General features: G+C 47.7%; 1 protein-coding gene and 1 long non-coding RNA gene across 8 annotated transcripts; one reads left to right on the forward strand and one right to left on the reverse strand.

Moving 5' to 3' along the window:
• Nucleotides 1–13,749: 13,749 nt before the first annotated feature.
• RASGRF1 (Ras protein specific guanine nucleotide releasing factor 1) lies at nt 13,750–121,214 on the reverse strand. Of its 6 annotated transcripts, none has more exons than XM_057544509.1 (27): nt 120,598–121,210; nt 102,592–102,698; nt 93,922–94,069; nt 84,085–84,177; nt 81,512–81,765; nt 74,223–74,302; nt 72,140–72,333; nt 71,535–71,644; nt 67,650–67,768; nt 65,693–65,853; nt 61,859–61,922; nt 59,678–59,814; nt 57,433–57,515; nt 50,305–50,553; nt 47,355–47,728; nt 44,813–44,965; nt 43,026–43,196; nt 42,353–42,459; nt 41,819–41,931; nt 39,111–39,171; nt 35,056–35,159; nt 33,493–33,577; nt 30,178–30,375; nt 25,948–26,027; nt 19,651–19,768; nt 17,792–17,860; nt 13,750–15,072 (listed from the first exon to the last, which is right to left on the reverse strand). In XM_057544509.1, the coding sequence occupies exons 1-27, from the start codon at nt 120,871–120,873 to the stop codon at nt 14,980–14,982; spliced, it is 3,801 nt and encodes a 1,266-aa protein (XP_057400492.1). In that variant the 5' UTR covers nt 120,874–121,210; the 3' UTR covers nt 13,750–14,979. The 6 variants fall into 6 exon arrangements, with proteins under 6 accessions (XP_057400492.1, XP_007167576.2, XP_057400489.1 ...); XM_007167514.3 differs by having other exon boundaries at nt 44,840–44,965; nt 120,598–121,209; XM_057544506.1 differs by lacking the exons at nt 13,750–15,072; nt 17,792–17,860; nt 19,651–19,768 and adding an exon at nt 23,008–24,373 and having other exon boundaries at nt 120,598–121,214.
• A 193-nt stretch (nt 121,215–121,407) lies between these two features.
• On the forward strand, nt 121,408–175,329 carry LOC114236020 (uncharacterized). 2 transcript variants are annotated; one of them, XR_003622063.2, is made up of 5 exons: nt 121,408–121,718; nt 137,701–137,817; nt 149,445–149,563; nt 166,590–166,679; nt 174,325–175,329. It is a non-coding gene; the product is annotated as an uncharacterized LOC114236020 (long non-coding RNA). The 2 variants fall into 2 exon arrangements; XR_003622064.2 differs by lacking the exon at nt 166,590–166,679.
• The last annotated feature ends 113,029 nt before the right edge of the window (nt 175,330–288,358 follow it).

Here is a 288,358-nt window from a genome sequence, read left to right on the forward strand (position 1 = left end):
CCACCCCTACCCCCGCCCGCCCCGCAGAAAGTCTAAAGTCTTTCTGCTGAGTAAGTCCTATTAGCAGCTGTAGGGCCATTTTCTCTATTTTGCAAATCTGAAAAAAGGAAGAATATGATTTATAAGAGTCTGGGTGTGCGATAAATAAAACAATGAACATCTCCAATGAAGGAAACATGCACAGGGGTCGCTTCAAGGAAGAGGAGAGGATGATCAGACCTGCCTGCAGCAACCCATCAAGCACGCAGTGGGGCCAGGTTCTTCACTTAGGTCATCACCCTGCCAAGTGGCAGGTTGTGGACCTGCCATTTTACAAATGGGGAAACTGAGGCTCCAAGAGTTGATGGTAACGTTCCCAGTAAGCATGCAGAGGGAGTCTGAACCCAGGTTTGACCTACTGCACTTGCTCACCCTGCTCTTTTGCAGCCAGAGGCATTTCGGTGTGGTCAGAGCCTGTTAGGGCTGGCCTGTCAGATCTGAGCTGTCTCATGTCTCCCTCCCTCAGACAGGAGGAAACCTAGTTCTCAGCCAGACTCTGCCTGTGAGGCTCCTGGGGAAGCAGATTCCTGGAGTTCTGTCTTGGGATTTGACTAGCAGGTCTGGGTATGGCTCTGGAATCGGTACTTACAGGGCTTCAAGGTGACCGCTCAGGGTGGGCACTGAATCTGCATGAAGGTTAGCAGGGCCAGCAGACACTGTCTTTTCAGATAAAGCAGATCTTTGTCAGTTTATAAATCAGCCCCTGTCTGGGTGCCCCTTGGGTGTGCTTTGAGGCAAATGTCTGAGAAAAGACCCTGCATCGTTGCTATTTGGAAAGTTAAGCCCCTGGCTTTGGGATAAATGTGTCCAGCCTCTGTGATGGCCTGTCCTTCAGGTGTGCAAGAACCACCTCATCTTTCTGCCCATCTGAGCCACCTGGAGAGTGGCAGGACTGAAGGCCCTAGTATTAGACCTCAGACCCCAAACTCGTTCCCTGTGCTGGGTCTCCAGTGACCCTCCTTTGTGGTTCATTCCCGAAGGCCTGAGATGTGAAAGGCACTGGCCTGGTCAGTTATAGACTAATGTTTGGTTCTAGTCCTACTACAGATTCACCATGTGACCTAAGCCAGTGGTTCGCCCCCACAGGACCTCAGTTTCCTCATCTGTAAAATGGGAGTAGGTGCCCTGCCTCCCAGAGTGGTTAAATATAGTTTTACAGTTTAGTTATAGGTAAAACACTGGTCCCAAACATGCACCATAATAGTGACTCACCCCAAATACGGGCTCAGTCTTGGGCTCTCTCTCCGTCCTTCGCTCCCTGCAGCCACTTTCTTGGTGAGTTCATCTGGTCCTCTGGCTCCAGCCGGGCGTCACCTCTGTGAGGGTTTCTCTGCAGTCTTGGTCCTCTGTATTCCCACAGAGGGGAGGTTGAGGACTGGTGCTGGACACAGAGTGCTGAGCCAGGGATGGTGGGCAGAATTCTAGCTTCCATCGCTCGGTTATTTGATCGAACGCAATCTATAGACTGCCGGGCAGGGACTTTGCAGGTGGAATTAGGCTTCAAGTCAGCTGATTTGGGGGGATTATCCTGGATTAGCTGAGAGGTCCTGATGTAATCACGGGGGCCATTCAGAGCAGAAGAGGAAAGCGGGAGGTTCAGAGAGATGAGCCAGAGGGAGGTCAGAGCTCTTTGAACCATGAGAAGGACTCTACCCACCATGGCTGGCTTTGACGGGGGCCATGAGCCAAGGACCGTGAGTGGCCTCTAGAAGCCGAGAATGACCCCAGCCCACAGCCAGTAAGGAAACGGAGACCTCAGCCCCACAGCCACATGGAGCTGAATTCTGCCAACGACCTCAGTCAGCTTGGAAGCAGATTCGTCCTGCAGCATCCGCCGGAAAGGAAGGCAGCCTCGCTGACCTCTTGCTTTCAGCTGTGTGAGACCTGGAGCAGAGGAACCAGCCAAATCCACGTGGACTTTTTTTTTTTCCGGGCACACCACGTGGCAAACAGGATCTTAGCTCCCCGACCAGGGGACGAACCTGTGCCCCCTGCAGTGGAAGCATGGGGGTCTTAACTGCTGGACTGCCAGGGAAGTCCCTCCACGTGGACATCAGACCTCTCCACCTGTGAGGTAATAAATTTGCATTGTTTTAAGCCTCTGAAGTTTGTAGTAATCTGGTCCGCAGCAATAGGAAACCAGTACATCAGGTGAAAGACCCAGGCTGACTGGTGTCTCTGGTGATAGAGGGCTGGGCCTGGTCTCGGGCTCCTGTGCCCCATTTTTGCACTTCTGGAGTCTGGGGAGGCCAAGAGGGGAGAGCAGATCTTATCCTCCACACCCAGGAGTCATTATCTCCTCTAGGGATGTGTTAGACTCAGTGCCGAGTGCTTTACATGAATAAACTTTCTTAATTCTATTGGTGTTTTCCCCCATGACATAGATGAGGTGACTGAGACACTTAAGTAACTCATCTGTGGTCCCACAACTAATAAGTAAGAGAGCTGGGGTTTGAACCCCTGGCTTACTGAGCCCAGAGTTCTCCACAAGAGTGGGCACCTGCTCCACGGAAGCAGGTGAATGAAACTGAGCCTGGAGGCCTGCCTGCCTTCCTGATTGTCCAGGCCTAGAGTTCCCTGAGGTATCAGCAGAGCTCAGGCATCCAACCAACCACAGCTCCTGAACTCCTCAGTCAGCGCCTCCTTCTTACTGTTCTAGGAATTATTGCCCACCCCGCCTCCATTGATCCTTTTTCTTTAGGCCAAATCTGCTGGTCATCCCCCTCTTCCCCTCAGAACGTTATCCCCTCCCCAGCTATTACCTACAGCTTTAACTGGTTTCCCAGATCACTTGTCAGAGTCAACATCCTGGCAGGAAAACTGGGCCCCTCACCAGATTTATTATATTTCTGCCCTCTACCTCTAGCATCTTGTAATAATAATAATAATTGCCATAATAATGTAATATTTACAATAACTACCATTTACACGGATTTTGTTCTTTAATGCTCATAACAGCCCTGTGAAGGTTCTTTGAGAATACACACAGCCACTTTCTCGATGAAGAAATTAGATTTGGAGAAGTTAAGTAGGTCTGCTGGTAGGTGATGGAGCTCTTTTCACACCCACATGCTGATTTTACATAGTAGGTAAGCAGAGGTTTGGTTAAGTGGTTTGGGTGGATGACGGTCTGTAAGGATGCATAAGTGGATGAATGGATAGGAGTAGGGATGGATGGATATATGGGAAAATGGCTTTATGGTTGAAAGACTAAATGGATGCTTGGTTGGAAAGAAGGAAGGATGGATGGATGGATGGAAGGATGGGTGGGATGGTTGGGTGGATGGATGGATGGATGAATGGGATGGATGGGTAGATGGGGATGGATGGAAGGATGAATCAGTGGATACAGAGATGAGTGACCAGAGAGTTTGTAGAGTGGGAAAGGTAATGAATGCAGGAGGTGTATAAGTCTGCATCAAAGAGCAACTTCAGTTGGATTGTAATATGAAGTTGGACCTCTTGCTAGTTCCATTGTTGATGAGGAGACATCCTGTTTAGCCATCTTGGTTATTTCCCTTGCCCTGAGTCAGAGAAGTCAGCCTGACAATGTCCTCCAACCGCATGAGAAGGCATTGTTTGCCCCCTAAGAAGTCAGGGAACATGGGAACCACCACTGGTTTGGTTTTAAGCCCTGAAGATGCTGTATTCACATCCAAGAAAGTGTGAAGGCTTGCAGAAAAGTCCAGAAGCTGTGTTTCATTATGGCCAGGATTGGGGTGAATGCAGTAAGGTTATGTTGAGCAAGTATAGGGTTTGATCCTGTCATTGTTTTGTTTCTTCATGTGTGATATTTTGTTCATCATAGATTTTTGCATTAATTTTTGTTATTTTAAAATATTGCATTAAAATATTATGCAATAAAAATATCATGGCTGAGTTTTTTGGCCCTCCCTTAAATGTTGCACCTGAGGGGGTATGTCTCATTTCTTTCACCCTTGTCCTGGCCCTACAACGGAGCACCAGTTTCTGGACTTTTCTGTAAGCCCCTATACTCCTGTGCAGGGGAAACTTATCCCTGTTCGGTTGGCTTCACTCTTGCATCTGGGGGAGGCAGGAACTCAGGGGCTGGAGCCCAGAGCATGTCTGCCTCCAGGGCCTCCTTCAGTCACTTGTTGTTCACACATTCTCCCTGTCTACACTCCTTTGTTTTCACTTAAGACCTTCTATGATATATCCCTACTCTGTTTGCAGCGTCCACTACCACTGCACTCCTCACCAATCCACAGGTGAGCTCCCTGTCCGGGGCACAGCCCTACCTCCAGCCCCTTCCTCCTGCCTTGTCCTCTTGCCTCCACAGAAACTTCCTCTTCCTGAACTCCTGAATTAATCATCTGCATCACACACTGTTATGCTTTATCCTCTACTATTTTGGAGAGCGTCCTGCAGAGCTGGTTGATTTTCAGCCAGTTTGCACCCTTTTGGCTGTTAGTCTGAGTGGTCAGTACTCATGCCATACTGGTGGTTAAACATTTTGAAAATCAGATTTCCTGTATCTTGCCCTCCTCTGTGAAATGGAGGTAAAAATACCCAGGAGCTCGAGCTCAGACACAGAGCCTGACACGCTGCAAGCTGGACAGAAACGGTAGCAGTAGCAGTCGCTGTTGTTATTTATTGAGTTAGACGATAAAACGCTGGTGGCTTTAAAGGTGATATGTGAGGGGCTTCGGATCCTGGCTGAGAGAGGTTTGGAGGTGCTGTACTCCCCTCCTGATGAGGCTTCCGGGTGCCATGAGAGGGCTGGAGAGAAGCAAGAATGGGTGTACGGGTTTGTGGGTGGACACGAGGCTTGGCGGGAACCAAAGGAGAAAGCACAGCAGTTGGGGCCGTGGGCAGGCTCCAGACCTGGAAGGGGAGCAGCCGGTTTGCCAGGACCCTGTCCTGTGTGAGCAGGACATACCTGACTTCCCATGCCGGCAATAAGAAATGGGTCTTGACTGTCTCTGGGCCATGAGTCACTTGATCTGAGTGTGGGTAGTAATTGCACACTAAACATACATTATGGCGTATGCTGTGATCAGTGCTGATAAGGGGCTGTCCGAATGAAAATAGAGTCAGGTTGGGCCAGAGGAAGTCTGCCTGATTTCACCATCAAGCCCTGTTGTGGTACCTCTGGGTGACTCCCCGGCCAGCCACTCAGGGACCCCGGAAGACCCCTCCCACCTGCCACCTGCCTGGTTCCCTCTCTCCCTAGACGCCTCACCAGACTTGCTCAGCCATCGCTCAGACTGCCCCTCATCTGAGTCACCCAGGGCCCCCAACTCTTCGCTCAGCTAGAAACCTTGGGTTTCTAGCCCTTCAAGGCCCAGTTTGGGACAGTGCCTCTGAGAAACTCTCTCTGAACAACCCCCTGCCCCCCTTTCTTTTTTTACTGTTTTTTTTAAATTTCAAATGAAGTGAAATCAATATAGTATACAACTAACCATTTTAATACATATAATTCAGAGTTATCCCATTAACTGATATAATTTCTGATCACATCTGGAGCACTTTTTAATGAGCAGACAGTTACATTCAGTTCTTTCTCTCTCTGTCTTTTTTTTTTTTTTTGAGGTGAAATTCACATAACATGAATTAACTATTTTATTTATTTTTATTTTTTAATTTTTGGCCGCACCACGTGGAATGCAGGATCTTAGTTCCCCAACCAGGGATGGAACCCGTGGCCCTTGCAGTGGAAGCGTGGAGTCTTAACCACTGGACCACCAGGGAAGTCCCATGAATCAACCATTTTAAAGTGTAGAATTCAGAGGCATTTAATGCCTACACAACACTGTGCAACATTGTGCAGTACCTCTCTCTAGTTTCAAAACTTTTTAAATCATTCCCCAAAGAACAGCCCACGTCCATTAAATAACCACCCCTCCTTCCCTCCATCCCCAATCCCCTGGCAACCATTAACCTGCTTTCTGACTCTATGAACTTGCCTATTCTGAACACTTTATATAAAGGGAACCATTCACTCTGTGACCTTTTGTGTCTGGCTTCTTTCACGTAGCATAATGTTTTAAAGATTCATCCAACTTGTAGCATATATCAGTATTTTGCTCCTTTTTAAAGCTGAATAATATTCCATTGTATGTATAGCACATTTTGTTTATCCATTTATCTGTTGATGGATATTTGGGTTGTTTTTACCTTTTGGCTATTTTGAATAATGCTGCTGTAAACATTCATGTACAAGTTTCTGTGTGGACATATGTTTTTATTTCTCTTGGGTATATACTAGGAGTGGAATTAGTGGATTATACAGTAATTATTGTTTAACTTTTTGAAGAACTGCCAGACTGTTTTCCACAGTGACTGCACCATTTTACAATTCCACCAGCAACGTATGACGGTTACGATTTCTCTTGTAGAAACTTGTTATTTTCTGTTTTGTTTTTGTTTTGTTTTTTTATCATCACCACCTTAGTGGGTGTGAACTAGTATCTCATGGTGGTTTTGACTTGCATTTCCTTAGTGACCAATGTTGTTTAACATCTTTTTTTTAAAAAAATAAGTTTATTTATTTATTTATTTATTTTTGGCTGTGTTGGGTCTTTGTTGCGGTGCGCGGGCTTCTCATTGCGGTGGCTTCTCTTGTTGCGGAACACGGGCTCTAGGCATGCGGGCTTCAGTAGTTGTGGCACGTGGGCTCAATAGTTGTGGCTCGCTGGCTCTAGAGCGCAGGCTCAGTAGTTGTGGCGCACAGGCTTAGTTGCTCCATGGCATGTGGGGTCTTCCTGGACCAGGGCTCGCATTGGCAGGCAGATTCTTAATCACTGTGCCACCGGGGAAGTCCCTAACATCTTTTCATGTGCTTATTGGCCATTTGAATATCTTCTTTGGAGAAATGTCTATTCAAGTTCTTTGCCCATTTTTAAATTGATTTGTTGTCTTTTTGCTGTTGAGTTGTAAGAGTTCTTTATATATTCTGGATACTAAACTCTTATCAGATATATCATTTGCAAAAAGAGTCTCTTCCATTCTGTAGGTGGTCTTTTAACTTTCTTGAGAATGTTCTTTGATGCACAACAGTTTTTAATTTTGATGAAATGTATTTTTCCTTTCACTTCCTTCTTCTGGCAGCCCCACTCTGAATCAGACCTGACAAGAGCATCTCTCACGGGCCAGGCGTGGTACTGGGAGCCACAGGAGACACCAGCCGAGTCAGACCACCCCAACCCTTGTGGAACCTCATGGGAGGGAATTGACACAGGTCTTTGACATGAAGCAGAGATTGACCTGAGCTGGGTACAGATGAAGCCCTTGACTGGAGAAAATCAGTAAAGGCTTCTGGAAAGAAGGACGTTTGAGGAAGAGTGGTGTTGACTGAAATAAAAATATTGATAAAAATAAAAAATTGGTAATGAGACCAGCCAAGAGTGTGGTCTAACTGGCATAGAGGGTGGTGAAGTTGCAGGGATAAGATATGGACATATCCAGGGCCTGGAATGACGTTTGCTTGCTCAAATCCAGCACTTCTATGGATGTAGAAAACAAACTTATGGTTACCAGGGGATAAGGGTGGGGGAAGGGATAAACTGGGAGATTGGGACTGACATATACACACTACTACATATGAACTAGATAACTGATTAGAACCTGCTGTAGAGCACAGGGAACTCTACTCAGTACTCTGTAATGGCCTATACGGGAAAAGAATCTATAAAACAAAAAGAGTGGATACATGTATATGCATAACTGAATCACTCCATTGTACACCTGAAACTAACACAACATTGTAAATCAACTATACTCCAATAAAAATTAAGAAAAAAAAATCCAGTGCTTCTAAAATGGTCATGTGCTATCACTTGGGGAGGTTGTTCGGATTCTGGTTCAGGAAGTCTCAGGTGCGGCCTGAGATCCTGCATTTCTAACAGATTCCCAGGCAATGCCAGTGTTGCTGGTTCAGGGTTCACAATTTGAACAGCAAAGATGTGGTTCATTCATTCAACAAACATTCTCTGTAGAATGTCACTACATGCCAGGCTCTGTGCTGGGCAGTGATGGTTGAATGAGATGTGTTTTTGCCCTCGTGCAGTTTACACTTTAGTAGGGGGAGGACAGGACTTAAGTAACAAATTATGCAATGAAAAGAAAGAAAAGACATGAGAATGTACGACGGGGATGTTGTCTTCAAATATCTCTCTGGGGAGGTAGTGTCTGAGTTGAGGTCTGAAAGATGGGTAAGTATGACCTCAGAGAAAAAGAGGGAACAGTATGTGCAAAGGCCCTAAGATGGAAAGAAACTTGGTTGGAAACAGTGTGGCTGGAGCCCAGGAAGCGAGGGGACAGGAAGTAGGCTGGGGAGAGATGGGGTGGGGCTTTGGAGATCACATTGAAGAATTTGAACTTTATCACATTCTTTGATGCCCTTAGGGCATTGTAAGGAGAAGAGTGATATGATCGGATCTGTGTTTGAAAAGCTCACTTTGGTCATAGCTGGAAAATGGACTAGAGGAAGGATAAATGCCCAAAAGGAAGACTGGGTGATTGAGATGGCAAGATGACTGAAGTCCAGGGACTCCCCTGGTGGTGCAGTGGTTAAGAATCTGCCTGCCAATGCAGGGGACACGGGTTCGATCCCTGGTCCAGGAAGATCCCACATGTCACAGAGCAACTAAGCCCGTGCACCACAACTACTGAGCCTGCGCTCTAGAGCCCATGAGCCACAAATACTGAGCCCGCGTGCCATAACTACTGAAGCCCGTGCGCCTAGAGCTTGTGCTCCGCAACAAGAGAAGCCACCGCATTGAGAAGCCCGTGCACCGCAACGAAGACCCAACACAGCCCAAAAATAAAATAAATAAATAAATTTATTTAAAAAAAAAAAGATGGCTGAACTCCAGTCAAGACATGCTGGTGGCTTGGTCTAAAGTGGTTTTCAAAAGGGGTTTGTAAGGTTGAAACTACTTTCATAATAATACTAAGATAGCATTTGCCTTTTTCACTCTTTACTGTCTTATGAGTGTGCGGTAGAGTTTTCCAAAGGCTGATGTGATGATGTGTACGTGATATGGGGATCCACCTTCTATTAAGCCAGACATTAAAGGGATTGGCGAAAACGTAAAGTGATGTCATTTTCCTCATGAAATTATTTTTTTTTGAAAATTCAGTAACTTTTCATTAAAAAGAGGTTATTTATGTCAATACATAATAGGTGTGTGATTGTTATTTAACATTTGTTTTCAATTGTGGTAAAGTACCCGCAACGTAAAATTGGCCATCTTCCCCGTTTTAAGGTGTACAGTTCAGCACTGGTAAAAGTACATTCACACTGTTTTGTAACCACCACTGTCCTTTATCTCCAGAACTTTTCTTTCTGCAAAACTGAAACACTGTATCCATTAAAGAACAACTCCTCAAACAAGCCTTCCTCCAATTTAATTGGGATGCCAGATTTATAGCAATTTGCATCTTTAATTTTCCAGGTAATCTGGAGTTTAGCATTTGATAAATGATTTTTTTTAAAGCAAACATGAAGATTTTGTTAATTTATAATTTATTAGTGTGTTATCACTGTAACTGAAAATGTTACAGAGGCTTTTAAATTCAGTCTTGTGTAGAAAGAAATGTATTAAGCAAAATTATGTGAATAAACATCCCCACAAGATACATCGGAATGGTTAAAAAATACTGGAAGAGAGCTATCAGGGCTGCAACAGTGAATGTCTTTTTTTTTTGAATATTGAAAATGTCAACAACAACAAAACGCACCCACTTTCTACTTTCTGTCTCTATGAGTTTGACTCCTCTAGGGACCTCATATAAGTGGAATCCCACAGTGTTTGTCTTTTTGTGACTGGCTTATTTCACTGAGCATAATGTCTTCAAGCTTCATCATGTAGTAGGTGTCAGAATTTCTTTCCTTTTTTTTTTTTTTTTTTTTGGAATTTCTTTCCTTTTAAAGGCTGAATACCATGCCATTGTATGTGTTTACCACGTGTGGTTTATCCATTCATCTGTTGATGGACACGGACTGATTACACCTTTTGGTTATTGTGAATAATGCTACTATGAAAATGGGTGTACGATTATGTCTTTGAGACCCTGCTTTCAATTCTTGTGGGCAAATACCCAGAAGTGGGATTGCTGGTGTTATCATTATTTTTAAATGAATTAATAAATAATTATTTAAATACTCTCCTGAAGTTTTAGTTTCAAATAAAATAATCAGTACTACAATTATATCTATTTTTTTTTTGTCTCAATTATATCTATTGATAGAACCCAGTTATATGGTTTTTTCTGGGGGGGGGGGAATCCTCAATAGTTTTTACAAGTATAGAGGGGTCCCTGAGGTCAAAAAGCTGAGAATTGCTCATCCAAGGTAGTGGCAGAGGCAACGAAGAGCTGTGACCTGGCTGGAAAGATAACTAGGAGGTTAACATTGCCCGGATCAGGTGACCCTTTGAAGTGGGAGTCAGGGGTGACCTCTGGGTTTCTAGCTTGCATGACTGGTGGGTAGGGGTGCTGAGGAGGCCCAGGTGTGTTGGGGAAGTTGATGAGGCCAGTTTGGTCCAGTTGAGTAAGGTGGCAGTAGGGCACCCAGGTGGAGGCACCTTCTAGGTAGTTTGTTTTTGAGGAGACTGGAGGGAGGCGTGAGCTGGAGTTAGAAACCTGAGTGCTGTTTGCTTCGCATTTCTTCTCTTCAGCTGGGTCATGAGCTCTAGGAAGTCAGGAGCGGGGTAGGATGCTGGTTACCGAGGTATGCACGCCCAGGTGTTAGGTAAATTCTTGGGGGGGGTGCGAGGCTAGGTCTGGGGGTACTGCTAGACACCCGAGACAACCACCACCCACCTCTCCAGACACTCCTTCCCCGGCAGCCAGAGAGGTCTTGGCAGGGCCACTGCTGGGAAGGAAACCGTGATCATTAGACACAGGGTGAGAGCAAAAAGCTGGAGAGGAGGCAGCCGGATGCCAACGGGCAACACATCTGCCATCATGAAACCCACTTACCCCAAAGGATGCTAGAGGACCAGGTGCAATCTCTCTCTTGTGTACTGACCTTTTAAAAAGCTCCTTCGTGCGGTTGGGATCAAGAGACACCCTCCAAAACCATCCGACCGAACACAAACAAGCAGGGAGGATAAACAAGCTCACCATCCCTCCCCACGAATGAGCTTCTGGTCTGGACCAATGCTATTTCCTTTCTGGAACTAGAGCGATCCTACACTTCACTTGTAAAAGGGGCAGGTAGCCTTGTCAAGCCGCACTGGATGGAACCTGAGGCGAGAGGAAAAATCCGTAATACCCATCCTGTCTTTATGAAAAAATTGATATTTTGTTCTTCACGGATTTTTTTGCATTAATTTTGACTTTTTTTTTTTTAAAGATTTTTTTGACGTGGACCATTTTTAAAGTCTTGATTGAGTTTGTTACGATATTGCTTCTGTTTTACGTTTTGCTTTTCTGGCTGTGAGGCATGTGGGATCTTAGCTCCCCAACCAGGGATGGAACCTGCACCCCCTGCATTGGAAGGCGAAGTCTTAACCACTGGACCACCAGGGAAGTCCCTGATTTTGACTTTTAAAAAATATTGCATTAGACTGTTACCTTTATGACTATGTTTTTTAGCAGTCTCTTATATTTCACACCCGAGGTTGGCATTTCTCTTGTCTCACCCTAATCCTGGCCCTGAGAAAGCCTCAGAGAATCGCCCAGCGCCTCACACCAACCAGAACACGAGCACCTGCACTCAGGTGAGTGTTCACCTCACAGCCTCTTTAACGATAGCATCATGGTTTTTCATTATCCAGATTTCAGGTCAGTTGTCCCAGCCTCAGGCAGCCTCAACACTGCCCTGCTGGACTGTGCTTGTGGTACTTGTCACGCTGCCCTGGGTATTTAAAAAAATTGTCCATTGTTATCACCCACCAGAATGTAAACCTCGTGAGGGCAGGGAAATTTTTTTTTTTTTGGTGGTGCCCCCCTTTTTTTTTTTAATATTTATTTATTTATTTGGCTGTGGCGGGTCTTAGTTGTGGCACGCCAGATCTTCAGTTGCTGGTATGTGGGACCTTTTAGTTGTGGCATGTGGGATCTAGTTCCCTGACCAGGGATCGAACCCAGGCCCCCTGCATTGGGAGCACGGAGTCTTAACCACCAGGGAAGTCCCAAGGCAGGGACCTTGACTGCATTGTTCATGGCTAAGTCTGCAGTGCCTAAGATGACCTGGAACAGTCAGGGCTCTACAGATAGTTCATGGTTAGCAAGTGCTTGTCCCGTGCTCATCACCTCAGGGTAGCAGCTTGTAGCAGCACACGGAATCCTCCCAGCAACCTTAACTGCTTTTCTGTGTCTGAAGAAAACAAGCAGTCATGGAGCCTGTTGGCTGCAGGTCCCAGGGAAATGGGTCTTGCCTCCCAGCGGGCCTCATGCCTGTCACTGAGGGTCGTGTTCTAGGCCCACCCTTCCTGGGTGATTGTGAGGAGGGGTCTGGGGAGGACCAGGGTGCCTTCCCTGGGGGCACGCCCATACTAGCTCTTCCCCAAACAAGTGTACTCTTTCATGCTTCTGGGATTTTGCTGGTCCCCCTGCCCGGCATGCCCTCCCCACCACCTTCTTCTGGAAAATCATCCCTACTTATCCCACACCCTCCTCACACCTCTGTGGAGCTCTTTCCAATCTCCCCACCTCTGTCCTTTCCTCTGTGGTGTCCCCAAGGCGCTTCCTGCACCATCCTGTGACAGCATGGCTCAAACGGTCTGTCTCTCTAGTAGCTTAAAGATGGCTGCACATTCTTTGTGGCTCTTCCCATCAAGAGGAGGTGCTTTGGGCTTCCCTGGTGGCGCAGTGGTTGGGAGTCTGCCTGCTAATGCAGGGGACACGGGTTCGAGCCCTGGTCTGGGAAGATCCCACATGCTGCGGAGCAGCTGGGCCCGTGAGCCACAGTTGCTGAGCCTGCGCGTCTGGAGCCTGTGCCCCGCAACGGGAGGGGCCGCGATAGTGAAAGGCCCGCGCACCGCGATGAAGAGCGGTCCCCACACCGCGATGAGGAGTGGCCCCCGCTTGCCGCAACTAGAGAAAGCCCTCGCACGAACCAAAGACTCAACACAGCCAAAAATAAATAAATAAATAAATAAATAAAGTAGCTATAAAAAATTTAAAAAAAAAAAAAGAGGAGGTGCTTCATTCTCTTCCCCCTGTGACCAGGCTGGCCTTGGTGACATGCTTGACCAATAGAACACTGTGGGTGTGATGTTCTGGGAATTCTGAGCCTAGGTCAGAAGAAGCCTTGCAGCTTCTGCCTGAGTCTCTTGGAAAGCTGCTCTTCGGACCCAGCTGCCATACTGTGAGAAGCCCAAGCCACGTGGAGAGGCCACGTGTGGACGCTCTGGTTGACAGCCCCAGCTCAGCCCCCAGCTACGGGAGAGCACCATCTTGGACACCCCGTCCAGTCGAGCCTTCAGATGACTCCAGCCTCAGCTGCTCTGTGACTGGCACCTCACAAGGGACTCCAAGCAAGAACCACCAGCTGGGCCCAGTCAACCCACGGAACTGTGAAAGATTGTTTTCAGCCATCACATTGAGTTTTGGAGCTATTTGTTCCTGCTGCAATAGAGAACATCAACAGACTATGAGTACCTCCCCCCAAAAGCAGGGATTCTGCCCTTATCACTCCAGATCTCTGGTCTGAGCCCAGGCCCTGATAAGGACCAAGTGCTCATTAAACATCCCTTGCGTGAATAAATGAAACCCATCAAAATTCCACCGTTCACCCTGAGATAGAATAGATTTATTAGCAAGAGGTAATCAGGAAACATATATTTTTACAAAAATGGAAATTTCTTTTTTTTTTTCCAAACAAGCTGTAAGTTGAAATATTGTAGGACTTGAAAGAGAATTCTCATACCACTAGGTATTGCTTACAGCAAAAGTTGTCTGTTTGTCAGAGTGGAGCATGCCTGCCACTTCAGAGTTAACCTGTGTTTTCTATACTGTACAATGTAAAAAATAGATGGTAATATTCACAGAATAAGCACTACAGTACTATATTCCTGCTAGAAGGCATTTAGACAGGACTACAGTATATGCAATAAAAACACTTGGTTATTGATTTCCTAATTCTACAGTGTGGTACTATTTTTCACAAGGCATACAGACTTGGAGCATCTCAACGTAAGCTTGTAGTGACCATTAGGCAGCTCAAAGAGGAAAAGTGACATTTTTGTGTGTTCCCGACTTGCAGTGAATGCTGGGCAGCCGTCGGCAGAGGTCGACACGACTTTGTGTTGTGATTCTGTTTTCCTCAGGAAGTTCCAGGGCCTCGTCCAGGGTTATCGAGACTGCTAGGCGTGCTACCTGGTTTTATTCTCAGAGCCAGGAGCGACGTGGTGTCTGAACGAGGTGGTGGCCTCGGTGTCGCAGGGCGTGGTTCTCAGCGGACAGGACTCCTTTCCCTCCAGGTCACTGGGAGACACGGAGTTTTGAGACCTGCGATTTTGGCTGAAAAAGCTGCTTTGGAAATTGGCATCACCATCAGCGGGAAGATTTGTCGATGACTGGACTTCAGGGTATGGTTCCCCCTCCCGCCTCCCCCCTACCCCCCACCCTGTTATAACAGCTACATGGAACATGCCGGAGGATGCTGGGTGGCCAACTCAACCCAGGGGCCTGGGCTGGGGACGGACAGAAGCAGTACTGGTGCCAAAGATTCGTGTATGCACGGATTCTGTTTTCCCTTTGGGGGAGAGTGAGGGGCTGGGAAGAACAGACTAAGAGTACAGTTGTTTCAAAGAAACAGGCACTGCAGGAAACGAGGGGCGGGGTGCGTGGACCAAGTCCTAACCGGTGCAGAGATTCATATTTTGGTTCTACAGGAATCTAAGAACAAGAACGGATTTGTATTCTTGGAGAAGCACATACTAAAGAAGAAAATCCAGAGAAACCAAACGACTATGTACAATATCGTATAGCATGTGTCCATGGCGGCGGGCTGGGTGGGGAGCTTCAGGTGGGGAGTTTTGGTTCTATTCGGAGAGAACACTTGTAGAGACTTTCTTCGTCCATTACAAAAGATTGGTCCAGTAAATACTGGGTTACCTGAGAAAAGGAAAAGAGAAAAAGGAATGGCAGGGCGATGGGACCTCCATAATACTACGTGGACGTCGGGTGTCTCCCGGGAATCAGGCACTAGGGTGGAGGCAGGGAGGGGCGTCAGGCTTGCACATGAGGCAAAGATGCATTAAGCAGTGTTGTGTTATTTTTTTTAAACATTATTTAAAAATAATGTTAATATTTTATTTAATAATACTTGTATTATTTTTCTTAGTATTATTTTTCGCCTTTTTTGTCTTCATAGTAATATAAAATCACATATAGTCAAAATTACTCTTGACCACCGTTTCTTTGGTTGAACATTAGGTGAAGTATTTTGGGCTCATATTAAAAAATCATCTCTATCTATATATCTAAACTGTCAATTGTAGCATCTAGGTAGTGGATTCTTTCAATGTTTCTGTATGTTGGAAAAACGTACTTAAACACCAGGATTATGTAACGCCGAGAGAGATTCACCCAAGAGAAGACAGTGGAAACTGAGGCCGCGTAAGGAAAGAGCCTCCCTTATTTTTTTGTCTCACGAGGCCCACTCCAGGGCAAAATCTCAGAGTGGAAAGTCAGGAAGAGTCACCACGTGGACTCGATTACTCTCCTTCCTCCTCCCTCCCCACTTCACACTGCTCCCAGGTGTTTTGCTGGATTCCTGTGTGTTAAATGTACGATGAGAGATCAGAGCCCAGATCTCATAGGCAAACCCCACCCACCCTTCGAAAAGAATCTTTCCAAGGCTCATTGACTTGTCACGTTGTTTGGAGACGAAGCTTCATGTTTTTCCACAGAAACTCAGAGCAGAAAGAAGAAAACACATTCTATTTCTTAGCACGTAATTGGGAATCTTCTGATAGCTGCTTGAGAAAAATCAAGTCTTTGTCACGAGCATCTTTGCTAATGGACCCTCTGCTACTGTGAGGGACAGAACTGGCTTCCTAGGATGCTGATCATCAGTCACAGATGAAATGATTATTGTGTCTGATTAATGGCTCTCACCCAGCACCTCTAGGAAGACAACCTCAGATACCACCATCTAGATTAACTCATATCCACTGATAAAGACGTGGCGATTTTACAGCCATGTGAAATAGACCAGACTTTTATAAATAGCTAGTAGCTTCCTGTGAACAGCCCTTTCTAGAGCCCAAAATCTCAACCCTCCCAAACACTCTGGGAATCAGCAGACTGGTTAGTTAGTTTCCTCCATCATGAGCATTTGTTTCCCTAAAAATTTTGCTTTAGCAGGAGACTGGCAGCAAATACCGCCACTGCAAAGCTGTTAAGGAAAAGAGTCTGAAGGGCAGTAACATTTATTGTATATGGAGCTCGAGGGCTAGTTTAAGAAGGGGCCGAGGCCTAATACAGTGCCTGGCACACAGTACATGCTCAGTAAATACTTGAGCGAATGAATGAACAAGGAAAAAGTGGCACAGTTGTTTAACCCACTGATTTTTCTTCTCTTTGTGGCTCTTAGCTATTAGACAGATAGTGAGTTCACAGAACATGGCAGGAAACAGGGCAAGTCTATCACAAAGGAAAGTAGAAGGGAAAAATACTAAGAGCTTGATTTTCTGGTATGCTCAGGAGTGTGTCTGGAGCTGGATATTTTTTGTGAACTGCAAACTAGGAGGTTAAGAAGCTGGATGGAAAGCAAACACATCCCTGGGCAGCGTAAAAAAGTCATAGGATTCAGAGCCAGAGTCTGGATTAGCAAATCCCAGTTATTTTAACTGTAAAATGGGGCTAACGGCACAGGGCTTGAGTAGTGAAATGAAACTAACATGCCACCTCTCTCCATACAGCCCCACCATCTTTTAAAAAATGCGTATTAATCCAGTCCTGTAAGCTCCTTTCAGGGCTTCCCACTCTCCTTAGGACACGGCTCCCAGAGCCTTCTAGCAGCCCACAGTCCCACCTGGTTCAGGCTTGTCTGAGGCTACTCATAGCAGCCGTCTGCGGTCTCTGTGCTTCTCAGTTGGGCCCTGTCCCCCAACCCCAATACAGGCCCCTGGATTCACACTCTCACAGCACTCTCTGATTACCGAATGTACAAGGTGTTTTTTCCCCCACCTTGCCTATAGCAGCAGAAGACTGAAACAACCTAAATGTCCATCAGTATAGAGGACCGAATAAATACATGAATTTCTCCGCAGCCGTAAGGAAGAAGGAGAATGCCTCTGCCTCAAGAGGAAATATCTCCAAGATGTGTTATTAAGGGAAAAAAGAATGATGCTGAAGCAATGTATAGTATGCTACAGTATACATTATAGTAAAAAAAAGTTGGGGTGTGTTTGCATACACACAAAAAAAATGGGTGATACGGTTGGCTTTGGGAGGGGAACTTGGAGGCTGGGGGACTTTTTGCTGTGTGCCCTTTCTAGCTGTGAATTTTGAAACTGGTGAGCATTTTGAAAAGATCTGATAAACACTGCCTCTCCTGCCTCAGGGGAGGTCAGACATGATTATAAACCATCCCATGGCAGGTAAAAATCAGACAGGAGCTGCAAGATTAGCACAGGCGCAGTCCAAAGGAGGGGGAACTCAGGGCGAGTCAGGGGACAGGGGACAGGGAGGGTTTCCTAAAAGAGAGGGCCCAGGGAACTCAGGGGCAGAAAGTGGTTGGGTGTGGAGCGGAAAAGGCAGGAAGGAAGGCAGTGCAGCCAGAGCACTTGTGAAAAAGCGGAAGTGACTGAAAATGCTGCCAGCTTACCTTTGCTTGGTGCTCTATTTTGTAGGCAGTTTGTTGAAACTGGCGAATCTCTCGGATGATATGGGATATCTGCGGGAAGGAAGGAGAGGTTTAAAAGACAGCTTTCTCTTAGTACCCCCTCCCCCGACCCCCCCCCCCCTCATGCCACAGAACAGAAGGGGCATCAACAGCCATGTCTGCAGTCAGTCTCTTAATTCACCTCCTGGGAGACCCCACTGAGGCAGCATGAGTTTCTTTAAGTTATAACATAGAGTATTTGTCCTTCTCTGACTTATTTCACTAAGCATAATACCCTCTAGGTCCATCCACATTGTTGCAGATGGCAGAATTTCATGCAATTTATTTATTTATTGAACTATAGTTGATGTACAATATTATATAAGTTACAGGTGCACAATGTAGTGATTCACAATTTTTGAAGGTTAAACTCCACTTATAGCTATTATAAAATATTGGCTATATTCCCCGTTATAACCTATAACATAACCTTGTAGCTTATTTTATACATAATATTGGGTTGGCGAAAAAGTTTGTTCGGTTTCAAGTAAAGACACATTTTTCATTTTTACCAAGAACTTTATTGAACAACGTATTCAGTAACCAAACGAACTTTCTGGCCAATCCAATAGTTTGTACCTCCTAGAATTTCCTTCTTTTTTATGGCTGAATAACATTCCTCTTTCTCTGTGTGTGCGTGTGTGTGTGTGTGTGTTTGTATACACCACATCTTCTTTATCCAGTCACATAATCTATAAAAATACTGAATTACTATGTCACATACCTGAAACTATCACAATATTGTAAATGAACTATACTTCATTAAAAAAGATGCATATTCTGAAAGGTAAAAGGTATATTTAGTAGGATCACATGATAGATGATGAAGAAAGAATTGTTTTAAAGACTCAGAGATAATACAGTAAAAGAAAGTTACCAATCATATTCTCTGAGTGATGAAAATAAATGAGTGATTTTTGTTACTAAAAAAAAGAAAGAATCTATAGGTTAATTATACTATGTGATTGAGAGAAAAACATATCCTTTGATCAGTGGTGCTGGCTTATCTAACATCCTAAAACAGCCCCCCTCAATTCCAGCAACAGCTAAAGGCCTCTGCCACTTTCTATGTGCCCACCATGTGCAAGACCACACAAAGGGGTTCCCCCATCCTGTTCCCAGGTCAGTGCTGCCAACTTGCCTTTGACAGAGAAACCTTACCTATTAAACAAAATCTCAGGAGGAACCCCATGACACAGAACCAATACAAATAGAGGCTCTCTGGTTGGAGTGAGAAGACGAGAAGTTTGGCTGGAAAGCAGGCACCCTGCTGGAAGGATCCTCGTCTCCCCTCCCAGGGCCTGGACTCCTCTGGGGAAACTGGAAACCTACTTGCTTAGGAGGTGCTGCAGAAATGATTTTGCTGCGGCCATGTAACGCGAGTGCTTATCTGAGCAACAATGGATGGGGCGCGAATAAAGGGGCAGGCTTCGGAGTCAGACAGACTTGGGCCCCAGACCCGGCTCTGCCTTTTCCTTAGGGGTGACCTTGGGCTGGTCATTGATTACTCCAAGCCTCAGCCTGCTCACCTGTAAGGTGGAGAATAATAAGAGCACCCACCCCTCAGACTGCGGGCATTAAAGGAGGAGATGCAGGTAGAGCTGGCTCAGGGCCTGCCAGATGCGAGCTGCTCGTTTGAGGAAGTGACTATTCTTACTGGAGAAGCCGGGTTCAGGCTCCCCAGGGCGTGTGCCGCGTCCAGTCGGCCAGGACTGTCGGGCACAGCTTGGGTGAGCCCGGGGCTTGGGTCTGGGTTTTGATGTTCCCCCCACCCCTGCCCCGCTCTGCTGTGGGGAACGCACCATTCTCATCTTGGAGAAGTTGACCAGGCCGTCCTCCGTGTAGTTGGGCGTCCCCTCTTCGATGAAGGCCAGGTCAGTGAGGTACATCCCCAGGTAAGGGACACAGGGTGGGTCACAACTTTGAAGCAAACGGCATTAACAGAAGTTTTTCACTTAAAAACTCGAGCCTCTACCAAGAACAGAACACCCCACATGCATCTCTCGCTTTGCTGGAGGGAAAGGGATTTCTATTCGCCAAGAATAATAGTAGCTCTTGGTGCTCGGATTGCCAGCTGGGTGTGAGGGTCAGTCCTCCGGGGTGGTGGGGGTGACATGGTGCCTGCTGGGGCCTGGGGTGTCTCAATCAATCACCCCTCCCACCCCAAGCCAGAAGGCCTTCCTCTACCTCTCTGCTCTCCCTCCGGGATGGAGCCCTGGGGCTTGGCCGCCAGCCCCCTCCCAGCTTGCCTTTCCTTTCTGTCTCTCCACTGAAACTCTCCATCCCAATCCCGCCCTAGAATCACATCCTGTGGGGCTTCACAGCACCATGCCCATTCCTGCCAGTCACCACCAGCCACCCCACCCAGCCCCTTGTCTCTTTCTTTCCCCAAGACTTCTCTGCCTTTACTTCTTCCCCATTTGGATCTCTGCCCACCCAAGCACTGGGCTGCCAGCGCAGGAAACCCTTGCCCTCTGAGATCACCATCCTGGATTTGGCTTCTGGGCAGGGGGGTTGGGTGAGACAGCTCCCACGATCGGAGGCTCCTGGGGGATGGCTTTCATGGGGATGGCACTCAGCAGTATGGGCCGGACCTCTCTGATCTGTGGCTCTGAAGCAAGGGCTCATGTTACTGTTCCTGCACAACTTGTTCTGGTGCCTCTGGGTGCAGTGCTAGGTTAAGGGGGTGATTCTGTGATGGGTCCAGTGGTCACTCTACTCTGGCAGAGCTCCAGATAGTTCGCCCAGGGGACTCCTCACACAGTGCTCCGCAGCCTCCTCTCAGCTCGGCACACAGGTACAGGGACCCTCCTTTCTAGCCCATCTCACCTTTGTCTCCTGTGGCAGTCCTGCCACTCCAGAGGAAGGGGAGGCAGGGAGGATGGTAGAGCAAGAACAGAAACCTGGCCTCTGTTCCTTGCCTGCTTGCTGTGTGACCCTAGGTCAGTTCTTTCCCTCTCTGGTCCTCAGGTTCCCCTCGTACCAGAGAACTGATGTTAGCTAAGACAATTTTAGGTGATTTGAGAGTTGATTTTAGGTGATGCCCAGACATTGTTTAAATAAATTGATTCATATGATAAGAAACATTAGATTTTCACTCCCCCCTCCCCCCCCCCCACCACTGCTCAAGGAGAGAGCTCATTTGGTGACAGCATAGCTTTGACACTTTCTAACAAGTGCCCTTTTCCTCTTTTTTTCTTTTTGAACAAATAGTAACAGGTCTCACTCAGGAAACACCAGGATCTGGCCAGAATTTCATAATATTATTTTGATTTCACTGTATTTATTTTTTTATGGTAACCTTGTGTATTTATGGCAAATACGCTGGTTTCCCATTTGCTATCATGATATAGAGTTTTCCTTCTTATTTAAATGTATTTCTGGGAAATAGTGAGTTACTTTAAAGGAGACCATTAAGTAAATGCAAATATAGCTGACACATGGGTATGACAAAGTCTTGAAGGAGGTGGATGCTTGGAGTTTGGGAAACAGTGAGCAGGAGAAATGTTTTTTGAACTGTCGGTCTTGACCCTGTCATGGGTGTTAAGACCAATTTGGTGAGTGTTGACCAGATTTTTTAAAAAATTAAAAAAAAAAGAGAATAGAGGATATCTGGGTTCATTGCATGGACTGAAATTGCTTTGTGAAATTTTTGTTCCTGTTATGCATATATGCATTTGTATATAGGGTCACACTGTCAAATGTAATTTTTTTTTTTTTTTTTTTTTTTTACTGTGAGATGTGAAAAAGAAAAAAAAGCAAGAATCCTACTGGTCACTGGCAGACCTCTCTGGGTCCTTCTGGCCAGTATCGTCCATGATTGCTACATGCCTGGCTTTGCATTTCCTTTCCGTCTAACTCCAAGTCTGGAGCACAGGCTGGTGGATCTGACGGAGAAAGAGTTCAAAGGTCTGAGCAGCCGCTCTGGAGCTGGAGGGCCAAGGCAGTGTGCTGACCGGCAGGTTCTGCGGGGCGCCGAACTCCCCCTGCCCTTGATGGGAACCAGGTAGCCTGCAGAGCTCGAAGGACCTCTTATCTCAGATGGAGGCAGAAGGGGAGGCCGGGTGCTGCTCGCTGCCTGTGAATGACTGAAGGACGCAGGGTGTTTCTGGATGCCTCACAGGGCCTCTGACCACCCAGACCAGTGAAAGAAGTCTGGGAGTCCTCTGGTCACTGAGGTGGATCTCCCTGAGGTATTTACTGGGGTTTCTGATCCAGTTGTGGAAAGGTGATGGACGGGCAATTTAGTCACTGCGAGTGGCACTGCCAGCCCCAGCACCAAACTCTGTTCCTGTTTGCTACCTTCACGGTGAGGGGTCCAGGGAACACCACCCTTAATTCAGTCATGTACACGCACACACGCACACCCAACCAACCAAAATCCAGAGCCACGTAGGTAAATATATGGGGCTGTCGGAGTGGCCCGTGTAGGGGGCGGTGGGGACAGGTGTGGGGTACACGGGGCTGGTGGAGGGCCCCCAAAGGGCACCACTGCGTGGAGACAGACCATGCTGAGCATCTGAGCGAGCAGGGGAGCACGGTAGGGGCTTCGTGTAGGCAAAACACCCAACCTATGGCTAGCTCTGAACTTTCCATGTGGTCATCTGGCCCCTGTCAGGAGGGATCCAGCCTTGCCCTGGATCAGGGCGGGGCCAACAAGGCTGAAATGAGGGGGGGCTTCCTCTTTCGGCAGAGCCCCGCCATGCCTATGTCTGACGTTTCAGGGAGCAGAAAGAAAAGTGCCCCATCCCCCATCCTAAAAGCTGTGCTCCTGGTGTTCTGGGCAGCGCCTAGACGTGGTGACACCTGGCATCTGGATCTTGTCTGTGGTTGTTTGGGGCCCCCGCACTTGATGTCTCTACCAAGAAATTCCTGCTGATGTCAAGGGGGATGAAAGAAATTAACTGTTACCGGCAACTGAAAGCGAGATGCAGCTGCCCCAGGGGCACTCCACCAGACCCCAGGAAACGGGCAGTGACAGGGTCAGCCCTCTCCTCCACCCCGCCCCAGCCGTGGGATGGGCTGCTCTCCCTTACAGGTCTCAGTTCTGACATGGGTTGCAGGGAAATCAGGTACGCAGGTTATGGGGAAAAAAAAAAATTTTTTTTTTTTTTTTTTTGGCAATGTGTTGGCAGTGTGGGTGGGGCTCGGGGTCCAGTCTTACTTTCTGCCTCCTGGATACACCCTGCTCTGTTGTCTCATTAGCAAGAGACTGGGCTTTGCTCTGTGGCCACAGACAGAAAATAAAGATGGAAACGGATATTTGGTCTTGTCGGAGCCCCTGAGACTCTGGAACTCCAGGACTCTGGATCCATCATATCCACGTAGATAGATGGATGTCCCCCCCTTTGGAGGTGGTTGTGGGGTGACCTGCTGGTCCGCTAGCAGACTCGCCCCTCCAGAGCTGTTCCCATCCTCCACGGACGGGAACAGAGGGGAAGGGCTTTCATGGCAGCAGCTAACAGTGAAAGCCCGGTCCCTGCGTTCCTTCCGTGGGCATCCTATTCAAGCTAAAGACAAAGGTGCAGATGAGCCCATCAGAGTAGATGGACGGGCAAAACTGGAACTGGCCCCCAAAGAGCTGGTGACCACATTTTACTGCCGAACGTAGTTAGCCCTCAGCCAAATGTTGTTGGCTGGAGCTGTGGGAAGGTTCTGGTCTCTGGGCAGCTGAGAGGAGGGGACAGTCTCGTGGGTTGGACCAGGGTGTGGTTTGGGGAATGAGAAGAGGAGATAATGTCCATCTGGGAGCGCACGGGCAGGGGACTGAAGCATTGTAGGTGGGCCAGGGGATATTTAAGAGAGTGGCCGGGGACGGGAGGGAGGATTTGGGGGTAAAGGGAAAAGGTCACGTGCTAGCCTGGGTGCTGGCACAAGGCTGAATGATATAATAGGCGAAAAAGGATGCCCAGGACATCAGAATGGGTCTGAGGACCTACGCGGTGGGGTCCGTCATGGGCTCCTTGTCTGGGTGGGTCACCAGCTGTGCCCACCACCTCACTCCACTCCCTCCGGCCCGTCCCCTGCCTGGTGAGACGACCCCCAAACCCTGACACAACACCGCTCTAAGTATAAACCTTAGTGCCTCCGAAGAAAGAGTGCAGAAACGTTTGCCCCAATCTGTCCTGCCCCTGCCTGGCTTGGCCTATATCTCCATAAGGCAGGAACCTGGTTTGCATAAAGGTCTTAGCGCCCAGATGCCCGAAGGCCACCTCTGCCCCGTGGGGCAGGGAGCAGAGGCGTCTGGGAGAGGCACTTACATAGGCCCACGGGTAACCTGAAAGAGGGAAGACAGTCAGGATGGGGACTCGGACAGAATGGGGGACCACGGACGCAGCGGAGGCAGCGGCGGCGGTGGGCGAGGAAGCCATGTGAAGGAGGCTGATGGGGCAGCACGCTGCGGGCGGACGGACAGGTTGGTGAATGCACGGGGGGGCAGCTCCCCACAAGCACCGTCCACGGGGGCTCCGCGGAGCCCAGGCGGAGGAGAGACGGCCGGACAGCACAGATGGGTGGAACATCTGTCTGAGGACACAAATAAAGTGGAGATGGTCAAGGCAATGGCACACGGAGCCGGCACAAGGGACAGACCAGGTACGGCAGGAAGAAAACGAGAAAGGCAGACGAGGCTGGCAGGGCAGGTGTGTGGTGTGTCAGAGCCACCGGCGAGGCTGGAGGTGCTCGGTGGTCGCGGACTTCAGTGGCCTTGTACTGGCAGTGATCGCGTGATCCCTCGCGGAAGGGAGGAAAGGCATTCCTGGGCTCTATAAGGAGCCGGGACCCTAGGGGTCTCCCAGGGTCTCTCCAAAGTCCAGCGAGTAGCCAGCCAGGCAGGGAGAGAGAGGGTGAGGGCCAGCCCAACGGGGCACACGTTCAAGTGCCCAAGGGGAACACAGGGGCAGAGACTAGTGGAGGAACCCCAAGTGCGCATCTAACCAGAGGGAGCAAACCCCCATTTCACGTGCATACGTGGCCACAGCGTGTACCAACGGGCCGAGTCACCGCTGCCCTGGGAGAGCTGGCCTGGACCCTCATGGGAGGTAACCTCGGGCAAACCACAAAGCACTGGCCTGGGAGGCCAGCCTGGGCCGAGGCCTGGCTCTGTCACCACGGCCCCAAATCCTTGGGCCAGCCACTAACTCCTCAGCGTCCTTGTCTGGAGAAACATCATGGGAGAATCTGTCTCACAACAGTGGTTCTCAACAGGGGCGATTTTGCCTCCCTGAGGATATCTGGCCATGTCTGGAGACCTCCTCGGTTGTCATAACTGGGGGGGCGGGGCGGACACTGGCATTTCATGGGTAAAGGCCAGGGATGTCGCTAAACATCCTTCTATGCACAGGACAGTCCCCACGACAAAAACTGTCCTGGTCTAGGGACCTCCCTGGTGGTCCAGTGGTTAAGACTCTGCACTTTCACTGCAGGGGGCACAGGCCTGATCCCTGGTTGGGGAACTAAGATCCCACATGCCGCATGGTGTGGCAAAAAAAAAAAAAAAAAAAAAATCCTGGTCTAAAGGACAGGAGGGCTGAAGTTGAGAAGGCCCACCTCATAGGCAGTGTTAATGGGGCTGCACACACCATGGCCAGGCAGGGCACAAACTTTGCAAACTGTAAGGTGTAAATTACTGGTAAAACCGTATTTCTTTGATTCCAAGATGCCATTGTGTGTAAAATGCACTCTTGTCTTGATGACTAATCATCCAGTACAAAAAGGAAACACAATCATACAAAATAAACACACTGACTGTGAGATGTATCCTGGTGTCAGAAATGGTAAAATGTAAAATAAAATGTGTATTTTGGAATCAAGGAATCCGGCACCACTATTGTCATCATCACAGCTACTGCACGTCTCAAGACTATTCTTGTGCCTCTCCTGGGAAATGCCCTGACACCTTGGAATTTCTCTGGTAGATGATGGAGGACAAAGTTGACCTGCCCTGGGGGTCTGGGATGTGTAGGGGTCGGTCTTGTGGGTAGACAGATGGACAGACAGACAGACAGACCTCCTGCTCCAGCCAGGGGTGGCACGTGAATGCCTCTGCAGTGTGGTTCTACGATTTAAAAAATAATGGTGACAAAATGACACACACTTACTTTTTCAGAGCTTCTCTCAGATTCTTAAATCTGCCCTCTGACGACACAAGCTTTTGGAGCTTATCAATCAAAGCTTTTGTCTAGAAGGAATTAGAAGTATTTACTAGCACATAGCACACATCAAGGCCCGTGACTCTGGCCCACACTCCAGGGCTTCGCTTTGCCTCCTCGAGATAGGGCACGGGGATTTGGGGACCTCCTGGGTCTAGGAACTTGACCCTGAACTCCTGAGGAGGCAGACATGGATCTTTGTTTTGCTTGCCCGTGTTCATACATCTTTCAGAAACATGGGAGTAGGGTCAGGAGGGTCCAAGTGTCAGGGTCCTGAGACCTGGGTGGTTGGGAAGGACTTGGCCGGGGTAACTCCAAGGAGCTGGGCCGATGTTTCATCATCATGATCTTTCTCGTGACTGTACCCAAAGGATGTGACCATCTTCTCATACCTTCACTTTGATATATCAGGAGCACCACCCAAATTTAAGAATCAAGAAAAAAAGATGGCAGATGAACTGATCATCAAAGGAGAAAAGACTTTGATGGAGAAGAGGAAACCCTGCAGCAAAGGGTCCCATCTGCCAAATGACCAGGCCAGGCCCTGCCCACATATCAGGCCGGAGCAACCTGGGTGGCTGGAGTTTGTCTTAAGGGACCAGGTGTATGCCACAGAGCATGTCCTGGGTGCTTCTTCTCCTGCATGACCTGGAGAACCCCTTCACCTCTGAGGTCCTCAGCGCCTCATTCATAAAACGGTGAGATGACTAGTGACCGCCTTTCCAGCTCTAATCCTCAGAATCCAGAACGTGGTTGAGAAACCGGGCCGGAGACCAGCCGTGCATCTTATTACCAGAGGGGCTAGTCAGCCTGGAGGGGACACTGGCCACAGAGGCCAAGTACACCCCTGATCTTTGGGTTTAATTTTTATCTGAGAAACCCGCCCGCAGAAAACGACAAGCTAAATCTTCCTTCTGATGGAAGAAGAGGTCAGTGTGTACTCTTCAAGGAGAAAGGATGGCAGAGCACACCGATCTGCTCGGTCCCTCGTATCAATCTGAAGTCTTGTCGCCTGGTTTGGACTGACCCTGCTCAAAGCAAAAATTTATTCTGGATCTGGTGAAAGAGCCGCAGGCCAGGATGGAACAAGCCCCACCAAGCCAAGGGCAGATGATTCTGCTTTCACCTGAGATGACCCTTCTCAGACGCCCAGGCCAACCTCCACCCCAGGCTCTCAGCTGCCCTCCTGCACTTAATCTTTTTCCAGAGCTGTGCTCTTGCGTCCTCTTCTTTCCCCTCCACCTGCAGAGACATGAGATGCTGCAGCTTGAGGCCAGAAGTGGGGTCTGAGTGTCTAGAGCCCTCAGCGGGCTCTGTCGCCCACCCTCAGCATGCCCGTGGGCAAGTTACCACTCCACTCACTTTGCTAGGTTTTGACTTTCGTATCTGGAAAATGGGAGGGTAGGTCCAGGTGTTCCTGGACAAGGGCAATACTTGTTCAGACAGTCCAGAATTGTGGGTGACGTAGAAGCTACACAGCCACATAGCTCGAGGTGAAGCATCACCACGCTTAGAGACCATGAAAATGTACACAGGAAATTCTGGTGGGTGGGGTTTTTGCATACACTTGGGGCCAATTTGTGGCTCTGAGCTGGGCACACTTTGATTTCTTCCGCACCTGTGTGCTTACTTGAGGTGTGTGTCTGCTCCTCTTCGGGTTGTTGCTCTCGGTCCAGGAAGGAGATTTGTATCCTGGGAGGCCACTGGATTTTCCCACCTGCTGCTCAGAAAGTGTGTTCTGACTTGAAGCAGCTCAAGCATCTTCTGGCCATGCCAGGAGCTTCCATCCTTTGAGGCTCACTGGGATAGCAGGCCCCCCAAGGGGCCTTGGGCATCTCTGCTGGAGTATGGACACCAGTGAGCCGAAATATGGGGGCACTTGGAATATGTCTCTGAAACCAGAGACCAAGCAAGGAGCCTGCCTTGGAAATGTGTGAGGAAGAAAGATGATTATATATGGCCTCTTAAATACCATCCTTTCCTGTTCACCAAACAAGACTTCTGGATGGCCAAGGCTGCTCCTTCCAAAGAAGCCAAAAACTATTGTTAGTCAAAGAGAGGCTTATGTCTCTACTGAAATCCAACCATTCCAGGGAGAGGAAACACATATAACTGCATTAGTCATCTGCATCATCCTCTGGAGATGCATCATCCGATCCTTTCCTGAGGGGAAGTTTTATTTTCAAAGAAGTTGGGAAGAAAGGTTGGAAGAAGAAAGGGGGAGGGACCGGACATCCCAAACTAATTCTGACTCCCTGACTCTTGCGTAGGCTAGACTGGACTTGGACACATGCTTTTCTGCTTTGGGCCGGCACATTTAAGGGAATGATAAAAGAAAAACTAGCTGCTGAGGCTACATTTCAGGTTGGTCTAAGAAACGTGGCCATCTTGGCCTATGGCATACCTGCAGAGGGACAGCGAACTGTTCCTGGTTGGTGTTGACCAGGCCACGGCCATGGCTACCCAGAAGCTCTTGGAGCTGGGTGCTATGCACACGGGCAACTATAGCACAAACTGAAGGGCTGGGAGAAGCCAGTGGGGTCCAGTCTGCCATAGAAGGTGCAGGCCTAGATGTGCTTTCAGAGGCATCTTTGATTTTTGGACCAGGCTGGCTGGCCCTAGGTCTTGAATGACATCCTGGAAGGCAGGCCAGGTCACACACCTTGACCTCTAACTGCCCTCCATTTGCACTCTCCTAAGAGAATGGAAGACTTCAGGATGGTCAAGGCAGTTCCCTCCCAACTCTATGACAAGGGTGATGCTGGGGAATGAAGCCAAGAAATTCCCACACCCCCAGAAATGGGGTAGGAAGATGGAGCCTGGTCTGCGGGCTTCTAGAAAAGATGACATCATTCTGATGGAATAGGGCAGGAGAAGAAAGATGCTGACCTGAAATGGGTCCCTCGGACTCTGCCCATAGCCGTGTCTGAACCTCGTCAGGCCGATCAGCCTAGATGACTTAGAGGTTCTGTGGCAGCCTTGCTCAACCCCTGCCTTCAGGAGTTCATGACACTGTGTGCCACGTGTGGCCAGATGTGTCTGCTCACCTGAGCTCCCGCACTTCCAGCCTCTGTTCCTTCTAGAAGCCCGCTCACAAGAGAGACATCTTCTGGTTTTCGTCCTGACCCTGGCATCTCTGTGTGCTAAGCAAGAGGCCCAGCCTCACTGGATGGAAGGGGTCCTTTGCAGTCCTGCTGTAATCTGGAGCTGCAGTGATTGGCTGGCAGCGGAAGGTCAGCAGAGATGTCCCAGGGCTGTCCTGAGATTGGCTGCTTATCTAAGTAGGAGGGATTTATGGACCTGCTGCCTGCCTGGGGAGTAGAATCATGCCCTGCCATTGGCATGAGGAGAGTAGTGAGGAGCAGGGGAGAAACAGAACTATGAGGGGGGTAAGTCCAGAACAGTCCAGATGGGACAGGCCCCTTGGAGACCCTGGGCCCCACACAGCCCACCTGGCTGTAGGCCAGAGACACGATAACCAAGTTACTGGTGCCTTTGGAGGTTTACCCTGTCCCTTGGTGGTGACTGTCCAGCTTTCTGCCAATATGCAGGCTGGGGCTGGGACATCCAGTGCACCCAGAAAGGAGGTGGCCTAACTGTCCCGTTGTGCCCTCCTTTCAGGAGAGCTGCCTCCTCATGACCCCAGGGCAAGGAGCTTTATTCCTGAGGAAGATTCTACCTTATGGTTTTTCAGAATCAGGTTCTGAGTGAATAAAGATCAAGCCCATATTTAAGATCACATACTATCTAATGGGTAACAGGGACAAGTTAACTCTCTGGGGGCCAGAAGGGCTGGTGAAATCAACATCTGATGAAAGGACTTGCAGGATCATCTGGCCACCATCTCGGTAACCTGCAGATCTGGACTGAGATCCCCAAGAAGTCACCACTCTTTTGTCCCGACTCAAGGAAAAGAGTGTTGGGACCAATAATCACTGTCCTATATCCCACTCTGGTGTATTGATTATTCAAGTGGGAAGTCAAGTCCCACAAGGTCCTAGTGCCACATCCGTTGGCCTGACATCTGGTCCCAGGTGAAATAGGAGAAGAGGTTCTCTGTTTTACCTGGGAGTACTGGCCCTCACCCTGTCCTTCATCCACCTATGGATGGTGGCCCTCTGGTCTCTCCGCCCCAGCCCCAGCCCAGACCATCAGGCCAAGCTGGCTTCCTGCCCGCACCTGCTTAGAGACTTTGAGCCACGTCTTTTTCAGCCGGAAGATTGCGCTCCGGTTCATGGATGAGGTGATCTCCAGAACAGCATTGTAGTTGTGTAAGCATCGGCATATGTCAGCCACGGCCACCCACTTCTCGATGGCGCTCACCCTCGCATTGATGTCCTCATTGCGGATGATTTCTGAAGCAATCAAGTTACTGATCTTTAAGCCCATGCAATAAGATAAGAAAAAAGTAAAACGAGTAAGTATTGTAAAGATGATAAATCACCATTATTTGCAGATTAAATGATTGTCTGTTTGAAAATTTCTCGAAGAATGAATTGGAAAACTGCCAGAACAACCAACAGAGCTCATTAGGGTAGCTGGTTAAAGACTCAATACACAAAAATAATTTTTTTTTAATATATTAGCAATACCAATTAGAAAATACAATGAAAAAGATACCATCTTCAAAATACCAGTGGGAATCTGTAAATTACCTGGGACCTGTAATGAGAACTATGTAGGATGCTACATGAAAAGTAAATAAAAATACTTTTTATTACCAAAGGTAATAAAAGAATTGATTAATGAAGAAAAAGATTAGATTCCAAAATGGAAATGTAAATATGTCTTTTTTCAAAACTAATATACAAGTTTAATGCAATCCAATAAAACATGCAATGGGAGTTACCTTGAAAACTTGACAAAGTAATTCTGAAGTTTATCCGGAGGAACAGAGAGTTAGAAGAGTCAAGGTCTGAGGGAAACTCCCACCATACAACTAAAGCTTGGATAGGACACACACTTTGGGGCATCCCTGGTCTCACATATCCAAGGACTACTCTACCCCTGCACAGCAAACAATCACATACACACAAACAAACTAAATGTGGACTGGACCTGGAGCAGCCAGGGGGTAGGAAGCTGGGGCCAAAACATCAGGGAGCTACAACCGCAAGGAACTGGGGCAGCAGGAAATACTGGACCTCCCTGTACATTTCTTTGCAATCTCCTATGAATCAATAATTATTTTAAAATAAAAAGTACAAAAAACACAACTTGTTATTAAAAAAATAAAGGTGATTAAAGGACAGTTACCGATGAATATAAATTGTAGGGCTTTACCACCCAGAAATATTCTTCTTTAGAAAAATTTCTAAAGGATGTATATAAAGAAGAATGAATTATAAAACTATTTAAGAAGGGAAAACTACTGAAGAGAATCAGGGAGGAATGGTAGTACAAAATAGCACACATATTATAAGCCTTAATTAAACTGAAGTAGTATTTTTTTCCATAAAGAAACACTGAATTCAAAACAGTTTTACATATGTTATATAACTTTTTTAAAGGAATAGAGTAGTCAAATCTTCCAGAGAAGGGAGAAAAAAGGAATACCTGCCAATTTATTCTATGAAGCCAGTACAATCTTGATACCAAAACCAGATACAGAAAATACAAGAAGGAAAAATTACACATCCTTTTGTTTAATATAACATGAATATTTTAGATTTGTCCATGGAACACAAGGATGGTTGAATATTAGAGAAAAATCTGTAACTGTCATCCATCACATCAACAGATTTAAAGGAGAAAAACCATACGACCATCTCAATAGATGCAGAAAAAATTTTGATAAAATGCAGTATTCATTTATAGTAAAAACCATTATTAGCAAACAAGGAATAAGAAAAAGAATTTCTTTAACTTGATAAAGAAACAAACATTATCCTAAGCAGAGAAATATTAGAAGCATTCTCTTTAAAACCAAGAACAAGATTCACTATCACCATTTCTGTTGAACACTGTCATAAAGGGCCAGGTCTAGAGGCACCCAGCGTGCAAGTGCATGCACCCTAGGGTGAACAGTCCCTTAAATTTTGCCCCCTGAGCACCTCGTTCAATTTACCCTAGTTCTAGCCCTGATACTGGAGATCCTAGCCAGTACCAATCAATAAGATAAAGAATTAAAGACAACAGGACTGGGAAACAGCAAAGACAAAACCAAACCAAACCCTGTGTCAGGGAGAGATTAAGAAACAGAGTTTCAGGCCATGAATATCACCTTCAAAGAGGTACACATGCTGTGTACCTGAAAACAAAGAAAGGTGGATCTTAACAGTGATGGCCAAATGCCAGGTAGCGATGAGGGTAGCCCTCTGGAGGTGGATTGTGTGGGTTCAAAGCAGGCTCTCCTGCTGATGACTGGGGGTGAAATTTAACTTCCTTGAGCCTCGGTTTCTTCATCCATAACAGAGAATTAGACAAAAATGAGAATAACAGGATTAAATGAGATGATGCTTACGAAACCCTTGGCATAGTGCTTGGCACATGGTCAACATTCAATAAATGCTCACTTCACATTCTCACCTTTTACTTATGTGAGTCCTGGGCACACACTGGGGGAGGGGGGGAGGGAGGGAGAGGGAGGGACTTGCTTTTTTTGGCCGCGCTGTGCAGCATGTGGGATCTTAGCTCCCTGACCGGGGATGGAACCCACGCCCCCTGCGTTGGAAGCGTGGAGTCCTAACCACTGGACTGCCAGGGAAGTCTCCGGAGAGGGGCTTTTTTTGCTGCCTGGTGCTGTGGTTGAACTTTTGGGTCAGGCGTCGTCTGACTCAGGCCTTGTGTGTGTTTCCTGGGGCCTCGCCCACATCCATCGCTTCCTCTCTCCTGCTGTACATCCTGCTCTCCATTCTGCGGCTGTGTTCCCTGTCGGGCTCCTCCCCTGAGCTGCAATACCTGGGCCCTCCTTGTTTCTTCCAGGCTGCCGAGGACCTTCCCAGGATGAGGGTCCGCCCCTGGCTGTGCTTGACATGATGCGGCCTTGACCAGGCGGTCAGGACAAGTGGACTCACGTGCCTCCACTTCCGGCCGTCAAAAGCTCTTGTGTTGATGGTTAAATTCATCAACAGACGAATGAAGATGCCGAGTGCAAATGCCCTCAAGGCTGTCACAAGGCTGGGGGTGGACGGGTCCCTGCGGTTGTAGGGGTTGGAGCTTGGGCAAATGCGGGGAAGTTGCCGGGAGAGATTTCTTCCTTCTGGCTGGGGCTGTACAGCAGAGGAAGGCCACGAGCTACCAGACACTGGTCAGGAGACCTCAGGCATCTGCCCTTCAGAGTCTCGGTTTCTTTCTATCTAAAGTGTGATAACAGCCCCCATCTTTTAGGATGGGCGCGAGCTTTAAATGAAATTATCATGCCCATGAATCACAGAGCTAGAGAGGACCCAGGTGGTCTGGTTTTAGCCAGGTGTACAGCCCGTTCAGAGGGTCTCACCGAAGAGAAACCTGCAGAGAAAGGCACTGCACCCGCTCCCCCACCCCCATACTCACATCATTGAAATGCTTAGTGGTTTTCATGATATAAGGGGTCCTTTCATTCTTTTCCAGTTTCATCCATCCTTGTCCGAAGAACTCCCTGTAGGAAGTAAGGGAGAAACCCAGGGTGGATGAGGTTAGTTTTGCCTTGCTGATTTCTTTGCTTTGAGTTCTCTGTTTTTTGAAGTTGTCATTTCTGGGGAGTAACTTTCTGCAGAGCCCTAGAGAGGAAGGGACCCTGGGGTCAGGTCTAGCTCTGCCTCGTACCAGCTGTGTGGCTTCGGGTAAGCCCTTGATATCTCGGGGCCTCAGCTTCCTCATCTGTGAAATGGGAACAGTGACAATACTTTTCTTACAGGGTTATCGTGAGGCTGAAATGAGATATGGTGCGATGGGCACATCAGATCTTGTTTTGGATCTTGTTTCTGAATGGGAGAACTCCCGTTTTAAAGTCACCTTGCAGAAGCTGGTCTGTAGAACGGGGAGGACAGAAGGCCACAAAAAAGGGCCAGGTGGAAGTATAAAGGAGCTTGCAAGCCAAGCCAGCAGCGTGTTCTGGTAATGGTGACCTCATGGGACCATAGACCATCCAGGCCTCCAGGAGAAGCTCCTTATTTGATAGTGACTGTGAGAGTGACCTGGACAGAGTTCCATGGGCAGAAGGGAGCGATAACTACTGTCAGAAATAACTGCTGTCTCTACATGCAGGAGATGCGGCAGGTTTCTAAAATGCCGACACTCTCTGTCTAGGTGAGGTAGTGCCCCAGTCAGTGGGGGCCTCTGTGTGTGCCAGGTGGGGCTGCCTTTCTGGAAAGCAGAGATCAAAAGTCCTACAGTGATTCATAACCTCAGAAGCAGTGATCCCAATTTCAGGAAACTATTCTAGGACAATTGTCAGAAATTCAGAGACATATTTAGTTACAAGGAGGTTTACCACAGCTTTAAATATAAAAGTGAAAACTGGAAACAAGCCCACTGCTTAGTGCACTGCTGGGGAATACTGTGCACTTATTAAAAAGGGTGTCTTTACAGATATCATTTTGGTGTATCGTTAGGCGAATAAAGGGTGGTACAAAATTATGTGGGTGGTACAGTTATGACGAACACCTGGGGGTGATTGACTACAGGCCAGAGCAGGTAACAACCAGGCCTTGGGGCTGCTTCAAAGTCCAGAGAGTCCCCCCAGAGTCTGCTCCTGCACATGCATACACACCGACACACTCATGCGTGTGTGCACATTTGCTCACATGTACATGTGTGCACACACGTGAACACATACTCCTTTTCTAGACCTCCAGGAAAGGAGCACCGAATTAGAGATGCTTCTGGAAAAGTGTGTGTGTGTGTGCACGCACGGGCACGTGCATGTAGCTGGTAGGTAAGGACGGAACTTGGGGACGGGAAAGGGGACAGGGGTCCTCTCTCATCCCTGCCGGCACATGCATTTTTGTTTCAAGCTGTGGAGAATCAATCCATGCAGCTCTGGAAATCTACTGCGCATGCTTCAGGGATGAGGATTCAGCCAAAGACGGTGCCCGAGGAGGAAGGGCGGGGTGTCTGGCACCTGCACCCACTCACTCATAAGGGATCTTCTTGAAGACCAGGTGGTCCAACAGGGTCAGCTGCTCCGCGATCTCCAGGGCTGAGTGGTTTTCAAAGGGCTCGGCCTTCACGCCTTCAGCCTGAGAGGAGCAAGGTCCCAGTTAGGCCCATGAGGGACACCTTCTGGCTTTTTGGCCACTTCTTGGAGGGCATCTCCACCTTGATTCTGGTGAGTGGGTGGGTGGGGCGTGACTGGGGAGGCCCCCCACGGGCAGACCTGCCGAGGGGAGATGAGGATGGGACGGAGGGGGCTGGGAGCCAGTGTCTGTCGTGCCCCGTGTGTGTGTGTGTGTTTGTGTGTATGTGTGTATGCGTGCACACGCAGGCCTGTGCTGTGCTTCAGGGACACTCGTTTGGTCATCACTTGCCCCCAGAGCATGGATAACAGAGGCATCCAGAGATTAATGACTAGCCCAAGGCAATCAGCCAGAAACAGGCCGACTGAGACCGGAACCCAGGCCATCTGACTCCAGGCTGTGATCTGTCTCTCCCTTCAGGTCCTATCTGGGTCCACAACTGGCTCCATAAAATTTCTTTTTTTTGGCTGTGCTGCGTGGTGTGCAGCTTGTAGGATTTGTGGGATCTTAGTTCCCCAACCGGGATTGAACACGGGCCCTCGGCAGTGAGAGCGTGTAGCCCTAACCACTGGACCTCCAGGGAATTCCCCATAAAATTTCCTTTTAAATTTCATTAGCAGAGAAGAACTCACCGGTGTGATTACCTCCTGGGACAGTGTCCCCGTCCTGTGCCCAGAAGACAACTGTCTGCCTTAGTCCTGGGTACCATGCCCCTGCCCCCAGGGCCACAATGGATACCATCTTTAAAGGTGACCACTACCTGAGCCCCCCGATCAGGGGAAATCCTCGGCAAGCACTGGCTAGGGGACCAGTGTCCCCATGGCAGGGATTAGACAAGAGGATGCCCAGGGCATAAAGGCCTCTGGAAAGTCTGCTGGATCTGGGAGAGGCTGGAGGGAGCTAGAGAAAATAGGAGGAGGGGACAACTGTGCAGTCTTGGGAAGAGAGTCAGGACCAAGGACGCCCCTGTTCTCCCCCTTGGGGCCAGCTGGGCTGCGTGGGAGGACAGGGGCCAGCTACGCTGCCCAGAGGGCCCGGCCAGCCGGCTGAGCCCCTGGAAGCTGCACTGATCACAGGGAAAGTGGGGGTGACCCCGAATCAAGGAAACAAGCCCCCCCTCCTGGACGGAGTCTCTCCCTCCCACTTCTCGGCAAACAGTCATCCAGAACTGCCCTGCCAGGTCCTCGCAAGACACCAGAGAGAGAAAGACCAGAAAACACATCTCTGGCTTCAGGAGCTCCAGTCACAGGACCAGAGCAGGGACAGAGTGTGGGAAAGCTGAGGAAAGGGCTCCTACTCCAGCCTCTGCGTGTTGTGTGTGGTGTGTGTGTGGTGTGTGTGTGTGGTGTGTGTGTGTGGTGTGTGTGTGGTGTGTGGTGTGTGTGTTGGTTTTGTTTATGGTGTGTGGTGTGTGTGGTGTGTGTATGGTGTGTGTGGTGTGTGTGGTGTGTGTATGGTGTGTGTGTGTGGTGTGTGTGTGTGTGGTATGTGTGGTGTGTGTGTTTGTGTGTGGTGTGTGTGGTGTGTGTGTGTGGTGTGTGTATGTGTGTGTGTGGTGTGTGTGTGGGGTTTGTGTGTGTGTGGTGCGTGTGTGTTGTGTGTATGCGTGTGTGTGGTGTGTGTGTGGTGTGTGTGTGTGGTGTGTGTGTGGTGTGTGTATGGTGTGTGTGTGTGTGGGGGGTGTGTGGTGTCTGGTGTGTGTGTGCGTGGGGTGTGTGGTGTGTGTGTGTGGTGTGTGTGTGGTGTGTGTGTGTGGTGTGTGTGTGCGTGTGGTGTGGTGTGTGTGTGGTGTGTGTGTGTGTGTGGTGAGGGTCCATGCATCCCCCCTGACACAGTCGTCCCGGGCCAGGAACGCTCTGTGCAGAAGCCCAGGTGCAGGAGCCTGGGTGTGAGGGACACGATGCCACAGGGTTGACAAGTTCTCAGGAAGGCAGCGGGGACGTGGGGACGAGAGCAGCAGGTGCCACCTGGGACACCGTGTTGCAGGGTCACGACCCTCATGGGGAGGAGCCCCCAGCCTCTGAAGCAGGGCGGCAGGCGCGGAGCTCAGCCCGCTCCTGAAGGCCCAGGATGGCTGAACTGTCAGGACCAAGGGCTGGGCTGGGCCTGGGGAGCGGCCTGCGAGGCAGGGTGGGGTGGCCCAGTGGCCGGGGGCACTGAGCGCTGCGGAGAGGCCCAGCAGGAGGAGTGCTGGGCAAGGAGGAGGGGCGGCTCCCCTGCTTCCTCCTGGCGTGGCCAGGCGAGGGCTGAGCCTGGCAGCAGAGGCTTGGAAAGCCGACACAGCAGGAAGCCCTCCTGCTCTCTGCTCTCTGGTGAGGCCGTGGGGCCTCCTCCACACTGGACGTGCCCCTTGCAGGCCCTCTGGCCTCTGGGAACCAGGTCAGGGCCGGGGGCAGTTCGGCGGGCAGTGCTTTGTTCTGGAAGAGCCTCAGCTCTTCATGAAGGAACAAGAGGCCCTCAGGCTCTTGAGGGGTAAACATTCCAGTCGGGCCCCTGCTGGGAAACAAGAGCAGGGTGTAGCCGCTCCCCTGAGCTTGCCTGCGGGGGCACATGCGGCTTCCTGGGGTGCCAGCCCTGCTTGCTGCTCTCAGGCGCCAGGTGCAGGCAGCGTGCCAGTGTCCCATGGATGGCCTCAGCCACCCCCCGAGCAGGGAGAACCAGCCCCGGGAGTCAGGAGAGGGGCAAGAGGAGAGCAGCGGGCTCAGAACCCAGAGGCCTAAGTCCTCACACTGGCTACTTGGGACAGAATGATGTCACTCGGCCAGTTTGAGAAGTGAGCCAGCAGGGGCCGAGGGGCCCGCACGGTCTCCACCTCCGGGGAGGTCAGAGTTGGCCTTGAGCTTCCTTGGCTGCAGTGGTGGGTGGCAGGGGCCTGGGGCCCTGGGGTGGCTCGTGGTGGCATGTCATCAACCTGGAAATAAAAGTGGGCCCAGCCAGGCCCTGGAAGCACACAGACCATCGTCCCCTTCCACCGCATGGAACGCTACCGTGAGCTCTGCCCGGGGTCCCCTCATTTCTAGGCAGGTGGTCAACTGCATCCTGTCCCCTCTGGGTGAGGCAGTGTGGCGTGTGCAATGAGTTCTGAGTGTGAACACCAGCTCCGCCACTTAGCATAACCTGGGCTGGGTCACTCCCCTACCCCTGCCTCAGCTGCCTCCTCTGGAAGGTGGGGATAATGATATAAACTTGCAGCACTATTGATAAGAGTCTTTAAGACTCCAGCACAGCTCCAGCGCATAGGGGCAGCTCACCCACCGAAGGCCTGACTTCTTACCCTCCTCCTCCCAGGCAGGGACAGTGTGACCAGAGAGAGTTGAGGGGTCAGGGGAGGGATGGGAGACAGAGGATGAAGAAAATGGAGGTGGTGGTGTTATCGGTTGAATTCCCCACCACCCAAAAAAAGATATGCTGAAGTCCTAAACCCTGGTACCTGTGACTGTGACCTTATTTGGAAATAAGGTCTTTAGAGATGTGCTCAGGTAAGATGAGGTCATTAAGAGTGGGCCTAATCCAGTATGACTGGTGTCTTTATAAGACGGGGAAGTTTGGACACAGGGACAGACATACACAGAGGGAAGAGGACGCAGGGACACCCAGGGAGATGGCCATGTGACGATGGAGACAGAGATGGGAGATTCACTGCCACAAGCCAAGCAACGCCCAGGGCTACCAGATGCCGGAAGAGGCCCAGAAGGATCCTCCCCTAGAACCTTTGGATGGAGCATGGCCCCAGCGACACCTTAATTTCAGACTTCTGGCCTCCAGAACTATGACAGAATAAAATTCTGTTATTTTAAGTCACCCAGTCTGGGGTATTTTGTTAGGGCAGCTCTAGGAAACCAATACAGGGGGTGACTGAGCTCCATCAGGGGGTCGTGGGGTGGGGATCCTGGGAGCCAGGAGGCCAGGGAAGGACAGACTTGGCCAGCAAGCAAGAGGGCAGGCCTGGCTCACCATCTGTGTGAGCTCCTCCAGCGTGATCTGGCTGTCCCCCGGGTCGTCCTGGGTCAGAGTCCTATGGGACGAGAAACCACAATGAACCCCATGCGCTCGGTGCCGCCTGCCTTTGTGGCAGCCCCCTCCCTGCCCCAGCACGCAAGGACCCACGGTCTCGGCGCCCCCCACCTCTCTGTCTGTGCTCTGCCATTTCTTGCGCCAGGAGCCCCCTTTCCCCTTTCTTGTCACTGACTTCTTGATGGGCTGTCCTCAGGATTCAGCTCCCTGACCCTCCTGGCTGGGCAAGGTCCCCACCTAGGGCTCCCTCAGCCCCCGGGCTTCCTGTGGTCTCAGCCTCAGGCTCCCCACGTTGGAACGGCTGTGTATGTGCCTGTCCCACCCTGCTAGACCCGCCAGGAGCCCCTGAGGGCAGAGTGATGTCCGATTTGTGCCGGTAGCTCCGGTACCCAGCACAGGGCTGGGCACGTGGTCCGTGCTCCTGCGTGCCTGTGGGGGGAAGGAGGGGAAGGACCTTCCGGACTGGAGGATCAGAGAGGCCAGGAGGGGCTGGGAAGCCATCCAAACGGGAGGGACGGAGGACGGTGGGAGGCAGCAGTGTGGGGGCCAAAGGCCCGGAGGTAGGATGCCATCGACGGGCGGCTGAGCACAGTCGAGTGGGTCCCAAGCAGTGGTGGGGAATGAGGCTGGACCCTCGGAGTCAGGCCAAGGTGCTGCACCCTCATTCTGACAGCGATCGTGAATCCCAGGGATGGGCCTGAGAGCCAAGCTGGGGCTGGGGGGACACTCAGGAGGCTGCGGGGCCTGGTTGAGTCACTGGCGCTCTCCCTCCGAGGAAGCAGTGGCTCAGAGGAATCTCACCTGCAGACCCGCAGCTGGGGCTCGGTGGGTCCACCGTCCACACCAGGGCTGCCCAACAGCACAGCCGGCTCATTCCCCTGCACCCCGGCAGCATCCCAAACAAGCTCCCTGACCGAGGGTGACTTTGGCCGATAGGCTCAGGGTCCCAGAACAGCCCTGAAAGCCTCCCGGGGACCAGGAGGAGGAGCCTGGGGGACCTGGTGGTTGACTCTGTGCGTGTGTGTGTGCGTGTGTACGTGTGCGTGTGTGTGTGCGTGTGTGTCTAGGGGGCAGGTACTGAAGGCGGGGAGGTGTGGAAGAGATTCTAGGATGCTGAACCTGCAGGAACGATGGGGCCTGAAGCACGGGCCTTGGGAAAGCAAAGTGGATGGTCTGGCTGGAGGAAGACTGCAGACTGGGTTGTCGGCAGGAAAGCGGCTGCAAGTCTGGGTCAGAGACCATGACCGCGGGACAGAGAGGGGCAGCCGGAGCCAGGCAAGAGGTGAGGAGGTGAGGCCTGACCCCGAGCCCGTGCACCTGGGCAGGGCCGGAGGGCAGCCTGAGTCAGCAGGATGGGAGCGGTGGGTGGACTGGGGCCTGCGCCCGACACCCCTGAAAGACCTGCAGACGCATCAGCATGATCTCACCACAGCCTCACCACAGCCCTGGAAGTGGGTGTTGTTCGCCCATTTTACAGAGGAGAAAAACGAGGTTCAGAGAAGGGGCTGGCCCAAGGTCACACAGCGAGTCACTGTCTGAGCCAGCAGGGCTTGGACGTGGGGCCACCTGACCTCTGACCTCCATCAGGAGAGGCAGTCTGGGGCAGGAGGAAAAAGGACAGGTTTGGGGACAATTTAACTCAGTTCAACAGACATTCCCTGAGCACCTAGAAACAGGGGCTTGCCAGTGCTCTTCAACAGAACCGTCCTCAACGATGGGAATGTTCTTTATGCTGCCCAGCATGGACGCACCAGCCACCTGTGGCTCGTGTGACCAAGGAGCTGAATTTTATTAATTTATTTTTTTTATTTTTATTTTTTTTCACACACACACACTGTATTTTATTTTTACAAGAGATAGACTGACACCAAGCATTGTACATGGATGCCCACAACAAAAGCAACAATGATTGCAATTACCAAACATGAAACACACTCATACTATGTCATAATATTGACATTCAGTCCAGTAAGCCTCCACTGTAACAGCTCCTTTACTTTGCAGTGAAAAATGATTTGTATATTCTTTGCCTCTGAGTCCTTGTTGGATTTTTTTTTTTAATTCAGACAGAAAGTCACAAAAATTATACTCATCCTCATCAGTTCACTCAAAAAAAAAATTAATTACATGGGACTGAGTGAACTGATGAGAATTTATTTTTTTTTAATGATATTCTTTTTTTTTTTTTTTTTTTTGTCTGGGTGGCATGTGGGATCTTCCCCGACCAGGGATGGAACCCAAGCCCCCTGCAGTGAAAGCTCGGAGTCCTAACCACTGGACCACCAGAAAGTCCCAGAACTGAATTTTAAATTTATTTAATTTTAATTAATTGAGATTTCACACCTATATGTCACTAGTGGCTACCACACAAGACGGCATGGGCTAGATAGGTGTTCGCAGTGGGTGTGGATGGAGAAGCAGACACCCTTCTTGCCTCAAGCGGCTCAAGGTCCAACGGGGGCAGGCAGAGGGGAGAACAACACATGGACAGCCCACTCCAGAGCCTGGCTGCCCCGAGATCCTCCCAGCACACCTGCCTGAGGCAGTCCTTCGGCCTGGGACTGTCCCTCCTCGTCTCCCTGCCTCTGGCCAGCCGTCCGGAGGCCGAGGGCAGGGCCCCATCCCAGCAGGCCGACCTCAGCCCTTACCTGATGATGTTGGCCGCAGCCTTCCGCTCCTGGGTCAGGAGCTCCGGGTCATGCATGACCTCCTCCAGGAAGCTGATCACCTTGCATTTGAGCTCGTCGTTGGACTCAAAGTCCTGTGGGGAAGAAGGGAGGGCGGCTGTGGCTACTGTTCCAGCTGCCCTGGGGTGGTCCCGGCCCGGCCAGAGGAGGAGGCTGAGGGTTCGACTCCTGCCCACGGCTGGCTGCCCGCCTCATTCCCCTCTTCCCTAGCTGCCTGGCCGGGTGTCAGTGGAGCCTCCAGACCCAGAGGTAGAAGGCATTGGGCAAGATCAAGGAGCATCCCTTGATCTTGACCGCTACACCCCTGGGCCAGGCTCTGGGAGGTATCTCTGCTGTAGACAGAGGCGGAGAGCAGAGGCCCCTTGTCCCCTGGAATGTCCTAGGTCCCCTTGTAGGGGATCTGAGCAGGCCCTCCCGAGAATATCAGGGTGGCTGGCTCCTGGGGTCAGTGGCCTCGGGTTCCCAGCAGCCCGCCCCGGGGTTAGTCCCACCCACCTGAGAGTGCTTGGAGACCCAGTGGCGGAGCACATTCAGGACGCGATTGGTGGCTGCTCTGCGGATCACAAACTCCTTGTCTCCGTTCCTCTGGTCGGGGGGAAAGCCTGGCGGCACACGTGGCAGAGGCAAGAGAGGGGACGCGAGGATAAGAAACAGCACTGGCCTCTAGTCCAGACTTAGACCCCAGATCTGGGGAAGTCGGGCTGCCCCGCCTGGCTGCTGGCGGCTGGGCTATGGGCAGGGGATGAGAAAGTATGTGACAACCATCCCAGGTTCTGACCAATGAGACTGGATGTCACGACTTCTCTGTGGACACAGTCCATACACACCCGCCTCTCCCGGACCTCGGCATCTTTCAGGGGCTGCTGGAGGCGTCTGGCAGCCTCTCCAGACAGGGCCGCACTGGATCAGAGCTCCCTGGGACCCCTTCTCTGCAGGACCAATGTCGTGGCAGTGGGAGGTGGTGGGGATGGCCGAGCATCCCGTGGGCAGTGGGCTTGACTCTGAGCAGAGGTTTGGAGTAGCAGAGGGGGTGGGTGGGGAGGAAGGGGCCTCCAGGCGGGAGGCTCAGCACAGAACAAGCCCTGGGGCAGCAGGCGCTCCACATTCAAAGGCGGACAAGCCCCTGGGGCCACGGCTGTCATCAGCAGCCGTGAGCGATCCCCCCTACCTGCGCTAGCCAAGGACATCCTCCGGTACTTCTCCTTGTTTGGGGTGCCCTCGTTGGCGCCTGCAGTTGCTATGGCAAAGGCGGAGGCTGCTGACAGCGCGCTGCGGTTACCGTCCAGCTCGCGACAGGAGGTCATGACGACTCCATTATTATAAGAGAAGAGTGGGAACTCTGTGGAGAGCACGGAACCACTCCTCAGCCCTTCCTGGTCCAGCCCTCGGCTCAGGAAACCAGGGGTCCTGAGGCTAGAAGGGGCCCAAGACGGGCTGGCTGGGCTCACTGCACCCACGGCTTGTCAGGCAGTGGCAGCGGGGTCTGTTCCCCTGCTGGGGTCCCCGGGACGGGACACGCTCATGCCATGCCATGTCACCCCAGGGCTGCCTCAGAGTAGGGAAAGCCCCTGCCCCCCTCTGCTTCTCCTGCTGAGATGAGTAGGTCCCACCAACCCTCCGCCCCTTCCATCCCTCTGCAGCTCCAAACCCTTTACCTCTTAGGCCCAGCTGGGCACAGCCCTGCTTGAGGACAGCATCGTGAGTTTTCTTACCCTTTCAGTCTATTTGGAATGAACACATAACCTGTCCAGTGTCTGACACGGATAACTCATACTGATGGTCTCCCTGGCACGGTGGGGTGGAAAGAGCACTGCACTCCGAGTCCTCACCCCCTGTACTAGCTGTGTGGCCTTGGGTAAATTACCTAACCTCTCTGAGTCAAAATAATCTCTGGATAATAGGGATATTAACACCTGCTTCAAAAGGTGGATGTAAAGATGAAAGGAGTTAACACAGATGAAAGTACTTAGTATTGTGTGAAAAGCTGTATCTTACAGAAAAACCCAAATGAATTTTTTGGCCAACCAATATATATGCCATGGAATATCAATGCAATTAATAATAATCATTATTTTTTTAGCAGTAATAGTAGCAGAATCTCACTCCAGAAACCTTAAGCTTCAGCTTGTAAATCTCTGGAGAGCAATCCATCCTTAGGAGAAAGTAACAGCACTTATGCAGTGAGGCGCAAATGACTAACTTTAAAACTCAAAGCTGATTTCTGGAATTTGGCTGTCTGTGAGATCTGCTTCCATGTACCTGAGAGGCTGTGGTAGGCCTGCAGTGTGTCTGAGCAGTTTCTCTCTGCAGGTGGGTGACCCTGTGACTTACTGGGTCTCCTCAGAGGGCCTGGGGAGTTGGGGAGTTCAGGGTTCAGGCTGCACCTTGTATGTGGGACCAGGGGCTTTCCATAAGCTTATGCCTCACTTTTGGGTACCTCAGAGCCCCCCTGTATGTGGGGAAGTGCTTTACGGGAACCAGAGACTCAGTGGCTCCCCGAGAACCCTCCAGGGTCATGACTCTGAGACTTGGGTGGGCATCACCACAACCTCTCGGAGACTTTTCCCTTAGATGAAAAAACAGGAATGCCCTGGCCCCGCTGCAAGGTGTCGGATGTTATTAAAGAGCCTGGCCCAGAGCCTGACATGTAGCAGCAGCTCAGGAAACATCTTCTGAACCTGGATCTTTCCAAGAATGAAGCCAAATGCTGGGCCTTCCTGCCCACCTGCGTTGGGTGGGTTAGGTAGTCTTGTCTGAGGTCAGGGGAGTGATTCTGCTGAGTTGAAGAACAGGATTTACCAGCCGGTGTTGCAGCCCCCTGGGTTGTGAAGTGCAGCTGAGTTCCTGCACTTAGGAGTCACTCATAAAACAGAAGGCGTGACCCCCCCTGGCATTTCCTCAGCCTGACCCGCCGCCTTCTACCCGCCTGGACGGCACATGTCCTCTGGAACTGACCTGTGGTTTCGGGTTGGTGGATTGTACCTGAGGAATTTTTGCTTTTGACCGATTTTGGTGTTGTTGGCGATTTGGTTGGTGATGCCTCAGTGTCACCTTCGTCACTCTGGTTTTGATCGTTATCTGACTCTTCCCTCATGCAGACTTCCGAGCCTGGGAAAAAAGAAGGAAACAATTTGATGTTTCTCAAATCGTCAATGACTTTTAAATGCGGGTCTAGAATTTAACGAAGCAAACGGAGTAGGTTTGGGATATACCTGTTGAGGACAGTTTAACAGCTTCATTTGCCACGGGGCCCCATCAGACCTTTTACTCGCTGATGGGCCTGTCAATCTCCAAGCTGGCTTTTGCTCTGCCAGGGCTCCTCAAACCTTAATGGGCACATCTGGGGATCTTGTTAGAATGCAGATTCTGGTTCAGAGGTCTGGGGTGGGGCCCGAGAGGGATGATGCCCACGAGGCTGGTCCGCGGACCACACTTTGAGTAGCAAGGTGCTACCCCACTCCCCGCTTTTTTGGTGTGTGTGTGAAGCACCTTAGTTAGGGTGACCGTCTAGGATATAAAATCCTGCTTTATACCTCTTGTCCCATGCACCCGGTCACTATCAGAAGTGTCCTGGTTTGGGCAGTCCCCCTAAATCTTGGGAGACTCGTGGTTTACACATTTTGGGGAAAGCGGATGAATTATATCAAAAGTCCAGCTCTGGCATGGTGAGATCTTGGTCGAAAACTCTTCACCTCTCTGGTCCTCAGTTTCCCCAACTAGAAAGTAAGTGGAGTTACACCTGACCTTTGTGAGAACCCAAAGAAAGCTATAGGTCTTCTCTTTAGAAAAGAATGTCCATATGTGTGTGCACAAACACACACACACACACACACGAACTCTGGTGCACAGTTAGACAGGTTCAGGGTCGCCTGGATCACTGGTCAAGAAGCCCAGTATGAGGGGCTTCCCTGGTGGCACAGTGGTTAACAATCCACCTGCCAATGCAAGGGACACGGGTTTGATCCCTGGTCTGGGAAGATCCTACATGCCACAGAGCAACTAAGCCTGTGCGCCACAACTACTGAGCCTGCGCTCTAGAGCCCGCGAGCCACAACTACTGAGCCTGTGCCCTAGAGCACGCGAGCCACAACTACTGAGCCCGTGTGCCACAACTACTGAAGCCCGCACGCCTAGAGCCCATGCTCCGCAACAAGAGAAGCCATGACAATGAGAAGCCCGTGCACCGCAACGAAGAGTAGCCCCCGCTCGCCGCAACTGGAGAAAGCCCAAGCGCAGCAACGAAGACCCAACACAGCCAAAAACTAAATAAATAAAGTAAATAAATTTTAAAAACAATTAAAAAAAAAAAAGCCCAGTATGAGATGACTTCTCAGGGCTGTCTCGCATCACATTTTATCACGCGCCAGGCCTGGACTCCCTGCAGGTTGTGGCAGATGGAGTTCTGTGCCCCTTGACGTTGCCCTGCCAGGGATTCCATCCTTCGCTCCTGCGGGACGGCATCTGGGGCTCTCTGGTCGGCTGTTACCTTGGTTACTACTGACTTTCAGCTGTGCATGTCCCCTACTTACTGTATGCGCCACAGTAAATGTCACTTGGTACCAGAAGCTCCTGGGGGCTTTACCCCTCCCCAGCTTTGCCCTCTGCTGGTGGTCCCGCTGACTTCCCTCTTCTCAACTCAGAGGAGAGAACTTCCGACCATCTTAAAATTTAAGGCCTCCTCCTCGAAGGCTGGGGCTTCCATCCAGCCCAGGGTTGTGTGTTCGTGTGTGTACAGGCATGTGTGTATGTATGTATGCACATGTGTGCTAACCAAGACAAGGCTGGTGTCACCCAGGATGTGGGCTGACCCAACCTAAGACACAGCCAGACAATCCTCCCAACAAATGCCATTCTAGAATGGTCGGGCTTCTGAGGGCAGGGAGGGCCCAGCCTGCCCGGCATCACCTCCGGCCACTGCCCCACGCCCAGCGTTCCAGGTGTGCTGGGTTTCACGGTGTTGCCTGAACACACAATGCTTTTCCTTGCTTCTCAGTCTTGCCCACTCCATTCCCTTTGTCTAGAATGTTCTCCCTTCCTCCTGGTGACAAATCTAAATCTAACAGGTCCTCCAGGAAGCCTTCTCAGACTCTCCCGACGGCGCCCCCACTCCATGCTCGGGGTCCTTCGAGCACCCCTCTGACACGACATGCATCAGGCGCCCATGTTTCCGTGTCTGGTCCTGCTCCTCAGCCACACTGTGAATCCTGGGCTGCAGGAGCCCCATCTGATGCCCTCTTCTCTCCTAGGCCCTGACTGGGGCCTGGCCCAGGACACGTCCACTGCAGAGATGGACAGATACAAGGATGCAAGAGGAAGCTGTCATCAGGGCAGCGGGAGGGACGCTCATCCCACTTCCTGGGCATCTCTGCCTGCCTCTGCCCCGCCCAGGCTCTGCACTGCCACCACCATCTGGCCTCCCGGTGGGAGCCTGGCGGGGCTGGGCCGGCCTCAGCGGGTCCGTGAGCAAGGGGGCAGCTTGGCCCTCGCATCCACTCACTCTGCTTGCTGGGAGCTGAGAATTCTTCCGGCTTCTCAGCGCTCATATCGCCCTCATCTGGAATCTTGCTGGCGAAGCTGCTGGACACGTACAGCTTGCTGGTGTCCAGTGTGGCCTTGCTGAAGGGCGACATGGCCGAGTACATGCTGGTGTAGCCGTTGGAGTTGCAGCTGAGGGCAGCCAGGTCCAGGGCCTTGCCGCCCGTGATGATGGGGATGTTTAGGGAGAGCTTCCGCCGGCGGCTCGGGGATGACGTCTTGGTGATGGACAGGGGCGGGGGTGAGGAGAACTTGCGGGTGGCGCGTGGCGACTTGGGGGGGTCGCCGTACAGGAGCTTGTTGTTCTGGCCACTGGCGAACAAGAGCTCCAGTGACCTGTGGGGAGGGCCAGGGAGGGGATGAAAACAAACGGTCAGTGTAGGCCTGGCTGCCGGCCCGGGCCTGGGGGTCCCCTGTCTCCTGGGGGGCTCAGCGGGGCAGCTGAGCAGCTCCCTCAACCTCATGCTCCCTGACCGCCGGGCTGGTCCTCTGAGTGGGCAGGTTTGAGAGGAGGCCACGCCCAAGGGGCCAGGTAGTTAAATGGTCTGTGGCCAGGTGTCTATAGGCCCAAGTGTCCTGTTCTGGGAGGGGGGCAGGGACTTTGGTGGCACGGTAGGTCTGCCTGATGCTCCCTCTTTGTATCCCTCTGGTCAGCAGCAGCAGCTGACCCGTGATGCTGTGGGTCTTCCTGACCTGCAGGCTTCTGAGGAACCTCTCTCTGTCCCCCGCACGGGCTCGGTGTCACCAACACCTCTGACGTCCTCCTCACCCAGGTCCAGAGAGTTTATGGATGAAGCTGAGACTCAGAGATGGGAAATGACTCATTTGATGCCTCCTGACTCTAAACCCAGTGTCCTTTCCACCCCACCTGGGCGCTTGATCAGCCTCAGGTGTAAACTTGGGGGACAGGAGGCTCCCCGCAGCCCTGGCCACACTCCTACCGTCTGCAGGCAGGGCCCACAGCTCAGGGCCGGGTTGGGAACAGGTGATACATACATGATAACACAAAAGGCAGTTTGCATGCACGGAATGTATCCAGCATGGGACAGACCTCAGCTCTTAATCCTCACGGTTGCCCCAGGGGGAAGGTGCTCCGTATTCCCATTTCACAGACAGGAAACAGGCTCAGAGAGGTGAAGGGATTTGGTCAAGGCGGTAGGGCTAAGGGCTGGGATCTGAACATGCCTCTTCCCACTACAGGCTCTGCCTGCTGGGTGGAATCCCAGGGGGTTCCCAGGTTCCGGGGGGTGACCTGCTGGATCCCTCGGGAATGATCTCGATTGGTTTTCAGGCGTGACTCCATCCTGGATGGGGCGGTTTTTCCTGCTCTCTCAGACCCTGGGAAGCTGGCTGCTGAGGTTTAGCAGGTAAACTGTGAGCACTGGGGGGGGAGGGGGACAGGGAGGGGCTGGGGGAGGGGATGGAGGTGTACTCTGGGCAGCTGGTCTGCTCTGGCAGCAGAGGCGTGGGGGCGGGGCGGGGGGGTGGTTAGAGTCTGCAGGCCTCCCTGCCCCCCCCTCGTATCCTGGGCTCCCATTTGGGACCAGCCCGGCCTCCAGGCGGCCCTGGGAGTTGGTGTGGCTCAGGAGCTCTGCTCCAGGCAGCCCTAGAGCCGAGGCCCCAGCCCCAGTCTCACCCGGGGGGTGGGAGAGGACTCAGCGGTGTCCAAGGCGGAGGTTCAGGCAGAAAAGGAAAGCACCAGTTGGCCCGCCTCCTTTCCTGGCAGGCCCCTCCTGGAGCAGTGAGGTTCATCAGGACCCCTGAACTTGACCTACTGCTGGGTAGCCTCAGGCAGGTCCTTCATGCCTCTGTGCCTCACTTTCCCCTCTGCTGGGTGAGGATTGATAGCTACCTTCCTCACCCATCTCAAACCGGGCTGCGGGGAGGGTCTTGCTGGGTTTGACCTGCCCCCCTGGTGCCTCTTTGGTACCACCCTTGGCTGGGTAATCATCTGGCGGGATATCGGTAAAGGTCTTTGTTCACTAAGCTGGGTCCCCAGCAGTTGGACTGGTAAATGTTGACGTTCTGAGGCTGGCTCTTGGGGCTGGCCCCGGGCCTCGGCCAGTCTAGCGCCTGACCCTGCTGTGTGGGTTGCGCCTGCCCTTAGAATTCTAACCTGGCAGGGACCCTGGGTTGACAGTGACCCCACCAGGCCCCTCGAAGCTTGGCCGGGCTGGGGGTGGGCAGCTGAAGGCTGGTTAAAGCAGGGACGTGAGGAGGACAGGTGGGAAAGGAATGTCAGGGGGGCACCTCCGCCCTGCCCTTCGCCCAGACTCAGACAGGGGTGGCTGCGTGGGTTCCACGAGACCGGGGCCCTGGGTTCAAGTCTCCACTTTGCCACAGACTTCCAGGAGCCCTGGGGCAAGTCTCTTGACCTTTCTGGTCCCAGTTGGCCCCCCACAGGGCTGAGCTGTGACAACGCAGATGGAAAAGATGGCCTTGAAGCCAAGGCTAAGGTGGCCAGCCCTCCACAGGTGGAACCACCCCAAGTGTGCAGAAAGGGACTCTCTCTTCTTCAGAGCAGGACGTGGTCGAAGCAGAGAGGGGATAAGATTCTCTCTCTGTCTCTTCCTCTCCCTCCCTTCTTCCCTTGACTCCGCCCTTCCTCTTTTTTTTCCTTTCTTAAATGGGGAAGGTGGGGAAACCCTGTCCTGTGGAGGCGACCCCCCCCTCCCTCCACCAAACTCTATCCCACCCCTGGAGCCCAGGCTGGGGGATAGAGAAAGCTGGGGCTAAGCAGGAGCATCAGGCAGGTCAGCCCTCCCCCACCTCTTTGCAAAGGGCAGGCTTGGCTCCCGGGGCGGGGGTGCCCCTCAACCCCCCAGCTCAGGTTCCAGCCCGCTGCCGAGCTCCGTCTCCCTCCTGGGCCCAGAAGCTCTACAGGTCGGCCCGGGAGGAGGAGGCCTGCCCACCTGGCGGGGATGGCGCTGATGGGCTTCCTGTAGATGGTGATGAGCTTGTCCAGGACCACGACGGCAGTGGTGAAGACGCGATATGAGTGCAGGAAGGTGTTGAGGAAGTCGATGCTCAGGAAGCGCAGGTCCGTCAGCCTCTCCAACAGCCGCTCCACGCTGGCATACCGGATCTGCAGCACTTTGCAGGAGTTCATGGTTTTGCTGAAGCGAATGTCCACGTCATCACAATATAAGGAGGCGTCGGACCTGAGGAGGGAGGAGGGACCGAGAAGGCACTTGGGTCTGAAGGTGTCTGAGTCCGTGGCTGTCTCCCCGACCGGGCTGCGAGCTCCCCGAGGGCTGGACCACGGCACACCCATCACTGTCTCCCCAGCGCACCAACAGCCAAGGATGGAGGGACTGATGAAGGACGGGGTGGCTTGTGACGGGAACAAGGAAAGCTTTGGAAGACTGACGTTGAGGTAAAATGGGCTGCAACTTCCTTTTCCCAATAATACCTGAAGACCTGACATTATAAAACTCTTAGAAATGCTGGATGAAATATAACAAACTTAAAAATAATGTGCTGGGCTTCCCTGGTGGCACAGTGGTTGAGAGTCTGCCTGCCAGTGCAGGGGACACGGGTTCGAGCCCTGGTCTGGGAGGATCCCACATGCCGCGGAGCAACTAGGTCCGTGGGCCACAGTTGCTGAGCCTGCGCATCTGGAGCCTGTGCTCCGCAACAGGAGAGGCCGCGATAGTGAGAGGCCCGCGCACCGCGATGAAGAGTGGCCCCCGCTTGCCGCAGCTAGAGAAAGCCCTCGCGCAGAAACGAAGACCCAACACAGCCATATATAAAAATAAATAAATTAAAAAAAAAAAAATAATGTGCTGCCAAGTTCACAAGCTATGAAGAAAATCCGTTCACACAAAAACATGGACACATATATTCAGAGCAGCATTACTCATAATTGCCCCAAAGTGGAAACAACCCAAATGTCTATGAACTGATGAAAGGATAAACAGAATGTGATCTATCCATACAATGGAATACTATTCAGCCATAAAAAGGAATGAAATACTGATACATGCTACAACATGGATGACTCCTGAAAACATGCTAGGTGAAAGAACCTAGTCACAAAAGTCCACACATTGTAGGATTTCATTTATATGAAATATCCAGAAGAGCCAAATCTATAGACACAGAAAGTAGAGCAGTGGTTGCCAGTGGGTAGAAATAGGGGGGAATTGGAAGTGACTGCTAATATGCATGGGGTTTCTTTTTGGGGTGATGGAAATATTCTGGAATTAGACAGTGGTGATGGTTGCACAACACAGTGAATATACTAAAATCCACTGAATTATACACTTTCAAATGGTGAGTTTTATGTTACATGAATTATATCTCAATTAAAAAAAAAAACTAGGGGCAAAAAATATACGGAAAATTTCCAGGGGCCAAAAATGAAGAGAAATTTGGAAACCAGTTGATGTTTTAGCTGCCTTTAGGGCATCTGTTGCTCTTGGAAACCAAGTGCCTTGGTTTCAATAGAGAAGTAGACCAGGCCTGGGCCTGCGGGTGGAGGGAGTTGGAGTGAGACCCCCATGTAAAGCTGGGACCCTTTAAGGGTTATAGGCTCAGTGAAAGGTGGCCTAGAAAAATCTACCCACCAGGAAAAGAAGATTGCAAGTTTTCTGTTTTAGCCCAGGCTGTGAGGGGGTAGCATGGGGAGAGTATCAAGCTCCCTTGAGAGTGTATTATTTGCCCTTCCAGTGGTTTTGGAAGACAAATACCTACTACCTTTGTGGTCTGGAAAGCCCAAAGAGCATTAGTGTGGTCACAGGATGTAATGCTCCTGGGGCAACTGGTGGAAACAAACGCAAGACCTTTCTGGAAAGGCATCTGTCAACCAGGCTGTACAAGACATTCAAAGATAACCCCCCCCCCCCACTGAAAATAAGCTCACAATCCAAAATTAAAAACTACATGAGCAAGTGTCAGCAGATATGACGAATAGCTTAATTCAATCCCCAAGGGTCTAATTTTTTTTCTAAGTCTAAAAGTCCTACACATTTCTGTTACTAGCTGCTCCTGCTGCCTGCAATCTGCTGACATCTCTCCTCCCTTAGTTATGAAGAGCTACAAAGGGTGAAGCTGCGACTGTCATTCATTATAAACCTCCGCCCCGTGCCAAGGCGGGGCAGAATTCTTAGCAGTTTATTCAACCTTCTCAGTCTTTGTAGGGGGAGGTCATCTCCTCCTTGACCTCACCTTGGCTGCTTCTTAAAGTATTAGGGTCAATTAACATAGCCTGCATTACTAAAAGGGAAACCCTCAGGGCTGAGCAGTCATCCTGGATCAGATCTATCAAAGTCCTTCATCCCTGGCCAAAGTGATTTTTGCATAGGGTGGGGGTATAACCCAAGCCAGAGCCATCCAAGTCCTTTTCTGGGACCTTCCAAACTGGATCTGGTGGCAGCAAGTCCCATTCCTCTCAGGCTGCCAACACGTGAGGACAGGCGTCTGGTGGTCAACCAGACCATAGTGGGCTGAGGACCTGAGGGCTGAGCTGGGTCTAAACATCCACGGGTCTCTCTTCTTTCAGTTTGAAAAGAGACAATCCTGAAGAAACAGGAATGATTCCTTCTAAGGTAGCTTTGCTGCAAGACACAGAACATTTTAGAAAACACCTGTTTTATTTTTCACCAAGATTCAGGAGAATATATATTGCATTGACCGAACCGCAGGAAGCAACCAGGAAGAGGAAATCATCTGAGATCGGAAAGATTTCTTGGAAACGAAAGATAAAGAGTGTTGAATCAGAGGACATGAATGCAAGTAACAGCAGATGAGAGACTCAGAAAATCAAATGAGTGACGCAGAAGCGAACTTGAGAAATTTTCCCAGAATGCAGAGAAGGTGGAGAGGTTCAAGTGAGGAGAGAAAATGTAAGCGGCATGGAATCGACAGACAGGGATCCAGCCAGTTGACTATAAACCTCTAAAGGAAGAAGAAAAGTTGCAGAGAAGCAAAACTGAAAGACAGTGGGCAGGAGAAAGTACCTGCAGATGGGAAGGACTCAGTGGTACCATCCCTGGAGAACTGCCCTCGGCCCTTGGGTGAAAGGACTCCCTTAACTCGAGCCAGGTCCCCACCATGGGACTGCACCTTCTAGAAGGACAGTGCAACCCCTCACACACTATGGATCCCGAAGCGTCCAGCCTAGACCTGACATCTTCAGTGGTGATTATTGGACCCCTCTGGCAAGGGTTTGCTTCTAGCACCTTCTTTTTGGGCTCCTTCTGCCACTGGAGGGGGTAGAGAAAGTGAGAAAAGCCCTCCCTTTTCTTTTTTTTCCCAAGGGTTAATGGAATTTTTTTAAAGATTTATTTTTACTTTATTTATTTATTTATTGTTTCTGTTTTTTTGGGTTTTTTTCCAGTACCATGCGGCATGCGGGATCTTAGTTCCCCGACCAGGGATCGAACCCAAGACCCCTGCACTGGGAGTGGGGAGTCTTAACCACTGGACCTCCAGGGAAGTCCCAAGCCCTCCCTTTTCTATCAACCTCCCTTGCCCCTTTCTTCTCTGTCGCAAACCTCACAATCATTGGTGGTGATGGTGCCTCTGGCAACTCCAATGTTATGTAAACCTATTCTGGACTTTAGTTGCCCTATCTGTAAAATGGGAGGGCACACTAAAGCAGTGATAAAAACAGCTTTCATCCTGGATACCAGTTCTGCCAGACTGGGAGTAACTGCCTGGGGCTGTGTTGACCACTACAGGCTCAGCCTTAAAGACTGCCGTGACCCATTAGTAATGTCTGCCACTGGTTCTGGATTCTGATCCAAATGGCTGGCTCATGTGCTAGATATTTGCCAGCCTTGCTAGAAGGCGTTTTCAGTCCCTCACAAAACAAGCATCTTTTGACTGTAAATTCAGCCCTGCCTCTCTCTTTGCTCTCCCAATACTTTTTTTTTTTTGAGATTTTTTTTTTTGATGTGGACCATTTTTAAAGTCTTTATTAAAATTTGTTACAATATTGCTTCTGTTCTACGTTTTGGTTTTTTGGCTGCGAGGCATGTGGGATCTTAGCTCCCTGACCAGGGATCGAACCCATATCCACTGCACTGGAAGGTGAAGTCTTAACCACTGGACCTCCAGGGAAGCCCCCCAATACTTCTTGACGAAGCTCCAAGTGGCATTCCTGTCTCCCAGGCATCGAGAGGCCTGGGCTTGATGGGAAAGGGCTTCCCTTTTCCTCCTTCCACAGGGCGAGCGCCCGCCTTGGGTCTACTTGTCCTTGAGGTCACATGTTGGGGCAGAGCCTCAGGACCCAGGGCAGATGGAATGAGACTTCTTGGATCTTTGGGCTGCTGGTGGTTGACGATCTTCATTCTCTGGGACCTTCCTCTCAAACCCTGCCACTAGCATCTACCCACCAGAGGGCCGGGATGCAGTGTGTTGGGAGGGTAGCAGGAATACTCAGGGTGCATGGGACTAAATGTTTCTTTGTATTGCAGACCAAAAATCAGGACGCTCTTAATTCAGTCTGACAACAGGGTGGGGTATCTGAAATGGGAACCATGCCAGAAACTCAGAGGCTTACGGGGAACACATCTAGGGAATGTCCCCCCAGCCACGACCCTCCAGCTATACCACTGATGCCTTTTTCCAGCCAGGCTCTCTGTTGCCACTCTATCCCTGGCCACCAGGGGGCGCCCGTCACCGCCTCGGGTGCAACCCTAACACCTACAGAAGAAAACCCAACTCCTCACCTGTCACGTTACTATTATCTGACTCCTGCCCACCTCTTCAGCCCACTGTCTTGTTTAAGAAAATACAATTGTGCTATAAAAAATAAGAGAAACAAAAAAGGAGGATACACGAAGGAGCAAACAGCTTGTGAGCCATGGCAGGCATATATATACACTAAGTAAAGCATACATGTGCCGAATGTAAATAGGAGGGGTGGAAGGACCAAGCATGCACTAAATATTCACAAGGCACCAAATATTCAAGCTACACTTAATATTCATGAGGCATAGCATACACTCAATATTCATGTCTTAAGTCAGCCACCCACTGGTGACATCCATTCTGACCCTCTACCTTCTGTCCCAGAACTATAGATAAACCTGTAGCTCTTCTTCAGTCTAACTGGTGAGCTGCCGCTGTGGCCAGACATACTTGCCCCGACTTCTCAGACAGAGCAAGCCTGTGCCCTTGAACCCACTGATCAAGGTTCAACTCTGGTCCTTGTAGCTGCTCCATCAGCAAGGAAGGTAGATGGGGCAGGGAGAGAGGCTGTACAACGACCATGGTGTAACTAGCTCATGCAACTACGTGTAACAGGCACTAACCTACTATCCCTTCTCTTTCCCCTGGTTTCTCACTAAGTGTTTAAAATTGATTCACTAGACTGTGTGGTTAACCATCTTAATTGGGTCTGTGAGCCTTTCTGTTCCAAGACCTCTGGGATAGTTTACCTGGTAGTGAACTTGGAGGCCACAGTTGCATCAAGGTTATTTCCCATAGGACATACCACTCTCCCAACCCTGCAGCCCCATGGAACGTTTTATCATTCCCCAAACACACCATGTGCTTCCCTGCCTCTGTGCCTTTGCACATGCTGTTCCCTCTTCCCAGGATGCCCTTCCCCTCCACCATTTAGCAAACCCTAACTTATCCTTTGAGGTCAGTTCTGATGTCCTCCTCTTGGGAAAGTCTCCCCCAGCTGTGCCAGGTGAACGAGTCACTCATTCTCTGAACCCTCGTTCGTAGCATCATACAAATTCTATTTTGCAGCACCTGCTAGTGTTTTACGATTTGTGTCTCTTTCTCTCACTAAATGGTGAACTCCCTGAGGACGGAGGCCATGTCTGCTCATCTCTGCTCCCTGGCGCCCTCGCAGGGGGACGCTGCCCATGGGCTACTCCTGTCAAGGAGGCCACGCTTAAGTCTGGGAGCCGACAGCTCCTTGGAGTTGTCACTTTGATCTGGATATTCCATTCCCTTTATCACCATCATAGTTTACAATGCTGGTATTTTTTCTTTCATGGGTGAGTTTATTTTGGTTTCATCTGCTCACTTTTACTGCCTCAATACGCACTCTTTACAGACGATAAGTAGGTACCCACTATACATTTAACCATCATTCTACATGTGGTGTTTTTAATTCATCGTTGAAACAAATCCAGGAGGCAGGCAGGTAGGCGTTATCATCTCCCACTAACAGGTGAGAGACCCAAGCTCAGACATGTTAAGTGACTTGTCCATAGTCATACACAGAGCAGAAGATGTGGGCCAGGGCTCGTGCCTTCAAGTCCAGACCTTCCTTCTGGGCTCCAGCACCTTTGGCTGTTAAACAATGTAGCCATGGGGTGGGGTGGGGCTACTCCTCATAAACTCAGCCGGATGCTTGAAAGCTCTGGCGTACACGACACTGCCTTGGCTAGCTCCTAGCTGCTGGCGTGCTCGCTTCATCAGGCCTGCTGTCGAAACGGGGTGGGTGGGACCTTTCACACCCTCACTACATAATGGCCTGCAGCTCCCCTGAGTGTGCACTTCAAGTAGCAAAGAGGCAGTGGGTCCCCAAGGTTTGCTTTGGGCAGGACAACACGCCTGGGGTCGGTTAGCTGGGTCCTGGCGTATGCCAGGTGGGCAGAGCAGCTGGGCATTCAGAGGTTCAGATGGAGGCCAGGGAGCCAGCGGGCCACCTGGGGGGCACCGTGAGGGGGTCAGGCGAGCAGATGTTGGAGGAGAAGCAGGACTGGTGCAGGCCAGGAGGCTGCACTGCCCAGCGGGGCTCCGAGAGCTGAGTTCAGCAGGATGCCAGCCCCCTTGCCCTTCCTCCCTGGCATTGCCCAAACAAAAGAAAAATAGTTATTAAAAAAAATAGAGTGCATGAAATGTCATTCCTCATGTTCTATTTTAAACAGCCTAATATGCAAATCCACATTTTCAAGACAAACAACTACAAAAACTAAGCCAAAGCCATCAACCAAATAGAAGTTAATTGAAATCAAACACCTAACACATCCCAAAGATGAAACCCAGCATCTTCTGAGCCCCTTGTGGTCACTGTGTGGCCCTCGGTCTCTGGAGCTCAGCCTGGACAAGAGGGGGCTCAGGGCACTTACTTGATCATCTGCGGCACAGTGACCTTGGAATTTTCCTCAAATGCGTTCATCATGAGCCCATTGCACCGGATGTTATCCACACACTGGAATCAGAGAGAGGACCCCTGGGTCAGAGCCTCTGTCTCCGTTCCGAGACCCAGGCCCAGCAGGGGTTCTGTCAAGTGAGGCTTCGCAGGCCCCGGCCTGACACATGGTCAAAGGGCATCGTCCAGGCAAGGCCAGGGTCAATGCACAGCATGCCTTGGGTTCTGATGGGAAGTCAAGTCCCCAGCTCGGTGACCTTTTGGGGATTTACTTGACTTCCCTGGGCCTTAGTTTCCCTACCTACAAAATGGGGATAATGATTCCTACCTCCTCGGGGTGTTTGCAAAAATGGAAGTGTCCAACCCTGGCCACTCTGTGGCTGACCTCTGAGGTCCAGCACCAAGGACAAGATCAGATCCACAGTGACCTGGGGCCTCTGTCCTGGGAGGCCGGCTCAGTGGGTGCCGTCCTGCCCCCCCGTCCTCTGCTCACCACAGTGCCCACACCCTGAAGCCACAGACGGTTTTCCATAGTAAAAATCCTGCCTGGGGAAGGCAAGGCTGCCAGCACTAAGGGAGAAGATTGTACATTTTACTCAGCCTCTGAAAAAAATTTAAAATCCAAATTTTTCTTTGAATAAACAGTACACACCCAAACAAAAAGAAAAGACACAGAGATACATCTGTTTCTCCTTTTCATTGCCCCCTGCCCCAAGCTCTCACATTTCTGCCAAGAGAGGGTCTCTCCTTGGCCCGGGCTGGGGGGTACTCTGCAGGGTCACATCACAGTATCTTCTGGTTTTGAGGATGTGTACGTGCGGGGAGGGGTCAAAGTCACCGGGAAGTGAGAGCAGAGAGGCGGGCACAGTGGGTCAGGGCCAGGACCCCTAGTTTTTCGCGGGCCCCAGAGGGAGGCTTGTGTCAGTGGCCCTTCCCAGCCCATTTTCTCCAGCTCCACACTCTGAGACACTCTTTAGCTCTGGTTCTATCGGCAACCCTGCAATGCAGGGCGCCTGGCCACCGATCAGCGCTGCCTGGAGGCGTCAGTGGGCCTGGGGGGGGGGGCCCCTGACGCCTGGTGGTGTCAGCAATGCAGCCCTCAAGAGGGCACAGGCCCGGGGGGTACTCTCCAGGCGAGCAGCCCTGAGCCTCTGATGGCTCCCTGAGGACTAGAAAAGGCCATGCTCGAGGTTTCCAGGTTTTCGGTTTTCTCCGGGGCACGCTGGTTGTTTGAAGCTGGGAGGGCAAGACTGGGAAAGAGCAGACATCTGTTACTAGTCATCTGCACCCCGCCATGCTGCGGGGCTGTGGGATGGGCAGGTAGGGCAGCCCAGGTGTGCGGCCTAAAAACGAGGGGCAGGGAGTGAGTGGGGGGAACTGCCCTGAAATACAGTAAAGCCTCTGCCCCCCAGTTCTCCATAAACACAGCTCCCAGGCCCCCTCCCCCGAAAGGGGGACATCTCCAGCCTCGCTGTCCCCTTCCTCCCACCATCAGCTCTCTCCTAATACTCTCCTCCACTGTACAGAGAGCAGGCGGTCCGGAGAGGTTCCTGTGCTCCTGGGACGGGGCTGGGCTGACCCATTGCAGGCCCTTGCTGAGCCCAGGGAGAGGCCTGTCCTGCGCCAGCAGCCCGGTGCTGCCGACAGCCTCTTTCCAGACTCAGACCTCTGCCCTGGTCCTGCAAGTGACCGCAGCCCTCTGGGTCTGCTCTCTGGTCCCTGGGAGGTCTGTGCTTCCTGTGACTCTCCCAGTGGGGTGACAACCCTAACGCTGGTGCAGGCAAACTGTCCCTCCTGCAGAGCGGACTCCGGGCTTTGCGGGCCCTTTGCTTTCTCTCCTGGCTCTGCTACATCCAGCACCCTTGGGTCACGGTGCTCAGACTTTTCTGTGGTACCAATGGCCTGGGGTGTGTGCCAAAACGTAGGTTCCCAGGCCTCTTGCCAGAGACTTGGATGTAGCAGATCTGCGGGGGACCAGCGGGGAGCCCAGGAATCTGGAGTTTTAAAAACTGCCCTAGGGATGATCCAGATGCGAGGGGTTCCCAGACCACACTCTACGGGTGGCCCAGGGGACTCTGCGAGCTGGACAGCTAGCTGGGCTCAGCCTTGGTTGGTAGAGATACTTGCGTCTTTTCCATTAGAACCCTGTAGCTGCCTCCCACCCCCCACCAGCTTAGGCATGAAGGGACCACTTGCTTTCAATGACAGGTGACGCTGCTCACCTGGCTGATGTCACTGGTCCACGCCGCCTTCTCCTGTCTGGATGAGGCCACAAGGATGACTGTGAAGGGTGGGGAATCCTTTGGCTCCACCCCGATCTTAAAATCCAAGTGGTCTATGTCTTGGCCGGATCCTTTGGCTTCCAGGTGCAAAACACAGAGTTAGCAGAATGAGTGTGGGTCTTTCTGAGTTGGAAAACGACTGCACGATACCTGCCTCACCCCACTGGTAAAGGCACGGCATCAGTAGGGTACCAGGCCACTTGCTAGTTTCAGAACATCTTTTTTTTTTTCTTAAGGTGAGGAATCCCCACTTCAAAGATGGAGAAACTAAGACCTAGAGTGCAGAGTAGCTTACAACCACACAGGGACAGCTCCAATTCCGAGTCGGAAGAGCCTTTCGGAACCACCAGCCGGCTCTACCCTCGTTAGGCCAATGGGGAGCTGAGGTCCCCGGGGAGGACTTTCATAAGACCCCCAGCCGGGCAGCGGCCAAGCAAGGTCTAGAACTGGCCTCACAGCTGGGCCCTCCAGCTACGCCAAGGTGATACAGGGGCCAGGAGGAGAACTTTAGATCTTGAGCTTTTATGGACCCGGCTGGACATTTAGCTCAGTTGAGAGCTCCCCAAAGCCAAAGTAAATTCTAGGTATTTTTATTACTGCTTTTAACCCGAAGCATTCCTTGAACTCTTTATTTGGAAAGACTAAGATCACAGTTCAGAGATTCCTTGCAACATGGCCACATTCATCAGGCGTGCCCTGAATGGGGTGGAATGTTGTGGAAGGTCTGCTACAGCTCTGGTCTCTGCTTGCTGGCTATGTGACCTTGGGGTGATACCCTTCCCGCTCTGGGCTTCAGATGTCCTCCTGTACCAGCAGAGTGGGGCGTGACGGCTCTGAGGTCCCCGACCCTTCCAGTGCTGACACTCGAGAATTTGAGGGCACTGGAGAGCCTGCTCCGTGTGGTGACTCGAGGATGGGATGACGCTGGCTCCTCAGAAGTGGGGTGTCTGTGTGTTGAGTGGGGGATGCATGGGGCCATGCCTCTCCCTTTCCTGGCCCTGAAGGGAAAAGGGCTTTGGGGACTGACAATTCCACTTGAGTCGGGACCAGCTGTGGCCAAGACTGAAGAAGATCATGCTGGTAAGAGCTCCGGGTAAATTGCTGCACATGTATTTTTGCCTTGGGGGAGTGGCGCTTGGCTCCGCCCTCGGTGGAGGGTCATGAAGGGTGCAGAGCCCAGCTCCCGCTGCGGCTGACCAGGGCACGCGCACGTGTGTGTGTGTGTGTGTGTGTGTGTGTGTGTGTGTGTGGACTACGCCCCCAGCCCCCAGCAAACCCTGAGCCCGAGCCCAAGCCAGGCCGGGACTGGAATCTGGGGTCCTTCAGACACAGCCCTGCTTCGAGGAGCCCCAACCTGGGGAAGGGCAAAGATGGAGAGTCCAGCTGGTGCACCCCCAGGGGAGGGCCTCCAGAGCCTTGCTGGGGGGCCAGTGAAGGAGGGAGATGAGGACCAACTTTGGTCCAATCAAGAGACAGTAGTGACCCCACCCCTTCACCTAATAAGCCCATCCCCCAATTCTGATTCCCCGGGGAGAGAAATCCCATGGACACCCCTACGTGGCGGCTTTCCGAGCACCTGGGCACCACCCTCCCCCAGCTCCCCGCCCAGCCCCTTCTGGTTTGCTGGGGCCCCACTCACATGCTCCCTTCTCCCCAAGTCTTGCCTCCCGTCCTGGTCGCTCCAATGCCACTGCGGGGGACCGTTCCCCTGCACTCCCTCTGGTGGTGGCACGTGTGTCCCTGCACACCCCACCCGTTTCCACTGGAGGACAGAGATAGGCCCGGCGCCTCCCCGGCCTCTTCCTCGCGGCCCAGTGAGCCACTGTGCATGTAGCACACGGATGCGTGAAGGAGGGGTGCTCACTGAGAAGTGTGACCCCCAAACCCCATGGCACCGCGTCCAGGACCCAAGGAGCTTAGAAGGAACCAGGCAGGGGGAGGAGGCTGTCACCTGCAGGGCCAGAGAGCTCCTTCTCTAAAGCCCAGGACCAGCCTCTCCGGGTCCAGCATCCTTCCCTTCCTCCCAAGAAAAAAAACCAATGCCCGGGCCCAACCTTTCAGGGTGAGCGTGTGTGCATCTGTGTGAGCACACACAGGCTTGCACGTGACTTGCACACTTACCTTCTTCCTCCGTGCTTTCTGGCTCCTCCAATAAAGTGCAGTCAATGAGGGATATGACTCCATTCTGAAAAAGAGCAGGGGCCACCTTGAATCAAGGCGAGAGACGTGCTAGTTTCGGAGTTCCAGAATATCAGGGTGAGGAGTGGCTCTAAAAGTGAGCACCCACATCGACGCACGTATGTGTGTGGACATTACATGCCTAGTGGGTATTTTGGTTTTTAAGTTGAAGAACTTTATCTCCATATAGGAAGCCCAGTGAAGTGGCTCAAATGGGATTGCTCAGAGACGCCTTCCCCAAAGGAGGGCCAAGGTCGGGCTGGGGGTGGAGGGGCTAGAACCTGGCTTGCACGGCCTTTTCTTGCCCTACAGTGGCTCTGAGGCATCATCTGGTAGCCCTAAGTCTGAAGTTTGAACTCCCTCATTCTAGGCTAAACCCTGCATGTTACCAATAGGGAAACAGGACCATTTTACAGACCTGTCTCAGGTATTGTTATTCTGATTTTACAGATGAAGAAATGAAATCAGGGAGTTAAGCGTCTTGCCCAAGGTCACCTGGTAGGTAAGTGGCAGAGTCTGGAAAGAGCCTCATGGGCCTGTTCCCAGCTCAAGGTCAGTGGCTGGCTTTTAATTATTAGGAATATCTGGAAAAACGCCTCTTATCCTTGAGTGTCTGAGCATCTTTTAGGTGTGAGATCCCTTGATCCTGTAGTGAGAAATGAAAGTAACCGTCACTGTGCTGGTTGTAAAGCACGTCCACAAATTCTTTGATACCCCGTCCTTCAAAAAGTGAAGGCTACTTCCCTTCCTCTTGAGTGTTGACTGGACTTAGTGACTTGCTTCTCATTAAGAGAATAAAGCAGGAGTGATGGTGTTCAGCTTTGGGGTCTGCGGCCTCCTGCTTGCTCTCTTGTTGTTTCTCGGACCACTTGTTCTGGGGGAAGCCAGCTGCCGTGTCATGAGGAGAGGGCTACAGATGAGGGACGAGGCCTCCTGCCAACAGCCATGTGTGGGAGCCACGCTGGAAAAGGATCCCGGCCCCAGTCGAGCCTCAGATGACTGCAGCCCCAGCTGCCATCTTGACTGCAACCTCATAAGAAACCCTGAGCCACGTATGTCCACCCAGCTAAGTTGTCCTGACTTCCTAACGTGCAGAAACTGTTTGTGACAACAAATGTTTGTTTTAAGCAACTCCAGGGGACTTTCCTGGCGGTCCAGTGGTTAAGGCTCCACACTTCCACTGCAGGGGGCGTGGGTTCAATCCCTGGTCCGGGAACTAAGATCCCACGTGCTATGTGTGGTGCAGCCAAAAAAAAAAAAAAAAAAAAGGCACTCCATTTGGGGGAAATTTGTTACACAGCAACAGATAAATAACATAACTGACGATAACAGAAACCTGGCCAAGTGGCTAATCTATACGTGAAAATGTCTGCAGGGCAGGCTGCCACCTAGAAGGCAGAGGGGAACCTGGAGAAAGTATCAAGAGTGGGCCCCCGAATCCTGCATTCTGTTTCTTGTTTGGCTCTTTGGTGGCCCTGGGGGACCCCCCCAGGTCTTGCTGGGCCTTAACCTGATCACTGAGGTCACTGGGCTGGACAATCTCCAAAGCCCATCTAGCTCTAACCTTCTCTTACTTTAAGTCCCAAAAAATTCTTACGGTAGTTTTAGATCTTGTGGAGTTGTAGCAGGTCCCTTTTAGGAGGACTGAGGCATTCGATTTCCAATGGGAGTATTTAACAAGAAGTGGTTTGAATTTTAGCTTTGGTTTCAGAACACAGACTCTGGAGCCAGACTGCCTGGGTTCAAATCCCTGCTCTGCCACTTGCTGGCTGTTTCTAGAAGCCACAGTTCCCTTATTTATACAATAGGGAAAGTAACAGTATCTGCCTCAGTGGGTTGTTCTATGAATTAAATATACATGATATATTTGGGCTAGTGCTTGGCTCATAGTAATCATCATGCAAAGGCTTGCTATTATTATTATTATTACAAGTTCACACTACATAATTAAGAGTGACAACGACTATTGCCTACTGAGCACTTACTATGTACCAGGCATGGGGCCATGTGTTTTGCACCCACGTCCTCACTTAAGCCTCATAGCATTCCCATGAAGTAGGTATTTTCACTCCCATTTTTAAAAAAAATAAATTCATTTATTTATCTTATTTATTTTATTTTTGGCTGTGTTGGGTCTTCGTTGCTGTGCACAGGCTTTCTCTAGTTGTGGCGAGTGGGGGCTACTCTTCATTGCAGTGTGCGGGCTTCTCATTGCGGTGGCTTCTCCTGTTGTGGAGCACGGGCTCTAGGCACGTGGGCTTCAGTAGTCGTGGCATGCAGGCTCAGGACTTGTGGCTCACGGGCTCTAGAGCGCAGGCTCAGTTGTTGTGGTGCACAGGCTTAGTTGCTCCATGGCATGTGGGATCTTCCCGGACCAGGGCTTGAACCCGTGTCCCCTGCATTGGCAGGCAGATTCTTAACCACTGCACCACCAGGGAAGCCCTTCACTCCCATTTTGCAGGTAGGTAAACTGAGGCTTGTTGAGGTCACCCACTGGTAAGTGGCAGGGCTAGAATTTGAGTAGCTCTCAGATTCCATGTTCTTCACCAATATGCTAAGAGACTTTTAAAACTCAAACATATAAACAACCCCCCAAACCAAAATAAGATAAAACTAACAAACGTAAAAGCACATGCTTTCAGACTAAAAAGGCCGTCCTGAAGTCTCCAGTTCAGCCTGCCCCTACTGACCCCCACCTGCTGGGGGAACCATCCCCCCAGCCTGGACAGAGATCTTCCCAGGAGAAACTCCAGAGCTAATAAATAATGAAGGCTTTCCTTGATACATAATTTGGTTGAAACTGGAGTCTTCAGTGTTTGTAAATTAATTTCCCCTTGTGCAGCCGACCAACTAATGCGTTGACATGTTAACATAAGCAGTATATTCCGTGAAGCCACTGCTTGATCAATTAGCTCTGCAGGAGGTTACGGGCCAGGCATCCAGGGTCTGGAAGAATGGTTTCCCTGATGCTCTGGCTTAATTAAGGGCACCTTCTGGCCCTTTCCAGGCCACAGCGCATTTAGATTTAAAATCTCCAGAAGCGAGCTTCCACGGGGATGAACGCAGTGCTGGGGAGACTGTCGCTTACAGAGGCAAGGGCTTCATACTTCCCAGAGCAGATTTATGGGCACCTGCCTGCATCTGTGCACGCCTCTGCTGAGGATAGTCATCCCTGTTTTGCAGATGAGGAAGTGAGGTGTGGACAGGCGTGGGACGTTTCCAGGGTCACACATGTGTAAGAGACAGAGGTGGGACCAGATCGTGAGCTCACAGCAGCGGGATAAGCCATGTGCTGTGCTGGGGAGCAGGAGATTCTGCCGGGGGTGCAGAGTCTTGTGCTGGCAGAGTGAGTGCCCGAGGGCGTCAAGAGGGGGTGCTGTCTGAGCTCTTTTTGGTTGCAAATGAGACAAAGGCTCTGGCTGCTACTCTGACCTCAGCCAGGTGCCACCATCCTCCCCGGCCCCTCAGATACACGTACACGGGCCTTTGAAGGGCTTGTCTGGACCCCCTGGCTCCTCCGCCCCAGCCCCCAACTCTGGGGGCTCCTTGAGGGGTCTCCGTGCTCGCTTTCCCATTTCCCACGATTTCTCCAGTAGAAAATCCGTCAATGGCCTTCTCATTCCAAGCCGCCAGTCAGACCGGGCCGCATGCGTGCACACTCACGCGTCTCTGACACCCTGGTCCACCCCGGGCCCGCGGTCAGGGTCAGTCGGGACCCCTAGGGTCAGGGTGGTGTCTGACCTCCAGCCCCAGCAGCTTCGCTCCCGCCATCCCTACCTTGGTCAGGTGAAGCTTCCCACCAGAGCCTCTGGTACAGATGATCAGATGCTTAGAAAACAGGAAGCACTGTCGCTCGCCCTCTTTCTTTAGGGACAGAGACCCCAGGCGCCCCCTGGTAATCTTGCCCTTTTCAGACATGGGCACCTGGATGAGGGATCCTGCGGATGGAGGAGAGAGAGCCTGAGTGCATCTACCGGAATGACCCTCCGCCTCTGACCTGGCTTTGAGGCTGCAGGTGGGGCTGCGATGCCAGCAGCCAGGGCGGTGGGACAAGGCAATCCTAGTTCTTGGTAGTAAACACGCACCTCGGACCCTCCCTCCAGCCCCTCCTCAGGGCCGGGTGGTGGGGTTTGGGGGGTGGAGAATGACGAGAGAAGCTCCATGCAGGACCTTTGACCTCCCAGCCAGGGCCAGGGCCTTGGAAAGCAAAGGAACCCCAAAGGACATGGCCCATGAGGTGAGAATGCAGGGCTGGGCTGGGGTCTGGGGGTGGCAGGAGGTTGAACAAGCGGGGAGCTGGCTCTGGCCCAGAGGGATTAACAAGACCCACTGGGCACCTGCTGCCACATGCAGCCACTGCAGACATGACCGATTGGTCACAGCACGCTCTGCTGCAGAGCCCAGTGCCGCCTCTTCGGGAAGCCCTCCCTGACTGCCCAGCCCTGCTCTGGGCCACCATTCTGCCTCCTGCCCACGTTCATCACTGCATGGAACCCTTTCCTGTATCCTGACTCCCTCTCCCCTGCACAGTCAGTTCTGGAGGGCGGCGCAGGGTCTATTCTCTGGGCGTCCCTGGAGACCTGAGTTGGCCTGGCATGAATAGGGCAGGCGTCCTTGGTGGTGGCAGCACGACTGAATAAATGAGAAAGGGCTTGCTGGGTTCCCCTGTCTGATCTCCAGGTCCAGCCCCACCCCTCAGGAGGGGAGGAACTGCTTTGGTTCAGGGTGATGGAGCAGATTCCTGGTCTTTGAGGACACTGCTGACCCCAAGAGAGGTCATTCTTTGGGCCACCTCCAGCTTGGGCACAGCACAGCTCAGGGGGAGCTGGGAGTCAGGCTAGGCTGGCTCTGGGCTCAGCAGGTCCCAGGGTGGGCCTGTGGGAAGGACACAGGGACCACACACAGGGGCTCAGAACAAATTCCACATTGAGGATACTCGGGCCAAGGGCAGCAGGGGCCAGAGGCAGCTGCACAGGCCAGCAGGAGGTGCTGGGAAGCTCTTCATCTAGTCAGAGAACCCCAACTAGATGGAAGGAAGGCGGGAGGTCCATCCTGAGGTGAAGTCACCTCTAGGGCACGTGAGCAGAAGCTGAGTTTCCCATAAGACATGGAATCTGAACCTGAAAGGCATCGCAGCTCTGACATCCCCGAGTTGGAAGTCAGTCCCCTGGGCCACAGAGAGCCTCTCCTGCCCCTCTCAATAGGGCTGTGACCCTCAAAACTGTCCCCAAGGTCAGCTGAGGCCCAAGGGTGAAGGGAACCCTACCCAGGACCACTGGGACCACGGCCTCCCCCAAGAGGCGAAAGATGCCGAGCAAAGGACAGAGGGACTGACCCACGCCAACTCCATCTTGGACCCTGAAAATGCTTGTTATTCATGGAGCCAACTGGAATCTGTCCTCATCCTCCGCCCCCTATTCTCTCCCCAAAAGGACATGTCAATGTTTACTATGATGTACAATAGACAAACCAAGACCATCTGGGAAGAATTATGTTTACATCTGGAGAGAAGGAAACTGTGAAAACCAATAATACCAGCATTGATATCTATAGATACCGACATCTACATGTAGCTGTCGCATTCCCCCGGCAGGCCCGGAATACTCTGCAATCACGCTTGCAGGTTTTGGCACGCGGCAGCCCAACCAACTGGTGGTGTCCTGAGTGCCGCGTGCCTCTCGCTGCTGGAGCCAACCTGGCGGGGGGTGGGAGAGGCAGGGCGCACAGGCCATACCTTGTCTCACAAAGGTCTGGCTGGTGTCCAGGAGGATTTCACAGCCTTCAATGATCATGCGCTCAATGGCCAGGTTTTTCCGGATGTTCTCTGTTTCACTTACTTCGTCGTGCATTATCCTGCGGGGACAGGAAATGACAATCAGAGACAGGCTGCCCCCACCTCCCAGGGTGGAGGGAATGCTGGGTCTCTGGCTAGACCTCGGAAGAAAGCCTGGATTCTTAGGTGGAACCTGTTGTCATGAAAGGGGAGAGAGCACGCATCTCTCGAGTGCCCGCTGTGTGTGTGCACTTTACAGGCGTGATCTCATTTTATCCTCTGACAGCCCAAGGAGGCTGAGAAGCAGGTCTGTCTGATTTAAAAAAGTCTGAACCGGGGACTTCCCTGGTAGCGCAGTGGTTAAGACTCCACGCTCCCAATGCAGGGGGTCCGGGTTCGATCCCTGGTCAGGAAACTAGATCCCACATGCGTGCCGCAACTAAGACCCAACCAAATAAATAAACAAATAAAATTAAAACTTTAAAAAAAGTGGCACGTGATTACCAATAATGATTACGAGGCTGAAATAAACTAAAGAAAAAAAGTCTGAACCACATGGAAGAGAGACAGCAGAACTGGGAGGAAGACGGCAGTAGAGGGGACATCCTTTGTTCATTACCCGGCCCCTCATCCCACTATTGGCCTTATTTCCATCCAGAGTACAAACCAAGCTCATTCCTGCCTCAGGGCAATTTGTACTTGCTGTTTCTTCCCCCTGCACACTCTTTATAGGGTTGTTTCCTTAATGTTTGGGTTCTGGAATGGCTTATTTCTGGAGCACCTGGCAATCCAGCTGGCTCAGGGGAAGACTGACTTCAGTTTACTTCTATAGGCTCTGGCACGACTGGGAAGTAAGCAGGACACGGCTTGCCCCATCATCTGAGAATACAGACAACTTTTTGTCCTTGTTCTGACTGCTGCAACATCCCTCCTCTCCAGGAGGTGGCACTGTTTAACTGTTTTTGTTTTTGTTTTTTAAAGAGCGTTGGTGGGAAAAGGTAGGTGTGAACTGCCAACTTTGCTAAGACCCTGGACGGGTCTCCAGGAGCCTTAGGAAAGTAGTGAATCATGTTTTTTTTTTTTTTTTGGAGGGGGTCTGGAAAAAGTGCCCCACCTACTCTAAGGAAAGCACAAAGCCCCCTATTTGTCTGCTGATGCATGAAATTCCACAATTGAGACCACTAAGAGAGCTGATTAATGTGTGTGTGGCTTACAAAGTTCTCTCACAGCCATTATCCAGTTTAAACCCCCTAACAATGAGAGATGACACTGGTGGAGCTGGAGCTGGTGATTAGTGGAATCAACACGATGTTGAACAAATTACTCAACCCCTCTAATCCTTACTTTCCCCATCTGTAGACTGTTGGGGTGAGGATGGAAAATAATGCATTTCATGGACTGACCTCATGCCTGGCACATGACAGGGGCTGGAATAAAGGATGGTGATCATTGCCATTATCAGGGCTGCAAAAATGGTATTGTAAAAAAAAAAAAAGGTGGTATACTGTAACTCGTTATTTATAATGGGTATCAGACTGGGGCATCGAGATGGGGTCTCTGCTTTAGGAGCCTCGGTTCTCCACCCCCATGCCCCTCCTCCCACCCGGGCCCAAGTGATGCTTTTCTCAGAAGCCCAGGCCTTAGCCTTCTTCTGGAGAAGACATGGGACAGGGAGGCACCTTTCAGGGCATCTGCAGTTCCATGGATAGGGATTTATTTTTGGAAGTAGTCCAAGGCAATCAGGACCCTCTGTCTTGATGAGGGTGGGGACTTTGCTGAGGCTAGATTTGCTAAAAAATAAGGGGGTGATTCCAAGGTAGCAAAACTAGTTTTGCTGTTAGACATGGATAAACTTCAGCTGCTCAGGGACAGTGGCCCCAGGCTGGGATTTGTGCTGGAGGGGCTGACACTGCACGCGCAGCTGGGGGTGCTGGGCGGGGCTCCAGGGAGGCAGCCCGGGGTTCCAGGGCCTGAGGCTCCTGGGGGAACCGGAAGTGAGGACCTGGGTTATCAGTGAGCCCAGGAGTTAGGGGTTCCGGAGACAAAGTGGGAGAAAGGCCAGAGGTAGGAGACAGCCAGTCCCGAGGGGAGAGGGGTGCAGGGTTCTGAGCACTGCCAGGGAGGGCTTGGTTGCTGGCTTCCTGTCAGGGCTGGAGCTTTCCTCAGGCCCCAGGGGAGGGCGCCAGGAGGAAGAAAAGGCTGTTGTCACGTGACGGGAAAACTCTCTTCTTTGCTGCTCGGGCTGGGTTCAGGGCCAGGTGCAGGTGATCAGGGGGACAAAAGAAAAGCAGGCTGCATACCCAGGACCCGGGGTGGGCAGGGGAGGGGATTGGGGTCCTGCCTGCACACCTGCCTGCACTGGGACAGGGCATCCCGTGGTGTCGAGGAACTCACAGCCTCAAGGGGGTCCCAAGTCTTCTGCTTGGGGAAGAGTACGTGGGATCTGGCTCCCTGGGGATGAGAGAACTGGGGTCCACGACCCATGATGGTTTTGTTAGTCTGCAATCATGCCCTGCTTACATCTCCTCCTTAATCCTCCGCTCTGGGGCCTGTGCCCTGCCCTGGTCCAGCCTGGTCCTCCCTCTGTCCAGCCGGGAGCCATGGCCTCACCGGCTGCCATTCGTTGGACTTGGGCAGCTTTATAGGGCTCTGAGTGGTCGGCAGGGCCCCAGGCAGGGCTGAGGGCTGAACCCCACACCCTGCAGACCCATCCTCCTTTGCAGCTCCTGGCCGCCTATCTCTGACCACAAGGCCCCTTCTCACCTCTTGGCCTGCACCGGTGGAGGCCCCAGGCTCAGCCCTTGGTTCATACCTCATTCCCACCTAAACTCACTCCCTTGGTGATCTCACCAGCCTTGTGACTCTAAATACCATCTCCGAGCTGACGATCTGGTGTATCTTGGCTCCCTGAACTCCAGACTCAAACACCGACTCCCTTTTTGTCATTTCCACCGCCGTTGTCCATCTCAGGTCCAACACACCCCCAGTAAAACTCCAACGCAGCGAGGAAGACTCTCCCTCCAAACCTGCCCCTCTGGCGCCTTCTCCATCTTGCACAACGGCAATGCCATCCTTCTGGCTGCTCGGCAGAAAACTCTGGAATCATCCTCGACTCTCATTTTCTCTCTCTCCTCACCTCTCGTCCATCAGAAACTCGTGGAGGTTCCACCTTCAGAAAACTCCAGAGCCTGAACCTTCTCACCTCCACGGCCACCCCCTGGTGTGGCCACGCCCCCTGCTGCCTGGGCTGTGGCCGTGCCTCCCCCTGTCCTTCTGCTCTTGCCCGTGCAGCGAGGAAGTTCCCTGGGCTTCGGGGAGTGAGGGAGAACAGGGGAGGGCCTCGACTAGGGGGGCTGCGGCCTCTGACGGTGGCCCAACCATGGTCTGTCCACCCGTGGACACTGCCTGCTGCTGAACGGAGCCTGAGGCACATGAAAGCCCGACACCCAGGACCCCCTGGGGCTCCTAAAGCCACCGGTTTTGACACATGGACACTGGAGAACCGAGGAAATGGGCAGAGAGTGCCTGCGAGTCCTGGGCAGATGCCTGACCTGGGAGATGGGCCCACTAAGTGCCCAGGGCCCTTTCTCGGACCCCATCTGTGCCAGGGACAGCGTACCCCCCATCCCATCTCACTGGGTGCCCACCTGGGCTGGAGCTGTAAGCCCCTCAGACTGCTCTGCTCCTGGGGACCCGGCTTCCAGGTGGGACAAGCTGTGGGTCCCCCCCCCACCCCGGAATCCTAACCGGAGCACGAGCTTTTCCCATCTGGGGCTGGGCAAACCCTGGGTGGGGGCACCCTCAGCCTGGGCCTGCCCACTGGTGTGGGACCCCAGCGGGGCTCACCTGGACAGCTCCTCCAGCTTGGACTTGGCGTAGTCCAGGCTGTTGCGTTCCACGTGCTCGTGAGGGGTGTGGGCCAGGAGCTCGTGCAGCGTCAGGATGTACCTGGGGATCTGCAGTGGGGAGCGGCAGGGACAGGGCCAGAGGGCCAGAGAGACAGAGGCAGGGGGAGAGAGACAGCGATGAAGCAAGAGAGAGACGGAGAGGCAGAGCAGGGTAGACAGATGGGGGGGGCAGGGTGGGCAGAGAAGGGGGCTCTCAGCTCCGAGGACCCCCATGAGTGGGGCTGAGGAAGGACACCCACTGCACTTCTGATCCCAGATTCTCTTAACTTGGAGGCTCTTCCACGGTCTTGTCTGGGACGAGAGCCCAGAGCTTGAGGTTCTGCTCCGCAGAAGGCAGGACCTGGAGATGGACTCAGGACCAGGAGCTGCCCCTCACTTCCTGCACGGCCTCCACCAGCCAGGGTCGGGGGAGGGTCCTAACCCCGTTCGTTCTCCAGGCAACCGGGGGTTTGCAGGGCCGTGGCCTTCGGCACTCCACGCCCCGGCCCCCAGTCAGCCGCAGCCCTCCCCGCGCATGCGCCCTGGCAGACGGGGCGGGCGCACCTGGAACATGGGGTAGGTGAGGAAGGTCTCCAGCGTCCTCTCCTCGCAGTCGGGCTTGGCCTCGTAGTGCTTCAGCAGCTTGTCGAAGTCGCGGTTCTGCTTGCAGTGCGCCAGGATCTGCAGGCTGTACTGGTGGTTGCGGACGAACTCCTGGTAGATGTTGAGCATGGGCAGCAGGATGTCGAACAGGTCGGCTGGAAGGAGGCGGGACTCAGCGGGCAGCGGGGGCGCCCTCAGCTCCCCCAGCCCCACCCGGGGAGGTCGGGGCCCGGCTCAAAGCCCCATCCCAGAGAGACCCCTGCCTTCGGAGATGACTCTGACACCACTGTCCTCTCCTAGGTCAGACAGGGTGGCCCCAGGCATTGAGACCACAGCAGATTCACAGGTTTTTGAGATAGAGCCCTGTCTAGTCTGACACCTGTGTACCGGAGGTCAGAGAAAGGAGGTATAGAGGGTGCTGTGGTGTGCCCCCGGACCCCCTTCTGGACCCAGGCACTTGTTCCCCAGCTCTCACCAGTGCGGGTGGCTCTCAGCTGCGTTCTCCCTTGCTGGGAACTGCTCCCAGCTGAAGGAAGCTGCCTTGCACAAGCCGGGGCCCAATGACAGGTCCAGGTCGGGGTGTGAAGGCCGGCCCCTGCCTCGATGGGGGATGTCCCTGAGGGGCCACCTCAGTTCCCGAGCTTCCCTGGGGTTGGCTGAGGCTTCTGTTTTAACTGCTTTGTTGTCCACTCCCCCCCCGTGCCCTGGCTCTGCCAGGCTGTTATGCTGAGGGGTCCCCAGGGGCCTCCCTCCCAGAGTGTCCCACCTGTGACTGTGACCTGTCAGAGGTCACAGGGTGAGTCAGGAGCTGGCCTGGAACCAGGTTTTCCAACTCCCCCATTCCAGCTCTTTCCACCCCATGATATGCTTTCCTGAGTCTCTGTTCCTTCACCTCTTGGTCCCTTTGTCCCTCTGTCCCTGTCCTCCCTAACTCTAAGTGGGAGCTCTTATGTAGGGCATCCAACTACCCAGTGGACAACCTCCTCAGCTGTATGACTACAGAAAGTGCAGCCTTTGTCTTTCTAGGGCTGCTTCTTATTTTGACCTTGGAGAAAAACAAAATAGTGCCACTCCCCCTGGAAGTCTCCTGACCTGTGGGCAGAGGAGCCTTTTCAGCCTCAGCTGTCCTTTCACCTCCCTGAGCCTGTTCCCTCGACCCCATAGTGGAAGTGACACCAACACTCACATTTTCCTATTGAATTAAGTGAAAGGAAGATGGTACCCAGTGTGGGAGGGCCGGGATGTGGGACGCACTCCTGTACATCACTCACAGGAGTGAGGGCTTGGAGAGCAATGTGACGATGTGTACACAGCGGGGAGTCCATCCCCATTGTTTCAGTAATTCTACTTCTGGACACACCTGTCTCAGGGGAATGCTCTCTAATATGGAGACAACTTCACATGCAGGGATGATTATTTTTAGTAGCAAAAAGGTAGAACAACTTTAAGAGTCGACGAAGGGAGATGGCTACACAGATGGTGGCAGATTCACAGGGCACTGGAACATTATACAGCCATCAAAAAGCATACTTTCAGCTTGAGAAAACACTTATGCAATTATGTTAAGTAAAAAAAAAAGAAAAACCCACAGCAAGATTCAAATTCTATATTCAGTATGTTTGCAATTATGTGAAATGGAAAAAAAAAAAACCCCAAGATCTATGCATAGGAAAAAAAATTGGAAGGAAACACACCGAAGTGTTTACAGTAGTTATCTTTGGGAAGCAGAAACGTTGATATTTTTAAATGTTTCCTACTTTTCTGGATTCTCAGATTTTCTCAAATGGGTACCTATATATTATTTTTAAAAAGGAAAAGCAGATAAGAGACTAAAAATATATCACTTCCTCCTAGAAATGTAGCTTTTGCCAACTTCTCTTTCCTCTTATGCTTCCTCTGAGGGATTCTGTGAGTTTTTAAGGGGCCACTCTGTTACATTCGGGAAGGACAAAAGTGCCACCAGCCAGGAGGTGTGGCCCCTGCACAGGGACTTCTCAGGATGGGGGCGGAGGGGCAGGAGACCTCTGCCAGGGCTGCAACTCACCGAGGACCAGAGTGGGCCAGCTGGAGATGCGGGCCTTCAGGCCTTGGTAAAAGATCTGGTGCAAAAACATGATGGTCTCACTGGAAGAGAAAGCACAGGGTAAGCTCCGGCCAGGAGTTCCTCTCCTTCCAGGTGTCCCCTCCCCCCAAGTTCAGTAGAGCTGAGGGGCCCCAGGGGAGAGGACAGGGGCTGTCACTGCCTGTGGGACTATAGCAGCAAAACTTCTCAGGTGAGACCTTACGAGAAACCCCATCAGTGGGATGGACCCTACAGTCTGTGGGGCCTAACGCAAAACCAACATGCCGGCCCCTTGTTAACAAATGATTAAGAATTTCAGGATGGTGACAGCAGAGCCTCAAATTAAGCACGGTTTTTCTAAGCATGCAGTCAAATGCCCGTGAAGCCGGCCGAGGAGGGGGCACTCCGGCTGCTGGCTTCCCTGGCCCCCTCAAGTCCCCACTGGCTCTGTCATTGGGTGCTGTCCCCTCTCCCAGGAGTTTGTGTCCTGAAGGCAAACCCCCAGCCTGGGGTCGCACACTCTCAGGGCAAGGGCAGGGGGTGGAAGGCGCTGGGTGGGCGCAGAGGCAGCCCTGAGCTGTGAGGCACAGGAGGCCGATGGGGGCCTGGGACCCCATGTTCACGGTGGGCCTGGGGGGCACGGGGCTCCCTGACCCCAGGGGAGTTTGAAATGCCCTGAGAACCCCACTCTGCAGAGAAAACAGGGTGGATGGGGAGAAAAAGGGTGTGAAAAAGAACAGAAGGGAGGGCTGCAAGAGAGAAAGGGGTGAGGGAGGTGAGAGGTGGTGGTGGGGAGAGAGAACAGAACACAGCACCTACGGCTGAAGAGCCCAGCCTATAACTCCATCACACCCGCAGGATGTGCAGAAGGGCTGGAACCGGTAGGGCCTTTAACAAGTATCTAAGTAGCAGAAACACTCCGAGTTCTCATTCCTGAGAGTGGGTCCTCTCATTACCGTGAATTAACTGTCATCTCCTAAAGCCCCAAAAGAACACGCCCCCCCCAGGTGTGGTGACACCATGATTTCTGGACTAGGGGCCCCGCCTGATGGCTGAAGTCATTTGCAGTTTTCAGGTAGCAAGTCTGTGACAGATTCACCCTTGACAGGGCTGGTTTCTTCCTGTCTGTGGCCCCTGAACTAGTTACTGAATAGATAAACATGTACTGTACCAATGTGAAGAACTTTAGTCGTACACATGGGAAGACCCTTAGAAAAATTCAAAAGAGACCAGTCCAGGGGTGCGTGAAAGTGCACAGAAGGGAGAACGTGGGCCCTGATGTGGGGGAAGACTTTCAGGGGTTCCTGGGGAACTGGGAGGCTCTGAATGACCCCGAGTACCACCACAGCAAGACTCAGGGCCCCATTCCCGGGCAGCTCCCACAGACGGCTGCAGGATGCACTCTGCAGGATTCACAGCACGGACTTGTAGGGTAGCACATTAGGAACATCATAAGCTGGGACTATAAAAATATATTTGATGAAGCCTCCGTTTTTAAAGTACTATAAACTGTGAGGATTTCACTTGTCATCCTACTACTCAGAAACTACCATTGTTACCTATCTGGTAAGAAAAAAATGATCTCATTTTGATTCGATTTGCTTAACAAAATCATTGTGAGTGGGTTGGTTGAACATTTTTCCTTTGTATTGGCCATTTGAATTTCTTCTTTTGGGAATGGCCAAGTCATGTCCGTTTACTATTGTCACTTTTATTAATTTAAAATAACTCTCCATATTAAGCATATAATCTTAACATATACATTGCAGATATTTTTTACTCAGCTATTTGCCCACTGATTTTGTGTTTGGTGTTTTTTGAAGTTTTTCCATTTTGCCCTATGAGATTTTATTTCTGCTTTTTTGCTTCAGGCATCATGTCTTAGACTGCATACACACTCACCTATATTTTATTTTACTATTTCATTTTTACACATAAATACTTAACTAGAGTTTACTTTGGTGTAGGATGTGAGTTAAGGATATAAATGTAATCTTTCTCTCAGTTTGGTTAGCCAATTGCCCCATTTTATTTATCAAATACTCCAGCTGCTTTCACTGCTTTGCTAGGCTGCCTTTTTTGTTACTAAATTCTCATACATGCCTGAGTCTGTTTCTGGACTTTGTATTTTATTTTGATGGACTATTGGCCTATTCTGGCAATAGTCTCACGCTGTTTTCATTACTTTTAATATATTTATAAGCCTATAATACATTTTACTTAACGTAGGAAATGTTTCTGTCATTGTTTTTTTCAGAACATTATTATCTATTTACATGCATTTTACTCCTTCAGTTGAACATTAAAATCACTCTGCTAGGCTGCACTTCGATTGGAATTATATTGAGTTTATAGCATGTTTTGGGTGAAATGACATCTTTACGACATGGAATCTTGCCATCCAGAATGCTGGCCCACTTTCTGTTTTTGTACAGCCTGTAAGCTTAGAAGAATTTTTTATAATTTTAAACGGTTGAAAAAAAATCAGAAGAATATTTTACGATAAGTAAAAATTAGATGAAATTCACATTTTAGTGTCCATAAGTAAAGGTTTATTGGAACACAGCAACACCCATTCATTTAGGATTGCCTAAGACCACCTAGTTTTGACAGAGACCCTCTGGCCCACAAGGCCTAAAATACTTACTATCTGACCCTTGACAGAAGAAGTTTGCTGATCCCTAGTCTATGTGAATGCTACCCCTGAATTGTGCAGCGCACAGCCGGGGCAACTATATTCTATGGCCCTGCACACTTATAGTCCAGCAGGAAATCTATACACAGAAGAAATCATTATTTAAGTGCAATGAATGCTACAAAAGGGGCAGCATGGGGGCCCTGGAAGCACACAACCAGGGAACATAAGCCAACGGTGACAAGGGGCATGGGGGTGGTGAGGGACATCCAAGGAAAGACATGAAAAAAGAGTAGGAGACAGCTGTCATAAGGAAAATAGGAAGGACAGTAGGGTGGGAAGAATTCTAGGGAGAGGAAGTGACTTGTCTGCTTTGGGAAGTGCTCATTTTGCCTGGTTTCCTTCTTGAGCCCAGAAAGGAGTGTGACTTGGCCAAGGCTGGTCCTAGGTCCACAGGGCTTGGCCGGTGGAGGGCAGAGCCAGGCCTCTTCACTCCAGCCTCACCCTGTGCCTCCTCACTCCTCAGCCCATGCAGACAAGACGAATTGATGGCAGCACACGCCCCCACCGAGCCTCATCATTCTTCTCGGCCCAGGACTCCAGGCAAGCGCTGCCAATCAATCAGAGCGGGCATCAAGATAGGAACCATCTGTCCCCCAGGCAGGATGCCTCTCATCACGGGGCAATGCCTGTGGTTCCCAGCACACGTTGCTGGGCATGGTTTTTATTAAAGGGAAATAGCCCAAGAGTATATGCTTGTTGTTTCGGGTAAACAAAACCTGGTGCACATGTTTACTTCAAAGATTCCCCCCGCAGCCTTCGAGAAGCACCCCATTAACCCCCTCCCCAGCTCTGCAGCATCCTCCGTGAATCTGCCAACCTGGAGACAGGCCTCTCTCTTCTCAAGGACTTCTTTTAAAGAGCTCCAGCAAATGAAATCACCAAATTAGCATCAGGTGTCTAATGTGGCTGTACATTTCAGCCTAAGTGCAAATCCAGGGGAAAGCTATGTGCAGAAATGCCTTCTAGTGAGTGGGCTGGCAGCCTCTGCCCTTGACCTGTGACACATACAGACTCTGTGCTGTGGTCCGAGGCAGGGAGACCTGGAAGGTTCATGTCCCGGATCCGGCCTCCACAGCACCTACGCAGTAAGAGGGAAGGCTGGGCTCACATACAATCGAAAGTTCTCGACGGTGCAGGCGTGGGCAGGAGCACGTGCTGAGACCTGCACTGTGGTGAGCAGGCATGGGGGGTAAGGAGGATGGGGGTGGGGGAAGATTCCAGCCCATTATTTAACAGGGCAGCAGGGGGGAAGCACAGGCCTTCACATCAAACAGAACTGGGTTAAAATCACAGCCCACCCGAACCCTGAGCACACCCCGTCACCTTTCTGATCTCTGGTACCAGCCTCATGGGGCGTCTCTGAGGATTGGAAATTACGTAGGCCAAGTGCTTACAGAGAGCCTGGCACCAAGCAGGCCCCACAAAGCACCATCTTAATGTGGTGAGTGTAGTCCAAAACAGTCATGCCAAGTGCTGTGCAGGGTTGCTATACAGTCAATGAAAAAATAATTTCAGCTGTTCTTTGTGCTCACAAAAAGCACAGAGGTTAAGCCAGTGAAGCTTGTACTCTTATGTACCCAGGGGATCATACAGTGAGGGGTGAATGATTAGAAGGCAGTCATTTTCTAGCTCTTCCTGCCCCGCCCTGGGCCCCGGCGGGGGGAAGGAAAGAATTCCCGCCTGCTCCGGATTGAGAACAGGGGCCAGGGGGTGGAGAGAAGCCAGTCACATCAGATTGGCATCCATTGATAGGATCATTGGTTCTTCTTACTTAATATTGTAAGAAAATATAGTAAAACGTATTTGATTAACTTTCAATGTTGAACCAACCTTGCATTCCTAGGATTAATTCCACTTGGTCATGATGTATTATCCTTTTTATATATTTCTGGATTCGATTTTATAATATTTTGCATCTATGACCATGAGCGATATGGGTCTGTAGTGTTCTTTCCTCACAATGTCTTTTTCTGATTTCAGTATTAGAGTAATGCTGGCCTCACAGAATGAGTTGGGAAGTGTTCCCTCCACATTAGATTTGAATTGAGTTTCTCACAGGGTGCATCATAGTGAAGCTTTCTTGTTGTAATAATGTCTAGCTCTTATGAGCACTTGGGCTATGCTGGGCTCTGTACTAGATGCTTTACATGAGCTCTCATTTGATGCTCCAACACCTACAAGAGGCAGGTCCCATTCCCTGGTCAGTGTTTCCAGGGACCGCTAGAGTCCATGTTCTGGAGGCCTTAACGATTGATCAGGCTGGGGCTATTTTGACCAGGATCAATGCGACTGCTAAGATGGGAAACAGTCAACCTTGGGCACATTGTGGAAAAGGAGAAACAGGCCTTGCAGGGGCCTGGAAGGACACCAGCAAGAGAGGGGACTTTCTTCCCTCCTGTTTATTCTCAGTTAAAGGCATCTGATCTGATCCATGCAGTGATTAACAGACAAAAATATAAAACCATGTTGTGATTTGCTTCAAACAACTTTTGAACACATTCTGTGAGTTGGTATGAGTACTCTTAACCAAAGATTACAGGTGAAAAGAATTCCACTGAATGCAGTGGAACAAAATTATGCAAAGATTAAATAAATACAAAAGGACACCTTTATCTCTTAGTGGTTATGATAAACAGTCACCAAGAGTTTGCAACTGTGGCCTAAAATGCAAGGAGAGCACAAACAACCTAGAACTGTAACAATGCTTCCTGAAGTATTTCTCAAGTAGGGCCGTGGCCGAGCCCCCAGTACAGGCAGTCCCCTGCGGTTGTCTCAAGGCTCTCATTTCCGGGTGCTCTGGGACCTGCAAACGTGTTGGAAATGCAATCCCTTTGCTCTACTCCAGACCTAAAGATTGAGAAGCTCGGGGTGGGGCCCAGCGCTCACGTTTGAGAAGCTGTGACTCCAGAGGAGCTGTCCGGAGTTTATTCAGGAAGAAACAAGTTCTTCACACTTTTCAGCCAAATTCCAGGTCATTGAGTTTAAAAGACCCAATTGTAGTTTCTGGAGAAAGTCTTACCTGATTTCACAAAACAATAATATCTATTTTCTTTGTTTTAATAAAGAAATCAAAGCATTTATTTACTCTCTAAAAACTGTGTTCGAAATGTATATTAAAAAGCAACCTTGTAAGGCCCAGTGATTCAGTTTCTAGAAGGTCTAATGAGGCTAAAAGCCACTCCCCTCCTCCTGCTCCCCACCCCCACCATGTCCCCACACTCCAACACCTCATCCACATCCATGGGGTCAGCATCCCAATGTCCCTGTCCTTGTCCTTCTCCCAGTGACTTTCAGCATCTCCGGCTCAACCTCTCAGAATCAGACCCACGTCCACTGCCTCTACCCCATCTCCTTCCGGGTGTCCCACAGGTTCCTAAACTCGTCACAGCACACTGGCAGGTAAAGGGGAAGAGCAGGGCACAGGGAAGGTGACCCTGGGTCCCAAACACCTCTGCAGAGGGCTTGGATGAGGGCCAGCTGGAATTAGTGAAATGACTGAATGATGGATATTTTAAAAGAAATGCAGCTGAATGAACAACCTGGAGCACATAGTGATTTACTTTAATTCCTGGATGAGAATCATTTGTAAATAGCACTCTGTTGACATGTTTTCATATTTGTTGCTTTTACCTAGTTTACCCAATTTTAATGCCTACCAAAAAGCTCATTTAAACCATTTCCTAAGACTTTTAAAAAGAGGTTGACAGCAGAAGGGCAGCCATCAGCTCAGTCTTCTCAGGTAACACAAACCCCATACGAATGGCCAGAGTCACCATTTGGGAAAAGTAACTGCTTTCATAAGATATGTGGGTAGTGTGATACAGAGCCCAACTCTAAGGAGACTCAGAATTCTAAAAATTTAGACCTGGCTTCTAGATTGTTATGACGATGATATTAAGGTAGAAGAATGGAACCCATTTGGCTTTTTGTAGCTTGATTTATAACTTGTAAACATTTAAACCAGGGTTTCTCAACCTTGGCACGATTATTTCTGGTGGAGGAATTCTCTGCTGTGGGAGACTGCTCTGGGCATGGTAGGATGTTTAGCAGTATCCCTGACTTCCACCCACTAGATGCCAGTCGCAAACCCTCCCCTGCAGCCCCACCAAGTTTTGACAATCAAAAATGTCTCCCATATATACACTAATATGTATAAAATGGATAACTAATAAGAACCTGCTGTATAAAAACATAAATAAAATAAAATTCAAAAATTCAAAAAAAAAATTTGCCTCCCAGGGATTGCCAGCCATTGATCCTACTTGATCCTTCTGAAGCAAAAAATAAATTAAAAAAAACAAAAAAATGTCTCTCAGCATTGCCCCAGTTGAACCACTAGTTTAGACATATACTACGTGGGCCTCTATTTGTATTCCTGCCTGTAATAGCTGGGGCACTGGCTTCTCGTCATGGGACCTCGGGCAGCTTCCTTCCTCTCTGGGCCTCAGTTTCCTCCTCTGCACTTGGCGGGAACTAGTCAAGGGCTCGTGTCCAAGTTCAGTGCCGGCCAGGCTCCCTCTTCCCGCCTTGGCCAAGGGCTCCGGGAAGGGGGGCTGAGCTTCAGGGTGCTCACCTGTTCAGGAAGATGCTGCTGACATCGTCGTGCGTGATGGGAGGCTTCTTGGAGCTGGCAGCCATCCGCAGCGGGCGCAGGAAGTTGTTGACAAGGATGTGCAGCTGCTGCACGTACTCGGCCTCGGCCTCCAGCATGCTGAACACCACCTGGTTCCTCTTCCGCATGCTGTCGGCGTGCGGCGACCGGATGTAGTCCTGGATGATGGTCTTCCATTTGCGCCGGCACAGCCAGCCCCGCAGGAAGCTCTGCACCTGGGTGCCGAGACCAGCGGGAGAGTCTCCCGTTAGCCACAGCTGCTCTGGTCCTTCCAGGCTTGTTAGAAATGCAAATCCCCAGGCCCTGCCCCGGCCCTCTGCATTTAAACCAGATCCCCCAGGTTGCTTTGGCAGCATCCTCTGAAGGAGGAAAAGTGTGGCCCCGAGTCCCCATCACGGGAGGGGGCTTGAGCATAGAGGGTTGCCAGGCTGTGCTGGGCATGGCTCACACCTCTTCTTGCCTAATGACTGGCCTGAAAGCCCAGAAGTTTCAATGAAAGCTCGTCTGGATAGAGGGCGATTATCAAATTCAGTGCGGCAAATTAGTTAATCTCATGCTTGGGCCTCATCAGCACCCGCCTGGAGCCTCTCCTCTACCTCCGTGGGGAAATGAAGACAGACACTTGACTTGCCTGACTCGGAGTTGGGCTGCTTGGCCTGGCCTCGTTCTGGCAGGAACTTGGGAAGGGCCTCGATTCACAGACACAGAGAACTGTTTTAAGATACGCACGCTTCCAATCAAGGCACCATGTAGCTCCTCACCATTCCTGCTGCTGAGCTGTGTGCAAGCTCAGGGGCTGCACAGGGAGGGCCCCAGGAGCAAGGGTGCTGGGCGGTGCTGGGGTGGGGGCACCTGGAGATCCAGGGGCCTCCTGCCAAGGCACTCATCAAAATATTATCAGCTGCAAAGGGCACTGGCCATGCACAGCAGATGCAACCGTCCGGGTGCAGACCTTTGGCCAGGGATGTCTGCCCTGGGGAGGAGAGGCCTGGCCTCAGCACGACAGATCTCCTTGAAGAGAGGAAGCTTTTCTGGATAAAGGAGGGCCTTGCTCTGAGGCCCCAGGAGGGTGAAAACAAAAGGAGGGAGGTTCATTTCAGGTGGTACTTAACAAAATGTTCCAACCAGAATGGCTTTGCAAAATGGGCCGGGAAGCCCAGTGGGGCCATGGCAGAGAAGGAAGGCCAGCGCATCCCTGCCTGGATGGTGCTTGGCTCAGACCCCAGGTGGCACTGGTGGCAAATCCCAATGTCCATGGGGGCCTGGCAGGTCCTATAGATCCTGAAGCCGGCTGGGTGGGCACTAACGGGGCAGCACCTGGCCTGGGGCCAGCAGTCACCATGTGCAGGAGGTGGGCCCGGGGCTGCAAGACCTTCTGCTTTTCCAAGAGATCGTGTGTCCCAGTGACCAAGGATGTGGGCTCTGGAGCTTGATGGCCAAGGTTTAAATGTCACTCTGCAAATGCTTAGCTGTGTGACCTGGGGAAGTCACTTTGCCTTTCTGTGCCTCAGCAACCCATGTGAAACGCAGATAATAATAAAACCTCAGAGGGCTTTTAGTTAGGAACAGATTAATCTACATAAATCTCCTAGAATAGTGTCTGGCACATGGAAAGTGCGTAATGAATGTTAGCTCTTCCTATTTTTGAGAAGCCAGAAATACATATTTTTATGTGAAATGTTTAGCTTTTAAAGCACTGGCAACAAATTAAAAAGGGAAAAAAAAAAACACCGTGTGGGCTAAGAACCCCAAACATGCTGGTAGGCTGAACTTGGCCTGTGGGATGCCAGTTTGCAGTTTTCTGGTCTGGATGGCGCTGGTGTCCTTTTACGCTCTCAACAAGGAGGATTTTTTGGTTTCGTGTGTTTTTCTTACGGTGAGTCAGGCTCCCCTGCTTCAAGTCTGGCAAGCTGCAAACACAGACCATACTCTTCCCCTCCACACCCCCCTCCATGGGGTGGCCCACGGTGCTGGTCAGTATCCCTGCCACTGGGCAGCTTTCTGATACCTTCTGAGATGTCTCTCCTAGCCTCTAATAGTGTAAAACCAGTGCGGCCAGCTAAGGGGTGTCACAGAGGCCGGCTCCCATGCTGACCTCTGCCGGGGATGAAAGGGGGACGTGTTTGCAGGACAGTAGCTGGGGGGAGGGTGGGCATGCAGGGCTGTGACAGTGGACATGTGGCCTGGGGTATCATTGAGGCTGCCCAGGGTTCTAAGGAAAGCTCTCGGCTGTGAGTCTCACAGCCTGGGTTCCTGCCCTGGCTCTATCCACTCTTTCATCTCTTGGAGGCTCAGTTCTCCTATCTATCAAATGGGCTGAACCACCCTACCTCACAGAGACAACCAGAAGACATGGCTCGACGAGGTGCTGGTCAGGGGTGAGGGGCTGTTGATTCTGCCTTTGGGGCGGAGGTGGGAGTGGCACGCCTGAGAGCAGTGGGACAGTAGGTGGACACTGCAGACCCTGGGCTGTGCCAGGGGGCTCTCTAAAGAGGACCAGGGCAGCTTTGCCAGCCCCGAGAGATGGTACAGACCTTCTTGATTTTCTTGATGTCACTGTCTTCGTCGTTGGGGGTGACAGTCTGGGTGGACTGGATGCGCTCATTGTCCTTGAGCAGGGATGCAATCTGCAACGGAAACACGGGTCAGCTGCAGGGGGCGAGCGGCGCCAGCCGGCGGAAGCCCCACCCCTCCGGCTGCCCCCAGGCGTGGTGTGGTGAGTGAGCGCCCCGCCACGTGCTCCCCAAGGACCAGTGGTACTGCAGCTCGTGTCCTATGCTCTGTGTGAGGTTTCGAGCCAGATGTCGGTGAGTGAGCACTGGACCGAGAGCCCATCCACCTGGGTCCGGGGCAGCTGGGCTCTGACTCCGAGTGACCCTGGGCGAGGCACTCTCTGGGCTGCAGGCAACCCATTTGTAATCTGGGAGCTTTGGTCCAAATCTGTGATTCTCTTCCTTATTCCCTAAAGCATCAGTCTCTTTACTTTCAAATTTTTATTGTAGTGAAATATATATAACATAAAATTTACCATTTTGGGGGCTTCCCTGGTGGCGCAGTGGTTGAGAATCTGGCTGCCAATGCAGGGGACACAGGTTCGAGCCCTGGTCTGGGAAGATCCCACATGCCGCGGAGCAACTAGGCCCGTGAGCCACAATTACTGAGCCTGCGCGTCTGGAGCCTGTGCTCCACAACAAGAGAGGCCGCGATAGTTAGAGGCCCGCGCACCGCGATGAAGAGTGGTCCCCGCTTGCCACAACTAGAGAAAGCCCTCGCACAGAAACGAAGACCCAACACAGCCATAAATAAATTTAAAAAATAAAAATTAAAAAATATTTTACCATTTAAACCAATTTTAAGTGCACAGTTCAGTGGCATCAAGTACATTCACATTGTTGTGCAACCATCACCATCATCCATCTCTGGAACTTTCTCGACTTCCCGAGCTCTGTACTCATTAAACAATAATGAGTTTAATGAGTTTAATAATGAGTTTAATGACTTCCCTGGCGGTCCAGCGGTTAAGGCTCTGCGTTTCCACTGCAGGGGGTGTGGGTTTGATTCCTGGTCAGGGAACTAAGATCCCGCATGCCGCGCAGTGCAGCCAAAGCAAAACAAAACACACTAACTCCCCATCCCCCCTCCCTCAGCCCCTGGCACCCGCCCTTCTACTTTCTTTCTCTATGAATTTGACTCCTCTAGGGACCTCGCCTAAGTGGAATCAGACAGCATTTGTCTTTCTGTGGCTGGCTTATTTCACCGGCATAACATCCTCAAGGTTCACCCATGTCATAGCATGTGTCAGACTTTCCTTCCTTTTTAAGGCTGAGTAATATCCATTGTTATGTACAGACCCCATGTTGCCATCCATTCATCCGTCGATGGGCATTTGGGTCGTCCCTTTATTTTTTTCAAACAAAACCGTCCTGGAACCCCAGCAGGACTTCAGAGGAAAGCACTGCTGGCTTGGCTGTCCCGTCCTGGGACAACCCTGAAGCACTTCTCTGACTTGGAGCCCTCTTTGGAGCACAACCTGGAAACTGCTGGCCTAGAAAACTGGAACAGCCCTTGAAACGAACGTTTGAGCTGATCTAAGAATCTCCATTTGCCAGATTTCGGGATCAGAGAGGTCGGCCCAGCTGCAAGAACAAAACCAATGGGGTGGTGACTAGGAGAAGAGGCGCCTTTAGCCATACCGTGGCCAGGGCCTCTGGCACTGCTCAGGTGGACGGGCCTGTGGTGTAGCCCCCGGGTGGGTTCCTTCCTGCCACCCCCGAGTCCGCAAGTCTCTGCTGGGGTTCCTCCACCAAGGCTCCCACGGCCTGCGGACTTTCCCGGGAAAATGCAGGCAATGCCTATTTATTCCATCGCGGCGGCTGTGAGCTCTGTGGGCGAAGGACCACCCCGTTTCATTCATTCCTGGGCTCCCAGTGCTTAGCATTCAGCTGACACTCAACATATATTTGTTGGCTACGTAAGTCAGTAAATTAAAGAAGGATCAGAGCCGGGACCTCCCTGGCAGTCCAGCGGTTAGGACTCCACGCTTCCACTGCAGGGGGCATGAGTTCCATCCCTGGTCAGGGAACTAAGATCCCACATGCCGCACAGCTCGGCAAAATAAATAAATAAATAAAAAATAATAAAAGAGGTTTCATTAAAAAAAAAACATTTTCCAAAGGATCAGGGCGACAGCAGCCACAGAAACCTCAACCACAGGAAGACACTGCAGTCACCAAGCCCCGCACGTCTCAAGACAGCGGCCCAGGGGAGTCCACAAACACTGCCACAAAGCCAGAGCTCCTCGCGCCTCTTCAGAGCACGGGGCTTTGTCCCCTCAAGGCCACTTGCTGAACTGCAGAATGAATGGGCTCTCACAGTTGAGCGAATTGAGCACTTTGAAAGCAAAACGGAAGTTACCCGCTCTCCACTTGCGGGTTGCTAAAATTACCCTGGCCTGTGCTTGGAGAACGGCTGAAAATATCTGAGAAATATTCAGCACTGACAAGGACTTTTCCTTTTTCTCTCCTCCCCCCCCCACCTTTTCTTTCCATTCTCTGGGAACATCTGCGCATTAAAATAAAGGCTGATTCTTTGATCTGTATTCTAAAGGCCTAAGGAATGAACACACACACACACACACACACACACACACACACACACGCACACACACACACACACAGAGGCAGGCTACTGGAGAGCTCAGAGATGCAGGGATGCCCAGTCAATGCCCACCTTTGGTCTGATGTTGTCACCTCCTCGCCAGTCTGCTTTCTTTGCCAGTTTTGAGATTTGCACACGGAAACCTTTTTTTTCTTTTGGATGGCAGTGTGTGTGTGTGTGTGTGTGTGTGTGGTCTGTATTTAAAACTGGCGCTTGTCTCAGAGAGAGGCATTCCAGGACATCTACTCAGCAGGGACCAGGGCAAAAAATAGATGCAATTAGGTCAGGTACTATGCTACGTGCGCAGGCAGTGCCAGCAGCCTTGGAGTCTTTGTTTAAGGATCAGGCCTGGTGGGCAAAGCTCTAGAGGGTTGTGAGCCTGGGGACACTGCAGAAGTCTTGGGCTACAGCCCATCCCTGCCAGGAGCCAGTGTCAGGTGAGCTCACGGAGGCAGCCTTTCTCTTACCCTGGCAGGTCTCTTCTGGAGATGGATTTGCCTTGGACCTTGGTTTGCTTGCTGGACATTCAGGGTCTGCTCAGCTGACCCTTGTCAATGAAGGCCATGCAGAGTGGGGACTTTGGCTCACGCCCAACTTGCCAGCTAGGGTCCAGCTCCGGCTGTCTGACCTGGCTCAAAGCCTGCTGTCTCCGCTGGCCCCCGCCCACTGGCCACCCATGGTCTGGCCTCCTTGACCCATCAGAGGAAAACCCTGTTTGCCACACCCCTTTGAGGCATAGCGCATGGGCTTCTGCCCCATCCTACTCCCCTCTCTGGAGACAGTGTCCTTCATCCAGAGTGCATTTCGTCAGTGCAGTCATTGATAGTGGAATTAATCCAGGTTCTTTCCTTTTTGTTAGCCTCCGAGGTTTTACTAAAGATCTCTGTAGCTCTTGCTTTTCCTGCAGATCTCTGTAGTTCATGCCAGGCAGCTTAGTTCTTTCTCCCTCCTTCTTGATCTCTTCTGGCCTCCTCCAAGCCCAGTGGGTGCCCATCTCTGTCTGCCTTTGTGCCAACACCGCCAGCGGATCCTGATGCAGTCTTTGGGTTGGGTACTGGTGAGACACAGCTCGCCACTGGCTAAGGTGGATGAGTCAGATCCCTTCCCAGGAGGAGCTTCCAGCCTGAGAAGGGGGTCAGACCCCCAGAGAGGCAATATATAATCGGACAAGGAGAGGCCAGAAGCGAGGTATGTTCCTACTGCAATGGGAAGGTCTCACCATGAAAGCGGCAAGGGCTACCTGGAAGGGGTTTTGAAGGACAAAGAGGAGCCCAACAGGTGGGCTACAGGATGGAGGGAATTTGAGAGGGGGTGTGTGAACAGAGGCACAGGTATGACAGGGTGTTGTGTGCCAGGGTGGCGGGGGGGAGGATGGCAAGGGGGAGATGGGAAGCGGGACTCAAGGCATGCAGGGTGGGCCCTGGGGAGGGGCTGTGTGGGAGGGGTCACGGCCGTCCTTTCTTACTTCACCCAGAGTAGTCCCCTCATTGACCTAGTTTATAAAGTGGGGTACCATGTTGAAGTTTGTTTGCAAAACCGATCCCATAGCTAATTTTTTTTTTTAATGTTTTTAGTTCTTTTATTTATTTATTTATTTTATTTCTTTTTGGCTCTGTTGGGTCTTCATTGCTGCACGTGGGTTTTCTCTAGTTGTGGCTAGCGGGGGCTACTCTTTGTTGCAGTGCGTGGGCTTCTCATTGCGGTGGCTTCTCTCATTGCAGAGCACGGGCTCTAGAGCGCAGGCTCAGTAGTTGTGGCGCACAGGCTTAGCTGCTCCACAGCATGTGGGATCTTCCCAGACCAGGGCTCGAACCCGTGTCCCCTGCATCGGCAGGCAGATTATTAACCACTGCGCCACCAGGGAAGCCCTAAATTTTTATTTAAACCCTGAACTAAAGATCTTTTCTGTTTCTTCCAGTGTCAGCCTCCCAGGATCCTGAGTGCTTCCAAGCCAATAAAATATTACGACTGCCTCTAAACTCCTATTTTGCCCTTTAGGGCCTGTCTTCACTCTCCAAATTTACTTCCCATCATAAATAGGAGGAAAATAGCTATTAAAACAATGAAATGGGGGAATTCCCTGGCGGTCCAGTGGTTAGGACTCTGCACTTCCAGTGCAGGGGTCGCTGGTTCCGTCCCTGGTCGGGGAACTAAGATCCTGCAAGCCGCACAAAGCGGTCAAAAAAAAAAAAACCAACCAACCAACCAACAAACAAAACAATGAAATGGTCCAAACTGAGCATTCTAGAGGTGGGGGGCTGATTCTTCTCAGAGGTAGACATTCCCTTTGTTTTAGATGGTCCTTAGAGCCTTTGGGTATGACAGATGAAGCCTAATAGGGTTGTTCAGATGGGAGAAAAGAGACTAAGACAGAGGTGGGTAGTTACACCTGGTAAAGCTTTCTGCAGACTTTTGTTTGGATGCAATCTCCTGTTACTTCCAGGGCTAGGGGTGGGGGCTACAGGGTTGGGAGTAGAAACAGGGCTGGATTCCTGGATGTGTGACCCATGCAGAGCTCCAGGCTTAGAAGGGACCAACATTTGCTTTAAGGCTCTGCTGCTGCTGCTTTGAGATTCTTAAGGGCCCTGCATTTTCATTTTGCACCAGGTCCTGCACATTATGAAAAAAGATGTAGACAATGGTATATTGGTAAATGCTTAATGACCAGCTCCCTGAAAGAAAACCTCTGACTGGTAGCACCTGCCAGTTTCCATGGTGTGGGCATTCCTACCTCAGCCCATTTGAAGCTACCGAGAGTTGAATAACTAGCTTGCAAAATTCTTGAAAACGTAACAATTGGTTCTTGCAAAGGTGATAGGAGCCTGCTCCACACATCACTGGATGCAAGGTGAGGGTCTTGGTAGATAAAGAGATTATGAAGGACACCACCACCAACGACATGGCATGTGGGAGTGCGAGGAGAAGTTGGTGGGAAATCCTTGTAGCAGGAAAAGGCTAGGTGACATGAGGGCAGGGGCGGCTTCCATTCATTTTTAAGCTGTTTTCTGTTTCAGTGATGGATCCCCCTCTCTATTATAGCTAAACCTTTTGGAAAATCTGTTACACACAACAGCCTGTGTCAAGGGACTTGGGAACTGAAGGAGGAGCCACGGTTGGGTAGGCACCAGGGCTTTCGTGGATATGCTGCTTCTCCTCCTCGGACATCGCAGGATGGTATCTCCCAGTCCCCTCAAGTCGGGCCTGGTCACGTGACTTGCTTTGCCCAATGAAACGTGAGCAGAGGTGTCACATCATCTGCTTGGTTCCTTTCCCCTGCCATGTGACTGGTGAATTTCCTGACGGTGGGAGCCCCGTCAGACTGTGTCCCTGACTCTGAGTGAGGATGTTGTGGAGCAGAACCCACCATGGACACAAAGTGTGAGTGAGAAAGCAACCTTTGTTGTTTCCAGTCACTAAGACTCTGGGGTTGTTTGTTACTGCAGCATTGCCTAGCTCATTCTGACAGATACATGTAGTGACCACCCAAGGAGCAAAGAACAGTAAAGTAAAAATAGTTGCCTTGGGAAGTGAGGCGATACATCAGGAGAGTAGAATTTGAAAGCAAGAGGTGGGCAGGAAAAGGTAAGGCCCCTGGGGAACCCTCAGGAATAAGTGGGATGGGGGCTTGAGGATTTTATTTGGCTATCAGAGGAAAGGTGGACCATGAGTGCTTGGGGCCATCCAGGTGACAGTCATTCCCTAACATTCACCTTTTATCAGGCCCATCTCCTCAGCAGGGAAGGAGTAAGTTGTGGGGCAGGCACAGGCCGAGGATCTGGAGCCTGGAGATCCAAGTTTGAGTCTGGACTCTAGTGCTTTAAGTGACCTTGGAGTGACCTTGGGTAAGTCCCTTCTTCTTTTTTAAAAAAATATTTATTTATTTATTTATTTTGGCTGCGCTGGGTCTTAGTTGCGGCATGCAGGATCTTTTAGTTGCGGCATGCGGACTTCTTAGTTGTGGCATGCATGCAGGATCCAGCTCCCCAACCAGGGATCGAACCTGGGCCCCGTGCACTGGGAGCTCAGAGTCTTACCCACTGGACCACCGGGGAAGTCCCCCCTTCTTCTTCTATGGACCTCAGCGTCTTCAGACCCCTCCCAGCTCAGACATTCTAAGACCTTCTGTCTTTGTCACTGCGGTCACTCATCACTCACTCGGCTTCTCCTGCCTACCTGACAGCCTACTTCTTGGGAAATGGGCTCTGTTTCCACCTTCCTGGAGCTCACCCAGAGCAAACAGGTGCCCTCTGCCCTGCAGGATGTGTGTGTGTGTGTGTGTGTGTGTGTGTGTTGGTGGGGGGGTACAGCCAAAAAGCTTTACTAAGCTGGCCTTTCTTTCAAAGTCTTTTTAAGAAAATCTTTTTCCCTGGAAGGTAATGCACTCAGTTGGAAGCATTGCTCCAAATTCCCACCAAATGGGCCTCTGCTGCCACTCTGACACACACACACACACATGCACACACACACATATGTAATCACTCACAACTGACCTGCTTTCCGCTCCCCAGCACCAAATGGGGTTCTGCCCTTTGTACCCACCCCTTCTCTGGCCTACAGACCCCTGAAAGGGTTTTAAGGTTGTATGCAACACGAACCCACACCTGTGGCTGTAAAATGACTCACTTCCTGCTTGGGTTCACACTGCAAGCCCTATTATAGCACCGACCACACTCTACCACAATCAGACCGTAAGGGTAGAAGCTTCCATATCATTAATGTCTACCACAGAGCCAGTGTCCATTCATTCATCAAGTCATTACTGAGCACTTACTATATGCCAGGCAAAGCGGGTGACAAAGGACTCACTCTGTCCTCAGGGAGTTTCCGCCAGCCTGGTGGGGGACAGACACATGTGGCACTGGCTCTGCTGTTGCACGCTGACTGCGGGCAAGTGGTGGGAGCAGGGGGCAGGGAGCACACGCCTGGCTAGGCCAGGAGTCCCCAGGAGGAGGCATTTGAGCTTGGGAGAATTTCAGCAGGCAGGGAAGTATGCGGGTGACAAGAGCATTCCCAACAGGAGACCAGAATGTGCAAAGGCCAAGGGGTGCACAGCTCACTGCTATGGAGCACTAGCTGGAGCCCCGAATGGGTGGAGGGGAGGAGCCTGGGGAAGAGGACGAGGCAGTGGTCAGGTGATTAGGGCATTTAGTGCATGAGTGAGTGAATGAATGAATGACTCCTGGACACCTTTGATCACAAAGCTAATAACCTGGTCTTGGGACCAGACCTCTTCCCTGCTCCCCGACAGGGGCTCAGCTTGGATTCAGGGATGTGTGTTGGGCTAGGATAGATCCCAGAATGACCCAGGCGGTTTAGAGATGGGACGAGCCCCCAACCTGGGAGCCATGTGGGAAGAGGCTACAAGCGGAGGAGAGAGCCTGGCAGGCAGACAGGCAGACCTGGCTTCCAGTCCCAGCTCTCACACCTCCCAGGTGAGTGAGCTTGGGCAGGTGACTTGAGCTCTCTGAGCCTGGCCCCTCGTTCGATCCTATCAGGGTGGTTGTAGGGACTAAGGAAGCATATCTGAAGGTGCCCTGTGTGGGGCTGGGGGGAAGGGCACTGAATCTGAAGTTTTTACTGAATCTGGAGTTCCAAGTTGACGTTACTGTGAGTTCAGAGCTTCACGGCTGCGTGACAAGGTGGAACTGGTGACTTCAGATCTTTGAGCATCCGAGGCTGAGCTGGCTTCATGGGTGGGTGACGGGGGTCCTGTGTTCAGAAGGCCAGGTGCTTGGGCCTGCAAGCTCAGCAGTTGCTGTCTTGAAATTCTTAAGAATCTTCTCTTTGAATTTGTGTTTTGTAAGTGACGTCTGCTGGGACCATGGGGCACACCCCAGGGGCTTGGAGCCTCAGTTCATGCGTGTTCCTGTCTCCCTGCCTATTCCTTATACCCCGGCACCCTGGGACCCAGGCCTCTGCAACCCTCTGTCTGGCTGGCAACGGGTCAAGTCAGCCCAGCAGACACATCTCACTGTCTGCCTCCGCCCTCTGCAGGGCTTGGTGTAGATACAGAGAAGGTGGGTCTTGTGCATACCCGTGGTGTCACAGGGCAGGGTGAGGAGAAAACTGTCCTGCCTGGGCTGGTAGTGCCTGGTGCATTAGGTGGGTGACTTGGCAAGGGTCCCTTGCCCACCTGAATCTAGGTACTGAGTGCATCATGGCGCAGAGGTTAGGGGAGTTGGCGGTTGAAGTCGTGGATGGCCTGTCCACTATGGGTGGAGGCCGTGGCGAGTGGGAAGGGGAGACTGACTTCCCCCACCCTGGCCGGGGCTTTGCATTTTCACCTTGCATCGGGCCCTGCAAATTATGCAGCTGCCTCCGATTGCAGGGATCTGTGTTTTCATATTCCCCTCCTCAGCTCAGTCACAGACCTTGGGTAAGGTGGCCAGATGGTTCTGAGCGTGCTGGTGACGTGAGGGGGTGAGAGGCGATCAGATCATTGTGAGGTGGCGTGGACAGCTGGTAAGGGGTGTCTAAGGGTTGAAAGCCAGCGCTTCCCAAGCTTTAATGTATTGGGTTGGCCAAAGAGTTTGTTCGGGATTTTTCCGCCGATGTTACGGAAAAACCTGAACGAACTCTTTGGCCAACCCATAAATGAGAATCTCCTGGGATGTGGTTAAAGTGCAGATTCTGATTTGGGAGATCTGGGTGGGGCCCTAGGTTCTGCATTTCTAATGGGCTGCTGTTTCATGGACCACACTTTGAGGAGTGAAGTTCTAGAAGGCTTAACCTAGCAACGGCTCAGCCTCCGGACAGCCGTGACAGGCAGAGGGAAGGGACTGCCTTGGAGCTGAGCCCGAGCCACAATCTAAGGACCTACCAGCCACCCTCTGGCCCTGCCCTCACCCCCTCCGCCCATGTGGCTGTCACAGAGTAACCAGGAACTCGCCCATAAATGATCTCACTTGATCCTCACAACCTTTTCAGCTAGGGAGAAACAGCCTGTTTTAAGGATGGAGGTGCAGAGAGGCTGGAGGACTTTCTCCAGGTTGCAGTTGGTAAGTGGCAGAGGTGGGCTTCGAACCCAGATCTGACCCCAGGACCTTCCCACTCTGCCAGCATCACTGATTTTAAGTTTGGAGGCTGACACAGACGTGGCTGGAGCGGGTCTCTCTTGCCCATCACGAGCCTCCCTGACCCTGCGGGAGCCCGGGTTTGAGGTCTGAGGCCCGGGCCCCCCACCAGCCTCCTCCGCACCCCGGGTGGTCGGTCACCTCTGCCTTCAGCCGCTCAATCTCAATCTCCCCATCCTCGATCTGCTGCCGCAGCTGCTTGGCCACCGTCTTCTCAGTCTCCACGATCTGCAGCAGGTGCAAGTACTTCTGCATCAATGCCTCGTGCTCCGTGGCCAGGGTCCGGTAGCTGTGGACAGAGGAACATAGCAGGTAAGCCACGGCCTCCTGGTCCCCTGGAGATCCAACCGGAAGTGGGGCTCCCCACAGACTGCACTTAGGAGAAGGTCCTGACTCCCAGACACAGCGCCCGACGCCTTAACCTGGCTGCTGCGCTGCTACTGATCGCTCTGGCCCCTTCCCCCGCTCCCCGCTCACACTCTGACATCTGGTTCCTCCACCTGGTCTTGCTCTCACCTTGCCCGACCGCCCTCACCCTCTGGGCCTTTGCGCAGATAGATCTTCTGTCTGAAACATGTCTCCTCCCTCTTCTCCCTGGGCTAGCTCCATCCTCTTTCCCAGAGTAGGTCCCAGTTGAAATGTCATTTCCAAGAAGTCTTCCCTCCCTGCTCCCCCCATACTGTGTAGGGTGTTCCTGCAGTACTCCCGGGCTGCTATTACCATAGCGCTGGCCAGACTGATTGGGGGTGTCCAGTTACTTCTGTTCCCCCAGGAGACCCTGCCTTCTCTGATGGCAGGGACTATGCCTGTGCTGCTTACTGCTGTCTGCCCAGGGCCTAGCCCAGTGAACATTTGTTGCATGGATGCAACTGAGTGAATGGACGACACACAGAGGAGAGTCAGGCACATACATTTCACTGGCTGGGAGACATCTGAAGAACCTGCGCAGTACACCTGTGTGCCAACTCATGCACCAAAGGCTGTTAGTGCTGTAGGAGTCAGAAGAGGGGCCAGGCCAGCAACAAGGACCTGTAATCAGGGAAGACTTCCTGGAGGCGGAGCTCTCTCTCCCACCAGAATCGGAATCTAGGCCTTCGGACTCCAAACCCAGTGCTCTGGGCATATGCCCATCCAAGGGCAGCCTCGGGTGGAAGGCCTGTGCTGGGGGTAATTAGCAATAGGGCTGGATGGTTAGGTGGGGCCAGATCAGAGAGCACCCCAAAGGATCAGAGGGTAGAAGAAGTGGCCCCAGCCTTTGTGTAAATGAACATGTCTCAGATTTGCAAAGCATCACGACGAGGGGGAGGGCAGGAAGGTGGGACTTGGAAGATGAGCTGGGCCAGGGGCCGGCCCAAGGTCACAGGCCTGGCTTCTCCCTGATACCCACAGCACCTGCATTTGAAGGTGTTAGAGCTGGGGAGAAACCCGATTCTATAAATGGGGTCCAGTCCCACCATTCCAGGGAGGGGTGCCCACCTGGGCAAGGGCAGGAGACTTGAAAGGCACAGATTCGGATGGCAGGCTTATTGGTCTCTGGGAGTGTCTGCAACGAAGTTTGGGGGCCGAGGTCTCCAGTTCCCCCTCTCCCTGGCCCCCACCTTTCCTCTCCCTGGCCCCCACCTTTCCTCTCCCTTTTTGCTTCAGCCCAGGACCACCTCCTAAACCCAGGACCACCAGATAGGATCTCATAAGATTCCCCTCTGCCCGCATCCTTGGCTCCTCCTCGCGCTCACCCTTGTCTTCCTTCCTGTGTCCCCCTCTCAGCAGTGGGCAGCCCCCTGTTTCCCACCTTCCAACCTCAGCGGGGCCTTGAAACATTTCTGGTGTCCCTGCCAGCTCCCCACCCACCTCAGAGCTTCGGCCCCCTTCAACCTCATTCCTCACCCCACCCCCACCCCTCTGTCCTCTGCAGGCGGTCCTGCTCTGACATCACAGCCTGCATGACGTGCGATGCTGTTCCGTCACTTCCCGCCAGCCCCACGGCACGCCCACCCTCATCCTGTCTCAAGGGCAGCATCCCTGCTCGGACCTAATCTGCCTGGCTCAGCCCCAGCTCCCACACCCACTAGCTGAGGGACCTTGGATAGGTCACTCAGCCTCTCTGTGCCTCAGTTTGCTCATCCATACAATGGGGATGATGGCAGTCCACACCCTGCAGAGTTGCCGTGAGGATGAAATCTGTGGACACACGTGAAGCTTTGTGCGGTGTGCCAGCGCTGTGGTAACTACCGTCTCCCTCCCCTCCACGTCCCGAGCCCCTGACCCCTCCTCAGGATTTCTGTGCATCAGATTCTGCCTAACAGCTCCACTGGCTCTTTCTCCTCAGCATATGCGAAGCCTCAAGTCACTCCCCACTTAGGATGAGGACGTGTCCTCCCCCTCCCCCCCCCCTCCCCTGAACTCCTGCCCCTCTTTTCCACCTTCAAGGTGAGGTTTGTTGGAAGAGCGACCGCACTCATCATCCCCATGGTCCCACTTCCCCTTCACCCCTCAGCCCTCGGCGGGCTGGCGTTTGGCCCCAGCACCCACAGGAACTGGGTCCCTCTCTGGGGTCACCAACTATCTCCCACTTAAATTGAGGGGACACTTTTCAGTCTGGAATCTACTGACATGACCTTCCAGGTACCCTGGATGTGGCTAGTCAGGGGAGTGCCAGTTTAGGGACGCTGGCTTTTGTCACAGACTCAGAAGCTGTGTAACACAAGTTCTTTAAGTCCCTGTGACCCTCATGGCAAAATGGGACAATGATAGCTCCCCTACAAACCCCCAGGTTTGAGGTGAGGAGGCCAGGAGGCCAAGGGTGGGAAACAGCTTTGCTCTACGAAAGGGGCTGTGTAGCAAAGTGGTAGGCAGCGGTCCCCTGATGGTGTCAGAGAAGGAGGCTGCCCAGCTGTGCCCTGAAGGTGGGAGGGTGCGGCAGGGCAGGGCTGGCGACAGCCCAGCAGGAGGATGGCAGGAGCAGAGGGCGGGCAGCGGACCTGGAGCATGTGCCTGAAGAAAAAACCTGATCCAAAAATCAAAGCTCCATGCTTCTCTCCCACCCGCTTCTAAAGATACATAACAAGCTATAAGAGAGAATTCTTCGGTCTGCAATACTACTTGGTTAAAATGAGGATTTTTGTGCATCTCTTATTATAATGAATTTAAACCAGAATTATCAGGTTTTAATGTTTTCCCAACTTCCCAAGAGGCTTAATTGTCTTTACTTGCAAAGGAACTTCAACTGAGAGCATGAAGGAATCCATTTTCACACCACCTCATCTCTCCTCGCTCCATGGGTGTGAAAATTCGGAGCCTTCAGTAGCTTGTTTTTAGTGATGGCACTCGCCCTGGTGCTTCAAAACGGGGAGCCAGAGTCTCATCTGCAGGACAATTTGGTCTGTTTGCACCTCCCTTTCTTCCCTTCACCGGCCCTCTCTGCCTGCCTCCCTCCCTCCCCACTCCGCCTCCCCCTGTTCTCCCTTCTTCTCCTTCCCCTCCCCCCTCTCATCAATACAGATTTATTGAGCACCTCTTTGTGCAGCACTATCTTTTTTTTTTTAATTTTTATTGAGTATAGTTGCTTTACAATGCTGTGTTAGTTTCTTGCTAAACAGCAAAGTGAATCAGCTATACGTATACATATATCCCCACTTTTTTAGAGTTCCTTCCCATTTAGGTCACCACAGAGCACTGAGTAGAGTTCCCTGTGCTATACAGCAGGTCCTCATTAGTTATCTATTTTATACGTAGTATCAATAGTGTATATGTGTGAATCCCAATCTCCCAGTTCTTCCCACCACCCCTTCTCCCCTTGGTATCCATACATTCGTTCTCTACGTCTGTGTCTCTATTTCTGCCTTGCAAATAGGTTCATTTGTACCATTTTTCTAGATTCCACATATATGCGTTCATATATTTGTTTTTCTCTGTCTGACCTACTTCACTCTGTATGACAGTCTCTAGGTCCATCCACATCTCTGTGCAGCACTGTCTTTATAGATGCACAGATTCGCAGAGCTGGAAGGATACTCAGGAATCACGAAAGGCCAACTGCCTCATTTTATAAATAAAGAAACTGAGGCCCAGAGAGGGGAAGTGAGTTGCCCCCAAATAACAGTCAAGGAGCGTCAAAGCTGGAGCAGGAATCAGGCTCCAGTCCCTGAAGAGGCAGGTCTATGCTCTCCCACATGGCTGTCTGGTTCGCATCTAGCTCTCCTCACTGAGACGCAGACCGTAAGCCACACTCGGTGTTACATTTTATACATTGCTGTACATACACATACCACAGAGGCATCCCAGAATACTAGACTATTATGCATACGGTGGGAGAGTACATTGTGTCTCTATACCTATTCATACACTATAGTGCTTATTTGTGTATATACCATGTATCTACTATGTATATGTAAAAAAAAAACTAAATTAGGTACATGCAAACATACCTACTACTCAGTATTGCTGTGGAAGAGCGCCGGTCTCTCCCTTGACACACACACAGGCACATACTCTCACGATGTACACGATCTGAGGTTAAATAACGCTCAGAGCCTATAGTCTGTCCTTTGGTCACACAGCCGGCTGCCTAGGGAAGAGCCTGTGGCTTCTGTTGGCCCAGCAGGTGCCTGACAAGCCGAACCTGAGCCAGACTGGCTGGTGACAACTATTCTAGGGAAGGGGACTCTGTTTCCCTTATTGGTGACCATCACTGTGACCCCCGTCCCAGCCCTAGGCCCAAAGGAGGACCATTCCTCTGAGGCCAGTGGGTTGACTCAGACCCCTGGGCTTGACCAGGGAAGACAAACCATGTCCAACTGGAACGTCCCCCTGGCTTCCTAAAGGATGGTGAGTACCAAGGGGGTTTTGTTCAAAGGTAGGTGGTGTCACTCTGCCCAATGGCTCCTCTTTTGGGGAAGAGCAGGTGTTTGGTTTGAGTTGCATCTACCTTACTTGGGAGTCACAGAGACCCAGACTGGGAGCCAGGATCTGGGGCACCCCAACTTCTACTCAGGAGCCCACACCCCTGTGTGCCACTGGGTCTCACTGGCTACACCTGTCAAGAGGGCCTGAAGGGACCCACACACTGGGTGGCCATCAGGAGCAAATACACTGTGTGAAAGAGCTTCACAGACTCTAGAGGACTGTGCAGTGGACACAGGTACCCTCAGATGTGAACATTCGCTGTCAGGCAGGCTTGGCAGCACTTATGTCAAACACATGATTAGGATTTTATGGGCTACTTGGAACCAATCTCCAGTTTAGTGAGTTGCTTAAAGAATCATTGTCCTCTCTCTGTGGCAGACAGAATTCTAAGATAGCCCCAAGATTTCCTGCCCTGGTTTGGAAGCCCTGCATAATCTGTGGGATGATGAATATGATGGGTTTTATTCTTCTTACTAGGCTATACTATACGGCATAGCTGACTTTAACATAGGGAGATTCTCTAGGTGGGCCTGACCCAATCACATGAGCCTTTGAAAACGTAGAGTTTTCTCTGGCTGGTTACAGAAGGGGAGGTCGGAGATTTGGGGCTGGAGAAGGGTTTGGTGAGCCGTTGTTGGCTTAAGGATGGCGGGGACCACAGGGCAAGGAAGGCAGGACCTCATGGAGCTGAGAGCCATCCCTAGCTGACGGCTAGCAGGGAAACAGGGACGCCAGTCCTACAAGGAACTGACTCTTGCCAACGACAGGAGTGAGCTTGGAAGCAGAGATTTCTCCAGAACCTCGAGGAAAGAGCCCAGCTTGACTGACTCGATTTCAGCCCACGGGCCTCTGTGCAGAGACCACAGCCGAGCCCAGACTTCTGACCTACAAAACTGAGCAATGGGTATGGTTTCAAGCTGCTAGGTCTGTGGGGGTTTTTTTTCGGCAGCACGACATGGCATGTGGGATTTTAGTTCCCTGACCAGGGACCGAACCCACGCCCCCTGCAGTGGGAGCGTGGAGTCTTAACCAGTGGACCTCCAGGGAAGTCCCTTAAGTTGCTAAGCTTGTGATCATTTGTTCTGCAGCAGTAGAGAATTAAAACACTCTGATAGAATTTATTTTAAAAATTTGAGGATTAATGCCCATATAATGGAAAGCACAGACCTTAATATACAGTTTGATCCGGGTAGATAAATGCATACACCCTAATCGAGATAAAGAAAATTCCCATCACCCCAGGGAGTTCCCTCATGCCCCTTCCCTGTCAATCCCCACCCCACAAGCAACTACTGTTTGGATTTCTATCACCACAGTTGAGTTCTGCCTGTTTTAGAATTTCATATAACAGGAATCAGGCAGCATGTACTATTTTGTGTCTGGCTCTTTTTACTCAGCCTATCGACTTTGAAATTCATCCGTTTTGTTACATATTTATATATATATATATTTTTAATAGATCTTTATTGGAGTATAATTGCTTCACAATACTGTGTTAGTTTCTGTTGTACACCAAAGTGAATCAGCCATATGCATACATATGTCCCCATATCCCCTCCCTCTTGAGCCTCCCTCTCATCGGGTTCCTTTTTATTACTGAGCGGTATTCCATCGCATGGATGTATCAAGGTTCCTTTCTACATCTGTCTGTTGATAGACACCTTGGTTATTTCTAGTTTTGGGACTAGTGTGCAAAAAGCTTCTAAGGACATTTGCATACACGATTTTTTGTAGATGTTTTTCATTTCTCTTAGATAAATACTAAGAAGTGTAACTGCTGGGTCACAGAGTAGGTGTATGTTTCACTTTTAAAGGAAATGCCTAACAATTTTTCAAAGTGGTTGAACCACTTTATGCTCCCACCAGCATCATGTGATTTATGGTTACTCCACCCCCTCTCCAATATTTGCTACTGTCAGTCTTTTTCAATTCAGCCCTTGTAGATTCTACAGGTAGTGGTATCTCATTGTCTCTAGAAAATTTTGGTATGAATTGATTTTCGAAGTCAATGTAGTCCTGGTTATCCAGAATATATACCAAATTAGAATTCTATAATACCTCAACACTTACAAAGCCCCGTCACATAAATAATTTCATTTGGTTCTCAAAACAACCCTGCTATTGCTTCTAGTTTAGTGCTGGGAGCCTGAGGTCCAACTGCTTTCCCTGAATCTGGGTTCTCCCTGCTTGATTCCATTCTCCACAATGCCAGCAATTTCCACTCCAAATCATAGCTCTGATCATGTTACTCCCCTGGTGTAAGACCTTCGATGGCTTCCCTCTGTTCCCAGAGGAAAAGCGCAAACGTCTCAGCTGGGTACTCAAGATCGTTCTGATCTGGTTCCAGTCCAACGTCCAACCTCATCGACCTTCTGACACCCAAACTTTGTCTCTTCATTTTTCTTGGAGTTGTCTTTCCTAGATCACTGCCTTTATTTAAGGCTTTTTGGGGGCTGGAGGAGGGGCTGAAGTGCCCATAGCTAAACTCATTAGATATGAGGCTCCAATCTCCCCTTTCAAGTCAAATGTCACCCTATTTCCAGATCCCCCAGATTCCCCCATTTCCCTGAAGATGGAAGTATGTCTGTCTCTATGGTGCCTTGTACTTAACACAGCCTTCGTGCACCAGAGCCATGTGTACATCTGTCTAGTGTCTTCCTGACTAGGCTGGGGTAGCCCTGGGGGAATACCTGTGTTGCATCCATCCCTGTCTGCCCAGTACCACACTCAGAGCCTGACTCTATTGATTCATAGGTGAGAACCTGGTCTCCATTAGCTAGACTGGACACTCCTTGAGGATAGGGATGGAGGTGGCTTGACCTCAGGGTCAAGGTCAGTGCTATAGCCATAATAAATGGTTTCTGGTCAGCTGGCTTGATCCAAGGCGCAAGGAAGGGCTCTGGTATCCATCTATCTATCCATCATCACCTGATGGATCCATCATCTACCCATCGACATTCATCATTGATTTATCATTTGTCCTTCACATATACTTTCAACACTCATCCATTTATCATTCATTTACCCTCCATTCATCCATCATTCACCTTCCACATATAAACTCAACATCCAACCTCTATCCATTCATTCATCCTTGCATTCTTCCCATCTACACTGCTGAGCACTTGTCTATACCTTTATAAGGCCCTGGGGATGCAAAGAATCGTACTTAGTCCCTGCCCCGAGGAGCTTACATTTTACCGGAAAGTAGACACAGGAACACACCATTATCCACTCAGCCAGAAAGATCTACTGCTCAAAGGGGTGAGTCTGGGTGTCCATCCCCCATGACAGTTAGCTTGGGGGCCACACCCCAGCCCACAAGCCCATCATTTCCCCAAGACCCAGGAAGACTCAATGCAGCTTGGAGTCCCCATTTTCTGTGCAGCATACACTCTCCTTTTGCTTTTCTCCCCACCTGGCCCAGTGAATCCCTCCAGAGAGGGGTACACATTGTTGGGAATGAAGGGAAGAGCAGGTCTAGAATCCCTGCATGTCCAAGCTCAGAGAGGTTTACAGAATTTCAGTTTACAGATGAGAAAGTCAAGGCCCAGAGAAAAGACAGGACTAGTCCATTCCTGCAGCATCCGGGTTAGAACCCTGGTGGTCTTAGCCTTTGGTGGCTCTAAAGCCCTGAAATCCAACCAAATTGTACTCGGTTCTCCTAGTATGAAAAAAGGAGCTCATCTGGTTGAAGGGGGCAGGAGGCTGTAATGCTGCTCCTCAGGGCCCTTGGTTCCCTGTGCACCCCAGGGAGGCACGTCCCAGAGCGCCGGGGCTCTAAGGGCGGGCCTGTCAAGATGCCCTTCTTACAGCTTCCATTCTCCCCCCATCTCCTCCTCCTCCATGCCTTCCCCTCCTGGGGTTTGAGTCTGCTCAGGACGCGGCCCTTGGGTGGGCGAGACATACCTGGCGTGAGCGATGGCTGCCACCCACTCGTCACAATCCCTGGCGTCCTCTGTCCTCAGCTCCAAGGCTTTCTGGTTCTCGTGGCTGAAGTTAACCGTGAAATAATGCTGCACCAAGAAGAAGACAGCTCCAATTACCAGGGCGATCGGCACGGAACCGGCAGCGTCTCCTGTTAACAATCTGGCTGTTTTGCAAAGCACTCATTGCCACATCTGCTAGGCAAGGATTCATTATTCGTGATCATCAGAATGCCATTCTATTTAGCGGTTTCAAACTCTCTATTAAGGCAGGCTTTGTACCATGTAACAGAACCTATGCTTAGGCTATTGTAAGAAGGAAGCAAACCCCACAAAGTCCTATTTGCCAACAAACTGCAAAAAAGCCAGTTTTAAACCATCAGGTATGCTTGGGGAAAGGCAGAGAAAACACACCAAGAGAACATCCCCTTTGGGGACTGGGTATCAATTCAGGGCAGCATGCATTTAATTCACTCAACAAAAATGTTTCAACACACTCTTCTAGGTCCTGGAGTTAGAGCAATGAACAGATGGACCCTAGCAGAGCCCACTGGAAGCCAGCTCGTGTTGGGTGCAGATGACCGACTTAGAGCTGGTCAAATGTGGGGCCTGCTCCCCGAGCTCCCAGGGAAGCAGAGGAGCCAACGAGAGACACACATCTGTAATATCGTTCTATGAATAAATACACGTAAAGCTCTTAGAACAATGCCCGAAATCTAGTAAGCACAAGTGTTTGCTATAATGAATGCAGTGCAACGATCATTATTGTCATGGAGGTAAGAAAAAAGGGCCCACAGAAAGCCAGCCACTGATTCAGCCCAGGAAAAGGAGAAGGCCTTCCCAGAGGATGAGGCGTTGGTTGGTCCAGGTTTTATTTCAGCTGATGGAAGAACGTGGGGGGAGCGTGGACATCGAGAGCGCACCGCGTGCTTGGGGGTAGGAGGGGCCGTGCAGTGGGGTTAGGGATGCCAGAGAGGAGGCTGGGCGGGGGGTGGGGCCTGGCTGGTGGAGCTGAGCGGCGGGATGGGGTGGAAGAGAGCAGAAAGCCCAGGTTCCTGGCTGGAGCAACTAGGTGGGTGGGGATGCCATAGACTGGGGGAGGAATGGGCAGGATAAAGGGCAGGGGTCAGGGGGTCAGGGGTGGCGGGTGGACACGCAGACCCTGTGTGCCTGTAGGCCACGCCTCTGCGGGCTGCAGACAGGGGTTGGGGGTGTCAGCCTCGGGGTGGAGAGGAAAGCTGGGAGCAGACTCGGCCAGAGAGAGGGTGCACAGGTAAAGTGCTGGGGGCCCCACCTGCGGAGGCCTCCTGGGTCTGGTCCTGGAGAAACTAGGAGGAGAGAGGCAGGCAGTGAGGTGCAGAGAGGGCCCCCGAGGCCTGCCCATTCAGAAGATGCACCGCAGGCCATGGTGCGGTCCTGTGTCAGTGGGCACTGTCCCTTGTCCCTCCGTCCCTCGGGGCCCAGGCAGCAGGGAACAGCAGCATGAGGCACGTAAACTTATTTTTAGCTTCCGCTGACATGACTGTCTTTCTGTTAATTGTCGTTCTTGGTGGCAGCCAGAAGTGTGTGTGTGTGTGTGTGTGTGTGTGTGTGTGTGTGTGTGTGTGTGTGTTTTGCAGAGTCAATGTCTCTCACTTCTTTCCTAGGAAGCAGGTAACTGGCTGTCCTCCCCCTGCGAGGGAGCAGGTGAAAGCCGGAGCTGCGGGTGACCACCTAAGCACTTTCCCCATCTCTCGAGAGGTGGTGAACACGCAGATGCTTGTTTCCCGCGATCTCATTTATTCCCATATTCACCAGGTGGAATAGGTATTATTATCTGTTTACTGCAGAGGAACCTGAGGTGCAGAAAAGTCAAGCCACTTGCCTGAGCCCACATGGCTGGAAAGCAGAGGAGCCGGAATAACATACCTTCCCTGGGTACCTATCGTCCACTCAGATCTTGGAGCTCCACTGCCAGCAACCGCCTGAGGATCTCACGAGGCTGGTGGTCTAGCAGGTGAATGGGGTGTTTCTGGGGGTTCTGGGGAAATGCTATCAATATCCATCATTTCTAGGGACGAACAGTGACCCTGGGTACCATCAGAGCTCTTGAGACAGCCTCATAACCTCAGCTGGTGCTGGATCAGAGCTCTGACAGACGCCAGGTCACCCTTGAAAGCTGAACCACCCCTGGGCTTCCCCAGAGTTACAAGAATGTGCCAAGGCCAGAGATGGGCCACTGCAGAGTGGCAGAGTGGACACCGGGCTCAAACTGGGGCCGCTAGAGCTGCTGTGATGAGACCAGGACCACACCTTGGGCATTCCGCCCAACCAGAACTCCCTCAAAGCTTCTCAGAGTATGGCGGACTCACTGAGAACAATACGTGGGCCTCAGCACGACCATGGGACAAGAGCTTAGCCACGTTTGCCAAAACGATGTGACCATATGGGTTCATGTGGGTTCTGGCTGGACCCCTCTGCAGAACAGAAGCATTGTTTTGGAATCAGCCCTGGGGCACTCTAGAACTCTCCGGTCAAGACAGAGCCACATCTGCGGCCTCCCTGGGACACTTGATGGGATCAGGGCTCACACACTATATGTGATCAAGGATGTGGGATAAATTCAGAAATAAACCCAGGGGCCTCCTCCGGGAACCCACATTTCAAATGTGGAGTCCTGACAGGCCCAGCTAGAGTTGCTGGAACATATCTGGAAATGCAACAGAAGCAGAAACCACCAATGGACCATCCCTGACTTCATTAAAGAAGAAGCAAGACTTGGTGAAATTGCTCCTGGACCCTCACCAGGGCTGCAGGGATGGGCCCAGAACTCCACCTGAGGCCTCCACAGAGCTTCCCTAGACCTGAAGTGAGAGATGGATACCTTGACTTGGGGCTCCACCAGGAGTCCCAAGATGGATCCCGAAACCCTCTAAGCATCAAAGTCAGACGCCTAGAAAGATCCCAAACTACTCCAGGGGCCCCACCAGGTTCAGGGCAGAGCCTGGGGCTTCACCTGGGCTGCTAAGTATCTCCACCAGCGGGTCTCAGCCCTGACTGTACATTGGGCTCTGCTGTCACTAGTCTGGGTGTGACCTGTGTGTCCCTTGGTGATCCTAATGTGTGGTCAAGGTGGAGAGCCACTCGCTGGTCTAGACCTTCACCTGGGGCCTCAGCAGGTTAAGAGGGATTGATCCAGAAACTACACCTGTGACTACCAAGCTCCTAGGAAGGGACTCAGAAATCACACCTGGGGCTGTGCCGAGACCAGAGTCGTGTTCAGGTCCTTATCTTGGCTGGAGGAAATGTTCTAGAAGCACATCTGTGGTCTCACCTGGGTTCGAGGTACTATACTTAGAACTGGGGCCTCACCAGGCTGAGATCCTGGGCTTCAGCTCATGCCTGGTCCCCAGGATGCCCTCTCTCTGACCTGTATCACCTGACCGCTAACTGACCCCTGCTGCCCCATGCCTGTGTGGGGCTGGATCTATGTCCTCTCCTGCCTCAGGATGGGCCTTTGTTTCCAAAGTCCCAAGTGCCTGTATGGTAATAAACTTCTATCCAGGACAGCTAAAGCAGATCTGAGCCTCTGGGGGTTGGGGAGGTAGGCTTGGAACCCTGCCTGCTTGGCCTTCCCCTTGCCTCCTGCCTGTCCCAACCGGCTGGCAGGGCTGCAGCACCTCCACAGGACGGAGAACATTGGGAAACCACTGACAGGTACGGTGGCCAACCATCCCAGTTTGCCTGGGACTGAGGTGTTTCCGCGGGCACAGGACTTTCAGCGCTAAGACCAAGACAGTCCTGAGCAAAGCGGGATGCTTGGTCACCCTGCAAAAGGTGGAGGATGTGGAAGTCCCAACAGGCGGGTCTGGGTCTGGCTCTGCTGCTCAGAGCCAGGGATTCTGGGCAACCTCTGCATCTCCCTCTGGCCAGTGGGCATGACACTAACACTTGCCTTGGTCAGCTACACACAAGTGGCCTCAGTCATGAAAAATCAAGTTCTCTCCACCTTTAACTCTCTACCTGAATGATATCTCATTTGTGAATTCAACCCATATTTTTCAGTCCCCACTATAACCCAGACACTGTCCACCTCATGGTAATCAATGACACACACGAAAGCCCACGATGCTGAATGCTTTCTGCAAGGTACGGGCACTCCACATCATCGGGTCTTAGTGTATCTCTTTCCTGCTCCTTCTAGACTGTCAAATGTGCTGCCCCCATCCTTCCCCATCAAAGCTATTATCAACTTGTAATGATTTTTTTTCCCCACTTTTGGGACGCCGTGTGGCATGCGGGATCTTCATTCCCCGACCAGGGATGGAACCCGCGCCCCCTGCAATGGAAGCTCAGAGTCTTAACCACTGGACCATCAAGGAAGTCCTGTAATGACTTTTTACTGTCTTTCCTACCACAGCAGAGAGTCTCAATCTAGGCTGCACATTAGGGATACCTGGGAATCTAAGAAAACACGATGCTTGAGCCCCCTTCTTGGACACATTAAAGCAGAACGTGGGAGAAGGGGAACAGGGAGAGGACACAGTTCAGGCACTGGTATTTTTCAAAGCCCCCTGGTTGGTTCCAATGTTCACCCAGTGCTGGGAACCCCTAGGAGGGCGCAATGTCTGCAGCAGAAGCACCTCTTCCCCTCCCCGCATCCCCCCACGTCCTCCTCGAGATGCACGGTCCTGGAGCCGATGCCTGCATGCAGCCAGGAGTTCCCAGTTATTTGGAAGTGACACGGAGAGACCAAATGAACGAGCTGTGTGTGCTGAACTCTAAGTACAAATGACAAAGAAGGAAGTGGAAGTGTCTCAGAGAAAAGCGGAGATGGGAGACCTGGTAACTAGAGTGGGGATTGGGGAAGGTGGGGCGGAGAGAGATGGTTCCTGGTCCAGGCCTTGGAGACCCAGACACATGTTTTCTCCTTGGGTTCCATTAATTATCACTGTAACTATTCTAAGAGTCCTCCTTAAGCAACAACCTTAAGCTGCTCTGAATGGGCTCCTGTTCCTTTCAAATAAATGATTCCTGACCAAGAATATCCCCAGAGCCTGGCACTGTTCCTCGGCCTGGGCATGGAATAGCCTTCATTTGCTGAATGGGTGACTGAATGCATTTATCACCATGGCATGGGAGCCTGGCTTATTCATTAATTAATAGCAAAAGCCACAAAGCAGGTAGCATTGAATCTGCTTCTCAGGCATGGGCGGGTGAGCTGGCTGGAAGGGTGTGGGCACTGGCTTTTCATGAACGAGGCTTACATCTCTTCAGGGAGAGGAGGCCCACTCACCTCATAAAGGCACTGAACAGTCCTGCAATGTAGGAACTTCTTCCAGAACTTATCCCACCATGGAACACTTTTGTTTTCATTTTTGGGAAGATCTATCAACATTCCAGAAAACCAGTGTTCCGGGGACTTTGGGACCCTGGACTTGTGGCATATGCCAGGCTTTGGAGTCGCCTGGGTTTAAATTTATTATTTATTATTTAGCTTCCGTGTCTCCAGCGTGTCTCTTCACTTCTGTGGACCTGTTTTCTCTTTCACAAAAAGGGGAGGCTATTACCCATCTCACAGGGTTCTGTAAAACAGATGATGTTGTGAAAGCTCCTGGTTCATAAAAGGGCTCAAGAGGTTTTTAAACTAACTGAATCATTTGCAAGGTCCAAGAGATGGGTCTAATCAACCTATCAGTGGACAATTACTAGGAAAACCACATACATGTGCATTCACACGTGTGTGTACAAATAGCGTTCCCCCTAACATTCATGTTCGTCGGAATCTGTCAAGAAGACCTTATGTGAAAATATGTGGAATCTAAAAAAAATGGTATAAATGAACCTATTTACAAAACAGAAACAGAGTCACAGATGTAGGAAACAAACTTATGGTTACAAGGGGGGACAGGTGGGGGGAAGGATAAATTGGGAGACTGGGATTGACATACACACACTACTATGTATAAAATAGATAACCAACAAGGACCTACTGTATAGCACAGGGAACTCTACCCAATACTCTGTAATGGCCTATAAGGAAAAAGAATCTAAAAAAGAGTGGATATATGTATATGTGTAACTGACTCACTTTGCTGTACACCTGAAACTAACACAACACTGTAAATGAATTCTACTCGAACACAAATTTAAGAAAAAGAACTTCTTTGAAAATAGAGTCTTTACAGATGTAATCAAGGTAAGATGAAGTCATACCAGATTAATAAGAAGAGGCCTTAATATATAAAAAGAGGGAAATGTAGACACAGACACACAGGGGAGAAAGCTATGTGAAGAGGGAGGTAGAGACTGGAGAGGTGCATCTACACCTACATCTACAAGGCAAGGAACACCAAAGACTGCTGGCAGCCATCAGGAGCTAGAAGAGGCAAGGAAAAATTCTTCCCTCGAGACTTCAGAGGGACCATGGCCCTGCAGGCATCTTGGTTTCAGACTTCTAGCCTACGGAGCTGTGAGAGAATAAATTTCTGTTGTTTTAAACTAACCCCCCTCAAAAAAACAAAACCAAACCAATCCATACGCACATGTACACACACGGGAGGCATGGGAGAGGCTTAGAAACTGGAGTCATAGCTGTGCTAAGATCAAAGGATGATTACGAATCAGCAATTTGGGGCATTGTTTCCATAACCTTCAGGTTCTATTTCTTTCTCATTTCTGATATTCAATTGGTCACCAAGTTCTCTGCTCTGGATATCTCTGGAACTCTGCCTTCTGCCATCCTCACTGCCCTGCTTGCTTCCAGGCTTCCTCATCTCCCACCCGGGCCATTAAACTGCCCCCTCTGGTCTCCCTGCCCCTGGTCTTGCCCCCTCTGATTCATCCTGCTTGACCAGAATCCAGACCCATTGTCCTGTCTGGGCCCCTGCTCGCTGTCTCCTCCAAGAGGGAGGTGGGCTGGGGTCAGCTGCAGGATGGATGCCATCACTCTCGGTCAACCCCACCCCTTCCACTTAGTAGGTCCACTCTGGTGGCCTGGTCAGGCAGGGTCAGCTTCTCCCCCACTGGGTCCTGGCTCCTTCCTCCTGGTCCATCTTTGGGGCCTCAGTCCCAGCTGGCCCTGGCCTGGCAGTCCTCTCTGCCCGATGCTCCCGAAGTCCCAGTGCAGAGGGGACAGTGCCAGAGGGAACCTGAAGGGGCCTCAGGGGTGTGTGTGTGTGTGTGTGTGTGTGTGTGTGTGTGTGTGTGTGTGTAGATGCTCTGGCTGGAGTCCATCTCTCCCTCTATAAGGGGCTATCCATCCAGGCTCCCCGTCACCTGAGTCCCTGTCCGCCTCTCACCGCTGAGATCCCAGGGGAAGGCTGTCTGCTCTCTGGCTCCCGCAGGAGAGATCCTGCTCTTACCTGGGCCAGGCCACCCTGGGAGTGTGTCCTGCCCTCTCTCAGGGCTTCTGCAGCACCGTGCGCAGTTCTCAGCGCTGTTCCCTCCCCGCCCTGGCTGCACCAGCCTCGTGCTGGCCACACAGAGGGGCTTCACTGGGCACAGTATGTCCCAAATGGCCCTGTTCAACAGAAGTATTGGCCTCGAGCAGCCCCACTGGTGCTCCCACACCAATCCAGAAAAGACCTACCTATCCTGCCCTATGGCTGTGGCTCACCCGGTATGGCTCCACACGGGGTCTGGACACCCCACTTCATGACATTCTTGCCCCCTGCTCTGAGGGGCCTCGTTTCACCGACCTCTGCCTCTGGGTTCTCAAGTCTTGGCCTTCCCAGGGCCTGGTTACTGCACCGTGACCTCTTCTCTGACCCGGGGATGAGTGCCTGTCTCAGACCCCGGTCTCCTATGGGCTCCTAAGAGTCCCAGGGCTGAGAGCTGCTGCCGGGGAACGACCTCCTGGACACCTTATCGCTCGCTTGCTTCTACTCCCTGCCTGCCCCCTGGGGACAGGAACAGAGGTGGGAGGAGAGACAGGAATGTCAGAGCTGAAGAGCCCAGTGAAAGTCCCTCCCTCCCAGAGTCAGCCTTGAACTAGGCAGTGCTTGACCAGCGGCCTGGGGGACGGTGTCATCCTCCAAGCTTCTGCTGCTGATTGGTCTGTGTTTCCATGTACATTACTCCAGACCCCATGAGCCACAGCCACAGATGTCATGCTTGGCTGGTCCTGCACGAACACCTTTCAATCTGTCATCACAAGTCAACAAGCCTGCCCTTCCCCCTCCCACCAACAGCCTCTTTAGACGTTTGCTGAAAGAAGGAATGAATTCTAGTCTGGACATGTCTGCCTTTCACCTTCTGTTAGAAATGACCTATGCACAAAGGTGTTTATTAATTGCAGCTCTGTTTGTAATTTAAAAAAGACCATAAATTACCCAAATGTCCCTCGAGAGGAGGTTAGCTAAATAAACTACAGCACATCCACACAGTGGAATACTATGCAGCTGTAAAAAAAGATGAGGACGATCCATATACTTACAGAGAACTATCTCCACAATATAGTAAGAACAGGTGTAGAATAGTGTTTGTAGTACGTTACCACTTGTATAATTATACAGATGTGCATATATATGGCCATAGATCTATACATCTTTGCATATATAATGTCTCTGGAAGAATGCATAAGCAACTGGTAACATCAAAATCCTTTGGAGGGGCTTCCCTGGTGGTGCAGTGGTTGAGAGTCCTGCCAATGCAGGGGACACGGGTTCGAGTCCTGGTCTGGGAAGATCCCACATGCCGTGGAGCAACTGGGCCCGTGAGCCACAACTACTGAGCCTGCGCGTCTGGAGCCTGTGCTCCACAACAAGAGAGGCCGCGATAGTGAGAGGCCCGCGCACCGCGATGAAGAGTGGCCCCCGCTCGCCGCAACTAGAGAAAGCCCTCGCGCAGAAGCAAAGACCCAACACAGCTAAAGATAATAAATTAAAAAAAAAAATCCTTTGGAGAGGGGAACTGGATTGCTGGGGTCAGCAGCAGAAAGGAGCATTGTCAGTGTACACTTCTTTGTAACTTCTGAATGTCGAGCCATGGTAATATATAACCAATTCTAAAATTTTATCTATCTATTTATTTATTTATTTATTTTTGGCCATGCCATGTGGCATGTGGGGATCTTAGTTCCCTGACCAGGGATCAAACCTGTGCCCCTGGCATTGAGAGCGTGGAGTTTTAAACACTGGACCTCCAAGGAAGTCCCAATTCTAAAATTTTAAAATAAAAGGCAGTGGCTGTTTGAGAGGCCCAGCCGGCCATCCACTCCCCAGGTTCTCCAACCTGCATCCTGCACTCCTGGTCACCAGGACACTCCTCTTTTGGACCCCAGCGGTGCAGCGTCCTGGAGAGTGATCTCCACCAAACATGCTTGGCCTGCCCTGAAAGCCCACGGGAGCCACTGATGGGCTGGGACCCTGTTTTTGCAGTGATTCTGCCCTGGAGATCGTCATCACTTCCCCACTGGTCCCCTTTTGAAAGCCCCTGGATATACAAGTGCTCTTGCTTGAGGAACTGCACCACGTCTTTCCAGGAGGCAATGGGTGTCCCATAACCAGCTTGTTTCCCTTTTTTGTCCAGGCTACCAGGAAGTTCTCAGATGTAATTACTTACCTGCCTCTCCTCACCTGTGCCCACACCGTATGGGCTCTCCTTTTGGAACACCAGCCCCTCCCCCAGGTCCCCAAAGCCTGTGGATCTGACCAGAGGTGAGGGGAGCCCAGGTGACAACCAGTGTGGCCGGAGGACAGGTAAGGTCCCTTGCGGGAGAAAGAGGGTAGAAGGGCAGCAGCAGGCTCGGGGCAAGGTGAGTGGGCAGGCAGAGAATGCTGCATGATTGACTAGGTGCTTCCAAACTATTTCACTCATTTCTTGAGTGTGGCTAAGAGTCTAAGAGACAATTAAATAAAGTTGGTTATATTTTACTCACATAGTCTGACAGAGGAAAAGTCAATCTAGATCAAGCCCGTCTGAATTTCTAGATGGGTTTCTGGAATACTGGCTAAGGTTGCTAAAAATTCATTCATTCACTCCTCTAAAATGAATTTTATTTTAAGGTCTGAGTTAGATTTTCCAAGTTGAAAAAAAAATCAAAATTCAACGAGGAAGTATCTTCTTGAAAATCATTCTCTCTTTTTTTCAGGGGAAAGAAGTTGCATTAGCCTTGCTGGATTAGTAAGATCTGGTCTTTAAGTATAAATTGCTGAATTTAACAGTTGGCCTGGATGTCCACTGACCTGAACAACCTAGAACAAGGAGGGCTGACATTTATTAGCAGTGACAGCTCGGGGTCTGGCACAACACAGACACTCAGGTATTTGTGGGGAGATGAGCTCCCTCTATCTGAGGTTTATCTGCCAAATGGGGATTCTCTCTCCCCTGTGTAGAACTGCAGTAACAGCAACGTTACTTTGGTGGTTACCGGAAATGCTAAGCCTGAAAAGGACTTTGTAATCTGTAAGCTGCAAAGGTGCTCTATCTGAGTGGTGGCTGGAGGAGAAGGTATGGTAGGACAGCACCTGGTGCTTTCACGGGATGAGAACTTGACACTCCCTGCCATTGCCCACCGAGCCCGGGAGGTGGGAAGCCCCAGAGGCTGTGGGGTGCATCCTGGGCATGCAGGAGCTAGGGATGGTTTTTGCAGCACAGCGCAAGCCCAGGTTTCAGTGACATGGTGATGCAGTGACCCGGCTGGGATGGGAGTGGAGGGGGGACCTTCAGTGCTCGGCACTCCCCAGATTCAGGCCTCTTTTACTGCTCAGTTCTACAGCCTCCTCTGACCTGACCTCCTGCCTCCAGATGGGTCGTCCTTCTGTCTCTTCTCACCCTGGCGTGATCTCTCCAGCACAGAGATCACAGCAGTCCGTCTCTAGTGGAGAAACCTGTGCCGGCTCCCCACCGCGCTCTGTAGCCTGCACACAGGCTTTAGGGGCCAGCTCTGCCTACCCTGCAACCTACATTTCCTGTCCTACTTGTCCCCTTCTTGGTGGAGTCTCCCTGATGCTCCCAGGCTGGAAGGAGATGCCCCTGTAAGTGTGAGCACAGATTCTGCTTTCTGTCATTAAACCCATCAAGACAGCGCCTTTGCCTTTCTCCTCAGCTACTCGTGTGTGTGTGTGTGTGTGTGTGTGTGTGTGTGTGTGTGTGTGTGATGATCAGGTCTGCATTTTGGAAAGTGGTCTGGCTGCGGAGAGGCACGGGGATGGCGGGACGCAGCGGATGTAGGGAGACGGTTCTCCCAGCATCTCTAGAGCCCTGCTTTCAGGCACGTTGTGGGTCTGCACGTCCCCACCGCCGCTGAACTGAAGCCACATGACCTGCCCTGTGGTCATGTGGTCAGCATGGGTCACTTCTGGGGGGCGCTTTAAGAGCCAGGGAGAGATCTGCCACATTCTCTGCCCTTGGCTGAGGCGGCTGTGGAGGCAGGTGTCAGGACGAATCTCCATCAGGCTGGGTCCCTGAGCGATCACAATGAGCAGTGCCCTCCTGCCAACCGCATGGGACCTAAAGCATGAGCAAGAAATAAACCTCTGTCATGTTCATGGAGATCTGGGGCTTGGTTGTTACTGCAGCATGACATCACTCATGCTGACCAGTACACCTGTTAGGAGGCCCCCACCTAAGTCCAGACAAGAGATGATGGCTGTCTGGACTAGAGCCTTGGAGGAAGAGAGGGACAAGAGTGGATGGTCTGAGAGAGATTTAGGAGGTGAAATCGATGGGGCTGGGTGAAGGTGTGGCTGCCAGGGATGAAGGAAGCTCCTGCAGCTATTTTTTCTCTTTCAGGGGCATGCTTGCTCAGACATTCTCAGAAACCCATAGGTTATTTGAGATAAGGTTTACCATCCTACCTTTATATCCAGGGTCAGGGCTCTGTGTTGACTCACTTCAAACCTGCCAGAGACCCAGGTGATCTGGGTCATTGCTTCATGCAGGAAGAGCCTTGTCCTAAAGGTGAAAGCTGAAGCCACAACAGCTACCGTGAATTGATCGGACCTACGGTGCTACGCTAGGGCTTTACAAATAGCATCAAGTACAACACTCAGAACAGGGCTGCCGGGTAGGCTGTGTTACGGTTTCCATCTCACAGATGGGGAAACTGACGCTCAGAGAGCAATAAGACCTTCCCTAGGTAGGAGGTGACAGAGCCAGGATCCAAAGCCAGTCTGTGTGGCTCGAAACCCACAACTTTTACGTAAGGCTGCGTCATTGCCAGAGACACAGGAACCCCTCAGTGAATGAGCTGGGAGTCGAGGCTACGCCCTCCTCTCCGAGCAGCGGATGATGGGCAGTGGGGGAGTCCGAGGCTCCCAGCTGCTCCCTGCACGACAGTCGCCTTTACCGAGGTGTTTGGGCGTTGGCAGTGTTCTGGGCCCCCCTCAAGTGCACGCGTCACCAACTCTCCTGCATAAACATCGGGGGCTGAGTCCTGTTCTTGGCTCTGTACACATGGGCGCCGGCTCCAGGCTCCCACGGATTCCAGGGAAACGGGACTGCAGGGTGTGGATGCCTGCCTTGGGGTGTTTATCCTTGACTCCTGGGATTCGAGGTGCAAGGTTCCCACCCAAGCAGAAACAAAAGCTGCTTCACAGATGTCACCAGAGAGAAAGTGGCATCATTTCACTTGCTGTTAATTCTCTATCTCTCTCATTTTTCATTTATCTCGGCAGAGGATGGTCAACTCACACAGTCCCTCAGCCCAAGTCTTTCTGCTGTGCTTGTGCTTGGAGAGCTCAGGTTTTAGAGTCAGGTGGACCTGGGTTCACATGCCAGCTTTGCCACGTATGCTCTCTGTAACCTTGAACAAGTTACTTACCATCTCTGAGCCTCAGTTTGGTCATCTCAAAAATGGGTTACCAGGTATAACCTCACAGGGCTGTTGGGACGATTAGGGGAGGTATTGTATGTAAAACATGCACTCTGGCCCTTACGTTCTAAGGGGAAGGAAGACCCTTCACAAACCACCAGCCAAATACATCAATTAATCCCAACCTGATAAGCGATGTGGATAAAGGAGAGAGGGTTGTCCCTGCCTGTGATGGGGGACCTGGGGCTCCTCTAGCTCCCACAGTGAGGGGAGGCCCTCAGGAGGTGACTTTTAGGCTAAGACCTAAAAGGAGGTCTTAGGAGGAGGAGAAGTTGGTCACTAAAGGCTGGGGGGAGTAGGCGATCATTCCAGGCACAGGAAGCAGCTGCTGCAGAAGCCTTGAGGTGGGAAAGAGGCAGGTGTAGGGTGAGGGAGGAGGGGGATGGGAGGGCGGGGCAGAGTCAGCAGGGCAGGCAGAGGCTGGAGCCGGTTGGGTCCTCCAGGTCATGCTGGAGAATCTGCATTTTTTCCTAAAGGCAATGAGAGCCAGTGACACTTTCAGTGGCTTAGTACATGGTCAGGTGTGCCCTTTAGAAGCTCACTCTGGTGGCTTGCTGTGTGGCAGGGGACTGGCGTGGGGCGAGGTGGGACCACGTGAGCGAGTTCAACACATCAAGCCTGACACTGTGAGCTCCTGAACCAAGGCAGGGGCAGGGAGAGAGTCCGGACTCCTTAGGACGGAGAATTCCTGGCACTTGGTGTTTACTGTGGGAGTGAGTCTAGGGAGAGCGCCCTACTCCACTGTGAGCCCTCTGAAGACAAGGATTAAGTTTGATTTTTCTCTGTATCCACAAGACCCAGCATGGGCTTCACACGGAGAGCCAAAATGTTTACGGCACGCACCAATGGCAGTGAGATTTTAGTGTAGCCTTGTGTATGTACAGTCTGCTTCTGACCTTCATCCCACTGTCGCCAAGCAGAGAGGCAGGGACCTGGTACTTCCTTGTCCCAATTAAGGTGTCATTACTGAGCCTCTTCAACCTCATTTCAGTGCTAGAACTAGTTGGGGGCTGGGGTGGGGAGATGGGCACCCCACACCTGCTGGGCTGGGCTTGGTTTGGAACCGCGGGGCAGCCCTGCTGGCCCTTCCATAGGTGCAAGGATCGTGGGCTGAGTTGCTGGCACCCCGTGTGTGTGGATGACGTCCCTGTGTCCCTGTGTCTGGGGGGATGTTGCTTTTCGAGTACACTTATTCCCCTACATTCAGGTTTGTGTTTTTCTGATTGGCCCAGAGGGCTGAATGTGCTACAGCAACAGGCAGGCAGGCTTTGTGGTGAAGACAGCGCAGCTGCAGAGAAAGCCAGAGAGCATTTCAGCTGCTGCCTTGCTGGGTGGTGCTGGTGAGATTGTTTCCTCATCTGCAAACCGGGCACACTCATGACTTTAGGGCTGTTGTGAACAGGTATCCACCAGGCCAACCAGAAATGTGTCCTGCGAATGAGGACCAGGAGAGGGACTTCCTCTTGTCTCCAGGGAAAGGCACCCACTGGGTGGATAACATGTGCTAATGGGCACCCCCAGCTTCCGGAGCCTCTGCCCACATCAGTGCTGAGATTCCGGCTGAAGGGATCTGTCTGTGTCCCTTCTGTTTTACAGGAATCAGAAATCAGTCTGGGGGTCTACATTTTGATCCCTTCTGGTTGGGGCGGGGGAGTGGGGTAAGGGGAGTGCTGGGGTTGGTTTGGTCAAGTCCACCACTGAGAAGCTGGGGTGGAAGCTCTATTTCGGGGGGCTGGGAGTGAGGGTGGGAAAAGCCAGTGTGGGGTGACTCCATGCCAAAGCAGGGCAAGAACCCCAAGGGTCAATCTCTGAACCCAAATTCTAAGTCCAGGGCCTCTGGCCCTTCAGTGTGTGGGCTGTAGGGTCAGAGGTGAGGAGATCAGGGCTGAGCAAGCAGGGCTCAGGCCAGCGTGGGGAGGGGTGCTTGCAACTGCCAGTCAGCATAGGAGCGCGGCTGTGCCCCTCCGATTTCAAGAGCCCTTGGGATTCCAGGCCAGAGCTACCACAGACACAGTCAGAGCAGTGTAGAAGCAGCCAGAGGCTAGCACATCATGCTAGGATGGGCCTGGGCTCCCAGAGCACCCTGGGAGCCCTTCCTATTAGAGCATCTTCACAGTGTAAGGTACCATCTTTATCTGTGTTAATCTTCCCTGGGGGCCGGGGACTGTGACATCCAGCTTCCTGGGTCTGTGACCCCGCGCCGGGCCTGGACTGGTGCACAGTCAGTCCTCAGGACATGAAATGTGGAGTTGACAAGCTACACCAGTAAGTTCAGCTCAATTAGTATCTCCTGAGCACATACCATGTGCTTTGTCCCTGACTCATCCCTGTCATTGGGGTGGTTCCCAGCCAAGACTTGGTTTCTATTTCTCGAGAAACCATCTCTGGCCCTTCCAGATGGAAGCTGCCTGCTTGGGCCTGGATAAAAATGACATCCTCCTAAAACCCAGACTTCACTAGAGGTTGGCCAGTCCAAACTCATAGCCTCTTTGAGGCCTCCTAACATGGGTTCTCTGCCACATGCCCAGCAGGTTTTGAATCAAGGTTTCCTGGGGTTTACAAGGCAAACCCAGTCACAGAATGGCTTGGAGCTGAGCCTCTCATGCGGGTGCTCTGTGGGTGCTATGGGGGCTCCCCCTCAAGGAGAAACACGGAGCAGCTGCGGAGGCCGTCAATTTTACTCAAAGGTTTAGAAAAGAAAAAGATATAAGTTTTTATAGACACGTGCAGACCAAAGGAACAGGATCTGCTTTTCCATACAAGCCAAACTCTCCGACTGGAGTCAAATGGAACATCTCTATAAGTGTACGAAACAAAGCACACGTCTTTAACAGAAATTTGCACCTGAGCTGGGCAGCACCAGACCATCCCCTACTATTCCCAACCCTCTTCTGTTCTCTTGTGCCAGGAGGGCTACTCTTGTGACCACATTTGAGGACCTCTGACTGTTGGCGTTCTGGGGAAACGGCTCAGACCACGTGTGCACATGGTCAAGTGGTTTTGCACTCCTGTCCCTCCCATAATCCACTGCTAGCACGATTTAACACCCGAGCCAAGAGGTGAATGATCTGGAATCAACGTAAGATCTCATTTTCAGGAATTCTTAGACATTGGGTGAATTCTAGGTCTGATTCTGCCACCGAATCAGAATCAGGTAGGTAATTTCTTCCCAATCTGCTCTTCAGTTTTCCTATCTGTAAAATGGGAGGAGTGGGCTGTACAATCTCTCTGAGGTTCCTTTCAGCTTCAACATTTTATGTTAGACCTCTGTTCCTTGTCTAGGTGGGTATAATTCAGATTCAATTAACATTTATCATGTCAAACTAAAAGGGATTGTGAGCATACTTCCATACACATTATTTGTGTTCTCAAAACCCCAGAAAGATAGGTGTTATTACCTTCATTTTGTTTACAAAACAGAGGCTCAGAGAAATTTAGTGTGTTAACTGAGGTCACACAGACAGGAAGTTGCAGAGCTGTGATTCAGTCTCAGGCCTGTTTCTGGCTTTGTGTCCAAGGGGCTGAGAGCACACACTGTGTGCCCAACAACAACTCAGCTTCCTTCAGCCCTCTCTCCCTGCCTGCCCGGGAGCTCAGCTCTGTGCTCTGGGGTAGGGGGCCGAGGATGGGCACCAGTTGGGGCTATAGGCCACTGGTAGTACAGGTGGACTTTGGCCAACAAGTGTTGATAATGTTCTGGAAGGCTGGCAAGGGGCAGGTTATCAAGGGCTGAGAGAGCATCTCTGGCTTAGCCTGGGTCTGGCTCTCCCAGGTGAGTCTTCCAGGCCCCATTTGTACCTTTAGCTTAAGGAGCTGCCTGCTCTTTGCTTTGCTTTGCCATCTGGGAGCCCCTACCTGCCATACGGCTTGCCATCCCCAGAGACCCAGCCTCAAATATTCCTGTCCACCTTTCCCAGCCTTCGAAATCATCTCGCAGTACCTCTGGGCTGAGGGCAGGGAAGGAAGAGATGTGCTGCGGGGACTGAGCTCAGATCTGTCTAGACCATTAGGAGGGTGACTTCAAGGATGCTTTTATTTCAGCCAATTCAATCACCACCAGTCTCCCTGCAATAATGGCTTTTGAGCCCTCAGTTATCTTCCCAGAACCTTAAGGTGGCCTCAACTCCTGGCATGACACTGGGCAAGTAAATTTCTCTCTTTTGGCCTCAGTGTCCTCAACTAGGCAATAACCAGCTGCTTGGGTCCCCATGGATCGCAGGTCCCTCCCAGCGGTGACATTTTAGCATTCACTATCTTTGACTTTACCTTCCCAGAGGAGGGGGACGGACTAGATGCCTTTGGAGAGTGCATCGATCTTAAAAATTGCACTCCCGCTGTCTGGTGCTCTCACTGGGCGCCCGCAGGTGCTACTCCATCCCTCCACACCAAAGGCGCACCCGCACCCCGCCCAGGCCCCCAGTAGATCCAGGCCCGGCCTTTTAGCCTCGCCAACTCCGGAAACGCTAGAGCAGCACTAGAGCCGCGACTGCGGCGGCGGCGGAGGCGCAGGGGGCGGAGGAGGAGAGATGCGCCCACTTGTCCCGCGGCCTCCGCAGCGGCCCTGGCGCCAGCCCCGGCGCATCAGAAAGGTCCCTGGAACCCTTCGGTTTGTTGCTTGCGCCTGGGGCTGGCTGGGAGTGCGCTACCGGTCGATGGCACCTAACCGACCCCTGCGGCCTCGCAGCCACCCAACTTGGCAGAGCGAGCGCAGGCTCCTCTTCGCTCCCAGCCGCGGTGAGGTAGGGGCCGCGGCGCTCGCACGCCTCCGTCTCGCCCCTCCCGTGCCTAAGCGCGGGGAATTACAGCTCCCCGGTCCGGGGCTCTCCCGGGTGGGAGTGGAGGTGGGAGCACCATTTCTGGCTGGATGTGGGTCTACATTCATTGCTTCCGTCTCCCGCGGGAGACCATCTCTCTCCGCACCTTATTCCCCTCCGCGTCTCGCCCGCTCTGCGCCCGCCTCCCACCGAGCTCACCGGATGAAGGGCAGCCGCAACCCACACCCGCTCCCCGTCCGCAGTCCCTGACCTCTCTGGCCACCGCGGGGTCACCGCCCGCTTAGGCCAACCCTCCCTTCTCGCCGAGAGCGCCGAGAGTAGAGGGACTAAAGTTCGGGCGCCTTCGGCCGGCGGAAGGGCCTGCGCCCCGAGGGCCGCGGCCCGGCCGCTGGGAGGTCACACGCGGCGCTGGCCTCACCTGTTTCTCCAGCGGCTCCTTGGCCGAGAGCGTAGGCTTGGGGGAGGGCGCGCGGTCGCAGACGCAGCCCTCCAGCAGGTAGAGCCCCGAGGGCCGCGAGCTCGAGTCGCTCTCGAAGTAGAAGAGCAGGTTCTGCAGCAGCGCGAACCACTTGGTTTGCCATTTTGTGTTGTCCGAACTCCGCTTGCTCAGGTACCCCTTGCGCGTGCCGTCCTTGCGCGCCAGCAGTCCCAGGGACGCGACGTGGCCATCGTTCAGCCGGATCCCCTTCTGCATGGTGCTCGGAGGCCAGCTAGACTCCACGCGCTTACATCTTCTCCGCGCGGCACCCGGCAGCCCCTGTCCGTGCGCGCTGCGCGCTGCCTCTCTCAGGCGTTCGCTCGCTCCTTCTCGCTCTCCCCTCCCCCCAAATTTCTACAGTCCGGGATCTGGCGCCGAGCCGCGGCTGCTGGAATCCGGATGTACCATTCCCCTCCAGAACCTCTTCCCCGCTTCGCAGAGCCCCCGGGCCCTGGAGATGGCTCCCGACCCTCCCCTGGCGCCGGGCAAACTGAGGGACTGGCGAGCTGCGCGCTGGCGAGGGGCAGGCGGAGTCATGTGACGCCGATCCCTCGAAGAGCCCGCTTTAGCAGCGCGGACAGGGACACACGCACGCAGCCCGCCGAGGCGCAGAGCCGCGCGCAGGCTGCACCTTGGCGCCTCCTCCCCCTCCCCGGACACACAGACGCACACGCACAAACAAATCCTGTCCTCCCTCCCCTGATCTCCTCTTCTCCCCTTCGGGTGTTAAAAAGCAAATCAGATCAATTTTCGTTTAACCCAGTGGAACACCGGAGGCTCGCCATCCCTGGAGTTTGTGTCTTTGCGCCCCGCCGCGGCGCACTGTAGACCTGGGGTTAAGTCCCATTTGTCATTTTCTCCTCCAAAGGCTTTCTCCTGGTACTTTATTTTTCTAATCCGTAGTGGATGGAGGAAGGTGGATGGCGAAACAGAGCTGAAAGAGCTTTCAGTTCTAATATTTGCATAATCGGCCAGGTCACATTCATTTCAGCATCCAGCCCCACTTCTGGTGGCTTCCCCAGCGACCTAAGGACAATACAGACGGAGACGTGGAGGGGGAGGTGAGCGTTTATTTTATTTTATTTTGAGTGTTGCCATAATTACGGGCGCCACCCCCTGCGCCCTGAGGTCTGGCCGGCGAGCCGCTGCTGGGAGTTTTCTGCAAATACCCTCCAAAGCCTGAAGGCGGGCTTCAAACGCAGGCGCCGGGGACCATGGGAGCCTTCAAATAGCTGCGCTGGCGCAATGATACCTTAATGATAGATTTTCCGTTCTTATTTTTAGCTCCCATTCGCCTACACAGTTACACGGCATTTATCCGAGAACGTCACAGCGCCCGCCTGCTGCACCGGGAGGGCGCGCGGGCCGCCGGGCAGCCGGGGCGCTGGAGCGGGGAGCGCGCACCGCCGTCTGCCGCAGAGGGCAGCCGCCTCGCTCGGGCCGGGAGCGGCGCCCAGCCCGGCCTGGCCTGTTTGCAGCGGGGATAGGCGGCCGCGTAGCTCTCAGGAGGAAGGAAGGAAGGAAGAAAGGACACCATTTTTCAGAACCTGCGGGCCCCCCCCCTCCCCCACGGGCAACATGCACACACCCTGGTCTGGAGCGAGGGAAGGGCCTGGGAATCAGGTAGCCCTGGGAAGGCCCAGGGAAGTCCACGGAGAGACACCCGGCTGTGGCTGAATTGGACCTGCCCCGGTCCTGGGCACAATGGCGCAAGCCTGCCTTTTTTAGGTGGGGACAATTCCGAGGGAGAGATTGACCGTATTAACCTTACTCTTCCCTCTCGGTTCCCACGCTCCGGGCTTGGGAACTGTCTAAGGACGCGGTGAGGCTGATTTTTCTTCCCGAATAATGAAAGCAAAGAAGGGAGATGGCTAAGCTTCTTTATTTAGTCTCGATTTTCCCAAGAAGGTCCCTATACTGTGACCACCTTTACTTCTCTTTTGCCCTCTTTATGGAAGCAGAGTTTCCAGAAGTAACGTTCCTAATCCAGGCTCTCTTCGTGTAAACTCTTCTATTAGGAAGCCTGATACAGAGGCCAAGGAAGCGTCAGGGAAGGGACACTGTTCTAAGTGCTTCAGATCCGCTAAGTTGTTTAATCCTCACACAACTCTGTGGAGTAGTGTCCACCCCTCCCCCCCCCCCGACCCCTCATCAGCTCCATTGTACAGAAGCGGGAAACGGAGGCGTGGAGGGGTTGAGTGACTTGTGCAGAGTCACTCAGCTGGAAGGTGGCAGGGGCAGGATTTGAACTTGGTAGCCTGTCCCCACTGGCTTTGTAGAGTTGAGTGGCTGGTCCCTGTGTTGCAGAGGGGGTTCGCCTTTATCCTCAAAGCAGGCAGGATCTCTCATTGTGGGCCAGAGCCAAGATTGGGTCTGCTTGGAGGCTGCTGTGTCAGAGAGACCTATGGTACACGAGTTCTGAACTTGGCCTGTACATTTGAATCACTTGAGGACAGTTAACAGTCACCTGGGGACCCAAAAGGCCACAGGCAGGTTATACACTTTCATGAGTGATTTTAATGTGTAGCAAAGTTGGAGAACCGCTAATCTATGGCAGAACCAGTGATACGGTTGTTGCCCATGAATCACTTGGGATCTGGCTCAAATGCAGATTCTCATCCTGGGGCTGGGTCTAGGGCTGAGAATCTGCATTTTTAACAAGCTCCCAGGTGAGGTGGCACTGCTCGTCTGAAGATCACTCTTTGGAGGATTTCGGGCACTCAGGAGGTGGGAAGGGATGGAATTCGTTCATTACTTCACTCATTCAGTTACATACACCTCATCCCACCAGTGTTCACTGAGCCCCTAGTCTGTGCCAGGGCTTAGGCTGGGCCACTGGGGACATAGTGATAAACAAAACACAGTCCCTGCTTCCTGGAGCTTAGACCAGCCCAAGGGTTCCTTGTGTATAGGGCCCTTGGCAGGAGGGAAACCATTTTCCCCTGGGTTTGGGGAAGAGGTGTAAATCAGGAAAAGAACTGAATCCTCTTCCGTGGGCCTCAACCTTGGTGCACTTAGAGACCCTGGAAGGATTTGTTAAATATCTGTGTTCAGGCTGGACCCCAGATGGTTAAGTCAGAACCTCTGAGGGTGGGACATGGGCATCAGTACTTTGAAGGCTCCCCAGGTGATTCGAATGCACAGCCCAGGATGAGAACCACTGATCTGAAGCTTGGACGAAGAAAATCCCCTCTCAACCTCCTCCCTCCCCACGGCTGGCACTGAGGAGGCCAAATGGCCCCCTCTTGCTGGTTTTGGAGTTCCTGCTGGGAACTCCAGGAATTCCTGGTGGGTCCGGCCACACTGGGTGGTTGGGCTTGGCTCAAAGTATCCAGGTCAGAGAGAGGAGGGGACAGCAGCCCTGGCACTTTGATTATGTCCATCTGAGCTGCATTCATATTGCTTTCTCTCCGATCTCTTGTCAGCAGAAACCTGAGCAGAGCCTGTGAATGGGCCCTCTGGTCATTCCCTTGGTCTCCAGCCAGAGGGCCCTTGGAAGGCACTCAGGGGAGTTGGTTAAGGAGACATCGTTTACCAGGCTGGCTCCAGCTTGTGTTGGGGTGGGGGTGCCAGGAAGCAGGTAGGCATGTCTTGCCATAGCGGGCAGAGGTGGGCACGTCTAGCTATCGTGTGTGTTGTCTACCAGGCCAGAGACCAACTCTTCCCCAAAGGTGGAGAAGAGGTCCATGTGAGCATCACAAAGCGCATCCGGGCTTTGCCTTGTTTCATTGCATCCTCCCAATAAGGCTTTTGGACAAGGGTTAATAACCCCATTTCACAGATGGAGAAACTGAGGCTGGAGAGTGGAAGCCATCTGGTCCTGGACAACACATGAAAAGATGCTCAACATCTCTAATTATTAAAGAAATGCAAATCGAAACTACAATGAGGTATCACCTCATACCGGTCAGAATAGCCATCATCAAAAAAATCTACAAACAATAAATGCTGGAGAGGGTGTGGAGAAAAGGGAACCCTCCTGCACTGTTGGTGGGAACGTAAATTGATACAGCCACTGTGGAGAATAGTATGGAGGTTCCTTAGAAAACTAAAAATAGAACTACCATATGACCCAGCAATCCCATTGCTGGGCATATACCCAGAGAAAACCATAATTCAAAAAGACACATGTGGGGCTTCCCTGGTGGCGCAGTGGTTAAGAATCCGCCTGCCAATGCAGGGGACACGGGTTCGAGCTCTGGTCCGGGAAGATCCCACATGCTGTGGAGCAACTAAGCCCATGTGCCACAGATACTGAGCCCGTGAGCCACAACTACTGAAGCCCGTGTGCCTAGAGCCCGTGCTCCGCAACAAGAGAAGCCACCACAATGAGAAGCCCACGCACAGCAATGAAGAGTAGCACCCGCTCTCCACAACTAGAAAAAAGCCCTCATGCAGCAACAAAGACCCAATGCAGCCAAAAATAAAAATAAAATAAATTAAAAAAAAAAGACACATGCACCCCAATGTTCATTGCAGCACTATTTACAATAGCCAGGACATGGAAGCAACCTAAATGTCCATCAACAGAGGAATGGATAAAGATGTGGTACCTATATACAATGGAATATTACTCAGCCATAGAAAGGAACGAAACTGGGTCATTTGTAGAGATGTGGATGGACCTAGAGAGTGTCATGCAGAGTGAAGTAAATCAGAAAGAGATCAACAAATATCATATATTAACGCATATATGTGGAATCTAGAAAAATGGTATAGGTGATCTTATTTGCAAAACAGATGTAGAGACACAGACGTAGAGAACAAACCTATGGTTACCGGGGGGGGGGGTGGGAGGAATTGGGAGATTGGGATTGACATATATACACTACTGATACTATGTGTAAAATAGATAACTAATGAGAACCTGCTGTATAGCACAGGGAACTCTACTCAGTGCTCTGTGGTGACCTAAATGGGAAGGAAATCTAAAACAGAGGGGATATATGTATACGCATAGCTGATTCACTTTGCTGTACAGTAGAAACTAACACAACATTGTAAAGGAACTATACTCCAATAAAAATGAATTAAAAAAATGAAAAAAACTGATCATCATAAGGCCTAGTGCTACCTGTTACTGATAGGGTTAGCTTGTTTTTCCCCTGAATCATAGCTTTGTACAAATCTATAAATGTGGATGTAATATCATTTCCTGGATATTTATTGAGACTTGTCTTATGGCCCAGTATGTAGTAAATATTTGTAAATGCTTGAAAAAAAGAGTGGAAGCAATGTTCACAGAGTCTTACAGGGAGGAGCTGTGATGGGGTGTCCTGACTGCTCGACCAGAGCTCATCCCAGAGGACCTTCCTCTCTGCGTCTCCCAACTTCCAGCTCTCTGGGCTGAGGTCTCTGCAGATAAGGAAACAGGAAGGAGGATTAAGGAGTATTTTGGTGGATTTGATGTCTGCATTTAGCAATGGCCAGCTAATGACAAGGACATCACTTAGTCCAAAATCCTATTGAGTCTTTTTTCTTTTTTTAACATTTATTGGAGTATAGTTGCTTTACAGTGTTGTGTTAGTTTCTGCTGCACTGCAAATTGAATCAGCTATGGATGAATTGGGAGGTTGGGATCAACATATATACACTACTATGTAGATAAAAAAATAGATAACTAATGAGAACCTACTGTATAACCCAGGGAACTCTACTCAGTGCTCTGTGGTGACCTAATTGGGAAGGAAATCCTAAGAAGTCTTCATGGGGGGATTTATGCCAGCCTTCAGACTAGAGGTCAGCTTGGGCATTTGTTGACATGGGTGTTGTGTCGGTCTGACCTGCCTTTAGGCCCTGGGAAGAGAGGATCTCCGGGGGGGTGTGTGCGTGTGTGTCTGTTGTGTGTGTGGAAATATCTGAGTGGTGTGATGTGCACGTGAGAGGTGTATGTATGGTGTGTGTGTAACATTTAGAAAACCTTTGGTTTTTTGGCAACATACTCCGAAAGAAAAATGTAATTTTCAGATCACTTAAAACAACGAAGCATTAAGTATGTGGAGTCAGAGGACTTTTGGATATGGAAGCTTTGTCGGTAGGGGCTCACTACTCCAACTTTGGGCTCAATTGGTTAGCTTTGCCCCAGGATCCACATGCAGATGTCAGGGGTTTATACCTTTACTTTCTGGCCAGTGAAAATAGCCATATTATACCATCGGATTATAAGTGTAATGTAGGCTTTTTGTAAAGTATTAAGGCATTATAGAAAATAAAGAGATAACTCCTCCATTAATTTTTTTTTTTAATTTTTTTTTTTTTTTTTTTGCTATTTAATGTCCTTGACTTTTCTCTTTGCTAATATATTTACCACAGTGGGCTTCCATAACACACGCTATTTTATAATCTCAATCTCTCTATTACTCTCTATTTACTTAACAGTATGTGAGGACATCTCATATTACTACGAATTGTAATCAACAGATTCTTTATGATTGGGCATTTAGGTTGTTTTCAAGTCATAGTTTTTGGAATAATGCTGCAATTAATATCTTTGTATATACATTTCCCTCCCTTACGCTAAATTCCTGAAAGTGAAATTTCTAGGTTAAAAGAACATATGTTTGAAACATTAGTACCTGTTAATAGATTTCCAAAGAGAGCTTTTATTCTTTACATGGCTGTCCATCGGGATGAGACTGTGCATTTCTCCATTTCTTTGTCAATCCTGGATATTGATATTATTCATCTCCTAAATATTTGCCTGTTTTGAAAGAACAGAAATGATATTCCTTTCTTGTATTGATTTTCATTTTTTAAATTGCTGTGAGGTTAGACTTTTTTAATGTTTATAATTATTTACATTCCTTTTGGGAATTTCTTGTTAATATATATTTTTTTCAGTTGTGTTTATATTTTTCATATACATTTATCACAGTGCTTTATGTATGAGGGATATTAACCATCAGTTTTTATATGTGTTGCAAATAATTTTCAGTTTGTTGCTTGTCTTTAATGCTATATATCTATATCTATATATTGTATATGTCTTTATATGGATTGTAAGAAATTTTAAAACTTGGGTGTAAACATCTTTTTCTTTATGGTTTCTGATTTTAGAGTCCCTGCCCTCTTGTGTCAGTTCCTTCCAGATTGAAACATATTTGCCCAGATTTTCTTCTTCAATTTTATAATTTTATTTTTTCCATTTATACTTTTTTTTTAAAAGAAATTCACGTTCTTTTATTTATTTATTTATTTATTTATGACTGTGTTGAGTCTTCGTTTCTGTGCGAGGGCTTTCTCTAGTTGCAGCAAGTGGGGACCACTCTTCATTGTGGTGCGCGGGCCTCTCACCATCACGGCCTCTCTTGTTGCGGAGCACAGGCTCCAGACGCGCAGGCTCAGTAATTGTGGCTCACGGGCCCAGTTGCTCGTGGCATGTGGGATCTTCCCAGACCAGGGCTCGAACCCGTGTCCCCTGCATTGGCAGGCAGATTCTCAACCACTGCGCCACCAGGGAAGCCCTCCATTTATACTTTTAATTCATTTGGTGTTTGAGTGAGGTTGGGATCTGGCTTATTATTAATTTTCCCCAAATATCTGGCAAGTTGTCCCAATACCCTTGATTGAATAATCCAAACTCTACCACTGATAGGAAGTAGCATCTTTATCATATACCAAATTCTTGTCAATACTTAGGACTATTTCAAGATGCTGCTTTTTGTCCCATTGTTCTGTCTGTCTGTTCTTAACACCAGTGATTTTTGTTTCTTACTGCTTTACCAACCATTTTGAAATCTGCCCATAGAGAAATACCCTCCTCATTTTTCTTTTTTACAGTGTTCCTAAATATTCTTTTGTATTTATTCTTCAAGATTAATTTACGACTCATTTTGTCAAGTTCCAGAAAAGTCTCTTTGAGATTTTGACTGGAATGACATTGAAAATATCTATTCATTTAGGAAGAATAAATACTTTTACAATGTTTTGTCTTCTTATTCAAGAAAAAAGTACATCACTCCAATTCTTTGTCCTTCAAAATCTTCAGATAGAATTTTTTGTGTTTCTTTTTTATGTATATATCTTGCACATTTCTTGTTTAATTTATTTGTGGGTATTTTATATTTTTTGGTTGCTAATGAAAATATGATCTTTTTTCCTACTTTAAAAAAAGACATTGTTGGTGTATAAGAAAGCTATTACTATTTATTTATTTTGTAGGCTGCTGCTATCCTGAATTCTTCTAGTTTTAAAAAATTTAATTTTTAAACTAGACAATTGGAATATATTTCCCAATATTTAGGCATTCTTGTATTTCTTAGATAAAACCCACTTGGCCATGGTGGAGTTTTACATAATCACTGGTTTATTTGGCTTGTTTATCTCTCCTGAGTTAATCTTGGTAATTTAAGCTTCCAAGACCATTTATTTATATTTTCCAATTTATTACATAGATCTGAACCAAACATTTTCTTACAAGTTTTCTAATTTTCTCCATCTATGTTACTTCTCTATTTTAGGTGCTGATTTTGTGTTTTTATATTATCTGATTTTTCTTGCAAAGGTTTTAACTATATTATTAAGACTTTAAATTTATTTGTTAATTCTATCCTTTTTCTGGCTCATTAATATACACTTATATCTTTATTAAATTTATCCTCCCACTTTCTTTAGATTTGTTGTTTTCTCCTAACTTCTTGAATGCTTAATTTATTTATTTGAATGCTTAATTTATTTATTTTTATTATTTCTTGCTTAGTAGCTATTTAAGATTACACCTTTTCTTTATATATATATATATATTTAATTTATTTTATTTTATTTTATTTATTTTTGGCTGCATTGGGTCTTCATTGCTGTGTGCGGGCTTTTCTCTAGTTGCGGCGAGCAGGGGCTACTCTTCGTTGTGGTGTGCTGGCTTCTCATGTTGCAGAGCACAGGCTTTAGGCACGTGGGCTTCAGTAGTTGCAGCGCCCGAGCTCAATAGTTGTGGCTTACAGTCTCTAGAGCACAGGCTCAGTAGTTGTGGCGCATGGGCTTAGTTGCTCCGTGGCATGTGGGATCTTCCAGGACCAGGGCTTGAACCTGTGTCGCCTGCATTGGCAGGTGGATTCTTAACCACTGCGCCACCAGGGAAGCCCACACCTTTTCTTTCAAGAGCAGACTTTTTCTGGATCCACTAGGATTGCTATATAAATTTCTGATTATCACTCCATTAAAATATTCTGAAGTTAGTTTATTTTTTAGGCAGATAGTTTTCAAAGTTTAATTGAATACTCTCTGAACTTCCAAGTAGATTTTTTGCTTGCTTTGGCATATTTCTGGTTCTATTATATCGTACTTAGTTAGAGAACGTGGTCAGTATTATTTCTACATTTTGAAGTTTCTCACTGTTTTTGTTGTGCCCTGTATATGGTCAATTTAGTGATTGTTCTATGGCCCCTGGGAAAGAAGATACATATTCTGTTCACAGGGTATGGAGTTTGACAAATATCTAGCAGCTTAATTTAATAAGTTATATTTCAGGACAAGTCTCTAATTCTGGTCTCTGTTCAGGGCAGCTGGCAGCTGTGCACAGAAGTTACAGCTGTTTGCACGGTTGTGAGCACCAGGGCTGAAAAAGCCAATATTCCCTTCCAACTCAGTCCAGTGTCCCTGTGGCTCAGAGACTTGCTAACATCCAGAGCTCAGTAGCAGACCAAGAAGCAAACATAAAGGGCCTCTGAGTAGCCAAAGGGAAAACCACAACTCCAAGGCTCTGATTTAACCAGAGACAAGCCCCTCGGGCTGTCGTCCATCACCTCTGCATATACACTGTATACTGCCTTCTGGTGAACTTGCCTGTTAGGCTTCTTAGCCCATCGAGAATCAGGAGCAAAAAGTTGGCCGATGTGTGAGCTGAGCATATGGTTGCCCACCCATTAAGTAAAGCAGATCTCAGTCCTCCATGAGCACAGAGTACAGTGCGGCAGTCCGACCACCAGTGTAAGGAGCTCATGCCGGGCATCTCCCATTTGCCACTTCACACCTGCTCGCCACTCTTCCCCGGCCTGCTCTGTGCCCCGGGAGGCTGGCATCAGTCTTTGGTCTCAATCCCGTCCAGGGCTTCTGGTTTGGTTGCAGCGGGGAGTGAGGTTGGTGTAGCATCCCTGCTGTCAGGGGTGCTCTCCACACAGCCCTGCCTCTGGGTTCCAGTGACAGCTCCCTCCCCTTGCTCCTCAGGACCTGGGGTGGTACTTACTCCAGGATGGAGCTTTCTCTCTGGCTTCCCTCCTCCCAGCCCAAACCTTTGGATAGAGTCCCTTTTATTACACTCCTCTCTCAAATTACCCAATTTGAATGTTCTTTCTGTTTCCTGCTGGACCCTAACTGATTCAGAGCTGATAGGAAACCTAAGAATAATTCAATCCAACCTCCTCATCTTGTGATTGGGAGAGTGACATGCTCAAGATCACACAGATAGTCCATGGCTGGCTAGAACCAGAATCCAGGTCTCTGGGATCTTAGTCTACCATTCTCGCCTCTCCAGTATTCTTTCTTTGGATCAAATTTTGTGACATACAGAGGGCTAGGATTGACTTATAACCATGGAGGAGTATGAACAATAAGTCAAAGATTTACCACCCCCTGCATTGGAATCAGGCCCAGCTAATCTGATCTTTTGAATCATTTTAGAGGAGTGGGAGGGGAGGAGGCATATGTGCTCTGCTTCTTATTTTGATCCAATTTTCTTTCAATATTCTTTTTTTTAAATCTTAATTTTCTACTTTTTGTAATAAAAAAGTTACTATAGTAAAGAAATAAAAAGGGACAGGAAAAGAGGTTTGAGAAATGCCTTCGGTCAAGAACTTCTGGTGCTTAAAAGAGTAGGCACATCTTCTGCTATTTAGAGAGTGTATCTTTCCATGTGGTACAGTTCTAGAATGTTCTAGATTGTTCTGGAAGAGAGATTTTACTGAGTTTTTGGATGAGGAATTGTTCCAAGCTTCCATATTGATTCTTTGGGGTAGCTTTGTGCAGAGTCCAAAGTAGGAGAGGATTTTAAGAAATGGAATTCAGAGTGGTTTAAAAATCAATCTAGTGTCATTAGGCTCTTTTCAGTATTTTAATTAAAGAAAGAAAAACGAAGGAGGGAATTCCGTGTTATAACTGAGGTGACCAAATTGGATAATCATTTGATAACTTTTCAGGATGTCCCCACCCTTTCGAACCTTACACTTTGTACAATTCCTGGAGCACATGGGGAAGGAGGAGGTGAGACCGGCTGGGACCTGGGACCCTTTGCTGCAGTGCTTGCACCTGGACACACCTCTCCTCCAGCAACAGAAAATAAAGAAACTATAAGGGACTGAAAATAACTGCGTGCATACGCAGTTGGGTCAAATTCTGGACAAAAGATACAAAGAGGCCAAAAATCCCAACTGCCACTTTTGAAGAGCTGGGAGCAAAAACAGGGTGTCGGGAGCAAAAGCAGGGTACTGCGCATGCCCCCTGCACACAACACCACCTAAGAGGCGGGCAGAACACCTAAACCCCCTCTCTGCCCGACCCCTGGACACACCCCTACCCTTACCCCGTGTAAGGAACCAGCTCACCACTCCCACTGAGGGAGAGCAAGCAAGGGAAACTGTTGTTCTCACTCCCCCTGCTACAGCAGGGCCCCAATAAAGCCTTGCCTGAATTTCTTGTCTGGATTCTAGTCAATTTCTCTTAATTGGGGAAGACCAAGAACCCTGGGCGATATCAGAGGAACCTTTTCTCACGGCCCAGAGGCACAGAAAATGAATCCCCAGGTCAGCTTCAGAGCCTGCGTTGGTACAGACTGAGCTCTGTAACAAGTGAATCCAAAAGATTTTGGTTCAAACACAGTAGACATTTGTTTCTTGCTCATGTAATAGTCCAGAGTCGTCTTCGTACCAGGGATGTGAACGGAATGGCTTTGCCTTCTGTATGTGCCGTGCGTGGCTCACACTGGAGCCATCCAGCGGTGAAGCTGCAGGCTCCCTCGGAGATCCCTCTTCCTGCCAACCGCACTCGACAGATGAAGAAATGGAGGCTCAGAAAGGGGGAAGTGACTGCTTGGGACAGCCCACATGTGAGTGTGTGTCAGGTGATGTCCAAACACAGCAACTTCAAGGTGTCCACAGAGCTTCCGTGCCAGGTGCTGATGGCTGCCCTGCTGTGTCCCTCCTCCACACACAGGGGGTGTGACGTATTGTGGGAAAAAATGCTCTTGATCCCTGGGATGGGATTTCAGAGCCTCACCGTGGGATGCTTTGTCTGACCTGGATGACAGATATGACAGAGGTATGCGAAGGGCCATTCTATGCACGAACCTGACGGCAGAACCCAGAGTTGTGTCAAAACAAACTCTGAGCTTTGGATACAGTTGTCTTTTTTCTGGGTCACTGGTTGCCATCTGCCATCTGTCAGGGAAGAAGGTTGAATCTGCGAGGGGACTTTTCTTAGCTGTGGTGGGTTGATGTTTGCCTGAGACTTGGGACCTCTCAATCTCTAAGCAGCTACTGAATCAGTCACAGGTCCGTGTGGGAGATAAGAGGCTTTTGCTTCAGACTGTTCAAACCCTTCACATCCTATTCATGTTTCCTGGTATGAATTCTGGTGCATGGCCTCTTAAGTAAAAGCATGGACTTTCTCTTGCAGGGGACTGGATTCCAGCAATTCTGAGCACTGAGGTAGGAAAGAGTGGGCAGAGGGGAGCTTTGGGCTTCTTTTAGGAACCAACACTTTCCTCCAAGCTTTATGGACCCCTAGGACTCAAGTCCAGAATGGCACTGGATTCTTGTTATGTCCGAAACGTAAGGGCCTTCCCACCATCTATCTTGCTTTTAGCCAGAGCATTTACCCTTCCCTCCTCCTTCTACCCATCCCCAGGGTCACCTAAGTGGGTCAAAGGATTCTGACATCTCAAAATCGAACTCTCTAGGTTTCTTTATTGGTCATTCTACGATAGGTTGGCAAGTGATAAAGGGAAATATACATTCAAATGAGTGCTCTTTTGGTATCAGTTGATATTAAAATGTGATTTTTCTCCTTAGCATGTTAATATGATAGATTATTGATAGGCTAGATTATTAATATGGTTGATAGACTTTCAAGTATTGAACCTACCTTGCATCACTGGAAGAAACCCTTTTTAGTCCTGGCGTGTAATTATTTTTATATATTGCTGAATTTTCATTGTTAATATTTTAAGAATTTTTGTATCTCTATTCATGAAGGAGATCTGTAGTTTTCATTCTCTGAATTGTATTTGTCTGAGTTTGGTATAAGGGTAATTTTGGTCTTAGAAAATGAATTGGGAAGTGTTCTATCCTCTATTTTTTAGAAGAGATTGTATAGAACTGGTGTTAATTCTTATTTGAACAATTCAACATAGTACTGGAAGTCCTAGATCGCTCAAAGATGAGAAAAGGAAATAAAAGGCATACAGAACAGAAAGGAAAAAATAAAACTATACCTATTTGCAGATGACATGATGGTCTACATGGACTATCCCAAGGAATCTACAAAGAAAAAAATCTCAGAACTAATAAGTGAGGACATCAAGGTCACAGGATACAAGATCAACATAAAAAATTCAACTGTATTTCTATAAAATAGCAATAAATACATGAAAAACAAAATTAAAAATACAGTGTCATTTACAATTGCTCCAAAAAAGAGAGATGCTTAGTGTATTAGTCTGGAGAACCAGGAAAGCTGGTGGTATAATTCAGTCCGAATTCAAAGGCCTGAGAACCAGGGGAGCCGATGGCATAAGAGCAAGACCCTGTCTGAGCCTGAAGGCCTGAGAACCAGAAGCACCAATGTCCAAGGGCAGGAGAAGACGGATGTCCAAGCTCAGGCAGAGACCAAATTTGCCTTTCCTCTACCTTTTTGTTCTATTCAGGCCCTCAACAGATTGGATGATGCCCGCCAGCACTTGTGAGGGCAGTCTATCTTCTTCACTCAGTCTACTGGTTCAAAATGCTAAGCTCTTCCAGAAACACTCACACAGATGCAGCCAGAAACAATGTTTCCCCGGCTATCTGGGCATCCCTTAGCCCAGTCAAGTTGACACATCACACTTAGGTATAAGTCTAACAAAATATGTACAGGACTTATATACTTAAAACTGCAGAAGCTGATGAAAGAAATCAAAGAATATCTAAATATCAATCAATGAAGACATGCTATATTCCTGGGTTGGAAGTTTTAGCATTATTAAGATGTCAGTTCTCCCCAGATTGATATACAGGTTTAACACAATTCCTATCAAAGCTCCAGCAAGACTTTTTGTAGTAGAGACAAGATCATTCTAAAATTTATACAGAAAGACAAAGGACCTAGAATAGCTAAAACAATTCAAAAGAAGAGGAAGGAGGAGAAGGAGAAGGAGGAGGAGGGGGAGGGGGAGAAGAGGAGGAAGAAGAAGGGGAAGAAAGTGAGAGGAATCAGTCCACCCAATTTCAAGACATTATATAACTGAGTGATATTGGTGGTGAGATAGTCACATAGACTAGTGGAACAAAAGAATCCAGAAACAGACCCAAACAAGTACAATCAACTGATTTTTGAAAAAGATGTCAAAGCAATTCAATGGAAGAAGAATCGTCTTTTCAACAAAGGTGCTGGGGCAATTGTATATCCATAGGCAAAAATATACACCTCAATTTAAACCTCACACTATGTACAAAAGTTTAACTCAAAATGGATCATAGATAATTGTAAAATATAAACCTATGAAACTTTTAAAAGAAAACATAGGATAAAATAAGGCATAGGGCTTGGTGAAGAGTTCTTACATATGACAAGAAAAGAATGATCTATTAAAGAAAAAAAATCAATAAATTGGACTGCATCAAAATTGAAAATGGCCCTGTCAAGAAAATAAAAGATAAGTGCCAGACGGGGAGAAAGTATTTACAAACCACATATCTGACAGATGGTTCATATCTAGAATATATATTTCAAAAAACCTCTCAAAACTCAATAGTAAAACAGCAAACAATACAATTAGAAAATAGACAAAAGCCATAAAGAGATAGTTCACTGAAGACCGAAGAGGGCATATGGATGGCAAATAAGCACATGAAAAGATGTTTAAAGTCACTAGCCATTAGGGAAATGCAAATTAAAACCTTGATGAGCTCTATCACGACACATCCATTAGAAGAGGTAAAATAAAAAAGAGTAACAATACCAAATGCTGGCAAGGATGTGGATAAACTGGATCTTTCATACATTGCTGGTGGGAATGTACAATGTTACAGCTACTCTGGAAAAGAGTTTGGCGGTTTCTTACAAAACTATACATGTGCTCACCCAACAACCCAGAAACCACACTCCTGGACACTTAACCCCAGAAATGAAAACGTATGTCCACATAAACTGTACAGAAATGCTTATGGTAGCTTTATTGCAATACCCAAAAACAGGAAACACCTGGAATGTTCTTCAATAGGTGAATAACTAACTGTGATACATTCATACCATGGAGTACTACTCAGAAAGAAAAGAAATAAACTATGGATGCAACCAACAACCCAAATGAACTTCAAGGACACTATGCTGAATGGAAAAAGCCAATCTCAAAAGTCGCATGTTGTATGATTTCATTATATAATGCTCTCAAAGTAACAAAACTATAGAGATAGAAATCAGATTAGTGTTTGCCATGTTTTATGAATAAGAGGTAGCAGGAGAGAAGTCTTTGTGGTGGTGAAATAGTTCTATATCCTGATTATAGTGGTGTTGACACAAATCTACACATGTGCTAAAATGGCATAGAACTATACACACACTATACCAATGTCAATTTCCTGGTTTTGATATTGTAAGATAGTTATGCAAGATATAACCATTGGGGGAAACTGGGTGAAGGATATACCAGACCTCTTCATAATGTTAATATTTTTCAACTTCCTGTGAGTCTATAATTATTTTGAAATAAAAAAATTTAAAATATTTACATACAAGAGAAAAACAGTCTCTGACCCATCATAAATGTTTCTAAGTCTGTTGTTTATGCCTGTAGGGCCTTGGCTTTAAAAAATGGATTAAAATTTTATTTTATAAATTCAAATTTATAACATTTTCTTATGACGGATTACAGATACAGAGATTATATTGCTGCTTTCTAATGTGTTAAAATTTGTTGTGCACAATGGAATATTACTCAGCCATAAAAAGAAATGAAATGGAGGTATTTGTAATGAGGTGGATGGAGTTAGAGTCTGTCATACAGAGTGAAGTAAGTCAGAAAGAGAAAAACAAATACAGTATGCTAACACATATATACGGAATCTAAGGAAAAAAAAAAAAAGGCCATGAAGAACCTAGTGGCAAGATGGGAATAAAGACACAGACCTACTAGAGAATGGACTTGAGGATATGGGGAGGGGGTGGGGTGAGATGTGACAGGGTAAGAGAGTGTCATGGACATATATACACTACCAAATGTAAAATAGATAGCTAGTGGGAAGCAGCCGCATAGCACAGGGAGATCAGCTCGGTGCTTTGTGACCACCTAGAGGGGTGGGATGGGGAGGGTGGGAGGGAGGGAGATGCAAGAGGGAAGAGAAATGGGAACATATTGTATATGTATAACTGATTCACTTTGTTATAAAGCAGAAGCTAACACACCATTGTAAGGCAATTATACTTCAATAAAGATGTTAAAAAAAATTTGTTGTGCAACATATTTCAAATTGCATGATACTTTTTTACTATAGGTTTTTCAAAGCTGTTATTTCTATTTAATGATATAATGAATGTACATAGTTTAAAAAGTTAGTAGTATCCCACCTCTCTCCATGTCCTTAGCTCCATTCCCCAGAGACAACTACCCTCAAATCCTCTGACTTCTTTCCCCTACATTTACCATGTCTCTAAATAATATGTTTACATGGATATTATATTATTTATCAATTATAGACATTAGTTCATGTTTTGTTGTGGTAGATGTGTACTGAACTCTCCTACAACCCTCCCATTGTTTGTCCTGGAGTTAACAACTGCCTTGTTTTTCATTTGCCTGCTTTTCTCCCTACCGATGTCTACAGGTTTTCTCATATGCTGTCTCTCCTGGTTGCTTTTTAGGACAACTGGATACATTTTCCTGGGACTTCTCCTTATTGCACTTCTGGATTGAATCCCCTGCTTTCTGGATCCTGTGTGTTTCTCTTTCTTGTTTTACATTTGCTACCTAAACAAAAGGTGTGTAGGAGGTATAACATGTGAGGTATTGGGTATCTCAAAGTGTCTTTAATCTGCTATCCCTTGACTGATAATTTAGCTGGGAATAGACTTTTAGATTGAAAATGATTTTCTTGCAAAATCTTGAAGGTCCTGAGAAGGATGAAAGGAGATCTTGTGTGGGAAAGCTCTTTGCCAATGCAGTCATATAGAAATGTGTGACAGTCTTCTTTACTATATTGGTATCCTTCTTGTGGTCCGCACCACATTCTATTGGGTGTATTTGAATACTTGTTTCATTTTCTCTCGTAAGCTGAGAAACGTGAAGGTATAAGCCCTTGGAAGTCAGAAGCACTCGGCCATTTCTTTGTTGCTGTATGAATTTGTATCCCCATGGTCATATGCAAGAACCATCCCGCTATTTTATTTTTGTAAATCAAATTAAATATGGCTATGAGCTCCCAGTCACCATGGTTTAGTCATTGCCTGGAGCAACCTCTCCTTAGGGTGAGCAAGGACGGTTTACACAGACCAGAAACTTCAGCAAAGCTTGTGTTCTTCTGTCCCATATGGTCACTGTTGGAGCCTCAAGTTCAAGTCCAAATGTTTCATTCCAAGGAAGGGTGGCTCCTCTTCCTTCACGCCGAGCCAGGCTCTGAGATCTTTTGCAATAGTTCACAAGGTCTTTAGAGCTTGGGTTTCAGTCCCTGGCACCCATGGGCCACCCTGTAAAGGGTCTCGCCCCCTCCTGAGGAGCTGCATGGAGGTGGGTGCATGTTGCCGTGTCCTTGGTGTGCTGTAGAGGCTTGTACTGGCTTGTGAGAGCCGACTGTTTGCTCCTCTCTTCCCAGCTTCCTATGCAGTGACATGAAGCTGGTGGCCTGACATCAGTCATGGTGGAAATATTTACACCACAGAAATCGGTCAACAGTGCAAATCAGGACCCATCCCCACTGCCCTGAAGGCAGGTTGTTCGCTTCACCAGCATAGCACTACCTCTCCCAGCACCCCTTGGCTCCCTGTCTCAGGGAGACCTGGGTCTCTCAGAGGGTTGAGCCTCTTCCTGTCCATCCCAGAGCCCCTGCCCACGCCAGACAAGCCAGCTCTCTGTGCCCAGAGCCTAGTCTTGAGAAATTAAAAGCCTCTCTGCGTTCCCCTGGGGCAGACGTCACGGAGAGTCCTGCTGGCTCTCTTGAGAGAAGAAAGGGGAGATTCCTCTCATTTTGTTTTCTGCAGCTTCCTCTTTCAGATGAGTCTGCAATCTCATCAAACACCACCAATTTGCTCATTTTAAAAATCCTGCCACATTCGAAGTCCTCCCCGCAGTGCCTGGCACTGTGCTCTGATCTGAGCAGAGTGAATGGATAGTGGATGGAGGGAAGTTCAACCTTCACCGCTCACGGTCAAGTGGGCAATGCTCTTGAAACCTCCCCACCCCTGCAGTGCACACTCCCCCTGGGTCCTAGGCACCCCCCTTGCTGCAGCTCTGCCCTGACCTCTTGCCTTCTGTAGCTCTTTATGTAACCAAGTACTAAATGTTCCATCTGGGAGGCTGGCTCCAAGGAATTTCTCATTTTCAGATATTTATGCTTTAAACCGAAGACCAAATATTGCTGGTTCCTGTCTCCTGTCTCTTCACGGCATCATTAGTAGTTTTCAAGAGCTGCATTCTGTAAGTGAATCTGCCAGCTTGTCACTGGTGAGTTCTAAGTTACCAGTGACACTTGAAGAAATGCCCAGAATAACTTCAGCCAGCCAGCAATACATAACCAGGGAGACAGAAGCTCAGACACATGAATTTATGGAGACAGTGGGGATCTCATCTATAAAACCCCAGTAATAGCTGGTATCCTTCTCCAAGGAGATAAGAAAACTATTGTTGCTTCCAACTACCTTCTCAGCACTCCCGTGAGGAGGAGGACAAGCAGAAGTTAGTGCTCTCATGTTGCGTGGGGACCCTGAGACGGAGGACATTATTAAAACCTAAAGAAAATTAAGTAATATATAAGTGAGAGTCGCTTAAGTGAATATTTACAAAGGGAAGTAGTGAATCATTTATTCATCCATTCATTTATTCAGCAGGCTTCCATGAGCATCTATGTGCCAGGCTTTTTGCCAAGATGGAGACTGATACAACAGTTAATGAAACAGGACTCCACTCTCAAAGAGCCCTTATTCTGGTAGAAGAAGCAGACAGTTAAGCAAATTATTTCAGTGTTATATGCGCAAGGCCGCCATGTACAGTTGTTCAGGTGCTTCACTGCACAAACGTGCTCAGCTGACGGGGCAAGTAGGACCTGAAATCTAGTCCTTGGTCTGCTTGCTGGGCCTTTGCCCTGGTGAGGAGCTGGGTCTGCCTGAAGAAGGGGTACTTTTTCCTAGTGGTGAAAAACATATATAGGTAAGCCCTGGTCTGGCCACAAGACCCTAGCCCCACATTTTTATAGCATTATCTTCTGTAAACCATTCCAGATGCTAATCATAAATAGATGTCCTGATAATCAACAGCAGCCACCTGATCTGGGTTCTAGATTTTACTCTGTCTACATTTTACCCTGTCCCTGTGCTTCTTCCCCTCTCTGGACCTCAGTCTCCTCTCTGCAGTGTAGGGGTGGGCAGGATGGGTGTAAAGACCCTTCTTGCATCAACAGTCTAGGTGAGTACCGTTCCTTGCAGAGCACCTGCCAGGCGATGGTTCCTGCATTTACACCTGGGGGCTGGATACAGGCAGAGAGAAATGTCAGTAAAGGCAGGGTATTCTAAAGGGGGACCTCTGCTAACATGAGTCTGGGACTTGAAACAAGACAGAAGGGCTGCCTGAGCTCCAGTGTCCAAAGGGTGGACTAGCTCATGCCCCGGTGCTGGAGGCCATTCTGGTGGCAGGGCGACTGGAAGTGTAGGCCAGTTAGAAGGCTTGAAGGGTGGTGACTGGCAGATGGAGATCAGCAGGTGGCCTGGGGCAGACTCCAGCTTGTGGGTTCCAGAGGCTTCCTGATTTTTTCAGGAGGGCAAAGGTCAGACTAAGAAGTCGGCATCAAAGCAGGGACTGGGTCAGCACGGACACAGGGGCCCTGGGGACATTCAGCCCAGCGTTCCCTGAATCTGTCTAACAACGATGGGTCTCACAGGGATCGGGTACCAGCTGTGCCTGCCAGGACCCAAAGTGGCCAAGGACAGAAGGGAGGGATGGGAAATGCCCATGACTGAGGCAGAGAGAGTGTGGTTTTGTGAGCAGACACCTGAGCTCAAACCCCAGCCCTAGCACTCTGCAATTGGGTGACTTTTTGGACAAATCATTATTTTTAAAAAATATTTATTTATTTCTTTTGGTTGCACCGGGTCTTAGTTGTGGCATGCAGGATCTTTAGTTGCAGCATGTGGACTCTTAGTTGCAGCATGTGGGGTCTAGTTCCCTGACCGGGGGTCGAATCTGGCCCCCTGTGTTGGGAGCGCAGAGTCTTACCCACTGGACCACCAGAGAAGTCCCTGGACAAATTATTAACCCTCTCTGAAGCTTCGGTTTCCTCATCCATAAAATGGACACGACAGTCTTGGCTTTGCACAGTGGTTGCGAGCACGAGCGGTGTTGGACACGGAGTCCTAGCACAGGGCCTGGCTCAGAGTAGATTTGTCTTAAATGACAGCTTCTATTCATCTGAATGAGATTATGCCAGAGCGCAGTACAGGCATGACTAGCGAACAGCTTTCTGCCTGGCAAAAGGGGACATTCCACCTGTCCCCCAGTTTATTAGCACGCCTCCCTCTGCCACACACCTGGATGAAGGGACACAACGTCTAGCTTCTGTGACTCCTTCCTTTACGAGAAAGAATTCTAAGCGAGCCCATCACCAGGTTTGTCTTCTAAAGACTGTGACAAGCTGTATCCAGGGTAGCTGGAGATGGGATTTCTATTTTGGTTGTCAACAGTATCAAATAGATACTTGGAGCAGGCTGTCAAATCAGAATTGGACAGAGAGGACAGGAGATTCGTGCTGAGGCAGGAATCTCAGAGCTTTGTGAGGGGCACATTCAGAACACCGCTGTGCACCAGCACGTCCGGGGGTCGACAAAACCGACACTCTGGGACTTTCCGAAAGAGAGTGCCTTTAGTGACAAGAGAGAACACGTGGCTGTCACAGTGATCAGAACCTTGGGAGGAATGAAGCCCAGTCCCGTACCCTGTACCGTGTAGAAAGCCTCTCTCATTTGATTCTCCTGCCAACCCCGTGGGGGAGATGTTGCCCCCATTCTATAGACAGAGAAACTGAGGCTCAGAGAGGATGATAATAGACAAGTCAGGGCAGTACAGTGAGGAAGGGGTGACACCAGGACCCGAACCCAGGAACCTGCTGCTAATGGTGCAATCGTTTCTACAGAGACACATTGTGAAGCCCTGGGGTCTGCGTCTTGCAAAGTTTCAGCTGTGGGGGAACAAAGCTAACGATGCAGGTCTGGGTTTGTCCCCTCTCTTTTTGTTTCTATTTGTTATATTTTCTATTTTTTGACCCAGTATGGGAACATTAAACCCCCACGTTCTGGCACCTCCTGAAGACTCTGCACAGCCTTCCCTGCACCCCCCAGAGGGGCTGAGATGCCTCATTATACTCTCAGAGGCCCCTGTGGTGTCCTTGGGCAACCTGCACCACAGGTGGAGTGACTTCATGCGTTGCGGAGTGATGAGTGTAATGCCTTCCTCACTGGACTTCAAGCTCCCTGAAGGCAGACCATGTCTCTCTGATTTACCCCAGTGCTTAGAGTGATGGCTGGCACACAGAGGTTGCTGAGCCAAAGATGACGGCTTCCATTCGGAAGAGGAATGGAATTTGGTCCAGAGGAGATGGGTGGCAGCCACTCCAGATGGAGAGGCGAGCCTGGGTGGGAGAAAGGTCCAGGCTGAGTGTTCACCCCATCCACACCCTCTCAGTATGGAAAGCACAGAACCTTACACAGAGAAGGTACCATATAATGATTGATTGAAGGAAGGAGGGAAGAAAGGAAGGAAGGAAAGTCACAGCAAATTCTGTTCAGGGTTCTCTGTTCCAATTAGTTTCTTTGCATGGCTGGTTTGGGTGTTATTGGCTCAAGCATACATGGTTTGAGGGGCAAGAATGCAGAGAACTTACAAGGGGCCCCCAGGCATTATGTATTATTTATTTATTTTCAATTTATTTATTTATTTTTGGCTGCGTTGGGTCTTCGTTGCTGTGCGCGGGCTTTCTCTAGTTGTGGCGAGCGGGGGCTACTTTTCATTGTGGTGCGCGAGCTTCTCATTGCGGTGGCTTCTCTTGTTGCGGAGCACGGGCTCTAGGTGCACAGGCTTCAGTAGTTATGGCACGTGTGCTCAGTAGTTGTGGCTCGCGGGCTCTAGAACGCAGGCTCAGTAGTTGTGGTTCACAGGCTTAGTTGCTCTGCGGCATGTGGGATCTTCCCAGACCAGGGCTCAAATCTGTGTCCCCTGCATTGGCAGGCAGATTCTTAACCACTGCGCCACCAGGGAAGCCTCCATGTATTATTTATAAATATTCCATTATCCTAATTAGGAGAACTCCTGGGCTCTGGGCCTGGGTCACTTGGGATCCCAGAGTTCAAAGATTGGACACTGGCTTAGGGGTGGGGTGGGAGGAATTGGGAGACTGGGATTGACACATATACATTATTGATACTATGTATAGAACAGACAACTGATGGGAACATACTGTATCACACAGGGAACTCTACCTAATACACTGTGGTAAACTAAATGTGAGGGAAGTCCAAAAGGGAGGGGATATCTGTACCTGTATGGCTGATTCATTTTGTTGTGCAGTGGAGGCTAACACAACATTGTAAAGCAACCATACTCCAATAAAAATTAATTTAAAAAAAAGATTGGACACTGGCTTAGACTGATGAGAATGGTGATTGCATAGCTAACCTCACCCTGTGGGGATCCGAGCTGCTTCAGACTCCCTTGCCTCCAATCTGAATTGGGCCAGTGCCAGGGGCATGGCTTCGCTGAATCTGCAGAAGGGGATCTGGGGTGATTAGACTGACATGAGGCTTCTTGAATATATCCTGTTAGGGCAGGATGCCTTAAAGTGTGAGTAGCAAGGGAATCAGACTCTTACTGATGGTAAGGAGAATGATGAAGTGGATCAGTGCTATCAAATGTGTGACCTAGAGTAAATGGTAGGTTTTTATCCAATTCCTTTCCTGCCACAGGACGTTTGCACATGCTATTCCCATCTCTGGCCCCCCTTTCCTTTTCTCTGATGATTGGCTCCTTTTTGTCCAATTGGCCTCAGCTTATTTGTCTTTCCTTAGAGGGGCTTTCTGTGACCACTCTGTTATAAATAGAAGTCCCCATATCCCTTATTCTCTTTCTCAGCCCCTTATTTGTTGCTTTCATTATATGTATTAGAATTTGTAATCATTTTACTTATTTGTCTGTTTACTTGTATTTTCAAAAATTTATTTTCCCCAGTAGATTGTAAGCTCCATGAGGACAAGACTCATGCTTGTCTTGTCACCATTGCCTTTCCTCCTCCACCCACCCCAGTGCCTGGCAGAAAGTAGATAGCCATCAATATTGGTACGATGTTTGGTTGATTGAATGAAAAATTATGTAACTGATCAAGATTGCCCTTGAACTTTGGCTTCCAGGAAATTCAGAGCTAAATTTGTAATGCAGCTTTAGTAACTGTCTGGGTCCTTAAGATGAGCATTTCTGGGGCTTCCCTGGTGGCGCAGTGGTTGAGAATCTGCCTGCCAATGCAGGGGACACGGGTTCGAGCCCTGGTCTGGGAAGATCCCACATGCCGTGAGCGACTGGGCCCGTGAGCCACAATTACTGAGCCTGCGCGTCTGGAGCCTGTGCTCTGCAACAAGAGAGGCCGCGATAGTGAGAGGCCCGCGCACCGCGATGAAGAATGGCCCCCACTTGCCGCAACTGGAGAAAGCCCTCGCACAGAAACGAAGACCCAACACAGCCATAAATAAATAAATAAATAAATAAAATATTAAAAAAAAAAAAAAAAAAAAAAAAAAGATGAGCATTTCTGTGTGCTTATTTTTTTTATCTGACTTCACCTCCCTCAGTGGATCTTTTTTGTATTGACCCATGTAACTGATGCTTATCATTTATGGTAAGAATCACACTTTCCCTCATGATTGAAAGCAAACATGATGTACATTGCAGGCTAGGCAACATTATCTTTGTATAATTTCCAGAAAACAGAACAGTATAAACAACAGCAATAGCGCTATGGCAAATGATGTTTTCTCTTCATTGGAACTGTCCTTCAGCAAGAACTCTCAGGTTAGGCCCGATACCCTAGAGGCTTGGGGCTGGCAGGGGAGCCCTGTGACAAGTGAGGGTTCTGCCACAAGCGGACAAGGGCTATGGCTATTCTGCATAGAACTTTTGTGGATATTAAGAAAAGGTGCCCCTTTGGGTGGATGCAACACTGTGCAAAGGCAAAAAGGTTGGCAAATGGATAGTTGGCTGTATTTCATCCCCCCACCCCCACCCCAGCCCCTTGGTTCAATGTCTTTGTGCAGTAAGCAACCTGAACCACTGTACATGGTGGCCCTGAATGGAAAGGTCTTGAAGGCTGGGGACTGTTCCTCTTGCCTTGGTAGTTGGACCGCTTCCTTTAGGGCCTGCCCAGCAGACAGGACTTCCTATAGTCTGTCATTGCTTCTCTCAATCATATTAGAGCCTGCTCAGCCCTTTGGAAAACATGGCTGGGAGGGGACAAAAGGGCATAGGCAGAAAGCAACTGTCTTTCAGATGTCTAGTATGCGCCAGCCACTGGGCCAGGTGCTGGGTATATAAAGGTGAGTACGACCTGGTTCCTTCCTCACAGTCTGATGAAAGGAACAGACAAGCAAATAAAACAGGAACAAATTCTCACAATGAAATGAGTGCAAAGATGTGGGAGCAGAGGGGAGCACATGACACTCCCACAGGAGTCATGAACAGCTTCTCACAGAACATACTCTATGACTTGGGCCTTGGAGGAGTTTCCAGGCCAGCGAAGCAAGGGAAAGGCATTCCAGGTAGGGGAAGAGCCAATGCAAAGGCACAGTGCCCTGAGTCTGCGTGATGGGGCTGAGGAACAGAGGCTGCTAAGGATGCACTAAATGTCCTTCTCCCACTCACCCAACTCACCCATCTCAATGTCACCTTTTCTGTGATACCTTCCTTTGCTGCCCTAAGACTCTTCCTTTATGTTTCTGACGTGCACACACTCGTCTCTTGTAGCACCTGGCACCTCGTACTGCAGTCATGTACACCCCTGCTCTCTCACAAGAGCCTGGGCTCCCTGGGGGCTGGGGCAAATCTTGCTTCTCCTATGTGTCCTCTCCTCTCACACAGTGCCAGGCACAGGTCAAGGGTTGGGGAAACGTTTTGTTAAGTGAATGAATGAACAGTGTGCCTGAAGCAGAGACAGTGCGGTGAAGCGGGTTTGAAAATGAGACTAAAGAGAAATGCCAGGTCTTGTAGTGCCATGCAAGGGGGTCTGGAAGACAGGCATCAGCAGCCATCACCCATTTTGGCTGGAGGACAACCTCAGGGTCAGAGTCACACCTGTTCTGCAGTGGGTATTCAATCTGGCAGGCAGATTTTGGCAGTAGGACACACAGGGGGCCTCTGACCCTCTGGATCTACATAGGTGCCTGAGTGCACAGGGGAGGGTCCCAGGGAAGCGCCCCCTGGAGGTGGGAGAAGCCCAGGGCTGCCTCACTAGGGTGTCTTTGAGCCTAGATAACAAACAAACGATACTGCCTTGTATTATCTCCGTTGATAAAACGTCCAGAAGTAAGAGAGCTTTCAGGTTAATACAACTCAAAAATACAATCATATTATCGAGGTTCCTCCCATCTCTCTGCCTCAGCCTCCTCCAATCATTGTTGACCCTCATGATTCCAAGATGGTGGCAGCAGCTCCAGGAATCACCCAGGCCCATCAGTGCTCATTGGTAGAGGAGAGCCACGCCTTCCAGGAGTCTCCTTCCCAGGAGCAAAGAATCCTTTCCCAGAACTCCCTGAGCAGACCTCCCCTCACATCTCATTGGCCAGAATTGGCTCACATGCTCACTCCTACACCAGTCACTAGCAGGAGACTGGGAGCTCTGTGATTGGCTTAGACTCACCACTCCAGTTTACTGGCCCTGCAGCCGGTGGTGCGGTGGAGCGGTGGATACCCAGCCACAGAGGACAGTGACCCAACTTCCAGACCTTAAGGTGGGGTGTGTGTGTGCAAGGTTGAGCAGCGACCCCTCGAGGGGGTTCAGGGAAGGGCATCCTCCAGGAGAACCTTGATCGCATTAGAGGAGAGGGTAGCATCCTAGGATGGTTCCAGAGGGCGCACGAAGAAAGGCTTCCCCTGCTGGGCTCGAGTGCTACATTAGCTGCTGGCACAGTGAGGTCCTGGCCGTGCTGGGGGCTTGATGACATAGCAGTCTGGGCATCGAGGGGGCAGGTGTGGCTGAGGCCTGGTCTGTAGGAGGGAGGCGGTGAGGGCGCGGGAAACTGCACAGCCTGTTTCAAACACTCAGCCCACACACCACACACGCGCATACCCGTACACGCACACAGCCTTGCCGTTTACAATCGTAAACTCCTCCTCTTTGCCCAAGCAACGAAGGAGAGGCCCTGGCTCTTATTCAGAGAGATACAGAGGAGTTAACTGTATCTTACTACCCTTTTGACATCTTCAACTGGACGTCTCAAAATCCCCCAGTGCCCACCCGCTGGAATAGCTGGGGACTGACTGGGCCCCTCTTTCTCCATGCTGGTCTTTCCAGCAGGGTGGCAGGGCTTTTTACATGACGGCTAGCTTCCAAGAGGACAAAAGAGTAGAAGCTACAAGCTTTTTAAAGTCTGGGCTCAGAAGTCCTGGAATATCCCTTTCCCCCCCCCCCCCACCCCTCCCGGTCAAAGCAAGGCATAAGGCCAGCCCAGAATCAAAGGAGAGGAGAAATAGACTTCATTTCTTAATGGGAGGAATGGCGTGTGCACACAAGGATGGGACGGATTGTTGGTGACCGTCTTGGAAAACAAAAGCTCTTTATACAGAATTGGTGAGCAAGAGGGCAGGGGCTCAAGCCTATGCCTGTATAATGCCAAGTCCACATCTCCACATCCCCGATCAGATCATGGACTTTTCCAGCTGGGAATGACTCTTGAGATCACGCAGTGGCCCACAACCCTCAATATCTTAACCTGGGGTTCCTCAGAAGCAGACCCTGAGGCCCAATTTGAGTATCAGTGGCTTATTTGGGAAGAAGCCCTGATAGGTAAGTGGAGGAGTAAGATGGGGAAAGGATGGGAACCATTAAATAAACAGATGACATTGTGGCGACTAGAGCTCAGTCTTTCTGGGGGACTTCTGGGAAGTGGTGTGGAACGCCCCTAAGGGGCGGGAAGCTGGGGTATCCATCCTCCCATTGCCTACTCTGGTGCCTAGATCTCATCCCAGGCTCATGGAACTGGTGCTTGAGTTCCTTTTTGGGCTGGTTCAGGACACCTTCATTCACTCCCAGTTCTAGAGGCTTCTTATTGGCTAGAGAGGCCGTACTGGTGCTTACCCTGGAGCCACATGCCACAAGCTGGCTGAGCTCTTTAGCAGATGATAAAACTCCAGACTTTTCCAGGATAACAAGTAGTTCCTTCTGCTTGTATCCCTGAGCTGTCCTTGCCTGGCTGTAAGATCTATAATTAGAACTTGTGGTAGACTGGTACTTTGGTAGCTGCCAAAGAACTATGCCTCCCAGTACAGTAAGTCCCCTACATACGAATGAGTTCCATTCCGAAAGTACATTCGTAAGTCCAATTTGTTCATAAGTCCAACAAAGTTAGCCTAGGTACCCAACTAACACAATCGGCTATATAGTACTGTACCGTAATAGGTTTAAAATACTTTTCACACAAATACTACATAAAAAACAAAGAAACACACACACAAAATAAAGAAAACATTTTGACTCTTTCAGCACAGTACCTCGAAAAGTACAGTAGTACAGTACAACAGCTGGCATCCAGGGGCTGGCATGGAGTGAACAGCAAGAAGAGTTACTGACTGGAGGAGGGAGAGGAGGTGGGAGATGGTAGAGCTGAAGGATCGTCAGCAATAGGAGATGGAGGGCAAGTTGCAGTTTCACTCACGCCTGACGTGGATGGCACAGGTTCTGGTTCCTTGCTGGATTCAGTTCTATCTACCCTCTTGAAAAAAACGATCCAGTGATGTCTGGATAGTAGCTCTTTTTTTCTCATCATAGATGATGCGGTAGCACTGGATTGCATTCTGAATGGCTGCTGCAACCTTTGTATACCGTTCTGCGTTCAGGTCCTGTGCCTCAAAAAGTAACGGTGCCTCCTCAAATACAGAAAATCCCCTTGCCATTTCCTGTGTCGTGAATCTCTTTGGTTCTTCAGTTACTTCTTCCTCTTGTCTCTCTTTGTCCTTTCTCTGGGCACATTCGCGTCTTTGAAAGTTTGCAACTTGAAGGTTCATACGTAGGAGACTTACTGTACTCATATCCTGGTGTGGTCCCCTCCCACATCGATTCTGAGCTTGGTTATGTGACTTGCTTTAGCCAGTGGGACATCAGCAACTGTGGTGCACACAGAGGCTTGATAAGTAAATGCTTTTCTTCTTGCAGTCCAGCTGCAATGTTGTAAGGAAGTCCAAGCCATCCTGCTGGAGAGAGAGATCATATGAAGAAAACAACACATGGAGAGAGAAAAAAGCCACCCAGCGTAGCACTGGGCCATTGGACAGGTGAGTGAGGCCTTTTTGTACTTTCCTACTCAGCCCAGTCACCAATGCAAGGATAGCACATGAACAAAAGAACCACCCACCTATGCTGTGTCTGAATCCCTGACCCTCAAAATCTCAAGCAAACAAAGATGTTTTTGTTTTACGCCACTAAGTTTTGGCGTAAAACTTAGTGGCGTACCATACCACATACCATAAGCATCTTTGTGGCGCCTGAAATTTACTGGCTCTGTACCCCATTCCTCTGTAAGTCGAGGGGATAGTAACCCAAAGACACTCAACACCCATCTCGAGGAAGTGGGGAATGAGGGCAACCAACACCGCCTGTTTCTGGGCTTGATAGGAGTGGCAGAGAGGTAAGTGCCTCTCCCCTATCCAAATTAAGATCATCAACTAAATAAATCCCCCCCAACTGATGAATGTACCCAGTTCAAATTGTATTAATAAAACCTAATTTGTTTTCCCAGTTTTATGGATTAAATTCCCCAGTTCTGTTATTTATTCCCACCACCTTTTCTTCTTGAATCACAAAATAAATGTCAATTTCAAAAGTTAGATGGTGAATATTCATCTCTCTCCCTAGAATATTGTGGGTGGGAAGCTTTCTTCCTGATTTAGAAGGGGAAAAAAACCACATTTTAAATATGAAGTATACATAAAGGAAAAAGAAATGGGAAAATTATTATAAAATAGTCTTTTTTTCTCTTATTCCCTTTTTATCCCCATTCCCCACTTCTCATTACCTTCTTCCCCACAGGAGACCATTCTAGTGTATTTAATGTGTATTGCTTTATATGTATGCGTCTTGTAAATGTGCGCCGTTGTTGGGTACATATGTATTTTTAATTGTTGTTACTGGTGTTATGTTATAAATCCCATTGTTTCTTTCTTGTTTTCACTCGCTCTGTGTTTCTAAGATCTATCTATGTAGTTATATGGACAACTGACCTTTCGATTTTAACTGCTGTAGAACGTTCCATGATGTGCATCCGCCACACTCCACCTTTTCATTCTGCCAGGGATGGACACCTTGATGGCCTCCAACCCCTGGCCACGTTAAACAATGCCATACTAAGCATCCTTGTTCATGTCCCTTTACAGACTTGATAAAACCAATGTTCACGCATTTTATTCACAAATTGCCGTGTGTGTCCACATGCCTTTAAATTAGGTGCAAAAAGAATCCAGTAAACATACAGATTTATAAAGCTGAATTTAGATTTCCTAAATTCTTTCTTTATTTTCATAATGAAAATGTTCAAAAAGCTGTTAACATTATGACTTTGAAAACATAAAGAATCACTTTTTTTTAAATTTATTTTTTATTTTTTTGGCCACACTGCCAGCTTACAGCATCTTAGTTCCCCGACCAGGGACTGAACCCAGGTCTCCTGCAGTGGAAGCTTGGAGTCCTAACCATTGGACCGCCCGGGAAGTCCAACAGAGAATCACTTTAGAAACAAATTATTTCCTAATTAGTAATAGCCTGTGAAGAAAAAAAAAGCACATTAAAAAAATCAAATCTGTTGTATTCATTTAAAGCAAACACACACTCACGGTAAAGTCTCCCAAGGTTTGTAGAGTGAGTCCATTTTTTTCCAGTTGAGCAGTATTACAATTTGTTGGAAGGGCTGCTAAATCACGAGCAAATGGATGAGACAGGTGCATGTGGTCTCTGTTTCTGCACAGCCTGCTTCTGCGACAACAGCGTTCTTGTTCTCTTTTCAATTTTAACTCCTACTTGAAAGGGAATAAAGACACAGACCTACTAGAGAATGGACTTGAGGATATGGGGAGGGGGAAGGGTAAGCTGTGACAAAGTGAGAGAGTGGCATGGACATATCTACACTACCAAACGTAAAATAGATAGCTAGTGGGAAGCAGCCGCATAGCACAGGGAGATCAGCTCGGTGCTTTGTGACCACGTAGAGGGGTGGGATAGGGAGGGTGGGAGGGAGGGAGACGCAAGAGGGAAGAGATATGGGAACATATGTATATGTATAACTGATTCACTTTGTTATAAAGCAGAAACTAACACACCATTGTAAAGCAATTATACTACAATAAAGATGTTAAAAAAAAAAGAAAGAAAGGGAAAAAGTCAGACACATCTCTAGATGCAGCATGGGTCTCAACCTGCCCTCTTTCCCTCTGGGAAGTTACAACTCTTACACTGTGAATATCGCTTACATGTCAAAATATCCAACCAATTCAAAAGATGGATTTTTCAATACACTCTTCCACCTTGTCCAGGCCTGACGTTTTTGGTCCATGTTCCCCTTTGGATCTGGTATCTCCCTACTTAGTGGCAGTTTGCAGCCCAAGCTGGAGACCTGCTTGCTTGTGAGTTGGTGGCCATTCCCTGGTCATCTCCATGGGTGGGCAGTTTTTTCCTTTAAGTTTAGCAGGTCTCTGTTTGTTCTCGGACCCAGCTCCATTTCTCTTAAAGGAGTCCAGTGGGGCAAGGGACTTGCATATCTTGAATCTTTCTCTCTGAATGAATCCTTCTCCAGCTCCCCTTTGGACATGGAGCCTTTGTGACTCCTGCAGTTACAGACTTAGGCAAAAATAGCTTTTTGGAGGTTCCTGAGCCCTCCGTAATTGCTGGGAGAGTGAATAATCTAAGCTGTGGTTTGGTCACCCCTCCTGCCTCTCAGTGCACGTGAAGACCAAAGGGTAGCCCCCGCTCACCACAACTAGAGAAAGCCTGCGCGCAGCAACGAAGACCCAATGCAGCCAAAAATAAATAATAAAATACAATAAATACATTTATTTTTTTTTAAAAAAAGAAAGAGGGTAGGAGAAAGAAGTCATCAGTAGATTGGAGAATCCTGGCGACTATTTATACAACCTCAGAATAAGGAAAGTTCTATAAGCACAGCAACAAAGGCAAACACCATACAGGAAATATTGATAGATTTCCCCAAAAGCAAAAGGGAGACATTTTTCTGTCTATAAACCCATCAAAAACAAAACTTAAAGGCAAAATAAACCTGGGGGAAATATTTATAGCATATATGCCAAGTTGTTAATATCAGTATATTAAGAATTGTCACAGACCAATAAGAACAAAGATGAGACGGATGTTGAGCCCCAGAGAAGGCACCATTGCTTGAGGAAAGTTACCGGCGGCCTGCTAATATGTTGACCACATCAGACCCCTTCTTCGCCTAAAGGGACAGCAATCTGTGCTTTTTAGATTTTTACCTACGGCAGATAAGGGTTTGCCTGCCCTGTCTACAGTGTGTCTGCCAGCACTCCCGTCTGTGGACTGGCAAAACTGGCGTGATATTCTGAATAACATGGGCTCAGCGTGAGTGACTCATCTTTTGGAAAAAAGGAGGGCTGACAGTGGCACACACAATGGGTTCCACTGGTCTTCCTCCACACGCCGGAAGGAGCCAGCCTAATGTAACAGTGGAGCGCTCTGTCCAAGTCTTAGCCGAAGTGCCGGCTCTGAGACAACACCCTGCAGAGCCTGCAGGGCGAGCTCCAGGATGCAACATGAACCGATGAGCTGTTTGCAGAGCTGTGTCGCCAGTAGCTAGAATCCACAGGTCTGGGAGGAAAGGAGAGGCTGCTATTTTCTTTCTTTGTGGCTTTGATGGTTGTTGACACTGTCATTGCCGTTATCTTTATAATGACTGTCACTCCTTGTTTTTACGAGTGCCAGAGCCAGCACTGCAGCCTGTGCGTCCCCTTCCTCCTAGGTAGCGCTGGGGTGCTGCAGCATGGCAGGGGGTCTCACCACCACACTTAGCACCAGAATTCAGATCCTTGTTGCCCCCCGCCCAGTGAGAGATCCAACTCCAGAATCCCAGCTTGAGGGCCTGCTTCCTAGGGCTACTTCTGGTGCCAAACATCCTAGTTTGGGTTCCCCACCGAGCAGACTCTTGAGACTAGACTGTGAGAGTGAGTAGTGAATCTGGGAGTGATTCCAGGAAACACCAGCAGGGGAGCGAGAAGGTGAGACAGGGAAGGGAAGGGGGTCCATACGGTGTGTGTTAATGACCACAGGTCACCACTGTGGGCAGTGGGAGATGATGTGGAACGTGCCTTGGAATTGCTCCAGTCTCACTGGAGGGGCCTCATGGCTGGGGTAGTTATCTACCCGCTCCTATTCATCACTAGTCAAGACTGTCCCTAAGGTGCCCGCTCCTCAGAGCCTCTGACCTTCTTGGAGAGTGAGCTGAACATGTTCCCCCAGCCTTTGGGCGGGGAGTCTCTGGGGCTGGAGGTTAGAAGCCGCCCAAGTACACGGGATGGTGATTGTTAAGGTGATATGACATGTCTGACTTGGGATGTGTGTAATTGACCCTAATGACCACGAGGTGCTGGGGCTGCTGCTATACTGGGGGACAGTGGAGAGCAGGTCTGGAGCCCAGAGAATTCACTGGAGTTTTGTAGTGTTTCCAAGCCTGGTGATAATGGTGAGTGGGGAGTTTCAGCGACCAGAATCCCACCAGGGCAAGGCAGTTAAGGGCTCAGACCCTTCAGTGAATAGCTGGGTCACCCCAACAGGTAGGCAGCATAGACCAGCGTGCTGGCTGAGGGTGAGGGAAATCTAGACTGACTGGTAGAGGAGGAGGATTATGGCTTCAGGACCAACTGCATTATATCTTGGGAGAGACCGTGGTTGGCCACCACCTTGAAGGGGTCTCTGTGAGGAAGTGACCTTGCTGGAGGATTTGTGTGGATCTGAGTGGTACGGGGGGCAGCCTGGATGCTATGCCCGTCGTGTATCACTTCAGATCTTCTCAGCCTCAGCTCCTACTCCATCCCCGCTGTGGCGGGCCGTTCCACACTGGCTTGACCAGTTTCATGAAGGTACAACCTGAAGGCTCCTTTCCTGTGACCCGTGCCAATGCTTCTTGCTTCCTGCCTCAGGCCCAGGAAACCCAAGGATCGTGCTCAGGACTCATACATGTATAACCTGGATGATCAAGGCAAGTTGACTCTCATGATCAGTGGGGGACAGAGCCAATGGATACAGGCTTCTTTGATCTCCAGGGAAGATCGTTCTGGATGCATTTCATTGGCTCCTCAGAAGGTTCCGTGGGACTGAGCACTGTTGCCCACATAGGTGGCCAGCTTGATAACACATCCTTGGATCAGCTCTCCCCCCTTCCCCATTTTACTTCCACTGTCCTTCACTTCTGTTTCTTGGGATTAATTCCCAAATAGACTATCTTCATGGAAGCTTTGGGGGGAATCCAGGCTAAGATACTTAAGGTCCCGTGCACTTATGGAATTAAGCTTCCATTATAAGTCATTTCTGTGTTCCTTCGTTTCATTCATATGAATCTGATGATGAATGGTTACAACATCAAAACTCAATATCTTCCCAAACTCCTCCCCAGACCTCAGGCAAGCTGTCCACTTTGCGGCTCCATCATTGTTTACCCTGACATTCCTCTGCACATGGGTGTTCTCAATATCATTACATAGAGCGGTGGTCCTCCAGCGAGGGAAAATAGTGCTAGTTTATTGTTGGCAGTTAATTCTCTGTGGGACTTTGACATTTCTGCCTGTCTTACAAGCCAAGGCTTCTCTGTTTGCTCCAGACTGTTGTTTTTCAATGATATCTACACAGTGAATGGCCTTGGAAGATAAAGACTGTGTTTGCCTCTGGAGCAAAGGGCAGGCATGTTTACTGCCAATTAAAAAAGATTCGGGTTCCCTAAGTTCAGGGTTCCTGTCCTCAAATGCAGGTGTCACTTGGCATTCTTTCTGTCACCTAGATCTCTTTATGTCATCCTGTGGAAGCAAAAAATCCAACCAAGCAAAAACCCCCACAGTCTCTCTGGCTATCGCTATTACTATGAGTCCCCAAGTCCTTTGCTCTGACCCAGGAGACCTGTGTCTTGTGCCAGCATCCATGGAACTGTGACAGGCTAACTTGGTAGATTGCAAGTAGGATAAAATCTTAGACAGTTCTTCACGGTTCTTGATAAGTGCTGTTTTAGTCTTTACCGAGACCCTAAACCCACCTAGTTAAACTCCCACTGTGTTCTTCCCTCAGCCTTCTGTTGTTGCAAGAATTCCTTTGGCGGTCACTCAGCCACTTTTTATTGAGGCCCTTCTGTGCGCCTGGCCCTCTTCTAAGGCCAGGGCGAAATGCAACAGACAAAATCCTCACCCCCTTGTGACTTACATTCTAGTGAAGCACTCATCTGTGCTATTGGCTTTCTCTCTTTGTTTTGTCCGTCTCTCTCTCTCTAGATAACGCGAACCTAAATTCACCAACAATACTGATTCTATTTTTTCTTCTAACTTTGAGACCAACCATTCCCTCCTCCAGTGAAACGGGTTTCTTCTCCGAATTTCCTCTCACATCAGTATGCCAGCTCCTCCCATTCTGAAAGCGAGATCCTAGATTCTTGTTCCTTACTCAGCCACCAGCTCTGTGACCTCGGACATGTCCCTTTCGCTTTCACAAGTCCTCAGGTCCTAATGGGTGCAATGACGTGTATCCTGCTGAGTCGCTGGAGGGGCTGGAGGAGGCCCTGTGTGTACAATCACCACATCTCTGTGCAACACACGGGGACCCTTCAGTCGCTCTCCCCATCCCAACCCTAGTCCAGTCCTCAGTAAGGACTGGTTAGAGAGACGGAACCCAAGCGCTTCTAATTTTCAAGGTTTCTCTCATTTCTGACTCACGGTTGCTCAGACCTCATGTTGTGTCTGCCCTCCTTTTCCACCCTGATTTCCACAGTCTGCTCAGCTTATTCTTCCCGTAATATGGTGCAAAAACTAACAACTCCACACACAGAACATGGCTTCCTGCACTGAGCAGCAGCTCCAGACACTTCATCACCAAGTAGATTAGAATAACACTAACTTTTGCTACCATAGCAACTGCTGTTGGTTGCGCAATAGCCGACTTTTCAAAGCTACTTAAAAATGCGCAAACTATTTTGCATAAAGTGGCTTTACATCACCAAGAGTAGTGGCTTTCCTTTCCCCACGAGAGTCTTCTTTAAGAAATTAAAAATTTTCCCCCTTAGAAGAATTTCAGAATTTAGTTTTAAAAGAACCATTTTAAACCAAAGTTTTGCCAGTAGTTTCTTCATGCCCTTGTAAAGGCAAATACAAATTAAAAATAAGAGGCTTACTCCTCCCTGTTGAAGCAAGAGGAGACTTCTCCCCTTCCCTTTTCTTAGAGCATTTACTTTGGAAACTTGTAATTGTTCCTCTGTCTCTTTGAAATGTATGCAAATCTTTTTAAAAAGCTAAATAAGCCTCTTGCCAGGTTTATGAGCAGGAATGTCTTTCTCAAGGACCTGGGAACCATCTCTCTGAAATGCCAGCCTTGAGGAAAATGGTGCCCTTATCTCCCTGTTTCTCTGGGAGGGCAGAAGCCGCCAAGCTGCAAAACTACCTCCTGTCATAAAGGTAGGAGAAGTTAATTTTTCCTTTGGATAAATCCAGTTAGCTAACACAGGTGGTTACCCCAACTACCAAGTGAATTCATCTTAAGTTAAGATGAATTATGTGTGGCCAATGATGCTGTCAAGTCTTTTTTACTTGAGGGCTGGTTATTGTTTATCTTCAGACCATGTATGTAATTGGTTGGATCTGCTCGGCTGTATAAAAGGACGAGACTCCTTTCTGTCTTTGCCGTCTCCTAGCGGGTTGCCTGAGAGGCGCATCGCATTCTGGTTTAATGCTTATTCAATAATAAAATTGTTTTCTTTCTTTTCTTCCTTGATGGAGAGGTTTTCTGGGTTGGGAGGAGAATTTGTTTTTAATTCTATTTCCCCAACGCCCACCAGAACCAAACATTTAAAACAGCACTCATGGAGGATATCATTATGGTGTTTTGTTAAAAGCTCTGGAGGAAGTTGCCAGCGAATTATAGGAGGAGAAGGAAACTGTATCCAGCTTTCCCTTCATTTACTCTGCCCCAAGGAAGGTGAGGCTTCCATTCAGAATCAGCCCTGGAAGCGGTCCTCCGGCAACAGCCTTGGGAGATTCTGGGGTTCCGGACCAGATAATAGTGGAGGGTCTTTTCCTTTGCCTTTTTTAGGAAAACAAAGAATCAACACCTAGACCTGAGATGCTAATTCTGCAACCCATCTCACAAGTTAGGGAACACCTAGGTACCAGTCACAACTCCAGGGGGCGCCATTCCCACTGTCGCCTGTGTGGATGACACCCCTGGGGTCTTGCGGTGCCAGCCTGCATCTCTCTATATTGTGGCCATGTCCCTTAAAGAGTTTATTTCAGAAACCCTGTGTTCAGTTCATCTATAACCACCTACTGCCACTGCCTGAGAAGGATCCAGGGAGAAGTCCAGATAGAAAACTCCAACATCCCAAGAATTGATTCTGCTTCTCTTGTCTCCAGCTGACATTTTTCTTCTCTTCTTTCCTTCCTTTCTTTTCCTAACCTCTCTCTAGCAGAATACAAGATCTTTAAGAGCAGCAACTTCATCTTCCTGTTGACTCCTGAACCCCCAGCATGCATCAGTGCTTGGCATGCAATAGACCCTCAACAGGCGAGACCAGCACACTTGTTTTCTTGTTTCCTTGGTTGCCATTTAGCACTATCTTCTCAAAGTTTTGAAAGAGACTTCTGTATTTCTGAGCTCAGCTTCCTGCCTGGCCTCCAAGCCCCTCAGATATTTCAGGTGGCGTCTTTTCACATTGAGCTGTTGGTCCATTCTGACTTTTATAAACACTGAATAGAATTACATTAAATCTTTGAAAAAAAATCTAAGGTAATCTCATGTTTCAGATTTCCCACGTTTCCCACTTTTCAGATGTCTCCTGGTGGAAGCATGTTTTCTCAAGCTTTGGGAAACTTGATGACCTGTGACATTATGGAACCAGGAACTTAAGCCAGTGAGGCTTTTCCCAAGGGACGTATTGAGAACTGAGCTGCCCTGAGCTGTTGACATTTAGACAAAAGGCAGAGAAGGGGCGGCAAGGAGAGTCCAGAAGCAGGCATATGCACCTGGGCTGATGTCAGAGCCTGGCCCAGACCCCAAGTTACAGGCCTGCCCAAAAACTGGAGAGAGTGGGGTTGAGATGTTTTGAACATACAGGATTGCATTCCAAATGCATCCTCAAGCAAGAGAAGTAAGTTGCCAGAAGCTCATATTAGGAAGCGAAAGAACTTCAAAAAGCTATAATACTGTGGGGGAATTTTAAACATTCACATTTCCTAAACTAGTCTTTCTTCTGAGAAATGACTTGTCTTTCAAAACCATATGGCAGGAGCACACTCAATGTATAATAAAATCCTTGGTTTTGGTAATTATGATGAAGCTGTTGCAGTGTTAAATGATGCCACCTGATGGATTGTGAACACGCAAGTGCCACAATCAGCAGTAGCTGGGAGTTTATTATTTTTAACAATCTCTGAAGGCCTGAGAAGGAATGAAGCAAGTGCCAACGGTTGCTCTTGGCCAGCTTATGGCTCAGAGAAGAAAGAGGGAATGAGGAGGAGGACGAGGAGGAGGAGAAACAGGATAAAGAGAAGAAAATAATATGGAGAGGGGGCAGAAGAGAATCTATTTTTTTCTTTTGATAAAAGTCATTATACTGTCAACAGAAGGTACTTTAAGTAGAGACTTGATTTTTCATGGAGCAGACACAATTTGCGTGAAGAGACGGTCATCTTTTGAGTGCCACCTCCTGGTATAATCTCCTTTTGGAGCTAAGGTGTCAACACCAAGCTCATGGGGGGCAGAAGAGTGGCAGGGGCAGGGAGGGCCATGACAGAGGGGGCTAAGCTTCAGTGGGTGAACATATTTATTTATAAGAAGTGATCCCCCTTTTCCTATCACCCCAGACTATATACACACATTCAGGAGTCTGTCCTTCAGGGGGAAAAGAAATACAGTGGAGGGGCAAACCCCCTCTTGGTCTCGCCTGCTGCTCCCTTGCAGTGTACTCAATAAATCTCGCTTTCTACCCTCACTTCTGGCTTGGTAAATTCTTCTACCAACCGCGTTGCTGGAGCCATTGCCGAACTCTGGAATTTTGGTGGTCCATACGGGGAAGCCTTTCTCTCCTCTCTCTGCCCTTTCTGATCCATCTTCCAACACGTAGCGATCGGCCTGCTGACTCAGGGCAATAGAAGGTCCCCGAGTCAGCAGGTACCCTGAGTCAATTGAAGGTACTCCTTGGTGGGACCCGAAGGCCTCCGGGATAGGACTCCGACTCCCTAAGGGGTACATTCTGGAAATGGTCTTTTCTCCTCTTCAACACTGCCCACGGCCTGAGGTCCCTGGAAACTAGGGATTGTGCGTCCTGGACTAGGTGACTCTTTGGCAGACCTGAAACGTGGTCCCATACCAACCGACCGTCCCTGCCTGATGGGGTGGCAGTGTCCTTTGGTCCTGGCCTTGGGACTCCTCACTTCCACACCTGGTGCAGTAGGTAGCGGCAGCTTGTCCAGGGCGAATCCAGTCACACTGTGAGATCCCCTTTCTCTTTCCATCCTCCCTTGAGGACCATCCATCCTGATCCACCAACATCTCCAGGTATTAATACTTCAAATGAGTTGCCACAAAACTGACTTCATTCCATCAAGCTACAAATGGTGACAAGACAAGGATTCCAACCCCTAGCATCAACACAGCTGAGTACTCTTGAACAGTGCTCCCAAAATTTCTATTCACACACACTCAATAGCCCCACGGCTAATCAGCAAAGCCAACTGGGACCCCATGTCGTTGCTTCTTAGCAAGAAGTAGCCCAAGATGATGTCATCACCTAGATGTCAATGATTTGACTTTGCTGATCTGTCAGGGGAGAAATGTGGAGCTTAACAATAGAACAGCCATCTTAGGCTGGGGAGGTCCTTTCAAGATAAGACAATCCCACCCTCCCCCAATGGAAAATTACCAGCAGTTACAAGCAGTCAGCATGCCAGGAAGATGGAGCAATGACACACCCAGACCTAACTACCATATGGGTGGAACATTAACCCAAGGGTGACCAGAAGGGACCATAAAAGAAGCCCAGTGTCTCTCCCCCAGGTACAAACCCCCTTTTGATCTCGCCCACTGCTCCCTTGCAGTGTACTCAATAAATCTCACTTTCTACCCTCAAAAAAAAAAAAAAAAGAAAAAGAAAAATACCCTTGAGGGCTCTCTCTAAAGAAATTGAGGAGTGGCCCTGAGCCAAGAACATCCCATCTGGTGTGTGTAGGAGTCACCCTTGTAGATCACCAACTGGTTCCCTGCTTGTTACCCTAAGCTAACAAGGCCACCAGAATGCACAGAACTCTCTCTCAGCTTTCTTATTGTTTCATCTTTGCATATGAAAACAAGGACCATCATGCATTTGAAGAAATCCTCCAGAATGAAAGAGAGAGACCAAAGAAACAGAAAAAAATGACCCTGGAAAAAAATAGATTAATTTGGGGGAACAAAAGGGAACTTAAAAAAAAACACACCTTGAATTAGTATCCATAGAGACTCTAGAAGATATATTCATTAACCAAGAACAGAATCCCATGAAAAAGTAATGGTTAAGGAAAAAGAAAGCACTTAGAAATTAAGAATGACATCACCAAAAGAAAGTTCAAAAGAAGAGATGGAAGATAAACATGAAGAAATACTTTAGGAGGTTGAATAAAAAGACAAATAGAAGGAAAAGATGAGAGAATCAATTGAGGAGGGTCAATATCTGAATAATTGGAATTCCAGAGACCTAGAACAGAGAAAACAGAGAGACAGAAATAATAAAAAATAATACAAGATTATTTCCCTGAGCTGAGGGCACACCAAGTGACAAGAACAAGGAAAGAAGACCACTACCTAGCCATACTGTTGTGACATGTCAGGCCACTAAGAAGAGCTTAAAAAACTCCAGAAATAATACATGTTATCTCAAGAAGAACAAGAGTTAGATTAGCAGTGGCTTTCTCATCTACAGCACTGGATTCTGGACAAATAGAACAATGCCTTCCAAGTTTTGAGGGAAAATTACTATTATTAAACATTTTCAAATGTATTAATCCATTTAAAAATAATAAACACATTATATGTTAACATAAATGACATTTTAATTAAAAGTAACATTTCTGGAAATCTTTTTAATGTCTGGTTAGTAGAAGACAGCTGGAGTCTCATATCTGCTTCTGCCTTCAGTCTGTGTGATTTCTTGTTTTGGTTGAGGGAAAAAATTTTAACCTAGAGTTCTATACCCAGCCAAACTGAAATTAGAAGGTAATATTAAGATATTTTCAGACAATCAGGGACCCTGAAATGTTACTTCCTACATCCACTTTTTTGGGGGGAAGCTATTTGAGAATGTGCTGCAGCAAAGCCAAAGAGTAAACCAAAGAATGCAAAGGCCTGGGGTTCAGGAAACTTAGGAAATCAACCCAAAAAAGCGGTGAAGAGAAAGTCAGAGGGAGGTTGTGCAGACTGCTCTGTGAAAGAGATCCTTGGGGAAAAGGGTGACTTGATAGAATAGGTGATATTATGGAGCATGTGGAAAAAAAGGGAAATATTGATAATAGAAAGTGGAGCATAATATAAACTGATAAACTTCAGGAGAAACAAATAGGTGTGAAAGAGTGAGCAGTAATCCTCACTCAGCAGTGAATGATTGTCCTAGAACCACAAGAATGCAAACACTGCTTTTTTTTTTTTTAACATCTTTATTGGAGTATAATTGCTTTACAATGTTGTGTTAGTTTCTGCTGTATAACAAAGTGAATCAGCTATACGTATACATATATCCCCATATCCCCGCCCTCTTGCGTTTCCCTCCCACCCTCCCTATCCCACCCCTCTAGGTGGTCACAAAGCACCAAGCTGATCTCCCTGTGCTACGCAGCTGCTTCCCACTAGCTATTTTACATTTGGTAGGCAAACACTGCTTATTGAATTTCAGCATTTAGTTACATCCTGTTGACAGAGCAAAGACAACTTAATTTTTGTTTCAGAACAGGATGCTCCTGCTATTGGTGTTAAAATGCAAAGGTAAAAGTACAGCTGGCAAAAATAGAAATACAGAGGGAGGGGAAAATATCAGTAGCTGAAGGGAAGCAAGGGTTACTGAGCTTCTCATCTTAGATAGGGGAAGGAACTGATGGAAAAGGAAATACAGCATCAGTTTGTTGCTCACATTTACAAAAGTAACCAAAAGAGGAGCCCTAACTAGTGCTGTGACTATCAAGACATTGGGGAAGGGTGAAGGGAAGCGGAGAGGTTTTAGACAGCCACATCCTCATCTAATATAGCAAAAACTCAGCCATGCAATCAATTGATAAATCAAGAAATAGTGGTGGAAACCTATTATATCGTGAAATGGAGTTAAATGCCAGATCAGCTAAAAATATAGAGACGGGGAGAGGAAAGGCAGGAGATTGCTGCCTTTATTAACTGTGTTTTAAAATTAATTTAAGGACAAAAGAAAAATAAATAAATAGGTTTGTGTGGTCCAGGCCACCAATATACATGATCAAATCGACTTCATTCATTCTTGGCTTGTGTTTGTGATATTGAGGTAGGGGAGGTAGAAATTAGAATCTGGTCTAGTCTCTTTCAACCTACATATCGAATTTAGACCAGAATGCTCCAGAAGAGCCTTCACTGATCATGCTACGCAAATGAAGACCCACTCTTTTACACATAACATTGTTCTTTCATATTGAATCCTATCTCCGTAGGAGGACTGACAAATCTTCTCTATTATCAACCATAACTTAATCTACTTTCAGTGGAGGGCTGTGGAGGTGCCAGTAGTCAGAGGTGAAATGGGGTAGAAGACAGCGTTCCCTCTTACAGTGGCTTCCATGGTGACCATGACTCCCAAGGAGAGACTCTGAGAAAAGTCTTGATCTGTCACCTGCCACCATCTTGGTGAATGCATTGGAAGATCGATCCAGATGCTAAAGAAAAGCCAGTTCATCAAATCGAGCACTGGAATCAAAACTGAGATTTAACTGCAGCTTCTGATATTCAGAAGGGGGAAGAAAGGCACAAAGAAAGCAGGCTTTAAGGGACCCCTTCTAACCAAAAGAGGGCGATTCTAAGTCAGGTGACCGACCACATTAAGAATAACCAACCTGGTGTACCAGATGTAAATGGAGGCCTGAATGCCAAAAAAGTCTCAACTTCTCTGACTGGAAGAAATGTCCCGTTATCATCATGTAAAGAGCAGGGACTCCCTCTAAACCAAACTTGTTCATCATGGAGTTCATTCAGTAGTGGTTTATTTAGAGCCGACTTAAGATTTGGGGGAAGAAGGAAGAGAGATTTCTTGGTCTCAATTGCATTTATCCATGAAATAGTCTGTAGGCTTCTGGGAGTTGATCTCTATAACTCCTAAAGATATAGATTTTTTTTTTTTTTAAGAAATTCACGTTCTTTTATTTATTTATTTATTTATTTATTTATTTATTTATTTATGACTGTGTTGAGTCTTCGTTTCTGTGCGAGGGCTTTCTCTAGTTGCGGCAAGTGGGGACCACTCTTCATCGCGGTGCGCGGGCCTCTCACCATCGCGGCCTCTCTTGTTGCGGAGCACAGGCTCCAGACGCGCAGGCTCAGTAATTGTGGCTCACGGGCCCAGTTGCTCCGTGGCATGTGGGATCTTCCCAGACCAGGGCTCGAACCCGTGTCCCCTGCATTGGCAGGCAGATTCTCAACCACTGCGCCACCAGGGAAGCCCAAGATATAGAATTTTGGCAGTTATCTGATTAAATTTCCAGATGTGGATTTCTTGGCTAAAAATGCAGTTTGATGATGGTAGTGGGCATTGACCACATTTTATGGATTCTTGTAACCTTTTGAGCCACGTTGCTACATTCAGAGAATTTCCAGCCTTACAAGTCCCATGTTCTTCCCTAAATGAGAACCTTGAAAACTTATTTCCCCGGCTTGCTTGGTGTCTGACACACACACACATGACCTCATATATATTAATCAGACTCATCTACTTGAGGCTCTAATTGGAAAGAGAGGAAGGTGAGGAAGAGGCTCTGGGTGGAATCCATTTTGCCGATGCAGGTGCTGCCGAGACACCTGACTTTCAGAGGTGGGGTGACTGCAAGGTGGAGTGTCCACAGTGGGACAGTGGAGGTGGCAGCAGTGAGGGAGACTTCATCAACAAGACAGTTTTGTGGTGTGGTTTTGCTCATTGATCTGGGAATCTTAGGCTCCAGGCTCAGCTTTCCCAACAGGTCAGAGAGCAATGCACCATCCTTTGATGAACTCCTTTGCTATTTAATCAGTTACACACAGTCTCTGTTGCTTGCAGCCAGGAACCCTGATCACTACGGTTGTCTGTGCTGATCCAAAGAGCCAGATAACTGCCAGACTGCTCTGTCAAATGAGAGTATATCCATCCAGCAGAAGTATGGTTAATTTATGTACTTATGAACTTATTTGTTTTGTACAGACAACCATGTATGATTAAGGGTGGGTGGGGAAATTGGTCTCTTAGGGACATGAATGAAGTTTGAACTCCAGTTTTAGAGACAGTGCCCCAAAGTTTAATATGCTGACATTTTATTTGGTTTTCAAACAGAGTGCTAGCTAACTTTGACTCTGACTTATTATGGCAGGAATGGCTGACAATATAATTATTGATTGTGCCTCTCAGTCATCTTATATTGTACAAAAAGTAGATCTTTATTCCTCATTGAACTTCTGGAGAGTGGGTGGGTTTTCCTGCTTCCATGTGATTATGAAGGAACTGAGGTTTGGATATCTTAGAAAATGTTTTCATTGTATTATTTTCAAGTGCACTTAAATCAAGTTGTTCTTTAAAAATTTCAGAAGAAATTCAGATTCAACATGAGAATGCACCAGAAGTCTATTTACTAAAGGTCAGTTCAGTCCAAGTTTTCTGAAAGGATTATTTTTAAGTGACAGAAATGACAAGAGAGGGCCTCAGATTCAAAGACCATAACTTGGCAGGATTTCTATTGTGGGAATGCCAGCTCAAAGAAGACACTAGAAAACAATTTTTCTGGCAGAAGATCAGAATTTTAAACGAGTTTGTGTGATTTAATACCCACAAACTGGCAAAGTGGGTCTGTGATGGCTTAAACCCAAAGGAAACTCCCAGGACCCCTTAGTCATCCAACAGGAAATAGGCTTCTAAGGCAGTATATTCTTCAGAAGGGAAGTATCTCCCTAATCTCTGATGTCATGGAAAATAATGGACAAGAGATTTTCTCAGTGTGCAAAATTGGGGGCACCCATAGTGATAGACCAAGAAATTCACCCCATGGCTAGACATTGGCGCCCTTGTAATCCTTGTATAGAGGATGTGGCCTACACTATTGTTTGGAGACTGTGCTTCTTGGTTTCCCCTTTTTCCTTTTCTCAACAGGTGTGTGTGTGTGTACCACTATTTCCCCACCATTGTATACTGTGTTAGGGGTGGTTAAATGTATCATTTAATCATAGATTGTGTGACCATTAGGAGCCACATCCAGTTCTGACTGAGAGAAATGCACAAGTGTTTCTATATATTTGATGTATGTAGGATAGTTGCATTGTGTTAGGTGGGCATTTAAAGACAATATGCAGGGGAAGAAATGTGTGTATATGTGCACGTATGTGTGTGTACACATGGTGGGCATTCAAGGGGTGGTTGTAGGAGACTGCTTGAGTTTCTGACTACTCAGCACAATTTTCCACATCCTTTCTCTGATAAAAGTAGTTCACTTTTTCTTTGGAAAACTATCTCTGCCTCAAACTCTGTTGTTTTTATGGGATTGGTTTTTTTGTTTTTTTGTTTTTTGGCTGTGCTACACGGCTTGCGGGATGTTAGTTCCCCGACCAGGGATTGAACCCAGGCCATGGCAGTGAAAGCGTGGGGTCCTAACCACTGGACCGCCAGGGAAATCCCTGATGGGATTGTTAATCATGGTGACTAATATTATTTTGGCTGCAGAGTTGGGGCACGTGACCCAGGCCTCTACCATGAAGAGCAACCATGCTCTGGACCACGGTGACTGTTTTAAAGATGAGCATTTGACCCCAATTGGGCTACCAGAGCCCCAGCTGAGATTTTTCAGCTAATGGAGAAGACTGTCTCTTTTCTACTAGGCTTGGATGATGTGAGCCTGCAGATGCCAGTGGCCAAACAGCCTGCCACATGCAGAGAACAGGATTCACTCGTACAACAGCTAGTATTCGGTGAGTACTTACCGTGTACCAGGTGCTGTTCGAAGTGCTGGATATGCTTTATCTCATTTAATCTATGCAACAACTCTATGAAATAGGTTTTATTATGTCCTCATTTTGAGAACGTTGAGACAAAGAGGGGTTAAGTAATGTATCACTTACATTCATGGTGGAACAAGGGTTTGTATTCAGGAAGTCTGACTTTGTAGCTTGAGGCTTTAGCTGCTGCGCTACATTGTTATGCTATGCTGCATGGCTAAGATAAGCAGAGAAAAGCCAAACAGAAAGAACTGGAAGAGGGAGAGGGCAGAAGAACCCTGATGATATGATTTGAGGAAGCCAGGACAAAGAGAACCAGAAGACGGAGAGAAATGAAGCAATAAATCCAGCTGTGTTGAAGCCAGCTGTACTTCAGGGCTTCGCAGGTACTGAGCTCATGTTTCTCGTTAGGGCTTTCAATGAGTTTGAGTTGGGTTTATGTCGCTTGTAACTGGAGGCGTTTGAACCTGTACAACTATATATTATATTCTGTAGCCTCGGTGTCCAATAGAAGGAACCGTTCTGCATCTGGGATGTCTGATACAGGAGCCACTAGCCACGTGTGGCTATTGAATCATTAAAATGTGCCTAATGCCCTGGGGAACTGAAGTTTTAGTTTTATTTCATTTTAATAAATTAAAATTTAAATAGCTAGTAGGTACTGTATCGGACAGCATAGATCTTGAGGACACAGCTAAAGCTGTTCTCAGAGTCCTACATTCCTAAACATGAAGGGGTGAGAATTAGTTAGTTATTACAACCCAAGAAGTTGGAAAAGTAATGAAAAAACAAATGTAAGGAAAAGAAATGAAAGATTTATAAAAATGAAAACAAATTACTGGCTCAGAAAATAGGACACCAGAACATAAATCCAAGAACTAGATAAATTGAAATAAAAATATACACATAATGAAATTGGTAAATCACTAGCTAACCTACGCAAGACAAGAAGGAAGAAAGCACAAATATATAAATTTGGAAATAAGAATGGAAAAATAATCATAGATATGGAGGAAATTAAATAAGTTTTAAGAAAATGCTTTACTTATCTTTATGTAAATAAATATGAAAAAACTGGATTATTCTCTTGGACAGTGTAAATTTCCAAAATTGATTGTATTATAGATAGAAATGAAGCCAACCAATGGATTGTCAAGGAATGAAGTGGGAAACTTGCCAAAGAGCCGCCCCCTCCCCAGCCTGCCCAGCTGAGAGAGTTAAACAGCCTCATAGCATTCTAGTCAAAGAAATTTAATCACTCCCCATTGCTGGGCATTTATGACTTTACAAGTGTTTTTCAAACAAAGTTTGAGGACTTCAAAAGAAACGTTACAGCTTTTGCTTTAAGCCAGCATGATATGGATTTCAAATGCAAAGAAGCATAAAAAAGAACCATAGAGATGAACTTCACTTATGAAGAGCAATACAAAATCCTAATCAAATAATAGCAAATGGAAACAATTAACAGAAAGGGGACTTCCCTGGCGGTCCAATGGTTAAGACTTCGCTTTCCAGTGCAGGGGGTGCGGGTTCCATCCCTGGTCGGGGAGCTAAGATCCGTCATGCCTGGCAGTCAAAAAACAAAAAAGTAAAACAGAAGCAGTATTGTAGCAAATTCAATAAAGACTTTAAAAAAAAAGGTCCACATCAAAAAAATCTTTAAAAAAAAAAAAAGACAGAACCATAACCAAGAGGGGCTCACTCCAGGAGTTAAAGATGATTCAATAGTAGGCAGTGTTTTCTTGTACTTCATTTATTATCATTCTTGATTTTTAAAACAGATTTATGAAATGGGAACTGGGAAAACTCTTAACAATACAGATATTTCCTCAATAAAACAAATATATATCTCATGCCAAAGTCAGTATTATTCTTAATGAAGGAAACTCATTTTTTTGTTGTTTTGTTTTATTAACTTGGCCACACTGAATGGCATGTGGGATCTTAATTCCCCGACCAGGGATCGAACCCAGGTCCTGGCAATGAGAGTGCCGAATCCTAACCACTGGACCACCAGGGAAGTCCCTGATGGAAACCCATTAACATGATTAAAGTCAGGAACAAGATAAGGATGCCCACTGTCACCACTGTTATCTGATAGTATTTCCAGAGTATGAACCAATAAGAAAAGAAATGAGTATAAAAATTGTAGGGGAGGGGGAAGGGTAAGTTGGGACAAAGTGAGAGAATGGCATGGACTTATATATACTACCAAATGTAAAATAGATAGCTAGTGGGAAGCAGCCGCATAGCACAGGGAGATCAGCTCGGTGCTTTGTGACCACCTAGGGGGGTGGGATAGGGAGGGTGGGAGGGAGATGCAAGAGGGAGGAGATATGGGGATATACGTATACGGATAGCTGATTCACTTTGTTATACAGCAGAAACTAACACACCATTGCAAAGCAATTATACTCTAATAAAGATGATAAAAAAATTGTAATGGAAGAGACAAAATTGATTTTATTTCCAAATGCTATGGTTATGTAACTGGAAAACCCAAGGAATCAACTGAAAAAAACTACTAGAAACAGTATGAGGATTCAGTAAGGCTGCTGGTTCCCAACTCAATATACAAAAATTGGTAACTTTCTTAAATAAAATAACACTTTACTAGTTAATATAATGGCATAGAAACATGATTATATGCACAATCACATTCATATTTAATGAAATCAAATGAAAACAAGGACTTTTTTCATTTATCAGATTGATAAGGTTACAAAATGGATAGTATTTAAAAGTGCAGGGAATTAGACATTCTAATAAAATATTGGTGACAGTGTAAAATTGGTGCAACTTCTTTTGTAGGCAGTTAAACGTTATCTAGCATCATAAAAATATACACACCCTTTGACCCAACTATTCCACATCTAGGAATTTATCCAACATATAACTTTCATATACACATATGCACAAATACATATATACAAGGGTGTTTATTGTAGCATGATGTGAGACGCCAAAAGATTTGTAAGGTCAGGAGTTTCCAGCAAAGGGGCAGTGATTAAATATATTTGGAATAGAATACTATACGGCTGTTGAAAAGAATAAAGTAGATCTATGGGTACAGATATTAAACAATCTCCAATATATATCTTAAGAGAAAAAACCCATGAGAGATTGAGCAATGCCTGTAGTGTGCTCCCATTTGTGCCAAGAAAAAAAAAAAAACGATATATTAACAGTAATTTCTGGAAGGATAAAATAAAATAAGTAAAACCCTATTAACAAGTGACCAGAGGCTCAGCCATGAAGGAAGATTTGCTCTTTCATACGTTTAATGTTTTGCCATGGGTATGTGTTAACTTTTCAATTAAGATGGCCAGTATCAACCTGTGAATGAATCCAATATTCATCTATTCATCCATCTGTTCATTCATATAGCAGGTATTAAGCCTCCTGCTCCTTCTCCCCACACTTCTGTACCAGGTACCATGCTAGACCCGGAGGAGACAGCAGGTAATAAGACACGCATGTTCTGGTTTCTTCCTTTATAAAGGTTTAACCCTCTCGACTAGGGTTTTGCCACTCAAAGTGTGGTCCGTGGACCAAGAGCATTAGCATCATCTGGGAGCTTGCTAGAAATGCAGCATCTTGGACCTCATCCCAGACCTGCCTTTGAGTCAGACTCGGCATTTTAACAAAGTCCCCAGGGTATTCTTAATATGGTTTGAAAGCGCTGTTCTAGGGATCATCCCCAAATACTGCATTCGCTTGTTCGGATATGGTTTCTGGACTAGAAGAGAGAGGGCGTAGTTACAGCTGCTGGGAACGTGCTGACTGTACTCATAGGAGTAGGGGCAAACAGGTTAAATACCCACAGTCCAAATTGTACTATAACTTTACATTAATTTTTGTCCTGCCTTTTCTCTCAGGAGTTAACAGCAAAATAGCTTTGCTGTGCTGTTGCTATGGCAACAGGGTCTAATAGCGCTTTTACTTTTCTCCCATTGCTGTAGCCTCCCGACTGGTCTCTGTGCCTCCAGCCAAGCCTGTTTTCTGTTCATCAAAGTTGCAATCAAACACGTGGCAACAGGGGCAATCACAGGCCCTGTGTGATACAGCAGGTGCAGTAACTGCCTAACTTTGCATTAATTTAGGGCTCTTCAGGATTACGCTCGGCCGAGTCTTGAATTCAGAGCATAGTCGCCCCTTCCCACAGAGAGAAAAGCAGCTTCCTTGCCAATCATGTATTTTCCACTTTTAAGTTTCTATAGTATCTTTTTGCTGTATATCGTAAAAAATTAGAAAATGCAAATCAGTAAAGAAGTACACAATCTCTCCAAGTTCACACATGTGTCTCATTTTTAGTGACTGTGCACTATTCCATTGTTGGGTAAAATGACATGGTGCATGTGAAGCACTTGGTGCTCGGCCCAGCACATGGGGAGGCTACGAATCATGGGCATTTTCATCCTTTCTTCTCCCAGGTGATGAGGCAGGTCCTGGGCACACACCTTCCCTTGCAGTTCTAATGGCTTCTATTCATCTCTAGCATTTCAGCCTTCCGAAGGGCTTTCCTAGGTATTTCTGGTGTAGGCACAAACTCACAATTGACCTTGTCCAAAGGACAGTGCCTGGAAAGGCAAGCACCAGGCACCCCATAAAGGGAGCATCCTGTAGACTGGATCATACCTCAATTCTTAAAAGGCCTTCTCTGTAGCTGCCTCTTCTTTTCTTGTTTGCTTTGAAACAAAGATCTAGAGAATTAGGGGACAATGATGCCATGTAGAGCAGTTCCTTGACCTCTAGCAAGACTAACCCATTTCACGGATGTGGTAACTGTGGTCCACGCCCAGGTCCGCATGGCCAGCAAGGGTCACTCTGACATCGTGGCTCTTGAGCTCATCCTAACCCAGGCTCTAGCTTGCAGGCTGTGGGGAGTCCGCGGTAGAAACAGCTGGTCAGAGTTCCAGCTCCAGCTCCAGGAGCTGGGATTCAGGGGAGGTCCCTGTGCACAGACACACATGGTGTGGAGTGCGGCCCTTCAGAGCGGGGGTCTGGTATTGTGCTGAACCACCTGTATAATGTCGGGCAAGTTAATTAACCTCTGCAGTCTGCAAAATGGGTTCAACATAGTGCCTACCTCACAGGGTTTTTGTGAGGATGAGGGGAGATGATCAAGGACTCGGGGAGGCTGGTTACAGTCTGCTATTCAAGAGCTGTGCACACCTGCAGCGCTCACCCTTGGAGGAGAAGCTTTTGGGCTGGATGGTGGGGAAGGAGTCATCCTTGCCCAGCCTCTGGACCTCCCCGAAGCCGGAGTATTGAGATGGAATGGGGTGGAGGCTCCACCCTACATAGGGCTAGCGGAGACTAGGCTCAGCTCAGGCCCTGGGGTGGGGGCATTAGGGGGACTGCAGGGTCAGGGCGGTGATGGGGCTACGGGGGCGGGGAGGGGCACCTGGCAGGCCTTGGAAACTGAGCTCCGTGAAGGATTTTATCCCCCCGTCCCATATGCCTGCCCCAGAAGAACAGCAGCCTTTCAGAGGAGGGTCTTTAAGGCGCTGTTCTGCCCACCTGGCAGCGCTGGGCGAGTCAGCAGTGGAGTCCTGGGCATCCGGACAGTCTAGGCCGAGGGAGGGGGAGAAATGGAGTTGCACCCTCACCGTCCACTGTGCCACGGGCAGCGCGGGGCAGCTCACCAGGTTCCCAGAGTTTGGTGCTAAATTTAGAATCCAGCTTCTTAGGGAGCTCAGTCTTTGCTTAGTCAGAGGCGAAATCCAGGGCTGATGAAACTCACCTGCCTGTCCCTGCTCGGCTGGCGGATGCCATCACCCATCGGGGAGGCACAGGATGCTGGCAGTACCCCTCGTCCCTGGCCACTCCCTGGCCACTTCCTCTCTGTCCTCAGGCCTGCGCTGTTCGACTACCACACCAGGTCTCTGACCCCGGCCACGGGGCCAGGAAGCCTGGCACAGCACTGCTGCCTCGGACCTACGAACCGGCAGGGTTCTCCGGGGCGGGGGTGACTTCCAGCTTTGCATCCAGGAGCTTCTGCTGTCTTCTGAATTTAACACCGGGACCATTGGATTCACCACTGGGGCTGTTGGGTCACAGGGACCCTGTCTACTGGTTTTAGGGATCAGTTTTTTCCTGAGGCCACCTCAGAGCTCTGACTCAGTGGAAGTCAGGCTGGGAATAGACTGAGTGCCTACTGTGTGTTAAGCTCTGTGCCGGGTCTGTGAATGCAGGAGCTGCCAATTCAGAGCAGTGTTTAAAAACTAGGAGTTGCTGCCCATCAGTGGATTATGACGACTGGCATTTCAGGAAATGAAGTAAAATGAGGGCACCATAAGTAGAAAGGGTAGATATTGTTTCCCAAAACTTTCGTGTAAGTCAGTGAGTACTAGATTGTAATGTAAAGTGTGTTTCTTACTAAGGGCCAAATTCTAGAAGAGTTTGGGAAACACTGGCCTAGATGGGGAGGAATTCTGATACAATGTGACTGCAGTGGTGGAAAGAGTCCTGGGTTTGAATCCTGGATCCATCCCCAGCTGTGCGATCCTGGTCTAGGCAGTATCTCTAAGTCTTTATGTCTGTTTTTGAAAAATGAATAATAGCGGTGTCTAGCAGGGATTTTAATGAAAGCTAGAGCTGATGCGTCCTCAGGGCTTAGCCCAGTGCCTGACACCCCATGAGGTACTCAGTAAATGGTGGAAGCTCTTTACAATGTTACAGGTGCAGAGAGAGATCTGGAGAGGAGGGAGGGGCTGACTCCTGGGGGCTGGTAGAGGCTTCACAGAAGAGCTGACAACAGAGGCAAACTGAAAAGGTGAATAAGAGCATGTGAAGGGCAGTGGAGGGGAAGGACCACCTGGGAGAGGGACCGTCATCTCTCAAGATGGGGGCACCAAAGAGTCTTCTCTGGGAGCAGCAAGTATTGTTGGGCTGGCTGGAGTGTAGACTCTGAGCTGGAGTGTAGACTCAGAGATGAGCCTGTATGGTGATGTGGGGCCCTTTGAGGGTTGAGACCAGCTGGGACCTGGGACCCTTTGCTGCAGTGCTGGACACACCTCTCCTCAAGCAACAAAATACAAAGAAATTATATGGGACTAAAAATAACTGCGTGCATGCACAGTTGGGGCAAATTCTGGACCCAAAAAGATACAAAAGACCAAAAAACCCAACTTCCACTTCTGAAGAGCCCAGAGCAAAAACAGGGTGTTGGGAGCAAAAGCAGGGTACTGAACATGCCCCCGGCTCACAACAGCACCTAAGGGGTGGGCAGAATGAACACCTAAGCTGCCCCTCTGGCCCGACCCCTGGACATACCTCTACCCTCACCCCATATAAGGAACAAGCTCGCCACCCCCCCCGCCCCACCTCAGCTAGTGAGCAAGCAAGGGAACCTATTGTTTGTTCTCGCTCTCCGCTGCTGCAGCAGGAGCCCCAATAAAGCCTTGCCTGAATTTCTTGTCTGGCCTCTAGTCAATTTATATTGATTGGGGAAGGCCAAGAACCCTGGTTGGTATCAGGGTGAAGGTCCTGGAATTATGGATTGGAGAAGTTGAGCACCTTCCTGGGGGCACAGGGACTCATCCAGGGGAGGGATTTGAGCAGATTTGCCTTGAGGTTTAGCTCCTCATTCTGTGATGCTTTTTTCCATGATTAGTTTTTAGAAACATCTCTCTGCTAGAATCTTAGAGTGGCCTCAAGCCAACAGCCAGCAAAAAGCAGGGCACCCAGTGATACAGCTGCAAAGAAAGAATTCTGCCAACAACCAGAATGAACTTGGAATTGGATTCTTCCCCAGTCAAGCCTCCAGATGAGAAGGCAACCCAGTCAGCACCTTGACTGCAGCCTTGTGAGACCATGAACAGAACACCTGGCTAAGCCTGCCTGGACTCCTGACGCACGGAACTATGAGGTGATAAACTGTGTTGTTTTAAGCTGCTAAGTTGGTGATCATTTGTTATGCAGCACAGAAAACTAGTAGAATATCCATTCCTACCACTCTAAACCACTACATGCTAATCAAAGTTTTCATCCTTTCAGTGTACTTTTCCATTCCAATCTTGTTTTATATCCAATTTATTAATAATCAATTAACATGGTAAATTTTAAAACCGTAAAAGAGTTTATAGTAAAAAGTCTTCTCTTGCTTCTCTGTTCCCAATCACTCTGTTTCGTTCCCCAGGGACAACCTGTGTTACCAGTTTCTTGTTTATCTTTCAAGGGAAGTTCTACATATCTATGTGCAAATCCACTACATATGTATTCTTATTTTGCATGAATGGATTCTACCGTATATACTGTTTTGCACCTTGTTTTTCAGTTAGTGTGTCTTGGAGATTATTCTGTATCAGCACAATCAAAGTTCTTTCTTTTTTAGATGGATGTATCATCATTGAATAACTTCTTTACAAAACAGAAGTAGAGTCACAGATGTAGAAAACAAACTTATGGTTACTGGAGGGAAAGGAGGGGGAGGGATAAATTGGGAGATTGGGATTGACATATACACACCACTATATATAAAATACATAAGCAATAAGGATCTACTGTATAGCACAGGAAAGTCTACTCAATACCCTGTAATGGCCTATATAGGAAAAGAATCTAAAAAAGAGTAGATACATGTATATGTATAACTGATTCACTTTGCTGTACACCTGAAACTAACACAACATTGTAAATCAACTCTACTCCAATTAAAAAAAAAAAAAAGAAAAGAAAAAACAGTCTCCAATTGTTGGGCTTCTAGGAAGTGTTCCATCTTTTGTTCTTACAAACAACAACATGACTTTGTACTTTCGTAATTTGGCACGTGTGTAAGTATTTCTGCAGGAGAACGTCCTAGAAGTGGAATTTTAGGGTGAAAGGGTGTATATCTTTATACTAGTGATAGATATTGCCTCCCTTCCAGAATTCATTACGATTCATTCTTCTGTCAACAATTTATGAGAGCTCATGTTTCTCTTACCCTCACCAAGACAGTATCAATCATTTTGCTTCTTGGCAAAAAAATGGTTTATCATGTGCATTAATTTGAGGTTAAGTATATTTTCATAGGTTCAAGAAACATTTCTGTTTTCTTTTCTGAAATGTGTTTATATCCTTTGTCCACTTTCTTATTTGTTTGCTGGTCTTTTTTATCCCAGACTGATTTGTAGAGCTCTTTATCCATTAGGATAATTAGCCCTTTGTCTGTAATACGAATTGCAAATACTGTATTTTTCCTAGATTGCATTTTGATTTTGTTTACGGTGGTGTTTGCAATGTTACTTTTATTACCAATTTATTAGACTTTCCCTCCCTTGCTTTCCCCTTTCTCCCTCCCCACCTCCTTCCCAGCTTCTGAGTTTGTTATACTTAGAAAGTCCTTCCCCATTCTGAGATAATAACAAAAATTCCCCATTATTATGCTTCAGAAATGTCAGGTTAATACGGCACAAGGAAGTCAGTTTCTTTGAAATTGACCAACAAAAGGACCTCTGGTATGAACGACAGAGAAAAGAGAAATTTCAACTTTTAAAGCCAGAACATGGAGGCGGGTGCAGTCTGGGCAAAGACAGTACACAGCAATCCAGAGATCCCAGCCAAGATTAGCCTGACTCCCCCGGTACAGGTGCCCAGATTTTGCCCCAGTTCCAGGCTCCCTCACACTGAGGACCTGAGGCCCATGTTACCAACAAGTGCCAGCATCTTTACCTGTAAAATGGGAATGCCATTACCTGTCCCACCTTGCCTGCCTTGCTGGGTGGCTGTGTGGAACAAGTGAGACCGATGAGCATGAAAAGGCCCTCAAAACCGTCAAGTCCGTTATACAGGCACCTTGCCCTCCTTAGTTATCCAGGAGAAATATGTCCAGCCGGATCAACACCAATGGCTCCACCATCCTCAAAAGCATCCTGGCTGGAAAACTCCAAGTCATCTTTCACTCCCTTCTCCCCACCTCGTCCACATCCAAGGAGTTGCCAAGACTCTTTGATTCTAATGCTAAAATTTCTCTTGCATGTGTCTTCTCTCTTCTGCTTTAACCATCACTGCCATCGCTCTGCATTCATCATTTCTTGGCTCAGAATGGTTGTTCTCAGTGTCTGCTTGTCACTGGTCCTTTTCTTCCCCAGTCTTCTGCTCCCAGACCTGGGCCCTGGCTTGTCCGTGGAAGGGCACTGGCCACACCTGCTTGGAGCCAGTTAAATATGAATATGGAGGGAGACTATGCGATTGCATTCCCAGCAGCCTCCCCCTTTTCCCCTACTTACAGACCTCAGTTTAGTGCAGTAGCAGGTGGACAGGGCCGGGTTGTACCCCAGGGGCGTGACTCTTTACTATTTTAAGCCAATCATGGTGATGGTAATTCCATACCCCTTGTCATCAGTGGTTGGCTTAGGAATGGGCGTGGGACACAATTCTGGCTAATGAGATGTGACAGGAAGACCACCAGGGGAATTCTGGGAAAGATTTTCTTGCTCTGAAAGGTGAGCAATAAGAAGTGCTGTTCTGCTGCTGTTTGTTGCTGGTCTGCATGTGATGCCTGGAGCTGTGACAGACATTTTGAGACCAGTATGGGAGGGAGAAAAGCCACCTCAAGTTGTTGATGGTGGAAAGGAAAAAGGGAAAGAATCTGGGTGCATGATAATGTTGAACTGCTGAACTAATCAAGTTCAATTGCCCTGCCTCTGGGCTTATTCCATGAGAGAGTAAACGTGTGGAATGTTCTGTATTGGATTTCTGTGACCTGTAGCCATAAGTGGTCTCACTGCTAAAAAATACCACGATGACATCTATCAATATAACAGGTGGCCTGGCTGGGGCAGAGCTGCCACGTGGCTACCCCTGGCACTGGGGACACCTTGTTCTCCAAAGATCTGTTTGCTGGTGTTAATGTGTGTGGGGCTTCTTGGCCTAGAGGAGGAGGGAGGGTTTGGGGTACAAGCAGTGGTGGTGGCAACGGGGAGATGAGGAGAATGGGGGCATAATGATTATCCTCTTCCTTCCCTCACCCCACCCCCAGCCCTTAATCTGCTCTGAGGAATCAGCTGAGAGCCTTGTTGGAGAGAGTGTGGGACCAGGAGCTGTAAGTCATGTTCATGAAGGATGTTGGGAAACCCTGAGCCCAAGCTGCTTCAAGGCCCAGCAGGCAGGGAAAAGTGGTAGCAGGGGGACAGGTTAGGAGGCTCTGCAAGAGTCCAGATGGGCAGCAGAAAGAGGCCTGGCCCAGGACAGTGGCCGGGGGGCAAGGAGGGGGCTGGCTGGCTCTTCCTGTGGGAAGGGAGGAGGAGAGAAGAGCCCACCAAGGGCCTCAGTGGTGAGTGACCACAGAGCCTGGATCCCGCACTTGGCAAGCTGGGAGTGATACATCCTGACATGCCCTTTGGCTCCTTGGTGATGATGTCACGTTGCTGGGGCCAGAGTGGGTCATGGGAGGTGTCACATGGGCCAGCAGACCCGGGAGCAGGACAGAGCCCTGACTCCCGCCCTTGGTTTGGAGGTGGACGTGGGAAGAAGTAACAGATCTGGGAGATGGGCCTTAGGTCTGCGGCAGGTGGTGAGTTTCCGCTGGAAGCAGGGGTGGTGGTGGCAGTGGTGGGCGGGGTCTGCAGGAAGTGTCTCGCCTGCATGTTGCACCCACCAGTGCTGGCCAGTAGGGGAGTCATGGTACCTCTTGCATGCACAGCAGTGCCTGCCGCCAGGAGAGGGCAGCATTGCGGTTTTGTGCACACATCCAGGTGTCTGGGCATCCAGCAGGGAAAGTCCACAGATCTGCAGCCTGGACTTGCTTCCTAACCACCACCTGGAATTTCCTGAGGCCACACAAAGTCTTTCCATGTTTGTTTCCGCCTTCCCCACCCTGACAGGCGTGTTCAGATGCAGTGGAAGCCTGGCCCTAGTGTTGGTGACAGGTGGGCACCTGTAGCTGGATTCTGTTGCCATAGCAGCTAAGTAGGGAAAACTGCCCCAGAGCTCAGGGGCTGATTAGACCACAGAGCCAGCCCGCTTCCCTCTATCATCATGTCTTCCGGGGCACTGTTGTGTGAAAGTTCCCAGGATGACACAGGAATTTTCTGAGAGGAAATTTACGTGGATGGGATATTTGACCAAAAAATATTATCCCCATTCCCTTCCTCATGTATACCTGCCACGACCAGCCACAAAATGCAGTTTCCTGTCTCCTCGTCAACTAGCAGCTGCCACCAGAAAGGCAACCCCACTTCCTGTTGACACACAGAGTTATGGAGAATAAAGTATGTTTGTTTCAGAACATTATTCAGAGCAGTCTGAAAAATTTACCAATGCTCCACCATGTGACCTAATATTGGGCTTGGGAATGTCTTAGTCATCTCAGGCTGCCATAACAAAATACCACAGACTGGGTGGCTTTAAAATAAAAAAAATAAACATTTATTTCTCTGGAGACTGGGAAGTCCAAGATCAAGGTGCTGGCTGATTCAGTTTCTCGTGAGGACTCTTATTTCTGGCCTGCAGATGACCACCTTCTTGCAGTGTGCACACATGGCCTTTCCTCGGTGTGTGTGAAGAGAGAATGAGCAAGCTCTCTGGTGTATCTCCTTCTTAGGACACTAGTCCCATTGCGAGGGTTCTACCCTCATGACCTCATCTAACCCTGTGACCACAGCTCCAGATACTATCACATTTGGCTTTGGAGCTACCACAAGTGAATTTTGGGAGGATACAAACATTCAGTCCGTAACGTGGGGTTACACAAATTGAAAGTGACCCTTCAATACCTAAAAGGAAACATTTATTTTTTTCATTCATTCATTCGTCTGTTCATTCATTCATTCAATAATTTTTTGTGAGTACCAGACACTATTCAATGTCCTAGGGATAGAGCAGTGAAAAAAACAGACAAAAATTCCCGTGTCATGAAGGTTATCTTATTCATGGCAAGAGATGGGAAAATTAATAAGTAAGCAAGTAATTATGTGATGAGTGGGTGACAAGTGCAATCAAAAAAGCATAAGGTAGGGGAGAAGGACAGGATGGTAGAGGGAGATTTGCTCTTTTTATGGAATGATCAAGGAAGGCCTGTTGGAAAGGGGCATTGGAACAGGTTTAATGGTGGCTATAGAATGACTCTTGCAGGTTTTCTGCTACAGAGAACATCCCTGACTGAGGGCCACAGTTAACTAAGCTTTGAAATCCACTGCTGCATTTGTGTGAAGGTTACGTCTCCCACAGCTGCTTCCTGCCAATGACTGCCCTCTCCTAGGAGACAGGGACCCACTGTCAGCAAACTTTGGCTCAGGCATTTTACCGAAACTTCCTGAGACTATGCCAAACTCTAGGACCCTTCCATTCTGTCTTCTTTCTTCTTTCCTCTCCTTCCCTTGGGGTCAGACTTGTGTCACCATCAGGCCACAACCCCAGTCTTACCCTGCTCCATCCTTATTTCCCATCATAAAGGCATTTCCCTCAATAAAAACCTCACATGATTAACCCCATCTCAGCATCTGCTTCTTAGAGGACCAGGAGTCACACAGGTTTGAAGGAAGTTAGAGAGTAAGCCATGTGATGGCTGAGGGAAAAGTGTTCCAGGCTGAAGGAATGGAGGCTGTCAGTGGCCCTGAGGCAAGAGCATGCCCAGTTTGTGTTAGATCTGGATTTGATTTGACCCTATGCACATGCTAATAAGTTAACCTGTTATCATTTCAGGGATGCCTGCAGAAGACACGAGACTCCTGGGTCAGAGACAAAGGACTTTAGTACTCATGAACCAGCAATACATTCCATTGGTCGAAACCAGTCAATAGGACAGTCCAGATTCAAGGGGAGGGAAGAGGGACTCCTCCTCCTAGTGGGAGGAGCTGCAAAATCAGTTGCAAAGAGGCCCGGGTACCAGGAGGGGAATCATTGCAGCCGGTTTTGCAGACAACTGCCACAATAATGACAGGAAGCAGGTGACTCAGGAGCTTGAGGACCCAGAGAAAATTCCCCCAGTGATCAACCCAGGCCTCCCGGGAGTCTTAAGTCTTTAACCTTTCCTACATCTTACTCAGACCTGACCACCCACCCTGCCAAGGGCCAGCTGCTGCCACCCTGTGGGTCCTGGAGAGAACACAGCCACCACCTTCCCGGCTGGCCTGGGGAGCAGGGCTGAAATAGATCATGTGAGCCTTCCGGTTTTTCACATGCTGTTTGGGTGATGGAGGGAGCTGGGAGGGGTGGAGGCAGCGGGGAATAACTCGCTAGGCCTGCTCTCACCCCAACCATAATTACTCTCCCAGGCTCACCTGCCCTGCCACCGGGGTCCGGCTGGCCACCGAAATAGGAAAGCAATCTGTTTGTGCAGAATGTGCCACTGTTGGAAGTTTCTCTCTCATCATTAACTAATTTGCTGTGCTTTGCCTTGGCCCTTGTTATCTATAACCATGGTAACAACGCAAAGAGCTGTACACACATTTATTTTGGACTGTCGAAGCCCAAGCAGAGTCTATTTCTGGCTCTTGGCTTCGGAGAGGCTGGGTGGGTCTGGAGGCCTGGGTTTGGGGGGTCCCACCCTCGGTCCTGTGCCTGTCCTTGTGTGACCTCTAGACGGAATTTCTCCTCTGGGGGCTCAGTTTCGTGGTCAGCGGTCTCTATGTGTCCTGTGTGTACTTAGGCTCTAGAGGGAGAGTTGCCTGGCCCTGCCGGGAGGCTGTGAGCTGGCTACGAACGTGGGGACGTAGGCAGTGGTGCGTGGTTGCCGCAGCTGGTGGTCCCCTGTCTCTGCTAATTTGGTGTCCTCACTATATAATTATCCTGTGAGATTCCCTGACTGAAGACAACTTTTTAAAATATCCTTCCCAGCTCCCACCACTCATTGCCCAGATTCGTGAATGGGGAAAGTGGGTGTTTGTAGCTTTTGGCGGAGAACGAGGGATGTTATGCAACCTGCCCGTCTCTGAACTTCCCCAGCACCATCCCCACTCTGGGGTTCAGGAAGGAGGAATAGGGCCTTTGGGGATGGGAGGGTGTGGATTTTGACCTCTCTGGACCTCAGTTTTCTCATCTGTCAAGTGGGGGAGAAAAGTATCTTCCTTATGGCGTGATGTGAAAAGACAGCACACTGTGCCTTCTGACCACAGAGAGTGTGATGGGAATGTGGGCTGTCTCCCTATTCATGTGACCTTAGGCTGGTGCCTTCACTCCTCTGAGCCTCAATTTTCCTAGCTCTAAATGGGCTCAATCATAGGTATCTAACAGGGGGCTTGTGAGGTTAAAAGAAATCCTGCCAAAAAATGCCTGGCCTGGTGTCAGTCCTCAGCGACTGGTATTTATTGTGATTGTCAGCATAGGTACGATATCCTGTTTCACCCTGCAGGATCCTTGCAGATCTGGGTGTGTCTTCCTGCTGGCTGTGGGCTGGGTTGCCAGCCCCATAAGATGTGGCCAGAGCTGGCAACTAATGGACCTGTCAGCTCAGTTCAGAGCACTTCTTGGAGCTCCCCAGAGGCAGGTGCGGATGCCACATAGATGAGCCACGTTCCCCTGATGCACTCCTGACATTTCCGAGAGCCTTCCCCCACCTGCTTGGGTCAGTGGTCAGACTGAGTCACAGCCCCTCCCGGCAGGTCCCGACTCCCCACTGCCCCGGGGGCGCAGAGGAGGAGGAAGCCGGACAGAGTCAACCCACTGATAGGCAACTCTTTCTCTACATTTGTATTCTAAAACTTTAGACTTTTTTAAAAAAATAATTAATTAATTAATTAATTAAGGTTGTGTTGGGTCTTCGTTGCTGTGCACGGGCTTTCTTTAGTTGCAGTGAGCTGGAGTTACTCTTGGCTGCGGTGTGCGGGCTTCTCATTGCGGTGGCTTCTCTTGTTGTGGAGCACGGGCTCTAGGTGCGCGGGCTCAGTAGTTGCGGCACACAGGCTCAGTAGTTGTGGCTTGCGGGCTCAGTAGTTGTGGCTCACGGGCTCTAGAGTGCAGGCTCAGTAGTTGTGGCGCACAGGCTTAGTTGCTCCACAGCACTTGGGATCTTCCCGGACCAGGGCTCGAACCCATGTCCCCTGCATTGGCAGGCAGATTCTTAACCACTGCGCCACCAAGGAATCCCTAGAATTTGTTTTTTATTTAACATGCGTATTGGTTGTTATTCTAAGAGACAGCAGGTACTTAGAATGCTCTGACCATTACTGATCTAGTGCACATGTCAACACATGTTGATTTAAACACAGAAGAAGGTCTGGAAAGAACCCCCAGAGTGTAACAGTAGTTACCTCTGGGGCAGCGAGTGGGGGTGGACGGAGCACCTCCTGCTTCATAGACGGAAGGAAGGGGCGGGGTTAGCAACGATGTTTACTAACGTCGTTTGAGTGAGTGCTCTTCTGTACGCTTTACGTTTAAAAATTAAAAAAAAAAAAAGATGGGTTGTTTTGGAATTGGAAATAAATTTTCAAAATTTAAGAAGAGATATTGAAAACCCTTTTCAGGAGGAGGCACGTCTCTATCATCTTTGATGGTGTCGACTGGGCTCATCTTCAACCTCGCCCTGAGGCTGTTTCCCATGCCTCTTCTCATTTCACACATGAGACAGTGCAGCCTCTGTCCTGGGGCCTTTGCGTGCAGCATCTGACTCACGCCTGTTCCAGTTCTCCGAGGCAGGTCTTTCTCTTGCCCTCGGACATGCAAGCAAAGCAGGTTCAGAGCATGACTCTTGGCCACCCTGCCTCCTCACGAAGGCCAGACTGAACGCAGGCTTCCTGAAGCCTTAAGTGCCTGCCATACACGCAGCCTTTCTGAGGAAAGACCCTCTGCTGTGCAGACCCCTGGGCTGGCCACCCCTGTCCCCACTCCAGAGAAAATTTGAGGAGTGGACTGGTGGGAGGCGATGCTTCCTGTTTCAGGGGATTATCTCCCCTTGAACCCGAGGGAGGTCTAGCCAGTGTTCTGTTTTGGGGGTACCTCCAGAGTAGAGGGGCCATGCCTCTCCCTGATCCCCAGGATTTTCAGCATTCACGCAGGTCGGTATCAGAGTGCTTGCCTTTTCACACTGAGGTTAGCAATTTTTAAACGCAGAGATTGAAAGTCTGCATTCTGGTTGTCTGCTCTGCCCGGACGGGACCAGAGCAGGACAGTCACAGGTCTCTCCTCGGTGGCAGAAGGTACGTAGATACGCTGACTTGCTTTGGTGGAGTCTCAGCGGAGGGTTTGAATCTTGGCTCTGCCACTTATTGGCTCTGGGACCTTGAGTAAGTTACCGTAAATATCTGAGCCTCAGTTTCCATATCTACAAAAGAGGGATTCCAAATACCTCACGGAATTGAAAGAGGCCTCCATTACCTGAGATCGAGGCTAGAGGCTGCTCCAAGTAATGAATATTAATAATAAAGGTCAGAAGACAAATCACAAGCAGTATGATAGGGAGAGGTTCTGTGCAAGGCAGTGAGGCTAAAACATAAGGGTTTATCAGCGCTGCTGCCTGTGTATGAGAGGAAGAGCAGCCCTCCCCATCCCAGATTATTACAGGGAAGGGGGCCAAGTGTTGTGGGATCTGACTTTAACTCTGCCACTTACCTGCTGGGTGACCTTGGGTGGGTTCCTTGCCCTCTCTGGGCCCCAGAGCCGAGCCTCTCCATGGAAGGTGCCCACATCCACTGTGTTTCCAGGTGTTTCTTTCCAGGCCCATCCCTACTGACCCTTCTCTCCTTGTGTAGGAGGGCCATTGTGTCTGGGGGGAAGGAGGGAGCAGCCCTCCCTTCTCCCTCCCCAGCTCCTGTGCACTCCGGCCTGCTACATTTCTGAGCCAACCCAGCACCAGACACCCCTTAGCCCGCCGCCCTGGCTGTGGGTGCCCCAGACTTGAGTTGTTCCTGGGATCACACTGACCTCAGAGCCCCAGACCCCACATGGACCAGCTCACAGGCCTGAGGTTCGACTTTCGGATCCCCCGTTTCAGTTTGGGTCCCTCACTCTGCCTCTGGGTTCCTCTGGGATTACACCCTGCTCTGGACCCCTAGCACCCTGCCCTCTTCTGCCAGCCAGCTGCCCCGTGGGCTCCTGAGGGCAGGAACCATCTCTTCTGGAATTAGGCACATGTGGTTTTGCTTCCCCTGACACCGTGCTGGGCTGGCAGGTGACCCCTGTCTCCTGGGACCACGTTGGAGGGGTTCACTGCTCCCTTGCCAAAGGTCAATCTCCGCTACCCCCCATTTTCCCTCCTTGGTCTCCGGCTGCGGGCTGCCATGGGCCTGGCATGCCTTTCCCCCGAGCCCCTCCCTGGCCCTGAGCCCACAGGGCTCCACAGGGCGGACTTGGGGACAGGGGAAGCCGCCAGCCCCTGTCCCAGCAGCTGGCTTTGGCTTTGGGTTTTCCCTTCACTCCAGGCAGCCTCTGCTCCTTCATGCTCCTCCCTTTAGCTGTTCAGGATTGGTGCCACCAGCCAGGCCCAGCTCTGGTCCCAGGAATGCACTTCCACCAGCACCTGTAGCACCAGCTCATCCAGCCACACCAGGGCATTGGCAGGAAGGTGGGGGTGACATGGAGGCCACACGTCCTCCCGGGTTCTGCAGCGCCGAGAGGAGCCGCTGAGCCCAGACGGCAACCCCCAGCCCGGAGGCCGTGCAAGGCTGGGGTCAAGGTGAGCCTCACTGCCCACTCCTTCCCCCACAGTTGTGTGTGAGCAGATGCCAGATCCCCAGGCCGGGCAGAAGAGGACGTGGCAGGGAGTTTGTGCTGAGAACACAATCTCAGCTCATCAGCAGTGGAGACGCCCAAGGTCTCCTGACTCCCTGCCCAGGGCTCTCCCACACTGCATCACAGGCACTGTTTGGAAGTGGCCGATAACTGGCTCTATCCGGCAAATCTTCATCAAGTCCACCCCACGCGTGGCTACTGGGAGATTTCAATTCTCCGAGCTGTCCTAGTGCCCGGCCTTGGGCTGTTTCCTCTGGCACTGTGTGGGGCGGGCAGGTGACCGTGCTGGGACTCACCCCTGCAATGGGTCAGCTGCCCTTTCTCTAAATTACAGCCTGGCCACAGAGCCAGCAACAGACATAAAAGAAGAAATCCAATAAGCCGGGTAATGGTGGAAATTAATAGTGGTAATTAATTGCTAAGAGCACGCAGAGACCATGGCAACCACGGTTGGATGACAAAGGCACAAACCTTATTTCCTTTTGTGGGCTGCGCTCCAAAAGGCTCCATTTCTTTGTAAACAACCTGCACTAGCTTTGCGAAGATGCAAAGCGCCCTGGGTCTGAGACCCCACCTTGAGTAGAAAAACACTGACTTTGGAGTCAGCCTTGATTCTGAGCCCCATCTCCCTTGCTTTCCCTTGCTGTGTCATCTTGGGCAATTCACTGTACTTCTCTGCGCCTGTTTCTCCATCTATAAAATGGGGAGAACAAATCCCAATTGACAGAGCTTCTGAAGAGTCAACAGGTGATAAGTGTGAGAGGGGGATGGGCTTTGGAGCCAGCCTGCCTGAGTTCAGTTCTGGCACCATCATCTATTAGCTGTGTGACCTTGGGGCAAGTCATCAACCACTCTGAGCCTCAGTGGTCTCATTTGTAAAATGGGGATAATAATAACAGTACCCATATCAAAGGGGAAGGGGATACGGGAGTGCAATGAACCTTGGGGTCCAAAACAGCTTCCTGGAGCTGGAGAACAGTTTTATGGCAGATTGAATTTTAGTATAGCTTCTGATTCTAATACTAAATTATAATACTATTTATGATAACTAACATTTGTTGGGTACTTGTTATTCACTCCAGCTTTATACGTATCTCATTCACTCTTTACTACAACTCTGTGATTACCCCCATTTTTAAATGTTATTTATTTGTTTGTTTGTTTATTTATTTATTTATGGCTGCGTTGGGTCTTCGTTTCTGTGCGCGGGCTTTCTCTAGTTGCGGCGAGCGGGGGCTATTCTTTGTTGCTGTGTGCAGGCTTCTCATTGTGGTGGCTTCTCTTGTTGTGGAGCGTGGGCTCTAGGTGCACGGGCTTCAGTAGTTGTGGAGCGCAGGCTCAGTAGTTGTGGCTCGGAGGCTCTAGAGCACAGCCTCAGTGGTTGCAGTGCACGGGCTTAGTTGCTCCGCGGCATGTGGGATCCTCCCGGACCAGGGCTCGAACCCGTGTCCCCAGCATTGGCAGGCGGATTCTTAACCACTGTGCCACCAGGGAAGCCCTACCCCCATTTTACTGATGAAGAAACTGAGGTTCAGAGAGGTTCCCTAAGGCTTCAGAGCTTCTAAGAGGCAAAATCCGGATAAACCTCAGGGATCCAGATGCTGGCATCAGAATGCTGTCTCCAAAGTGATGATGTTGGTGGGCCAACGTCTCCCGTTGGATGACTGTGGCCATCTTCAGGAGCCTTCAAGTTACCTTGTTCTGATAGTGTGGCTACGAGGTGAACTAAGGAAATGGAAAAACAATCACTGATTGAATGCCTTCAGGGGATGCTATAAGATCAAACTATCTCAGGAGACTACGGGCCACCTTTGAATTCTGGGTTGAGAGGCGGCCCCATTTGCACAGGTCATCTGACCATCCTGCCCAGCTCTCCCATCTGTTTGGCCTTGGAGGGAAACCTGAAGGAGGGCTAAGGGTGATACCAAGGCTCGAGACCCAGGGTGTGTTCTTCGGACCAGAAAAGTGCCAGCATCGCCTGTTAGATGATGCTGTTAAGGGCTGGATAGAAATGCAGAATCTCAGGCTGTCCCAGACCTACTGAATCGGAATCTGCTTCACAAAATTCCAAGGGATTTGTGTGCACCTTACCATTTGAGAAGCCCTCAACCTGGGGTGAATTCCACATTCTCTTGCTTCAGATGGGTTAGAAATCATGGCAACTGGGACTCCACACAGGGCCCCAGATCACACGGCCTCATTCAAGGCCATCATGGACTCTACCTGTCCTGTGATCTGACGCGATCAGTTCCCCACCCCAGACCCCCAAGCTGGAGACACCCCTGCTGGCTGAGCACCAAATGGTGACTCCCCCTCCCACCCCCACCCAGGGAAATTCAGCGTCAATCATCAGGAAATTAGTTGTCAGTAACGCTCTTCCTATACCTTCTCATGGGGCAGGGATACAAGCTTCTGGGATGAGGTCCCCAGAGAGCTGAGCATGTCTGATTTCATGGCTCACAAAGCTTAAGATGCGTGCTTCCCAAAGGACACACTAGCTCTCTCCCCTTCCCCTATCCAGCCCAGCACCTGGAAAGGGGTGTCTCTTAAGCTGGGAGATGTCAAAGGGGATCCCGCTAGAGATGATTATGCTGCTGTGCCCCTGAGCCTCAGATAATTTTGAATACATGGGCCGAATGGCCTCAAGGTATACATGATCGAAGTCTTCTTCACCATCCATTTTCTTTAATGCTGATAACTTACTCATTGTGTGACCCCAGTGGTTTCTAGTAGGCGACGTCCTCTTGGGTTTAGCAGAGAACCAGAAGTCAAGATATTTTTGTCGACTGAGATTGTACAATGTTCTGAAAGGGCCCTGTGGCATGAAGGTGGAGAGCACTAGGGGGGGTTGTGGGGGGGAAGGACAGCGGCCCCACAGTTGACGGGGGCCCTCTGAGGGTGGGTGGTGCTGATCGCCTCTGAAACTGTCTCAAGGCAGGGGTCCCATGACAACTGATAGGATCGTCTAGACGGCACTGGGCCCAGCTCTTATCGCCCTGGAGGATGACTCGTGGCATCTGGGCCTTGTTAACCAGTTTACATGAGTCATCTGACTGCCTCCCAGGGATGTGAGGGCTGAATCCAAGAGCCAAAGGTGGCGAAGGGTCTGCTGGACCATAAAGCACCCTCCCCACATAACATGGTGTCGCTTCATGCAGCCAACAGGTTCTCTGCCTCCTGTTGGCCGAGCCATTGCCCTTGAGAATAGCACTGCCCAAGTGGGGGTCGCTTACCATGCCTAAAGAGGGGGAGAACAGAAATAACTTGAGATGGTGTTGGATTCAGAACACTTCTCAAAGTCTGCTGTCAAAGAGCAGTTATTTTCCAGTCCTCATGGCATTGGAGGAGCCACCTGACACATTCCCATTGTGATGCATCCCCTGGCCCTGTAACTCTGGGGTCAGGAAACCGAGGGCACTGGCACAGCTGCCAGGGGGATATTCCTGGAAGGCCCCCTACACTGAGACAGTTTGCAGCGACTTAATTCTACATCAGATTGATAGTGAACCTCACTAGCACAAACTAAATGTACCCCCAACTCAAGTTCTCCTTGGTTTGAACCCCTAAATGCACGCTTCAGTCCTTGCAAGGTGGGCTTGGGATGTTTTGAGGAATCTAAACATATTTTTTAAGATTTGGAAGAGGAACTCAAACACTGATACAAGATACAAAAGTTTTATTTAACAATTTAATAAAACTCAAATACACCATTTTAACTGTAGTTTGAAAAGACATTTTGGAATGTTTCCGTAAAACAAATGAGAAATCACAGACTCCTGATTTGGACATATAGGAAGGTATCCTTCTTTTGACATCATTCAATTAGTTAATTAAAGAAGAGAGAGAATATTCAAATAAAAATAAATGGAATATGGAACAAAAGCTTTAAAGATGAGCAACAAAATTAACAGAAATCATTCTGGCATTGAGGAGTGAATTAAAGCATATAATTCATTAAGATGAAGAGATGAATTTTCAGTACAGGCAATGAATTAGTTCTTGGACATTTTGATCATCCAATTAATGAAGAGGAGCAATCATATGAAAATATTTGGAAAGGATTTAAATTTCTTTCTGATTTGGAATAAGTACTGACATTGACAAAGATAATGAACCTTACAATATGCTGTTATCAAAATCTATCAGTAACAAAATTATTAATGGGAGCCATCAATTTAAAGAGAATTTAAGACCCATACATATGCTGTTTATAAGAGACCCACTTCAGACCTAGGGACACATACAGACTGAAAGTGAGGGGATGGAAAAAGATATTCCATGCAAATGGAAATCAAAAGAAAGCTGGAGTAGCAATTCTCATATCAAACAAAATAGACTTTAAAATAAAGACTATTGGGCTTCCCTGGTGGCGCAGTGGTTAAGAATCCACTGGCCAATGCAGGGGACAAGGGTTCGAGGCCTGGTCCAGGAAGATCCCACATGCCACGGAGCAACTAAGCCCGTGCACCACAACTACTGAGCCTGTGCTCTAGAGCCCGTGAGCCACAACTACTGAAGCCCACGTGCTTAGAGTGGCCCCCACTCGCCACAACTAGAGAAAGACCACACGCAGCAACGAAGACCCAACACAGCCAAAAATAAATAAATAAATAAGTAAATAAATCTAAAAAACTAAACAAAACAAAAAAAATCCTGAAACCATATCCTCTAAGATCCGGAACAAGAGAAGGTTGCCCACTCTCACCACTATTATTCAACATAGTTTTGGGAGTTTTAGCCACAGTAATCAGAGAAGAAAATGAAATAAAAGGAATCCAAATCAGAAAAGAAGAAGTAAAACTGTCACTGTTTGCAGATGACATGATACTATACATAGAGAATCCTAAAGATGCTACCAGAAAACTACTAGAGCTAATCAATGAACTTGGTAGAGTAGCAGGATACAAAATTAGTGCACAGAAATCTCTTGCATTCCTATACACTAATGATGAAAAATGTGAAAGAGAAATTAAGGCAACACTCCCATTTACCACTGCAACAAAAAGAATAAAGTACCTAGGAATAAACCTACCTAAAGAGACAAAAGACCTGCGGAAAACTCTAAGACACTGATGAAAGAAATTAAAGATGATATAAATAGATGGAGAGATATACGATGTTCTTGGATTGGCAGAATCAACATTGTGAAAATGACTATACTACCCAAAGCAATCTACAGATTCAGTGCAACCCCTATCAAACTACCAATGGCATTTTTCACAGAACTAGAATAAAAAAATGTCACAATTTGTATGGAAACACAAAAACCCTGAATAGCCAAAGCAATCTTGAGAAAGAAAAACGGAGCTGGAGGAATCTGGCTCCTGGACTTCAGGCTATACTACAAAGCTACAGTAATCAAGACAGTATGGTACTGGCACAAAAACAGAAATATGGATCAATGGAACAGGATAGAAAGCCCAGAGATAAAGACACGCACATATGGTCACCTCATCTTTGATAAAGGAGGCAAGAGTATAGAATGGAGAAAAGACAGCTTCTTCAATAAGTGGTGCTGGGAAAACTGGACAGCTACATGTAAAAGAACGAAATTAGAACACTTCCTAACACCACATACAAAAATAAACTCAAAATGGATTAAAGACCTAAATGTAAGGCCAAGACACTATAAAACTCTTAGAGGGGGCTTCCCTGGTGGCGCAGTGGTTGAAAATCTGCCTGCCAATGCAGGGCACACAGGTTCGAGCCCTGGTCTGGGAAGATCCCACATGCCGCGGAGCAACTGGGCCCGTGAGCCACAATGGGCCCGTGAGCCACAACTACTGAGCCTGCGTGTCTGAAGCCTGTGCTCCGCAACAAGAGAGGCCGCAATAGTGAGGCCCACGCACTGCGATGAGGAGTGGCCCCCGCTCGCCGCAACTAGAGAAAGCTCTTGCACAGAAACGAAGACCCAACACAGCCATAAATAAATAAATGAATAAATAATAAATAAATTAAAAAAAAAAAACTCTTAGAGGAAAACATAGGCAGAACACTCTATGACATAAATCACAGCAAGATCCTTTTTGACCCACCTCCTAGAGAAATGGAAATAAAAACAAAAATAAACAAATGGGACCTAATGAAACTGAAAAGCTTTTGCACAGCAAAGGAAACCATGAAAGAGACAAAAAGACAACCCTCAGAATGGGAGAATATATTTGCAAATGAAGTATCTGACAAAGGATTAATCTCCAAAATATACAAGCAGCTCATGCAGCTCAGTATCAAAAAAACAAACAACCCAATCCAAAAATGGGTAGAAGACCTAAATAGACATTACTCCAAAGAAAATATACAGATTGCCAACAAACACATGAAAAGGTGCTCAACATCACTAATCATTAGAGAAATGCAAATCCAAACTACAATGAGGTATCACCTCACACCTGTCAGAATGGCCATCATCAAAAAAATCGACAAACAATAAATGCTGGAGAGGGCGTGAAGAAAAGAGAACCCTCTTTCACTGTTGGTGGGAATGTAAATTGATACAGCCACTATGGAGAACAGTATGGAGGTTCCTTAAAAAACTAAAAATAGAACTACCATACGACCCAGCAATCCCACTACTGGGCATATACCCTGAGAAAACCATAATTCAAAAAGAGACATGTACCACAATGTTCATTGCAGCTCTATTTACAATAGCCAGGACATGGAAGCAATCTAGGTGTCCATCGACAGATGAATGGATAAAGAAGATGTGGCACATATATACAATGGAATATTACTCAGCCATAAAAAGAAATGAAACTGAATTATTTGTAATGAGGTGGATGGACCTAGAATCTGTCATACAGAGTGAAGTAAGTCAGAAGAGAAAAACAAATACTGTATGCTAACACATATATATGGAATCTAAAAAGAAAAATGGTTCTGATGAACCTAGGAGCAGGACAAGGAATAAAGACATAGACGTAGAGAATGGACTTGACACGGGAGGGGGAAAGGTAAGCTGGGACGAAGTGAGAGAGTAGCATTGACATATATACACTACCAAGTGTAAAATAGATATCTAGTGGGAAGCAGCTGCATAGCACAGGGAGATCAGCTCGGTGCTTTGCGACCACCTAGAGAGGTGGGAGACACAAGAGGGAGGGGATATGGGGATATACATATGCATATAGCTGATTTACTTTGTTATACAGCAGAAACTAACACAACACTGTAAAGCAATTATACTCCAATAAAGATGTTAAAAAAATAAAATAAAATAAAATAAAGAGAATTTAAGGGACTTCCCTGCTATCCTTGATAGAAGTTTTCCCAAATAGGTAACAATCCTAAAATTTTATTTGACTTTGCAAATAATAAGTTGTGACATTATCAAACAACATAAAAAATTTTTTTCTTATCCACCATGCTGGAGGAAAGACTGATTTATCTCTATATTCTCTCTACCAAAAAAATTGATCTCATCAACTTATTGTCCTACGCAGAGGCTGTCAAAGATTATGCAGGCAAAAGTATTTTAAAGATGTCAGACATTCTATTAATAAAAATACTATGTTCTGATTTTTGTGAAGTTGGTAATATTTTCCAGCTTCAAAAAATCGTAATTTGTTGTGATTACTTTTCTCATTCTAAATCAATGTTAGATTTTTTACTCAAATTTGGTTTTGTATTCTTCTACTTAAGAGGCGTCCCACTTCCCCCTGCCAGAAACACACACACACACACACACACACACACACACACACACACACACACACACACACACACACACACACACACCCTGTATGATCTTCAGGTCCCACGAAAACTAGAAGTGCCTAAATTTATCCTTCCTGATTCCACGCCAGTCTCTAGGCCTTCCCTGAGTCCCCAGGAGAGGAAATGCCCTCTGCTCTGGGTTTCCACAGGACCACGGAGGACCCTCTTATTGCCCCTCACCTAGTTTGGTATTTATGTGCTTCTCCCTTCCCCAAGGGCAAGAGCTGCATCTTATAGGTGTTTCTAGCTGCACCCAGCGCAGGGCCTGGCCCTGAACAGACACTTACGAATGTGAGCGTTGTGGGTGAGGGCGCCCCTCGGAGTCAATGGGGATAGTTCTTGGCGCTCAGAGCATCTGCACCCTGCACACTTCCTCCTTCAGGAGGGACGCCCTCTGGTTTTCCAGGAACTTTCATATATATAGTTTTTCTCTTCTCTCCTTGCTCTCTGGAAAAGATTGGATACTCATTCACTCTGGGATTCAAATATCTGACTGATGTCTGACTTTAGATTAAAACGTGTGCCTTTCCAGAGACTTTAGCCCCAAGTACTGACACTCTTAGTGGTGGACTTGCAGGCATGGTGAGTTGGGGAGGCGTGTGGGGCTTGGGTAGCTTTCTGCCCGATTCAGGCCTCAAGCTTCCGGGAGTCCATGTCTGTTAGTGGTTGACTGATGTCAAGAAGAGCACGGCTGGGACGTCCCTGGTGGTCCAGTGGTTAGGACTCTGTGCTTCCATTGCAGGGGACACGGGTTTGATCCCTGGTCCGGGAACTAAAATCCTGCATGCTGTGCAGAATGGCCAGAAAAACAAACAAACAAAAAACGAACAAACAAAAGAGTATGGCTGGGGATGGCCAGGTGGGAGGGAGAGAAGGAAGAACTGAGCACGTGTGGAGGGGTGGAGAGACATCCTCATGGGGCTGGGCAGTTACTGGACCACAAGTATAAGCCTTCCATTTCTCAAGTTCCTCCGGAGAAACTGGGAGTCCAAAATAATTCCATCTCTGAGTATATATGACTTATTTTTTCTCTCTTAAACAGATCATTTGAGCCTCAGTTTCCTCATCTGTAACATGGGGAGGTAATTCTTACAGTGCTGAACCTTGGGAGAAGTGGATTAAAGAACAGACATGACGACGCTGAGCAAGCACAGTGACAAGCCCTGGGGCATAGCAGGTGCTCATGTAACCTGCATTGCTGATGCTGTTGACCCAGCACTGGCCTGAGGTCAGGACACCTGCCTGCTTTGAGTCCCAGCTCTGCCCCCGCTGGCTAGGTGCCTCCCCAGAATTTTTCCAGATTATCAGAGGGCCGCATGCCTTTGCCAGTTTGGAAACTATTAAAGGTCTGAAGCCACATAGATTCTTGGAGTGAAGTTGTGGAATTCCTGGGCCATAGCCATCCTCAGCATCCACTGAAACCAGGGCTTTGCAAACTGTTTTAGCCACAGAACCCTTTGTTCACATGAAATTTTATGTAGTAGCCCAGTATATAAAACAGGTAAAACGGGGCTGGTCTGGTGGCAGCACAAGGCGAGGGGCTCAGAGGCCTGTGCCCTGTGCCCTGCTCGCTTAGTCTGGAGGTCTGGGGACAGCCTTGTTCCTCCAGTCTTGTTCCGCATGGAACTTCCATGAAACCCAAGGTTCCATCGTGGAAACTGATTCTAGTCGAAATGCCATTTGGGACTGGAAGGGGAAGACTGTATATCATAAAGGAGGAAGATAATGTCTCAGAATAACTCGAGGAGTCCTTTGCTTTCTCTTGGCCTCAGTTTACCCATCTGTAATCAGGAGGGGTAGGTAGGTGGAGCACCTCTGAATTTCCAGGGTGTCTGTAACTCCAGTCTAACACATGGCACAGGCGCCACCTAGTGGTGAGGAAGGGCTCTGGCAGCTGGCGAGATGCCCAGCTATTTCCCCAGGTGTAGGAGGCAAAGGTGAGGTTGTATGCAGATGACCCCACCTTTTGGCCAGGATGGCACCTCTCTGGATACAGGTATTAAGAGGCACAGCGAAAAATCTGCTCCCTGGTTCTGCCACTATACCCTGTGTGACCTTGGCTCCCCAATCTGCAACCCGACGGGGTTGAATGAAGTTCTTAATGTGGGATCTATGGATCTGTGGTGGGGGATTTTGTGAAATCCCTGAAATTTAAAGAAAATTTTGTATGAATAGGCAGTTATGTGTGAGTGAGGGTCTAGTTCTTTAATTGCTTTCTGAAGGAGTCCTTTAGGTCTAGATGAACTCCAAGGGCACCTAGGGTTCAGGAATTCCAGGATCTCCCCCTTTTGGAAGGTGCACACGTTCAAACAACTTAGATGGCTGACGTTTGGCAGATGCATCCAGTTTACCAGTTTATGTGGAGAAATACTAAGGAAGCCAAAGATAAATGGAAAGCAAAAGCCCTCTAGGTAAGTCCCAGCAACCAAGGATATGCAGCTCTGGCCCCAGTGGCCTGAGGTTGGGAGCTGAGCTTTGTAGCTCTGCAAACCTCTGCTAGCTAGGGGCACTGTCTGGGCTTTCGCACCCCTGATGGGACCTCCGTGGTCCCTGGGCACCTTCAAAGGTAGGGACTGGCAACTGGCAGAACTGGAGGACTGTAGTCCTCGTGGTCTAGCTCCTTCTAGGCTATGGTGATGGGCTCTTGTCTCAGGTTTCACTCAACTCCCTTGACCTCCTTGGTCCCTGGGCACCTTCAAAGGTAGGGACTGGCAACTGGCAGAACTGGAGGACTGTAGTCCTCGTGGTCTAGCTCCTTCTAGGCTATGGTGATGGGCTCTTGTCTCAGGTTTCACTCAACTCCCTTCACCCCCAAAGCCCCATTTTTTTACTGGGCAAAGAACTTTATTAACCTTTGCTTCAAACTTTATTCCCAGGCTTCTTCAGCTTAATTAGCTGTGAAGAATGAATTGTGTACAAGCAAAAACTCCCTGCTAAGTGTCCCACCCTGGCTCCTTCTGCAAAATACGAAGCAGGAGGTGGAGGAGGAGAAAGGCATTTACTGTTGAGTCTGCTCTGTGGCCGGCACTGTGCTAAGTATTTTACTATAATTAGTTCATCTGATCCTCAGTGGCCCTGGGAAGTAGGATATTCCCATTATACAGTTGCACACTTTGAGCTTGGCCAAAAAGATCGCTCAGGTTTTTCCGTAAGATGTTACGGAAGAACCCGAACAAACTTTTTGGCCAACCCAATATTAAGTGACTTGTCCCAAATCATACAACTAGTAGATGGGCTGGGGTCTTAATCATGTCTTGCGTGCGGTCAGCACACGCTGGGCTTTTAGGACTGATGGGGCGTGGCATTCCCGAAGGTGACTCATGCCTCACTTAGAGCTAGGGTGCTGATGGGGCTCCCGGCAGTGAGATAAGGCACTGGCCCAGCTCCCAGGCCGGCCTTCTTGCCAACCCATCAGCCTCGAATTGCCCACTGACTCTGCCGGGATGTCTCATTTCCTGGGATGGTGATGGTGACCGAGGATCTGACCCAGACGTTCCCCAGACCACACCCTGCTCTGCTCCATTGCTGGGTTTGGGAGTCCACCCATGCAGAAGCCCCCACCTCCTCTTCGCTCCCTCCGGGGCTTTCAGACTGCCCCTCCCTGCAACAGGCCACACCTGCCTGACGCCTGCCCTCTCTGTGCTCCCAGCCCCACCCCTCAACCGGCTCACTCTCCCAAGCCAGGCTTCTGCACCTGGGGGTTTCCTGGCCAACATGGAAAACCATCAAACTTTCAGACGTCATGCTTCTCTTTATAGACAAAGCCTGAGGGACTCAGAGTCACGTGGATGCCTTGCTTTCCTGTCTAGAACAGGGCCTCCGTGTCGGCTTTCCCCCGCTTCAACAGACTACCCGTCCCTGCGCCCCCCACTTCCCCTCCCACCCATTGATTTAATGAGGGAGATACTCACTTAGTGATGGTTGGAGCCCAAGCAATTTGCCAAAGATAGCTAGCTGGTAAGTGACGGAGCTGGGATTTGAGCCCAGGGAGACTCAGTTTGGGGGATCTGTGCTCCATCACGAGGCTGTGCTGTTGTCCGGGTCAGAGGCTCACGGATCCCGGCTCCGTCGTCCAGCTTGTTGAGTTCTGTACTCAACCTCATGGCGTTTGCAGATTAGGTCAGCTTGCCTTCCACCCCTTCCCCCAAGTCACGGTTGAAGTCTGGTGAGGGGCTCCGACCACCTTCCAGGTGACAACTGCCTGTCATCAATAGTCTTTGGTCATTAGAGTTGTCCAGTTGGTTTCCAGCCCACCTGGAAGGATATACATCACCCCCAACGTCTTCATAAGGTTGTCACGTTATGTGCCTCCCTGAAATCTGGATGAAAAGTATCTCCAGCAAATTCCCAACTAATCTATTAAGCCTATTAAATCAAGGAAAGGAATTGAGTCTGTGATCATCTCTTTTCAGTAAGATCCTTTTCTTTCTTGGAATTTTCTCCTGACTTCCAATTCACTTCCTCCACTCATGTCCCTCTGTTAATGACCCCTTGGCTGTCACAGTTTTAGAATCTTGGTCTGCACTTGCTCAAACCATATGAATTTGGGTGGGGTATGGTGAGGCCTGATGCAGAGCAAAGGAAACCGGAAAAGGTGTACAGCTTTATAATTTTATACTCAGTTCCCTGGGGAGGACACTGCATGCCACATAGGGCCACCCAAAGGAAGCACGGGGTTGGTTATGAGGCAGAGGGAGAGACCGGAGCTGTGGGCCAGTGCCTTTATGGTGGTTTCCTTGGGAAGGAGTGAGAGGCCAGGCAGGGTGAGCAAGCTTGGGTTTGGCTCTGTTTGAAAGTGGCGACCCCATGAAATTCATGTTCGCTGTGACTACCAGAGCACAGGGTTTGGGACTATCTAAAGTCTGCAGGTGTTTTGGGGTGAGCCAGGGTTTACTTGGGGACGGCTCGTGGCCATTTAGCGGATGTTAAAGATCAACTTGCAGAAACGAAGAGTCTGTTCACACACCCCTCCACCCCAGGACCCTGCTGAGACAAAGCCCAAATCTGCTGGTCTTGCTTTCCAGTCACCTGGGATCTGACCCCACGTGACAATCAGGGGAAGGAATGGTCATCAATTGGGATGAGGAACTCAACTCTGTGCAGGTTCTCCAGGCTCGCCAGGCAGTGGGGCTGGGGGTGGAGGCCTCTTCCTTCAAGGTGGGACCTCCCCTTCCCATAGCGAGGCTTTGAGCTACTTGTCTGATAAGAAGAAGAGCAGCCTTGGTCTCCTAACAGTTCTTGCAACACACTTGTTTGTGAAGCAGGACGGGGTTCCTGATTCCTAACCCAGTCTCTTGATCACACAGGTGAGGGCTAATAGTTCCCAGCTGCATGAGAGTTCCCCCTTGCAGGCAGTGAGAGGGGGTGCCTGTGTGGGTGACAGACAAGGCAGGCGATCTGCATTGCAGATCACCGTTGAAAAACATGGAGAGGGTGTAGCTTCATGTGAGTAATGTTTTCTGAAGGGCGAGGCAGCTTTGAAGCTGCTGCTGGGGACGGGCAGTGATTATGAAAAGCAGCAGTGGGCTGAACCAATGCTTTTGGTGTTAATTATCTCTTCATTAGGACAGGGGCCCGACCTAGAGGAGCTGGGAGCTGAGGGGACTGAACGTCCCTGGTAACCACATCCTAATGGGAAGGTGGGAGTCAGGGGGCAGATGGAGAAGGCAAAGCTGCCGGATCTTTCTCCATCTTTCCCACCCTGAGCCCAGGGACGGAAAGATGAGGTGTGATGTCACAGCACCCATCTAGAAGGGCTCTTAGCAACCCCCTGTGCTGGCATCCTCCTGGGGAGGGCTAGCGTCCCCAGCACAGACTCCCTGTAGCCTTGAAGACTGGACACCAGAGAAACACAGCCCAAGGAGGCTCTAGGAAGAGAGTTAAAGTTAAGTTTTCCAACCAAGGTTGAGTTAACTAGGTATAGTAACCCTTGAGGTTAGTCCTATTTGACTCCCACAATCACTAGATATCTCTATTCCCTTATTTTTAAATTTCAGATGACTCTATTTACACTTCTTTTTTGTGAATAGAAACATATACTCTATTTATAAGTTTATTGGCAACTTTATTATTCTGGGAGAAAAAAATTTGAACATGCCTTGCCTCTACCTACTCGGGGTCGCCATACTTTTTCTGCAAAGAGCTGGATGGTAAATATCTTAGGCTTTGTGAGCCATAGAATCTCCGTTGCAACTGTGAACTCTGCCTTTGCAACATGAAAGCGGCCCTAGACGATGTTTACACAGGTGAGCCTCCTGCGTCTAGCCGGCACCACCACCTTCCTGAAATCAAAGCACGTGTCGGGTGGCCATTCCCAACAGTGACCAGCAGGCGGATGCTGCCTGGATTCCTGTGATCAGAAGGTCAAGGCCTCGGGCAGGCTTGGTGGCAAAGGATGCTGGGATTGTGTCATGATATCTGCCGCGGGTCCAGGAAGGGAGGGTAGCAGGTGCAGGCTAGGTATTTGCAGATCTGCGGGGCAGCCCCATGTTGGGGAGAGTGAGGGGGATTACGAAGAACACAGGCTTCGAGGCTGTGGAATGTGGGGAACAGGAGAGGAGACATGTTTATTATGACCAGGACCCCTGATTTCCCAAGTGGTGCAGAAACCAGTCTGTGCCTTCTGATGAGACTTTACTAAACATTCGGGATAAAGTTACACTTAACAGAGAGTCGCGATTTGGTAGAACAGTCTCCCTGCCCATCTCTCAGCCTGCCTCATGCAGTGGGGCCCACTTACAGCTCTCTGAGGGGGTTGTGAGCCTGCCTGCACTACCGGAAACCTGGTCCCAGGCTGATGACAGCGGAAATGTTCACTCCCTGCGTCAGGAACCCCACCCAGTCTCAGCTTCCCTCCTGACCCCAACAGGCAGATGACATCAGAACACAGCAGTGCAGGATCTGCATGCTTCCAAACACCGCGAGGGTCTTAGTTCTGAATAGCTTTCTGTGCAGAACACCTGACTGGACACTCCAGGTTGAATTTTCCCATATCAGGCCCTACTTTCCTATTTATAGAGGTGCCTCTGACATGGGGCAAAGGTGGTATTTTCCCCTGGATCTCAGCCTCAGAATGCCTGATACCAAATCTTCACAGAAGCACGCATGCAGCTTCTCAAGAATCAGTAATGGGGGACTTCCCTGGTGGTGCAGTGGTTAAGAATCCGCCTGCCAATGCAGGGGATACGGGTTCGAGCCCTGGTCTGGGAAGATCCCACATGCTGCGGAACAACTAAGACGATGCACCACAACTACTGAGCCCTGTGCACCACAGCTACTGAAGCCCGCACGCCTAGAGCCCTTGCTCCGCAACAAGAGAAGCCACCACAATGAGAAGCCTGCGCACCACAACGAAGAGTGGCCCCTGCTCGCCGCAACTAGAGAAAGCCCGCACGCAGCAACGAAGACCCAACGCAGCCAATAATAAATAAATAAATTAAAAAAAAAAAAAAAAAGAATCAGCAACGGTATGCAAGCTCAGGGCAGCAGAAATCCATTGAAAAACAGGCTCGTGGGAAGAACCAAGTCTGTAGAGCAGATGCTGACCTAACTGTGAACTACATGTGATCTTATCTTACAGAATGCTTAGCATCTTAACTGAAAGCAGTGGTTTTCCACTGGGGCTGCGCAGTACAGTTGTCTGGGAAACTCTGAAAACTATTGCTGCCTGAGCCGCTCTCTGGAGCAATAAAGTCAGAAGCTCTCAGAGGGGTCTGGGAGCTGGCATTTTCCCCAGGGTTCCCAGGTGATTCTAATGTGTAGCCTGAGTTGAGAACCACTGCTTGAAATGCTGACATCGAGGTGACTGGTCTTATTCGTCAGGAGAGGCTGGGGTATCCCACAGTAACTAATGAATCCCAGTATTTTAGTGGCTTATCATGACAAAGTTTGGTTTTTCAATCACACTGCATGTCCAGTAAGGGTTAGTGGGAGACTCTGCTCCGTGCAGAGAGCGTTCTGACGGAGGCATCCTTGTTTGTGAGGGCACCGTCTTAAACAGTTGGTTTCCTTGGTTGCTATGGCAGGAGAAGACAGCTGGAAGCTCACACCAGGCTCTTCTCTGTCTGGGGCTGGAAAGAGCACACGTTGTTTCCTCTAGAAGCCCATTGGCCAGAGCTGGTCACATGACCCCACCCAGCAGCAAGCAACCTGGCGGAGGGGCCACAGGGCTGGGGGGTATTTGATGAGCAGTTTATTGGTGTTTTTTTCTCACAGTCCATCCCCCAACACTGACTTGGTTCTTTTTTTTTTTTTTATTTGACGTATATTGATATATCATGAAATGCTTATCACAATAGGTTTATTGAACATCCATCATTTCATGTAGATACAACATTAAAAAAATAGAAAAAAAGTTTTTTTCCTTGTGATAAGAGCTCAGGATTTACCCTCTTAACTTTCATATGTGATAATTATATTTATTATGTTGTACATTACATCCCTAGTACTTACTTATCTTATAACTGGAAGTTGGTACCTTTTGACTGAGTTCATCCAATCCCCCTTCCCCCCACCCCCAGCCTCTGGTAGTCACAAATCTGATCTGTTTTTCTATGACTTTGTTTTTGAAGTATAACTGACCTACAACACTATGTTAGTTCCTATTACACAACATAATGATTGAGTATTTCTGTGCATTTCAAAATGATCACCACAATAAATCTAGTTACCATCTGTCACCATACAAAAATATTACATAATTATTGACTATATTCCCCACACTGTACATTTCATACCTGTGACTCATTTATTTTGCAACTGGGAGTTTGTACCTCTTAATTTCCCTCACCTATTTCTCCCCTACCCCACCCCCTCCCCTCTGGTAACCACATGTTCTCTTTATATATGACTGTTTCTTTCTGGTTATGTTTGTTCATTTGTTTTGTTTGTTAAATTCTACGTATACTTAAAATCATATAGTATTTGTCTTTCTCTGTCTGACTTATTTTACTTAGCATATACCCTTTAGGTCCATCCATGTTGTTGTAAGTGGCAAGATTTCATTCTTTTTATGGCTGAGTAATATTCCATTGTGTTATATATATATCTCACATCTTCTTTATCCATTCATCTATCAATGGGCACTTAGGTTAATTCCATATCTTGGCTATTGTCAACAATGCAGCAATGAGCATAGAGGGTGCATATATCTTTTTGAATTACTGTTTTCATTTTCATCAGATTAATACCCAGGAGTGGAATTGCTGGATCATATGGTAGTTCTGCTTTTAATTTTTTGAGGAATCTTCATACTGTTTTCCATAGCAGCTGCACCAATTTACACTCCCACCAACAGTACACGAGGGTTACCTTTTCTCCATATCCTCACCAACACTTGTTATTTCTTGTCTTTTTGATGATAGCCATTCTGACAGGTTTGAGGTGATATTTCACTGTGGTTTTGATTTGCATTTCCCTGATGATTTGTGGTATTGAGGATCTTGTCATTTGCCTTTTGGCCATCTGTATGTCTTCTTTGGAAAAGTGTCTATTCAGGTCTTCTGCCCATTTTTTTTTTTTTTTTTTTTTTTTTTACAACAATAGGAGTATGTGTAATTAGATTGTTTTATACGTTTATACATTTTTACATATTTTATATAAAATGGAATGCCATGCAGCTTTTTTTTTTTTTTTTTTTTTTTTAGAATTTTTCACTTTTTATTTCCAAACTATAATATATTTTAGTTTTTTATTTTCTTTTTTGTTTTTTTTGTTTTTGTTTTTGTTTTTTTGTTCCACACACACACACACTGTATTTTATTTTTACAAGAGATAGACTGACACCAAGCATTGTACATGGATGACCACAACAAAAGCAACAATGATTGCAATTACCAAACATGAAACACACTTATACTATGTCATAATATTGACATTCAGTCCAGTAATCCTCCACTGTAACAGCTCCTTTGCTTTGCAGTGAAAATTGATTTGTATATTCTTTGCCTCTGAGTCCTTGTGGGATTTTTTTTTTTAATTCAGACAGAAAGTCACAAAAATTATACTCATCCTCATCAGTTCACTCAGTCCCATGTAATTAATTTCTTTTTTTTTCATCTTGATCTTTTGTTAGCACTTTTATGAGTTCATCAGTTTTTCATTAGAGTTCTGAAAATGCTTATTCATTCAGTTCAGCAGTACAGTCAGTTACCAGAAACCTGTACTTGTCAGAGTCTTTTCCATGAATTTCTTGAAGATGAAACTCTTTTATAGGAACATATTTGCAAAATCATCAGAGTACACCCAGAACTGTCTGTAAATGACAAAAGACTTAAAAATGACCATGGTTAAAGATTTGATGAAAGTTCATAATAATGCAGTTGACAAGAAAATTAGTTATTTCTGAGATATACATTTTAAAGTAATAACTAGGATTATTACTTATAACATTATACCAGAACATATAAGATTTTTAGACGTTTCCTATAATGTCTGAAACATTTATATTAACATATTTCCATACATATTTCCATACAAATACAAATATAAGATTTTTAGAAATTTCATGTAATGTCTGAAACATTTATATTAACATATTTCCATACAAATACAAATATAAGATTTTTAGAAATTTCATGTAATGTCTGAAACATTTATATTAACATATTTCCATACATATTTCCATACAAATACAAATATAAGATTTTTAGAAATTTCATGTAATGTCTGAAACATTTATATTAACATATTTCCATACATATTTCCATACAAATGCAAATATAAGATTTTTAGAAATTTCATGTAATGTCTGAAACATTTATATTAACATATTTCCATACAAATAACCCAATGAAAGTTTAGTATTAGTTGTTTTGTTTGTTTTTTTATACTGCAGGTTCTTATTAGGCATCAGTTTTATACACATCAGTGTATACATGTCAATCCCAATCGCCCAATTCAGCACATCACCATCCCCACCTCATCGCAGTTTTCCCCCCTTGGTGTCTGACTTGGTTCTTGCTTTACTGAAGGATCATTCAGGAAGTTTTACCAGAAGGAAACAAACAGGCAGCCCGAAAATAGTGGTCAAGTTCAAGTCTCCATCCTTTGGAGGCAGAGAGCTGCATGCCATTTGGGGAATTTTCTAGCTTCCACAAGTCTCACCGAGTTGAACAGAAAATCGTATTTTCACTCTGGTCACTTATATGTACAGTCAACCCTTTCAGGACTTTCCATGGATTTGTCGTTTCTTGCAGCTGTAGTACACTGTATTAAGTATTGTAGCTTTGCAGGGGATATTGACACTTGGGAGGACCAATTCCTTCTCCCTGCTTTTCTTTTTCAGAGTTATCTCATTTTTTTCCCATGCATTTATTGTTTCAGAAAATTTTTAAATAAAAAACTTATAAATTTGGTTATGATTTTTTTGGGGACTGGACGTCTTTATACTGTTACCTCTGTCTCAGGAAAATGCTCTATAATTCTAATTGTTAGTCTTCTAAATGTTTCCCAATGAATGTTAGCATTTTTTCTCATAGATCTTACATATTCCTTGTTAAGTTTATTTTCAAATATACATACATGTACACGCATATATGTGTGTATATTATATACATAAATATATTGAAAGTGTGTAGAGGATATTTTTCCCAGGCTTTCTGCAGGGTCCCCTCACCACCCTACCCCATTCCCCATGGCCATGTGGCCCCTGAGATGAGGCAATTGTACCTCCTCCCTCACCTGCCTTTGGAGTCTGTATTAGTCTCCTGTGGCTGCTGTAACAAAGGACCACATACTGGGTAGCAGAAAACATAGACATTTATTCTCTCACGGGTCTGGGGTTCAAATTCAAGGGGTCAGCAGTGTTAGTTCCTTCTGCAGGCTCTGAGAGAAAATCTGTTCCTTGCTTCTCTCTTAGCTTCTGGTGGCTGCTGGAAATCCTTGACATTCCTCAGGCTTGCAGATGCATCACTCTGATCTCTGCCTCTGTCTTCACGTAGGCTCCCCTGCCACCCCACCCCGTGCATCTCAAATCTCAAATCTCCCTCTCCTTCCTCTCATTCCTCCATTCCTTGGACTTAGGGCCCCCTTCCCTTAACCTAGAATGATCTCATCTCAAGATCCTTAACTTAATCACATCTGCAGGGCTTCCCTGGTGGCGCAGTGGTTAAGAATCCATCTGCCAATGCAGGGAACACGGGTTCCAGCCCTGGTCCCAGAAGATCCCACATGCCGCGGAGCAACTAAGCCCGTGCACCACAACTACTGAGCCTGTGCTCTAGAGCCCACAAGCCACAACTACTGAAGCCCACGCTCCCAGAGCCCGTGTTCCGCGACAAGAGAAGCCACCGCAATAAGAAGCCTGTGCATCACAATGAAGAGTAGCCCCTGTTCGCTGCAACTAGAGAAAGCCTGCGCGCAGCAACGAAGACCCAACACAGCCAAAAATAAATAAATTAATTAATTTAAAAAAAATCACATCTGCAAAGACCTTGTTTCCAAATAAGGTCACACTCACAGGTACCAAGAGTGAGGAGTTAGATAGATCTTTCTTTGAGGCCACAGTTCCTAACCCACTATGGAGTCTTTACTTCCCATTTCAGGATGGGCACTTTCCAGGATGAAAGGCCATTAATTCCAGACCTTCTGCAAGTGCGGTCTTGCTCTTCGATCCCCACAGATAGATCACATGGAGCACACAAGTCGAATATCCGTCCTTGTTGTATAATTACTTTCAAAGGGCAACTTGTTGGGATTGCCATATACACACTACTATATATAAAATAGATAACCAACAAGGACCTACTGTCTAGCACAGGGAACTCTACTCAAAATTCTGTAATAACCTATATGGGAAAAGAAGCCGAAAAAGAATGGATATAGGTACATGTATAACTGAGTCTGTTTGCTGTACACCTGAAACTAACACAACATTGTAAATCAACTCTACTCCAGTATGAAATAAAGAATTAAATTTAAAAAATAAAGTAAAAAAAAGGGCAACTCAGAGCTACTTGCAGAATGAACTGAGTGGAGAGTGGTGCTCTGACTGTTAGGAAGGTAGCACAGGTCGTAAGCTGAAGGGCACGAGGCACTAAATGCTCAAGGAAGAGACACAGAGGCCCTGACAGAGGTTGTTAATCTCTACGTTGTAAACGCAGCTGGTGGACCTGGAGGAGAAAGGCCAGACGGTCTGTAAATGTCTTGAGGCATCTACAGAAGGAAGTAAGCTCACCAAGGCTAGAGTCTGTTAATAACCGGGTGCTGATAAGTAGAATTAGAAGACCTTACTCGCAAAGCAGAAATAGAGACACAGACGTAGAGAACAAACTTATGGATATCAAGGGGGAAGAGGGGGTGGGATGAACTGGGACACTGGGATTGACATACATACACTACTATGTATAAAATAGATAACTAATGAGGACCTGCTGTATAGCACAGGGAACTCTACTCAGTGCTCTGTGGTGACCTAAATGGGAAAGAAATCCAAAAAAGAGCAGATATATGTATACATAGAGCTGATTCACTTTGCTGTACAGCAGAAACTAACACAGCATTGTAAAGCAACTACATTCCAATAAAAATTAATAATAATAATAAAAAAAGAAGACCCTGCAGCTTTTCCTATTTTGTGCCTCCTTAGGAACACTGCAGTCGGCAGTATGTAGGAGGTGGGTTGAGAGTTAGTTCTGTGGTTGAACCAGTAGAGGATGCCCTGGGTTAGGTAGAGACAGACGTGTCTCCATACTGAAGAACATCTTGGTTCTTAAGTCAAGGGTTGCCAACTCAAACGTCTGCACGGCCAGGCAGGTAAGGGAAATGAGTGTCTTGGACCAGGTGGGGGATTGCCGGACTCTGGGGAATGTAAGCTCTGTCTATAGAGCTTAGACTGGCTTATAGAGCCAGTTGTGGGAGAGCGGGCATTTCTGACCTAATGTAGGGAGGGGTTGAGGCTTCTGAGGTCAGGAGACAAGAGCAAAATCCACAAATACCAGGAAGACCTGGGCAGGAAACATCGCCCAAGGAACCCATGTGGTGGACTGAGCCCCGAGGCAAAGAGAGGCACGAAGGGCATCCCATCCCAGCACTGTTTTCCTGGCAGCCTGCAACCTTCAGCGGTGCTCGTGTACTTTGCATACTTGCTGACCCCAAATACTGATACACTGGGAAAAGTCACGTAGGAACCAAGGAGGGTTCTGTCATAGATCGACATCTTCCTTCTGTTTACCAAGCAACATGAACTCTTTCGTGCTGTAGCAGAAAAGACTGTACGCTTGTCAATGTCCCCACACTGAAGACCCAGGGTTCATATTCCAGCTCTGGCTTCCCTCCTTATTAGTTATGTGACCTTGAGTAAGCTCCAACATTTCTTGGAACCTCTGTTTCCGTTATTCACTGTGATGTAACAACCCATCCCCCAAACAGTGTCTTCAACCAATAACAATGTTGATTTTTCTCAGCCGGGCTTCGCATGTACGGTCAATCAGGCAGTTGGGGTGAGGGTTCCCTTGAACGAAGTCTTCTTTGTTCTCACATCTGGCGCCTGGGCTGGGAAGACTCACACAGCTGGGCTTCTGGGGCGTCCTGTTCTCCCCACGGCGGCCTCAGGGCAGCTGACCCTGTCTATAGTGGTTCAAGGGTCCTAGAGCAAGTGTCCCAAGTTGAGACAGGCAGAAGCTGTGTGGCCTTTTCTTTCTTTTTTTTTTTTAATAAGACTTTAATTAATTTATTTATTTTTTGGGTTTTCTGTTTTTTGGGTTTTTTTGCCCACGCTGTGCCGCATGTGAGATCTTAGTTTCCCGACCAGGGATTGAACGCACGCCCCCTGCAGTGGAAGCGTGGAATCTAAGCCACTGGACCACCCTGTGTGGTCTTATCTAACCCAGCCCGGGAGTCACACAGCATTCCTTCCTCCTCATTTTCCTCCTCAAGGCAGCCACGATCACCACTCCCCGACTGGAGGGGTGGGCTGTGGACCCCACCTCTTCATGGAGTGCGTGTCAAAGAATTTGAGGACATGTTTTAGAACCATGACACTATCTGTACCACTTCACATAGAATGGATGCACCCCAGTTTCTTTCACTGAACTTTTCCTAGTGACCATTTTGGTTATTCCGGGTTTTTTTTGGCTGTGATCTGCAACGCCGAATAAAGCATCTCTGGGCGTAGACTACTCTATTTTCTGTTGCTTGCCTGGGAAGGGGCTGCCGAGAAGGGAGCTTGAAGGATCAGAGTAGGGACATTTTAATCCACTTTGCAGTTTTCACTTTAAAATGTCTTGTTTATAGAAATAATGTAATAAAAATTAAAATAGATTGTCTTCAATGTATTTGAAGACATCCTGAGAAGCAAGGAAAACCAAAGTATATTGTTTTTAATAGAATATGTTGTTTTTAAAGCTATTTGAAGACATGAGAAGATTCCCACTTTCCACACCTGGGTTGTGTGTGTACATGGGCCAGGGGGTATTTTGGGCCTCACTTACACTCCACCTTCACGATACATAATCAAGGTACTTTTGCTGAGATGCAGATAGGTTCACAGCTCTAAAAGCAGCTCTCATGCGCTGCAGGAGAAAGCTACCCCTTTGTGAAAGTCTGATGTGTCCTCACCAGTGGGGCCAGGACAAAGCAGACAGGACACGAGGGGACCCAGCTGAGCAGAAGATCACCGGAATTACAGACCTGCACTCACTCTAAGTAGCATTTCGCTGCCTTTTAGAAACATAAGCCCATGTCCCCATGCCAGTCTTTCTTATGCGATCTCTGGCTCTGCTGTCCCAGCAGCTGCCCTATTTTGTGCGGTGTATTATGGAAAATATGTAAGCATTTGAATACGATTTTTTTTGAGCTCCATCTTTCCCTTCTTATGGATTGGACTGTTCAACTAGAAAGTGAGAATCTCTGTTCTCTGCTAGTAAGCCCTGGGTCTCCTTGAACAAGACCAAGAAGAGGTATGGAGATGTGGCTATTACTTGAATGACTGCCATTACAGCAAACCTTCCCTGGGCCTAAATTGTGTGGGTCGTTGCTCCTAGAATTGACTTCTCTTTGCCATCTAGACACGTGGGCTTGGAAAGGGCTAGGTACGTTCTCTTTTAAGTGTTTGCAAGGTTCATAGGAGAGAGTTGGAATGTTAGAACTTGTTTTTCTTTGGCTGTGAACTTAACCAGTGACCTTGGGAGGGACTTGCCACTTGGTTAAACCCTTTCACAGCAACATGGCATAGAGGATCCAGCCTTGAAATCTAGAGTGGAGAGACTCAAGTCTTAGTTCCAGCTCTGTCATTAACCTGGTGGGTGACTTTGGACAACTTGTTTCTCCTTGGATGTCTTTAGATGCCCCACTTGAGAAGTACAGAGCTGAATTTGGCCAATCCCTATAGATATCATACTTCTAAAATTTGATGATGTGTGACTGCTATCCCAGAGGGTCTTACTTTGTTTTAGAATTTCTTCCATTTTTCTCCTGCTGGTTCCAGATAGAAATGAGGGCTTGGGCATGGAGGAGAAGCACATATTATATTCTTGGCAGAAGGGGTTTAAAACGGCAGGGAGATCGTCTTAGGCTGGGATCTTCCAAAGCACACTCTTAGACAAAGACTTGAGTATAATTGGTTTAGTTAGGAGGCTGAGTGGGGAAGTGAGACAGGGAAGAGAAGGAGACCAATACAGAGGGTATGAGCAGGTTATTACCATGGGCAATTGGGGCTCAGTCTTGCTGGAGACCTCTGGGAGAACGTATCTCAGAGTTGCCCACCAGAGGGTGAGGTCTCTGGGGTATTTTCCCCCCAGAGGTGCTAATTCCCCAGCGTGTCCAGCTGGTCCCTGGCGCAAGCCAAGAAAAATCCCTCGGAGAGAGCACTGCAGATGTTTGCAGCCACAGGCATGTACAGGAATGGTGACGCCAAGAGGATATGGGTGGGGCATTGACAACATCTGCTCCTACTGATGCTGCATGGATTTTTTTCTGATTTTCTTGGCTGCTCATTGTATTCGAGTGCATAAGAAATATATCTTGAGAGAGATTCCACATGTACTTATGCAAGTTTGGGAGTCTTTTGATGTACCATTGCGTTTGGTAGACAGAGATTGTATTGAATTAGAAGGAGATGTCTCTTTCGGCAAGAGGCTGGAGACCTGGGCTTGACGCATGCGGGTGTGACTATGTTGAGATCACATGATGTTGGAGGAACTTATGGAATGTGGGAGGAGTTTGTGGACAGAACAATGACTGAGACCCCATGAGGGAGAAGTTCAAGGGTGGAAATAAGGACACGCGTGGAACTTAGATGCCCAAGAGTATCGTGTAAATGAGGACGGCCTGATGGTTTTCTCATGGACATGCTCCCAGCCAATGCCAATTAGCTGAAGGTTCATAAATTCACCTTTTCTCCCTCATTCTGTCTGTACCATTGTTGTAGGGAAGGAAATCTTAGAAGGTGCAACACCACCCACTTTGATAAGTTTTTGCAAGCATCCACCATGGCAGACAGAACACTCGACATTCAGGGCAACTCGAGAGAAGATGTAGTAAACAATAACTACAGTGGGAGTGAGACACAGGGAAATAAAGACCAGGAGAGAGAAGGAATGAATGCAGGGCTGGGCCAGAACAGAGCAGAGGGCTTTCCTTCCCACCGTCAGGATCAGGCAGGCATCTCAGAGGCATCTGAGCTCGGCTTTGAATTTGGATAGAATGGGCAATGTGCATGAAGAAAACCATGATGGACAAAGGTATGGAAAAGGGCACGCTGAGAACATGTTTGTGTTTCACTGGCTGGTCTGATGTGGCTGAGACGTAGGCTTTATGCAAGAATATCTTGGACAAATATCAGGGTGGGGACCAGTGTGTGCACAGCTCTGAATGCGGGCAGAGGAGACAGGAGTGGGCTGTGAGGGCAATGGCAGCCTTGAGGCTCCCAGAACAAGGTGGGGTGTGTCTGTGAGGTCTTTATAGAACACGTTTATGACTGTTCCCCATGACTCAGAAGCAACCAGTTGAGAAAGAAGTGTGTAGAAGCTTGCGGAAGGGTGGCTGGTAGGCTGGTAGTGACATGGCGTCTTGAGCATGGAGGTTTCTGAAAAGCAGCTTGTACCTTTGGCTTTCTTTCTTTCTCCTGGAGAGCAAGGTGCAGATCTGGGACTTGAACCCTGATCTTCTAACCCCCCAGCAATTGCCTCCCTCCAACAAATTTGAGTCTTTTTTTTTTTAAGGGTGTTGACACCAGAACCAGTATTAACAAAAACTTAAATTCCTCAATAGCCCCTCTCTCAAGAAATCCTTTCCCTGCTCATTCATTCATTCACCAAATATTTATTGAGTATCTACTATCTGCCAGTCTCTGTTCTAGGCACGTTGGAAGCAGCAAGGAACAAAACAGAAAAAGTTCCTGTCTTCCCGGTGTTTACGTTCAAGTGGGGGAGACAGAGACTAAGCAAAGGACAAACAGGTGTGTGAGATGCTATTTCACATCCTTTCACAGCTCCTCTCACCTTCCAGGACAGAGGCCACTCTCCTCTGCTTGGCCTTCTAGACACTTCCCGGTCTGTGCCGGGCCACTTCTCCAGCCACTTCCGCCCACCCTCCCTCTGAGATCCAGCTCAAAGGCTCCGTCCAGTTGCCTGCGCTTGGACACAGTTTCCTTGCCTGGCTCTGAGTTTTGTTCCACTTTCAAGCTGACGACCCAGGTTTTCTGGAACCATTCCAAAATCAATTTTTTTTCTTATCTTTTCTTATATACTGAGGCCCCAAGTTAGGATGAAATTGTAACCAGATCCCAAGTTTGATTTGGAAATTTGGGCCCCATTTCCACGCCCCTATTTCCCTCTTCTATCACATCGAGTGTGCTGCTTTGCCTGCCCACATTCCCTGCTCCCCAGCCTTGGAGCTCTGGTTCAGCTGCGTCCCAGGACCCCAGCTCAGAGGCAGCACACAGCGCTTCCTAGATCAGCGTTCAGATGGCCACGTGGGCTTCAGAGGGAGCAGATGCTGCCCGTGGCCCTCAGAGCCGAGCGGTATTCAGAGAGGGAAGTAGCTGGTTCTTGACCTGCTACCTCCAGCTCTGAGGCAGGAGGAACCGAGCTGGAACCAACTTCAAAGCCATGTGGCTTCCTTGGCTCCCAGGACGGGGTCCGTGCCATCTCTGCAGGCCAGGCCTGGTGGATGTTTATCATGCTTCACAACATATTAAATGCAGGCACTGAGCCCTGTTCTGGGCGTAGGTCACCTGTTGCCCCTGGATGTTCTCTGAGGACTGAATCGAGCAAGCCTGCAGGTGGATGAGCAGAGCCCGGGGCACGTTTCGGCTCAAAGGGGTCAAAGCAAACACTGGGTGTCTCAACGGAGCACATTCCTGAGCGCATTAAACTGGGTGAAGTGAGCCCAACCGGATGGAGACCGGGGAGGAGACAGGTCGTGGCCCCTGAATGCAGCCGGGCAGGACAGCCTGCTCTGGAAGGGGACCAGCACTCAGCATTCTCCTTCCCTCCACCTGTCCTGATGCTGCCCGCTCCTTCCACGGCCTGTTATACCCCCAACCTTGGGGCAAGTACATCTCTCCAGCTTCGGGGGGAGGGGGTTGGCTGGTTGCAGGTCGCCATCAGCACCGCCCATAAGGAACTTACTAACCCTGGCGGGCAGACAGGCTGTGGTGGAGCCAGTCAGCCGGCAGAAAAGGATTATGTGAGATGCAAAGTGACTGTGACAGACCGCCCAGCGGAGACCTGGGAGGTGGGGATTTCATAACCCACGAGAGTCATCCAAGGCCAAAGGAGTTATAGAAAGCACCAGGTGGGATCGCAGGGGAACTTCTTGGACGGGGTGCCCATGAAAGATGAGCACGGTGTGGCTCGGCAGCTCAGCAATTATGTCGCTTCATCCTCAAGTCTGCCTCCTTGACCATGACCGTCCTTTGGTTTCTGGGCTAATGAACAGTACATTGTTTTAAAAGGCACGTGTCAAAGGGGGAAAGTGGCGGGGGCGGGTGGTGATGGTGGTGGGATGAATTGGAAGATTGGGATTGACATATACACACTAATATGTATAAAATGGATAACTAATAAGAACCTGCTGTATAAAAAAATAAATAAAATTCTAAAATTCAAAAAAAAAAAGGCATGCGTGACTTGGAATGTTTGTGAGCAGTGTTGAAGGTGATGCCTATTCACTTGTTTGTGCACTTAGAAAGGGAGGGTGATGTAGGAGAAACCGCTGGAGACAGAAATACCTGGGCTTCAATTCTGACAAGCTGTGAAGCCTTAGGCAAGTCGCTTAACCTCTCTGAATCTGTTTTTTATTCTATAAAAAGGAAATGGTGATGCTTTGAGCAGAACTAGTCCCTAAGAAAATTTATCGTATTGGAAGTGGGAAAACTCAAGTCAAATACGTCCATAAAAGTATATTTTAGTGGGTATATATTTAGAGCGCCCATGATATGTCCATAAGTGGTTTTAGAATGTCTTTTGGTAAAAAGTCACGAAAACACAACAAAAGGAGGAGAGGGAGGCTGGAGAGTGTTTCAGTTCTGGGGTCACAGAGTGAGTGAGCCAGGGGGCAACCTGTGTTGTGCAGGCAGTCCCTCCAGACTCTCTGGCTAGGGGTCCCTTCCTCATGTTGATGCATTTTAGTAATAAAAACCGTGTGCTGAAAAAGTCCTAACTGAGACAGAGCAGTACATGGTCTTATGACTTAGCCAGGGAAGATGGACCGGAGTGAGTTGTGCAGCTGCGGGGGTAAGATCAATGGAGCAAAGCTTGGGTGGACAATCAAAGGTCTGTCCTGAGCCTGCAGCCCATGGGTGTCCTGTCCTGCACATGGCGTATGCCTGGGGTCTCTCCTTCTAGCATAGCTGTGACCTGTGTAAATAATACAAGGGTTGCCCTGTGACTGTCTCCCTTTTTCCACTTGGTGGCTTTGCCATCTGGAAGGGACCTTGGAATGGAGTTCGTTCTCCTGGGAGAGTTTTCTGAGTTTGACATTCTGTTGCCTTGATAGCTTCCCATGACCCTTGCTGCCCCCAGGAAGGGCGGAGCCCACCCCAGATACACACTGCTCAGGGTTGCTGAGAGGATGAAATGAAATACTATATGAAGATGAGCTGAGTCCAGCAGCACCTACATACTGTAGACGTTATCCAAATTTAAGTATCATTACTTGCATGATATAGTTATTTAAAGAACGTGCTAAGTTTAAAATTAAAGGGCACCATTGCAACTGCCACTGTGTTAATTCCAACTCTTCCCACCTCTCAGCCGCACTGAGCAGCAGTTGTCCAGTTTGTTCCTCTGCAGCCCTTCTCTTTCCAAACCTTTTGTCCTTATTTCCTTGAATCAGATGTGACTTTCCTCAGAACTCCAGGGCTTCCTGTTGCCTGCCAGGTACGACTCAAACTAATTAACCGGATGTTCAAGGTGTTGTGATTGATCCTGATCTTATACCTCCAGCCTCATTTTACACCATCACCTCACGGTGGGCTTTTTGCTGGTCCCCAACCAAGTCCTTGCTTCACATCTTCCTACCTTCACAAGCTGCTCCCTTCACCTTTCAATCCATTCCCGCTTCTTTGCTCCTAGGCAGAGGTCAAATATCACTTTTCTCAGTCTCCCCCAGACAGAGTGAATGGCCCCCTTCAGCATGTGGGTTAGTATCAGCCCTGGGTTCTCATTTCCTTGAGCTAAGAGACTGAATCCCCTCCTCCATCCAATGGCTCGAGCCATCCCTGGCAATAAATGGTCTCATCAATGCCTGTGGGATGAATCGAATGATAATGAAAAAGCCCCATGCAAGTGAATCCCATGGAAAGGTTATAAGACATATATATATATATATATATATATATATATATATATATATATATATGTACACACCCAACTGTGAACATCATTTGGACTAGGGAAGCAAGACGAGAGGAGAGGGGTGTTTGAGCTCTTTCCACCTGCCAATGCATTAGCTTGTAGATTGGCCGTGGAGGAAAGCAAGGAGTTGTATTTTTAGACACCCTCCACGTTTGAACATTCCAGAGTACCTTCCTGGTTTCCAAGCTACTGTTTAGTGTTACAGAGACTGTGGCACCTGCTGTGAAGGTAAGGATTATAGGATCCCTGCAGTGGGGCAACTGCTTTCATGGAAGAAGAAATGAACCACGGCATTTTCTCTTCTGTCACAATTTGGGTCTTTGGGGGGTGTTGACCGGGTCCTGCGGGTCCAGCGGTTGGTCAGTTGCCAGTTTCACCCTCCTCCCACTGCTCAGGACTCCTATCCACTCTCTGCAAATACCTGCTTCTGATCTGCACCATATACATGTTCTGATCTAGGTTCAAAGACAAGAGAGCTGCATCCTTGGGAATTTGGCTGAGTTTCAACCTGGGCTCTGGTTTCCTATGTGTAAAACAAGGGAGTTGGACGACATAGGAACACGTGTATTGTCACCGTATAGTCCTAGGTTCCCCAAATGGCTGACCCTAGGGACTCTGGAGTGAGCTCAGACCATCACAGGTCAGGGCCTTCCTTCTTCCCACACACCTGACCTCCTTGAACTCACCTCCTCGAGTCCTGGGACTGGCTCGATTGTTCCATTGCCCAGAGACCCTGATTCCGTTTGTTTTTCTGAACCCTGGACCTTGATACTTCACCTTCAAGAGTCAGAAGGCTGGGACTGTATAATCGCTTGGTCCTGGTTTCCAAAGCCCTGTGGGGTCATCAAATGGTGCCTGCTCTATAGGACACAGACGGAGTAGAAGCTCCACAGGACAGGACTTGACTGGCCTGACCCTGGAGAAGCCATCCAAGTGGCCCAAGCATGCACATTTTGGACATTGGTTGAAATAGCTGCCACCTGGTGGGCATCTCCTGCGTCAAGGTCACTGTCGGTGATTGTGTTACCTTGTTAATGATACCAGCTGCACTTCTGTTGAATTCTCTGTGCTTAGGGTTTTTTTAACCTTTACTACAGCCCTGAGGTAGGATTGTCAAGAGAGTCACAGCCATTCTGCAGATGTGGAAAGTGAGGCTCTGAGAGGCTGGGTGACTTACACAAAGCCAGTAACTGACAAAGTCAGGATTTAAATCCAGGCCAATCAACTACAAGGGCCATGCTCTTAACCTTGTACCATATATCTATTTTAATCCTCAGAGCAACCCTTTGAGGTAGCTATTAGAATCCCCACTTTGCAAAAGAAGAAGCTAAAATTTAGAATAAACTTTAAGAGACCTGCTGAAGGATCTGTCACCAGGAAGCGCCTGACATGGGATTTGAACCTAAATATAAGCATACGCACTTTCCATCCCTCTTCTCATGTAATTCTCACAGCAATCCTGGGAGTTAGGTGGTACTATCTGTTTCAGAGATCAGGTACCAAGGCTCAGAGATTCAGTCATTTGCTAAAGGTCACACAACCAGGAAGTGGGTGGCAGGCAGTTGGGATCCAAGTTGATGATCTTTATACAATGCAATACTTCACACAATGCACTGCTCTGTAGAAACCCATTCCTGAAAGCTGGCTGTTATTCTTGGTTTCATCCTGACATAGAGAAACACATTAACCTCTCCACAACTGAAGCCATGTCAGTAGTGTTTGGTTTCCAAAGAGTCTGTGTACAGATCAGTGTGGATGGTCAACTGTCAAGAGGGAAGAATCTGAGACGATGGGCGAGCTTGGATGCAGCAGAGCTCACATTTAGACCCGAACCCCACCCAAGCCTCATCCCATCAAGGCCACACAGCACAGTGGACACATCCAGCTCGAGCAGATTTGCAGCTGATGGGTCCTGGCCTGGGGCCAGCACCTCTGGAGGACCAATCCTGGCAGGAGGAGGAGACTCAGAGTAGGGACTTTATGAATGGCATGTGGGTGTGAGCTTAGACCCAGAGCCCGGGAGGAGGAGAACATGCCGGGTGGCCTGCCTCAGACCTGCAAGAGCTGTTGGGTAAAGACTTTGCTAACTTTGGTTTATTTATTCATTTAAAAATGTAACTTAATTTAAACATTTAATTTTGTTTTTTGAAAAATGCAAAGAATCCATGACTTTCTACAGCGATCCAGGTCTGCATGTCTCCATCTGAGTGTGCAGAAACAGAAAAGCTTTGCCAAATGTCAGAAGGAGAGACTTGGGGAGAGGCCGGAGCCAAGCAGCAGGGCACGGAGAGGCTTTGACCTGGAAATCAAAAGTCTGTTTTCTTCCTGTCCCTCAAAACTTCATCAAAATGTCGTTGCCGGCCAGTCACATTCCCTTATCACTTTTCCAGCCAGCTTTGTAACTCTAAGTGTTGGACGGAGAACTGATAAGAGTAGGTGATTGACACTCACAGCTTCCAGAAGCCCAGAGGGTCATCTTCGTGTTGGGGAAACCTGTTGCTCCTGCTTGGATGCCCAAGGGCAGCAGGGGATCCTAGTGGGGGGGAGGAGGACCATGCGGGCATCGGGGGCCCTGGGCTGTGCTCCCTGCCGGAGGATGCTGCAGCAGCCTTGGGGTTTTGTTCTCGGGGAGGTCTTCACTTGCCTTATTCAAAATGTGCTCTCTGTGACTGCATTTAGGGTCTCCCCCATGAGAACAGCGGTGGAGTGTTTGGGGTGCTTATTCCTGAGGCTTCCTCATCATAGTTGGGAGGTAATAAAGAGGCTAAAAGGCTTTGGAATTTTAGGCAATCTTACTTTAAAAAAAAAAAAGAGAGCAGGAATTTCCATCTGATTCATGAGAAAGTCCCATCCCAGACATTTTCCTCAACAAATGACACTCACTAAACTCAATTTATAAGGACCATATGTTAACACAGGACATTTCATGGTGCTAACTAAATTTATCTTCTTTCTGTTATATTAAAGATGGTTATTTATAATGTTGTTGATTCAGAATTATCCTTTAAACTTTGCTTATACTAAAGCAAACAATAAATCTCTGTTGAATTGGCAAATGATTTAATCGAGTGACACGCAAGCAAGTCTAACTACACCTACTTGGAAAGACAAAATCGGGGATTAATGTTCCCTTAACTACAAATGCTTCTATTTCCTGGAAGGTGAATACAGATTAACAGGCAGTGGATTGCATCTCGACTGAACAGGTACGGTTTTTTTGTTTTTTGTTTTTTTGGCTACAATGAAGTATTATGATCTTCCTTAGAGAGTAAAGTAGAGTTTTAAAGTTACATTAAGATGCTACATTAAAACAGTGGTTCTCAAATGTAGCTGCACGTTGGAATCATCTGGGAGTCTTTAATGATCCTGATGCGCTGTCATTACATCAGAATCTCCGGCATACGGTTTGGGCGTTGAGCAGAACGTGAACCAAGGCCTTTAGTGTTCACGTGGGGGTCTCTTCGCTCTAATGCAGTGCTGTACAGCCTTGGGTGCTAGACATTGATGCCTGGGTCCCACTCGCAGAGATTCTGATTTAACCAGTCCAGGCACGGCACTGTAGCTGTGCCCAGGTGACCCAATCTATAGCTATAATCTGGTCGTCCGACAGCCCGTCTTCTAGCCCTGGCTGAGACCTTGACTCCTGTTATGACTCGAGAGAAATCTTTAACCTTTATCATGTCTCAGTTTCCTTTTAAGCTCAGTAGAACCTGGGGGCCAACGTTGGAGTGAATATCCCCTCCCCGCCCTTCCTGCTCTAAGAGGTGGCTGAGGCCCCCTCTTCTTTTACCAGAGGGGACTCAGCACCTGGAGGTCTCCACTCTGGGTCCAGGAGTACGGAGAACGGCTCCAGAGGCCGTGGGGTGGATGGGCAGAGGCTGCTGGGAGGAGCAGACAGCACAGCGCAGAGACTCAGCACCTCCTTTGGACAGAAAGAGGCCAGCTAGGGGCTGGCAGGACAGTGAAGGGGCTGTGTAGAAAGGGGGCTGAGAACTCCCCATCCTCCTGCATGGCATGTGACGCTGGAAGCACCTGGTGGTCACCTGGCAAGACACTGTTGAGCGCAGAACAATACAAACAGAGCATCTAGCTTTGCAGTCAATTCTCCAAAGGTGTTGGGTTGTTTCCACAGTTCCTCCTAACTCTGTCTTTGTGCAGCGTGTTTCCAATTTTTTTTTTTTGCACCAGTTCAAAGACATACATGCAGCAACATAGAAAAATACCTTGGATTAGCCTTTGGATTATAAGAATATTAATGATTAAAAGTGTAGCTCACATTTCTTTAGGGCTGATGGGGAACATCTCTGTGCAAAGTCCCTTACTTTTAAATTTTAATAATTTTTAAATTTACTTTTGAATTACGTCCTTTAATTATCATACCCACAGTCTGAGCTAGGTACTACTGTTATCTCCAGTTTACAGTTGGGAATACAGGGGTCCGAAGAGGCTAAGTACCATGCAGCAGGTCACACAATAGGTGGCAGAGTCAGAATGTGAACCCAGGACTCTCAGATCGTGAGGGCAGGGTGTGTAACCACTGCACGTACTACCCAGAGCGACCTTGGACGTACGGCAGAGGCCAGACCTCAGTTCGCAGATGCGGCGACAGGCGAGAGAGCGGATGGACATTTTCACTTACAGAGCATCAGCTGATCCCTCTGGAGAGTCCTGAGAGGCAGGTTTCAGGGTCACACACATTTTGCAGATGAGGACACTGCCATCCAAAATAGATCACCTGCCTGAGGACACAGTGCCAGTAAGCGGAAGGGTGGGGACCGAGTTCACCTCTTCCAGATCCGCGGCCCAAGCTCCTTCCACCCCTCGTGCTACAGAGATTGGCGGGCTTTGTCAACCCTATTCCCCCCTGAATCCTGGCAATCTGGCATGCATGATATGCGGCACACGGTGGGCTCACATTAAAGATTTGCTGACGAAAAGCCTCCCAGACCTGCTGGGCACAGAGGCAACGTGAATCCCCGCACCCCCCGTCCTCCACCAAACACAATCTTTAGAGATTCAAGCTTGTGTGTCACCTCCCCAAGAAGAGGAGCAGAGGGCCTTTGGTGGACGTTTCCCACCTTTGGACCCACTCTTCTGAGTGTATTCACCTCCTGCCCCCAGGTACTGAGTCAGGCACAGCACAATACATAGCTCCCGGCAAGTACCGAAGGCGACCTCAGCCATAAGAGAGTGGGGACTCTGGGTGGTGATTCAGGAAATCTGTGTGGTTTAAACCCAGGTATTGACCCAAGCAGATCCGGGGCCACGCCCAGCCTCAGCTTCCCCTTTGCAGATGTAGATAACTTTTCTGTCACTGCACATCTTCTCCCCAGGCTTGGGGGCCTCCCCAGGGCTCATCGCCTGGGGTCAGGGAGAGGGGAGGGCCCCGTGCCCAGCACTGTCTACAGAGACCCAACAGGGCATGCAGGCCCCCCCTCCCGCTCTCTGCTCCAGGCTGCTGCCTGATTGCCCATGAAAAGGAGGCTTATTTCTGGCTGGAAAAAGCCCTGAGGCAGCGGATTTCGGTGTGAGTAAGGGATTCCAGGAGCATTAAGGGGAATGCGGTCTTGTCTGGAGCGCACAAAGCTGCCCGGGTTAGATTTAAAAGGAGGAGGAAGCCTGGGCTTTCTCAGGGGCCAGGCATGCAGCCCCGAAATTAAATCCCTGCAAAAGAATGTCCTCATCTTTATGGATGCAGGAAGAGGCCAGTGTTTCATAAAAGGAACGAGGGACAGCAAAGCCAGCTTCAGGAAATTCCCTTCATCCCAGATGGAGATCTAAACAGCTCAGATCCCAGGCCCCTCCGGCCTCCAGCCCTCAGCCCACCGCAACCTCTAGGTGAACTTGCTCGGTCTGAATCTGGGGGAAGGAGCCCCTCCCATTTCTGTCATCATTGATATTCATGGCTGGGAGAGAAGAGAGCGGGAAGCAACATCTACTATTTACCACTCATGCATTGCGTGCACATTATCTTGCTTAATTCACTCTTTACCTCCTTTACAGGTGACGAAACTAAGCTCACAGAGGTCTCTGTCCCTGGCTCAGATCACACAGCAAGTGAGAGGCATAGCCAGGCCTCCAGTTAAATATGCCCCTGCTAGGAAGCCTTTCCTGCCCCCGGGACCACACCCACCCCCCAGCCCACTCTATCTCCTGCAACACTCCCCTCTGTCCAGTATAAGTCTGGTGTTTATTTGTCCGCCATAAACAGGAGAAAGTGAGCTTCTGGAGGGCAGGGCCTCCAACTCACTTCCATATATTTAGCTTTTAGCACAATGCCAGCCACAGGGCAGGCTAACAGTTCACATCACTGAATGGATTCTGTGCCCCTTATGTGGCCTCACGAGGTCAGGGATTCTGACGACCAGAAAAAGAATTGCCATGACAGCAGCCAACATTTGCATCTCGCTTATCAGCATTTTGGTGCCAGAGGCAAGTCCGATTCTTGCAACAGCCCAAAGGCCCCAATCATTAGGTCCATTAAGTGGACAGAAGACCCAAGCACAGGATCAGGGAACCCACAGGGCCTGCTTCGGCTCCTCGGTGAAAAAGCTGGAGCAGACCTGCCCCTCAACTCTGCCAATTCCAAACCCTACATGACCGTAGACAATTCTTTATCTCATCAATAAACAAATACTCACATACCTCTTGCTATGTGCCAGGCAGTGTTCTAACCTGAGTGGCAAACATTAACCTATTTACTTATTCATTTATATAATTTAAAAATTTATTTATTTTTATTGTTATTGGAGTATAGTTGCTTTACAGTGCTGTGTTAGTTTCTGCTGTACAGCAAAGTGAATCAGCTATACATATACACATATCCCCTCTTTTTTAGAGTTCCTTCCCATTTAGGTCACCACAGAGCATTGAGTAGTTCCCTGTGCTACACAGCAGATCCTCATTAGTTATCTATTTTATATATAGTATCAATAGTGTATATGTGTCGATCCCAATCTCCCAATTCATCCCACCCACCCCTTCCTCCTTGGTGTCCATATATTTGTTCTCTACATCTACCATTACCTTATTTAATCCTTAAAAATAACACAAAGAGGAATGTACTATTAAAATCATCTCCATTTTACTTCTGAGGAAACTGAGGCAGAGAGATGTTTAGGAATGTGACCTAACGCCATACAGCTGGTAAGGGGCTGAGCTGGGATTTTTCAGGCAGTCCGAGCTTTCACCACTTGGCTACGCTGCCTCTCCTTCAAAGTGACTATTCATAAGCCTCTGCTCTGTGCCAGGCACTGGGTCTCACTTCATTTAATCCTATGGCAGCTCCTGGAGCAGATCTAGGCATCTCTAGCAGAGTCTCAGAGTTATGTAGACGCTAAGTGATAGAGATGCATTTGGACCGGGTCTACCTGATTCCAGAGCCCAGGGTCTGTGCTTCCTGCGGCCCGGAGCTGGCTTCTCACTCATTTTGCTGTGGTCCAAGGGGCTGTGTCCACAACCACAGGTCACACCCTTGGCTTTGACTCGGATGTGCTGTCGTGAAGATGGGGTCGGGGGCTGGGGGTCACTGTGAAGCCGAAGTTTCTAAATTAGTAGGATTAAAGCAGAGCCCCTAATTGGGGGGCACAGTCTGGGGCTTTGGGAGTGGCTGGAGTGGGGCACCACCAACCTCTGCAGTCAGGGCTCTGGTGCCAGGAGGATGAGAGCGCCTCCATTTGAGTGGGGAGGGAGCTTAGGTGGGGGGCCCAGTTCCCTGGGCCTGTAACCCCTAGGAGCAGGGCTGGCTCCACAGCGCCATGCTAAAAAAGGCCTCAGGCTTGGTTAGACCCTCCTCTGTCACCAACTTGAAATTCTTAATTTTTAACAAGGAACCCTGCATTTTCATTTTCCACTGGGCCCTGCAAATTACATAGCCAGTTCTTCCTCTGAGGGGAGCCTCCTACTGGTGCTTTCATTTGAATCTGATGCACGGTTTCCTGGTACCAAGCACGTTTTTGCAGCCAGGCACCCAGAGGTGCCCAGAGGCACCCAGAGGGTGGTCGCTGAGAGCGCCCTGTGTATCAGCTGGGGAGCAGGTCTTGGAGCCCGTGAGAATGGAACGTGGTGAGGGAACTGGGGCTTCAGGTCTACATCATCTCTGTCTCCCTGCAGCCGAGCCTGGGAACCGGTGTTGGAAGAGCCACGTGGCAGATGTGCAGGAAATGGAGAAGGAACGGTGAAGTCCTCCAGCCTGCAAGACGGCTGCACTCAAAATGCATCTCACCGCCACACCCTTGTCCCTTTATCTTTCCTCTTGTCACCTGAAGCTACTTACTTGCCATTCCCAGGACTCAGTTTCCCCATCTTTAATTGGCCATATAGACCTAGATGAAAAGGCAGCTGGGTGTTCACTGTCCAACAGTGGGACAGAGCTGTCTAGGGACGAGAGCAAAGCCCAATTCATAAAGAAAAACGAGGGACTTCTCTGCTGGTCCAGTGGTCAAGACTCCTCGCTTACAATGCAGGGGGCGTGGGTTCGATCCCTGGTCGGGGAGTTAAGATCCCACATGCTGCGCATTGTGGCCAAAAATAAATAAATAAAAACAATCACAGTCTGATTACACAGACATTCTACAACTGAGCATTAAAAACAAACTCTTGCATTGATAAGAGAATGGGTTATTTCACAAATCATATTGCTACCTATCTGGAAGAAAATAAAGTCAGACGTACAGCCTCACCCTATGTGAAAATAAATTCTTTGTGTGCTAAAGATCTAAATGAGAAAAAGTATAAAAATATGAGAAGTAAAAAATGGAAGTTTAAAAAAAAATAACCTTGGGAAAGGGTTGGTTCTCATAAGCAAGAAATATATACTTAATAGCCATGAAGAAAACGTTGTCAGATTTAACTCTATAAATATTTCAAATTAGGGATGGCCAAGACAAAGACACCTAGAAAAGATGAAAGACAAACGGCAGTCTGAGCCAGCGCTGTCTGGTAGAATGTTCTCTGGCGGCAGAAATGTTCTATCCTGCCCTGTCCAATGCAGTAGTCACGAGCCATACACAGCGAGTGGGCCCTTGCGATGAAGCTAATATGACTCAGGAAATGAATTTTAAATGAAATTAAATTTAAATTGGTTTAAGGGACTTGCCTGATGGTCCAGTGGTTGAGACTCCACGCTTCCACTGAAGGGGATGCAGGAACTGAGATCCATGTGCAGCGGCCAAAGGGGAAAAAAAAAAAAAAATTGGTTTAAATATATATAGCCACAGGTGGTTGGTGACTGCCATGATGACCAGTGAAGGCCTGAGAAAAAAATGCCTAAAACTTTTTATGACAGACAAACCCCTAAAAACCAAACTCCTACCAAATAATAAGAAAAAGATAAATAATTCAGAAGGGGAAAAAATTAAGGACATAGAGAAGACATTCCTAAAAGAGGAAATGTAAATGGAACAGACGTTTGCTCAAGTTCAATAATCATCAGGGAAATGTAAATTGAGATAAAATGAGACATCAGTGTTTGCACATCACATTGACAAAGCTTAAGAAATTAGTTACACCCAGGGCTGCCAAGGGTGTGGAGAAATGGGAAGTCATACATTACTGGTGAGTGTAAATTGCTACAAGTTTTGTGGAAAATTATCCACAATTATTATTCAGTTATTGCAGTTGAAACTGTGCATACCTTTGATGTGGACAACCTACTTCTAGGAATGATCTTATGAGATCAAAAGCAGTAATACCTAAGAATTGATGACTGAAGAAATATATTGCATCACTCTTTGTATAGCCCTAAACTGGAAACAATCTTAGTATTCACCAACAACTGGGGGGAGGGACTACTCTTTTTTTTTTTTTTTCTTTAAAATCCCCAGGTGATTCTGATTGATCAGGTTTGGACCAACAGAATTACATGTACCATAATTGAGGTACCCAGTTCTCTAAGGAACATTTAGGTTGTTTCCAGCTTTTTGCTTTTTTTTTTTTTTTAATAAACTTTTAATTTTAGAACAGTTTTAGACTAACAGAAAAATTTCAAGGATTTTACAGAGTTCCCACACCCCCCAAACAAAATTTCTCCTATTATTAATGTCTTACATTATATGACACATTGTTATAATTAATGAACCAATATCAATATATTACCATTAACTGAAGTCCATTGTTATTGAGGTTTTCTTAGATTTTATCTATGTCCTTTTACTGTTTTAGGATTCTATTCAGTAAGAATATTTGTATAGCTAAATCTTAGAGCGCATTTTAAATTTGTTCCTTAGGATGAAATTCCCCAAATTGGAATGGTTGGATTTAAGGGTACACATATTTTTGAAAGCTTTTTGTAAGTATTGCTAATTTATCCTCTTCTGACTATTTTAGCTGATTATTTTGTTTCTCCATTGTGCCAGCTATCTATTTCTGTATAACTAATTGTAAAATTTGGTGGCTTAAATGACAACAATCATTTATTTTGTGCACAAAGCTGCCATTGAGGCAGGGCTGGGTGGATATAACTTATCTCTACTCCATGCAATGTCAGCTGGGGTGACTCCACCTGGGACCAAAGGATCCACTTTCAAGATGTCTCACTCACGTGGTTGGCAAGTTGGTGCTGGTGATCAGCTGTGAACTGACCTGGAACACTTACATGTGACCTCCTCATGGGGGCTGCTTGGGCTTCTTCACAGCATGGTAGCTGAGTTCCAAGAACCAGTGTATTGAAATTGCCAGGAAGAATATGTATCACTTTCTATAACTAGCTTTGGAAGTCATGCAACATAGCTTCTACTGTAGTCACAAATCCAGATTTAAGAGGAGGAAACACAGACCCCATTTCATTATAGGAGGAATGTCAAAGTCATAGAGTAAGATCACGTGGGAGGGAAGATATTGTTGCAGTCATCCTTGGAAAATATAATCTGCCACATGTTGATCCTGGCAGCCAAGTTTTACAACTTTTCTAGAGCCTGACCTCTGATACGATTTTTCCAGTGAAAAGAGCTTTGAGTTGTTAAAACCCAAGCCTATGCCAAAATTTCATACTTTTAACAGGGATTTGAAGAATGTTAGCACTTCTGAGGTGGAAAAGGCAGCCTTTTATCCCAGTGGTTTCCAACATTCTTTCATGGCATGGTACACATAGTAACATTTGCCTCGCACATGGGAGTTAACTGAGGGGATTTGGGGACACCTGCAGGGCTATGTGAAAAAGCATTGTATTTTCCTTAGAGTACATAGTTAAGATAAAATATCAGAGAAAATACTAAATATTGGATTTGTATAAAACTTATAAATAAAATATTTTCAAGTTTCCTTTTTTTTCTTTCTTCTTTTTCTTCTTTGGCCACATCGCGTGGCATGTGGGATCTTAATTCCCCAACCAGGGATAGAACCCGTGCTCTCCGCAGTGGAAGGGCAGAGTCCTAACCACTGGACCACCAGGCAAGTCCCTCAAGTTTCTTAATGAGAAACTTGAGTTTGCATCTATTTTTTTAATATTCAGGTTTTACATCTGAAATGGCAATATGAAACTTCTGATCAAGATGTTTAAACTCAAAACACTGACTAGAAATTTTCCCACCCAGGTAAATAATAAACAACTAAGAACAACAACAACGACGAAATTAAGAGCAATTGTCACGATTTGAAATTACGTTTAAATAACCTAACAGTCCTTTCTTTTATTTCTTTGACTCCTGTGTTGCTGAAATTTTTTTGGGGTTAACATGAAGGGATTTTGAGTCAAACTTTTCTATATCAAATTTGTGAAAAAGCAATGAAGCTCTATTTTGCAAAAGTGTACACATAGTTAGAGCCGTCACCTACAAATCCCGGAGATGTCACAGATGAGCAGAGTCTCAGGATGGTTGCCTAGAGCTTCCTGCTCCCCACTCCCACCATACAGCTACCATACCTGGTCTGTGAAAGGCAGGCCAGGCTCAGCACCACAGCAGATGCCCAGGTAGGAGGGCACCTCTCCGCAGCACTCAGGGCTTGCAGCCTGGGGAGACCGCTCTGGGACTCCAGCCCCCCAGCCCTGCCTTTCCAATACCTTTCAGGCCGCAAAGACCCCACCCAATGCATAAATTACACCCCCAGCAAATACTCAATACACATTTGCTGGAAGTGAATTTGAGTTCTGGCAAGAAGCTCCCCGATGGAGACATAGGATGTGCAAAGTCCAGGTCTTTCCCTCCAGGAGCAAAAACGTGGAATGCCTCCACATGGAGCCCTTTATGTCCCTAATTGACAAAACCCTGCCCAATCTGTTCTTGAACACAGCAAAAGAAACTAAGCAGCAGAGCAGTCTAGCAATCGGCCACTAGAGGGTGAACACTTGAAGCTCTTTTTGTGATGATTGTAGAGGGCACAGTTTGCTTTAGTCAGGCCTGTTATTAGGTTTGTCATACTGAAGGTCACAGTCATTTCATAACAGAGACATCTCCTATTATCTGAGGCCTCAGTTTGAGGCCTGGGTGCCTTTGTATAGTGGGAACATGATAGGGGAAAACAATGGGTTTTCCAATGGGTTCATTCATGCATTCATCTGTCCATCCGTCCGTCCGTCCGTCCGTCCATCCATCCAGTCAGTCATTCTAATACTCATCCAGCCATTCATTCAAGAAGCACTAACTGAGTTCCTACTATGGGCTGGGTCTTCACTGGGTGCTGGGGAGAGAGACATGAATCAGAGCCCTCCCTGCCCGAGACTTTCTCAGTCCGGAGAGACAGAGAGCGTCACAAGCAGCCAATGACCCTACAGCCTTGGGGCTGTGTGACCTCAGAGGAGGGCACAGGCCACGACTGTGGCTGGACCAAAGGCCCATGATGTGTGATGTCCCCCTACTTCCAGACCTTTCCCCATGGCTTCTACACAGCGAGGACCGGTCACCGGGGCGCATAAGAGTGGTCAACAGCCTGGAATGAACTTCCACCAGAAGAACGCCACGCCAATCTGTGCGCACTGGCCCCTATGCCTCCCTCCTCAGTGGGAACCGACTCCAATCCAGCCCCAGCCTGGCATTCCTGTCTCTTGTCAGTGTGACTCCAGCGGGCCTTGGTAGCAAGACCTCTCCTGGCTCGGCTCCCTGGTCACATCTGTGGCCCCTGGCGCCTCACTCTCCCGCCTCCAGGTGTTAGAAAGCTTCTGAGCCAACCGGTTTGTATTAGCATAACTGGTTTATTGAGCAGCTGCGACTCCTCAGGGTATGAACGTGACATGCATTGCTCTATTTTTTTCTGGGAACTGCCCTGGCTGTGTCATAGTGAAGGCCTTTCCCTCTGGGTAGCGGCTCCACTAGGCAAGGCTCAGTTTTCTTCCAGAAAGTTCAGTCACTTGCAATTAGGAAGAACTCAGCTCTGTTCCCTTGAAAATGTGGATCTCACATCTATTTAAAGCTCTTTCTCTTTTCCCCCAGAGCTGGTGAGACTGAGAGCGCTAAGGGTTTAGGATCAGGGCTGGAGGCTGGGTTGGGGAAGGGGCGGGGTGAGATCTGCTCCCTCTGGCCCCTGCCCTCACCATCCTGGCACGTCCCCTCGGACTGGATGGGGAAGGAGAGAGGGGAAGACAGAGGTTTGCTTCACATACCCACAGCAGTTGTCCCTTTGCCTGGCTAGCACCGCCAAGCCACCAGCTACAACTAGGCAGGATCCGTTTTCCATCCTCTCGGTGGTCAGAAGGGATGACCCTGGCCTGTCTTCCTGCCTGTGGCCCCGTTACACCCTCTCCCTCCAGAGGGTCCCTCCCGGCCCTGGGCACACGGGGAGGAGGAAGTGTGGGGACCAAGCAGGTATCTAACCAGGGGATCAAATCTAGACTTTTCATTCTGAAAACAGCCCCCCAATTTACATGTTCTCTTGGGACCACTCTCCTTTTCCTTGGGGAGGAAACACACCCCGTTTCCCACTCTCACAGGAAAGAGGGAGACAGAATGCTTTCTCTTCACAAATGCAGCATGACCTCAACAGCTGCTTTCCTCGTTTCCTGTCCTCCCGTCTGTCCCAGGGGCTGGGGGTGGTAATAGTCTGGGTCGCCAAACTGGCACCTCTAAGTTGGCTCTGCTGCCAGGTGACTGACCCAGCGCTGGGGGTTCCTGGACTTCACATGTGCGGTAGTTACCACCTCTTGGTCTCAACTGTGGTCTTTAGTGGTCCTCTCAGAGCAATAAGAAAAACCTGGTTAGGCACTGTATACCATTGGGACACTGGCCCGGGTCCTCAGGGGTCATTCATAAAGGAGTGAGGAAGCCATCCCGGCCTTCTGAGTCCAGACGTGCTGCTGTGTGTGTCTCCACGCCACCCATCTCTGGGCCTCAGCTCCGCAGCTCACCCACCGCAGGGGCACAAGGGCCGCTGGAACAGGGTGGGGGAACGGGGTGGACTGCGCATGCGGGTGTCACCGCATGCTAGTAACTTGGCCCCGTTAAAACACGGGTCCTAAGGCAACTGGTTCAAAAGTAATTTGGGGAGGGGCTGAGTTCAAATGGGGGAGGGGCAGAGAAGGAGGATGGGCAGGGGGTGCAGCCTCATCTCTCTTTTTTCCCCTGGCTTCAAACCTGTATATGCCCCACGAGCAAAATGCAGCCCTGCAGCTAATGACCCCTGGGGATACCTGTCGGAGGGCGCCATCTATTGAGCAAAATGCAGCCCTGCAGCTAAGGACCCCTGTCCTCGGAGGGCGCCATCTACTGCTACCGGACACTACCAGGGCCCTGAAGGGGCTGGGGTACAATTCTGCTGCTCCCTACAGGATGGCAAGGTACCCCATCCCGACCAGCACGAGGACTGCATGTACATTCTGAAGACTTCTGTCCATCTGAAATCTTGGCCTTTTAAGCTGTTGAGTGCTGGGAGGGGATCTCAGTGTGGGCTCAGGGCCCCTTTCCCATCTAGAGAACACTTTGTGGAGCTGGGGGATTCCTAAAAACTTGCAGTGAAGCTCCCAAGCTCTGGCCTTCTGTCTTGGTTTCTTGGCTGGGCCATGGACCCTGCCTCAGACCTTGGTTCCCTCCCCGGGAGCCCTCCCCTGGGGTCTCCTCGCGCTTGCCATTCACCTACAGAACCAGCTGTGTCTGTGGCCAGGCTTCCCTCATGCCTATACCCTAGTACACCTTAGCCCCCCTAGGGCTGCTCAGATGCCCTCTGGGACCAAGCTTAGAGGACCCATCCCTTCATCTCTCCATATGCTCCGTGTCCAAGCCTGACTCATTGTGACAGCAAGAGCTGGTGTCCTCAGGAGAATCCTGTCCTTCCAACCTCCAGGCCACTGTCCATGGTCCCAGCCTCCAGCCCTGTAGCAGGTCTATTTTGCTGCAGAAGCTCGTCCTAGGGGCAGGGGCGTGCACAGAGTTGGACTGAGCTCTCCGGTTTTCCACTCAACGCTATTTTGAACCTGTCTACCAGCTTGGCCTGTATTCCTCTGCCCTTCTATGTCACAGGATTGTACTCTCACCATTCTGTTTGAGCTCACATTCTCCATGATATCCTGTGCAGCACCCCTTATCACAGGATGTTCTGTAGACCCTTTTCAGGATTAGCCACAGTTACACTTGGAATTCTGCAGCCTATGCATTTGGTGCTATGTAAGGGAGACAGAATGTTGGGGTTCACCTTTCCTATTGGTATGTCTGCTGGATGAGCATCTATACCCTAGCAGAGGCCCTTGTGTCAAGTTCAAGAGCTGTTAGTTCTGCTTACCCAGGGCTAGGAGTCTCAGCAAGCTCTCCTGATCATCCAGGAGATCCCAGAAGACAAAGCTTTCTGAACTGGGGCAGATTACTTTGCTTATCCTTCTCGATCAAGTGTTCCACTGATTATTATGGGATATGAGCTGTTATGGTGATGGGAAAGGCCCTCAGTTGGGAAGGGGTGGTGAATGAGGCTAAAAGAAAGACCTTGGAAAAGCTCCGCCTCTGAGCTAAGTTCAAAATCTCACTCTGCCTCTACTCATGATGCTGGGGACTATTGGCGGTAAAGAAATTCTTAAGGATCTGGGAGCCAGACGGCCTCTGAATTCCCTGCATTTACCTGGCAGAGATGGCTGTCCTCCCTCACCCCTTCCTCATCTCTACCACTCCTCTTCTCCACACCGCTCCCCCGCCCCCGGCCCTCAGTCCCCTCTGGGATGGTACACTTAACCGAGAGGGCACATTTCCTGGTTTCCCATTGCCTGTTCTGCGGTTGCAGTTCTAGATACTCTGCTGTGTCCAGATGTAGGGGTCTGCTACGAGAGCCCTTGAGTCAGCCCCTCATAAGGAGTATTTTCTTGACTCCTGCAAACATTCCTGATCCTGGAGAGTTCATTGATTCCAGTGAGTGTCCTGCATGTCAGTCACTGCCAGTCTGTTTCCTGGTAGAAGGACAGGCATTTGGGCAGTCTCTGCCTTTCTGACCGGTCTTCTGTCTGCCCCCCTTTACCATCCTCCATGGCCTGTGGTTCCTGCCAGTCCCAGGACCTGCAGGAGCCCAGCCAGCCCTAAGTGCTTCTCTTTAATAACCTGCAGGATTGCCATGGCAATGAGAGATGATTTTAACCTGTAAAGTGGTGTCTTCGTTAACCAAGCTCCTCTTGGAAACCGCCTGAGCTGGAGTCTGCCAGCTGCACCTTCAGGCGAGCCCTATAGTATCACAGAGCCTCTCTGGGTGAGATTCCAAATGGAAAAGTATCTTCAGAGCCTCTGAGGATTGCTGTCTAGACAGAGGGCCTGGATTTTTTTCCTTTGATGGAGGGAAATCTGGAACACTTCTGTTCTCCTAGCAGCTACTCTTGGCTCCATTTCATGACTCTGCATACAGCAGGTGCTCTATTGATGCTGGTTGACTTGAGTGGGCTGGCCTTGAACACCAGACTGCTTATTGATTTGAGTCATTGCCCATTTTTTAATTGTGTATTTATTTATTTATTTTGCTATTGAGTTGTAGGAGTTTCTTATGTTTATGTTTGTACTTTACTGCTGCTTCCCTGAAGCATCCTTTCAGCCTCTGAAGGAAGTGAGAGAAGGAGGTGATGGCTGTGTCACGTGACCAGCAGCAAGGGGTGGGGCCCTAGCTCCTTCTTGTCAAAGTCCAGGACAGCGTGAGCAAACCCATCCGTGTAGTTGGCAAGCTGAGGAACACAGAGGGTGGGCACAAGGTGAAGCAGGTGGGGCAAGGCTGCTCTGGTCCTGGGGTTCCCGTTGAAATTGCTGTGCCTGTGCTCAGGCAGTGGGTTTTGTATTTCTAGGGGCAGGTGTATTCATCCCGTGCTGAGATGCTGGAAGCTTTGCGGGAAGAGGGCAGCGGCTGTGGAGGAGGGATGACAGAGAAACTGATGACACCTTCGATTCCTTGAAAATAAATGCCTACAGAAGAGGGACTTGTGAAATCCTCAGAGGAGCATATGGCTGGAGGTTGGGTAGCAGGGTTGGGGGCATAAGGCTGGAAGTGGTATCCATGGCCGTTGGTGCAGGGTGTTTTCAGGGATGCTGTGATGGTTCCATTCTCCATACTAGAAAAGGCAGCTCTCCATCCAGGCTGGTGGTACTGTACACCTGAAATGCTACCATCTAGGAGGTCTTTTGGCATAAGGCTAACATCTCAGAATGGGTAAAACCCGAATACCAATAAGGACCTCTTTTGTGTCGTGGACTTAATCAGAATGTTTTCTGAGGATGGGTTTTAGGAAAAGGAGCAAGGAAGAGATAGCATCTAAAGAGGGCTAATGGGGGGCTTCCCTGGTGGTGCAGTGGTTAAGAATCCGCCTGTCAATGCAGGGGACACGGGTTCAGTCCCTGGTCCGGGAAGATCCCACATGCCGCGGAGCAACTGAGCCCGTGCGCCACAACTACTGAGCCCACGCACTACAGCCCGTGCTCCGCAACAAGAGGAGCCACTGCAATGAGAAGCCCATGCTCCGCAATGAAGAGTAGCCCTCACTCGCCATAACTAGAGAAAGCCCTCGCACAGCAACAGCAACGAAGACCGAACGCAGCCAAAAATAAATAAATTAAATAAATAAATTTATTTAAAAAAATAAAAAATAAAGAGGGCTGATGGGGAGTGGAATACCTTGTCCGGGGAAGATAATTATTATGCAGATATTATTTTCCCTATGATACATATTTTCTGATTATCAAAGTAAATACAGATTCATTGTAGAAATATTGGAAGAGACAGGAAAGTGTAAAGAAGAAAATAAAATTAACCTATTTGTTCTATCCCAGGGATAACTGTTGTGGACATTTTGGTGTATCCTTCTAGATTTTGGTTAGGTGCACAGGCTCTGGAATCAGATTAACTCATATTGGGGAATCGCATCAATAACTACTGCTCTCCTACCTCACAGAGCTTTCCCTCAGGGCCCCTGGAAATCTCATTTCCATAGTGTCGTTGTCACTAGTGCTCGTCTTCAGATGTTTCTGGGACCCCTGTTTGTGAGACTGCACTTCCGGGCTCCCTTGCGAATCAGTGGGACCATGTGATCTGTTTTGGCCAATGAATCATGAATGAGGGACACGTGCCATTTTCAGGCAGGAGCTGTAAGTTGCCAGCGCAAGACTCTCTGGAGTTCTCTTTGCCACCTCTCTTGACAAATTTTCTTTCTATGGAAAATGGGATGATAATAATACCTACTTTATCGTGTTCTGGGAAGGATTAAATAAGATAATGCAAGTAAATCCTTTCGAAGTGTGCCTGGCCCATAGGAGGGGCCTCCACTATGTTACCTGTCATAGTTATTATTGTTAATATTGTTGATCACTGATAGCAGTTCAGCGATCTCACTTGCAAAGGTTTTTTTTCAATTCCATTCAAAAGTGACTGAGCTTTGTCTCTTTGTGACTGTGATAGGCACAAAAGAGGGCAGGAAAAACTTCCTGTTCTATGAGATCGCAGTCTAGAGCAGGGCAACCAGATAGGTAAACATCTTGACTTCCAGGTAGATGATGGTAAATGTTCTGGAACAGAGAAATAAGCAGAGATCAAGGTCTAGGGGAAGAATCCCTGGCCCCACTCTGGGTGGGGCTGAGAGAAACAGTCTACCTGCCTGACTGTCTTATTTCTGTGTCTCTGCTGATCAAGCTGACGTATCGCCGAGCTGCGGTTCAGCAGTTTGGCTGGGTTATTTTTGGAATGATTCTGTAATAGTTTTGCTTCTATGAGTTCAGGGAGAGCTTAACAAATGTCTTTCCTAACCTACGGTATGCCTCCTGATGTACCCAGAGACACTAATTGGATACTAAGTGCTTGCTTTCCTGCTGAAGGAAATGTCAGGTTCTAATAATATTCCATTATTAGGCCCACATAATTTCCTGCCTGGACTGTTCTAACAGCCTCGTCACTGGTCTTCCTGCTTTAAATACTTTCCTTTATGGTCTATCCTCAACATTGCTGATTTGGAATTGCCATTTCTCTACTCAAAAGACTTCAATGATTCCCTAAGATATAGGTCTAGGAACTAAGAGATGAAGGAAGAGTGGGCCTGCTCTCATGACCCACTTTCAGAATGTCTGCATCCTGTTCCCACAACTTTGGACTCAGTGGGTTTAGAGGTCTTGACCCTCGGGGCAGGGGGGGCAATGATTCCGTCAAAGGAGATAACATGAGTTCCATTAAATTTCAAATTATGGCTACTGCCTGCTCCCCTTTGGGCTCTTTGTGCTAACAGGGACAAAAAAGGAGTCACCATCTTGGCAGTGGTAACTGATTCATCATCAGGTGAAAATAGGGCTCCTGTCATGCAAAGGGGGCAGAGAAGAACACATTCGGCACCAAAGTGATCCATAAGGGCATCTCTTAGGTCTCCCCTGTCCAAATTTGATGGCAAATGGTCAAGTGTTATAGCCTGAGAAGGGCATAATGACCAGGAGCTCAGACCACAGGGTAACCCACAAAAGGAAACCACCTAGATCAGAAGAGGTGCTTCCTCAGAGTGGGGGGATCTCACAGGTCTAGTAGAGGAAGGAGCTGATGAGTACCAGTTATGACCTTGAGACAAGCTGCAATGGCAAAGCCTTTTCTTTGTAAGTTTCCCCCAGGAAAAAAGGCCCACCGGAATCCTGAAGGTGCTCCTCTCAAAACTTATACAAAGCAAGTGGATCTGAGTAGCTCAAGGGGTGGACTGTAGTGGATTCTGTCATTTCCCACCCAGATTTCTCCCATGTTCAGTACTGCAGCACTTGTTCTCCCAGCTGCAAGGAATGGTGAGTGCTGACAGTTTTCAGCTGAGTCTCTTTCTCCAGTGATTGTCCTTAGCTATGAGAGCCACCTCACCCCAAGTGATGCCCCTTCCTGGTGTAGCCTGCATCTGGTGACTGGGTGAAGTGGGGGTAAAATGATCTGGTCCCCTTGCCCCATTTGGGAAAACTCTTGAGGACCATCTGAGTGCAGAATTTCCTGTAGGATTGGCTGAGGTCTTGTTCTGATGCATCATAGCCCAACTTCTCCTTCTGCCCAGTCCAACTTCTGTTACTCACCCCCAGGGGTTGACCTGAGGTGTACATCCCAATGAGATTCTTGTATGCAAGCATCTGTCTCCGAGTGTGCCGCCCGGGGAATTTGACCTGCAACAGCTCCTTCATCACCCCTTCCTTCATCATGCTGCTTGGAACTCTGTTACGATGGATGGGGCTCCACCTTGTGCCACGAGGTTGAAGGCCACACTCTAAGTCTGTTGGAGTAGAAATCTAGTAACGTTTGGGTCCTAGATGTCTGTGAAGCCACCATGCTGGCCACAAATGGCTTATAGCTGAGCTTTTATCCTTTTAAATTCACTGATATTTTGGGTCTTTGCTACATGCAACTGAACATTAATTCTGACACACAAGTAGAGATGGGGCGTAGGCGATTGAATATATGCATCTGGATCTGGGAGGTAAGGACTGAAGCTAGTGATGTGAATTTGGGATTCATCTGCAAAGAGATGGTACTGAAAGCTACGGGAGCGTGTATGTATGGAGAAGAGGAACAGGCCAAAAACTGACCCTTGGGGCACGCTCGTATTTAGAGGGTGGAAAAGGGGAAGAATCAGGACAAGCAGACCACTCAGAGCAGCTACTGAGGAGGAAAATCAGGAGTGTCCAGTGCAGAAGCCAAGGGCAGAAAGTGATTCAGCAAAGACGGTTTGGTCAGTGGGTCCCCATCACTAACTTGATGAAATACCAAGACTTGGAAGAGAGGACCCAAGGTGCTTCATGGCCACTGCCTGCCCTGGACTTGATACGCCCATAATATGAATCTGCTTTTGCCTCCAGCACACACTGTGCTGTTTCTGGTCTCAGTGCCTTTGCTCATGCGGACTGCTCTACCAGGAATGCCTTTGCCACCTTCACTAGGCTAGCTTCTACTCATCCATTCACACTCAGCTCTGTCTTAATTCCTCCCAGAAGCCTTCCCTGACTTCTCTCCCTTCCCTCCCTCCCATACAGTATTAAGTGCCCTTCCTTTGGACAGACATCAGGTCTCTATCATGGGTCTGATAACGCTGCTTTGTAATTGGTACTTCACTTCTGTCTCCACAGTAGACAACCTTTTGATGGCAGAGTGTGGAAGAATCATCTCCACACCATAGCTGGTATGGGAAACCCAACAGGCACTCTACAAACATCTATGGGATGAAGTAATAGTTCTGTGCAACTAATATAGCTTATTCAAATCTCTCCATCTATTTAGGAATCCCATAATAAATCCCTTTATTAGGCTATCATGTGTATTTATCCATTTTATTTGAAATGCTAAATATACAAAAGCTCTTTGTAAACCGTAAGCTACCCAATGAATTTAAGGGATGCTGGAAGGGTCAGGATTAGGGAATAGCCCCTGCTGGTCATCTCTGGGCTGAGGGCTGGGCCTTCTTTCAAAGGGATGCCAGTGGCTGTCAGGAAATCCACAGGCTCTTTCCTCGTTCTTTTTGCAAGAACATTTACGTTCAGTTTCTCTCACTCACCCCACCTACACCTTTAAAACCTCTTCTTTGGAACAGCAGACTTCGCCTCCCACTCCAGACAGGTTTCTGTGCTAATCTTAATTTGGGAATAATCAGTACAAATTGGATTTCTGTTCAGCACCTCCTACACCTCTCTATTAATTCCAGTACATTAACAAATACCAAAATATTCATGTAAAAATATTTCTCCCTTCAGAGAACATTGTTCCTTGTTCCGTGTTCCTCTGTTTAATGCCATCTGATCAGAGTTGACTATAGATTTAATTATTGTTTTACTGAAACCTGACATCTCTCTGTCAGACATGTAGGGAAAAGAGCTCAGATTGGGGACTAGAGGGGAGATGGCTGTGGATGATGGTGGAGTACAGACGAACATGTAACCTCCTTCTCCGTACACTTCGTAAGAAACAGACAGAGGAGGCACACCGGCAGAGGATCAAGGGGTCATGTTCAAGTAAGGCAAGGACTGAAACCTCTGACCACAAATGTGAAAGGCGTCATCAGAGATGGAAGTTTCTAGAACTCAGAGCAGGGGCTTTCTCCACAGCTGAGAAGCAGCATGTCTGCCATACATCTCACTCTGAAACCTGTATTTCGAGGGAACAGGTGCAGATAGGTGGGTGAGAAGCCTGAGAGAAAGGTGTGGAATGGCCCTTCTAGGTGTGGAAGGGCCCTTCCTAAACAGGGGAGATTTTTGTCCTCCAACAAACGCTTGGCAATGTTTGGAGACATTCTTGGTTGTCACAACCAGGGGTGGGGATGGGGGAGTGCTAATGGTACTTAGTGGGTAGAAGCCAGGGATGCTGTGAAATATCCTACAGTGCACAGGACAGCCCCACCGCAAGGAATCATCCAGCCCCAAAAGTCAATAGTGCCGAGGTTGAGATCCTGCTATAGTCATAAGAGCTCTTATTTTCCTTCTAGGGATAAACTGTATTCACTGGGTGTGGAGGAACTATTTTGTTTTTCTCTGACCATATTCTTTGTGTTTACTGGTTACTTGGACAGTATATATCAGCTCAGTGAAAACCCAGCAGTATGCTGTCTACAAAAAAACTCATCTAAAAGAGCAATTCAGATCAGTAAAATGCAAACAAAAGGAAAATGCATACAAATGCATATCAGGAAAATGCAAACAAAAGCAGAAGTATATTAACATCAATAAAAATGTAAGATAAAAAGAAACACAAAAGGGGGAATTTCATACAGATAAAATTTACGGTTTCCAACGAAATCCTTAAATACTAAGTAAAATAACATCAATGTAAACTTTTTAGAAGTTGTAAAAAAAAAAGGGAAATGAATAGATACAAAATAATAAGAGGAGGGCTTCCCTGGTGTCAGAGTGGATAAGAATCTGCCTGCCAATGCAGGGGACATGGGTTCAATCCCTGGTCTGGGAAGATCCCACATGCTGCAGAGCAACTAAGCCCATATGTCACAACTACTGAGCCTGTGCTCTAGAGCCCACGTGCCACAACTACTGAAGCCCATGCGCCTAGAGCCTGTGCTCCGCAACAAGAGAAGCCACTGCAATGAGAAGCCCTCTTACCGCAACTAGAGAAAGCCCACGTGCTGCAACGAAGACCCAACACAGCCCCCAAATTAATAATAATAATAATAAAAATAATAAGAGATGTTACATTAGTTCATGGTGGTTTTATGGTAGATAGATGTATATCACTTGGTTCATGGTAGACCTCCCCCCACATAATAGACATAAACAATGAAACGAACACTACACCCAAAACACAGACAATTCATCTCTTTTGCAAGGACCTATGGAACATTTATTTTAAAATCACATTTTAAAAATATGATTAATATTAATATGACATACATCAGCCAGTTTCAAAAAAATGGAAGGGCTTCCCTGATGGCGCAGTGGTTGAGAATCTGCCTGCTAGTGCAGGGGACGCGGGTTCGAGCCCTGGTCTGGGAGGATCCCGCGTGCCGCGGAGCAACTAAGCCCGTGAGCCATGATTACTGAGCCTGCGCGTCTGGAGCCTGTGCTCCGCAGCAAGAGAGGCCACGATGGTGAGAGGCCCGCGCATCACGATGAGGAGTGGCCCCCGCTTGCCGCAACTGGAGAGGGCCCTAGCACAGAGACGAAGACTCAACATAGCAATCAGTCAATTAATCAATCAATCAATAAATAAATCTTTAAAAAAAAAAAAAGACTGTGCTAAAAAAAAAAAAGGAAAATATCATATTTTTCCATCAACAATCAAATAGATCATATTCCCTGATCCCAGTGTAATCAAACTATAAAGGCAAAACATAAACAAAAAGCCTAACTCTGCTTATGTCTTAATCTCTTCCTTAAACGCCTCTGTCAGAGAGGAGACCAAAGCTGAAATTCTGAAGCAGTCCTGCTCCATACGGTAGCTACTAGCCCCACGTAGCTATTGAAACGTGGCGCTTGACACGTGGCTGGTCTGAATTGCTGTGAGTGTGAACACACTGGATTTCCAAGACTTAACGTGAAAAAAGAATGTAAAATATCTCATTCATGTATTGATACTTTTATTGATTACATGTTTCAATGATAATATTTGGGGTATACTGGGTTAAATAATAAATATTATTAAAATAATTTCACCTGTTTCTTCTTTCTACTTTTTTTTTTCCTATTTATTTATTTATTTATTTATTTATTTATCTATTTTTGGCTGTGTTGGGTCTTCGGTTCGCGCGAGGGCCTTCTCCAGTTGCGGCAAGTGGGGGCCACTCTTCATCGCGGTGCGGGGACCGCTCTTCATCGCGGTGCGCGGGCCCCTCTCCATCGCGGCCCCTCCCGTCGCGGGGCACAGGCTCCAGACGCGCAGGCTCAGCAATTGTGGCTCACGGGCCCAGCCGCTCCGCGGCATGTGGGATCTTCCCAGACCAGGGCTCGAACCCGTGTCCCCTGCATTAGCAGGCAGATTCTCAACCACTGCGCCACCAGGGAAGCCCCTTTCTACTTTTTAAATGTGGATACCGTACACTGTAAAATGACAGATGATGTCACATTATATTTCTATTGGTAGTTCTGCTCTAGAATATCCACAAAAATAAAATGTGATGACACAATAAACACTACATATTAAACACTATAGAATGTAGCTAAAGCAGTGTTTGGAAAAAATTACTAGCTTACATAGCTATACTACTAAATAAGAAAGAATGAAATGAAATAAAATTAAGCAATTAATATAAGAATTTAGAAAACATAATTAAAGTAACCTAAGGAAAGTAGAGGGAAGACACTAATGAAGAGAAAAGCAGCAAGCAATTTAGAAGACAAAAAAAATGATACAGAGATTCAAGAACATAAATTGAAGATTTGCTGAAAAAATTATAAAATATGATAACCACTGCCTTACCTATTTTTTCTTTTAAGTGGAGAAAACTCAAACAAAATTTGAATTAAGAAAAAAAGAACTTAGATTTTAAAAAATGATAGAGTACTTTGCACAACCTCTGTGGTTAAATATTAGAAAATCTAGATAAAATGCATAATTTTCTAAAAAATTATGTCATCAAAATTTAATAAAGAGGAGTCAGACCATGGAAGAAATTGGGAAAGGGACCTAAGACCTACCCCTTTCAACCATCCCACCCTCGCAAGGATGAGGCTGGTTTCGTAGGTGAATTCCATCTGTACGGAAAATATAAGGAGTTATGATGACAGATTAAAGGTTCTAAGGTGGGGATGTACGTATATGTATAGCTGATTCACTTTGTTATACAGCAGAAACTAACACACCATTGTAAAGCAATTATACTCCAATAAAAATGTTAAAAAAAAATAAAGGTTCTAAGGCACAGAACTCAATTGATAAAATCATAATAAAGCTACTCTCTTTAAAAGTACTAAGTCCCTAGGTTTCACAGGTAACTTCTTCCAAACCTTTGAGAAACAGATAACCACAGTGCTACTGAAACTGCCTCCAGAGACAGGAGAATCTCACCCAAAACTTTACCAAAGCCTGAAACAAAAAGGAGAAAGAAAAAAGAAAAACATCTACAGATCAAACTCAGTTATGACAACCAATGCAAAAATCCTTAATAAAATATCAGCAAAGAGAAGCAGAAGACACTAAAAGAAAGATACATGAAGAGAGAGAAAATTTAAGAATGTAAGGATGGTTTAATATTAGAAAATTTTATGCTAAAGAATGCATTGCTATCGTGCAACCTTCATTTCAGTTTTTATTTATTTATTTACTTATTTAAAATCTTAACCTTTTTTTATTTTTATGCAGAAGTTATTAGGACCACTTAAAAAATAATTTGTTTATTTGACTGTGCCAGGTCTTGGTTGCAGCATGCGGGATCTTTAGTTGTGACATGCGAACTCTTAGTTGTGGCATGTGGGATCTAGTTCCCTAACCAGGGATCAAACCCAGGTCCCCTGCACTGGGAGCGTGGAGTCTTAGACCCTGGACCACCACGGAAGTCCCTCAGTTTTTTTTTAAATTAACAAAATAAATACTAATGGATATTTCCTTAACATTATAAAATATAATCCTCCATCCAAAACGCTAGCACAACTTAATGTGAAAAGCCAGAAACATTCCCGTTAAAGTCAGAAACAAGAATTCCCACTATCATATATGAGAAAGACATAAGAGGTACAAAACTTAGAAAGGAAGAGGCATCTGGTTATAAAGTTTATGCCAAAAATCAAACCTTTACTATATTACAAATAATAACCAGTTAGAAAATCTAAGGGAAGAAAAGATGCCATTTACAATAGAAACATAAAAATACTTAAGAACAAATGTACTAATCAATGTTAGTACAGTCCTAACCTTATATAGTACAGTGTAGTCCTAACCCTATGCTAAAAACTTTAAATTCCTGTTAAAAGCTACACAAATTAGTAAGCGAAAAACCTCCCTTGTTTTTCTTTGGAAGACTATTCAGTAGGATAGTTTTAATTCCTGAATTTAATCTCTAAATTCAGTGTGTTTCCAGCCCAATTACCAATAGAATTTTGTTCGGAATTTGATCTATTAAAGCTAAATTTCATCTCGTAAAATAAACACATGAATGGAGGCAGAGAAAGATCTGAAAAAGAATAACAAATATGACTATGATACTATCAGGTATATCAAACCTTTGTTTAAGGCCACAGACATTTCAGAGTAGGAATAGACCAAGAAATCAATGTAAGAGAGTCAAAAAATAAATTCAAGCACGTATGGGAAATGAGTACTTGACTAAAATGGCATCATTAAATTTATCAGCACGGATGGGGCATTCAATAAACTGCATTGGGAAAACTTATTAGTTATCTGAAGGAAAAAAATGATTTATTACTGTTACTGAGTCCAAGCTCCCTCCGCTCGCCGCGTGAAAGGCCAATGAATCCGAGACGAGGTGTTGAGGCAAAGGAATATGACTTTATTCAGAAAGCCGGAAGACCGAGAAGATGGCAGACTAGTGTCTCTAAATAACCGTCTTCTCAGGGCCTGGATGCCAGTTTCTTTTATAGAACAGAGAGGGGGAGAAGGTGAGGAAGTAAAGTAAAAAGACCATTAAGTCTTGCAAATATCCCCTGGAATGGCCAGCCTCGGGGAGAGGATGTGTTAATTTCTTCTTTATTGCAGCCCTCCACAGGTGGACAGGGTCCGGATGTTCCCCTGAACAAAGGCACTTTGGTTTAACATTCAGGCCGAGGGGCAGGGTTCCCCGAGGCAGGCCATTATGTATAAACAGTATCCTTTTAGTGAACAAAAGCAACGGGAGTAAAAGAAACAGATCTAACATGTAGCCAGATTTTGTTCTTCCCTGTAACATACCTTATTCTTCACATGCAAAGAAATTCCATATGGATCCAAGAGTTATATATAAAAATGGATCCATAAAAGCTAAAGTAGGGCTTCCCTGGTGGCGCAGTGGTTGAGAGTTTGCCTGCCAATGCAGGGGACACGGGTTCGTGCCCTGGTCTGGGAGGATCCCGCATGCCGCGGAGCAACTGGGCCCGTGAGCCGCAATTGCTGAGCCTGCGCGTCTGGAGCCTGTGCTCCGCAACAGGAGAGGCCGCGATGGTGAGAGGCCCGCGCACCGCGATGAAGAGTGGCCCCCGCTTGCCACAACTGGAGAAAGCCCTCGCACAGAAACGAAGACCCAACACAGCCATAAATAAATAAAAATAAAAATTATTGAAAAAAAAAAAAAAGCTAAAGTAAAAGAATGATTACAGAATTGTCTGTATAACTCTATGCACACAAATTTTAAAACTTGGATTAAAACAAAGGTAAAAAAACTCCAAAAACCCAAAGGTGAATTTACCAGGTGAATCCCAAAGGCTAAATTAAGCTCAGGTAGGTGGCCACGTGGGAAGTGTGTGCCAGGACAAGTCTGGCCCCCTAAATGCCCTTCCTTCCACCGTCTTTTGTCAAATCTGTCCACTCCTCCAGCTGGGCCCCTGAAGCAGAAATGCAAATAATAAACATTAGGCCCAAAGTAGGCAATATTATTATTCAAAAGACACCTTGAAAAAGACAAACAAACCAGCTGTCAAAAAGGACTAGAAATAAAGAGGTCAGAAAAATGAGTGATTACCGATGAATGCTCAGGATGCTAGATGAATATCAGGCACCATCAGTTAGAAAATCCACAGCTAAGGAGAGCCCATTCACAATAACAAAATATAGTAACTACTTTGGAATAAACTCAATGCAGGATGTTTGTGACCTGGTAGAGAAAACCATAATACGTGTGATTCCTGCAGGAGAGCAGAAGGAGAATAGCATTTTCCTGGCAAGCAGGAGTAATATTGTGAAGATACTGACCTTCCTCCTGTGTAGGTCGTGTATGGTCCAATTACTGATACAACGAATCTGGCTTTGTCGCAGCTCTCCTACATTTGCAAGCATCCTTCAAAGTTTCTTCTGTGCAGCTGACCAGGCTACCAGCATGCTTGAGATCTCAGAAATAAGCAGAGGTAGCCTTTGAGTAAAGCTATGCTTGTTTAATCCAGTGGCTCTCAATTTCAAGCATTCAGTTATGGGGAGGCTTGTTAAAAAAACAGATTGCTGGGCTCCACACCCAGATTCAATTCTTGGGGTGAGGCCCAAGAATTTACATTTCTATCAAGTTCCCAGGGGCTGCTGGTAGGGAGCCCTCCGCCCGGAAATCCACTGGGTTAGTCAAATGCCTTAGAGGTCAATGTAATGGGAAACTAGTAAAGCAGGTCTAGACTCCGAGGTTCTTAGGATTTCCCTTGAACTTGCCCATCACTGGACTAATTTCCAGCCTCATCCCCATGCCTTTCAATGCGAGGCAGGCCTGGCAAGGGGTCATAATTGGGTACCAAATGGCTGTCATTTACTGTCTTCTTCCTATCGGTGGGGAAGGGTCGGAGGGGCAAGCAAGGAACAGGGTTGGCTGTGTGTGTGTGTGTATGTATGTGTATATATGTACATGTGTATGTCCATGTATGTATATGTGTATTGTGCATGTGCATGTATGTGTGTATATGTACATGTATGTGTGTATATATGTATATGTGCATGTGTGTGTGTGACCACTTGCGATTTCAAAACTTATGGGATTTAGACACAAGTTCCCCAAAGTGCTAGCCCTCACATCCTCTGTGTACCCAGCAAATCCTCATTTAAAGCTCCAAAACTTCTCTTGGAACCTGCCAAAAGAGTATGGCTGGAAGAATAAATGGCCAAGAAAAATAAATAATTCAGGTGGGGGTGGGAGAGCAGGGGTGGGGAAGATTTATCTGCCTGGTTATAAAAACCTATTTTAGAGCAACTAGTAATAAAAACAGCTGGAGTGCAGCTACAAAGAGAAAACTATATATAAGTTATGCAGAAGAGGGCCAAGAATTAGACCAAATTATATGAGAGACTCATATGTGATGAGTAAGCAATATGGAAGGGAAAGTTCACTTAATAAATCATGTTGGAATACTGAAGATTGAATTTGAAAAAGGAATTAGATTTGTACCTTACCCTATTCACCAACATGAGAGTTAAATATTTAAAACTAAGAAATCACAGAGGAAAAAGTAGCATAGTCAGAATGCACCATTTGCTGTACTTTACAAGTATGGGGCAGGGAGGTGAAGGAAATAGCACTTGCTGAGTGCCTACTGTATGCCACACATGTATTACCTTATCCCATTAGGACTCTCAGCAACCCTGTGAGACAGGGATTACCCTCAACTTTCAGATAAGGAAACTGAGGCACAGAGAAACCAGTTACTTTCTCAAATGGGGAGCAATCAGAAGCGCCTCACTCTGTCTGACTCCATGCCCTGTACTGCCCAGCTGCTGCCCACCAGCCGAAGGGGCCCAAGGGAGATGGGGTGCCTAGTTCAGTGCCAGCCCATTCCTACATGGACCTGGGATGGTAGAAAGTGAAACAAGTCAGAACCAAGGTTCAGGACAAGGCAGAGCTGATGAGTTTGGCCAGGAGAACAGGGGCGGTAAGTGCATTCCAGGGGCCACCTGCCTGGAGTTGGGAAGCAGGATGAGTGGCTGGGTCCCAGGAAAGGTTGGGATGTTTAATGTGGTGACCCTGGGGCACACAACAGCTGCAATTTGTGGTCCATCCATACTCCTTCCTTCTACCAGACATAACCTTAACTCCCCTTCCTAGGGGCCTGGAGAAGCCACGTGGTATCATGAAAGAGCAGGTGCATGAGGGGTCAAGAAAACTTGGGTTTAATTGTGCTTTGTCGCTTTCTAGGTGTATGGCCTCTATCCAGTAACCTAACCCCTCTGAGCCTTAGTTTCCTAATTCTCACATCAGGGTGCCCACCTCACGGAATTCGTGTGGGGATTAAATCGACAAGTCAGGTAAAGTGTTAAGCATAATAAATGGTGCAGAGTAGGTACTCAATCGATATTTATTGAATAAGCGAATTTATACATTTGCTTAACATGTGTATTTATTCATTAGCTCTGAAGAAAACTTGAAGCCCAGGGAAAGGAGGTTTATCCAGCTAGTTCTGCTAGGAAGACAAGAATTTCACATCTTTCATCAGTTGTAGTTGAAGCATTCTAATTTGGGAAACTGGGTCAAGCCTTATCACTGAGCGTTAATTATAAGTTGTGATTCTAGCAACCTGTGGAAAGATGAGAGAATGGTCCAGCGCCTGCATTTCCCACAGCAACAAATGTGCCTCCGATGACACTTCCATAATCGCCACCCCTTCCAATTGCATGCATCTTGGCAGCTTACAAAGAAGTGCTCACACCCAGGGTGACAGAAACCCGCCTTCAAGGAAGGTCATGTCATCCCATTTTGTGGATGAGGAGATTAAGGCTCTAGGAGGTGCAGGGACCTGCTCAGTGGTTGGCAGCAGAGCTGGAGCTGGAATCCCTGGATGTGCATGAACTGATCATCACTACGGCACAGGCTTGGTTACCTTGTTACAGGCTTAAAGCGTGATGCTACACAGTGTCCTGCTTGCTTGCATCTGCCTCTGCCTCCCCTGAGGCCCTCATGTGGATCTGAGGTTCTGAGGATCCCATCTGTACATCTTACCCCATCCCCATTCCAGAGCCAATTTGGAAGGAGACAGAAGGAGTGCAGCAGCCTCAATCCTGCAGACTTATGAGGCCATAGGAACTTTGCAGCCCAGGATCTGGCAGCACAGCCTGGATGCTGGAACCCATGCTGGAGCTGCAGAGATCTGGCCAGAGAACTTGCGTCAAGTCCTGCCCAGGGCTAGGGGTGATGATGTTTGCCTGGAGCGACAGGCTGTTACACAGGTGAGGAAGAACCTGCTATTTATTAATCACCTCTACGTGCCAGGCTCACACATTATCAATAATTCCCACAGCATCTTGTGATACTATCATCGTCGTAGTGCTGATGGAACAGTACCTTGGAGAGTGACATCTTATGCAGCATCTCGAAGTTGGTAGTTGTCTAAGATTCAAACCCAGCTCTGTTTACTATGATCCCATGCCTTTCTCATCAAGGCCCCTGTCACAAGTTGGACTCTGATATCCTCTATGCTTTCTGGAGAGAAATGAGTCATAGTCTTTGATTACGACTGCCACTGGGAAGGTAGGAGTTAAACGTAATGCTCTGTTTGGATCCAGTAACTGAATCCTACTCAACTGTTGGGTTCCTGTAGAGCCTGTGCAGATGGAACAAAGCCTCCCTCCTGCATCCTGCACATGCGTAGGAGGGTAAGATCAACAGGCAGAACCAGACTGGAGTCTGGAGCACCAGTAGCCATAAAGACGTCTGTGGGGACCCCACATGGGACCCAGCACCTGCTACCTCCAGAGACAGGGAGGTCTTGCTCCCTGAACGCTTTCCCAGCCTGCCTCTTACTCTTCCTCCCTGGGGCAAAGGGGAGAGTCTGATACACCTGATGAGATTGGAGAAAGAGCCTGAGATTGCGCCTACCAGCCCCTCCCAAGGGTTCTCCCCTTTGACCCCCCTGCACACGAGCACCTGTTTCCCCCCTGGTCCACCCCTCCATGCTGCTGACCATGGCGGGCTCTGCCCTGGCTGGGATGTGCCCGTAGTTTGAAGTGGGTAAGCCCAATTCAGAGGAAAGTATTGGGAAACCAGACTGGCTGCAGAGTCAAGATGCTTTTCCAGGTGAGCTTTCGCAGCTACTGATCTGGCTCTTTGAGGCCTCCTTTGTCATACTGCTGGGGACCCACGGCGGGGAAAGGGCTGGATTGATTTCCAGATCTTTGTGGTTAGTGATAAGCCCTGAAATTCCATTGTGAGAAATGTGTGAGGAGGAGAGAACGAACCAGAGGTGGCACACAGGCAAACATTCACATCCTGCAGTAGTTCCTGCCCCTGAGATAGGGTGCTGCTGTTCACCTGCCCCCAAACTCCGCACTGTTTCACCAAACGCGTCCAGGGGTGTCTGGTGGTCCCAATTCAAGCTCCATCCACGCGTCCAGACTCATCTCTCAGGTGCTCAGACCCACTTGGCCAGCACTAGCACTGTACCCAGAATACCCCTGCTCAGTTCCTGCATCAGTGGCTTGCTCCCCGCTGGCAATGCCAAGGTTAAACAATAGAATCTGGAAGGAGCTGTGGAGGTCACCTTGCTCAGCCCTCCTTCTGGAGAAGGGGCCATCGGAACTTGGCTTTCAGGTCTTGCTGCTGGGAGCAACCTCTCCTGTAACTTGGCATTTCTGTTTCTTTTAAATTTTTATATATTTTTTAGACAACAAGACATCTGCCTTCTTGCTACTTATGTCTGGTACAGGTGCCTTCTTTGCCACCTACACACATTGCAGGCAGCCCTCCCTGGGCACTTCAACCTTCTGATCCCTTGTGCCATAGGAATTAGACGGTGTTTTATCATCAAGCAGGCATGAAACAAGCACTGCTAGCTTCCTTTCTCTGCTCTCCTGGATGCCTTTAGAACACGTGGTTCTAAGCTCCTTGAGGCTGAGGCTGCACTCGAGCCTGGCCCACAGGAGGTGCCCAGGAAACCTGTGAATTGTCCGGGCCCAGCAGACATGTCAGATGGGATTGCTCGGTGGGCCATGCACAGTCTTGTTTGTTCATCGCCCACCGAGGGTCTTCTATGGGTCAGCCCAGCCCTGAACTTGCTCACCGCCTAAAGGTGGAAACTGACACGCACAGAGAAAACCACAACACAGTGTGACGCCCGCTAGGAGGCGTACTGGGGATGCGGAAGCCGGGAAGGCTGAGCAGGAACAGCCAGGTGGTGGGGGCAGGAAAGGCAAGCAGCAGGGAGCACGGGCCGGAGAGCTCCGGCTTCCCACCCTCCATGGCCTCAAACGTGGCCTTTAATCTAACATCAGGCAGACAGTCACAGAGATACACTGACGGTGCTGAAGGAAGAAGACCACCATACGCCTGTGAACTGCTGCTTTATACTTACGGTGACCAGCTTGTCCTGGTTTGCCCAGGCCTTTCCTGATTTTAGCACTGACAGCCCTGCTTCCTGGGAAACCCCTTAGCCCTGGCAGACCCGGAGAGATGGGCTGGAAGGGCAGCCTGAATGATTATATTCCATAAACCCTTTCATTAACTTCTTTTTGTTTCATTTTTAACTATTTTATATTGGAGTACAGTTGATTAATAATGTTGTTAGCTTAGGTGTACCAGGAAGTGATTCAGTTATACATATACATGTATCTTTTCTTTTTCAAATTCTTTTCCCAATTAGTTGTTACAGAATATTGAGCAGAGTTCCCTGTGCTATGCAGTAGGTCCTTGTTGGTTATCCGTTCTAAATATAGCAGTGTGTACATGTCAATCCCATACTCCCTAACTATCCCTCCCCACAACCCTTCCCCCCTGGTAACCATACGTTTGTTCTCTAAGTCTGTGAGTCTGTTTCTGTTTTGTAAATAAGTTCATTTGCATCATTTACTTTTTTTTTAAGATTCTCATTATCCTCTGACTGGCACAATTACATTGCATTATAAGGTCTTTGTGACAAAGGCATTAGTGAATTAGTTGTAAACATTGAAAATACACTGCCATTTTGGAAACCCTGGATGGGGATTTCTTTATATTTTAAACATACCTAGCTCTCCCCTCCCCAGGCCTCAAAGGGCTCTGGCAGCAGCGGAAGACGTGCTGTGAGAGACAGCATGGTGGATTTGGGGGCCTGCGAGGAGGGAGAATGTCCGGGGCACAGGGGATATGCCTTTGTGCAGGCCGGGTTGTGGAGGTGAGACTGGAGGGGGGCAGAGGTCACAGGCTCCCGGGGCCGGGCCAAGGTCTCAATCTCACAGCCTTGGGGAGCCCAGAATGCTGTCACACAGAGGAGTGTCACAGTTAGGTCGGAAAGTTTACACAGGTGGAGTTTTGGAGAATTGATTTCAGTGGGTGTTGTAGAGGCCACGATGAGAGGCGGAAGACCATTCTGGGTGCTGTTGTCATTATGCAAGTGAGTTTCATAGAGGTGGAGAGAAATGGACAGGACAGTGATCTGAGGGTGAATGCCTGGCAGGAGGAGGTGACTCACTTGTGCTCTGGCTACAATGACAGCCACCAAGACAGGGACTTAAGGAGGAAAATAGCTTCAGGGGTAGACACTGCGTTTGGTTTTGGATGTGTTGTTTGGGCCCTGGGACCACCAAGTAGAGACATCTCTTGGGCAGAGGGATAAAAATGTCTGAACCTTTGGAGAGAAAGGTAGGCTGGAGATAAAGATTTGGCTTTCATTCACCTTCTAAGTCCAAGGTGATTGAACTGGGTGAGTTACTGATGGTGAAACTGAGTCCCCCTAAAACTGAGTTCCCCTAAAGCTGAGTTCCCTTACCGAGTTTATGATTAATCTCTCTACCCAAAACTTTATTCCTTTTCTTGTCCCTTCTAACCTCAATCCTGTGCTAACTGAACAGTCAGATGACTACCATTGCTGTTGTCAATAACATTGTAAATGTACTAAAATTACTGTTATAGATCACATCATTAACGTACAAACTCAGATTGTTTCTCCAGGGCAAGATGAGCTAACGGACCCCCAGCCATGAACCTGGTCAGAGAATCACAAACCAGAGATACCTTGACTCCCAAAACTATGATTAAGCAATGTCCCAAGATATGAGTAACCCCAGCTTCTTTGTTCTTCCCCTTTAAAAAAAAAACCCCTAACTCAAAGACCAAGTGGGAGTGGTCTGAGGCTTGTCTTCCACTCCCTTGCTTGGCACCCTGCAATAAACACTGTCTTTTCCTTCACCACAACCTGGTGTCAACAAATTGCCTTTGCTGCCCGGGGCCCGCCGCGCCGGGCCAGCAGACCCCATTTGGTTCAGAAACAATGGAGGATGTGAGTGAAAAGGCAAGAGGCCCCAGCCCAGCAGGGGAGAGGATGGTTGATTCTCTATTTCCTAGAGGAAGGGCTGTGATGGTTGACAGGCTTGAACAGGGCAGCAGCCTTTGCTGGTGTCTTCAACATGCTTGAGCACAGTCGGATCCCTGGGAGCCATCTGGAAAGTCTGTCTTTTCTGGTGCGACCCAGTTCTAGATAAGATGACACTAATAATACCCATTCACTCCTCTGGACTGTGAGGAGCCAGGAGCTAAGGCGTGCACTGGGCTCATCATGCAAATAACCTGTCCTGCGGCACAGACAGGGCTGGCCATCCTTCACTCCCTCCTCTCCTCTCCCAGGATTCTGGAATGGTCTGCAGCTGCCCACACACAGCCCTTGCCTTCTTCCTCCAGGTATCTGAAGGCCTCCTGGACATGAGCGTCTCTTGAAAAACAACGATCTTCATTGCCAGAATCGTTTTAGAACAATTCTGGCTCTGAGAATGCTCAGATAAAGTCAATTTCTCTTTCTCAATAAGAAAAACGAGGAAAGAGAAAGCATTGCACGGGGCGGGTGGGCTGGGGGTGGACTCAGGAGATGGATGCTGTCCAACTAAGCACAAGTCTCTCTCTGAATTTCTGTGAAATGTGGGTGTCGAGCTGGATAAGCTGTCAAGACCCGGCCCAGACGTGCCGGGCATATGATTCTAGCCAACCTATACGAATCAGGGCTTGCTAGTGCATGCGTCAGAAATATTAAAATATGGCTCAAAACAAGGAGCTAAAAATGGTAATTTTCAAGGTCTTATGTATTTATTCAATAAGTCTGTATGAAACACCCACTGAAAGTCAGGCACCGTGGTAGCTGCAGGTGAGGTAAAGGGGAGCAAAGGTGCTCCAGGGGCGCCCATAAGAGTCTAGTGGAAGGCACGTGACTGGGGCAGTAGCTGCACAGTGTGAGGGGTGCGTGGGGGGAGAGGGAGGCAGGGAGGTCGGAGAGGAGGCTATTCCAATAGTTTCTGCTCCCTCCCTCCACGCTCTGACAACGTTCCCGCGGTATGTGCCTGGTCCACCTCTATCTCCATAGGAAAAATCTCGGGAGCGCCCAGAGGATGTGGTGCACCCCACACTTTGTAAGGAGCACCCCGTGCTGGGAGGGAATGCGCTCATCCCTCCAGACCGCCGACGGGAGCTTTCCCAGTGTCAGTGCGCATTGACGCCTCAACTTGTGCCTGAACTATTTTTAACTGGCTGTCGCCATGGCAGCGTGAGAACCGCTGGGAAAGACGTGGCCTTTCTGACAGCAGTCAAGATGCTGGCTGCCCTCTCATCTCACTTAATCCCCTGCGCGCCAGAGCCGAGATAATCTACATTAAATCCCCGCCTTCCATTGGCAGAGCCGGAGCCCAGACACCACTCTGTGCTTCCTCATCTGCAAAGCAGGGATTTTAATACAACAAAACCAAAAACCAACAAAACACCTCCCTTTGTGGGTCTGTTGTGGGAATCAAATTAAGTCGTTAATGCATGAATGCACTCTGCATGGCCCCTGTTAGTTTCTTTCTTTTTATTTTTTTTAAAGATGTTTTGATGTGGACCATTTTCAAAGTCTTTATTGAATTTGTTACAATATTTCTTCTGTTTTACGTGTTGGTTTTTTGGCCCCGAGGCATGTGGGATCTTAGTTCACCGACCAGGGATCGAGCCTGTACCTCCTACACCGGAAGGCAAAGTCTTAACCACTGGACCACCAGGGAAGTCCCGGCCCATGTCAGCTTCTGTCACCCAGGTCTTAATGGCAACACCAATCTCCCCACCCCCTTCTGCCCTTCATCTCTGCTTTATGGGCTGATGCCTGTGAGCCTTCTACAGGTTTCCACGAAGTCTGCAAACATAGGCAGTATCATTTCTTTCTTGACAGACTGGTGATGTCCTTGACATTCTGCACATTTGCCCATGTTACCAGACTTTCCAGACCCCCAGCAGGACCAGGTCAAGGGCCTGCCTCTCCCTGGCAGAGGTGGGAGCTGATGCAGACAGGGAGCTCTCTCTGCCACTTGCCTCTTTGCAGTTACATACCTGTATCCCTGCCTTGTCTTTACACCTTGAGGGCCGGGACTGTGTGTCTTTTCAGCTTGTACCCCAGCACCCAGCACCAGGCCCTGAGGACAGGTAGACACTTGATTAGTATTTATTGAATGAAGGAAGGAAGGAAGGAATACAAGGGCCAATGGAGAGTGCAAGTGTGACATTGTGGTTTATAATAAGAAATATATATTTGGGACTTCCCTGGTGGTGCAGTGGTTAAGAATCTGCCTGCCAATGCAGGGGACATGGGTTTGATCCCTGGTCTGGCAAGATCCCACATGCCGTGGAGCAACTAAGCCCGTGTGCCACAACTACTGAGTCCATGCACCACAACTACTGAAGCCTGCACACCTAGAGCCCGTGAGCCACAACTACTGAGCCTGAGTGCCACAACTGCTGAAGCCCGTGTGCCACAACTACTGAGCTTGTGCTCCAGAGCCCGCGAATCACAACTACTGAGCCTGCATGCTGCAACTACTGAAGCCCGCGCGCCTAGAGCCCGAGCTCCGCAACAAGAGAAGCCACCACAATGAGAAGTCGGCGCACCGCAACAAAGAGTAGCCCCAGCTCGCGGCAACTAGGGAAAGCCCATGTGCAGCAACAAAGACCCAAGGCAGCCAAAAATAAATAAAATTTAAAAAAAAGAGAAATATATATTTAGTCTTCCCATTTCTGGAACAGCTCCTAAAATCTTTGGAATTTCCTAAGGGCTGAGCATGGTCAAAGTGTCTTTTGTTATGTAAGTGAGCTGACTTTTGAAATGCCCCTAGGTCACCTATGGTTGCGTGCTGGTCATCAGAGGAACTGACCATGGGATGAGAGGGGTGGAACAGTTCCACCCCTCTGAACTCTGGGGAGAGGAGAGGGGCTGGAGATTGAGTTCAGTCACCAATGGCCGATGATGTAATCCATCACGGCCATGTAACAACGCCTCCTCCGTGAAAACACAAAAGGATGGGATTTGGAGAGCTTCTGGGTTGGTGAACATGTGGAGGTGCTGGGAGCTCTGTGCCTTTTCCCTGTACCTTGCCCTCTGCATGTCTTCCATCTGGCTGTTTCCGAGTTATATCCTTTTATTATAAACCAACAATCTAGTAAATAAAATGTTTAAGCTCTATGATGCCTGCAGCCAGGGAGAGGTCAGCTGGCAGGAAGTGATGTCTTTCTGGAGAAAAGCTGCCATGGAGGGGAAGGAGTGGCTCCTGGGAGCACAGGCTGGGACAGTGGTCACCTGCATGTTGTCATGGAGAGCCAGATGGCCTGGAAGCCTGACCTCAGGGCCCTGAGCCCTGGGGAGGCTGTTGATCTGGTCTTGGTTCTGCAAAGAGCCTGAGAAACATGCCCTTGATGGAGGGAAGGAGCATATCAGGAGGGAATGCATCTTGATTCCTCCTCTGGGGGGTCTTGGGGAAAACTGGAGGGACCTTCTGATTGGAGAGGTGAAGACCCTATGTCAGGGTCCCCTCAGGTCACAGTAGTTTTGCTTGAGACAGGAGATAGCAATCCCCAGGAAAAATGCTCCGGGCTTTTGCAGAACATTAAAGAGATTTAAGCAGTAGTTGGAACTTTCAGGAAAACCAAGGAGACAACCTGTGGGTTCTGTCTGTATGGCCGAGAGACTGACTCACCCATTCATCCTTTGCCCGCCCTCCCTCCCCCCAAGGTTATCCATGAAGGCTGGACTTGAACAACGGGGGTCTGACCTATGTCGTCATCCTAGTCTCTTCCCCAGGCTGGTTTTAAAAAATAACTTCTATTTTTTCTTAGAACACAAGTAATTGACACTCTGTAGGAGATTTAGAAATGCAGAAAAGAACGAAGAAAAAGAACCAGCTATAATCCAATTGCTCAGAGATAATCACTCTTCATATTATGGTATCTAATCTTTTCTGCATGAATATGTATTATACATGCACATACATACATGTATGCACATTTATTTATAGAATTGCGTATTTACGCAATGTGTAATTCTTTTTAGAAAAAAGATGTCAAACCGTGTTTGAGAGCTTAGACTCTGGAGCCAGGCCTGGGTTCTAATCCTGGCTCTGTTATGTGCTGCCTGTGTCGTCCTGATTGGAACCTTTCTCAGTTTCCTTATCTGTAAACAGCCACATTGGTTGATGAAAAATAGTATCTCACTGTTGCCTGAATTTGAAGTTTTCTGTTGGTCATTCATGTTTCTTGGAATTGCTCGGTCGTACCCTCTGTCCACAGGAGGGTATGCCTCATGCTTTCATGGTGTGTGAAGGTGCTGTGTGTTCCTGCCAATTCCCAGTTTAGGGCTCTGGACCCCACCCTTAGCCTCCGATTATCCACCATCTTTGCTGTCTCTTCAACTTCTCCCTCCGTGTTGCCTCCTTTCCACCAATCAACACAATCAATTAAAATGTTGATTTCAATAATAAATTCTGGAGAGGGTGTGGAGAAAAGGGAAGCCTCCTACACTGTTGGTGGGAATGTAAATTTGTGGAGCCACTACCAAGGACAGTATGGATGTTCCTTAAAAAACTAAAAATAGAATTACCATATGACCCAGCAATCCCACTCCTGGGCATATATCTGGAGAAAACCATAATCCAAAAAGATACATGCACCCCAGTGTTCATAGCAGCACTATTCACAATAGCCAAGACATGGAAGCAACCTAAATGTCCATGGACAGATGAATGGATAAAGAAGATGTGGTATATATATACAATGGAATACAATTCAGCCATGAAAAAGAATGAAATAATGCCATTTGCAGCAACATGGATGGACCTAGAGATTACCATACTAAGTGAAGTAAGCCAGACAGAGAAAGACAAATATCATATGATATTACTTATATGTGGAATCTAAAATATGATACAGATGAACTTATTTACAAAACAGAAACAGACTCACAGACCTAGAAAACAGACTTACGGTTATCACACGGGAAGGAGGGTAGGGATAAATTAGAAGTTTGGGATTAGCAGGTACAAACTACTGTACATAAAATAGATAAACAACAAGGACCAACTGTATAGCACAGGGAACTATATTCAACATCTTGTAATAACCTATAATGGAAAAGAATCTGAAAAAGAATATATATGTATACCTGAATCACTTTGCTGTACACCAGAAACTAACACAACATTGTAAACCAACTATACATCAATAAAATAAAATTAAAAAGTGTTGATTTTTAAAACATGCTCAAGTCTCTCCCTTTTTAAATAAATAAGCAAAAACTCTTGCTGAATGCTGTGTCAGCCAAACTTCCTTTGCCAGCCAAACTTCCTTTGCCAGCCAAACTTCCTAAGGGTTTTCTATACCCATCATCTCTCTTCCCCATCCCCCTTTCTCAATCTCAGCCTGGTTGCTGCCCCACGGCCCCACCCAGATTGCTTGAGAATGGGCTCCCAGTGGCCTCCTTGTTGCCAGATCCACTAGGCACCTCTGTCTTAATTCTTTCCAGGCCTCTTGCTTTTGGCACTACCTCCTCCTACCTCTTTCCCTTGTCTTCCTGGACCACAAGCTCTCCTGCTTCCCGGGCTCCCTCCCATCTCCTCCCCTCTGCTCATTCTTTGCTGGTCCCCTTTGTAAGTGTCCCTCCTTGAATGTGCTTTTCCTCAGCCTTCCTCCTTGCTTCTTCTCCTCTCTGAGACTCTGATTGAACCCAAACATATCTTCACTACTTTGTAAATGTGGTCAATTCTCAAATCTATACCTCTTAATTCAGACAGCTCTTCTGAGCTCCCATCAATATACCCAACTGGACACTTCCATTAAGACATCCCCTAGAGCCATAAAATCGATGTGTCTCAAATAAAATTAAATATCGTCTCTGTCAATGCAGCCCTCCCCTTTGGTTTCTATCTTTGGAAAGGGTCAGACTCATCTCCCTGTTAAAGTGTCAGTGAGTCATTTCGAAAGAAATCAAAGCAGTGTTACATTAATAGTTGAATTTTGGGAATACAAAGATGGAAGGGTGGCCGGGGCATCTGGGTCTTCTGATGTCACTGAAATCACAGATGCTGCTATGCTTTGTATTCTTGTCCTGTACGAGGCAGACCCTGATGCTTGAGAGACAATCAACACTTATAATTACTAAATGAATGGAAACTCATGGGACCAAGAGGAATCGCTTTTCACAGAGTGCTTTAGCTGGAAGGGCTCTCAAAGATCATCTGGTCCAACTGCCGCCCAGAGAGGAGTCTGGTCCTCCGCACATGTCTAGTGGTGCAGAGAAGTGACCTCAGACCCCTCCCACTTCCCACTGTGATTTCCCGGGGGCCACTAGGCATGGCCATCAAAGATACCCCTGCAATGAGCTGGGAGTCTTGGCCCCAGGTAAGGGCATTTGATCTGATGTTGTTTTCCTTCACCCTCCAGGTCCCTGTCCTTAGGCACCCTTGGAAAGGAGTGGGAACTCCATGTTGCTTACAGAGGATTTTCTTACCTCCGGGCTGGGCTCCCAGGCCCTGAAATCACAGGAAAGCATGGGCAGGTGTAGTTATCAACATCGTATGGAGGGAAATGCTCTCTTTAAAAACATAATTTATTACAGAAATTTGAAGCGTACTAAGAAGAGAGAGAATAGTACAAGAGAATCTCCATGCATCCAGTCCCCAACTTCAACTCAATCCTCTCATACATATAAGTCTCCTTCCCCTCAACACCTTTTTGTTTGGTTTTGTTCAATATCATTTTATTTTATTTAAAAAAAATTTTTTGTCAGTCTTTTTTTAAAAAACTATTGATTGATTGATTGATTGATTGGAGTATAGTTGATTTTTTCTTTTGGCTGCGCCACACGGCATGTGGGATCTTAGTTTCTCGGACTAGGGATGGAACCCGCACCCCCTGCACTGGAAGCTCAGAGTCTCAACCACTAGACTGCCAGGGAAGTCTCAAAGTATAGTTGATTTACAATATCGTGTTAGTTTCAGGTGTACAGCATAGTGATCCAGTTTTTTGTTTTTTTAAATTTTATTTATTTATTTATTTATTTATTTATTTATTTATTTATTTATGGCCGTGTTGGGTCTTCGTTTCTGTGCGAGGGCTTTCTCTAGTTGCGGCGAGCGGGGGCCACTCTTCATTGCCGTATGCGGGCCTCTCACTATCGCGGCCTCTCTTGTTGCGGAGCACAGGCTCCAGACGCGCAGGCTCAGTAGTTGTGGCTCACGGGCCCAGTTGCTCCACGGCATGTGGGATCTTCCCAGACCAGGGCTCGAACCCGTGTCCCCTGCATTGGCAGGCAGATTCTCAACCACTGCGCCACCAGGGAAGCCCGATCCAGTTTTTTTTTTCCTCAATTTTACCCATTTATTATATCTGGCTGTGCTGGGTCTTCGTTTCTGTGCGAGGGCCCTCTCCAGTTGCGGCGAGCGGGGGCCACTCTTCATCGCGGTGCGCGGGCCTCTCACTATCGCGGCCTCTCCCATTGCGGAGCACAGGCTCCAGACGCGCAGGCTCAGCAGTCGTGGCTCACGGACCTAGCCGCTCCGCGGCATGTGGGATCCTCCCAGACCAGGGCTTGAACCCCTGTCCCCTGCATTGGCAGGCAGACTCCCAACCACTGCGCCACCAGGGAAAACCCCCCGATCCAGTTTTATATATAAAACTTTTAAGATTCTTTTCCTTTATAGGTTATTACAAAATATTGAGTATAGTTCCCTGTGCTATATCAAGATCATTTTAAAGCAGGGTTGCTCAAACTTTTTGGTCTCAGGACTCCCTTGCACTTTCAAAAAATATGAAGGACCCTCAAAATTTTTGGTTTATGTGAGTTAAATTTTTGATACTTATGTTAGATAGTAAAACTGAGAAACTTTAAAATATTTACTTATTAATTCATGTAAAAATTATAACACTTATTACATGTGAACATAAATTACATGCTTTTTAAGGAAAAATAACTATACGTAAACCAGTAAGAAGAGTGGCATTGTTTTACATTTTTTACAAGTCTCTCCAATGTCTGGTTAATAGAAGACAACTGGATTCTTAATAGAAGAGAGCTGAATTCTTGTGTTTGCTTCTGCATTTGGTTGATTACAATATGTTGTTTGGTTGAAATACAAGAAGAAAATCTGACCTTGCACAGATACGTAGTTGAAAAATAAAGGCATATTTTCATAGTCTTTTCAGATATTTGTGGATATTCCTCTTTGATACTGTACTGAAACCTGATAAATACTGGTTTCTTAAATGTTAGTTGCACTGTGGAATCTGAAATTACATCAGTGAGCTTCTTGTAACTTGTTACATTAAAATCCATTTTTCTCTCTTACACTTTGACTGGCTTTTTTACTCAGACCTGATTTTGTCTCATCATGCCTTAATTATCTGGAAAATATTAGTTGACTAAGTTATGTAGATTTTCCAAATGTTTTATGACATGTTTCATTACACAATATCAAAAACTTATATTTGTTAATATCATCACCAATTTCATCAGAATGTCTTTACATTCTGGCAAGCTGGCAAACACAACTTTTCTTATACTCTAATTTTCACTTGGAAGTTCAAATTTTTTGACTGGCATCAAATTTCATCCATTATTTTACTTAAAGTGACACCTGACTGTACATTTTGGGGACAATGTCTGCAAGATACCCAATAGAGTCAAGTCTGAATTGACTGTAATTCATCTGTTAGTCAGTTTTGCAAGTAAATATCATGCTCCATGGAAAAAGCAGCTAGTTCAGCTCAAAACTCAAATAAAACCACAAGTATGTTTCCTTGAGACAATTATCCTTTGATATGTAGCAGAAGTGCTTTATGGGTATTTCTTTTTTTTTTTTGGCTGCGCACGTGGCATGTGGGATCTTTTTTTTTTTTTTTTTTGTTTTATTCATTTGTTTTATTTTTTAGATTCCACATAGAAGTGATAATATATAGTATTTGTATTTCTCTGACTGACTTACTTCACTAAGCATAATATCCTCTAGGTCCATCTATGTTACTGCAAATGGCAAAATTTCATTTTTTTTATGGCTGAGTAATATTCCATTATATTCCAACATTCCATTATATATATACCACACCTTCTTTTTTAAAAAATTTTATCAGAGTATAGTTGATTTACAATGTTGTGTTAGTTTCAGGTATACACCATAGTGATTTAGTTATACATATACATATATTCATTCTTTTTCAGATTCATTTCCCATGTAGGTTATTAGAGAATATTGAGTAGAGTTCCCTGTGCTATATAGTAGGTCCTTGTTGGTTATCTATTTTATATATGGTAGTGTGTGTATGTTAATCCTGAGCTCCTAGTTTATCCCTCCCCCCAATGTTTCCCCTTTTATACCACATCTTTATCCATTCATCTGTCGATGGACACTTAGATTGTTTCCATATCTGGGCTATTGTAAATAATGTTACTATGAACATTGGGGTGCATATATCTTTTCAAATTAGTATTTTTGTTTTCTTTGGATATCTACCCAGGAGTGGAATTCTGGATAATATGTAGTTCTGTTTTTAATATTTTGAGGAACCTTCATACTGTTTTCCGTAGTGGTTGTAGCAATTTACATCCCACCAACAGTGAACTAGTGTCCCTGTGTAGTCTGCGTGTACCCAGTGGCTTTGGTGGGAGAGCTGGATCTGAAGTGAGCATGGACTGTGTCTTCCCCCAGGGAGTGCTGCAGCCACCGTCTTGGTGGGAGATAGGGCTGGAGACGGACGGGCCACAGCCAGAGCCAGGTGCAAGCTGGGGCTTCTCCTATGTTCAGTGGCTGCCACCACCCTATTGGGGTGGGGTTGGGGGCTAAGGGGCTGGAGCAGGAGCCTTGAGGGAGTTGGGTTTCTTTTTTTTTTTTTTTCCACACACACACACTGTATTTTATTTTTACAAGAGATAGATAGACTGACACCAAGCATTGTACATGGATGACCACAACAAAAGCAACAATGATTGCAATTACCAAACATGAAACACACTTATACTATGTCATAACATTGACATTCAGTCCAGTAATCCTCCGGCATGTGGGATCTTAATTCCCCGACCAGGGATTGAACCCGGGCCTCCGCAGTGAAAGTGTCAAATCCTAACCACTAGGCCACCAGAGAACTCCTTTATGGATACTTCTTATTTTGTCACATGGCATATATATATATTTTTGTTATGAACATGAAATACCTTTATTGCTCTTATCAGTTAGGAAATTCCAAAGGTTTTAGGGGCTCTGTGCCAGAAACAGAGAGGAAGACCAAATATATGTTTCTTATTATAAATCTCAATATCACAGAACCTGGCACAGGACATGTTTGGGTGAGGACATCACCGCTGAACGGAGACATGGGCTCCTGTGACAGTCCCCGCCCCACTGCTGCCTGGAAATTTCCTTCTGATTTATTGCTTTGTGGCAGAACAGGCTAGAACAGGTGTGTCTGGCCTGTGAGGCCCACCACCAGCCATCTGGTTCTGGGATGCGCTTGTGTCAGGGAAGTGCAGGGGAAAGCCCCAGCAGCAAAGGGCTCAGAGCCCATCCCACCCCACCTGCTGAGTCCCTAGAACCCAGAGCTGCTGTCAGACCACTGGGCAGTAACCCGTGCACCCTATGAGCTCCCCAAGAACGGCTAGCAGAAGGGCTTTACTTTGCTCGTGTGGTTTCCTTTTTTAATATATAACTTCCTCCATCATAAAAAATTAATATAGCTATATCACGTTTGGAACTTGGAGATAAGAAGAAAACATTACCCATAATTCCACGCATAGTACACAGACCCACCCCAGACTCAGCACCCTACACTGCAACCACTCTCTTCCTCGTCCATCTCCCACTGGAGAACCAGGAACGACCGAAGGAGACCAATGTTCGGACAGACAGACAGACAGATAAGTAACAGGTTGATTTCAATCCTCTGACTCAACGTACGCTGCCTTCCAGTCTCTTTCCCCCAACAAGCATGCTTATTCCAGAATTGTCATCACTCTGAAACAAGAAAGTTTGTCATCGGCTCCTGTCACTTCAGATTATATCATAGGCATTTTTCTGGGTTGCTACATACAAAGGGGTTCCCCCCCCCAGTTTCATTGTTTTTTCCAGTAAACCTTTTATTTTGAGATAACTGTAGATTCACATGTGGTTTCCCCTAATAATAATATCTTGCAAAACTACAGAACAATATCAACACCAAAATACTGATATACTTACAGTCAAAATATAGAGGATTTTCATCACCACCAGGATCCCTCATGTTGCCCTTTATAACCACACCCACCTCCCTCCTACCCCATCACACACCTTAATCCTTGCCCCCCACTAATCCGTTTCCATCACTATAATTTTATCATTTTAATAATGTTATATACAATGGATTAGACAGCACATAATCTTTGGGGATAGGTTTTTTTCACTGGAGATCTATTTACTGTATCAATCGTTTCTTTTCTTTGCTGAGTAGTATTCTGTTCAATTCCGTGCAATATACAGTTAAACTATTTACCCACTGATGAACATCTGAGTTCACATGGTATATTTAAAAAGACATATTCTAAAAGTTCAAGATTTAAGAGAATTAACAGTTTTTATTGCTTCAAACAGTACATTCTTAAGTGAAATTGGCTTTTAAAAAAATTGTCACTATGTGGCAGTAAAGAATACATTGACTAGGTCAGTTTGGTGCCACTCTCTTGATATGTACTTTAGCAGCTTTACCCACCATTGCTTTTGCACCATTGGTGCAAATGTCAGTCAAAGCAGTGGAAAAGATAAATAACATCTTAATATTGTTACAAAAGTAGGCTGATTCTGCACACCCCTGAATGAGTCTCAGGGATCCCCCTTAAGGGTCTATAGACCTCACTTTCAGAACTGTTGTTTTTAAGCAAATTCCAGACATCACAACATTTACCTGTAAGTAATTAATATGCATCCCTAACAAACATAGACTTAAAAAACCCCTCAACACTAATATCACATGTAACACAGTTAATAACATCTTCTTAATATCATCTAAAGCCCAGCCTGTGTCCAAATTTCCCCTAATTTCTCAAGATATTTTCGTTTTACAGCTGCTTTGTTTGAATCAAGATCCAAATTACGTCCATACGTTGTAGTTTTTGATATGTCTCTAAGAAAGACATATCAAAACCTATTTTAGTGTCCCTTTCTGTTTCCATTTTTATTCCATTTGTTGTTGTTGTTGTTGAAGTAATGGGATCATTTGTGCTGTAAAATTTCTAGCATTCTGGATTTGGCTGATAGCATCCTTCTGGTGTCACTTAACGTGGTGTTTGGTCTCCCATATTTCCTGTAAGCAGCTTAGATCTAGAGCAGAGTTTCTCAACCTTACCCTGTTGATATTTTGGACCAGATAGTTCTTTGTTGTGGGGAGCTGTGCACAGTGGGATATTCAGCAGCATCTCTGGCCTTTTCACACAGGATGCAATTAGCACGCCCCCACCCCCAAGCTGTGACAACCAAAAATGTCTTCAGACATTGTCAAATGTTCCCTGGGGGCGGCAATCAACCCCGGTTGAGAACTGCTTATCTAGAGGCTCTAGAGACTTGATTTGATTCAGGTTCAGTTTTTCTTTTTTTTTTTTTTTTTGCCTGGTTCAGTTTTTATAACGCAAAAATAAGTCATCAGTGGCTCAGAGTATTATTACATCTTATCAGGAGGCTTGTAGTGTCTGATTGCCCCACTTTTAATGATAAGACTGGTCCATGAGTTCGGGAGTTGTCAATCTAATCCATCAACTTGAAAGCTTCCAAAAGGGTTACCTTCCACTGATGACTGCAGCCTCCATCCGTTATTTCATGAGAGATGACAAAGTAGTGATTTTTTTCTAATTCAATCATTTGCTTCTCCCTTTACTAGCTGGAAAACTTCTCTAAAGATGAATTTTCCCTGATTAACTACTTGGTGACCCTAAAATACTGTCCATACAGAATAAAGAAAGCTATATGTCTGATTTTTTCTCTTTAGTTACTAATTTTCAGAAAAATAGGTTGGTGCCTATGGTATAATAAAAAAATATACATATTTGGCCTTTGTCCCAGGTTCTTGAGTGAAGGATAGGAGTGTTTTTTGTCCGTAATGATTTCTTCCGATCACACTGGAGTTTATACTAATGAGATGACTTTAGGGTGGGGCGCCTACAAGGTCTCAGGATGGGGCTTATCCCCAGAAAGGCCACGTGATAAGAAGGGGGAATTTTCAGCCCTGCTCTCCAACCTGGGGGGCTGGAGAGTGAACTCTACAAAAACTTTCAAACGAGATTCCGAGTTGGTGAACACACAGAAGTGCTGGGGGAGCAGGGAAGCTCCATGCCCTCTCCCCATACCTTGCCTGTGCATCTCTTCCATTTGGCTGCTCCTGAGTTGTATCTTTTACAATAAATGTAAAGAAAGTTTGTTTCAGAGTTTGGTGAGTCATTCTGGCCAATTATCAAACCTGAGGAGAGAGTTCTGGGAGCCTCCCATCTTTAGCTGATTGGTCAGAAGTACTGGTGGCTCGGGACTTGCAACAGGCATCTGAAGTGGGGGTCGTCTTGTGAGACTGAGCCCTAAACCTGTGAGGTCTGTGCTGACTCTGGGAGTGAGTGTCAGGATGGAACTGAATCTTTGGACACCCAGTTGGTGTCTGGAGAATCAGAGAATTGATTGTTAATATTGGAAAACACCCCAGAGTGCACATTCATTCTTTCGTTCTTTTTTCTTTCTACTTTTAAGTATGACTTCAAACTTTCCAAAAAGTTGCAAGAATAGTTCAAAAAGCTAGCTTTTCCCCCCTGAATCATTTGAGAGAGTTGCTGACACGATGGCCCTTGCACTCTGTTGTGTATATCTGCTATGCATGAGGACCGTAATAAAACTATCCACGGGCACCCTGTGCTGGGGTGCTAGCTCAGCCACTGCCACCTCCTGGGACACACATGCCCTCCCCACGCAGCTTAACTCAGCATCCAGGTCAGCCCGTGCTGCCCCTCCCACCACGAAGAGTCAAGATACTATACAGTAGAGCAACTTGAAAGAATTCTCTGGTAGTCATGCAACAAACTTGACATCGAGTTTGTTTCAGCTTGCTTCCAGTTTAGGGATTACATTTCTTGTTGATTTATTTTAAATTTTAGTTATTTATTTATTTAATTTATTTTTGGCTGCTTTGGGTCCTCGTTGCTGCACGGGCTTTCTCTAGTTGTGGCGAGCGGGGGCTACTCTTCGTTGCGGTGCTTGGGCTTCTTGTTGCGGTGGCTTCTCTTGTGGCGGAGCACAGGCTCTAGGCGCACGGGCTTCAGTGGTTGTGGGACGCAGGCCCAGTAGTTGTGGCTCACGGGCTCTAGAGCACAGGTTCAGTAGCTGTGGCGCATGGGCTTAGTTGCTCCACGGCATGTGGGATCTTCCCGGACCAGAGCTCGAACCCGTGTCCTCTGCCTTGGCAGGTGGATTCTTAACCACTGCACCACCAGAGAAGTCCCTGATTTATTTTATATATTTAATTATATGAACTGTTTTTCACAGTTCCAAATTCGAAACTATGAAACAAGAGAAGCCTAGCTTCTAGAATTCAAAAAACAATCTTGCTTCCTTCCACGTGACCCCCATTCTTGTTTTTTCTCTCCCTACAGCTAAACATTTTAATTAATGTTTGTTTTGTACTTCCATTGTTCCTGTTTTGAACATCTACTTCCTTATGGAAAAGGTAGCTCACTCTAAATGCTGTTCTGCACCGTGCTTTTTTTATTTCCTTAAATTTAAGTTTGTCACTGTATCCTGGAGAGCCCTCCACGGTAGAACACGGAAGTCTTCCTTAACCATTTTGGTTTAACAGCTTTATTGAGGTATAATTTACATAGCATAAAATCTACTCATTATAAGTATATTATTCAATAATTTTAGTAAATTTATAGAGTTGTGCAACCATAACCACAGTGCATTTTAGAACATTTCCGTCACCCCAAAAAGTTCCTATCAGTAGTCAATCCTCACAACTCCAGCCCTAGGAAACCACTGGTCTGCTTTGTTTTTTCTTTAAAACAGCTTTTTCTAAATATTTTATGTGGTCATATGGTCTTTTATGTCTAACTTCTTTCACTTAGCATAATGTTTTTGAGCTTCATTCATGCTGCAGAATGTGTCAGCACTTTGCTCATTTTAAATGTCTAATTGTGTTCCACTGTATGACTGTACCACATTTTGTTTATCCATTCACCCGTCAATGGGCATTCAGATTGCTTCCGCTTTGGGGCTATTATGGATAACACTGCTATGAACATTCACATATGAATCTTTGTATGAACATATACTTTAATTTCTATTGGCTAGATTCCTAGAACTGGAATTGCCGGTTGTCCTCATTCATTTCTACAATGGCATCAAACCCCATGGCGTAACTTATTCAACCAGTAACTTATTCAACCAGTCCTCTATTGATGGACATTTGTGTTGTTTCAGTTTTCCTTTTTGCTATTGCAAAAACAGTGCTACAATAAATAGCCCATGCATGTGTAATTTATTCCATTTGCCAGTGTATCTTTTTGATCGATTCTTAGACATGGGTTTGCTGGGTCAAATGGCAATCACATATGCAGTTTGGCTAGATATTGCCAAGTTCCCCTCATAGGGACTGTGTCATTTTTCATCCCTACCAACAGTCTGTGAGAGTGGTTTTCCATAGCCTGCCGGCAGCCTGTATTATTCAACTCTTGTATTTTCATCAGTATGTGTAAAAGATGTTATCTCAGCATAGTTTTTAATTAGGAATGCTCTCTTTTCTAATGTGTCATTTCATTCATTCATTTATTTATTCATTCATCCATGCCATACCACAAAGAGGCAATGCCCCATAGGTTGCTCTAATTGCTATTCTTATTGTCATAGGTGCCAAGTAGAGCTCAGAACAAGGCAGAAAATATTCCCGCTACCCTGGAGCTTACATTCCGATAAGGAAAGGAAAATAATACAGCTAATTAATATGAACATGTTCACACAGTGGTAAGTACTCTGATGAGAACTGAAAGAGGGTGACAGATCAGTGGATGACATCCATTCGTTCAATTGCTGAGTCACACCTACAGTGTGCCTGGCTCTAGGTGAAGTGCTAGAGCTTTCCTCATCAAGGTGCAGCCAAAGTCTTTTGTGAAGGTGATGGGGGTAAGTGTGTACGCTGCCTTAGGCCATATAGAGCAGTCGGTACAAGCTGACCCTCTTGTACTGGGCCCTGGGGACACAGAGAGGAGCAGAGGTGGTACACAGTCTAGTGGAGGAGAAAGACATGAAACCAAGCCATTCTGGAAGAAAAATGCCCTAATAGTGCAGTGGAAGCATATGAGGCGATTCCAGAAAATTCCTCAGGGGGGTTGAGGCTCAGGGAAGGCCATGCAGGGCCTCTGAAGATGAGTGAGGGGTCCGGCAGCCTTGCAGGGAGAGGGCATGTCGGCTGCCCTGGGCACAGAGCACTGCCCCCGTGGTGGAAGTGTGAGGTCATGAGGGTCTCAATAGATTAGGTAGCGTCTGAGGGGCAGGACAGCAGCCATCAGGTGTTCTTTTCTTAGAGTTCTTAGCACTTCTTTGTTTGTTTGTTTGTTTTTAATTGGGGTATAGTTGCTTTACAATGTTGTGCTAGCTCCTGCTGCACCGCGAAGTGAACCAGCCATATGTGTACACATATCTCCTCCCTTTTGGATTTCCCTCCATCCAGGTCACCACAGAGCACTGAGTAGAGTTCCCCGTGCTATACAGCAGGTCCTCACTAGTTATCTATTTCATACCCAGTCGCGTATATACGTTAATCCCAATCTCCCAATTCATCCCACCCCAACTTCCCCCCCTTGGTGTCCACATGTTTGTTCTCTACATCTATATCTCTATTTCTGCTTTGCAAATACATTCATCTGTATCATTTTTCTAGATTCCACATATATGCGTTAATATATGATATTTGTTTTTCTCTTTCTGACTTGCTTCACTCTGTATGATAGCCTCCAGGTCCATCCACGTCTCTACAAATGACCCAGTTTTGTTCCTTTATATGGCTGAGTAATATTCCATTGTATATATGTAGCACATCTTCTTTATCCATTCATCTGTCGATGGACATTTAGGTTGCTTCCATGTCCTGGCTATTGTAAACAGTGCTGCAATGAACATTGGGGTGCATGTATATATATATATATATATATATATATTTTTTTTTGTACACACACACACTGTATTTTATTTTTACAAGAGATAGATAGACTGACACCAAGCATTGTACATGGATGACCACAACAAAAGCAACAATGATTGCAATTACCAAACATGAAACACACTTATACTATGTCATAATATTGACATTCAGTCCAGTAATCCTCCACTGTAACAGCTCCTTTACTTTGCAGTGAAAATTGATTTGTATATTCTTTTCCTCTGAGTCCTTGTGGGATTTTTTTTTTTTTTTTAATTCAGACAGAAAGTCACAAAAATTATACTCATCCTCATCAGTTCACTCAGTCCCATGTAATTAATTTCTTTTTTTTCATCTTGATCTTTTGTTAGCACTTTTATGAGTTCATCAGTTTTTCATTAGAGTTCTGAAAGTGCTTATTCATTCAGTTCAGCAGTACAGTCAGTTACCAGAAACCTGTACTTGTCAGAGTCTTTTCCATGAATTTCTTGAAGATGAAACTCTTTTATAGGAACATATTTGCAAAATCATCAGAGTACACCCAGAACTGTCTGTAAATGACAAAAGACTTAAAAATGACCATGGTTAAAGATTTGATGAAAGTTCATAATAATGCAGTTGACAAGAAAATTAGTTATTTCTGAGCTATACATTTTAAAGTAATAACTAGGATTATTACTTATAACATTATACCAGAACATATAAGATTTTTAGACGTTTCCTGTAATGTCTGAAACATTTATATTAACATATTTCCATACATATTTCCATACAAATACAAATATAAGATTTTTAGAAATTTCCTGTAATGTCTGAAACATTTATATTAACATATTTCCATACATATTTCCATACAAATACAAATATAAGATTTTTAGAAATTTCATGTAATGTCTGAAACATTTATATTAACATATTTCCATACATATTTCCATACAAATACAAATATAAGATTTTTAGAAATTTCATGTAATGTCTGAAACATTTATATTAACATATTTCCATACATATTTCCATACAAATACAAATATAAGATTTTTAGAAATTTCATGTAATGTCTGAAACATTTATATTAACCTATTTCCATACATATTTCCATACAAATACAAATATAAGATTTTTAGAAATTTCATGTAATGTCTGAAACATTTATATTAACATATTTCCATACAAATAACCCAATGAAAGTTTAGTATTAGTTGTTTTGTTTGTTTTTTTTATACTGCAGGTTCTTATTAGGCATCAGTTTTATACACATCAGTGTATACATGTCAATCCCAATCGCCCAATTCAGCACATCACCATCCCCACCTCATCGCAGTTTTCCCCCCTTGGTGTCCATATGTCCATTCTCTACATCTGTGTCTCAACTTCTGCCCTGCAAACTGGCTCATCTGTACCATTTTTCTACGTTCCACATACATGCATTAACATACGATATTTGTTTTTCTCTTTCTGACTTACTTCACTCTGTATGACAGTCTCTAGATCCATCCACTTCTCAACAAATGACTCAATTTCGTTCCTTTTTATGGCTGAATAATATTCCATCGTATATATGTACCACAACTTCTTTATCCATTCGTCTGTTGATGGGCATTTAGGTTGCTTCCATGACCTGGCTATTGTAAATAGTGCTGCAATGAACATTCGGGTGCACGTGTCTTTTTGAATTACGGTTTTCTCTGGGTATATGCCCAGTAGTGGGATTGCTGGGTCATATGGTAATTCTATTTTTAGTTTTTTAAGGAACCTCCATATTGTTCTCCATAGTGGCTGTATCAATTTACATTCCCACCAACAGTGCAAGAGGGTTCCCTTTTCTCCACACCCTCTCCAGCATTTGTTGTTTGTAGATTTTCTGATGATGCCCATTCTAACAGGAGTGAGGTGATACCTCATTGTAGTTTTGATTTGCATTTCTCTAATAATTAGTGATGTTGAGCATCTTTTCATGTGCTTCGTGGCCGTCTGTATGTCTTCTTTGGAGAAATGTCTATTTAGGTCTTCTGCCCATTTTTGGATTGGGGTGTTTGTTTCTTTGATATTGAGCTGAATGAGCTGTTTATATATTTTGGAGATTAATCCTTTGTCCGTTGATTCATTTGCAAATATTTTCTCCCATTCTGAGGGTTGTCTTTTCGTCTTGTTTATGGTTTCCTTTGCTGTGCAAAAGCTTTGAAGTTTCATTAGGTCCCACTTGTTTATTTTTGTTTTTATTTCCATTACTCTAGGAGGTGGATCGAAAAAGATCTTGCTGTGATTTATGTCAAAGAGTGTTCTTCCTATGTTTTCCTCTAAGAGTTTTATAGTGTCCAGTCTTATATTTAGGTCTCTAATCCATTTTGAGTTTATTTTTGTGTATGGTGTTAGGGAGTATTCTAATTTCATTCTTTTACATGTGGCTGTCCAGTTTTCCCAGCACCACTTATTGAAGAGACTGTCTTTTCTCCATTGTATATCTTTGCCTCCTTTGTCATAGATTAGTTGACCATAGGTGCGTGGGTTAATCTCTGGGCTTTCTATCTTGTTCCATTGATCTATGTTTCTGTTTTTGTGCCAGTACCATATTGTCTTGATTACTGTAGCTTTGTAGTATAGTCTGAAGTCAGGGAGTCTGATTCCTCCAGCTCCATTTTTTTGCCTCAAGACTGCTTTGGCTATTCGGGGTCTTTTGTGTCTCCATACAAATTTTAAGATGATTTGTTCTAGCTCCGTAAAAAATGCCATTGGTAATTTGATAGGGATTGCATTGAATCTGTAGATTGCTTTGGGTAGTATACTCATTTTCACAATGTTGATTCTTCCAATCCAAGAACATGGTATATCTCTCCATCTGTTGGTATCATCTTTAATTTCTTTCATCAGTGTCTTATCGTTTTCTGCATACAGGTCTTTTGTCTCCCTAGGTAGGTTTATTCCTAGGTATTTTATTCTTTTTGTTGCAATGGTAAATGGGAGTGTTTCCATAATTTCTCTTTCAGATTTTTCATCATTAGTGTATAGGAATGCAAGAGATTTCTGTGCATTAATTTTGTAACCTGCAACTTTACCATATTCATTAATTAGCTCTAGCAGTTTTCTGGTGGCAGTTTTAGGATTCTCTATGTATAGTATCATGTCATCCGCAAACAGTGACAGTTTTACTTCTTCTTTTCCAATTTGTATTCCTTTTATTTCTTTTTCTTCTCTGATTGCCATGGCTAGGACTTCCAGAACTATGTTGAATAATAGTGGTGAGAGTGGACATCCTTGTCTCGTTCCTGATCTTAGAGGAAATGCTTTCAGTTTTTCACCATTGAGAATGATGTTTGCTGTGGGTTTGTCATATATGGCCTTTATTATGTTGAGGTGGGTTCCCTCTATGCCCACTTTCTGGAGAGTTTTTATCATAAATGGGTGTTGAATTTTGTCAAAAGCTTTTTCTGCATCTATTGAGATGATCATATGGTTTTTCTTCTTCAATTTGTTAATATGGTGTATCACATTGATTGATTTGCGTATATTGAAGAATCCTTGCATCCCTGGGATAAATCCCACTTGATCGTGGTGTATGATCCTTTTAATGTGTTGTTGGATTCTGTTTGCTAGTATTTTGTTGAGGATTTTTGCATCTATATTCATCAGTGATATTGGTCTGTAATTTTCTTTTTTTGTAGTGTCTTTGTCTGGTTTTGGTATCAGGGTGATGGTGGCCTCATAGAATGAGTTTGGGAGAGTTCCTTCCTCTGCAATTCTTTGGAAGAGTTTGAGAAGGATGGGTGTTAGCTCTTCTCTAAATGTTTGATAGAATTCACCTGTGAAGCCATCTGGTCCTGGACTTTTGTTTGTTGGAAGATTTTTAATCACAGTTTCAATTTCATTACTTGTGATTGGTCTGTTGATATTTTCTGTTTCTTCCTGATTCAGTCTTGGAAGGTTATACCTTTCTAAGAATTTGTCCATTTCTTCCAGGTTGTCCATTTTATTGGCATAAAGTTGCTTGTAGTAGTCTCTTAGGATGTTTTGTATTTCTGCGGTGTCTGTTGTAACTTCTCCTTTTTCATTTCTGATTTTATTGATTTGAGTCCTCTCCCTCTTTTTCTTGATGAGTCTGGCTAATGGCTTATCAATTTTGTTTATCTTCTCAAAGAACCAACTTTTAGTTTTATTGATCTTTGCTATTGTTTTCTTTGTTTCTATTTCATTTATTTCTGTTCTGATCTTTATGATTTCTTTCCTTCTGCTAACTTTGGGTTTTATTTGTTCTTCTTTCTCTAGTTTCTTTAGGTGTAAAGCTAGATTGTTTACTTGAGATTTTTCTTGTTTCTTTAGGTAGGCTTGTATAGCTATAAACTTCCCTCTTAGAACCGCTTTTGCTGCATCCCATAGGTTTTGGGTCGTCGTGTTTTCATTGTCATTTGTCTCTAGGTATTTTTTTATTTCCTGTTTGATTTCTTCAGTGATCTCTTGGTTATTTAGTAACGTATTGTTTAGCCTCCATGTGTTTGTCTTTTTTACGTTTTTTTCCCTGTAATTCATTTCTAATCTCATAGCGTTGTGGTCAGAAAAGATGCTTGATATGATTTCAATTTTCTTAAATTTACTGAGGCTTGATTTGTGACCCAAGATGTGATCTATCCTGGAGAATGTTCCGTGTGCACTTGAGAAGAACGTGTAATCTGCCGTTTTTGGATGGAATGTCCTATATATATCAATTAAATCTATCTGGTCTATTGTGTCATTTAAAGCTTCTGTTTCCTTATTTATTTTCATTTTGGATGATCTGTCCATTGGTGTAAGTGAGGTGTTAAAGTCCCCCACTATTATTGTGTTACTGTCGATTTCCTCTTTTATAGCTGTAAGCAGTTGCCTTATGTATTGAGGTGCTCCTATGTTGGGTGCATATATATTTATAATTGTTATATCTTCTTCTTGGATTGATCCCTGGATCATTATGTAGTGTCCTTCCTTGTCTCTTGTAACATTCTTTATTTTAAGGTCTATTTTATCTGGTATGAGTATAGCTACTCCAGCTTTCTTTTGATTTCCATTTGCATGGAATATCTTTTTCCATCCCCTCACTTTCAGTCTGTATGTGTCCCTAGGTCTGAAGTGGGTCTCTTGTAGACAGCATATATATGGGTCTTGTTTTTGTATCCATTCAGCCAGTCTATGTCTTTTGGTTGGGGCATTTAATCCATTCACGTTTAAGGTAATTATCGATATGTATGTTCCTATGACCATTTTCTTAATTGTTTGGGGTTTGTTTTTGTAGGTCCTTTTCTTCTCTTGTGTTTCCCACTTAGAGAAGTTCCTTTAGCATTTGTTGTAGAGCTGGTTTGGTGGTGCTGAATTCTCTTAGCTTTTGCTTGTCTGTAAAGCTTTTGATTTCTCCATCAAATCTAAATGAGATCCTTGCTGGGTAGAGTAATCTTGGTTGTAGGTTCTTCCCTTTCATCACTTTAAGTATTTCATGCCACTCCCTTCTGGCTTGCAGAGTTTCTGCTGAGAAATCAGCTGTTAACCTTATGGGGGTTCCCTTGTATGTTATTTGTCGTTTTTCCCTTGCTGCTTTCAATAATTTTTCTTTGTCTTTAATTTTTGCCACTTTGATTACTATGTGTCTCGGCGTGTTTCTCCTTGGGTTTATTCTGTATGGGACTCTCTGCGCTTCCTGGACTTGGGTGGCTATTTCCTTTCCCATGTTAGGGAAGTTTTCGATTATAATCTCTTCAAATATTTTCTCTGGTCCTTTCTCTCTCTCTTCTCCTTCTGGGACCCCTATAATGCGAATGTTGTTGCGTTTAATGTTGTCCCAGAGGTCTCTTAGGCTGTCTTCATTTCTTTTTATTCTTTTTTCTTTAGTCTGTTCCGCAGCAGTGAATTCCACCATTCTGTCTTCCAGGTCATTTATCCGTTCTTCTGCCTCAGTTATTCTGCTATTGATTCCTTCTAGTGTAGTTTTCATTTCAGTTATTGTATTGGTCATCTCTGTTTGTTTGTTCTTTAATTCTTCTAGGTCTTTGTTAATCATTTCTTGCATCTTCTCAATCTTTGCCTCCATTCTTATTCCGAGGTCCTGGATCATCTTCACTATCATTATTCTGAATTCTTTTTCTGGAAGGTTGCCTATCTCCACTTCATTTAGTTGTTTTTCTGGGGTTTTATCTTGTTCCTTCATCTGGTACATAGCCCTCTGCCTTTTCATCTTCTCTGTCTTTCTGTAACTGTGGTTTTTGGTCCACAGGCTGCAGGATTGTAGTTTTTCTTGCTTCTGTTGTCTGCCCTCTGGTGGTTGAGGCTATCTAAGAGGCTTGATGGGAGGCTCTGGTGGTGGGTAGAGCTGACTGTTGCTGTGGCGGTCAGAGCTCAGTAAAACCTTAATCCACTTGACTGTTGATGGGTGGGGCTGGGTTCCCTCCCTGTTGCTGTGGCGATCAGAGCCCAGTAAAACCTTAATCCACTTGACTGTTGATGGGTGGGGCTGGGTTCCCTCCCTGTTGGTTGTTTTGCCTGAGGCAACCCAACACTGGAGCCTACCCGTGCTCTTTGGTGGGGTTAATGGCAGACTCTGGGAGGGCTCACGCCAAGGAGAACTTCCCAGGACCTCTGCTGCCAGTGTCCTTATCCCCACGGTGAAACAGAGCCACCACTCGCCTCTGCAGGAGACCCCCCAACACCAGCAGGTACGTCTGGTTCAGTCTCCCCCAGGGTCACTGCTCCTTCCCCTGGGTCCCGATGCACACATTACTTTGTGTGTGCCCTCCAAGAGTGGGGTCTCTGTTTCCCCCAGTCCTGTCACAGTCCTGCAATCAATTCCCACTAGACTTCAAAGTCTGATTCTCTAGGAATTCCTCCTCCCTTTGCCGGACCCCCAGGTTGGGAAGCCTGAGGTGGGGCTCAGAACCTTCACTCCAGTGGGTGGACTTCTGTGGTATAAGTGTTCGCCAGTCTGTGAGTCACCCACCCAGCAGTTATGGGATTTGATTTTACTCTGATTGCGCCCCTCCTACCGTCTCACTGTGGCTTCTCCTCTGTCCTTGGACGTGGGGTGTCCTCCTTGGTGAAGTCCAGGGTCTTCCTGTCAATGATTGTCCAGCAGCCAGTTGTGATTCTGGTGCTCTCGCAAGAGGGAGTGAGAGCACGTCCTTCTACTCCGCCATCTTGGTTAATCTCAGCCGCATGTATATTTTTGAATTATGGTTTTCTCAGGGTATATGCCCAGGAGTGGGATTCCTGGGTTATATGGTAATTCAGTAGGAGGGGTTTGGGCCGGGTGCTGCATTCTTGACCTGGGCCGTTGCCCTTCTCTCCTGTTTAGAAATCAGTGAGAGACGAACCCTGGTCCCTGTGCTCCTGCTGCTGAGATAGTTCTCCTAGCCCAGCTTCAGCCACCCCACCCCCATCCTCACTGAGCCTGCTTCCAGAAAACAGGCCTCACTGACCAAGCCCAGGACCTCCCACTGCCACTGAACTTCTGTCTGACATGTGGCAGAGTTTCCCAAAGTGGTTTTCCAGAACCCCTGCATCAGAATAACCTAGGACACTGCTGGTTAAAAAGTTAATTCCTGAGCCCTGCACAGGATATACAGAGTCAGAATATTTGGGCGCAGAGATGGACATTTTCAATCAGCTCTCCAGGTTGTCCCTGTGTACACCACAGTCTGAATGTCACTTTTCTAGGGTAGTGGTTCTCATCCGGGGAACTTGTTAGAAATGCAAGTCCTCTGGCCTTGTCCATGCCTCCTGCATCGGGAACTCTGAGGGTGGGCAGGGCAGGCTGTGTTTTGACAGGCCTCGGGGCGATTCTGATGCATGCTCAAGTGTGAGGACCACTGGATTAAGGCAAGGGTCCTCCACCAAGGCTGCATGTTAGAATCATATTAGAGAACTCCCACGGAGCTTCTAAAATTCCTGCTGCTCAGGCCCCAGCTCCCAGGGATCCTGGTTTGGGTGACCTGAGGTGCAGTCTGAGCATTTGTAAGCTCCTCAGGCGAGTTGAACGTGCAGCCAGCGACGAGAACTACTGGTCCAGGACAGTGGTTCTCTGGGCGCAATTCTGCGTGTCACGGGATGCTTGGCAAAATCTGGAGACATTATTGGTTGTCACAGCGTGGGCATGCCACGGGCATCTAGTGGGGAGAGATCAGGGATGCTGCTACACATCCTACAACGCACAGGACAGCCCTACAACACCCGGGCTAAGACGTCAGTAAGGCTGAAGTTGAGGCGTCCTGTTCCAGGGAAACAGTCATACCCAAGAATCTTAGCTCCTAGACTTAGCCCCACCCCTCCCCGCAATAAGATATATATTTGCAGAGTATTTTTTTATTCTCAGAAACAAAAGACACTCCGGGCTTCCCTGGTGGCGCAGTGGTTGAGAATCTGCCTGCCGATACAGGGGACACGGGTTCGAGCCCTGGTCTGGGAGGATCCCACATGCCGCGGAGCAACTAGGCCCGTGAGCCACAACTACTGAGCCTGCGCATCTGGAGCCTGTGCTCCGCAACAAGAGAGGCCGCGATAGTGAGAGGCCCGCGCACCGCGATGAAGAGTGGCCCCCGCTTGCCGCAATTGGAGAAAGCCCTAGCACAGAAACGAGGACCCAACACAGCCAAAAATAAATAAAAAAAAAAAAAAAAAAAAAAAAAAAGACACTCCGTAGAGCTTCATTCTCACCTACATGACAGCTAATACAGATACGCTTATACACACTAATATTCGTAAAAAGGCATCCCCGATACGCATGTAGATGCACACCCCCTACGGTAACTCACAGTCATTAAAGTGCACACACACACACACACACACTGACAGCCTCATTCGTTAAGTGGCAAGGGCCTTAGTGTCACCCAGAGTTCTCATGCTCTCCCCATCCCCATTCTTGCTCTGCTTTACCTGAATGGCCTGGGTGTTGACACGGTGGAGATTCCACATGCCAAGGTCATGGTTGCATGTCCTTGGGGTGCCAGATGATCAGGCGGACTGGAAGGAGAGCCTGTAGCGGGCATGGTGCTTGGGTGCAGCACGAGGGGACAGTGAGAAGGGACTTGGGGTCCCAGGCGCTCCAGGAACCTGAGAGAGGTGAGGGCAGGGAGGGGAAAGGAGTCAGACTGATGCTCAGGGAACTCCAAGGGGAGACAGGGAGGAAGGGAGGATGAGGGGGAGGGTGGACCTGAGCCACGGTGCCCGATGGAGCACACTGCCATCGCTGTCTGCTTCTGCTGTCTCCTCAGCTCCTACTCAGATTCAGGCAGAAATATTCGCTAAGGGTCCACTCAATATTTCTTTAGACACTCATGCAAACCTTAAAGGACGGTAGTGGAAAGCACATGGGTCTTTGAAGACAGGTAAAGCAGATCTGAATCCCAGGCCTGCCACTTGCATGGATAAGTTTCCCAAACTCTCTAATCCTTTTTTTTTTTAAATTAATTTATTTATTTTTGGCTGTGTTGGGTCTTTGTTGCTGTGCGCATGCTTTCTCTAGTTGCCACCAGGCAACTGCACCACCAGAGAAGTCCCTCTAATCCCTTTTTTAAAAAAATTTTTTTTACGTTTTTAAAATTTCATTTTATTTTATTTATTTATTTATATTTGGTTGCGTTGGGTCTTCGTTGCAGGCTTTTTCTAGTTGCGGCGAGCGGTGGCTACTCTTCGTTGTGGTGCGCGGGCTTCTCACTGCGGTGGCTTCTCTTGTTGTGGAGCACGGGCTCTAGGCACGCGGGCTCAGTAGTTGTGGCTCGCGGGCTCTAGAGCGCATGCTCAGTAGTTGTGGCGCACGGGCTTAGTTGCTTCGCCGCATGTGGGATCTTCCTGGACTAGGGATCGAACCCGCGTCCCCTGCATTGGCAGGCGGATTCTTAACCACTGCGCCACCAGGGAAGCCCTAAATTTTTTTTTTATTGAAGTATATTTGATTTACAATGTTGTGTCAAACTCTCTGATCCTTGGGTTTCTTAGGTGAAAAGTGGGTATGGCAATACCTACTCCAAATGACTTTGTAAAGATTAAATTGCATGATACGTATACATTTCTTACAAAGTGCCTAGAATAGGGTAAGCCCTTAGGAGTACTAGATCCTTTCTCTTACCCTCCATCTCCTCCAGGTATTTTTTGTTTTTTATTGAAGTAGAGTTGATTTACAATGTTGTGTTAATTTCTGCTGTACAGCAAAGTGACTCAGTTATACACATATATACATTTTTTTATATTCTTTTCCATTATGATTTATCCAGGATATTGGATATAGTTCCTTGTGCTATAGAGTAGGACCTTGTTGTTTATCCATGCTATTTGTAATAGTTTGCATCTACTAACCCCAAACTCCCAGTCCATCCCTCCCTATACCCCACCGCTTTGGCAACCACAAGTCTGTTCTCTATGTCTGTGAGCCTCTTTCTGTTCCTCCAGCTACTTTGGACTCATTCATATATGTCTATTTCCTAGAATAAAAGCCTCATCATGCCTTATTGAACTGGAAAACATTTCCAGAAACATGATAAGTGAGTTAAAGGATAGGATCATTTTGATGACCTTTCAGATTACTGTCAATTGCTTTTCAAATACTATTTCTGGATATTTTTTTCCAACGGACATCTCTCAAAGAGATGAAAAACTTATGTATGAAGGTGTTCATTTCGGTGCTATTTATGAGAACATCATTATACAATAGAAGGATAATAACTGCCTTAATCCTGTGAGGAATAAGGCAGCATGTAGTCAAATAAGCAATTAATGGTTAAACCACTTGTGAATGATACTACTTCTTGATAGATTATTGATCAGCTGTGGAAATAATAAAAACAAATACTAAATAGTCAAATTAAAAACTCTACCTGACGAAATGAAAAGAGAAAGGTTGAAATAGATTCTCAATAGATTCTTAACAATTGTTACAATGTTTTAATACACCCACATTCGAATACAACTTTAGATAATACTTTAAAATGAAGCTTGGCAAACTTTTTCTGTAAAGGACAAGATAGGAAATATTTTAGGCTTTACAGGCCAGATGGTCTCTGTCACAACCACTCAGTACTTCCCCTGTAGTGTGAAAGCAGCCATAGACAGACAGTATGTGAATGAATGAGCATGGCTGCGTTCTAATAAAACTTTATTTACAAAAACAGGTTGCAGGCTGGATTTGGCCCACGAGTCAGTTTGCCAACCCCTGTGTTAAAGGGAAAAGAGGGACTTACCTGGTGGTACAGTGGTTAAGACTTCGCCTTCCAGTGAAGGGGGTGCATGTTCTATCCCTGGTCGGGGAGCTAAGATCCCACATGCCTCGTGGCCAAAAAACCAAAAACATAAAACAGAAGCAGTATTGTAACCAATTCAATAAAGACAAAAAAAATGGTTCACATTGAAAAAAATCTTTAAAAAAAAATAAAGGGAAAAGAACTGTTGTGAATATATGAGAATATTTTTCTTTCTAAATTTCCTTTTATAACCTTACTATATGACCATCTTTTAAAAGTTTGAGAAAAAGATGGACATACAATATAAAAATGGGCAAAAGTCCTGACTTGATGATTCACAGAAGGAATACCAGAGTACCATAAACACAGGAAAAAATGAAGTATTCACCACTTTTGAAATATGAAATGGAACTTTTAAGAACCCCAAAATATTTAGTGCTCACAGAAGTGTAGTGAGCTAGCCATGCTATTACAGTACCAGTTGGAAAGTCAAATGGCAACCCTTCTCTAGTCAGAAAGGCGTTAATATGCCAAGAGTCTGCCACTGTTCAAAGCCAAAACTTCAGAAAATATAAGTAATGAGGGGTAATTCATCCAACCAACTATGAAAACAAAATGTAAAGTTTGAGTAATGAAATTAATGTGGAACATAGGAGAGAGACAGAACAATGGAAAAGCAGAAAAGTTTCAGAAATAAACACCAAAGTATGTGGGAATTTATTATATCTTATAGGTGGCATTTCTGATCAGAGAGAAAAAATATTAGGACAACTGGACAGCCATTTGGAAAGAAAAACTGGATCCCTACCTCACACCTTCCCCCCAATTAATTCTATGTGAAAGATTTAAAGAAAAAAAAAACTATAAATGTACCTTTAAAAATTGGGCAGTTTTTTTAAAAGAGCAGACTCAGAGAGAGGAAGGCCTTTTAAAGTATGCTGCAGAAACCATAAACAATATGACTGTGGGATAATATTTTTCTTAAAAAAATTTTCACACTTACTGTATCAGAAAATTATAAAGAATTTGATAACACACTGTTGGGGAGAGTGTGGGAAAACATGTCCTCTTATGCTCTGCTGTATTGAAATGTAGTGATATCTAGCTAAATATAAACGCACATACCCTCTGACTCAGCAATAATTTCACTCTTAAATATTTACTTTATAAATATAATTGCACATTTAAATGAAATATATAAAAGGTCATTATGTCTTTCAATACCGCTTGTAACAGCAAAAGATTGGAAACAAAAGCTTAAATGTCTATCAACAAGGGAGTTAAAAATAATATTGTATACGTTACATATATTCATACAAGTGAAAACTGTGAAAATTATGTCATTATGAAGAATGACAATGCTCTTTTCTTGCTGATATGGAAATATTGCAAGACATCTGGTTAAGTGAAAAAGGCATGGTGGAAAATTGTGTTCATATCATGCTAAAATTTTATGGGAGAGAAAAAGAAAACGTATACTTATAAAAGTGTAGACGGTTTCTGGAAGGATATATGAAAAAACTTGTAAAAGAGGACGTATCTGGGGAGAAGAGACGGATGGCTAGGTGGAGGAAAGGGAAATAAACTTAGTTTTCATTGTATACCCTTTTTTAAGTTCTTTAAATTTATAATAAAGCATTACCTATTTAAAAGTTAGATTTTCTAATAATGTTTAAAGACTCGGGGAAATATTTTTCTCAACAGCATCCCCTATTTTTCCACTTGGATGGCTAAGAACCATCTAAAACGCAACATGTCCAAATCTGCACTCCAGATTCTGCCCAGAATCTGCTCCATCCGCCATTCGCCTCACATCAGTTAATGGCAACTCTCTTCTTGTAGTCGTTCAGGCTGAGGATCACGGAACTATCAACGGCTTCGCTCTCTCACATCCTACATCCAAACTCTGGCCACACTCAGTTTCTTGTTATTCCTAGAAAATGCCAAGCACCATCCAGTCTTTGGGCTGTTGTACTGGCTGTGCTGTTCCCCCTGGAGGGCTCCTCCTCGCAACCTGCATGCTTCACGCCCTCTCTTCACTCAAGTCTGCGTCCATAAATCACCTCACTGAACTGAGAAGGAACCAGCCCTCTACCCAGCACTCCTAACCCACTTTACTTAAAAAAATTACAGGGTATCCATGACCTTTTAGCATAATGTACAACTTCCTTTTATATTTGTTGTCTGTCTCTTACTAACTGACTAAGCTTCATGAGTGCTTTAATTTTTGCCTATTTTGTTCATTGATGTTTCCTTTGTGAGTAAGCCCACAAAACTATTCAGTAAGCCCACAAAACTATTCGCTGAATGAACGAATTCATTAATGTAAAGTTTACAGAGCACAATATAAAATTGCACCTATAGTATAATGAGCTTTGTAGAAAAATATATTTAAAATATTTAAAGATTTTTTAAAAACGATGTTACATTATGGGCCTTTGCATATTTTGCAATATTTTTTCCTTCTGTTGCTCATGAAAGAGTATTCTGTCATTGATTGCTTGGCTTCTTCTCCTCCAGTTTCTGGGGGAAGGAATGTATCTGCTTAGCTCAGATTCTTCCAGGTAGAATTGGGGAAATGGGCAGAAAGAAAAGATGAACTGCAAGAAGTGAAACAAGTTTAATTAATTTAATATTGGGAATGGAAGCAGAGTCTCTGAGAGGAAAAAGAGAAACTTGAAAAAGGTGAGGAAGGGAAAAAGGGAAGAGAAACCCCTTGATGTTGGGCTTTATGAGAGATTTTTGCTGGTAGGTGAGAGTGAGGGCTAAGGAGTTTTGGGGAAGCTGCAGGGTGTGGGAGGTGACAAGAGGTTGGAAATGGGAAAGAAAATTTTAAGAAGTGTTTCTATTGATTATAAATGAGATTCCCTTTGATTTTCTTTAAGAATCTCCGATGAAGATCTCAATGGCTTTTGATTACTTGCTGGCACTGGACCACATAAATTCTTGGCTTTTTTAGTGAGAAAGAAATATATGGCAATATCGTAAAAAGGAACGAAATTGTGTCATTTGCAGAGTTGTGGATGGACCTAGAGACTATCATACAGAGTGAAGTAAGTCAAAAAGAGAAAAACAAATATCGCATGTTAATGAATATGTGTGGAATCTAGAAAAATGGTACAGATGAACTTACTTGCAAAGCAGAAATAGAGACACAGACGTAGAGAACAAACCTATGCATACCAAGGGGGAAGGGAGTGGGGTGGGATGAACTGAGAGATTGGGATTGACAAATATACACTACTATGTTTAATAGCTACTGTATAGCACAGGGAACTACTTGGTGCCCTGTGGTGACCTAAATGGGAAGGAAATTCAAAAAAGAGTGGATATGTGTATATGTATAGCTGATTTACTTTTGCTGTACAGCAGAAACTGACACAGCAGTGTAAAGCAACTATACTCCAATTAAAAAAAAAATATATATATATATATGGCAACATTACAAATGGTTTGTTCAGGGTGGTGGCTTTCTGTATTATTTTAATTTTCTTCTTTATATTTGCCTGTACTTTTCACATTTTTCCTCCATTATAAATGTATTCCTTTTATAGTATAGAAGGACATGATTTAACATTTTTCTTTACCCTTCATCCTTCAAAGAGTCTCTGTAGCAGTCAGTAGCTGCCTGAGGCATCTATCCTTTGCCTGCCTATTTTAGGCAGCCTCCTGGACCAGGAAAGTGAGCCTGCCGTGCCGCAGCCCGGGTCTTCTCCTGACCATGGCTCGGGCCCTCTTCCCTCTGACTCTCACATGACTCGCACCCTGGGTGGCTCGGTTCTGTGCTTGCCGCAGCTCCCCGGTACCCTCTGTAGCTGGCTGCTTTGGGTGGGGGTCCCTTGCCTTAGCTCTGGCCCTTTGGACCGGAAACTGAAGCCGATCTACCTTCATCTCTCCTGAAAATGGGGGTTTGGTTAATAGCTGTACCCATCTGACTCCTGTACATGAAATCTTTGGTTTTTCAATTTTAAATTTTATAACATTTCATCATGATACTCAGCAGGGGCTACTCTTCCACATCATAAGAGTGGTGGCTTTGGGCTGCCACCTAGGGTCACCAGTTGTTCTGGTTTGCCCAGGACTGAGAGAGTTCTTGGGACAATGGCCTTTCCAGTGCTGAAACTGTGAAAGTCCCGGGCAAATCGGGATGAGTTGGTCACTGCTGTCATCACAGGCACCAGTAGGCTTTATCGCCACCGTCTTAGTCGACTTCTGAGGTTAGCCGTGAGGACGCCCTCCCCACTCTGATACAAGTATGTTCTCTCCACAAGAGAGAAGACCATGCCCATTTCTCTCCCCAATCATGGCAGGAATCAGATTAAAATGCAGGAACTTTCCTCCACATCTGTTGCTCTAAAGGGACTGACAAAAGTGTCAGAGCAGGAGAAGGGGCTCCACACCTGCCCACGCCACCAGTGGAGAAACACAGCCCAAAGGAAACACGGCTGAGGGGCTCCAAAGGGTCTTCTACTCAGATACTGTTCCTGGTACGAACAATACAGCTCTTTCCTGGAGTTCTGCAGACAAGAGCTGTACCTCTACAAACAGGTCAGCTCAATGCTCCCAGTTCCTGGAAATTTGCATATCATGAATCTCCTTTGAGACATGAGAAGGGCTTTCAGACAAAATTATTTTAAAAACACAAGGCTCTCACAGGACCCAAAAGCACAAACTCACAGCTTCTAACTAGGTTAGCTAAACAAGGACACTCCTTGGAGGGAACTGCTAGCACAGACTCTATTTTAGGCATTTCAGAGGAACACTGGTGATCATGACTTATACTGGATAGAGTGGCTATTTAGGGACATTTATTTTTGCTGAAATATTTGCTGAGTATTTTTATAATGCACTTCAAATCTGAAAAGATAAAAACAATTTCCGTAGGAGCCTTTAGAACAGGGTGGGAAGGAAGACGGTGATCATAACACTGCAGCATTTATGTTGTGACATTACTTTCTGATACATTCAATACCATCTCTTTAGAGTGAAGCTAAAGAACCGGAGCAGAGATGACAGCATAAACTTGGCATGAAACAAATGTTGGGAGCTTGTTGCCTCTGTTGGTTTTTCCACAGCTTTCATCTTCCCAAAGGGATAGGATAATAACTAAAGTTCCAAGGAGGCAATGACTCCTTCTGTTGGGAGGAAATGGGCAGTTGGGAATTGTGGATGCATTCAGGTTTTGGGATTTGGTTTTCAGGCAACTTGCCAGGGATGGGTTCCAGCCACCCAGACCATTGTCATTGTGCCTCCTCCAGGCGCACTTTCACCCCTGCTTCTCAGAAAGAGTTAGGGAGTCTTGGAGGAATGGTATATCTGAGAGCCTTAGTCCTGCTTCCACATTAACATCATCTGGAGATCTTTTAAAACCATTCATGCTTGTGTTCTCCTCCATTCAAGTAAACAACTTCTGAGGGTGGGACCCAGGTATGGATACTTTTTTTTTTTTTTAATACTCCAGGTAAATTCTAATGGACAGCCTGCATGAGAACCACTGCTGAAATTCAATGCTGTTCAAACTTTAATGAAATAATCACAAGCTAGGTAGGTGGATAGATAGATTGAATGATAAATAGTTGGATAGATGGGAGATGCAAGAGGGAGAGAGAGAAACAAATATATAACCCATATGAATAGTAGAGATTATCTGTGGATAGGGAAATTATGAACAATTTTATTGACTTTATGTTTATTTTCTAATCAACTGTGAATCACCAACACCAACAGAAAAATGATTAGAAGATATAATGAGTAATTTTACAGAAAGATAGGCAATAAGCATTAAAAAAAATCAACTTGACTAGTAATAAAAAAATACAAATTAAAACAATGACCTGATACAATTTTAAATGATCCTATTGGCACATTTCTTTAATAATTACGTCCAGAAGGGCACCCAGGATCTCTGTGTGTTCTTTCTTATGACTGCATGTGAATCTACAATTACCTCAAAATTAAAATTTTAATTTAAAAAAATGATACAAAAAAGAACAGATGCATACTAGAAAGACTGATTCAAAATCTTGGAAAGAGAAAATATAGCTGTGGGGAAAAGCCCGATAGATGTGACAACCTCCACTGGACAGAGTTAAGGGAATAAGTGAACTTGAACCATCAGGGGCCAGGAAGATTACCTAGTCCAGGACGTGAAGACTCAGGCGTCTGCGGGAGTGGGAAGTCTCAGAGTGAGTGAAGTGGGCTGACCAGGGACTATGGTGAACAGAGAGGACACATCCTTTCTAAAGAGGCGTCCACTACTCACCTCCAAGACGTTTCTGCCAAGTGAGGAAGCAAACCCAGTGTCAGATTTTCCAAATTTTTTTAGAAAAAGTAGAATCTGAAGTTTAATAAGAACTCTTCCCATTTTTAAATGTTGACAACTAATTGAAAAATTCCAAAATGCTATGCAGGTCAAATAAAATTAACTGTGACTCATATTCAAACTTAAAAAACAAAAATGAGCTCCAGTGTGGTTGATGATGCATTTAAAAATGAGCTAGGGGGCCTTCCCTGGTGGCGCAGTGGTTGAGAATCTGCCTGCCAGGGCAGGGGACACGGGTTCGAGCCCTGGTCTGGGAAGATCCCACATGCCGCGGAGCAACTAAGCCCGTGTGCCACAACTACTGAGCCTGCGCGTCTGGAGCCTGTGCTCTCCAACAAGAGAGGCCGCGATAGTGAGAGGCCCGTGCACCGCGATGAAGAGTGGCCCCCACTTGCCGCAACTAGAGAAAGCCCTCGCACAGAAACGAAGACCCAACACAGCCAAAAATAAATAAATAAATAAATAAATTTTAAAAAAAATGAGCAAGGGGTAATGAAAATTGGTACAATCTTTCTGGAGGACACATTTGCAATCTGTATCAAAAGTATTAAAATTTTGCATACCTTTTTGTCTAAAATCTCAAATATTTTGCTCTAAGGAAATAATTCTGAAATCTGAAAAAGATTAACTAAAAGATCTTCAGTGCAACGTTATTTACAATAAAGAGAAACTACGTGAAACCATCACATCTTTAGCAGAATTGAGTAAAGAAATTATGGTTCATGCATACATCAAAATATAGCCATTAACAAATGAAGTAGAAGAACAGCATGAAATTATGTGGAAATAAGTTCTCAGAGTGAAAAAATATATAATTTAAATTGATAGCTTTATAGCTGATGTTTTGAGGAAGAAAAGGATGCCGTATAAATAGAGTATACTCTGTTTAATTCTAGCTTTGTAAAACTATACTTATATTACATATTATAAATATTGTATATAGCCTCTTTTTATTGCTCATCTGCATTTTCCAAGTTTTCAATAACAAACACTGTTATGATCACATTATCCATTTCCTATTTATTTTCTTGCTAACAGAATTCTATTTTCATTGGGGTGGCATTAGACCATACCAAAGAAAGGCATCATTTCTTGGTCTAAGCCAACCATAGCAATCTTGCTTTCTGTTTCCCCAACATCTCTTGGGCATGTCTATCATCTATGATGATAGACATGATGTCAATCATCTATGACTGATTTCTAACAAAGATTCAAGGAGAAGTCGGCTGTGAGATGTACTGGGGAAGGTGTGCTCGTCGGATAAAAGGGACGGATGTGTCTGGCTCTACTCTTGGCAGTTTTCCTGTCTGGAATGTGGATGTTATGGCTGGAGCCACAGTCAGCGGCCTTCTAGCACAATTAAGGGAAAGGCCACCAGCATCACTGCTGGTCCTGAAAGTTTTGAGCCTCTGAACCATCAGTAGCAACTGCCCACCTTCAGACATTTTGTTATGTAAGAAAACAAGTCCCTCTGTTTAGATGGAGCTTTCTGTTACTTGCAGCAAAAAGCATTTCTAACTGATTTAAATGTGCCATAAAAACGCTTGAAAGAAACTATTTTTTTAAAAAAATTAAGAGGTGGAAAAAAAGGACTAGAAGAATAATTCTGTATTTTATCTGTATTTTCTAGAATATACCTGTAACACATTTGTAATAACAACCCAGTAAAAGTTATTTAAAATTTTATAATAGTCTGGAACACATCCAATCCCGGCAATGCTGGTCTCCCAAGACCTGGCAGTCCTGGTATTGATTTGCTGTGTGATCTTGGGAAAGCACCTCATCATTCTAGAACTCAGCCTCCCAAACTGTGTAGTGACAAGGAATCAAATGATTCTTAAGGCTCCTTGCTAACAGCTCCAGCGAAAGAGCTCAGTGCTCATCTGAGTCTGTCATTCTCTTCCCTGTGGACAATGACTGATTGAACAGATACTCTATGCAGGGAAACTGCTCAAGAATGGGAAGTAAACACTATACTTCCTTGGCTTAAAAACAGGGGGCAGGGACTTCCCGAGTGGCGCAGGGGTCAAGAATCCGCCTGCCAATGCAGGGGACACGGGTTCGAGCCATGCTCCGAGAAGATCCCATATGCCGTGGAGCAACTAAGCCCACGCGCCACAACTACTGAGCCTGTGCTCCAGAGCCCGTGAGCCACAACTACTGAAGCCTGCGTGCCTAGAACCCGTGCTCCGCAACAAAAGAAGCCACCTCAATGAGAAGCTTGAGCACCGCAATGAACAGTAGCCCCTGCTCGCTGCAACTAGAGAAAGCCCGCGCTCACCAACGCAGCCAAAAATAAATAAATAAAATATAAATAAATTAAAAAACACAAAAACAAAAAGAGAGGGCATACTCATGGATACAGAGACCAGATTGGTGGTTACCAGAAGTGGGGAGGGCATGGGGGGGGTGGGTGAAATGGGAGAAGGGGGTTAAAAACTACAAACTCCCAGCTATAACATAAATAAGTCATGGAGATGTAATGTACAGCACGGGGACTATAGTTAATAACACTGTATTGTATATTTGAAAGTTGCTGAGACAGTCAATCTCAAAAGTTTTCACCACATACACAGAAAATCTTGTAACTATGTATGGTGACGATGTTAACCAGACATTTATTTCACAAGTATCGAATCATTATGTTATACTTGAAATTAACATAATGCTATATGTCAATTATATCAATAAAAAACAAACAACAACAACAAACCCAGAGTGCACAGGGAACTAAGGCACCAAAGATCACTTTATAATTTTCTTTGTGGTGTCAGAATACCATCTAATGTGATTCTCTTCTGTTAAGAGTGGAGGGAACTCTCCCCAAATCTCCCAACCAAAGCCCAAATTCTATAACACATTCTTTCTAACACCTTCTTACTGAGATGCTCCATGCTTTTCCATGGTGTGCTTTCGCCCTTGCTGCAACAGGTAATAAATCCAACTTGTTCAACTACAGGTGTGTTCCTGGAGGTCTTTGATTAGAGGGCATTGACAATATTAAGCATTCAAAAACATTTATTGCTACTATTAGCAATTGTTATTTAATAAATTTATTTATTTGGCTGTGTTGGGTCTTCGTTGCTGCACACGGGCTTTCTCTTGTTGCGGAGCATGGGCTCTAGGCTCGCAGGCTCAGTAGTTGTGGCACACAGGCTTAGTTGCTCCGTGCCATGTGGAATCTTCCTGGACCAGGGCTCGAACCCGTGTCCCCTGCATTGGCAGGCGGATTCTTAACCACTGCACCACCAGGG

Source organism: Balaenoptera acutorostrata, chromosome 3 (assembly GCF_949987535.1).
Source record: "Balaenoptera acutorostrata chromosome 3, mBalAcu1.1, whole genome shotgun sequence".
NCBI lineage: Eukaryota > Metazoa > Chordata > Mammalia > Artiodactyla > Balaenopteridae > Balaenoptera > Balaenoptera acutorostrata.

Coding starts and splice junctions, on each gene's coding strand:
- RASGRF1 (XM_057544506.1), bottom strand. CDS start 120,873: ATGCAGAAGGGGATCCGGCTGAACGATGGCCACGTCGCGTCCCTGGGA. Junction 84,178..93,921: donor TTGAGCGGCTGAAGGCAGAG/GTGACCGACCAC, acceptor TTTCCGTTGCAG/ATTGCATCCCTGCTCAAGGA. Junction 26,028..30,177: donor GGCTCAAAGTCTCTAAGCAG/GTGCGGGCAGGA, acceptor AATTCCTTCTAG/ACAAAAGCTTTGATTGATAA.